This window comes from Corylus avellana, chromosome 8 (genome assembly GCF_965113065.1).
Source record: "Corylus avellana chromosome 8, dhCorAvel1.hap1.2, whole genome shotgun sequence".
Lineage (NCBI taxonomy): Eukaryota > Viridiplantae > Streptophyta > Magnoliopsida > Fagales > Betulaceae > Corylus > Corylus avellana.
In genome coordinates this window covers 2,738,726-3,010,000 of record NC_142497.1, presented here as the reverse complement: position 1 = coordinate 3,010,000, position 271,275 = coordinate 2,738,726, and the positions used below count along the sequence as shown (strand labels likewise).

General features: G+C 35.5%; 23 protein-coding genes, 2 non-coding genes and 4 pseudogenes across 36 annotated transcripts; 13 read left to right on the top strand and 16 right to left on the bottom strand.

Moving 5' to 3' along the window:
* Positions 1–1,268: 1,268 nt before the first annotated feature.
* On the bottom strand, positions 1,269–3,039 carry LOC132164303 (cytochrome P450 CYP94D108 pseudogene; annotated as a pseudogene).
* A 12,900-nt stretch (positions 3,040–15,939) lies between these two features.
* On the bottom strand, positions 15,940–17,690 carry LOC132164800 (cytochrome P450 CYP94D108). The gene is given in 2 exon segments (XM_059575364.2): positions 15,940–17,151; positions 17,154–17,690. Coding segments are annotated over 2 exon segments (1,596 nt in total). The 5' UTR covers positions 17,650–17,690; the 3' UTR covers positions 15,940–16,051.
* A 2,925-nt stretch (positions 17,691–20,615) lies between these two features.
* On the top strand, positions 20,616–23,519 carry LOC132164801 (protein PATRONUS 1). Its single transcript, XM_059575365.2, has 5 exons — positions 20,616–20,770; positions 21,358–21,468; positions 21,919–22,176; positions 22,869–22,912; positions 23,206–23,519. The coding sequence occupies exons 2-5, from the start codon at positions 21,402–21,404 to the stop codon at positions 23,401–23,403; spliced, it is 567 nt and encodes a 188-aa protein (XP_059431348.1). The 5' UTR covers positions 20,616–20,770; positions 21,358–21,401; the 3' UTR covers positions 23,404–23,519.
* Positions 23,520–23,857: 338 nt separating this feature from the next.
* TRNAR-ACG (transfer RNA arginine (anticodon ACG)) lies at positions 23,858–23,930 on the bottom strand. Its single transcript has one exon. It is a non-coding gene; the product is annotated as a tRNA-Arg (tRNA).
* A 507-nt stretch (positions 23,931–24,437) lies between these two features.
* Positions 24,438–27,965, bottom strand: LOC132163679 (mitochondrial fission 1 protein A). The gene is made up of 5 exons (XM_059574046.2): positions 27,711–27,965; positions 25,437–25,575; positions 25,071–25,192; positions 24,793–24,856; positions 24,438–24,696 (listed from the first exon to the last, which is right to left on the bottom strand). Exons 1-5 carry the CDS (start codon positions 27,816–27,818, stop codon positions 24,611–24,613), a joined length of 519 nt encoding a protein of 172 aa, XP_059430029.1. The 5' UTR covers positions 27,819–27,965; the 3' UTR covers positions 24,438–24,610.
* Positions 27,966–29,277: 1,312 nt separating this feature from the next.
* On the bottom strand, positions 29,278–34,612 carry LOC132164728 (putative magnesium transporter NIPA4). 2 transcript variants are annotated; one of them, XM_059575283.2, is made up of 9 exons: positions 34,296–34,612; positions 34,153–34,209; positions 33,599–33,689; positions 33,327–33,487; positions 33,111–33,238; positions 32,430–32,567; positions 30,836–30,928; positions 30,123–30,243; positions 29,278–30,007 (listed from the first exon to the last, which is right to left on the bottom strand). In XM_059575283.2, exons 1-9 carry the CDS (start codon positions 34,423–34,425, stop codon positions 29,877–29,879), a joined length of 1,050 nt encoding a protein of 349 aa, XP_059431266.2. In that variant the 5' UTR covers positions 34,426–34,612; the 3' UTR covers positions 29,278–29,876. The 2 variants fall into 2 exon arrangements, with proteins under 2 accessions (XP_059431266.2, XP_059431268.2); XM_059575285.2 differs by having other exon boundaries at positions 32,430–32,575; positions 34,296–34,381.
* Positions 34,613–36,160: 1,548 nt separating this feature from the next.
* VCL1 (vacuoleless1 (VCL1)) lies at positions 36,161–47,017 on the top strand. The gene is made up of 15 exons (XM_059575282.2): positions 36,161–37,058; positions 38,920–39,210; positions 39,923–40,062; positions 41,630–41,735; positions 41,830–41,922; positions 42,074–42,163; positions 42,253–42,366; positions 42,591–42,698; positions 42,783–42,856; positions 43,270–43,324; positions 43,886–44,067; positions 44,344–44,473; positions 44,690–44,792; positions 45,790–45,887; positions 46,655–47,017. Exons 1-15 carry the CDS (start codon positions 36,258–36,260, stop codon positions 46,817–46,819), a joined length of 2,550 nt encoding a protein of 849 aa, XP_059431265.1. The 5' UTR covers positions 36,161–36,257; the 3' UTR covers positions 46,820–47,017.
* A 964-nt stretch (positions 47,018–47,981) lies between these two features.
* Positions 47,982–52,289, top strand: LOC132164406 (eukaryotic translation initiation factor 5B-like; annotated as a pseudogene). Its single transcript, XR_015912982.1, has 11 exons — positions 47,982–49,197; positions 49,296–49,407; positions 49,497–49,597; positions 49,670–49,760; positions 49,853–49,963; positions 50,039–50,104; positions 50,818–50,877; positions 50,998–51,559; positions 51,743–51,870; positions 52,014–52,133; positions 52,221–52,289. The product of XR_015912982.1 is annotated as a eukaryotic translation initiation factor 5B-like (transcript).
* Positions 52,290–66,723: 14,434 nt separating this feature from the next.
* On the bottom strand, positions 66,724–67,879 carry LOC132164593 (F-box protein At4g18380). Its single transcript, XM_059575129.2, has one exon. It carries the CDS (start codon positions 67,828–67,830, stop codon positions 66,775–66,777), a length of 1,056 nt encoding a protein of 351 aa, XP_059431112.2. The 5' UTR covers positions 67,831–67,879; the 3' UTR covers positions 66,724–66,774.
* Positions 67,880–68,926: 1,047 nt separating this feature from the next.
* Positions 68,927–73,816, bottom strand: AGT (alanine:glyoxylate aminotransferase). Its single transcript, XM_059574447.2, has 6 exons — positions 73,726–73,816; positions 72,214–72,494; positions 71,391–71,675; positions 69,817–70,183; positions 69,435–69,645; positions 68,927–69,215 (listed from the first exon to the last, which is right to left on the bottom strand). The coding sequence occupies exons 2-6, from the start codon at positions 72,416–72,418 to the stop codon at positions 69,078–69,080; spliced, it is 1,206 nt and encodes a 401-aa protein (XP_059430430.1). The 5' UTR covers positions 72,419–72,494; positions 73,726–73,816; the 3' UTR covers positions 68,927–69,077.
* A 1,269-nt stretch (positions 73,817–75,085) lies between these two features.
* Positions 75,086–102,352, bottom strand: CHR5 (chromatin remodeling 5). 2 transcript variants are annotated; one of them, XM_059573450.2, is made up of 32 exons: positions 101,989–102,352; positions 100,924–100,992; positions 100,152–100,833; positions 99,976–100,043; positions 95,656–96,093; positions 92,894–93,118; positions 92,685–92,768; positions 90,654–90,713; positions 90,433–90,536; positions 89,990–90,041; positions 88,364–88,427; positions 86,759–86,852; positions 86,299–86,386; positions 86,070–86,204; positions 85,173–85,364; positions 85,007–85,074; positions 82,786–82,879; positions 82,547–82,671; positions 82,388–82,451; positions 81,831–82,043; positions 80,898–81,140; positions 80,702–80,812; positions 80,425–80,511; positions 80,019–80,201; positions 79,641–79,718; positions 79,276–79,512; positions 78,289–78,444; positions 78,006–78,183; positions 77,720–77,901; positions 76,473–76,823; positions 76,293–76,386; positions 75,086–76,036 (listed from the first exon to the last, which is right to left on the bottom strand). In XM_059573450.2, the coding sequence occupies exons 2-32, from the start codon at positions 100,924–100,926 to the stop codon at positions 75,531–75,533; spliced, it is 5,259 nt and encodes a 1,752-aa protein (XP_059429433.1). In that variant the 5' UTR covers positions 100,927–100,992; positions 101,989–102,352; the 3' UTR covers positions 75,086–75,530. The 2 variants fall into 2 exon arrangements, with proteins under 2 accessions (XP_059429433.1, XP_059429432.1); XM_059573449.2 differs by having other exon boundaries at positions 100,152–100,992.
* Positions 102,353–105,148: 2,796 nt separating this feature from the next.
* Positions 105,149–112,255, top strand: LOC132164719 (phytochromobilin:ferredoxin oxidoreductase, chloroplastic). The gene is made up of 8 exons (XM_059575270.2): positions 105,149–105,520; positions 107,428–107,544; positions 108,601–108,695; positions 110,646–110,739; positions 110,888–111,019; positions 111,173–111,277; positions 111,810–111,860; positions 111,952–112,255. Exons 1-8 carry the CDS (start codon positions 105,314–105,316, stop codon positions 112,132–112,134), a joined length of 984 nt encoding a protein of 327 aa, XP_059431253.1. The 5' UTR covers positions 105,149–105,313; the 3' UTR covers positions 112,135–112,255.
* Positions 112,256–112,853: 598 nt separating this feature from the next.
* LOC132163867 (F-box protein At3g07870-like) lies at positions 112,854–114,012 on the top strand (annotated as a pseudogene).
* An 11,735-nt stretch (positions 114,013–125,747) lies between these two features.
* On the bottom strand, positions 125,748–125,853 carry LOC132164824 (small nucleolar RNA Z103). The gene has a single exon (XR_009438427.2). It is a non-coding gene; the product is annotated as a small nucleolar RNA Z103 (small nucleolar RNA).
* Positions 125,854–140,123: 14,270 nt separating this feature from the next.
* LOC132163862 (F-box protein At3g07870-like) lies at positions 140,124–141,176 on the top strand. Its single transcript, XM_059574242.2, has one exon. The coding sequence runs from the start codon at positions 140,124–140,126 to the stop codon at positions 141,174–141,176; it is 1,053 nt and encodes a 350-aa protein (XP_059430225.2).
* Positions 141,177–141,869: 693 nt separating this feature from the next.
* Positions 141,870–143,140, bottom strand: LOC132163861 (F-box protein At5g49610-like; annotated as a pseudogene).
* Positions 143,141–144,668: 1,528 nt separating this feature from the next.
* On the top strand, positions 144,669–145,277 carry LOC132163860 (F-box protein At3g07870-like). The gene has a single exon (XM_059574239.2). The coding sequence runs from the start codon at positions 144,669–144,671 to the stop codon at positions 145,275–145,277; it is 609 nt and encodes a 202-aa protein (XP_059430222.2).
* A 70-nt stretch (positions 145,278–145,347) lies between these two features.
* LOC132164347 (NAD(P)-binding Rossmann-fold superfamily protein) lies at positions 145,348–150,315 on the bottom strand. Of its 2 annotated transcripts, none has more exons than XM_059574844.2 (9): positions 149,939–150,315; positions 149,383–149,495; positions 149,160–149,213; positions 148,952–149,036; positions 148,566–148,671; positions 148,029–148,115; positions 147,837–147,934; positions 147,533–147,642; positions 145,348–145,700 (listed from the first exon to the last, which is right to left on the bottom strand). In XM_059574844.2, the coding sequence occupies exons 1-9, from the start codon at positions 150,237–150,239 to the stop codon at positions 145,635–145,637; spliced, it is 1,020 nt and encodes a 339-aa protein (XP_059430827.2). In that variant the 5' UTR covers positions 150,240–150,315; the 3' UTR covers positions 145,348–145,634. The 2 variants fall into 2 exon arrangements, with proteins under 2 accessions (XP_059430827.2, XP_059430829.2); XM_059574846.2 differs by having other exon boundaries at positions 149,383–149,490; positions 149,939–150,148.
* Positions 150,316–150,408: 93 nt separating this feature from the next.
* Positions 150,409–158,246, top strand: LOC132164047 (indigoidine synthase A family protein). The gene is made up of 13 exons (XM_059574455.2): positions 150,409–150,544; positions 150,814–150,925; positions 151,853–151,963; positions 152,645–152,727; positions 154,875–154,934; positions 155,063–155,123; positions 155,875–155,981; positions 156,082–156,159; positions 156,782–156,827; positions 156,954–157,074; positions 157,193–157,278; positions 157,453–157,536; positions 157,997–158,246. Exons 1-13 carry the CDS (start codon positions 150,470–150,472, stop codon positions 158,017–158,019), a joined length of 1,047 nt encoding a protein of 348 aa, XP_059430438.2. The 5' UTR covers positions 150,409–150,469; the 3' UTR covers positions 158,020–158,246.
* Positions 158,247–164,162: 5,916 nt separating this feature from the next.
* SCL3 (scarecrow-like 3) lies at positions 164,163–166,687 on the top strand. The gene has a single exon (XM_059574508.2). The coding sequence runs from the start codon at positions 165,055–165,057 to the stop codon at positions 166,477–166,479; it is 1,425 nt and encodes a 474-aa protein (XP_059430491.2). The 5' UTR covers positions 164,163–165,054; the 3' UTR covers positions 166,480–166,687.
* A 4,951-nt stretch (positions 166,688–171,638) lies between these two features.
* LOC132164090 (uncharacterized) lies at positions 171,639–172,467 on the bottom strand. Its single transcript, XM_059574507.2, has 2 exons — positions 172,056–172,467; positions 171,639–171,833 (listed from the first exon to the last, which is right to left on the bottom strand). The coding sequence occupies exons 1-2, from the start codon at positions 172,387–172,389 to the stop codon at positions 171,805–171,807; spliced, it is 363 nt and encodes a 120-aa protein (XP_059430490.2). The 5' UTR covers positions 172,390–172,467; the 3' UTR covers positions 171,639–171,804.
* Positions 172,468–174,490: 2,023 nt separating this feature from the next.
* ABH1 (ARM repeat superfamily protein) lies at positions 174,491–190,290 on the top strand. Its single transcript, XM_059574506.2, has 19 exons — positions 174,491–174,728; positions 174,953–175,012; positions 175,591–175,647; positions 176,120–176,191; positions 177,384–177,446; positions 178,427–178,603; positions 179,315–179,446; positions 180,987–181,053; positions 181,459–181,658; positions 182,381–182,451; positions 183,175–183,259; positions 184,490–184,558; positions 184,713–184,831; positions 186,271–186,409; positions 186,528–187,028; positions 187,278–187,577; positions 188,426–188,604; positions 188,710–188,821; positions 189,887–190,290. Exons 1-19 carry the CDS (start codon positions 174,645–174,647, stop codon positions 189,989–189,991), a joined length of 2,592 nt encoding a protein of 863 aa, XP_059430489.2. The 5' UTR covers positions 174,491–174,644; the 3' UTR covers positions 189,992–190,290.
* Positions 190,291–206,372: 16,082 nt separating this feature from the next.
* LOC132164131 (hexokinase-3) lies at positions 206,373–212,537 on the top strand. The gene is made up of 9 exons (XM_059574560.2): positions 206,373–206,978; positions 208,341–208,491; positions 208,596–208,778; positions 209,126–209,200; positions 210,136–210,291; positions 210,396–210,494; positions 210,570–210,697; positions 211,781–211,862; positions 211,964–212,537. The coding sequence occupies exons 1-9, from the start codon at positions 206,704–206,706 to the stop codon at positions 212,342–212,344; spliced, it is 1,530 nt and encodes a 509-aa protein (XP_059430543.1). The 5' UTR covers positions 206,373–206,703; the 3' UTR covers positions 212,345–212,537.
* Positions 212,538–218,009: 5,472 nt separating this feature from the next.
* Positions 218,010–222,416, top strand: LOC132163920 (THUMP domain-containing protein). Of its 2 annotated transcripts, none has more exons than XM_059574297.2 (7): positions 218,010–218,203; positions 218,296–218,412; positions 219,267–219,755; positions 220,672–220,811; positions 220,910–221,030; positions 221,570–221,710; positions 222,188–222,416. In XM_059574297.2, exons 1-7 carry the CDS (start codon positions 218,126–218,128, stop codon positions 222,269–222,271), a joined length of 1,170 nt encoding a protein of 389 aa, XP_059430280.2. In that variant the 5' UTR covers positions 218,010–218,125; the 3' UTR covers positions 222,272–222,416. The 2 variants fall into 2 exon arrangements, with proteins under 2 accessions (XP_059430280.2, XP_059430279.2); XM_059574296.2 differs by having other exon boundaries at positions 218,293–218,412.
* An 811-nt stretch (positions 222,417–223,227) lies between these two features.
* On the top strand, positions 223,228–226,412 carry LOC132163944 (Tetratricopeptide repeat (TPR)-like superfamily protein). 3 transcript variants are annotated; one of them, XM_059574330.2, is made up of 2 exons: positions 223,228–225,757; positions 226,100–226,412. In XM_059574330.2, exon 1 carries the CDS (start codon positions 223,421–223,423, stop codon positions 225,719–225,721), a length of 2,301 nt encoding a protein of 766 aa, XP_059430313.2. In that variant the 5' UTR covers positions 223,228–223,420; the 3' UTR covers positions 225,722–225,757; positions 226,100–226,412. The 3 variants fall into 3 exon arrangements, with proteins under 3 accessions (XP_059430313.2, XP_059430310.2, XP_059430312.2); XM_059574327.2 differs by having other exon boundaries at positions 226,063–226,412; XM_059574329.2 differs by having other exon boundaries at positions 226,042–226,412.
* A 645-nt stretch (positions 226,413–227,057) lies between these two features.
* Positions 227,058–228,997, bottom strand: LOC132164141 (ubiquitin-conjugating enzyme E2 20). The gene is made up of 6 exons (XM_059574573.2): positions 228,658–228,997; positions 228,182–228,209; positions 227,756–227,983; positions 227,565–227,628; positions 227,396–227,455; positions 227,058–227,300 (listed from the first exon to the last, which is right to left on the bottom strand). The coding sequence occupies exons 1-6, from the start codon at positions 228,798–228,800 to the stop codon at positions 227,254–227,256; spliced, it is 570 nt and encodes a 189-aa protein (XP_059430556.1). The 5' UTR covers positions 228,801–228,997; the 3' UTR covers positions 227,058–227,253.
* A 1,074-nt stretch (positions 228,998–230,071) lies between these two features.
* TTN9 (titan9) lies at positions 230,072–235,628 on the bottom strand. Of its 4 annotated transcripts, none has more exons than XM_059574483.2 (9): positions 235,505–235,628; positions 235,161–235,208; positions 234,776–234,845; positions 233,885–233,975; positions 233,438–233,499; positions 232,735–232,988; positions 232,618–232,651; positions 232,404–232,535; positions 230,072–230,588 (listed from the first exon to the last, which is right to left on the bottom strand). In XM_059574483.2, the coding sequence occupies exons 2-9, from the start codon at positions 235,206–235,208 to the stop codon at positions 230,398–230,400; spliced, it is 882 nt and encodes a 293-aa protein (XP_059430466.2). In that variant the 5' UTR covers positions 235,505–235,628; the 3' UTR covers positions 230,072–230,397. The 4 variants fall into 4 exon arrangements, with proteins under 4 accessions (XP_059430466.2, XP_088375297.1, XP_059430467.2 ...); XM_088519171.1 differs by lacking the exon at positions 235,505–235,628 and adding an exon at positions 235,291–235,492; XM_059574484.2 differs by lacking the exon at positions 235,505–235,628 and adding an exon at positions 235,343–235,492.
* Positions 235,629–236,729: 1,101 nt separating this feature from the next.
* Positions 236,730–249,077, bottom strand: ALB1 (ALBINA 1). 2 transcript variants are annotated; one of them, XM_059573916.2, is made up of 15 exons: positions 248,778–249,077; positions 247,110–247,288; positions 245,904–245,988; positions 245,511–245,827; positions 245,302–245,425; positions 243,243–243,335; positions 242,411–242,506; positions 241,774–241,908; positions 241,234–241,437; positions 240,828–240,983; positions 240,475–240,582; positions 238,658–238,792; positions 238,166–238,324; positions 237,683–237,803; positions 236,730–237,128 (listed from the first exon to the last, which is right to left on the bottom strand). In XM_059573916.2, the coding sequence occupies exons 1-15, from the start codon at positions 249,033–249,035 to the stop codon at positions 237,043–237,045; spliced, it is 2,256 nt and encodes a 751-aa protein (XP_059429899.2). In that variant the 5' UTR covers positions 249,036–249,077; the 3' UTR covers positions 236,730–237,042. The 2 variants fall into 2 exon arrangements, with proteins under 2 accessions (XP_059429899.2, XP_059429900.2); XM_059573917.2 differs by having other exon boundaries at positions 241,234–241,434.
* Positions 249,078–251,550: 2,473 nt separating this feature from the next.
* Positions 251,551–269,921, bottom strand: LOC132164561 (PHD-finger and DNA binding domain-containing protein). The gene is made up of 11 exons (XM_059575095.2): positions 267,730–269,921; positions 267,018–267,632; positions 263,558–264,719; positions 262,693–262,981; positions 262,455–262,579; positions 261,285–261,745; positions 255,372–255,400; positions 254,310–254,933; positions 253,873–254,084; positions 252,218–252,570; positions 251,551–252,130 (listed from the first exon to the last, which is right to left on the bottom strand). The coding sequence occupies exons 1-10, from the start codon at positions 269,547–269,549 to the stop codon at positions 252,556–252,558; spliced, it is 5,352 nt and encodes a 1,783-aa protein (XP_059431078.2). The 5' UTR covers positions 269,550–269,921; the 3' UTR covers positions 251,551–252,130; positions 252,218–252,555.
* Between the last annotated feature and the right edge of the window lie 1,354 nt (positions 269,922–271,275).

Genomic DNA, 271,275 nt, shown 5'->3' with positions numbered 1-271,275 from the left:
TCTTTCTCGTCTTTTATCCTGAATAGAGTGTGAAATTGACAAATGAACATTGAGATATAAATAGAAAGCAAGATAAGAGAAAGGAAAAAGAAACGGAGAGAGAAATAGAGAATTTGAGAACTTTTTGTTTTCTTCATTTAGAAATCAATTAGATGCATTCCAAATAAAATTCCTAAGTTTTAATTGTCTCACATTGAGATATAAAGTGAAAGCAAGAGAAGATAAAAAAGAAAAATAAAGAGAGAAAGAGAGAGTTTGAGATCCTTTTGTTTTCTTTATTAAGACAATTAAATATATTACAAATAAGACTCATACGTTTTAATGGTCTCTCATTGAGATATAAACAAAAAGCAAGAGAAGATAAAAAAAAAAAAAAATTAAATAAAGGGAGAGAAAGAGAGAATTTGAAAACCTTTTGTTTTCTTCATTAAAACAATTCAATGCATTAGAAATAAAACCCCTAGGTTTTAATTGTCTCACTAAAAGGCTAACATCTAAACGTTTACTTAACTCTTTAAAACGTCATGTGTTGCAATTCTAGGCACTCTCTAATAAGACTAGTTCACTAACAAAAAAATATAGATTCAAGACACGTGTTACAATTCTATACACTCTTTAAGCCAAAACTCGGCTTTTATATATATATATATATATATATATATATATGAGATTAACTTTTCTTTCAATGCAACTTCTTTGGGTAAAGAATTGTCTCTCTCTCTCTCTCCCCTAAGAAAGAGAAAGAAAGCGATAATCAGGAGTCCTTTTCTGTGGCGAAAATAGTGATAATTATAATCCGTGACCACTGAGTCAAGCAAAAGCAGAATCTGATGTGAATTAGCGGCAGCAAACTGTCGGTTAAAAATGTGTTTGAAGCTTTACCGCCTTTTCCTCTCAACCGGAAGAGAAAGTGCTAAAAAGTCAAATAAGTAAATTTTAAAAAAATTTAAAATTGATGTAACAAATCGTAAGTAACAAATAAGGAAGAGATAATTGTATTTTTTTAACTTAAAATTTCTTGTCACATCAATTTATAAACTTTTTTAAATCTATTTGACTTTCTAGCATTTCTTCAGTGGAAACGAGCAGTTGCTTCACCTGTCTCAAGCCCGGCGGAACATCTCCTATTCGTTCAACTTTCTAGCTCCCATAGATGTACCATCTTAGGATAAATTATCGGTCGAAACTCGAAAATGGTTTTTGTCGTAAAAAGTTGACTTATTATGTTATAAAATTATAGTTTTATACGCAAATTAAAAAATAATAAAGTAAAAATTATAGTTTTATACGCAAATTAACAATTTTAGCAAAACACAAGGTCTCACACTAAAATTCACACAATGCCCTCAGAAAAGGTAATCATAATCTACCACGTGGCACCCTACCTAGCACATGTGTAGCTGCCTCCTCCTTATTAGTTTAACAGGCAATCCGCCCCTCATCTTAAGTAGTAGCGCTAGTGTGTAAGGCGGGTTCATCATCTTCTCTGCAGTTGCACCGCCATCAACGACCACGACATCAAACTCATTCATCACAGCCGCCGCCACCGACTTCATCTGCAAATAAGCCATCTCCTTCCCCAAACAAATCCTGGGCCCACAATGAAACACCGGGAACCGATTCTGATCCGACGGCTGAAAAGCCCCATCATCGTCCAACCATCTCTCCGGCCTAAACTCCCTACAATCCTCTCCCCACACCCTCTCCATCCTCCCCATCGCATAAGCCGAGTAATCGGCAAACCACCCCTTCCCCACGCGAGTCCCATCTGGTAAAACATCATCATCCACCGTCAATCTGGAATTGATCGGTAAGGGTGGGAACAACCGCATGGTCTCCGATAGAGCTGCATGTAGGTAATGGAGCTTCTTCAGCTCGTCGTAGCTGAAAATTCGCGGCTCTTTCGCCGGCGCCAACGCCACGGCCGATAACTCCGCGTGTATCAAACGCGTGCACCGAGGGTGCCCGGATATCAACCAGAAGAACCATGTCAAGGCCGTTGACGTTGTGTCTCTCCCAGCAAGTATGAAGCTTATGACTATGTCTCTCAAGAACTTTCTCTTGTGTTCTTCATCTTGGAACTCCATGCTCAAGCTCGAGAACATGAATCTGGACAACAAATCTTGATCACCTTCTTGATCTTGTTCTTTGGACCGGATGATATCCATGGCGTAGCGGCTGATCACTTCTATGGCTTCCTTGTATCTTTTTTCCGAGCCAATGTTGAGAAATCTTTTCAACTTCCATAGCAGAGGAAGCGGCGACAAAAACCTTGATGAGCTAATCTCCACGGCATCATCAAAAGCTTTGGCGAAGTCGGAGCTCGGCGTGTTTTGGTGCATGTTGTCGGAGACCAAGCACGCGGGGTTCACGCCAAATGCAACGTGGCATATGTTGTCGAAGCCAAATCTCTGCAACACGTCTTGAAGATCGACGACTCTGTTGTCGCCGTCGCTGGCGGCGGAGAGGAAAGGAATGAGGCGGGTCGAGATCTCGGAAGCGACGGTGTCGGAGATGAAGTGTTTGAGGGAGTTGGTTTTGAACTCGTGGCTTGCGATCTTGCGCTGGAGAGTCCAGAGAGGGGCGTCGACGTTGAAGATGCCGTCGCCGAGGAGCTCCGAGAGGACGTCGTGGAAGCGAGAGCCTTTGATATAGTTTTGGAAGTTGGAGTGGAGGAAGTGATCGACGTTGGCGGGGTTGGCGGTGCAGACGCCATGGGAGAGGTCGAGGAAGTTGCGGACTTGGAAAGTGGATGATGGGGTTTGGGAGAGCATGTCGGTGACCCAGTCGTGGAGGCGGTGGCGGTTGCGGAGGAGACCCACCAGGTTTCCGATGATGGGGTATGATTGTGGGCATGGGGTTTTGGAGGGAGATGATTGAGACTTATTAGAAAGGAAGCTGAAGATGATAATGAAGAGTACTGGGATGAAGAAACAAAGGGTTAAGGAGAGAAAGGGATCGGAGGAAATACTACTGTTGAGCTCCAACATAGCCTCTTCTTTTTGTGTTTGTGATGAGGAGTAGGGGTAGGAAGGCTAAAAGGATCAGAATTTAATGTTTAATTATTAATTTAAACTAATAATTTAACATTATCTTACATCTTTATATAAGAATAAGATAAATAGTCAATGAATATTAAGACAGTTTTTTTTTTTTTTTATAGAAAAAGTCGTGCTTCAAATATTATTGATATAAACCTTCTCAACAAAAATAAGTTCCTGAATACATTCAGGAAAGTGCTCTAAGCAAAGCTGGTCTACACGTGATTCTAAAGCAAACTTTGAAAGTCTGTGGGCCACAGAGCTCCTTAGCCTCCTGTATCACTCCCCTGTAGCTCCCCATCCAAATCCCATCAGAGTTAAGTGCATTTACAACCTCAAGAGCATCCCCTTCTGCAATCACCTTCCTCAACCCCAGCCTAAGGTTCAGTACCGCCACATTCCAAGCCGCCAGAGACTCCGCTGATGCAGGATCTGTGATGTAATTCCTCGATGCACACCAGGCCGCCACAGCAACTCCCTCATGGTTTCTGGCAACAATTCCCATGCCCATTCTGTTTTCTGCTTTGTCAATGGAGGCATCCCAATTGAGCTTGATGAAACCCAAAGGTGGTTGCTTCCAAACCTCCGTCAGTTGGCATTTCGGATTTGGGGTTCTAGCCATTGGGTGGCCTTAATAGAACACTATCTTTTCAACCATTTTCCTTCAACTTAGGAAATAAAACTACTTTTTATTTCTCTATTAAAAAAAAAACTTCATAGATTTCCTTATTTTTTTTCTATATGAATTAAATATTATTTATTTTTATCATTGCAACCAATGAGAGAGAATCGTTGGAACATGTGAAAAGAAATAAGAGAGAATCAGTTTCTTATAATTTAATAATGCATTCGGTATCTACAGTGTTTCCCAATGCATTGAAAAACACTGTTAGTGCTGGGCACGGGTCGAGTCGGATCGGGGATTGGTTTTTTCCCACCCGACCCGCAACTTGCGGGTTTGGATTTTTTCAACCCACCACCCAAGCCCAATGACCAAGATCCGCGCGGGTCGGGTATTTGCAGTGTGGGTTTAATAGCTATGGGTCTTGCGGGTTTGCGGGTCGGGTAGGGTTTATTCGCATGGCATTTTTGTAATTTTTTTTATTCAATTTTTTGGACTAGGCCCAAAAGGCCACACCTATATGGGCATTTTCTATTATTTTTGAACCAGAATATGGGCTTTTTGTTGGGTTTAAGCCTAAAAATGATATTTTGGCTTTTTGTTGGCTTTTTTTTGGGCTTTCAATCTTTCATAAAAATGATATTTTGGCTTTCATAAAAATATAGTTAGCTTTCTTTTTTTATCAAAAAGATGAGGAAAAAAACAAACAAAAAAATTACTTAACACCCATAGTTTATAGTTACATTAAAGCAACAACAAAAATTCTTTCAAACTAAAAGCAACAAAATGCAATTTCAAGTAAAATGACTAATCATCTAGAATACAACTTCAACTTCAAGTCCAGAATACAATTTCAACTTTAAGTCAGTGAAGTCACTAATCATTCTCAAGTAACTTCAAAAGGATGAGGAAAAAAACAAACCAAAAAATTACTTAACACCCATAATTTATAGTTACATCAAAGCAACAACAAAAATTCATTACTTCAAATTAAAAGCAACAAAACCCAACAAAATGCAATTTAAAGTAAAATGACTAATCATCTAGAATGCAACTTCAACTTCAAGTCACTAATTATCCTCAAGTAACTTCAAAAAGATGAGGAAAAAAACAAACCGAAAAATTACTTAACACCCATAGTTTATAGTTACATCAAAGCAACAACAATAATTCATTACTTCAAACTAAAAGCAACAAAACCCAACAAAATGCAACTTAAAGTAAAATGACTAATCATCCAGAATGTAACTTCAACTTCAAGTCCAGAATGCATCTTCAACTTCAAGTCACTAATCATCCTCAAGTAAAATACTGATGTTCTTCAAAGTAACTTCTACAAAGAATGAAAAAAAAAAAAAAAAAAAACCATTACAATATCAATTGAAACCGATAAATGAAATTTGTAAATAGCAAAATATATTAAGCAAACTAAAATGAATAAATGATGAAAAAATTGACCTGAATCGAGCTTATAACTTTCAGCATCATCAACCATATCTAAGTCAGAACTTAGGGGCTTTGATCTTAACCAATTTTATGCACATATCAATGCTTCAACCGTACTTGGGGCCAATGAACTTCGAAAAGGATCCAACACACGTCCTCCGGTGCTAAAAGCCGACTCTGAAGCAACTGTTGTAATGAGAATAGCCAACACATCTCGGGCTATTTTGGCAACTATTGGGAATTTGGTTGAGTTCACCTTCCACCAATTTAAAATATCAAAATTCGCATTCGCTTTTTCAACATCCTCCATCAAATATCGATTCATCTCTGATTTGTTTTCAATATCACTTTTAGAAGTTAGGTACTTATAAAACCTATTCATGAAGTAGAGGTTAGCATTCTCACTTTCTTCTATTTTCATTGAGGAACCTTGATGCAATCCACTACTTGTAGAACTTGAGATGAACTCTCTCCGGAGTTGTAGTGATCATATAATTTGTTAAGGATTGACTTCAATTTTTTCTTCATTTCGTTACATCTATCAACACCAAGAAAATATTTGAACCAATATTCTAAAGACACCAATTTGGTTCATGGATCAAGTATAACCACAATAAACATCATCAAGTTAACCCTATCATTGTTCTCACTTCTCAATATCCCCCCAATATTTATTGTACTTCGTCATCATCTTCTCCACCATAGTACTCAATACATAATCACCATTATCAATATACTCTTGTAAATGCATTTGAATGCCACAAATTTCTTGAAAGTACATATTAAAAGTACAATACAAAGACCCCGAAATTCGAATTGTTGCATCATAAAAAAGTTTGAGAAACTTGAGAAAAATCTTAATACGACTCCAATCAGCACAAGTAGGAGGTCCCAAACCTTTTTTCTCATTCTTTTCCTCGATCAATGTATGCTTAAAGGTCTTATCAAGCTCTTCCATAAGTTGGAAAGCAGCTCGACATTTTTCAGCACCTTCCAACATCAAATATGTAGAGTTCCATCTAGTGGGAACATCAAGACACAACAAACCCTTGAAATCAAGTTGTTCTCTTTCAATACAAGCCTTAAACTTGTCAAATCTTGCAGGTGAAGACTTCACATACTTCACTGCACTTCTAACCCTCACAACGGACTCATCAACCTCTTTCAAACCCTCAGTCACAATAAGATTTAGTATGTGTGCACAACACCTGATATGCATAAACTGACTCTCTAATATGACGCCCTCCTTATTACTAGTTCTCTTCTTCACAAACTCCAAAGCACCATCATTGGTAGAAGCATTGTCAACTGTGATAGTGAAATGTTACGAATACCCCACGCATGCATACACGACAAAATCTTATCCCCAATGGTATTAGCTTTGTGATTAGGAATTAAACAAAAGTTTAAAATTTTTTTGTGTAAGTTCCAATCACTATCAACAAAATGAGAGGTGACTACCATGTAATTAAGGTTTTGAATCGAAGTCCACGTATTAGTGGTAAGACAAACCCGAACCCCAGTTGTCATAAACATTGCCCTCAACTTTTCCTTCTCAGACAAGAAGAGCTTAACACAATCCTTCATTACAGTGTAACAAGAATGAATTGAAAACCTAGGCTCAACTATATTCATGAAATCCCGAAACCCTTCACCTTCCACAAACCTAAATGGCAACTCATCCTTAATTATCATCTTAGCAATTGCTTCCCTTATTTTCGCAGCATTATATTTAGTAATCACCAAATTACCAACAGATCCTTCTCCCAGTGCCATTTGACCTTCCCTTTTACCCTCAAAACTTAACTTTGATTGCGACTTATCATCTTTATCAAACGTACTGGGATATTTGCAAGTATTCCTCAAATGCCCAAGCATGGCATTTGTACCATGCTTTCTAGTGTGACAACTAAACAATTTGTTACAATACTTGCATTGTGATTTAGGATCCTTAGGATCACCTCCCTCTAACTTGGTAAAATGTTTCCACACCACTGATGTTTACTCAGATTTATAGGTTTTGGTGGGAGAGCTGAACTAGGGTTAGGAATAGATGACACAGAACTAGAACCAACAGCACTACTTGAATGACCATCTATGAGTCTACAATAAGTGGAAAACAAAAAAAAAAAAACAAATCAATATTGCATAATCATACCAAACATAATCAGACCATAAATTATTAACAACTAACAAGAATCCTTAACAAAAATGGCTTATCAAAATAAAATGGCAAGAATTTAATGTATGTTTAGTGAAAAGTATGCTTATCAAAACATTAATGTATGCTTATCAAAAATTGCTTATCAAAATTAGTGAAAAGTAATCTTTCTATCTCTTTTTTTTTTTTTTTTTTTTTTAATAATAATTGTATTTTTTTTTTGACATGTCCACACAAGGGAAGGGTGAGGGGGGATTCGAATTAGTGACTTCCACTTCATGAGATGGGGTTCACAGCCGATTGAGCTACCCATTGAGGACTTTAATAATAATTGTAATGTGTGATGGATGATGCATTTGGAATTTTAAAATATTAGGTCTACTTCTTGTGATAATGTGTGTTGTCCCAAAGGGATAGCTAGGGACAGCATTTGTCCTGTTGTGTACCTAATCTGTCCTAGTGTACAATACATAAACACAAAGCAATTTGGTTGGTTTTTCTCCAGTTTGGAACTTTGGAGCTGATATGGTTTCTTAAGTAAAACAAAAATTCTTGAAGATAACAGGGAGTGGGACTTTGGCCTTTCATACCATTGTGATTAATTTATTACAGTAAGCAATTATTAGGTGAGATTGGGGTCCTTGGGGATTCCAAGGCTCAGTTACAAGTGCACTACTTTTTGATGGGGGTGCATGTGAAAAAAAGAAGAAGAAAAAGCTACACTTGAAGAAGGCATCCCAAGACAAAACAGAACTCCTTCGATTGAAAGGTCTCAAGTCAAAATTTTATCTTAAGAATAGCCAGGTGTAACTTGGTCAAAGCCTGTGCATAAGATTATTATTTAACACAATTCGCATACACCAAACAATGTGATCTGCTACTTAAGAGCGTTGGATAAAAAGACTGAAAACCCCCGGGTAGATAATCTCTATTTAAAGACATCCAATCCAATCATCAGGATCACGTTAACCAAATAAATAATTTCAGGCCAAGTTTTTGCTCTAGTGTTTCTTGCCATTTTATGTTGAGATGCAGAACAAATAAATAAAATTGCTTATCAACATAATCAGACCATTTTATGTTTCCATGATGCACATACAATGTCATCGCTTAAACCAAACAGTGATTAAATGGTTTCATCTACAAAAGGGTAATGCATTTAACTGTGAGAACTTGAAATAAAAATGATAAGAACCAAACAGAAAAGAGAGAGAGTACCCTTCTGATCTGAGATCGAGAGGTGAGACTCGAGAGTGACTCAGTGAGATGGGTCCGATGGCAGATCAAGAGGTGCCGTGTGTGGAGTCTGCAGACCGTACGGTCGATGGCTGGCGAGGACTGGGGAGTGAGATGGCTATGTTGAGGACTTGAGGTTGAGGGCTGGGTCTGGGTGAACGGTGAACGCCGAAAGGGAGAAAGAGAGGCTGAATCCTGAATGGGTTACGAGTCTGAGGTCTCTTAAGTGTCTAGGGTTTTCAAAATTTGTTTTTTGGTGTTTTTGGAGCGGGTCGGGGCGGGTACCTGCATAAAAAAAAATTTAGTAAACCTGAAACCCGCCCCGCACGGGTTGGATATTTTCAACCCAAACCCGCGAAAATACACATTGAACCCGCACGGGGCGGGGCGGGGCGGGTCGTTGGGTTGGACGGGTTTTTGCCCAGCCCTAAACACTGTAGATTCCCTTTTGTATTGGTTATATTTAGGGCTTCTGATGTGGGTGTTTTTTGTGATTTTTTTGAGATTTTTCCTAAATATAGATAAGAGAATGGGCTATAGAAAGTCTGCTGCTAGTGCTCTTATAGGACTCCAGTTGTTCCATCGCAAGTCTGAGGATTTGTGTTGGGGAAGAGAACTCCCCCAAAAACAACCTTATTCCTTTGAAGCCATATCTGCCTTGATACCACTGCAAACAAATTAAATTCTTCATTACCCAGTAAATTCAGCATTCGCTCTATTATGTCCACAAAAGTGTCAACATAGCTAGAGCTTTTCTGAATCTTTATTGGGCAATTAGCCCATACATCTTGTGCTGAAGGACAACTCCAGAGTACGTGCCCCATCGTTTCCTCCTCCATTCTACAGATTGGGCAAGTCGAATCTGGCAGAATCTTTCGGTGACATAACTTCTCATTGGTGGGCAGTGAGTTGTTGCACACCCTCCATAAGAACATTTGCACCACTCCAAGGCAGGTCATCTTCCAAATTTTCTTCCACATCTCAGTCCTTGGATCAACATACGAGCATGAAGCCTTCTCTTGCTCCTTCAGAGTTAGTGCTAGATGGTACGCACTTTTCATTGTAAATTCCCCATTCTTTGTCGCAGCCTATACAAGTCGATCAGGTTGGCGCCTTGGGCAAATTACAATACTCCCAATCCTCTGTGCTTCCTCCTCCATGAAGAATTGCTGTATCAGCGGGATATTCCACCAGTTACTATCCACATCGAAAAGGTCACATACTCGTGCTTCCGAGGACAAAATACAAACAGGCGTCTGGACAGTGAAAGTTTGGATAGATGGAATCTATTGATCATGCCAAATTTTTATCGTTCTCCCATCTCCCACGCGCCATATCGACCCTTTGGATAAAAGGTGTTTCGCATTCCAGAGGCTTCTCCAGGCAAATGAAGGCTTGGAGCCCAATCTAGAATCAAGAAAGTTATTGCTTGGAAAATATTTCTCCTTCAAGATTTGTGCCACCAGGGAGTCTAGATTTTTTAAAATTCTCTCCCCCTGCTTTGCCAGCAGCGCCTGAGTGAAGCACTCCAGATCACGGTACCCCGGCTCTCCCTGTGATTTTGCCCTCCCATCTTCTCCCAGCTCATCCAAGCCATTCGGGATTGGTTCTCCTTGTGCCCCCACTCAAACCTCAGCATCAAAGAATTTATTCTCCGGCACAACGTCTTTGGAAGCTGAAAAATGCTCATGGTGTATGTTGGTATTGCCTGAATAATTGCTTTCAGCGGCACTTCTCTCCCTGCTTGAGTCACATCTACATTCAAATCTCTCCTTTTCATCTACCTTTCAAAGTACTATATATTTCTCATATAGATTTGGGGTGGTCGTTGCCATTGGAGGTGGCCAAGGCCACCCCGAAAATCTACCGTGGTGGTGTGACCATCTTAGGTCCTAAAGCGTTGGGCGGCTCCCCCTGCAAATCAAGGGTTCTTTTAAAATTTGAGTTTTTTTTTTTAAAAAAAAAAAAAAGAAAAAAAGAAAAAAAGAAAGAAAGAAAAGTAAAGTTTTTGATAATTTTGGTTCAACTCCGATTAAAATACATATGTTGTAACCAAAGTAAGAAATATTAATAACTATTTTATTACACTTTTGTCTATTTCTAATAATAGCTATTCGTGTTCCTAACGGAATACTCATTTCGCAAACCAAACGAGGCCTTAGTGTTCTCTTGCCATTATAAAAATAGCTATGAGTGTTAAATTCTACATTGTCTAGTTATTAGGTGAAATTATGCTTTATAAAAAATTCTAGAAAAACTCCAAATTGGCTAATTCTTTTGGGGTGATAACAAGAATATAATTTGCATTTTTTCTTGATTTATTACATAGTGGGTCTGGGTGATTCAATGATGGGGTAACAATTATTCTTATAATAAATATGGGGGAATATAAGCGGAAGCAATATAGGAAATAAACACAAAGAATTTACGGGTGGTTCGGTGTTAGACACTTACGTCCACCACTCAAAATACCCTTAAGGGTTACATTGTGCTCATTAACTTTTTTTGTCTACAATACAAAGGTCCCTATTTATAGGGTAATGTCTAAATATAAGTTTGGTAATCAAATCCCCTTGATTTGATTACAATCTCAATATATGATTACAATCAACCCATAAATAGAGAATATTTCAATATCACCATAATTATGGAATATATGGAAAATATAATATATTTTCCATATATTCTAACATCCCCCCTCAAACTCAAGGTGGAATATTCTGGAACCTTGAGTTTGAAATTCGAAACAATGATGACGGCGGTGGCGGAGGCTGAGAACGAGCCATAGATGGTGGCGATTGCTGGAGGAGATAGAGGCTGGCAGGCGGCTAGTGACAGCGGCAAGTGGTTGGTGAATGCAGATTCAAAAGGGCCAGCAATGGGCCAAACTCCGAAAAGGGCCGACAACGGGCCAGGGCTAACAAGGAGCCAAACTTTAAAATGGGCCGACAACAGGCCAAGGCTGACAATGAGCCAAAAATAAAAAAGGGGCCAACTACAGGCCAGGGCTGACTATGAGCCAAAAATAAAAAGGGCAGACTTGGGCCAAAAATAAAAAGAAAATGAGCCCACTTGGGCGGTTATCAGATTGGCGCACCGAACCTGACTAGCGCGTGGCGCGCATGATGTGGTCCACTTGGACCGCTTCTTCTTCCTTTTTTTTTTTTTTTTTTTTTTTTTTTCACTTGGCTGACACCTTCTCTTTTTTCCCTTTTCTTTTCTTCCTTTTCTCTCTCCTCATTCCACGCCACACGCAGCAAATTTTTTTTTTTTTTTTTTTTTCTCATATTACATAAGCTAGGATAAGGATTACCTTATTACCGTAACCAAACAGTTCCAGGTATAAGAACTAAACTAGGATATCATATTCCTATACTAGAATAGGAATAGCTTTTGCACTCAAGTAAGATAACTCACACCTGTAACCAAACATAGTCCTTCTTCTTCAATTTCTTACCCAAATTTCCAGCAAACGCATCTCCTAGCCTCCTACCACGTACATCAAGTCTCGTAGGACGCCGGAACACGCCGTTTGAAGTCGAAGCGTACGGAAACGTTGCTCGCGCCGGTGGTGGGCTTTGACAACCGGAGAAGGCGCCTGAACGAAGACGAAATCTGAGGGAGACGAAGACGGTGGAGAAGTTGACGCCGTAGATAATGACTGTGGTCTGTGGTGGAGAGAGATGGAACAGAACCACTGAAAAGGACGGGGCTGCTCCCGGAGTGGCTGGTTGTGGTGGCTAGCTCTGCCCGAAGACGAAAGCTGGAGGAACAAGATCGGCAAGAGACCTAGTCGTTGTGCCCGTCCCGTTCTTGAATGGTGTGTGTAGACTTGGGAAGCAGCCGTGTGTGCTGCAAATCTTTTTTTTTTTTTTTTTTTTTTTTTGGAAACAGACAATAAATTGAAGAAAAAATATATAATTCACACGACCTTTAGATCGACTAGCGTAAGCCAATGGCTCTGATACCATGTTGAAATAATAAATATGGGGGAATATAAGCGGAAGCAATATAGGAAATAAACACAAAGAACTTACGGGTGGTTCGGTGTTAAACACCTACGTCCACCACTCAGAATACCCTTAAGGGTTACATTGTGCTCATTAACTTTTTTTGTCTACAATACAAAGGTCCATATTTATAGGGTAATGTCTAAATATAAGTTTGGTAATCAAATCCCCTTGATTTGATTACAATCTCAATATATGATTACAATCAACCCATAAATAGAGAATATTTCAATATCACCATAATTATGGAATATATGGAAAATATAATATATTTTCCATATATTCTAACATACGCTACACTTTTTTATTCACTTCATTAATGTGACACTTTCAATCTCATCCTGGACTTTTCTTTTTCTTAAAAAAAATCAATAAAAGACCGATTGATAGTACATTAGAAAAATAAAACAAAAGCATGGTATATAACATTTATCTTCAATGAAAAAAATAATATATGATGCTTTGTTCGAATAATAATAGTTTCTTTTTATGGTAGCAATGCTCGATGTCTTCTCTATAGGTTCTACCGGTCTCCGTTTTTGATGGGTTACTTTAGATTTCGTTCCTGATCTAGTCTCTTCAACCTTAGATTCGATCATTTTCTTCTGGCAATGCTTGTTTTTTAAAGGGCTGTCTACAATGTTGTGCTCCTCCGCTGCTGCTTGTAGGGTTTTTATTTTTATTTTTATTTTTTTATTTTTTTATTTTGTATGTCCTGGCCTTCAGGTTGAAGATATATTTGTTGTCCTGACCGTTGGGTTGAGGATGAAGCAGATCGGTGTGAAGGCTTAACTCTCACGGCCGGATTTTTATTTTCTAGTTGTTTTTTATTTTTGTTTCGTATTTAGGCTACCCATGTCTTAGATCTAGTATGCTCGAAGTAGATTTGTTCCTTAAATGTAATTGTACATGGGTTAGTGAAAGCTTGAAGTCATTTTTATGACTTTGCAACCTTTATAGTTTTTTGCTATGATTTTTTATAGCTGTATGCTCTATGATATAAGAGTTTTATGCTCATGAAATTTCATTAATGGAAGTTCTATATTTATTAAAAAAAAAAAAAAACAGTTTCTTTTTTCAACCCATAAATAGATAAATGAAAGTATTAATTTTTTATTTCTCTTTACTGTTTTGGAGCAAATTAAAAATAAATAAATAAATCAATCAATTAATTGGGAATTGCCTTTTTATAGCAATCCGTGTATAGGATATATTAAATGGGATCAAAAGAAACCGTAGCCCCGAACGCCAACCACACTAATCAACTTTCCAGACAGACCTTTACTTCCTCGCCATTTTTAAACTCGTCCTCCTTTTGGCCGCCAATTTCAAACTTTCACTTCCAAAAGCAGCGAGCTAGCGCCTCAGCAAATTTTTATTTCTCTGATTCTGAAGAGGTACGGATTTCCTTCTCCATCTCCTTTTTCTCTTAATTTTTTTCGGCATTTGATTTACGGTTTTTGTATTATATTACGTGAATTTCTGTAAATCATGTTTGTGAATTTAATTTTCTGATCCTTGAATTATTGTGAATTTTCATGGCCGAAAGGAAATCAAAAAAATATTGAAGATCTAATATCTATCATCATCAGGGTTTGGATATTTTGAGCGATATTTTTTTCTTTCTTCTTTCTTGGAAAATTAGTTCGGAAATCAGTGGAATTTGTTTCCGGGAAAAGTAATTTAAAAAATTAAAATTAAAATTAAAATTATGATTCTATCTATCTTTCTCGATTAGGTATTTCCAGGTTCAAGATTTGAGCCTCGTATGAATTTGTTAGGTTGGAATAATTTTCTCTTATTGAATCTGAACTTGAGAATGAGTTCTAAACTGTGGTCGTTATCTTTATTTATGCTGAGACTGAAATACTATAGATCGTCTAGAAAGGAACACTAAATAAGTTGAAGCCTTGCTTGCTAAGAGAACATCCATTGCCAATTCCCATTTCTTTCAATTGTTTGCTGATGACATTGTTTCTATTCCAGAGCTCAGTACCGGAGATCAAATCTTCACAATAAGAGAAGGAAACAATGGCAACCCGTTTCACTCCGGGGCAGCTAATCATTCCAAATGAAAATTTGGATGTCCTCCACAAAAGTAATTCTCCATGTTTCTATTATATCCTTATGTTATGATTGTCATCTCATGGGGAGGGGTCTGGATCCTCTAGAATTCCTAGGGTATTCTATCATCTAGATTTCTTTCAATCCTAAGGATCATTTTCGAATGAAATTATTGAAATTTTTTCGTATCAGTATTTATCGCTTTTACCAACTGAGCGTCTATCATTTTAGTACACCACATCGTACTAAAGTACGGCAAAATCCCTACTATTTAATTTGGAAAAAAGGGTTGTGATTAAGAAAATCTAGATGGCATAATACCCGAAAGAATTATCGAGAATATTGACCCCATGGGGAGATCGGAATATTATTAAAATTGGAGTTTTGTTTAGCCGACAGTTCATCTAGCCTTTCACTTGTACTTGTACATGTAATACATTAGCCAATGTTGATTGGGCCTTCGGAATGTCTTTTTGTCAGCCGTAGACCTGTTCTAACTTATTTTCTTTTGTAGAGGATGTTGATGGTAAAACAAAGGGTTTGAAAACAGCTATAAAGAAAGGTGGAGTAGGGCTTGGAGGTCGTAGGGCTCTTAATTAATGACATCACAAACAAAGCATCCCTTCATTATGAAGCATCCTCGAGGAAAAAGGATGTACCAAAAGAGGAACTTAATGTAGCTGAGGAAATGTTTTTGCATGATCACAAAAAATGCATTGAGGCACAAAAAAGTGCAATGGATACTTTTTACCTGGACATGGTTCTTCCAGGACACGGTAATTATACTTGCTTTTTATTTCAATGTTATATGGTAACTTTTTAATTGCTTCTTTTTCACACACACAGATGCATATATATCCTCATAATAAGTGCTGCTGTTTTGCCACTCGATGTCTTATGTTTAGATTTGGCTGTCAATTTCCTTCCTGTTTGAAATGATGATCTAAATTTATACTGTTATTCCAATCTTCTTTCTTTTGGAAGGTCTCACCAAGAAGCTGGAATGCACTCTTTGCAAATCCTTCATTAGGTTTAGTTTGTATTTAAGCATGTTTCTCTGTATTTAGTATATTGCTTAACTACTTTAGGAAGGAACCATTATTAACCTTGGAAATATGAATGCTCCAAGTTCTTAAGTTTGTTGTGATTTCTGTAATAAAGACTTCAGGCCGAAAATCATGAATGCAAAGAATATGAAAGATGAATCAGTGCAGACATAATCTAGCTAGCATCATATTGCCTAAAGTTGTAAACGCTTGCTTTAGGCTTTATTCTTTTGTTTGACTTTCACACTTTGGACTGAACTACTAGTTTTCCTCTTTTCCCTTTTGTAATTTAAATCTGATACCCTTCTATTGTTGGTAGCTGCAAAGGTTTTTACATGCATGATTCTTTCTTTTCTTCTGTGCAGATTCTTAATCTACTGCTGAACATCAAGAGTCTAAACATCATCTACCACGCGGCATCCTACCTACCACGTGTGTAGCTCTCTCCTTATTAGTTTAACAGGCAATCCGCCCCTCATCTTAAGTAGTAGCGCTAGTGTGTAAGGCGGGTTCATCATCTTCTCTGCATTTGCACCGCCATCAACGGCCACGACATCAAACTCATTCATCACAGCCGCCGCCACCGACTTCATCTGCAAATAAGCCATCTCCTTCCCCAAACAAATCCTGGGCCCACAATGAAACACCGGGAACCGATTCTGATCCGACGGCTGAAAAGCCCCATCATCGCCCAACCACCTCTCCGGCCTAAACTCCCTACAATCCTCTCCCCACACCCTCTCCATCCTCCCCATCGCATAAGCCGAGTAATCGGCAAACCACCCCTTCCCCACGTGAGTCCCATCTGGTAAAACATCATCATCCACCGTCAATCTGGAATTGATCGGTACGGGTGGGAACAACCGCATGGACTCCGATAGAGCTGCATGTAGGTAATGGAGCTTCTTCAGCTCATCGTAACTGAAAATTCGCGGCTCTTTTGCCGGCGCCAACGCCACCGCCGATAACTCCGCGTGTATCAAACGCGCGCACCGAGGATGCCCGGATATCAACCAGAAGAACCATGTCAAGGCCGTTGACGTTGTGTCTCTCCCAGCAAGTATGAAGCTTATGACTATGTCTCTCAAGAACTTTCTCTTGTGTTCTTCATCTTGGAACTCCATGTTCAAGCTCGAGATCATGAATCTTGACAACAAATCTTGATCACCTTCTTGATCTTGTTCTTTGGACCGAATGATATCCATGGCGTAGCGGCTGATCACTTCTATGGCTTCCTTGTATCTTTTTTCCGAGCCCATGTTGAGAAATCTTTTCAACTTCCATAGCAGAGGAAGCGGCGACAAAAACCTTGATGAGCTAATCTCCACGACATCATCAAAAGCCTTGGCAAAGTCGGAGCTCGGCGTGTTTTGGCGCATGTTGTCGGAGACCAAGCACGCGGGGTTCACGCCAAATGCAACGTGGCATATGTTGTCGAAGGCAAATCTCTGCAACACGTCTTGAAGATCGATGACTCTGTTCTCGCCATCGCTGGCGGCGGAGAGGAAAGGAATGAGCGGGTCGAGATCTCGGAAGCGACGGTGTCGGAGATGAAGTGTTTGAGGGAGTTGGTTTTGAACTCGTGGCTTGCGATCTTGCGCTGGAGAGTCCAGAGAGGGGCGTCGACGTTGAAGATGCCGTCGCCGAGGAGCTCGGAGAGGACGTTGTGGAAGCGAGAGCCTTTGATGTAGTTTTGGAAGTTGGAGTGGAGGAAGTGATCGACGTTGGTGGGGTTGGCGGTGCAGACGCCATGGGAGAGGTCGAGGAAGGTGCGGACTTGGAGAGTGGATGATGGGGTTTGGGAGAGCATGTCGGCGACCCAGTCGTGGAAGCGGTGGCGGTTGCGGAGGAGACCCACCAGGTTTCCGATGATGGGGTATGATTGTGGGCATGGGGTTTTGGAGGGAGATGATTGAGACTTATTAGAAAGGAAGCTGAAGATGAAAATGTAGAGTAATGGGATGAAGAAACAAAGGGATAAGGAAAGCAAGGGATTGGAGGAAATGCTACTGTTGAGCTCCATAGGAGCCTCTTCTTTTTTGTGTTTGAGATGAGGAGTAGGGGTAGGAACTAGGAAGGCTAAAAGGATCAGAATTTAATGTTTAAATATTAATTTAAATTAATAATCTAACATTCTCTTACATCTTTATATAAGAATAAGATAAATACTCAATGAATATTAAGACAGTTTTTTTTTTTTACACGATCTCACATCTATATTCAAATCTCACCTTTTCATCTACCTTTGAAGGTACTATATATTTCTCATATATATAGAAATTCAAATCTCACCTTTTCATCTACCTTTCAAGGTTCTATATATTTCTCATATATATATATATATATATATATATATATTCAAATCTCACCTTTTCATCTACCTTTCAAGGCTATATATTTCTTACTCCACTGTTGCTGGTTTTTGGACATTTTTATCTGCTTTTTAGCTTGCCCTTGTTTTATGTAATGTTGTTGTTATTTTCTGTAACATGTTTGTGTTACTTTCTGACAAACTCGATCTGGTTAGATTTAAGACTCTTTGTAAGTGAAGTGGTTTTTTTCTTTTTCTTTTGGTTTCTGTTTGGAAACCTTTTTTTCCACAGTTACTGTGCATCTAAATCTTCATGGCTTTTTTGAATGTCTGTTTAGATGCTTCATAGGAGTATTCGTACTCCCGATGGTTGTATCCATCAGATTGCGCCGCGGCAAGGGTTCTCTCGGGCTGCATTCGCAGATGACTTCTATCTTCATCTACTATAAGGAGTTTGTAGTCTGTTTAGATTGAGTTTATATGTGTCTGTCCTGTATCTTTTTTATGCTTTAATGAATTTCGGTTTGTTACAAAAAAAAAAAAAAAAAGGCTATATATTTCTCATATATATATATATATATATATATATTCAAATCTCACCTTTTCATCTACCTTTCAAGGTACTATATATTTCTCATATAGATTTGGGGTGGCCGTTGCCATTAATGGAGGTGGCCAAGGCCACCCGGAAATCAACTGGCAGCGGTGGGTGGCTACCCTAGCAAATCAAGGGTTCTTTTAAAATTTGAGTTTTTGATCATTTTGATTCGATTCCGATTAGAATATATATGTTGTTACCAAATTAAAAAATATGAATTACTATTTTATTACACTTTCGTCTATTTCTAATAATAGCTATGCCTTAGTGTCCTCTTGGTCTTAGATATATATTATTTTCTAAAAAAATAAAAAAGAAAGTGGCTCTTATTTTTCTCACTTGATTTTTAGAAAATAATATCTACATAGGACTAGGAGAATGCGAGGAGGCACCTAACATTTTCTTTTATAAAAATAGTTATGAGTGTTAAATTCTACATTATCTAGTTATGAAGTGAAATTGGGTTTTATAAAGAATAAACTACAAATTGACTAATCTTTTTAGGGTGATAACAAAAATGTAAATAACGTTTTTTTTTTTTTTATTCATTACAAAGTATGCTCGGGTGATACAATGATGGGGTAACAATTATTGTTATCCGCTACACTTTTTTATTAACTTCATTAATGTGACACTTTCAATCTCATCTTGGACCTTTTTTTTTTTTAAAGAAAAAAATAAAAATTAATAAAGACCGATTGATGGTACATTAGAAAAATAATACAAAAGCATGGTATATAACATTTATCTTCAATGAAAAAATAATATATGACGCTTTGTTCGAATAATAATAGTTTTTTTTTTTTTTTTTTACGGTAGTAGCTAGTGCTCAATGTCTTCTATGTAGACTCCACCGGTCTTCGTTTCGTTCAGATCTAGTTTTTTATCTAGTATCTTCAACTTTAGATCTAATCGTTTTATTCGGCCAATGTGTGTCTTCCGAAGGGCTGTCTACAATGCTGTGCTCTTCCGCTGCTATTTGTGGGGTTTTTGTTTTTTATTTTATTTGTCCTGGCCTTCGAGTTGAGAATGTATTTATTATTTTGGCCTTCGGGTTGAAGATGGAGTAGATCGGTGTGGAGGCTTAACTCTTAAGGTCAGATTTTTATTTTCTAGTTGTTTTTTATTTTTATTTTATATTTGGGCTACCCATGTCCTAGATCTAGTCTGTCCGAAGCAGATTTGTTCTTTAAATGTAATTGTACATGAGTTAGCGGAAGCTTGAAGTCATTTTTATGACTTTGTAACCTTCATAGTTTTTGTCTATAATTTTTCAGAGCTGTATGCTCTATGATATAAGACATTTATGCTCGTGCAATTTCATCAATGGAAGTTATATATATATATTTTTTTAAAAAAGCTGTTTCTTTTGTCAACCGATAAATAGAGAAGTGGAAATATTAATTTTTTATTTCTCTTTACTGTTTTGGAGCAAATTAAAAAAAGGGTTAAATACTAAATACTCCAATGAGTTTCGAAACTTTATTTTTACCCCCCTAGGCTTTCATTTTTATCACAGAGGTCCATGTGATTTTGATAATAGATCAAGTTAGTCCTCTGTCAATTGACCGTTAGTTGACTTAACGGAAAACCACGTGAACCAATCAAATGTTGCACGTGGCACCTACTTAATTTTTTTTTAAAAAAATGTATTTAAAAAAAAAAAAAAAAATTGGGGGTGGCTCCCTTGGCCATTTAGGGGTGGCCAAGCCACCCCCTTTGGCCATGGGGGTGGCCACCCCCAAATGGCCAAGCAAGCCACCCCCAAATTTTTTTCTTTTTTTTTTAATAATTTTTTTTAATTAAAAAAAATTAAGTAGGTGCCACGTGTCAATATTTAATTGGTCCACGTGGTTTTTCTTTAAGTCAATTAACGGAGGACTAACTTGGTCTATTATCAAAACCACAGAGACCTCATGTTATAAAAATGAAACCCTAGAGGGGTAAAAATAAAGTTTCAAAACTGCATGGGTATTTAGTATTTAACCCTTAATCAAATAAGTCAATTAATTGGGAAGTGCCTTTTTATAGCAATCCGTGTATAGGATATCTTAAATGGGATCAAAAGAAACCGTAGCCCCGAACGCCAACCACACTAATCAACTTTCCAAACAGACCTTTACTTCCTCGCCATTTTTAAACTCGTCCGCCTTTTGGCCGCCAATTTCAAACTTTCACTTCTAAAAGCAGCGAGCGAGCGCCTCTGCAAATTTTTATTTCTCTGATTCTGAAGAGGTACGGATTTCCTTCTCCATCTCCTTTTTCTCTTAATTTTTTTCGGCATTTGATTTATGGTTTTTGTATTATATTACGTGAATTTCTGTAAATCATATTTGTGAATTTAATTTTCTGATCCTTGAATTATTGTGAATTTTCATGGCCGAAAGAAATCAAAAAAAATATTGAAGATCTAATATCTATCATCATCAGGGTTTGGATATTTTGAGCGATATTTTTTTTTCTTCTTTCTTGGAAAATTGGTTCGGAAATCAGTGGAATTTGTTTCCGGGAAAAGTAATTTAAAAAAGAAAAATTAAAATTAAAACTATGATTCTATCTATCTTTCTCGATTAGGTATTTCCAGGTTCAAGATTTGAGCCTCATATGAATTTGTTAGGTTGGAATAATTTTGTCTTATAGAATCTGAACTTGAGAATGAGTTCTAAACTGTGGTTGTTATCTTTATTTATGCTGAGACTGAAATGCTATAGATAGTCTAGAAAGGAGCATTAAATAAGTTGAAGCCTTGCTTGCTAATAGAACATCCATTGCCAATTCCCATTTCTTTCAATTGTTTGCTGATGACATTGTTTCTATTCCAGAGCTCAGTACGGAGATCAAAGCTTCACAATAAGAGAAGGAAACAATGGCAACCCGTTTCACTCCGGGGCAGCTAATCATTCCAAATGAAAATTTGGATGTCCACCACAAAAGTAATTCTCCATGTTTCTATTATATCCTTATGTTATGATTGTCATCTCATGGGGAGGGGTCTGGATCCTCTAGAATTCCTGGGGTATTCTATCATCTAGATTTCTTTCAATCCTAAGGATCATTTTCGAATGAAATTATTGAAATTTTTTCGTATCAGTATTTATCGCTTTTACCAACTGAGCGTCTATCATTTTAGTACACCACATTGTACTAAAATGCGGGCAATAAGGGTTGTGATTAAGAAAATCTAAATGGTATAATACCCTAAGAATTATAGAGAATATTGACCCCATGGGAAGATTGGAACATTATGAAAATTGGAGTTTTGTTTAGCTGACAGTTCATCTAGCCTTCCACTTGTACATGTAATACATTAGCCAATGTTGATTGGGCCTTCGGAATGTCTTTTTGTCAGCCATAGACCTGTTCTAACTTAGTTTCTTTTGTAGAGGATGTTGATGGTAAAACAAAGGGTTTGAAAACAGCTATAAAGAAAGGTGGAGTAGGGCTTGGAGGTCGTAGGGCTCTTAATGACATCACAAACAAAGCATCCCTTCATTATGAAGAATCCTCGAGGAAAAAGGATGTACCAAAAGAGGAACTCAATGTAGCTGAGGAAATGTTTTTGCATGATCACAAAAAATGCATTGAGGCACAAAAAAGTGCAATGGATACTTTTTACCTGGACATGGTTCTTCCAGGACATGGTAATTATACTTGCTTTTTATTTCAATGTTATATGGTAACTTTTTAATTGCTTCTTTTTCACACACACAGATGCATATATATCCTCATAGTAAGTGCTGCTGTTTTGCCACTCGATGTCTTATGTTTAGATTTGGCTGTCAATTTCCTTCCTGTTTGAAATGATGATCTAAATTTGTACTGTTATTCGAATCTTCTTTCTTTTGGAAGGTCTCACCAAGAAGCTGGAATGCACTCTTTGCAAATCCTTCATTAGGTTTAGTTTGTATTTAAGCATGTTTCTCTGTATTTTGTATATTGCTTAACTACTTTAGGAAGGAACCATTATTAACCTTGGAAATATGAATGCTCCAAGTTCTTAAGTTTGTTATGATTTCTGTAATAAAGACTTCAGGCCGAAAATCATGAATGCAAAGAATATGGAAGATGAATCAGTGCAGACATAATCTAGCATCATATTGCCTAAAGTTGTAAACGCTTCCTTTAGGCTGTGTTTGTTTCACTGGAAAAATATTTGCTCTCTATTGTCGTCAAAATAGTTGTTCTTTTAACTTTCAAACCTTGGACTGAATTAGTGGTTTTGCACTTTTCCCTTTTGTAATTTAAATCTGATACCCTTCTATTGTATAACTCTCAAATTGTTGGTAGCTGCAAAGGTTTTTACATGCATGATTCTTTCTTTTCTTCTTTGCAGATTCTCTATCTACTGCTGAACATCAAGAGTCTAAACAAGCAAAGGTGCTTCTTTTTGAATTTCCTATCTCTCTACTTTGATATAACATAAAAAATGGAAGGGCAGGTCTACTTTAACAAAACCAATGATTTGGATAATTGTATTCATTTGAGTCAAAATGCAGTGATGAATTATTTTGTTATCCTTTGTCCTTTGTTCATTGAAATGACGATCATTCCCCTTACGATGATGCGGCACTAACATAGCTTGGTTTCATGAGATTTTATTATTTATCATTGCAAACATAGCTTCTTCTTACATAATTTTTATCTTACATAATCCTCTATATGTGCTCTAGACTGATCCTGATAGCCCCCGCTGCTACCCTGAGGCAGTAGAATTGCCCATTTCTGAGTTTGCTGATTGGTTAGCATCTTCAAAAGAATGGACCTCTCCTCCATGCTCTCCAATTCGTTGGGACTCTCCACCATCCTCCCCTTTTGCATGGGAATCCGAAGCGGTTGAATTCATTCTGAAGCAAGAAATTGGTGTTTGAACGTGATTTCTTTCTTAGATTTTATTTGTTCGTAAAATGTAACCCACATTTGTACTCAAATCTCACATTTCATGCTAACGATTCTTTCAATTTTTATGAGATCTATAACTAGATTGTTTGAAGAGGGAATGTTTATTGGTGGCCTGTGAGATGATAGAGGGAATGCTTGTGTTTGTCTAGCTCAAAGAGATGATAGTTTGCTAATTAAAAATTGTAAAAATAAAAAAATTATAAAAAAAAAAGAAGCAGAAATTTAGTGCCATAATTTGAATTTTCGTTCTATTTTCAACTAATCATTATTGGAGCATTGGTGAGGAGTAGTGGAGTACAACAAATTTGAGCCGCTGGATTTTGGCAGTAATAGAGAGCTTCCTGTGGAATCGCCTGTAGAATAATACTAGCTCTAAAGCACTGAATCCACTGATAAAAAGAAAAAAAAATTACATAGCTTGAACGACTCCGCTGGGGATCGAACCCAGAATCTCTGGTTCCGTAGACCAGCGCCTTATCCATTGGGCCACGGAGTCCTTTTGATATGAGGCAATATAAAATTTAATTTAAAATCTAATACTAACACATATTGAGATTCTCAACCGACTACTCTAAACTTTTGGCCATGAACGCCGAAGAAATCAGTATGTTGCTCCAAAGCATTTTCTTCTGTTGAAACTCCAGAAAAAATTAACTGCTAATACAACAAAATGATGTAGCATTAAAAATGAGCACTTATAAAAAACAAAAATAAAATTAATAATTAATTTTTACTGTCACGTTATCTCAATTATATGACATTCGTATAACATATAATAAATAGTATTACGCTTTCTTTTTGGATTAGTCAAGTGTCTAGTTAGTACTTATCATATACATACATTGTAGTTATCTAAGACGTTGGTCAGATGATTGGTTTTCAAGTTTGAAATTGTAAGTCCAATTAATCTTTCATTTGCTGTTTTCTAATTTCAACTAACCTTTTTTTAAAAAAATTACCCAAAAATTAGTTAGAATGACTATTTATAGAAGAAAAACCAAACTACCCGAAACGTTATATCTTACAATCTTCTGTATACATGAAAGTATGGTTACATCAAACAATAGTTGGCTAACACAAGAAAATGTCATAGCAAGGCATTGGAATTCGATAATCAAACATTTTCAAATAAGAGGTTTCTTTTGCAGAGAGGTGATCGAGCTCAAAAGAGTTGGATCACTTCTTCTTAGCCAGAGCTGCTGCAATCCCACCAGCAATCAATCCAACTCCAGCTGCAGCAATGCCTATACCAATGACACCATCTGAATTGGCACCACAGAGGGGAGAAGAATGTTAGTCTTTTGTTCAACTCAGACACAATAATAAAGGAGAAGAAGACAATAATGATTGATTGTTACCTTTTTTGATCCGGTCTTCAATTGCTTTCTTCAGGGTCTGTGCCTGTCTCCAATCAGGTGCGATCTACAAAAGAAACATGCAACAGTCAAGTTCAGAAGTTGCTCTACTGGAATCAGATATTATTCAAAGCATGGTACTAAGTTTTACAATGTTTTAACAATAATAGATTAAAAGCAGTCGGACATTGAGGACAACACTACTTGAGGTAAATGAAGCAAATGCCCATTAGCATAGGTTTGCCAGTTACAAGTTCATATCAAGAGAACAGAGATCACACCATTAAACACTGCTCCGCGAGATCCATACTTCTTGAATAATCACCACTTCTGTAATACCCAATGGCCAGAAGATATAGCTTCTCTCTCGTTTGCAGTGGGCTGTTATTACTGGCCAAAGAAGCTGCCAATGACATGCGTTGCAAAAGTTAGCAATGTATTCTAGTCGGTAAAGCCATAAATAGAACAAAATAAGCAGGTGCACTGCTAAACTCTGACATCAAATGTTCAAAGCCATTTCAGCAGGACACACTTCTTGGTTAAGAGGCCCAAGGTGAGGAGAGGGACACACACACACAGACATAGAGAGAGAGAGAGAGAGAGAGAGAGAGAGAGAGAGAGGAGTCTGGTTTTGTATATATTTCCACCTTCAAGCATTGCGATCCCACGTTGTACATCTTCTGGTCGTCTTGAGTGAACAAGAGCCCATGATAAACGCATGATACATTCGTTCAAAAGCTCATCAGAAGAACCTTTTTGGGCCTCAGCAACCTCCCTCTCACAGCCCTGCAGATGCATGAGTACAGAAGAAGACAAAGGAATAGATCAGAGCAAAAACATCATACAAGGGATATCCAATATGACTGCAATTAGGCAAACACTGTAAATAATACATTCCAAAGGAAAAGGCAGAATTGTGCACCAAAATGTTAAGCAGTTGTTAACATTTTCTACATAATGCAACAACTTCTACCTGTATCATGGTGCACAAATCAACTTTTGGCCCATCTATTAAATAGTGCTTAAAAAGAGCAACCATGAAGCCAGCCCCTAACTGGACCCAAATCCATACAGCAAGAATCAACAAGGATCTTCCTATTAACATATTTGGATTGCATAATACATGGCAAAGACAACTACCACAATACATGTATAATCACTGGAGCACTTCTCACATATGTAACTGCCAAAAACTGCTATAAAAGGAGAAACAAGAAAGTACAAGAATCAAATTGTATAAAATTACATGAGAGCAACATGTCAGTATGAAAGGGTGTACAGAACTGTGAAAGTACAAATTTGGAAGGGAAAAGGTTTGAAAGCTGTCTTGTGTAGACTGGTATTGAGTGCTACAGTTTACAACCTTTGGAGGGAGAGAAATAATATTAAACATGGACATCAGTTGATGGCCGAAAGTAAATGGGAAGTCAGAACACGTGTTCTGCCCAAAGGCTGCTTCAAGACGAGTAAAGAAAATGAAGCTTTACGTGTTAATTGGGACCTGTTGGGGAGTATTTTGAAGGATGAGACCGAGTAGATTTCTGGATAGTATCTGGTGTTGCTGCTCAGTCTTTGATGCTGGTTTGCTGATGTTTTAAGTATCTTTTTGGTGTAGTGCTCTGTAGATAGTTTTGAGTTGGGGTAGATGCTTGTTGGCTGAGTATAGCTAGAGGGTGCTTGAGATGCTGAGTCTGTAAGGAGCTTCTGTAGTTGCTGCAGATGTAGTTGTGTTTTGATGCTGTTGGCTTTAACTGCCGGTTTGAGTTTCAGATTTGTGGTCTGTTGTGTATTGGGTTATTTTGTTGGCTGTAGGTATAGTGGCTTCTAGTATATGTTTCTTTTTTGCTATAGCTGGGTTGAGATTGTACAGGGTTTGTTTTTGAGATATGGCTTTTATAGGTGGTGTATAATTTGGTTGTTCCTTACTGTACAGCTAAGTGTTTGGGAGACTTGTTGTTTCCTTGAGTTTCTAGCTAAACAGAGTTAGAGTGCATTGTACTCTTTGTTGATATATGAAAGTTTTACACATTCTTTTTTTTTTTTCAAAAAAAACTGTGAAAGTACAGAAACGATTATCAACTTATTGTGGAAAGACAAGAAAGGGAAGTTCACGATATATGACTTAGCCAACAAATCATCCTAATCCCACAAGTGACTACCTTTATCATACAAGTCTATTTTTTGTTACAAATATACCATTAACTAATTCTTGTTCTTTATACCAACATAAACTTATCGTAAGTAGAGATAATTTTCAATATAAATCTATCCCATTTGACAGCTATCCATGCCATGTTTAACAACGTCATCGATATGATCAATTTTTTTTTTTTTTTTTTTTTTGATGTCGGGGAACCTCTCCAAGGCAGGGCCCTTTGGACCCACCCCTGTAAAGTAAACCCCGGTCCCGTGCACCACACCCTCCCCGGTCCCGTGCACCACACCCTCAGAAGTTTCCCCTACACTGAACTGGTTAAATCACTTGCTTTTCACCAAGGGGTGTGGCCCCAAGGAATTGTTTGCATCCATGAGGTGTTGAACCTTGGACCTTGAAGGGAGCAACCCTCAAGACCAAGGCCTTCACCACTTGGGCCAACCTTTAAGGAAACAATATCATTCTCCTACATGTTGGTTGCGTCGGTTTGGCCTAAAATGAGTCAAATGACCATCAATATCGAAAACCTTAGGTAACCCTTATCTCATTTTCAATTCAGTGAGCAAACTTTTTATGCCAAATCTTAGGCTATTCGATTGAAGTATACAACATAGGTATTAGGTAACTATTTGTTGGACCCAAATCACCATTCATCCAAATCCAAATCATTAGCGAATACAAACTGTTTGATGAAATTCCGCAATGAAAGTTAGTTAAGAGTTGTAATATTGTTGATTTTAATTTTTAAAGAGATAAAAGAGCTTACAACGACGACGTCGTTGTCGCACCAGGGGATCTGGTCGCCGCCGGAGAAGAAGTTAGAGACGGAATTGAAGAAGCTCCCGATCTTGGCTTCCACTTTGGATTTGGACATTGCTATTGCACAATTTGCTCTGCTGTCGAAGGAAACCGCGCACACCGTGAGGTGTATTCCTAGATACTGACCTACGGATGAAGAGATAACGTGTTAAAGGGGAGAGAAATAGGGATTAGGACTCGAATCGAAAGACCTAACTTAGGGCCTAAGTTATTTTTGTATATATCCTACGTTACCATATAGTAAATACGATGTTACATATATTAGAAAAAAAAAAAAAAAAAAAAAAAAAAACGATGTTACATAATTTAAAATTTTTAAAATTAAAACAAAATAAAATTTAATCATAAAATAAATTATCTCAATTTCATTTCAATTGGCTGGGGACCACGCTTCATGAAACGGAGGTCATTAGTTCGAATCTGCTCTCCTCCCTCTTGTGCAGACATGTCAAAAAACAAAAAAAAAAACATTTTTATGTGTTCGTATATGATTTTTTAGACAGATTCATCTTAATTGAGATAGTCTTAAGAAACATTATCCATGTCAAATGAAGGTAAAAATTAGGTAAAAATATGCCACCTCATGACAATCCCAAGGTTGAAAAAAATTGAAAACAGATTAAAACACATTTTTTAAAAAAAATCAATTGACAATGTAATTAAAATTAAGAAGTGCGATAGATTTGAGATGAATCATTATTGAATTTTGATACAATAATGATTTTAAAACTCATATCAACTTTGGAAAGATAGAACGATGGTTTCTAACATTACTAGTGATACCATTTATATCATTAAATTTAAAATCTAATATGAACAATAAAATCTAAAAGATCTCGACTGAGGTTATTTGAAATTTGATGCAAGTTTTGAAATAAATGTATTCCTCGCTTCTTGTTTTTTTCCTCTTATCTTGGCTTTTTATGCAGCTAGGAAAGTAGCAGGGCTTCATCCAAGAGAGTACACAAAGGGACACACAAAGGGACACTTCTTGGCCTAGGCATGGATGACAAAGCATTCCCCTTACATGGAGAATGACTAAATCACAGTTGAATTTGAGAGTATGTCGAGGAAGGGTCCAAGATTATGGACTTATTCTAGTTGTTCGGGTTTTTGGGGACAAAGTTTTAGTTTTAGTCTATTAAATATTGATGTGTTTAAATTAAGGTAATGTATTTTTAATAAAAACATGTGATTATTATATGTATTTTAAACACATGTAGGATTTTTTTTCTTTTAAAGAAAACTTTGTTAGTTTTTCTTGGGATGAGCTAGCTCGACAATGTTTTATACTTTGAAAGGGAAAAAAATAATAATATTTTTCTAAAATAATGCTATTCTTCATACACCTATTTATCATACATATTTTACACTGGTTGACGTGACATGTTTTAAGTAACTTTTTATGTCTGCCAATTAAAACAAGTCGTGTCAAGAGCAGTATTACTCCAAGCCTTAATTTGTAGTACTCAACAAAAGGGGCCAAAATATTTTCCCTTATTGAAAAAAAAAAAAAAAAAAACAATATCATTCATTCACACTCTCTAAAGCGTACAGCTCTACATCAATCAATTTAAGAGGCTACAGATAATTGAAAAAATACTCTAAAACTAAAAGCATTCCCTTCATGTCGAAGTCAGGAAAGATTCCAACAAAAAAATAAATAAATAAATAAATACAGAAACCACTCATTTCACCAAGGAACTCAGCTCACCAACCATGCAGATACATTTGACAAAGAAGACTTTAGCCTCCCTTGTGGGAATTCAGGTCCTTGATCCAATCTTTTACTTCCATAAAGACATTGTGAACAAACCAACCAGCAATCTCGACAAACTGTACAACTATGCACCCTAGAAAGTAGCTCTCATTTGTTAATGCATTCCTCCAAACCAGCCATCAGAATGATGAAATCCCGACCGTTCTCAAAGGCAGCTATACAACCACCTGAACTAGTTCTCCAACCCTTCATCATTGCCTGTGTGTGGTTATGACCAGAACTGGGAGTGGGGGGAGTCATCTGATGGGAACTTTCTCAGAGTTCTTCAAATTTCAGTTTTGCTCTGCCTGTTAATCTGAAGTAATGGAATCATCTCATACAGATACAGTACTTCTAATATAATTCTTGTCTTCTTAAGCAGATATCCTCGGAAGGTGGTACATCTTCCTCATTACACTTCAGTAATTCCCCATTTCCGCTGCAAAGTCGGGTAGACAATGAAGGGGATACAGGACCATAACTACCTGTGGTTATTTCAACAACAAAGCATGAAAAGACAAAGTCAAGGTTCAATATACTGATCTGATTCAGAAATGAGTGGATCAGATAATAAGGGGTGCAGGTGAATTTACTACACACCTCTAAAAGAGGAGCTTCTCTCAAAGTCTTTGGTTGAGTGCAATAAGATGGTCCCAGAGAGCACAACAATAAAGCCACATATTTCTGTCATTATGGTTCCTCCACTCTGGCCATCCCAGTCCTGAAATCATAATTTTCACCATACAATGTGCTCATCAAATTGGATTTATGGTAAAAAAATTATTGGTTTTGTACATATAAAGAGTGATCACAGAGATACTCCGGTTATAAAATCCTAGTGAACTAGGAATAGCTCCTACTTCCAATTGTCACATTGGCAATGGGAGCAACCACTTCTCTAATCCTCTCCTCCCATGATGCACTAACCCTTAAAACTAGGATTCAGAGTCTGAAATTCAGGGGTGGACAAGCCCAAAAGGTATCATATTCTTTTTTGCAGTTGTCATTTCTAAACCTTTTTCCAGTCCCAAGTCCCAACAATCCAAAAACCTGATATTTTCTCAATTCAACTAACAAACGGGTTGTGACAAAAGCTCATAGCAAGTCCTGAAATTGTTACGTGGGAGCCAGGATACGTCTGCAGCACCAGTGGTATGCTGCATTTAAGGTTTGTGACACAGACTTTTCAATCTACTATCGCATATCACAAATTTATGACTCAATAAGAGGGCTTGTAAGGTTGCTCTCTGCTTAATAAAGCCAACTTGAAAATGAAGCCCCAATCTAAAATGCCACCATTAGCTTGACATTACCTTAAACATTATGACACTGGCAAGAATCGTAAGCGTTGTGAACATCACGTAATATATAGGGGACACAATGGCAGTGTTGAATGTGTCAAGGGCCTGAAACATAAGAGCGATGTTGTTAGAGAAGAAATTATTGGCTAAAAACATACGGCTTGGGAATCAAGACACTTCCTAAAATCTTTTCAATTTACTTAAAGAATTAAAGCATCCTTTTAGACAAGATGTAACAACTGATAAAATAGGGATGACTCACTCGACAGAGCGCAATTATCAACAGATAAATCTTGTGAGAATTAAGTATTTTCATATAAAAATAACACCACAATCTATATCCTTTCACCTCATCAGCATATCAAGAAAAATACATTTCTTTGACCTTGAAGGTGGTTTTAACAGCCTGAAATTTCAGTATCCTTCTATTGACAGGTAAATTTTGTATTTTACAAAACTCATTAGATGGATATTTTGCAACTAGAATATCTAAAGAATTACACTGTCTGTTAGACTAAAAATGATAGTGAAGGAAACACTACAATTGATGATCCTGCTTTCTCATCTAAAGTTTATGGCAGCTTTCAATAGTAAATAACTCCCAAAGTGTCCCTTGTAAGGATCTGAATATGTTCTTTTTCTTCTTTCTACAACACCAACATAACTTCTTTTTTAAGATTTTAACAATCAACAAAAATAAAATTAAACACTAAATCTCATTCTACAATAATTATCTTCTTCTCCTCAAAGCAATACTAGAACATGAATTTCGGGTTCACTGGCCGATTGTTTCTATAGCAAAATTTGCTCTATCTAGCAAAATGCTATGCTCTGCATGTAAAATGCAAAGATGTGGTCCTACACATTTATGTTACAATCAGGCTAGACAAATTCTATAACAAAAGATGAGCAAGAGATTTTTTTTGTCATTAAAATGCAAGAAGTATACAGAAGAAAACATCTAACTAGAAGGAGAAGAGAGAACAAGGAACTCCTAATAACTAATCACTGGCCTGAAAATTCCTCCAGCCTAGCTCTTGGAGGAAAACTCTGTCCAAAAGAAAAATAGAGAGAGAGGAGGCTCATACTCGTACGTAGCCTCTCTCACCTCATAATCTATCTATCCATCACTCACACACACACACACACACACACACACACACACACATATATATATATATATATTGTAAATTAAATACATGGACCACAATACCCCTGAAACAAACCCTTGTCACTAACATATTCATTCAACCCTAACAAACTCTTCTAACAAATGCTAGGGGAAAAAAAACTGCACCTAATGAATGTAGGAAGAAATAGTAAATATTCTTAACTATAAATTGACAGGATTTTGGCCAGACCACATGTCAAGAAGCATGTTGAAATCACAATAGACAAGTATGCTTATGTTCTTGATTATTAGTTGGGATAATGTAGCAAATGTAGAGGGAAAATTATAAATAAGAAAAATAAAATCAAGCAAGCAAGAAAAAGGGAAGGGGTAATTTTTCCCAAATATTTAATGTGTAAGAGATTGCAGATGTAAAACTCTTAAAACTATGCTAGACTAAATTAAGCACACTGACACTACTATCCCAGTACTAACCTTGTTGAGATAATTCATCTGAGTGATGACACATGTAGCCACAACCAACAGGAAAAGCCACGTCTCTGAGTAGATTAACTGATTCTTTCCCTCAAAAGTTAATTTTAGTGAAGTTCCAAGGGCTTTAACACTCATCACCTGCACAACTAAGACAAAATTTTTATATATAAAAAAAGGTAACAAAAGGAATGCATAAAAAGTTTTGCAATCTCAATTTCAAGAAACCACTTAAGCATATAGGGGATACAAAAGCTCAAAAATGAACATCCCCATAGAAGATGTCATACATTATTGAGCTAAGGGGAACTTTCTCACAGGTTATCCAGACCAAGAAAACAGGTCAACGGCTCATTTTAAACAAATCACCCCACTGGCGTCCAGATTGAGACAAGCTGGAGTCAATATTCTAACTATAGCAAGGAAGTGCACTCAATTAAATTAAGTCTACTAATATTTTCTAACAATCATTTCAAGTCAGGTAGGATTTCATACTTCAATTCTGATATAATTCACACTCCTAAGATATAAAAACAAATCTTGTATTTCTGTGGAAATTTACAGAAGTGAAGTAGTGTGGTTTGAACTGATAACAATTTTTAATTTAAGAGAGAGAGAGAGAGAATGTCTAGCATTAGAGTAATTGATCAGGAAAAAAAACCATTGATAGTTGAAATAATATACCGAGAGAGAACCCATCAAAGAACAGATGCCAGTAAAAACTAACACATCCGTGTGCCCGCATCGTGGTGCAAAATGGTAGACCAAAATGAAAACCAATACAATTACAGAGCCCACATAAAGCAGAAATGCTGAAAAAAAAGGAAATGTTTTAAGTCAACAACGAAAGGTAATATATATGTGCAAAAGCAAGGCACAAGCTTTCAGGTAAACTCTAACCTGGTTGAGTTGCCATGCTCCATATTTCCTGAACAGAAGTAATAGCATGCTCCTGTGGTGCATGGATCACAATTATGATAGAACCTGCAATGCACATCACGCAGCCCAAAATACCAAGCTTGTGTAACCTCTCCTTCAAGATAAAGTGAGCCAAAACAGCACTACACCATAAAATTCGATCAACTATCAGAACAAATCAACCACACCAGTTGTCACTAGAAGAATATATTTCATCAAACTAAGAAAGAAATTGAAAGCAATCTAAAAAGTACCTGACAATAATACTTAATGCGCCAAGAGGAGTAACAAGAACTGCAGGGGCAAATGCATAGGCAACAAAGTTTGCAACCTCTCCAACAATCACTGTATTAGAAATCATACAACAAGAGAGAGGCATTCTGCAACCAGTCAGCGCAATACCAAATGCCAATAGAAGTTCAGAATCTGTGTACTATAACCGGTGACTAATAGCACCAATTGCTATGACCAAACCAAATATGAAAAAAAGGGGTTAATATCAGCTCATCAACTCCTCATGCTACCAAAAAGCTGAAAGAGGACTACATTTCCAATGCACAAACTCAAGCACGATGTGAGACACCGTAATCAATTATCAACTTAAAAACTAATTGAAAATCAACCAAATAGCACATTATGAGTCCACAAAGAAAACACGCATTTTTTTTTTTTTTTTTAATTACAATGATACGAAAATAACAATTTGCATGACCTAAAACAAACAAGAAAATTAAGCAAGCAAGACCCACAAAAAATCAAACCAATTCGGCGCTGCACGATTAAGGGAACAAAACGGATGAATGCTTACTTGTGATCATGCCCAGCCACCATAGAGGCTCCACGAGATAAGAGTAACCACCAACACCTAAAAATTCAAGAATCAAACACACACCCATTGAAGAAAACCCAAAATTGAGACCCAAAAAAATAAATGGAAAAAAAAAAATTCACCAGCTCTGACACCAGAAGTTGCAGCTGCTTTTCTAAGGCCTTTCTTCTTGATGATGAAGCTTGCCCCTATGAACCCACTTGACAGCAAAGCCAAGACAACGCCTTTCATATTGTCTTCAGAAAAACCCATGTCGAATCTCCGTCTCTCGTTTCTCTTTTCCTTCTTTTCCTCATCGAAATCTTCCAACCACAAGCTTTCAGATCATCCTCGTGTTTGCAAGGTGTGAATATCCCTCTGTTTTTCGGTATGAAGTGGGGAACAGCTATGGTGTAAACCACCTGTCAGAAAAAACGTGTTCTATTTTCACAAAATTTTCATCAAATTAGTGTGACAGTTCCATTTGACAATGAATTAACGCACGTGGTACGTTCTATCTCAGGAAAGTGGATGATCTACGGCTGTGATGATCAATCTCCTTACGTATAAAAAGGCTACGGCCCATACATGAGGTCATCTATGAGGTGGGATCAATCATTAATGTGTTTGTTCTTTATTGGTAAATGGTAATTAAGGAAATACAAACAAACAAACAAGCACACCTTATTGGCCCGACACTGTAGGCTGGATCACGTACATGCTACATGTGTTGTGTTTGTATGTATAAGTAAATCATTGGCCAATAGGAGCTAGAGAAGAAGCATCCTGGAAAATGCCAAATTTCTTTACCAATGACATGCCACGGGGTGCTACTGCATTGGCCAGAGCAAGTCCACTCATGCCAGCAACTCATGTTCAAGTATAATTTGATTTAGTGTTCACATTTATGAGGCGTGCCAATTGAGTTATCCCTAAAAGACTGAGACTATTTTTGTTAACAATCTTCTCTGAGACAAAAAATGGTACTCTAGTTGGAGGATGGAGATGATATTTTCCTTTATCTTAGGTTCAATAATAATATTATCTAAGAGATAATAATTTGAATTAAGTCATTGCGTAAATTAAGAGTTATCGAATAAGAGAAAACACATAAGCTTGAAACACCAAAATACTTCATAGACAAAGCTACTAGAATCGCCGTCTTGTCTGATTTTAGAGATTTCGATGTTGAGGGCTCGAAGATGAGTAAAGGGTTCAGTGGTGGGCAACATGGCATTGGCATACAATAGATGAAAATGTTTATTGTATTGATTTAATTAAAAATACGATTTTTTTTCATCTCTATTGTATTTCATACTTTTACCTGATGTGTCATAAATTTTGTTAAAGGCTGTAAGATGAAATTTTACACTACATCTTGATAGAACGAACTCTCTATAACGCTATCAATAAGTTCAAGAATGATTTTTGTAAGAGTCTTATTATTTATTAGTTTGTTATACTACTTTTATAAAATTTGATGATGTTTCAATGAAAACGAGCAATTAGATCAACATTTGCAAATAAATAATAAAAAATTAATTAATTTTTACTATCACGCTATTCCAATTTGTATGTCTGACGAATAACAGTCTAGTGAATATGATTACACTTTTTATAAAATTTCCGAAAACATTTTTCAATATAAATAAAAGATTACTGCTATTTAATACACTATTATATATGACTGCCATACAACTCTTATACAATTGTCATAAAATTAGTTTGAATTGATCTTCATTATCACATTATCAGTTGTATATTATTTTACTAAATAACATTAAACTAAACATGTATAATACCTATTTTGTTTAATGAACAATATTTACCAAGAAAGAGAAGTCAAATTATAAAATTAGATAAAAGGATATATACGACTTAAAAAAAAAAATTGGAAACAAGAAATTTAATTTAGACGAGTTTTTAATTATCGTAACTGGGACCTCAGTAAAAAGAAATTTACTGAGGTCCCAGTTACGATAATTAGAAACTCTAACGGCCTGAAATTCCTCCTCAGGCAGAAGAGAAGAGAAGAAAGCAGGAATACCGAGGGACACCCGATCCATGAACCCAAGCTCTCTGATCAAATAATTCCAATCACAGAAATGGCGAACGTGTCGGTGGCCGCGGAGTGGCAGCTCCTGGGCGACCGGTACTACCGCAAGCCCGAGCTCTACCAGCCGATGCGGTGGAAGCACATCGACCTGAACCGCAACAAGGTCGCCTGCGCCCCCTTCGGCGGTCCCATCGCCCTTATCCGAGACGACTCCAAGATTGTCCAGCTCTACGCCGAGTCCGCCCTCCGCAAGCTCCGCATCTTCAACTCTGCCGGCCTCCTCCTCTCCGATGCCGTCTGGAAGAACCCTGGCGGCCGCCTCATCGGCCTGTCCTGGACCGATGACCAAACCCTCGTCTGCATCGTCCAGGACGGCACTGTTTACCGCTACACCGTCCACGCGGAGCCCCTTGAGCCCAACCTCTCCATCCTAGGCCGCGAGCACTTCGACGAGAACGTGGTCGAGTGCGTTTTCTGGGGAAACGGCGTCGTCTGCGTCACCGAGACCTGCAAGGTCTTTTCCATTTCCGATTTCAAGAACCCGATGCCAGTGAGGCTGGCGGACCCGGTGGCAGCTGCGGCGGAGACGGAGGAGCTGCCGCATTGCGTGGCGGTGATTGAGCCACAGTACACGATGTCCGGGAATGTAGAGGTGCTCTTGGCGATCGGGGATGCAGTGGTGATGGTGGAGGAGGATGAGGTGCAGCCTTTGCCGTTGCCGCCCGGCGACGGACCGCTTCAGAAGATGGTGGTCTCGGGGAATGGGAGGTTCGTCGCGTCGTTCACGCACGATGGCCGAATGGCAGTCTTCTCTACGAGGTTCGAGAGGATTTTTGAATACCAATGCGAGGTTAGTTAGGTTGTGATGAATTTTAGAGGGCTTACATTAAATGATAGGAAATATATGTGTTTCATTTGAGGTAATTGAGCTAAGGGTCCGTTTGGTTTTGCAGTTTCAAAACGCGAGGTTTGAAAAAATAGAAATTTTAAAACGCAGCTAAGGCCATTTGTCTCCTTTGTTGTTTTCTCTGCTATAGTGGTCAAGGGCTTTTTATGGGGCCTAGGAATGTTGGTGCGCTTAACATCTCCCATCTTTTATTTGCAGACCACTCCTTAATTTTATGCGGGGCAAACCCAGATCACCTCTGTTACTTGAGTGCTTGTTCTTATGCTTTGAAGTTGTCTCAGTTTTGAATTGGTTCCTATTGGCGATGTCAATTATGTTGATGGGTTGGCTAGTAGTCTGGGTTGCAGAGTCTTTTCTTTGCCTTTAAAGTATCTAGGTCTTCTATTGGGAGTCTGTTTTAAGGCCAAATCAATTTGAGATGGCATTATAGAGAAGATAGAGAGCCATTTGGCTGGTGGGAAGAGGTTGTACTTGTCAAAGTGTGGGAGGATTACCTTGATTAAGAGCACTCTATCTAATCTGCCTACTTACTTCATGTCTCTTTTTTGTCTCATTACTGGTGTTGCCAATTGTATAGAGAAGTTACAGAGAGAATTCTTATGGGGTGGTGCTGGTGAAGAATTCAAATTTCACTATGTAAGTTGGTCTAAGGTTTGTTCTCGAGGGTTGAGGTTCAAAATTTACTTTTGTTCAAACGAGCTCTCTTGGGAAGTGGCTATGCCACTATGTGCATGAGAGAGAGGCTTTATGTAGGGTGGTGGTAGATTTTAATTATGGTAGCTTGTGGATGTGTGCTGTTTTAATGACATTCATGGGTTGTATGCGGTGGGTTTATGAAAAAATATCAAGAGGGGTTAGAGAGAGTTTTTTAGTCATACTAGATTTGAGGTGGGTGATAGCTCCAAGATTATTGGCATGACGTTTGTTGTGGAGATCAGATCCTTAAGGTATCTTTTTTGGAGTTAATTAAGTATTGCTCAATTTAAGGATGTTTATGTGGCTAATCATTTGGAACTTTCTTCCTGATTCTCATCTATGGAACGTCAATTTTATCAGAGTGGCGCATAACTAGGAGGTGGATTTTTTTTCTTCTTTAATTTGTTGTACTCCTTCAAATTGAGACATGGGACAAAGACAAGCTTTGTTGGACCCATTTCAAGAGAGGGTTATTTGATGTCAAATTGTTCTACAATGTCCTAATTCCCCATGATAGTACTCCTTTCATTTGGAGGAGTATTTAGTAGAATAAGGTTCCTTTGATAGTGACGTTCTTTGCTTCGTCGGCAGCGTTAAGGAGGATCCTCATTACTAGTGCTGTAAATGAACCGAGCTGTTCATAAACAGCTTGAGCTCGACTTGGAACGAATCAAGCTTGAACATAAATTTAGGTTTGTTTATTAAATGAGGTGAAACCCATATTGCGAAGTTACTTATTAAATGAGCTGAAACCCATATTACGAAGTTACTTATTAAATGAGCAAAAACCCATTTTGATAAGTACTAAACTAACCTAATTGCAAAGGTACTTATCCCAAGATTTAAGGTTAATTAAGATAACAGGGATGCTATAGTTAGATCCTTGCCTTGGTCAAAAGTAATACTGCCCAACCACCAGAAACACAATTTGCTTAAGATAATGTCCAATAGAATAGACCAATTTTTTTTCTTCATATTGGCATCCTGGCCCCTCAAGTACTTGTATTGGTCATTTTGTTTGTTCTCTTTCTCTCCTTTTTGGTTAATCTTTTTATTGACTAGAGTAGCTTATATGGAATCTTTATTTATGTTACTTTCATGAGTACAGTCGGCTCTTCCTCCTGAGCAGCTAGCTTGGTGTGGATTAGACAGTGTGCTACTTTATTGGGATGATATGCTTCTGATGGTCGGTCCATCTGATGAACCAGTGCGCTACCTGTATGATGAACCAATAGTTCTTATCCCTGAGTGTGATGGAGTGAGGATATTGTGTAACACAAGTATGGAATTTCTACAACTGGTACCTAGTTCTACTGTTTCCATCTTTAAGATTGGGAGTACATCACCTGCAGCTTTACTGTATGATGCTTTGGATCATTTTGACAGGCGCAGTGCCAAGGTACGCCTCGTGTGTGTGTGTGTGTGTGTATTCATACTACAAACATAAATATCTAACTTCATGTACATTGGACTTGCTTATTCATTGAAATACACAGACTTGTCTTGCTTTTATTTTCAAGTTCTCAAAGGTAAAGGCAATGAAAATTGATAACATATTGCAATACTTAAAAAAGAGCTTTGGACATAATTTATCAATGGACATAAATTTCTTACAAATTAGGTTGTAGGAAAATTTCTCCAACTTAGTTTCTAAAAATGGCATGTGCCCCTTAACACATGAGAATCACTTTTTTTTTTAATAGCATATGCTTTTCACATGCTTTTTAAATAGCATTAATAAAAACAAATGTGTTTCTCACATGCTCAAAGAACACATGACACTTTTAGAAACTAGGTTAGAGGAATTCCTACAACCCAGTTTCTAGGAAATTAATATCCTTTATCAACTATTGAACTTTTCTGACATTTTTGTTGCTATACTTGTGAGGTTTGTAAACATACCAAATTAGGCCAAGTTTTCTTGTTCGCTTGTTGTTCTGTACGTGTTAAGAATGGTTACCTATGGGTGCTTCTTTCATACCTGTTATCTCATGTACTTTACTATGTGCTATATCAATTTAAGGAGGGTTCAGATACATGTGTTATGTTTACTTTTCTTTTTTCCTTTTCATGATATTTTGGAGTTTCTTATAAAAATTATTGTTTGCCAGGCAGATGAGAATTTGCGATTGATAAGATCCTCCTTGCCAGAGGCTGTTGAAGCATGCGTTGATGCTGCTGGTCATGAATTTGATGTTTCACGTCAAAGAACACTACTGAGAGCTGCAAGCTATGGGCAAGCCTTTTGCAGGTGTGTTGGACTTGCTGATTCGGTAGCATTATCAAAAAAGTTATGATAAATGAAAAACATCATTGGATGTTGTTAGCATTTGGCCTCATCAATTGACTAACATGCTCATTTCTATGCATTTGGCCATCGAAAATATATACATTTCAGCTTAAGTTATAAGGAAACCCGCACTCAAATGAGGCTGGATTGTGATATATTTGTTTGGGGTGGAGTTGGGATATAGCTAAACTAAAATGAAGCTTGGTGAAGGTTCAGGCATGCCATTTCTAACTGTGAGTCTGTGTCACAGTTGGGTTGGGCGTTCCTGTCCCAGGTCTACCTATAGCCGTTCTTAACTACAAACTTTACGTTCAAGTTTAAAGGAAGATCCTTCTCTCGCTACCATTTGGCATCTTGGTCAATATACGATGAAACAAACAATTTCAGTGAACCAACTTTGCTGTACAATTGGAGTGCAAGAAAATTTGGTATAAAAGGAAGCCAAAAAGGGAGTAGATGAAGGCTGGGATATATAAAACTATGTTTTGTAGAGAATTCTGTCTCAACTGGTTTATGTGGATTCTTGTGACACCCCAAAAGGTTAGTTCCACATTGGGAAGATGAATTGCTCATATTGAGTGGGTATGCAATTGATCATAGGTATCAAGTCCTACATTGGTTCTTATTAGGTGAGATTAGGCTTTATAACTGATTGTAAGGAGTTTCAATTATAACTTGATTAGTCTTTTCGAAGTGATAACACAAATGTGTGTAGTGCTTTCCCTGACAAATGGTTTCAGATCAACCTAGTAACACCATGTAACGCTGAGGCACTACATGATGTGAGCCTTGATGACGTCAAGGATTTGAGTGTTGGATATTGTGACACTTCAAAAAGTTAGTCTCACATTGAGAAGGTGAATAGCTCATATATATTGAATAGGTGGATTATAAAAGGTGATCGTGAGTGCTAACCGCTAAGTCTCACATTGGTTCCTTATTAGGTGAGACTGTATTTAATAAACTTTACTAGTCTTTTTAGAGTGATAGCTTAAATGTGGCTAGCGCTTTCACTGATTCATGACATAATATATGTGATTGTGTGTGTATCTAAGTAAGCTCTTAGACTTGTGGAGCTTTTGTTGACCGATAAAACCACAACCTTGGTTAAATTCCTATTTTAGTCTTTGACCTGAAGAATCTTCACAGCCTTATATTGAAGTAGAATTTCATTTATTTATTTATTTTTTCTGTAGTTCTTGGCCCTCAAATTGTGGCGATTGTCCAAATTTTGGACGGGTTGCGAAGAAAAGAGTACTAACCCAATTTGATTCTCCTGCGGGCAAAATCCATTGGAACACATAGATTTTTTTCATATTTTCCTTACTTGTTTCCCCAAGTGTTTGCGATCTAAGGCTTTTTGTGAGTTTGTGGTTCATAAGCCTTTTCGTGTATATTATTGCAACTTCATGTGAAATAATTCCTGCGCGGTCTTTTAACTGCATGGTTTTTAAATCCAAATTCTTAAAAGAACAAACATATTTTCTGATTTTTGCTCTCGGTAATGATATCCAGTTGGCTTTGGCAGCAATTTTCAACGTGATCGTATTCAAGAGATGTGTAGAACTTTGCGAGTCTTAAATGCTGTGTGCAGCCCTGAGATTGGCATCCCTCTTAGCATTCAGCAATATAAGGTTTTTCAGAGCTTACTGATTTTCGTTTACAATTTCTATATTGAACTTGGTTGCTATTTTCTTGAAATTACACTGAATAAGATTGTTGCCCCAGTTGCTTACACCATCTGTTCTGATTGGTCGTTTGATTAATGCGCACCAACACCTTCTTGCTCTTCGGATAGCTGAGTACCTTGGAATGAATCAAGTAAGTCAATATATGGAATTATGATTTGTAATTATGGCAGCTTTGCATTCATATTGGGCTTCCCCAACTATGCATGTCCTATCTACCTATCAGGCCTTAATTTGTCTGGTGGAATGGTAAAATAATTTTTTCTTGATTTGCTTCATTACAGGAGGTGGTGATAATGCACTGGGCATGTTCAAAGATAACTGCTTCATCAGCAATACCTGATGCCACTCTCCTTGAAATCTTACTGGATAAGGTTGTCTAGGTTACTTCAAAACTCTAAGTGATATCTGCTAATTTCATTTCATGCAAACACATCTTATATCATGCTCTTTTGAGTTTCAGCTGAAATTGTGCAAAGGAATATCCTATGCTGCAGTTGCTGCTCATGCTGATAAGAATGGACGCCGGAGATTAGCTGCTATGCTTGTTGAACATGAACCACGTTCCTCTAAACAGGTTTGTATTTTTACTTTTGGAATGGAAAGCATTCATGGGGAAAGGTCATTTATTTTATTTTATTTTATTTTATTTTATTTATAGCATTTTCTCTTTTGTAATTCATTAACTGTGCTATGTTTTGAACCAGCTCCCTTCCCTCTCAAGAAAAACAAATGCTGGGGCATTTTATCCCAGCATTTTTTGGAATTATATAATATACTCATTATGATTCTACACTTCAGGTCCCTCTTCTTTTAAGCATAGGAGAGGAAGATACAGCTTTGACGAAGGCAACTGAGAGTGGTGATACTGACCTTGTTTATCTTGTTTTGTTTCATATCTGGCAAAAGGTAATACTTCCCCAAACTCAAACAAAAATTTTTAGTTGCAGTCAGATCACTAGATGTCATGTGTATGCTCTTCTTTTGATGTAGAGGCAACCATTGGAGTTTTTTGGAACGATACAGGCCCGACCCCTAGCTCGGGATTTGTTTATAACTTATGCACGGTAGGTGTACACTGGCCTGATTTAGTTTTATATTTCCATTCTTCCAAAGTAAGTAGTTTTTTCTATGTACTATAGTTTGCAAATGAGCGTGAAGAAATCGTAGTCATTAGAGGCTCTTGGCACATATGGCATTAAGATTGCCTAGAATCCAACTGCAGCATGTATCTTTACAAACATATCCAGTAATGCACATGATTTAATGAAACCAGTACTTGGAAATACTTGTGAATGAAGGTTCATATCCTGGGGATTTTGTTCTATAAGTAAGTAAATCTTATTACTTAATCGGAAAGGAGGAAACCCTGCAATGGCAGGCCCATGTACTTCATAAGCATGATTGCTTTCAAGGATCAAGTTTTGTGTGCGGTTGTCTGTGTGTTGTGGATGATTGCTCACTATATTTACTGTTTCAGGTGTCATAAGCATGAATTCCTAAAGGATTTCTTCCTTTCAACTGGACAACTCCAGGTATGTTTAAATTCTTCGAGATTGGTGATTTATATTTGATTTATATACTTGATACAATTTATACACACACATGTATTTATGTATTTGAAAGGTCCTGTAGAGATCCATAGGTATCACATGTTATGTTTTCTGATTACAGTAGAGGTTGTTTGGTGTCAGAAATGTTTGGGTGTTGTTAATCTTCCCATTATAAAATCTTAAAATATACTAATAGGTACAATGGGACAAATGTACCAATCAGGACTTAAAAAAAAAAAAGGAGTGACGAATGCTCTTGGTAGCCTCCATTGTCATACACCCCTGTTTTCCTGATAATTTTATTTTCTTCAACAAAATTTTTCATTGCCCATCAAATAAAATGTAGATTGAGATATAAGTGTAATGTATCTAATCAATTGCCATACTTTAATATTTACTTAGGATCAATGTTTCCTTTGTGCCTCCAGCCTTCCGTTAATTTCTTAGTTTTATTGTGTTTGGCTGGATACCTAATGAATTTTCTGTTGATAATCTCTGGTTGTTTGGAACAATATTTTTTAATTATTTGTTCTGATTTTGTAGGAGGTGGCTTTTCTTTTATGGAAAGAATCATGGGAACTAGGAAAGAATCCCATGGCAAGCAAAGGATCTCCACTCCATGGTCCACGCATAAAACTTATTGAGAAGGCCCAAAGTCTTTTCTCCGAAACAAAGGAACATTCCTTTGAGTCGAAGGCCGCTGAAGAGCATGCAAAATTGTTAAGGTGAGGAATGAGAATTTAGGTTATTTGCATGCCCAGATCTATAAAATGATGGTGCTAGTGAATGTGTGCCTTTTTGTATCAGGCATCAAGATACAGCATGTCATAATTGTTTTACAATGTTATATTGTAACTTAATGTATGCAAGTAATCATGATTCAGGTTTAGACTTGGCTATTCACACCTCTACTTGATGTATGAGATAAAGATTAATACAAGATGTAGAAGGTATATCACAATGAAATTATTCTTAGTTCTGATTACTTTCTATTGCTACAGAATGCAACATGAGTTGGAGGTGACTACAAAGCAGGCCATTTTTGTTGATTCAAGCATCAGTGATACAATCCGGACATGTATTGTATTGGGAAATCATCGAGCGGCAGTGAAAGTGAAAACAGAATTCAAGGTCTGTAGTTCCTCTAATGCCTCCTAGGGTAAAAAAGGAGTTAACTTGTCCCTCATTCCATGATTTTTGTAGAGAAAACAAACATAGAAGTACAGAAACACATCCATTGCGTGAGGCGAGGTTGAGCAATTGCAGCTTTTATAATTGTTCATGGACCGCCTATTTGTTCGATTAGATGCAATTTGAGTTTTGATTATTGTTGTTAACTTGTCTTAGGTATCTGAGAAGAGATGGTATTGGCTTAAGATTTTTGCTTTGGCTACAATCAGAGATTGGGATGCCCTGGAAAAGTTTTCGAAGGAAAAGAGACCACCAATTGGTAAGATTTCCAACTCTAGTTGAATTTTAGAAAGTAGGTAAGGAAGCAAATACCTTTGTAATCTTGCTGCCATTATATTGAATCAAATGCCTGAATTATAGATTTCTTATATCATATGTGAATTAGGTGGAAGTATTTTAGTTTAGGCGTTAACCCTTATCAAGTACTGCCTCCAATGGTAAGTTGTTCCAATTTTCTATAGGTTCAACGAATATTTTTTACCAATAAACTGATCAAATTTTGAATATAATGGTAATTAAAGCCCAGTCTCATCTAGGAAGAAAGTAATGTGAGATTTACCATTCATGCGCACTTTTATAATCCATCTACTCAATGTGGACAATCTATCTTCCCATTGTGGAACTAACTTTCTAGGGTGTCACATGTAGTATTTGAATACTAGTATCTGACAATTCAACCCAACTCAACAAAGTCTTACCCTTACAAAAAGTATAGAAAAACAAATGAATATCAAATAACTAAATCTAGCATCTTACAAATTCCCAAATCATTTTTATTATTAAATATCGCTTTTATGGTAACAAGAAATTATGCAATATCCAACTTCTTGAGTAAATTTTAATGGTATAGGACCTAATATACCCACATATTGTTTTTTTTTGTATAAATTCTAATGGATCCAGATTGTTATCAACGCCAAATAATACTTGTTACTCAATATGCATAGTACATTTTCTGCTTCTAATTGTGAGAAACATTTTTTTTTTTTGATAAGTAAAATTTTCGTAGAAATCTAATTGTGAGAAACATATCTTGTAAGATTCTTTAAATCCCTTTTCATTTGCCCTGAAGCTATATTGTGGAAGGGATTGCCAAATAATGTTTTATATACCACAATTTGCCCAAAAGTTTTTCAAGGGGATATTTGCTTTTGCCACTGAAATACGCAAAAAGGTTAATGTGAGACATTTTATCCCTGTTCATTCATGACAAACTTCACTAGTTATTTACCTATATTTCATTTCACTTCAATTAGGTTACAGGCCATTTGTGGAGGCATGCATTGAGGCAGATGAAAAAGGGGAAGCTCTAAAATATATCCCAAAGGTCGCAGATCCTCGAGAAAGAGCTGAGGTAATTAAACCTGTTCAACATATTTTGTCTAAGATATTATATGCACTTCAGATTCTGCTGCTTGCCCAGATTCCATACTACATGCTCCCAGTAAAGACTGGTACAGAAAGTAACTTCAGAGTCTTATTAGTTGGATGGTAGTTTAAGATTCCCCTCATTTTCATTTATTGTTTACTCTGCCAGCCACATTTGCTATTATCAAATAGATTTCTTGTAAGCATCAAGAGTTCACTAATGTAGAGATCACCTGTGCAAAAGTGATTATTGCTCACTCCTCCGTGGCTGCAATCTGCAATCTGCAATCTGCTTGCATGACTTAGGGTGGGCAAATTAACTGCTTATTGAGAACTGACCGACACCTACCGACACTGCTTAACTGATGGCCGGTAGGCAGTAGACTTTTTCTATTTTCGACAAACTTGGTTCGGTAGGCGGAATAACATTTTCTAATCGAACCGACTTTACCCACCGACACTGACCGACTTTGCAGACCAATTTTTCATTTCTTTGCTTACCGACATTAATGATCGATATTACTGAACCGACATTACCGACCGTCATTCAGTAACAGAACAAAAAGTCGGCAAAAGAAGTCGGTGAAAATTTCGACTTTACTGACAATGGCGGTGCGAAATGCGAAAACCCCATTTTTGTAACCGAATTATCCTACTTCCACCCCTATGCATGAGGGTTCTAATTATTAATATCATTGAATTGTATATGTTCAATACATACAGCATCTTAAACTATTCTTTAATTTTGAACAGTCTTATGCTCGGATTGGCATGGCCAAGGAAGCTGCTGATGCTGCTTCTCAGGCAAAAGATGGTGAATTGCTTGGTAGATTGAAATTGACCTTTGCACAAAATGCAGCAGCTTCTTCAATTTTTGATACTCTTCGAGACAGACTGTCCTTCCAAGGCGTTTCATAGTCTTCTGAATCCATTTTTGGTTTTCCATTTTCTCATTATTTTCGTTTCTGTGTGCATTTTGTGTATATTGTTCTTCATCAGTTGTGTATATTGCTGGATGAATGTAATGGGACAATGTTTTGTTTACTCGTGTGATTTATACTGGAAGTGCAGCCCACTATACTGGTTCTTTAAGATATTCATTATGATATTTCACTTGCTCGTGTATTTTATGCCAGTGATTGCAGAATGTGATCGACACTAAAAAAAGAAAAGAAAAAAAAGACATTACAAGAAATGTCTTAAAAGCCTCTAGCGCATCGAAATTCAATGTCTTCAGAGCTCCTAAATCTTGGTCCAAAAGTTGTCAAAACAATCCAGTTAGCAATTATACATAACATACAACATAATAGGATGAAATTAAACATCATTATTTTGAAATTAAAAAAAATGTTAATTAAAAGAAAAGATGAGGAAGAGGAGCATCGTAACTTTTTCTTGGCAAGTTTTTTTTGATGGATTTCACTTTTGAGGAAAAAAAAAATTTATTATAAAATAAAGGAGAAACTTTATTTCAGACCCTTGAATTACAACGCATTTTGAAATATTCTCCAAACTTTAAAATCTCTCAATTTGAACCCTTGGACTTTCAATTGCAATCAATTTGAACCTATCTGTTAATTTTTGCCGTTAAAACCCTTAAAAAGACAAAATTACCCTTCAATTTTCTTTTTATTAAAAAAAATGAAAAAAGGGTCACAAGGTGGCCCAACCATGAGACACCTAGTGTTTTTTTTTTTAAAAAAAAAAATTTGAAATTAAGGGTAAATTTAAAATTTTATAAAAAAGTCGGGTATAAATGTCATTGTCTTACTTTTAACGTTTAAAATCTAACGGAAAAGTTCAAATTGACTGCAATTGAAAGTTTAAGGGTTCAATTTGAGATGTTTTAAAGTTAGAAAGGGCTTGACGCACGTTAAATCAGGGTCGGGGTCTAAAGTGAAGTTTCCTTGAAATAAAAAAAAGGAAAGCAAATATGCGATTACCAAAACATAATTTGAGTAGGTAAAAAAAAATCACGTGGGAATTCAATGGGAGATAAAATTCCCGCCCTCTTTTCTCATTGTTTCCACGACCGTGGGCTTACCTTGAGACACAAGAAAGAAGACCTACTGCAAGAGAAAAAGAAAGAGCAGGCAGGAAGAACAAACTTCTCAAACTTACGGTGTTCTAGATCGTGAGAAAAGCGGCCATGAAGAGCCATCCGGAGAACAAGGGTGGTGACGCAGGAAAGGAGGAGAAGCTAACGGAGTTAAAAAAAGAAGGAAGAGCAGAGTAAAGGGGTGGATAAGAAAGTCCCCAAACGGGTTAGGGAGATGCAAGAGGCACTTGCTCGGCGAAAAGAAGCGGAAGAGAGAAGGAAAAGGGAAGAGGAGGAGAGGTTGAGGAAGGAGGAAGAGGAGCAGATTAGGCGGGAAGAGATTGAGGAAGATAAGCGCAGGAAGAAGGAAAGGGAAAAAGAGACTTTGCAGTGGAAGAAATCGGAGGGCAAGATTTTGACAACAAAACAGAGGGAAGAGGCTCGGCGGTTGGAATTTATGAGAAACCAAATACTCGCTAATGCAGGGGTTGGGGTTCCTCTTCCTTCTCCGGCCACCGTTGCACAAACTAAACGACCGGTACTGTACAAGCAAAAACAAACTCACCGACAACCAAACGGCGCTGCCCCTTATAAGGCGGTGGAGAATGTAGAAGGAGAGGAAGAACCGCAAGAGATGGTTGATGAGGAATCAATCAATGTAAAAGCTGAGGCTGCCGAAGAGGATGAATGGGATGCAAAGTGCTGGGATGATTTAGCCGTTAATCTTTCGATTAAAAGCGTATTTGCTGATGAAGAGACAAAGGCTGCTAAGAAAACCATTCCATCCTAGAATCTTGAGAATTATAAGAGAAAAGATGCTGACTTGAAAAAAGAAGAACCGATTTCGGAGGCTACCTCCAATCAGAGTGAAAATAGCCTTCGTTCCCCGATTTGCTGCATCTTGGGCCACGTGGACACTAGTAAGACAAAGTTGTTATATTGTATACGAGGTACTAATGTTCAAGAAGGTGAAGCTGGAGGCATCACTCAACAAATTGGTGCAACATATTTTCCTGCTGAGGACATACGTGAGAGAAGCAAGGAACTCAAAGCTGATGCTAAATTGAAGGTCCCCGGGCTATTGGTTATTGACACTCCTGGGCACGAATCATTCACTAATTTAAGATCACGGGGTTCGGGTTTATGTGATATTGCAATCTTGGTTGTAGATATTATGCATGGTTTGGAGCCACAAACAATAGAATCACTTAATCTTTTAAAAATGAGGAATACAGAATTCATTGTTGCATTGAATAAGGTTGAGGTTTTATTATCTAATTTGCTTTTGGTGTTGGTATTCCCCCTTCTTATTATTATTGATGTTTAATTTTTTGTTTTTGTTTTTGATTTCTGCAGGTGGACAGGCTCTATGGCTGGAAAACATGTCGCAATATGCCAATTGTGAAGGCCATGAAGCAGCAATTAATCTAAGGATGTACGCAATGAGTTCAATATGAGGCTCACTCAGGTTTTATAAATTCTGCCTTTTTCTCATTGCTTCATTCTTGTCAGTTTGGCTCATTACTCATTATTAGGTTTCTTTTTGTTGGTTGTCAGATTATCAGCCAGTTCAAGGAGCAGGGATTAAATACTGAATTGTACTATAAAAATAAGGAAATGGGGGAAACTTTCAGCATTGTGCCTACAAGTGCTATTAGGTACAACTTGTGGACTTTTATTCTTTTAGGATCTTCAGCTGCAAAATTTCTTATGCTAATTTCCTGATACAGTGGCGAAGGCATACCAGATTTGTTGTTATTATTAGTTCAATGGACTCAGAAAACTGTGGTTGAGAAACTTACATGCAGCAGTGAGATGCAGGTGTGCAGTGATCTTCTCAAATGATTTTCATTTGGTTTTAGTGCTTTAAGGTAGTAGCATGGAAATATAATTGTGGTTAAATTTGGCACCAGTGTACTGTGTTGGAGGTCAAGGCTGTTGAAGGTCATGGGACAACTGTTGATGTTGTGTTAGTCAATGGTGTGCTTCTTGAAGGAGATCAAATAATTGTTTGTGGCATGTAGGCAAGCATCTAAAACATGTTTCCACATGATCTCATGCTAGCTTTCAATTTCTTACAAATGATTCTTGCTTTGTAGGGGCTTATTGTCACCTCGATTCGAGCTTTATTGACACCCCATCCAATGAAGGAACTCTGAGTTAAGGTATGGTCTCTTTTCACATATTTACATAGTTTTTGTAGCTCTTGGGTTGGTAAAATAGAACTCCAGTATATTGCTAGCAATCTAACTTGTGAAGAAGAGCTAGTTGACCTCAATATGAAAAATGATCTAAAACATACAAAAGAGATTTTAACATGATTCTTTCTTTTGAGTTTCATACTGTCTAAGGGGATTAGTTGTTCTCTTTTAAATAAAACAATTTAAAGTTAATAAAATGCAACTGGAATTATTGTTAATATCACGGAAGGCCAAGGTCTTGAAGGTAATCTGCAATAGTGCTCCATTGTATAGTTGGGATCTTAAGTTGCATGCCTCATGGTGATGAATGGGAAAAATTTTTTGGGCCTCTAAAAATCCTAGAGTGACATTGGAGGACAAAAGTCCATGGGCAAATGAGGGGTGAGGAAAATGTAAACAATGAGAGAAAAAATTACAAGGAAGTTCAGTAATCCCACCTTAGAATGGCCATGCCATACTATCAGAATCGGAGGACTCATGGAAGTCCACAAGTTAATATATATATATAATTTTTATTTTTTATTTTTATGATTGTATCACTGATCTTAACTGGGACTATGTCCATTTAGTAGTCTATTCAGTTGTTTGAAGCACGTTGGCTTCAGAAGTTAATTTTGCATAGCCAAAAGTTATGCAATGCTTTGGATGATGATGATTCAGTGGTGGTCTGATTGCAGGGAACTTATCTGCACCATAAGGAAATCAAGGCTGCAATGGGTATCAAGATCACAGCACAGGTATTTTTTGCACTTGGTTGAAATCAAGGTCAATCCAACCTAATTTCAGCTTATTTGTTGAGTGTTTCAGTAATGCACTTGCACAATTAAAGCGCGGATTGCTGGTTCGTTTTAACGCAGGGCCTTGAGCATACTATTGCTAGCACTGATCTTTACGTTGTAAGGCCTGACGATGATATAGAGGATGTTAAGCATGCAGCTATGGAAGATATGAAGGCAGTCATTAGCAGGATTGATAAAAGTGGTAAAGGAGTTTACGTACAAGCATCGACCATAGGATCATTGGAAGCATTGCTGGAGTTTTTGAAGTCTCCAGCAGTAAACATTCCTGTTAGTGGCATATATATGCATAGGCCCTGTGCATAAAAAGGATGTCACGAAGGCCAGTGTAATGCTTGAAAAGACAAAAGCATATGCTACCATCTTGGCATTTGATGTCAAAGTTACACCAGAGGCCCAGGAACTTGCAGATGAATTGGGTGTGAAGATTTTTACTGCTGATGTCATATATCATGTATGCGATCAATTTAAAGCCTATATTGATAATCCCAAAGAGGAAAAGAAGAAGGAAGCTACTGAAGATGCAGTCTTTCCATGTGTTCTTAAGATTTTACCAAACTGCATTTTCAATAAGAAAGATCCAATTGTATTGGGGGTTGATGTCGTCTATGGAATTGCTAAGGTAATTATTTTCAGCCCGTCTGGCTTGTTTTCTCTTGTTTAAGGGACACTATAATGTTTATCAAGTAGTTGCGTCCCTTTGCACTTTTTGAATACATTATATATATATATATATATATATATATATATAAAGTATTTGGTTTATATTTTTGTACATATCTGATGCAATCTGTTTTCTGCACAGGTTGGGACTCCAATTTGTATTCATCAAAAGGATTTCACTTTCATATTGATATTGGACGAATTTCTTCGATTGAAAATAACCATAAACCTGTGGATAGTGCAAAGAAAGGGCATAAGGTTGCAATTAAGGTATGTGTTTGTTTGAATCACTGATGCTTTGAATACCCTCTGGTTGTCTGAGCATGATTTGTAATGTCAAATTTGATGCTTTAGAATTTGTAATGCAACGATTACAGTCTGGTGGAGGTTGGCTGATATTTGTGTTTTTACAGATAGTTGGCTCCAACTCTGAGGAGCAGCAAAAGATGTTTGGTAGACATTTTGATGTTGAGGATGAATTAGTGAGCCACATCTCATGGAGGTCCATTGATGCACTTGAAGCTAATTATGGGGTGAGTGGTTAATTGATTCTCGCCCACAATTTTCTTTACTATGGATTTTGTTGCAATTGTTGTTTACTGTTACTTCAAAATATGCAGGATGATCTGTCCAAAGACGAGCGGGAGGAGTTGGTTCAGAAATTGAGCATTCTTTTCAAGATACGATGAAGATTGCATTGCCAGAGTTGTTTTCAAGATCCAAGGGGCTTCATCATTTTTTTTTTTTTTGTGTGATTAATAGAAGGTTTTTTAGGCTTTGGGTGGTAATTTGATGAGGTATATGAATTGTCTCATGATTTTATTATAGTACTCGATGAAAAGGCACATGCTTGTATATGATATGAAATGTTATGGAATTTATACAATGGAATGACATGAAAAGTCATGAAATGTTTATGAAATGTTATGTGTGAGTATGTGATATTGATGTAGCGGAAGACTTGACCAAAAGATAAAACAAGCCATTAGACTTGAAGAACGATAAACCCCGCAAAGTATTTTTGAGAAATTCTCGTAATTGTGTCTTTTACATTACAGACACACACGCACGCGCGCACACACACACATATATAGAAGATAAATATTTGTAGAGAAAGTAAACATTCTCTTTAGCCTTTAGCTTGGGGTCACTATTAAATTTTAAGATGATCGATCATTATTGAATTTTGATCTATTGGTGATTTTAAATGCCACATCTTATTTAGAATGACTCTAGGAGGACTCTCCTTATATCATTACTCAATGGAAATATACAATATATTTATCCTATTTATAACTAGTTTCACATTATTACCAACTGTTTTGAATGATGATGACCTCGTTTGTTTATTACTAGGATTTGAGATGAGGGGAGACAACTAAGAAAATGAAGATATTTAAGGATAAAAAATTAATTTTGAGGGTTAAACTCCAAAAAAAAAAAAAAAAAAAAAAACATAAAATTTAAGAAAACTTTAAAATTTTTTAGGAATTTTTAGAAAATTTAGGACAAACTTCTGTTCCCCGAAAGGCAAGGGTAGTTCCGTCCCCGACTTCAACATAGTAACACTTTAGATAATTTACAAATTCATGAGACATGCTATAACTTCAACCAAAAGTCACCCCAAAACAGCCTTTCATTTAAATCAAACTACCTTTTGTTCTTTTTCTTTTTCTTATTTTTCATCCCCAATAAAAAAATAGTGTTTAAACTAAACTTTGTTATCCCATGCATGCATGGTAAAGGGTTTAGACCATGCAATATATATATATATATACCATATACTCCTCATACTCATACCATAACCATCCATAGCTTCTTTATATATATATATATATATATATATATATGTGTGTGTGTGTGTGTGTGTGTGGCTTTGTATTCGACATCCAAATGACAAAAACTTCAAGAGAATTAAAGAAGCTATGGATGGTTATGGTATGAGTATGAAGCTATGGATGGTTATGGTATGAGTATGAGGAGAATTGTATTGGTGATGATGATGATGTTAATCATGCCTATATCATCCTCTCTCCATCCCCATCCTCCTTCTCTCCCTCCTCGCTCGACATTTCCCCTTGCCGCCCCTCTCTCTTCCCCTTAGAGTGATGCTTTCTATAACTCAATAAAACCAATATGTTATGCAATCTGTGCAATGAAATACATGAGATTTCGAGGAACTAGCCTTTATGGAAAAGCTTTAAAAGGTCCCCAAGAGGTAGTTCAATCAGCTGAGACCATACTTAATGAAGTGGAGGTCACTAGTTCGAATCCCCCTCTCCCCCTCTTTGTGCGGACATGTCAACAAAAAAAAAAAAAAAGCTTTAAAAGAATGTATGCATCTTAAATGTAATCATGAATAGCTGCACTCTTGGTAAACTCCAACTTAGAACAAGGTAATTCTCTCTTTCTATCATTCTCACTTCACCAACATAGATTTAAACTATTACATGTAGTTTTTACAGAAGAAACTAAATGTTAAATCACCAATTATCCAGGAATATTATATGTGAATGACGGAGACAAGGTTCAAACTCACAACTTTCTGCTCTAATACCATGTTAAATCAGTGCTTATTCTAAAATGTGAAGATGATTGAAAGTGATCGATTTAATAGTTTAACTAATATTTTAACACTGCCTTTCAAGTGTGGGCTTAAACGATCCTCCTTAATAAGTGAAATCTCGTGACATATTTAATTAAAATGGCAAGTGAATGACAGACAAGATTTGAGATCAGGACCTTTGACTCTGATACCATGTTAAATTAACATTTATCCTAAAGGTTTGAGCTATATTCCCTTGGGTTTTGAGATAATATGTTTGTTCTACATGTTAATATGTTTGTACTGACTCGTGTAGGGGACAATGGAGATACTACCATAATTTTGTGCCTCTTTTACTTCAAAATTAGCTCATCCCATGTGAAAACTGATTTTATAGTCTGGATTTTCATAAACTATTTTATCATTCTTTTTTCTTTTGGAAACATATATATATATATATATATATATATATATATATATATATGGATCTTTTAATCTAAAGCTTATGGAAAAGAATGAGTTTTGATCTAGTTGGGGAGAGAAACAGCAAGCAAGTAAAGCAAGAGTAAATTAGTATATATATTATGACACAACTTTTAGCAAAAAACTTTTTATATTTTCTCAATGTGAGTGAAAGTTAATCATGAGCTCTGATACCAATTGTTGGGAAGAGAAACACAATGGAGTCAAACAAGAGTAAATTAATATACATATTATGACACCACTTCTAACCCAAAAGCTTAAGATAATGGGCTTAGATCCACTTAAATATATTAAGTACTATTTTTCTTTATATTTTCTCAATGTGGGACACAAACCTCACAAGTACATGTACAACAAATCTAAATATATATAGTTTGTACAAGTACTCTACTTACCTACTCTTCATATATGGGTGGAACTATAAAAATTTATCAACCAGCACTTTGTAGACTCTAGTGTTGAAGTTGTTATTTTTAACGTCTTATATGCAAAAGCGATTAATGCTAAATGTCATTTTCATGTCCTTTTTGTGTTCCTCCAAAATTAATGTGACTTTAAAATTATCATTCGATTTAACCACATCAATTTTGAAATAATACAAAAGAGATACAAGAATAACATTTAGCATTAGTCTATGCAAGCAACTGGCTAAAGACCAAAGTCTAATGTGTAGATTTACTCTTAATATACTATTTACTCTTAATATAATATTATCATCATTAGAATTTGCTAGATTTTGAATAAATAGTATCTCAAATATTATATATGATCAATATTCATATAAAGAATTCTAAATGTTAAATTTCTAACATTTCCAATTACCCCATGAGATTCTAATTAAAGACAAGATGTTTTTATGTAGCAGGTGTACGTGAATAAAGTGAGCGCCCATGCAAGACAAATTTCTAGCTATTTCTCATAAGTTTCTATTATATATAGTTTTATTGAAGCAAAACAACATGTTGTTAATTATGCTGGAATAAGCCAAAGCCAACGAGGTGTACTGTACTTTTGTTTTATTAATGAATGCCCTAGCTAATACTACATAAATAAATTTTATGCTTCATGGAGATGCAATTTTCTTTAAGAATTGCTTGTATGTAGATGATGATACATTTCCAAAAATATGTAAGATTGAGATTAAGCTCAATTTTAAAACCCCCAAGACAACTTATATTAACGGTTAATTCCTTAAAATATGCAAGAGAAGAAACAAAAGAGAATTTGAACATTGGTTTAAAACTTATAGAAAACTACAATATACTGAAAATGGTTTAAACTATATATTCTCATAATTTAGGCTGAGGCTTTGTATTTATAGAACCTTTGGTTTACATCAGATAGCAATGTACATGTAATTGAATAATTAAAATGTACAATAGATTTGGCAATAGATAACATATACTATTTATCCTTATTGCCAGCTTAATTATTGATCGTTTTATCCTCATTTGACTGAGAGAATATATGGATTATATCCTTAACATACCCCCTCAAACTCTAACACAGTAATAGAAGAACAATGAGCTTGGATCGAAGTAGAGCAAACTGGGATGAGGAAAGAGGCTTTTTAGGGGTAGATCCAGTTAGAGAAAGGAAAGGGGATGAAAAATGCAGGAAAAAAAAAGGGGGGGGGGGGGGAAGAAACGTGAAATGGGATGACAATGAGTTCAACTTTTAAACCCAGAAAATAACCAAATTAAAAAGGAGGGTGTTAGTTGTTACTGTTCAACTGACACCCCTTTAAGAGGGGGTGTCAATTGAATAGTAAACCGACACATTCAAGAGTAGCAGTTGTTACTGTTCAACCGACACACTTTTTAGGGGTGTTGATTGAACAGTAAACCGACACCTTTAGTAGTGACAGTTTATTGTTGAACCAACACCAATTTAAAAATAGTGTCGGTTGAATAGTAAACTGACACCTTAAAGGTGTCAGTTTACTGTTGAACCAACACACTCTACAGAACGTCACTAAATTCGTTTTTTTTTTTTTTGGGTTGTGTTGTGAGTTATCGGCTAACTGATCACGACTAGACGAAAAATGAATATCAAGAGATTTGTTGCAACCATGTCATGCACAAAGTGAAAATCAATTTCCACGTGTTTGGTGCGTGCTTGAAAAATAGAATTTGAAGAGACATACGTGGCATGCTCTAATGTTGTCACACTAAAGAAGATGGGGTTTTCGCACATGCATGAATCTAAAGCTCAGAAAGAAGGGACTTCAATCAACCAAGTAATCTCAACCACTACACTAGCCAGAGCTTTGTATTCAACTTCTGTGCTAGATCTGACAACTAATACGTTTTTATTAATAAGATGTATCAATAAAAACTTAGAAAGGCCCTTTATACTTTATAAGGCTATTCTATGTTATATGAAATTCTTCCTAATAAAGAGCCTTTAGAATCAGCACCCTTATCTTTGAAAAGGATCCCTCATATTCAGCCTGTCCCATAGAAGCCGAAGCGTTCGGTAATAAATAGTATAGCTAGGTCCATAATTTTTCCGGAGCTCTCCCCTCTCTCATCTTACTGAAAAAAAAAACTTTCCTTTCCGGTAGCCCATGGGGGAGGGAACTACGGTTCCCTCCTTCCCTTCCTTTTTCCTTTTTTCTCCCCGGTCTATTTCAGATACTTTTTGCACCTCTTTGGAGGCTATATCCGCCTCTTTGGAGGACTTACCCATCAGCCCATTCAGCCGCTCGGTTTTAGCCTCCAACCGTTGTCCTCGGCCCCGGATCTGCTTCCTTTGTAAAGATTTTGGATCTAATTTTTTTTTTTAAAATTAGATCTAGCATTTTCAGGAAGCCACTTCCTCAGACGCGCCCCTCCTTTGTGATCCTTGGTCCCTCCGCTTCCTGCCGGCGTCGACTACGTCATCGTTCGGCCATTGCAAGACGGTACGTGGTCCCCACGCGCCCGAGAGTTGGTCTTACTCGCGGGAGCGTGAACGCCACGCTCCGCCGTGCAGCGTCTTCCTCCGCCCCTCCTCTCGGTTGTCGGCTGCTTCAGTCTCTGATGTTGCTGTTTTGTCTTAGTTTTTTCCTGCTTTATGTATTATTCTGTTTGTATTTATTTTTTTCTATTATGGTGTGGCCGTCTGTCGGTGTCCCATTTCTGGCCTTTTGCATCGCAGTTTCTGTTCTGCTTGCAAAGATTTCTTCGGATTTCTTTGTTTTGCCTTTATTAGCAGCCCTTTGTGGCTGTATTGGTACTTTTATAGGGCCGGGTCATTTTTTGTCCCATTCCCTCTTGTTACCTTGCTTGGTTTTCAATTCTTGTTTCTGCTTTGCTATTAGGTTTGGTTTGGGCTGTAGTTTGGGTTGGCCACCCACCTTGTAATTCCATGTTCCCTTTTCCCTTATTTGCTTATATAAAAAAAAAAAAAAAAAATAGTATAGCTCACTTCTTTCTTTATTTTACTCATAATATCTAAGGCATGTTCTTCATGATGCAACCAATAGAAGGGCGAAGAATCATCTTAGGAATAAAGATTACTTAGAATGAAAAATTATGTAAAATGTGAAAAAAAAAAATTATTAGAATTGTCAAAACTATTTAATAAAAATTAAAATTACACGCTCTTAGCACAAGATTTGTGTTGGAAATAAAAATTATTCTTCTTAAAAATATTTTTGTAAATTATAATTAGTACCCGTTTGTATAAGATAATCATTCATTCTCTTATATGTAAGTTTTATTATTATATGAAAGTTTTCTTCATGTCACGCTATTACATGTTGTATGACGATTTTAGATTTAACTCGTTTCCAACCAATGGATTTTCATATACCCTTTGAAATAGGTGCATTAGTAATGTTGTGACAAATGGATTGTACAATTTCTTTGATTTAATTATGACAAGAATCAAATTTAACCAACCAATGGGAAAGCAAATGACATCTTTATTAGCATATATAGCAAATAGACACATTAACTTCAACATGGTAATTAACACTTTAGAAATTCACGATTATAGGCTTATAGCCACCAATTACATTTTGGCAAAGGTCACCTCAAAGCAATTACCATTCATTTAAATCAAACCTTTTGTTCTTCTTTTTCTTTTTCTTATTTTCCATCTCGAATAAAAAAAAATAAAAAATAAAAAAACTTTGTTTTCCCACATGGATATGGTAAAGGGTTTAAGACCATGCATGCAATATATATATATATATATATATATATATATATATATATATATATATATATATATATATATGGCTTTGTGTTAGAGATCCAAATGACAAAAGCTTCAAGAGAGTGAAGGAAGCTATGGATGGTTATGGTATGAGTATGAGGAGAGTTGTATTGATGATGATGATGATGTTACTTATGCCTATATCATCGTCTCTCCATGCCCATCCTCCTCCTCTCCCTGCTCACTCATCATTTTCACTTGCCCCGCCTCTCTCTTCCCCTCTCATGAGTGATGCTTTCTATTCAAAACCAATATGTTATTTGAACTGTACTCGAAAATACCTCAACCTTATACGAGGAAGTGGCATTTATGTAGGGATGCAAAGGCGGGCGGTTAAAAACCGTCCGCTAACTGCTAACCACTATAACCGCCAACTGCCTAACTGCTTAATCGCCTAACCGCATTAACCGCTATAACCGCCTAGCGGTTAGCGGTTATTGGGTCTACTAACCGTAACCGCTAACCGCCTTTTTATATAATATATTTTTATAATTATAATTATAAAAATATTTATACATATAACATAATCACTTGATCATTAAATCACATTTTTTTAAAAAATAATTAAATCACAATTTGAGTATTAATATATTATCACTATAATTTATATGATTATATCATATAATCACTTGATTATTAAATCACAATTTTTTTTTTAAAAAATAATTAAATCACAATTTGAGTATTAATATATTATCACTATAATTTATATGATTATATCGCATGGGATTGATCATTAAATCATTTGATTATATAATAACAAATTATACATATATAATATGACATAACTCATAAGTATACCAATTCATACTAATACAACAATTAAATATCTAGAGACTGATTTTCAATGTATGTTATAAACTTATAAGTCTATATATGTTATAAGTCTATATAAGTCTACATATGTATATGAATAATATAAATGTATAATATCAATACTTAATCATATGATTTAATGACAATTCAAATACTTTATTCAAGACTTCAAGTGAATCATATTATTAATGTACAATGATGATATGATTCGTATAATATCAAATTAAGTAATTGACATTGGATTAAACAATGACCAATGTGTTACTTATAAACACAATTTAAGTATTAATGTATTATCATTATAATTTTAGTAATTTATATATTATCACTATAATTGATATGATTATATCACATGATGACTTGATCATTAAATCATATGATTATATAATAATAAATAATACATATATAATATGACATAACTCATAAGTCTATAAGTTAATCATATGATTCATGTACAATGATAATCACAATTGATTCAATTGAATTAAACAATATATTACTTATAACTACAAGTTTACAATTTAATTAAAGCATTATTAGATACTTTAGGAATTTAGGATTTAGAAGATATTAAAAATACAAGAAAAAAAAATGAGGGTTAAAAAGAGCCCCAAAAAATAAGCCCAAAAAGCCAAAAAAAAAAGCCAAATTTTAAAAAATCGGTTAGCGGGCAGTTATCTATTTCGCTAACCGCTAACAGGCGGTTAACCGCTAACCGCTAGGCAGTTAGCGGTTGCGGTTAGTAAAATCTACTAATCTCTAAGGCGGTTACGGTTAGCGGTTATTGCCACTAACCGTTAACCGTAACTGCCTTTACACCCCTACATTTATGGACATACGGTTATGCTATGTGTGCGCATTATATGTAATCGTGCATTATTTCATGAATAGCTACACCAACTTGGAACAAGGTAATGATCATCTCTTTCTATCATTCTCACTTCATGGACATAGATTCAAACTAGAACTAAATAACTAATAAGTGCATGATAATGATGATGATGATGGTGGTGGTGGTGTATGCATGTATATATCAATACTAACATGAAGAATTCTACATGTAACATTTTTAATTACTCCATTAGATTCTAATTAGACAACATGTTTTTATGTGGCAGGTGTGAATAAAGTGAACGCCCATCTATGATCTATAGATGCCTCCCAGCTATAACACCTGCAGGACAAATTTCCAGCTCTTTCTCATCAATTTCTATTTCAGAACAAATAAAAAAAAAAAAAAAAGGAAAAAGAAAAAAACATGTTGTTAGTGTACTGGAATAAACCAAAGCCAACGAGGTGTATTGTTCTTAATTTGTATTAATGAATGCCCTTACGGGTCCACAACCCAGTGAACATATAAATAATTATAATATATATTTACCGAGTTGTGGACCGTAACAATGCCCTAAAGCAATTTCAGGCTTCGTGGAGATGCAATTTTCTTTAAGAATCACACGTTTTATTATATATATATATATATATATTGAAGAATTGCTAGTAGATGACTATTTCCATAGTGACACATTTCTAAGAATATGTAAAATCCTCAAGACAACTCCACGGTTGATTCCTTAAAATATGCAAGAGAAGAAACAAAAGAGAATTAAACATTAAACTTTTCACTCACAAAAAAAAAAAAAAAAAAAACATTGAACTTTTCTTTGTTCTACAAATTAAAGTACTTCACAGATCGATAGTGATGCAACAATGATGCTTGGTTTACAAGTAAAGAAAATAATTATTTTCAACAAATTAAAGTGGCATTCATTAATTTGTAAAATGATCACGCCCAGCATCCCATTCAATCGTCGATTCTGTTGGGATTATGTGCAAAAACAATTTTGCGCAGTGAAAAATAAAAATTGTGAAATTAAGATTGAATTTTATGAAGATTAATGTTATTTTAAAAATGGGGACAATACATTTTACCCATCAATGTTTCACCTCTTTCTCAATTTTGTCTCTAATGTTTAAAAATTGACAATGTACCATACCAAGTTTTTAAAATTTTCAATGCAGTCACTCTGTTAATAAATTTCTTTTTCTCTCACGGAATTGTAAGGAATCTTGATCCAAGAATTTCAAGAAAATTGTACTTGGAAAATGGCATCTATTAAAAATGTGGCATATTGCAGTTGATAATTAAGTATATTTTCATCATGTTTTTGTTGTTTATGTTGTAAAAATATTGCTTTAAGCAAAAAGCCTTTTCGTTTTTGAAAAAATAAATAAATAAATAAGTCTACAAAAGTAAGGAAAATGCCCTTTAAGAGGGAAATTCTTCATAGCTACCTTGATAAGAACATGCCATCTCTTTTATAAGTGACATTTTCAAGCGTTTTGATGCTTAGAAACGAACTAAATTCTATAATTTGAGAATATTTGAAATTGTAGGGGATCATAATCCGTATTTATAAGTCAAGTCACGAACCATCAATTAACAATTTCCTTAATTATTCCTTCTATCAAGGAATAAAAAGCAATTCTAATTTGGATTCTACAAACAATTTCTTATTTGGAATAAATTTCCCCAACACCCGTAAATGTGTTTAATTTAAGGGAAATTATATCAAAACACCTTAAGTAAGCAAGCTTTTTTTTTTTTTTTTTTTCCGGACAATTTACTCACTAGGTCAATCGAAATGCCAAGAAAATCCCTACCGTCAATTTAACTGCCGTTAGATTGGTTGAAACGCACCGTTTTGCCATGTCAGCATTTAAATTTTTTATTAATTTAATTTAAAAATTAAAAAAAAATAAAAATAAAAACTGGCCATACCCAGGGGTTGGGCGTGGCCCGCAGGCCACCCCAAACCACCCGAAGGGGTGGCCCGCAGGCCACCCCTAAACCCTAGGGGTGGCTTGCGGCCACCCCTTGGGTCTAGGTGGCTGCGGGCCACTCGTAGCCCTTGGGGGTGGCTAGGGGTGGCTTCTGGCCACCCCCTTCTTTTCTTTTTTTTTTTTAAAAAAAATTAAATTAATAAAAAAATTTAAATGTTGACGTGATAAAACGGTACGCTTCAACCAATCTAACGATAGTTAAAAAAAAATTGATGGTAGGGATTTTCTTGGCATTTCGATTGACCCAGGAAGTAAATTGTCGAAAAAAAAAACTTATGGACAAAAAAAATTTGGCGTGCTTACCCAAGGTGTTTTGATATAATTTCCCTTAATTTAAACCACAATAAATACATGTAGCATATGGGCCATGCATTAATATATTGCAGAATTTCTTATAAATTTAACCAATATTATATGGTGCCCTTTCCTCTTCCTAACAAATTAATCAAATGCATTAAGCTTAATTCGATATGCAAGCATTTAGATACAATTCATTGTAACCAATATTTTTTTTTTATTATTTCCAAAAAAAATATGTTTTTTATTATTACCTTTTCAAGCCAGTGCATTTACCAAATATGTTGTGACTATTAGACTGAACAAAATATTTCTCCTCCTATTTATGAATAGTCTCACGTTATAATTGCCAAATGTTGTGAATACAAATGGCATCTTTCCTTAATTATTATCACATTAATATACATAATTAACTTCGATATAATAATTGTCATAACTTCAACCGAAAGTCAACAATATTTGGTTTTTTTTTTTTGACATGTCTACACAAGGGAAGGGAGAGAGAGGATTCGAACTAGTGACCTTCGCTTCATTAGGCGTGGTTCACAGCCGATTGAGCTACCCATTGAAGACCATCAATATTTAGCTTTGAGAAGTGTTAGGGAACCAAACAAATAAATTCAGAAAAATTTTCAAACTGACGTGGTAGACAGTGAGTGACAGACAAGGGAGAGAGAATTGCAATTTTTTAAGAAAAGTGCTAGAGACCCAAACAAATAAACCCAAAAAAATTTTAAAATTGACGTAGCAAGGATTTTTAAATTAAGAAAATGCAATTCTATCTCCTTTGTTTGTCACTCACGGTCTGTCATGACAGTTTGAAAATTTTTCTAGATTCATTTGTTTTGCTCTCTAGCACTTCTCTTTAGCTTTTGACAAAGGTCGCCTCAAAACAACCCTTTCATTTAAATCAAACCTTAATTTGTTATTCTTTTTCTTTTTCTTGCTTTCCATCTTGAATATTTAAAAAATAAAAACTAACCTTTGCTTTTCCACATGGTAAAAGGTTAATTTGGACCATGCATGCAATATATATAGACAAAAAGTTGAAGAGATATAGCAGTGAAGGAAGCTATGGATGGTTATGGTATGAGGAGAGTAATTGCATTGGTCGTGATGATGATAATGGTTGTTGTAATTGAGGCGGATGATGAGCTGCTTCCTCCTTCCTCTCTCCACCCCCATCCTCTGAGTGATAGTAACATCTATATAACAAGACCATTTTGTTATGTATACTGTGCTCTAAAACGCATTGAAATTCTAGCACCTGAGCCTTATAAAGATAGTTTTAAACTTTGTGTGAAATTTATGTGTCATGGTGGTCTTTGAATAGCTGCACTCTTGCTAATTAACACCAGATTACAACATGGTAATTATCTCTTCCTATATATCATTCTCACTTCACAGGCATATTGATTCAAACATATATTTACAAAGTCCAAACAATTACTGTATATAATTACCTGTAACGTTATGAATATCTTATATATATAATGTAACAATTGAGTGATTAAATCTCATACAAGATAATAAAGATTAATATAAGATTATCATCATCGGAATTTTTTAATAAATGTCGTACGTATCTCATAATTAGTATTATTATATATCAATACTCATATGAAGAATTCTAAAAGTTAAACTAGCTTGTAACAATATTTCCAATTACTCTGTTAGAATCTAAAGACATGTTTTTATGTGCATGGCAGGTGTACGTGAATAAGGCCAGGTGAACGCCGGCCATGCAAAACAAATTTCTAGCTATTTCTCATCACTTTCTATTCTAGTTTTATTGTAATAAAAAAGATGTTTTTAGTGTGCTGGAATAAACCAAATTAAGCCAACGATCGAGCTATATAGTTTATCGTACTTAATTTGTATTAATGAATGTCCTAATACTACATAAATAAATTTTAAGGTCGTGCATGGAGATGCAATTTTCTTTAAGATCGAATTGAAGGTTATATATTTTTAAGAATTGCTTGTGGATGATGACTATTTTCCTAGCGAGTAGGGCCGGCCCAACCGCTAGGCAAGTTAGGCCGGCACCTAGAGCTCTAGATTTCTAAAGCCTAAAAAAAAATTTTTTAAGGCCCAAAATATTTTTTAATAAGGCCAAAAATAATTTGCATAAAAGCCTTCAACATGCTTTCTTGAGACCCTTAACATGCTTTAAGAAAAATATTATTATTTGTTTATAATATCAAAACCCCAACATGCTTTCTTGAGACCTTCAACATGCTTTAAAAAATAATATATATATATATATATATATATATATATATTTTTTTTTATAATATGGAGACCTTCTGCACAACGGCCACGAGACCCTCAACAGTCAACATGTTTTTTTTAAAAAAATAATATTATTTGTTTATAATATCGAGGCCCTCTATAAAATAAGAACGGAAAAAAAAAAAAAAAAAAAAAAATCTAAGAATCCCACATACTTGTCTGTTGTGGTTATTTTGCATAAGAGAAATGCTACACATCCCAAATTTTCTTCGCAAAAATGAGCTCCCAAATGATGTGTCACCATCCTATGAGTTGGTGACATACTTCCCAAAATAATAAATCTCATGAGATGATGACATATCATTTGAGAACTCATTTTTGGAAAGAAAATTTGGGATGTGTAGCACTCCGCTCACAAAAGGTTAAAATGTTCAACTTTTCACATTCAAAAAGGTTAAAAGAATTATTTTGCAATCTACGAAAATGCTGAAGGATAAAAATAAGTCTACTTAATTTAAGTATAAAGAACAAAGAGTAAGGGCAAAATGGTAATTTTAGTCTCAAACAAAAAAATCACTGAGTGCGGAATCGGTGCTTATTAGGTAAAGATCTCCTGCAATATTAAAATAAATATTATTTAATTAATATTAAATATTAAAAAAATAAGACCCAATTTTAAAGTTTTGCCTAAGGCCCCTAAATACATTGGGCCGGCCCTGCTAGCGAGTAATGCTAAAAGTCACTTTTGTATCACTCAAAAAATGATGTGACTTCTAAAATCATCGTTCGCCTTGTGATTGATTATTATTGAATTTTGATCAAATGATGATTTTAAAAATCACCTCATTCTTAGAGTGACTTCTAGAATTACTCTTTTGTAGTTAACTAGTGACACATTTCTAAAAATATGTAAGATTGGGATTAAGATCAAGTTTAAAATCCTCAAGCCAGTTTAATTAGCAGTTGATTCCTTAAAATATGCAAGACAAGAAAGAAACAAATAAATTAAGGAGAGAATTTGAACATTGAACTTTTCATTGTTTTGCGTGGCCAAAACCAAACCAAGAATTACATAGATGATGCAACAATGACACAAAGTTGTAAGGCTTTTGTCGTTGGTAAGAATAATATATGGCCATGGGGAAATTTTGGCATGTTTAACCATGACATAGATATTTCTCAAGAACATACAGATATTTGTTGGGATCGATTGCGTAAAATTTAAAAATAGTCTCGTTCGGATTGGGTCAGAAGGTCTCATTTGAAATGGCATCCAACAAGCTCAAATGAGCAAGATTTATTGAGCCTTGTTCAGAGTAGCGTTCAGAGATAGGTCTGAATGAGTTTAGCCCAATTATGTTATATTAACCTTTCACATTGTGACAACTTTTAAATGTAATAAGACTCAATCTTTCTACATTCACACATGTATACTTAAAACAAAGAGTAATGGGTTATCTCATTTAATTTGTTTCATTACGTTATACATATACCATTCCCTTCCCCTTTCGCCCACCCCAAGCCCAAAAAAAATGGAAATTTTTTAGTGTTAAAACCTACACCAGTAGGAAAGTATTAAAACATGCATCAATTGGTGTGCTTAGATTAGAACAAATGATAATTTACCTATGCACAAATGCCTAATATATATTAATTGATCCCAACAATCAAAGCAAACGATTAATTTTCTATTTCAAAGGGTAGATCCAATTAAGAAGAAAATATATATGCTTACTTAAATATTGTACACCTCAAAAGGAACTCATTTCGATCATAAACATCATCTTCCTCTTCACTATCTCTCTCATAGCTTCTCCAAAAACTGCCTTCTCCTCGTCATCCTCTCCATCCAAATCTCCCAACAACAAATCACATTCACTTATACTCCTCTCACTAGCAGGCTTGATCAGCACAAGTGTCAGCCCTTTCATCACAAACCCAGATGCCGGTAGCTCCATCTCAGGCACGAACCATAGCTTCATGCACAAGTTAGGTATCGGAGTCCTCTCCAACAACGACTCTAACGCCTCCGCCTCCGACGACGAGTTCTTCACACTATTTCTCAGCTCCACAAGCTGTTGTTCCACCATGCAAAGCTTTCCTTGCTTACTCGCATCCGTAATAACCACGCTTTGAAGCATAGGCAACTTTCCCACGATTTGTTTCAACAAGAAATGCCTCATCGAAGCAGATACTAAGCAAGATATCGTCCATATTATTCGCGACTGCAGCTCTTCCCCCGTCAAAGGTGGTCGGATTTCTTCGTGTTCTTCACATTCTTGTCTTTGAAAAGATGTTGCGCCAAGAACTATGCAGCTCCTGAGCTCCTCACCAAATTCAGCTTTCCACTTGAGCAAGGAATGATCACCACCGTTAAATCCCATCTGGCAGCCAAGGCGAGGGATCTCCAAACGCAAAGTTTTTACTTCTTTGAAGTTCTTCAAAACTTCATTAGGGGAATAGTACAAGAAATGGTTAGAATTAATGTTGGAGTTTAAGGCTGCTGCATGAGGCTTTGAAGAAACGACATGATGGAGAAACTGTATAGGTTTTGTGATCAACTTGTTTACCAAAACTTTGAAAACTTTTATGGGGAAGCCTATCTCCCTCGGTTTTGGATTAGGTACAAAGCAAGGGAGGGGGAGAAAAATGGTGTGGATTTGAGGAAGAAGAGAAGCAAAACGCTTAGAGACAGAAAGGCATCTGATTAAAGTCTTGGCATCAAGGAGTTTGTTGAAGATTAAGAGGAGAAGTGCATCTGGAAGACGATCAAACTGATCATCATCTTCTTGGCTGTTGGAGTTCATTGGCTTTTGGGGTATGGTGGAAATTTTTGAAGACAGGAGGAGATCGAGGAAGCAGAAGATGGGGATATATATATATATATATGGTTATAAAGAGGCAGTGGTTTACGCTGTTTGTTTTGACCAAAGCACTACATGGTATTTTGTGAGACCAAAGTTTCTGACTTTGTGATGATAAATTTAAGGATAATTGTTGGGGGGAACGCAACAAGTTTATCCAATTTTGTTTCTAGAAGAAGAAAAAGATAAGAAAGAAAAACCAAAAAAGTAATTAGTACAGCGAGGAAACAACAAACTTTGGCACTGCAGAAATTAATTAATTAAACGAATTGAACGAGGGGTACTATTCTAGGATGCCAACTTAGAAGGTGGGATTTTAGTGGCATGCTCATCCCAGAAAGCCAAATTTGGTGGTGCACTGAATATTAAATCCTCTCTCTCTCTCTCTCTCTCTCTCTCTCAACATTGAGTGTGTTTGTTAATGTGTTTTTGGGTTTTTTTTTTTTGTTTGAAAACTATATATATATATATAGATGGGTGCATGTGTTGTATGTTAATGATTTTGGTTTTCTAACCTTAGTTTGAAGCTAGCCCATGAAGGTACGTGTCAAATCATGCATGTATTAAACAAACCAATATTATTTTTGCACAGATAAAACACATGGTATATATCATCACTTTTCTTTCTTCGATCTGCTATATTATTAATTGAAGCTTCCTTGAATGTGACCAGAATGAGTTTCTTGGAAGTGATCAAAATTGAAAGAGCAAAAAACAAAAAGATAGAATTACAAGCAAACCTTTTTAATTTTTATGAGTGTTTGAACCCTAGCTAATGGATCGGACGTAAAGAAAAGTATTATATGAAAAATAGAGATTATATCGCAAAAATCTAATGAAGATATTAATAAGGCTTTTTAAGCAAAGTGCCTTAAGCTCGAGGTATTTAGTTTGTATTGATACCCTTGGAAGACATATTTCTTAATTAGCACGTACGTTTTATGAGACATTAATTATACCGTACCATTAGTGAGTTTATGATAAATATCATGTTCAGAAGTACTAAATAATAATAAAACACATGATTAGACTAAAAATGTGTCCAAATACTACTGCAAGAAGCAGTGGAGATTAAATAGGGAATGTGGTGAGCCTCAAAAGAGTGTAAGCAGAGGCCATTATACATTTTTTTACAGGGAAAGCTAAAGGAAACAAAACAATAGAAGAAAAAGTAATTACATTGAGGTGACTCAAATCCTGGAAGCGATGAGTGGGGTGGTGTTTTGCAAGTATGCACAAGCAGCACCGACTCCACTACCTAGCTTAATCGGGTAGCCCACATCCTTGAGTATCATCTCCACACCAGCAAGACAACCCAATAATTGCAGCTGAAAATTATGAAAAAAAGTATTTTATCATATTACCAGACTATAAAGCAGTCAAGTATGTCTTATGAACCGTAATTTCTAATTGTTTAGGATGGAAAATTTTACCAAAAATAAAAAATTTAGAAACAGACAAAGAAACTAACATCAGGAGCATGTGAAATTAATCTCCAATTAATCATGTGATAAAGCAGACATTAGGAACATTAGAAATGAACATACCTCATTCAGATTTCCGAGATGCCCTATTCTGAAAACCTTCCCAGCTACTTTGTTCAGGCCTAGACCTAAGCTTAAATTGTATCTCTTCCATCCCCTTCTAACAATTTCAGAACTGTCAATATAGGGAGGAATTACAACTGCTGTCACTGTGTCACTGAACCACTCCTCCTTTTGGGTGCAGTTCTTCAAGCCCCAAGCCTCCACAGCAAGCCTACAATATTTTAAGTACGGGACCAATATCAAATCTAGCTAGCTTTCATATAGAAAAGAGAAACATAGCAAGAGAAACACTTGCAATTCAAGTGTATGACATAGGAATTCAGACTCTCAAGTTACTGACTTAGTTACAGACCTTATAAGAAAATTGAAAAATATGTGTCACCTTGTTGCTTTGCCCAGACGAGTATGCCTTGCAATAACATTGTCAAGTCCTTCCTCAAAAATGAGATCCAGAGCAGCTCTCAGACCATAGAGCAGTTGGATGGAAGGGGTGTATGGCCAAAATGTTCCCATTTTGTAGAACTTCAAGTAGTCATTCCAGTCAAAGAAAACTCTAACTGATTTTGCAGTTTTAGATGCCTCTAGAGCCTTTGGGCTTGCACACACAATACCAATTCCGGTAGGAAGAGAAAGAGCTTTCTGAGATCCAGTTAAAGCCACATCTATACCCCATTCATCCATACGGAAATCAAGAGCAGCTATGGAAGACACTCCGTCAACAAGAAAGAGGGCTGGATGCCCGTAGTTATCTGAGAGTTCGACAGAAAACACAAGAACCATTTTATAAAGGAAAACCGATGGAAATATACTGAGGAAAGTTGGGGTTCCACCTTTTGGGGGTTTGTGTGTGTGGGGTGGGGGAGAACAGAATCGTCAATTGCAAAGGGAAAGTAAACTGATTAAAGTATCAAAAGTTGGAAAATGAAAAGTAAGAGTTGTATGGAATATATCTATTCCAATGTCCACATTTCCATTGGAAGTCAAATAAATAGATTGTAACTACAGATTCTCAGCAGTTATGAATTGCAAATTCACGACGTGAATCAAGCAAATTGTGACTAATCGGTACTTTCAGTCAGTAATACCACATTATAGGACTTCAAAAGATAAAACACCTGCAAATTTAGAAGCTCTAGTGTATTAAAATGGCTACTGTCATGATGCATACCAAAATTAAGACCTTGATAGATGAGTCAGGAAGCCACACATATAAACATGATCAGATTTAGCTGCTACAGAGAAGAGTGTTGATACCCAATATAACTGTTGAATTCACAAACATTTAAGAGCACAAATCACAAACCTAAGCTATTTTAGGCTTATTGATAGCTTGAACAGACAGAAGAATAATTATTAGTAGGCATAGAGGCCATCTGGCAGATGACCTCATGGCTAGTTTATGGTGAAGAAAGGGATCTGGTTAATCTAGTACTATAATACATGCATACACGTGCCCAGACACACATGCAGAGAAACATCATAGAGAGGCTTCAAGTTTCTGATGATTGAATTATCTTCAAAAACCTGATGCATCTAATTCTGTCCACTCCCTACTCAAGCAAGTAGTCTCCACTTAAAGAGATTGCACACTTGACAGCAGAAAACACTTGTCAATGACCAGAAGTGTTCCAAGAAAAGTTGAGTCACAAGTTATCCTTTTTAAATACTTATTTTGGTTTATGCACTGAGCAATGATGCCAAGCCAAAACAAGCGTATTGACCAGTGATGTTTTCTGTTACAGCAAAATGTTTTTAAAGAGGTTAAAGTATTCATAACTTCCAAAGGCATCATATGATTCACATCCTTTTTTTTTTTTTTTTTTTGGGGGGGGGGGGGGGGGGGGGGGGAGGGTGTTGGGTGGGGTGGGGGTGTGTGTGTGTTGGGGAGGTATGTAGAAGGCATCATATCATTATGACTAATATTTACAACAAAAATTCATTAGATGATACACTTACCAAGGATTTTTCTCACTTTAGCCAAGTTATTAGTAACACCTGTTGCTGTCTCATTGTGAACAATGCAAACTGCCTTTATAGTGTGTGCAGTATCTGCTGCAAGTTTGGATGCCAGAATGTCAAGGTTGGCACCTTGGCCCCATTCACTTTCGACAACATCAACGTTGAACTTAAGGCGCTGTTGCTGATCAATCCAGAGCAGACTAAATTGACCAATGAGGAAAGACACGGTCCGGTCTCCAGGAGATAATGTGTTAGTAAGTGCACTCTCCCATGCGCCAGTACCTGAACCAAAAATAGCAAGATTATTTAACACATTAATATTTGTACACAAACAGTGCCACAAAAACAAGTGAAATTGTGTCTAGTACTCCACCCCTAGCTTGAATCTAGTAAGCTTGAAAGTACCACAACCAATAATCATTTGCAGTATTACAAACTCATAAGCATGCATTTGGCATTTGGAAATGCCTAGAAATTGATTCCAGACTTTCCATTCTTCAAACTGGAGTCTCTTGGAGGCAGAGGAATCAAAGAAAATTATTATGAAAATCGGGAGTCACTCTAGGAACGATAATCAAAAAATGAAAATGATGGCAAAAATGTTTTCATTTATAAATGCCAATTAAAATCAATTGAAATGATACAAGCAAGTTGTTTTCTTTTGAGAAATGGACATGTTTTTATGCATTAGAAGGGGAGCCAACTGAGCATAGAAACTCAAACCTTCATGCCAATTAAGATTCAATGAAGCTCAAATCTTTGCAAGGAAGCCTGACATATCCAACAATAAAAGCTATAACCAGATTCATGAACACATTACCTGTGGTAGGGATCAGAAAAGGGGTTCCGGTGGTAGTCTTGAAAATCTTCTTCACATCCTCAAGCAGAACTCTTGTCATCGCAGGGATAGCTGGAGAGCGGTAATCCTCATTGTTTCTGTTCATAGCCCGAATGACAGGTTCCGGGATATTGACCGGCCCTGGAACAAAGAGATGGTTCCTTCCTGGTCCATAAACATAGTCCATCTTCTCTCCCTTGAAATTTCAATATGGAATTGAGTTCTAACAAACTCCTGGCGCTTTCCAGCGCCAAAACACCTCACTGCAAAAAGGCGTCAAGCAAATTAATCATAACTTTCTTATATAGTTTCCATTATACATCTTTCGGAAGTCTCAAAACATACAATCTATTACATCATGTATATGACTTTTTGATGCCTCGGCTATATAAAATCTAATTGAAGAAAATGGAACTTGTTTGTTTGACACTCTTGTATATTGCTGAATTGATGAGTTATTTGTCAATAAATCATATTAAGAACTCAAATTGTCTGTGTACTCACAGTTATGCAATTAGAACTAGTTTGAGGAAGTAATAGGTGGATATAAGATGAAAAACAGACATAAAAACATTAAATACAGGGAAACAAACCAGTCAAAAGTAGGATACATGGAGGTTGATGAAACTGTGACGTTTATATTGATTAGGATTCTTTGAGTCTTCATTTTGACTGTCTGCAGAAAGGCTTCGAAAGTTTTAAGTAGAAGCAAACGTTTCTTACTGTTCCATAGAGCATTTGGAGAAATTTACAATTTGTAACCCATATAGTCAAAGAAGACAGCTTCCTGCCTTTCTGGGAAAAAAACGCATGGTGACAAAAATTGGTCCTGAGATACTTTTCTTGAGTCTCCACAAATTCCAAAAATTTTATACACCATTTCCACAAAAATATTCCTGGGCTTAAAAATGTAATAAGGACAAGCAATTTTACAAAGCCATTTTCCATTACCAAAAAGGATAAGAGTAAGTGATGGGTTCAAATAGGAAAGCATAAAGGAGCTCTTTGTTGACTTCTCAATATTTCACTGAAATCTCCAATGAACCCACTTCAATATAACCGCCAAAAATAATTACGACAAATAAATTGATAAATAAACTGAGAAACAAAATAGATAATCCAAAAAAAAAAAAAAAAAAAACCCAGGACCATAGTTCGAAATTTGATATTCTTTCACTCTATCCAAGAACTAAAAATTGAATATTCACTGCTCAGTTTGCTGCTTCTACGACTTACAGAATAAGGCAAATTAAAAAAGTAGAAACAGCACTTTTCTTTTCTTTTCCTACTTTGATTCTCATGTTCTTGTCAGAGGATCCATAAAAATTCAGACACACAGAGGCACAAACAGAGTGACAGACACACAGAGGAACAAAAACAATCAGAAGTAAGACCATCTTACATATACATACATCCACATATATGCGAAACGTAAGCCATGTATGATGTATGAGACCAGATGAGAAGATTTTTGAGGAGAACAAGTGGGCTTACCCGGAAGAGAACACCGGATTCTACGACGGCTCTCTCTCTCTCACACACAGTCTATCTAACTTCTTTGGCAGAGAAGTGAAAGAGAAAAACCATACGTAAGAGAAATGCCAAAGAGAAATTTTATTTTTATAAGAGCGCGGGAGAGCCAATCAACGTTCGATGTGGCGCCCACTTTGCTCACGTCGTCACACGTGGCAGATAAGAGCCGCTAAGATCGAACAAGTGACGGAGACTGTAGAGACTGTGATTATACTTCTTTTTTTTTTTTTTTTTTTTGGTTACTATTTTATTTCTCCTGTGCCCCTGTATTTTCATTTATTCCATTCTGTCCTTTTTCTATTTTATTTAAATTTCTTAATAGTTAATCCTATTCAAGATATGAAGCATTTGAGGTATAAACAATTATGTGGGCATATCATTGAGAAATGTGTGTGTGTGTTTTTTTTTTCATTTATCATTTAGTTTGTAAAACCCACGTGTCAATCTTACAGATTCAATAATAGATTTACAAAATAAATTAAAAATAGATTAGAAATGAATGCGCTCTTTAAACCATTATATCAATTTAGATAGTAAGTTCCATCACTCATATAATAACATCAAACTGCCCCAACTAATTAATTGGGTTTGCTCTTGCCATTTCTTATTATGAGTTTGTGTTATTTTTAGGTTAAATCACATGTTATCCCCAAAACTTAAACTAATAAAAAAAAAAGAAATTAATCATTTTAACAATTTTTTTTTTTATTTAAAAAAAAAAGAAAAAGAAAGGGAAAAATAAAGAAGCCAAGAGGCAGCAATAAGAAAATGGCAAGATATAGGAGCGCCAAGGTAGTTTTTGGATTTGAGGTTGAGAAAGCAATGTGAAAGATAACGTGATAACGGGATGTCTCAACCACACTTCTCTAGAGGTAACCACGGCCACACATGACACACCACTTTGAATTTCTGCAGCTTCATTTCCAAACCCCTTATTTTGTTTTTGTCCTCTATTCCCTGTCAAATCATCTTATTATTATTATTATTATTATTATTATTTTCTCTCATCTTTCTGACCATAGAAGAGATAGAGCAAGTGTAGCTACATTTTGTACACATTACACATCATCTCTAAAGTCTAAACCATGAGTGGCAAATCAAAGGGAATTTTCCAATTATTTGAATATTTATCAAAATGTCGTCCAATTATCGTGTTGGTTTCTCATCTTTCTTGACAACCAGAACCTCCATAACTCATACAAGTCTATGAAGGCATGTGTCAGCTGTTGTTAGTATCATATTCTTGCTATAACAACCAAGGAAAAACCATTAAGCAAACAAAACACATATAATGTTCTTATGGACACGCGGAGAACAAAAATTGCAAGAAAAAAGCCCAAAATTTTTTTGGAAAATTTGATAATGTACACTTTTCAAAGGCATATTACATATAGGAAGTTCCTCTCATGTGTGTATATATGGAATGAGATTAATCCTTTTTTTGATTTTTCACTATTTACGAAAACAAATTACTGAACTCATCTTCAAAAGAAGAAAAGAATTGGCAGCAAGACTCCATGAACCTTGCACATAACAGAGGAATTTTCGCTCTGTTTCTCAGCAACCTTTGTTGAAGGATGCAATCCCATTCAGTGAATACTTTCCGAGATCAGCCGCAGGACGCCAAATAGGAATCTGAGACCACTTATTCCCATGGGTGAAAAAAATTCCGGAGGATATATATTATGGCTGAAGCAGTTTTCACCAAGTGAGCCAACAAGCCCTAATTCTCAAATTATCTGCTCTCCTTCCAAATAACATGAAGACTACTTAATACCTGATGAGAAACCTTGTCTCGGAGGGAAGCCAGTTTGACGCATCCTAAAAGGCTTCTCACCAGCAAAGCGTCTGTTTTCAGATGGTCCAGCCCCAAGAATGCCCAATGAATTTGGATCAGATAACCTAGCACCGTTACTCATAGATCTTACAGATGGGGGCTGAACCTGGAAATGATTATCAGTTTCTGCTCTTCTCCTTCGTTTCCATGCTTCAAATTTAGCTGTATCATGCCCCTTTTGAACTGGTTCTGATGCTTGGTAGGTACTCATATTACTGTACCCTCTTTGCCTCTCCACATGCCGAGGGAAAGGAGGAAAATAATTGGTGTCACTGTCACGGCCAATAGGACCAGGTGCAGAGCCATTGAGATGGGAGGGGCCGACCCCTGCCTCCTCCTCTTGCTCCTGTTTAAGTTTTGAATAAATTTGATGAAGCCTCTCCCCAGAGAGATTTGAAAAGGTAGAGACATAGTTCCAAAGCCGCATGGTCATCCCTGTCAATTTAATAACTACATTGTTAAGAAAGGTTTACATTTGAAACAGATGCGTTTTCAGATCATCTTTAAAACTGCTATAATATTGAACACAAAGTCAACCATTATATGAAAAAAAAAAAAAAAAAAAAAAAATTGGAAAATAACACTTTATGCTCACAAGAGAATGAAAATTGTGACAGCCCCAAACAGAGATTGAAAGTGACCTATACCACAGCGACAATAAACGAATCAAGCAGGATAAAAAAACACATACTATCTTGTTTATACGGCTCCTCCTCATGTTCTAAAACAATTTGGTCAATCCTTCGTCCTAGAAGCTGTAAGTAATTCCGAATTTTCATAAGCACCTGAAGGAGAAGGAAATTGAATACATAAGATCAAGAATATAATAACAAACAACAAGATAAATGGAAAACCAGAATGAAAAATCTACCTTTTCCTTTGGAAGATTGGCACTAATGATCTGCAACCTCTGAAGTCGTTCCAGGGTTTTCATCTCGCCAACCATGACATCTTGACACCATTCCATCCATTTCACTTCCTTGAACTGCTCATACACTTCTTCATTGTCCGACATTTCACCCTCTTCTTTTACCAAAGGTTCAACTTTCGTAGGTTTCTGACGTCTCTCTTTGTTCATTTGAACAGTGACTTTCTGAGATCCAGCCTTTCCTTTCTTATCCCGGCCACGAGAAACTGAGATGTTTAGAAGATTGTCCCTCTCCTTCTTGGAAGCCTTACGGCCCACTTTAGCATTTGCTCTCTTTCCAAGAGCTACTAGTTCCTGGGTGAAAGCACTAGTCATCAGATCATGCAAGTCATGACCCAAAAAAAAGAAACCACTGACATGAAGCAAAAGGAGACGATCACTTCTAATATATATCAGCAACATTAAACACATAAAAAACCAAATATGAAGTTAATGAAAAAGGGGAAGACAAGACCCAGGCTTTGCACAATCATTTTACAAAAAAGGACACATTCAAGCATGCATGAAATGAACAGCAGCAAAATGATATGAGTAGCTACCAGACTCAGTTGCCCACATATTACTTTTCTGGACTTCCGCAAAAGCATGCATGACAAGTAGTTGAATTATTCACACTCACTTGAAATAAGGCCAATTGGTTAAAATAGGACATCAAATGTCTGTATTCACACTGGTTCATTCATGTCTTACACCAGCCGTTCACCCCTCAGTTGTCCAGCTTAAACAAGTTAAAATGACACGAGACAAAGTAAAAACAACTGATCCATGATATATTAGACGAAGAAAGTGCAAAAAGAGTGGAAACTAATTATACAAAACTTTCAAACCAAACACACACATGAACAAGTTTATTTCCTCAAACGGTACCATGAGACAACAAATTCAATATTTTTTTACTCCCCTCCCCTGCACTTTCTAATCTGTGGTAGTGGGAACCATATGTAGAAGCCACATTGGCATTACAAATACCTATTAATGCCCCCGTCTTCATCAGACAAAGAGGAGCATAATGAACAAAAAGGGGGTAAATTTTATCACTTTGAACTTTATACCATTAAAGCCAGAGCAAGATATTCACAATTGAGGTTCAGAAATCAACACTTATGGCTTTTATACATTGACCAAATATGGAAAGGAAAAGGAAAAGGCCAAAAAATCCAGAGACAGAAATTAGATTGCAGACTGCCTACCATTTCCAGAAGTGCATTAGCACGGTCTCTCAAATTTGGAGCTCGTGGTAGAAAGGTTTCATGATGTTGCAGTTCCACTGGAGCAATCTTCTTCACAAGGCCAAGCCTTTCATCCAACCTTATCTTTTCCCAATTGCCAAAACCATGGTAGTATATTCCCAGAAGCAATCTTGCATCATCAACTATCACAGTGAAAAACATAAAAAATCAGGAAAAACAATAATATTTTTCATATGGCCGAAAGAAATATAAAACAAATTAAAATAACAATGGGAGTAACACGTACTCTGATTCCAGCCACAACCTTTGGACCATGTTGAAGGTTTGAGGTACATCAGCACTCGGAATTGTGCAATGGGGTCATCATAGCGACTAATGCGCTTCGCTAGGAGTTGAAGCTCTTGAACACGGGTGAGAAGATCATTAGCCTTCACAGGAACACCAAAGAAATCCAACACAGGTCCCTACGAATTATTACCATGTAACGTTAGATTACAAGAGCAAACAAGACAAACAAAAAGCAAATGCAGCATTCGACAAAACAACAAGAGTCTAATCTTAAGACCAACCTTTGGGTCTAGATTTCCTACTTCAACTGCTTCTCTACACCCATCAATCAAAGCATCAAAGAGTTCAATCTGTGCTTCAGGCGGAGCTGCTCCAACTGCACCCCCAACCTCCACAGCTATTAAGCTGATTTGGCTCTGGTTCCCAAATTTCATGACCTAATTTGTAATGATGGAAGAAAAGTTAAGAAATATAATAGAGCAAACAAAAAATATTCTAGGGCTGGCTGTGTCCAAACTCGAACACTGCAATAGAGTAACTGAACTCTCATTCTCTTGAAACTTCTCAAAAAAAAGTTCAATTACCCGAACATGAAATTCAAACACAAATCAGAACCAAAGCAAGATTATGTTCTAAAAAATAAAACATTAAAAGCTCCAAAAAAACATTTATGACACCACAAAGGTAAGCACATGAGTGAGGCGAATAATTTTTTCTGTACTCTTTCCTTGTGATTACAACAAACCTGGCTGTCAGCATGTCAGAGATGGTGGTAACTGAACTTATACATAGGATCTCATACAACAATAACTGCTTCTGTAAATGAGTCAAAAAGTTATGCTTTCCCAATCAAAAATATCTGCAGACAGGCAAACAGTCCCCCCTGGCTCATGGGCAAAAGTGTGGGGCAGGAATGAAGAAAGCCAGCAGAAGAGAGGGTGATCCTTATTATGTATCTCAAAGAAAATGCATATTGGACATCGATACAATCGTGCAGACAGTAACTTTACTATGCCAAACCATAATTCCACATGTAAGTAAGCTAGTATATCCATCCCAGGGGTGTCTACCAACAAAGAAAAAATGGACCCTTCTTATTTTGAAGTGTTAAAAAATGCAACAAAATAAAATAAAAGGAGATAGATCAAAAGCACTTTCATTTCATTTTGATAAACTCTTACCATGTTATAAAGCAAAAAACTGTAAAATCTAATAATTTTCAAGTGACACTATCAAGCCATAGCATATAAGTATCAATAGAACTTTACCGCACGAGAAAAACGCAATGCATCTCTCTTAGACAAATTCCCATAAGACCATCTTCTCACTTGACAAGCAGCTCCCTCAATCATTGGTACTGCCGGGACCGAATAATCAGCTTTGCGGCGTTTCTGCATTCGCTCCTGAGGCTCAGGTCCTTTCTTTTTCCTTTTATTACTCATCCCAGGTTGATTAGCCTCTGCATAGCTTTTAGTATTTCTTGCAGCACGTGGAACTAGAGCTTCCTGAAGGGAGAACAAATGTCTAAACTATAAGATATACAAAAAAATGAATAAAGAACTCATAGACATAACTTGGAAAAATTAATGTACGTATTGTATATTAAGTCAATATCAACATAATAGGTTCATACTTCAGCTTGGGCAACTGCATCTGGTTTTATCCAACGACTCCAAAAGCTCCCATCGTCTTCAGCACAGAAATTGGCAACCTGGACATAAACAGATAAAGACTTAAAGGCTTCGCCAAAAAAACTATAAATGACTCTATGCTTGGATTTAAAAGCAGAAGCAAGAACAAATCAACCCACATGCTGCCCCCAACCCCAAAACCCTAGAGGAAAGAAGAAATAGCCATTATACAATAAAATATTTTTGCTTTTCATCAGTAAGTTACAAATACGCCAAATGGTGTTGCACTAATTACCTCACCCTCCATTTGACCTATCAATCATTGGCTTAAGAAAAAATGCCATGCAATTAAACTAAAAGATGTGACTGTATTATCTTGCCTTAAAAGCACTCAACAATTCATTCCCTTGCTCTCCACCAGGTTCCTTCTCTTCAACCTTCTCCGCTCTTTCAAGAATTTCATCAATATCCATACTTAAGAGCCTTTTCTTGCTTTCTTCATCATTCTTGTCTTCCTTAAAAAGTTCCTCTGCCCCAAATCTTAAGATAGCTGACAGCTCATTCTGCAATCATGAAATATAAAAGATATATTGATTGTCCCAAAAGACAAAAAGTACAGCAGGCCACTACAAAGTAAAAATCTGATGCTACATTTAATATTTGAAAGAAGAAGAAGACGAATTCCAACTATAAATCAAAGCTTATAAGCTTTTTTTACTTTCTTTTTTATTGTAACCATGCAATCAAATGATACCATTATAACCATATTCTAACAAATGTCCTTACTTTGTCAAAGTAACTCCCTTTCTTTGCTTCTTTCTTCTCCAGTCTGCCCTCTGCATTTAATTTTTGGATCACCAAATGGTCAAGAACCTATAGAGGCACACATGAACACAAAGGAACACGTAAATTCATTTACCTTGAGCCAAAAGAACAAGATTCATATATAATGCAACATATAGGTATAGATTAAAATGTTATGCATGTACCTGTATAAATCAATACATCCTAGAACAAATAACGAAAAAATAATTAAACAATTCAAAACATTTTTGTGCAGTACCATTTTTTTCTTGGCTCGCTCCAGGATATCTTCCTCAACACTTTTGCTTGTAACAAATCTATAGATGTTAACAACTTCTTGTTGTCCGATTCTATGAGCTCTACTCATTGCCTGATGCACAATAAAAAATATATAAAATAAAATAAAAGAGTAAAATGGTGGTAACCAAAAGAGAAAGATATCATCCAGTACAAACCTGTAAGTCATTTTGGGGATTCCAGTCTGAATCAAATATTATAACAGTGTCCGCTGTTGCAAGGTTGATACCCAGGCCACCTGCTCTAGTTGAAAGAAGGAAGCAGAAATCCTCACTACCAGGAGCATTAAAATGATCCATTGCCTGGTGGCGCAACTCAGCCTTCGTACTACCATCAAGCCTCTGAAACTGAAACCCTCTAAGTGACATATACTCTGCTAGTATATCCAGCATTCTGACCATCTGCAGCAAACCATCATTTGTAGCCATGACTCAGACACTTAGATACACTAGGCAAAAACTCAATATTATCCTTTAGTCTACATTATAAGAGCATATACACATTCATATATGCATACAACTAGCATTCAATATATATATATTGACCAAAGATACACGTGTGTAAAATATCCTGATGCCAAAGAAAGTGCCCTGCATTGACACCAATTTACACCCTAACAATGTAAAAGTGGAACAAGTAAATATACACAATTGTTTAAATTAAGAACGAATAAAGCAGCATAAGCATAAAACTTGTTCAGTTCCCAATAAGTTCACCAAATTCTAGGACAACTGACTACGCAATCAGGTAAGCCAATAACATCTACACTAACTTTCAGTCAGGAAAGCTAATTACATGTCTTGAGTGTCTCTAGGGATCTGCATAAGCCATTCTGTCTATGATTGGACACTTCAGAAACAATTATCCTAGACTCAACTTCCAAAACAATAACTGAAATCTATGTATTTAATATATCACCAATATAGAATGCGTTGCACCAGTCTCAAGATAATTCATCCCATTGACTGGTATATCTACATGCAAAGAGAAGACTCGAGAAAACAAAACTACAAGGTAAGACCATACAAAAATTCATAGCTTCCTCCAAGTTCCTAAGCTACAAATTCAATGCAATGATTTCTGAAACAAACCTGGGAAAAAATCAGAACACGGTGCTTTGTCTCGTGTAATCTAACAAGAAGCTTATCAAGTATGACTAGCTTCCCGCTGCTTAAAACAATTCTCTCCACTTTACTGCTATCATTTGTCCTTGAGTCCCCACCATAACCATGGTCCGCACTTTCAAACAGGAAGGGATGATTGCAACATTTCTTCAACTCTACCACAATATTTAAAAGTGAAACCTGAAATGGAGAGATATATTAATGTGCCAAAGTTATTAACAAAAAGGCATTCCTAAACAAATTTATTTTTTTGATAAATAATTCATTTAATTGAAGAGCGCATAGGGGCGGCATTCTTAAACAAATTAAAGATTCTGTCAGTATTATGCCACACACAATACATTCATCTTTACCCCCCAAACCCAAAAGAGACAAAAAATAAAAATAAATAATAAATTAAAAAAATCAAATCAAATAACACTTGTGCTTAGCAATTATGATAGTGACTTTATGCAGAACATGAAGAAATAATAAACAGAATTCAATCCAAAACATTATAAATGATGTTTGAAGTGTATAATAACCTGATTCCCTCGGACTCCTTTGTTCAAGTCATGAAAATTGCGTTCCAAAATCCACTTGTAGTACCTACACAAACGCAACCAGAACCAGGTGTGCAGACAGTGAACTCACTGACACAATTGGAATAAATCACTTCATTACAAGCTTATTATAGCACTTACTGCTTCTGAAGGGGGGACATTTCAACACGAAGAATACGCTCAATTTTTGGAGGCAAAGACTTCTCTACATCCTTTATAACTCTTCGGAGAATATGAGGCCTCAACTCCATATGAAGATTAGCAAGCTACATTAAAAACCACCAATAATTTTAATGTTCAGAGAAATCAATATTATTCAAATAAATTAATGAAGATAACCAGATAATGTAAAAGAGCATGATGAAGACTGTAAATTGTACCTCATTCTCATTGAATGAGCTGAGATTCTTGTAATTCTGAACAAAATCATCCTTACTCTTGAACTTCTCAGGGTCAAGGAAGTGAAGCAGAGCCCTATAACAAAAGAGGGTGGAGTACAAGCAGAACTATGAATGAGATATGGTACCAACAACAGCAAATTTCTACTTTGAAGAAGAATAAAAACACCTTGTTGATCTCCCAAAATTTTGTTCATAATCAAGAGGACTCTCACACTGGCTTCCAAGTAGTCACGAAAAATCAACAATATCACACTAATGACATCTAGTACCCCTATACTAACATCCAGGTACCAAACAATAAACAGAGACATAAGTTAAATGACAATATAAAACTATAACTGAGAAGAACCCTTCTAATGATAAAGGAGGAAGGAAAAGAATAATAACAAGGGACAAAAAGAAAACAAGAAGAAGAATAAAAAGTCCATGAAATATATATTGTCTACAAAAAGTATATTATATGATTCTAAAGAATTAATGCAGTAGGAGTGGATGAAAAGGACTATAAACAAAAACAATTAAGTCATTAGGGGTGAATGAAACAAAGCATATGTTCATGTGGAAGCAATGGGAGAAGGTAGAAGTAATGTTCTACTCAGAATAGCCTTGCATAAAATTCAACACTGAACCCTTATAGATTTCATTCATAACAGATGACCCTACAAGATATAATCAGGGAGGAGGGCCCATAAAAAACCTGGTAAAGAACCGAGTCTCATCAGAGTTAAAATTATGAAGCACTATAAGATACATAAGTTTCAGAAGACAGGGCTTAAGATCAAACACACACAATCATGGTTTGTTACAAAAACTAGATATTGAACTGGTTCAGTCATTGGTTCCAGGGTCAATCACCGAGTCACAAGATCAGAACATAGCCGAGTAAGTAATAAGTACAAATACTACAGTGCCTGTGCATATATATCCATGTACAAATACTACAGTGCCTGTGCATATATATCCATATATACATACGCACATACATACAGACAAGAGTGTGTGATCTATATATTCATTATAAATGATCCTACATTTTATTGCTTAAAATTCTCAAAATCCAACAAAAGATAACATCAATAAGGGGCTTATGTTCATGGTTGTGTATATGTTAACAATAAATGTTTGCATTTGTGCATTGCATATATGAGACAGTAACTGATGGTTCTATATGCAACTATCCATGCAGTCTGCATCCAAACATGCATCATACAAAAAAGACTTCCAAGCATACATATTTACATCAACATTATTACATTAGTGAGAGCAGAATAGAAAAGTATCTTCCAAGTATTTTGCTCATATACTATGTATCTATACAACACAGTTTCCCTATTTTTTTTATAAGCTAATAAATATTTTAAATGTCCAACAGGGGTGCAACCCTAGTACACAGGAGGTACAAATAAAACGGTTTCCAGATGCATGTAAAATGTTATATTCTGAAAATAAATCAATATAATTGTCTTGCAGTTGTTTCTTATTACTTGAGTTTTCTTAATTAAATCCTACCAACCAAATACTTCAAACATTTCACTGAAAATTCAAATTGAACATGAGGCATGCTGAGCTACCAAGTAGCTATGTAAATTTCACTAAAGCTGGTCATCCTGACCAACCAAGTTTAAATATCTTTTAAGGTTTAAAGCCTACATAAGCCCAGGAAGAAGCTCCAATTATTCAGCAGCAACATAACAAAATTACATAAAACAAATTAAAGGATATTCAAATAACCAAAAAAGCAAGAACTCTAGCCACAATCAACATAAGGGTAAGTCATTCAAGATTAATTATTCAGAAACAACAGATACCAGTTCTCACACAAGGACAACCAAGGTCATTGATGTTAAATGCACAGCCAAGAAAAAAGGAAGCATGAAAATTTTGTAGGTCAAGGTGATGAGCAGAAAACATTATAAACGTAGAGTTACAAGTTTTACAAATAATCAATAGGGCACGCATATGTAATTGCAACCTCTATTTTATAAAAGCAAAGGGAGTGGGTTCAAAAATAAAAGATACATCACAATATGCAATACTATACTTTAAAAATAGGAAAAAAAAAAAAAAGTAATTTTCTAGCTTTGCAACACGTTTTTTATCAGCATATTTGCACTACTCAACAAAGAAAGAACAATTAACTAATTTAGCATGCAAAAAAAAATGCAATGTTTTGACTAATATAAAGAGAAAAATTCCATACCAAAGCTCTTCCACACTATTTTGTAACGGAGTGCCAGTAATAAGTAATTTGTTCTTGGTGCTAAACTCCTGAGGAAACACAAGGCAATATCCAAAACCAACCAAATTAATATCAATAATATAAACACAAAGGTCAGAAATCAAATTCATTGGAGAATTTAGCATACCGAAAGAGTTGTGTATAACTGTGCCTCACTATTCTTCAACCTATGAGCTTCATCAACCATCAGGTAGCTCCACTTAATCTTGGAGAGAACAGCCTTATCCTTCAGAACAACTTCGTATGTAGTCAATAGCGCATTGAATTTTAAAGGCCTGCCAACTTTTTTATCATTGAAAAATTCATATTGCTCACAAACCTGCAACCATATAGCAGTAAAAATATTGAGCACAAAATTTATTTATTTTTTGATAAGTGATATTGAGCACAAAAAATTTGATGAGAAGTTGATCATAACCACGCATTGTGGCATAAAAGAAGCATCATTCCTAATGCAGATCTGAATCATATAAAATACAACAGACTAGCAGCCTCTGCCCTATGATTTTTAATCAGTAAAACGGTGATCAGTAATTAATGTCATCATGAATCCATGATGCAAAGGCCCACTGGTATAATATTAATGATTGCCAAGGATATTTGACATTCACCTGCTCCATCAACCCAGACAGCAATGGGACCAAAACTTTCTCTAGCATTCAAGTACCAAAAGAATAATTATAACATACACTTTGCTATTCTAGCTATGTGAGAATAAAATTCACAAATTTTTCAAAGCAAAAGCTTGGGAACCAAACTTCCTACTGTGGTCAAATATCATATACTGTACACCATGGCTCAATCCAGATTGTGTATTGCTGTGCTGACATTTTAAGTCATATATCTCTAGCAATAAGATAAGCAAGCTCTATTAGTACACCAATCAACTATCTTTATCTAGAGAAATTTCATTTGGCCAAACCTGTCATCACTAAACAATCAAAGATGTATATACATGAAAACTCTTTTCCCATCCTACACTCCTATGTACCTTCAACCATAAGTGTCCAGAAGTATGACTCACCTCTCTGCTTGCACGGGTGCCAACATATATAATTACATTCAAATCAGGAAGCCACTTCCTAAATTCTTTTGCCCAGTTTGACAAAGTGGATAATGGTACAACAACAAGAAAAGGCCCATAGATCTGTTGGGCATTCTGTAAGAAGAGATCAAAATTATTAACATTTAATGCAAAATGATGACTCTGAAGTCTTATAATGGCATCAGCATGAAGAAGAATAAGATTTTACCTGTAAAAAGCCAAGCATGGAAACTGACTGAACAGTTTTCCCAAGACCCATTTCATCAGCTAAGATGACATTTGTATCATTCCTCCAACTGTCATATGCAAGAGACACTGATTAGGCCATGTACAAGAGCAAAAATATTTTAGCGTAACCACTTGGAGCATACAATTTTGTCACTTAAATTTTTCTTTTCCCCTTCAAAGGGCTCTGTATGATTGGATGTGCACTTTTCATAGTCCTTATTCTTCCAGTTCTTTTTATTTTTTTTTATTTCCATGATTGTATGCATTTCAGATTGTAATTCTTTTATGAAACCTTCTTCTACACTTGCTGTGTACTAGACTGCCTCATTTTGGCATAAATTTTCCACTACTTATCAAAAGAAAGGTCATAATTTTTCAGTAAAAGATGAAAGGTTCAAACTACAGAGAGAACATGCAACAAATATTTAGAGAAAGTATACCTGTTAACAAGAAAATTCAAACCCTCGAGCTGATAATCACGTAGCTTTCCTCCTTTCAACCATTCAGGCTGTTCATCAAGCTTCCTTAAGCTTGCTAAACATTACAGATTCACATTAGTTAATAACTTTGTATGTAATTTGCGTGCTGAAAAATAGAAAACAAATCTCCATGCAAAACCCGATATTCATGAAGTTAAGGGATGATCCTCCCACTTATTTCCAAAAATTACTGAATTCTCCTAAGTTCATAGCTGACATATATACTTCAAACCAATCCATCACTAACAAATTATTACAAGCATTGTTAAAATAATATTACAAGCTACACTTAGTTTTGTTGTTATCAAATTCCTAAAGAATGTCATAAACCTCCTCTCTCCAAAACTCTTAATCTTGTTACCTCTACTCTCCATGTGCCTGTTATATATTATTTTTCCTTCAAATGAAGCATAATCTTAGTTGTTTTTGTCTGAAATGATAAGATTCATCTACTAATGATTTCTGTTGATAAAATAATCTGGATACAGAATTGAGTGTAATTTCAAAAACATAAGGGAAGCCTGTGTATTTTCACCTAAATCTAAGGGAAATTCAGAATGTTTTATCGGAAAAAAAAAAAAAAACTATCATTAATCCTTCCCATATTCCTTCTCTGCTGTCTCAATCACGAAGCCTAGTTACCCAAACCCATATCTCACAAGAAATGGAAATCAAAATCCACTATGCTGGTTAAGGGAGTCTTATCACATACAACACCAAAGGTGTACCAAAATTTGCAGAGACAAAAGCATTAAACTAAACATCTAAAATCACTTCTAACAAATAGGAAAGCCGTAAAATAATAAACACTGCTTTTAGAAAGTACGCATATTTTGGGATATCTCCAAAAGGAATAGAGTACTAACAAAACTGGACAGTGACTGTGTGTGTGTGTGTGTGTGTGGGTATGTATGTAATGTCTGTCTATATATATCAGTTTACACCTGGTATAATTTTTTATTATGGTACACCAATGACCATCTTTTTAATCGTTTAGTATTTTGTAAAACCCACTATTAACCCTTTACCAATGGATGGTTGCCATAAATTGCTTTCATTTTTCTAGCTTTCAAGATTTTCTTGATCTTTTTTCATCTCTTGGTTTGGTGTCTCTCTTGTATATTTCATGTGCCTTTGTGCTTTTAATGAAATTCAATTACTTATAAAAATAAACCCCCCACTATTGAATAATATGTTTTCGGTTTTCCCATACCTATCATGTTCGTCAAATACTAAATGACGGGAGATTAACCATCTCATCAATAAATTGTTCAAAATGTTAGTTTAATTTATAATTTTAAAATATTAAATAAATGAATTTATGGATTGGATGGTAACTACCATCCAATTGATATGAAATTTGGCATACATGATAAGTATGAATACAAGAGTGATCTAACAGTACTTACAAAACATTAATCTAAAGTTATTAAATGATGTTACTTAAACAAAAATTCCATCAGATGCCAACTTCAACCAAACCCATTATATAACCAATTTTCAGTTCACAATAGCTACATTAGAATTCACTTAATGCGTGTTTCCAAACACCAGAAAAGTACTGACCTTTGCTCTTCTTACGTTGGAAATCCACCATTTTTCCTTGTACGGCCATTGCAGCTTCACGAGCCTGCTCACAAATGACAAACCATTCACCTTTAACATGATATGAAACCTGTATTTTACTCATGTGTTGGGTGCATGAGCATTTGGACACATTCATATGATAATACACTGGGACACAGTAATAAATCAAACAAAGCTTAAAATTCGAGGTTAATACTGACAAGAGAGCTATGGGAAACACTGGTGAGGAACAGAAAAAAGGGGAAAGAATCAAAGAAAACATCAATTGACTTGTCGGTGAAGTGTTGCAAGAGGAGCTTGTGATACTCTTGATAGTAGAGTGTTATATTGCCCTTTAGAATATTTGGGGCTACCTTTAGGTTCTCCATTTAAAAAGGGCATGCTCAGATGGGGTTGACAGAAATCATGTAAGAATTGACAAGCTGGAAGAACTTCTGTCAAAAAGAGGCAGAATCACAGTCATCAATAGTATGCTATCTAATCTCCCAGCCCCACGCCCATTGATATTGCTAATAGATTGGAAAAACTGCAGCAAGAATTTGCATGGGGAAGTATTGGGGATGATTTTAAATTCCATTTAGTCAAATGGCATAATGTTTGTGCTCCACTTCGAAAAAGGGCCTTAAGGAATAGGAACTTTCTGGTTTTTAATCAAGCTTTACTCAGAAAATGGTTGTGGTGCTATGCAACAAAGAAGAATAAGCATTGGAGGATAAGGGTAGATAATAAGTACAGGGTTTCTTAGGAAGGGTGCGGTGATGTAATTAGAGGACCCTATGGTGTTAATCTACGAAGAATATTAAGGCACCCGTGGAATAACTTTAACAAATTTATTAGGTTTGAGGGAGTAATGGCCCTCCAGATTCAGTTTTGACATAATGTTGTGGTAGTACTCTGCAAAAAAAAATGCATTCCTGAACTTTGAACTTTTTCTTTTTTTTTTTTGAAAAGCAACAGCAGCATTGGGAAAGACTTCATAAAAAAACAGCAGTATTGGGAAAGAATTTTGCTACATAATTTGAAAAGCACAGAACAATTGTCGCAGATGGCCCATTCATTTCCAACTGATATCCATGTAATGAGGGGTTGAAGCTTTGGTCCTTGAGTTCTCTTTATGATCGGATGGAAACTACTACTGCTCTTTATTTTCAAATTTATTTGGAGTTCTTCAATCTTTTGAATTTTAGATACTAAATTTGCTTTTGGGTGTCTCTCTTGTATAGATTCCTAGTACTGAGGTTGCGCAAGCCCATTATTACGCTTTCTTTTATTACCTATTGAAAAACAAAGAAAATACCGTGTTCAAAAGACTTCAAAGCCTTAATTTCAGTTTGGGATGCCAAGGTATCAACCACAGACAAAAATTTTGATAACCAAATATTCCATTTCTTGTTAAAGAGTTGCCCACTAGATGTTCAATCTCCAAATATGCCTCAATCAATATGAGCTCGCAATTCTCCATTAATCTGGACATGCGAGACACCATTTATTTCTTCCACAATTTTAAGGCTAGATAAATAAATCAAGCAAATGGAGATGTTGGAAGAAGTGCCCTTTTTCAATCATTATAAATCAAAAGCAGAAAGACAATTAAAACACACATACCTTGTATTCATCAATGGCGTCTTGAGCAAACGCGATATCTACATCCTTTTCCCTGATAACACATAAATTTAAATATAAGCATACCAATTTTTATTTTGGAAATAGAAATGAACAAACCAGTAAATAAAAGAGACATACAAACCCACCAAAGCAATACATTTTTTGCTTGATTGGTACCCTCTACATTAACCTAGTGGGTCTTGAACCAACGATCACACCTTCTGCCCCATTCTTAAAAGGAGAGGAGATGTCATTTGATTTATAGTCCATTAGCTAAAGTAAAACATTATATTATTCATAAGGGACTAGACACCAGTATCAATGAAGTTAATCTACCCAACATCCTAACCAATATGAGCATATACAGGCCAAAATAAGTAAGGAAAAGGAGTAAATAGTACACCAGAAACGGAATCATCATACAAACTTCTAGTCTAGATTACCATGTTGCTTCAGCGTAAGATAGCCCTTGCCACTTGACTAAATACTCTGGTACCACATTGCCAGAACTATCTTTATTGATTCGGTCTGCAAATATTCTCTCCACCTGAATATGCATTTTTGGCAAACCAATAACTAAAACCTCAAATTGAATTGAAAAGAATTATTTAACACTAGAAAGGAAAGTAAAGACAACAAAAAAATGCAAAGCAGGAAAACAAACCTGACTGTTTTGCTTGATGAGATCTAAGTCCATCTCCTTGCTCACGTCATTTACCTCAATCTAACAGGTATATACAGAAACAGTAAAAATGAAGAATAAATGAGCTACCATATTAAATAAATTAATATCCCCGTTTTTCAAGTGTATGTAAACTTCATAGGATATAGCAACTGAAAAGTAACTCAGAGTTGGGGGGGGTGGGAGGTGCGGTAGTGAGGAATGGCCATGCTTCTTTTATGAAGCAATTGAAAAGAAATTCAGAGTGGGGAGGGGGGAAACATAAGAATATTCATAAAAGCAGCATGGTCATTCCTCACTACCCTTAAAGAAACTTCATAGGAGAAAGAAACTGAAATGTGACAGATACGTGAAACATACTCATATCAAGATCAGAGAGGACAAGAAACCAATGGCATAAATATAAAAAGAGCTGATGAGCTAATACTGTGCCGAATATCTCAATTCTCCACTCCTAATAACAATAAAGAAATAAACTCACAACATATCCATTCCCAACTTTCTAAAATCAAAGCAAGATCCTATTTTTTTGAAGAAATTCCAGCTCTAGTTCCGAATGCACATAATTCCATCTAGGACCACAGACAATATCAGAGAAGCTCTTACATTAACCAATATGAGTCAAGAAAAAAAATCAAAAAATAGTCTTAATAGCACATAGGCTATCTATTTATATATGCTTTAGGGCCCTCATTTAATCATCAATTGCAATAAAAATCTTAATAATATAGAATAATAACCCCTCGCAGCACAAAAAATAAACTCCACCTAAGAGGTAAGTTTTCCTCCATGAACAAACTATAGTGGTAGCCTTGTTGCAACTTGTCAGTAAAAAATATTAAAAATGAAAAAAAGTTAAGGTGCAGTGAAATTATACATGTGATCAAGCTGATATTGCTCGATTGAGGTTTGACACCAAGCTCAGGTTATAAAAATAAGTCGAAAGAGAGAGAGAGAGGGAGAGAGAAGTAAATCTCAAAGTTCAAATCTTTTGTTTTTGATAAGTAATGTTTATTTAACAAAAGCGCAGAGGGGCGCAACCCAAGAACATAGGGAGTATACAAAAGAAAACGCCTAACTAGGATAAGAGAAAAGAACAAGAAAATCAAGATAGCTAATCACTAAAGGGGCAAGCCAAGCAGCTGTCCAAGTGAAAAGCGTGTAGAAGGAGAAAGCTATGAGTTCCTCCAAGGATCTTTCAGAATCCTCAAAGCATCTCGCATTCCTTTCTAGCCATAAACACCACACTAGGCATAGGGCAAAGTTCAAATCTTGCCAAGCTATCATTGATTGACCACAATATATTGAATACTCATCAAAAAACCAACAATTGTTATTCAACCTTCAAAAATTTACTTATTACTCAGATGGTAATATCAACATATTTTACAAGTTAAAAGTCTAGAAAAAAAAGGTTAAAAAAAGAAGAATAACATGGAATAAACTCCTGAGAAAAAAGTATTAACAACACTGCCATAGTAGCTTGTGTGTGCCTATGTTCCATTTGACAAACTGGTTTGCCCATCTTGTTTCAGTGAAACAATTAAGTTCATTGCAATGTTTTAACCCAATGATTACAGTTAACCTTAGAAACCAGATACACAGGCAAAGAACCAGAAAGAATGCTATCATTAAGTAATACTAATAACTTACCCAGAAAAAAAAAATAATACTTATAACTTCATATATATATATATATATATATATTGGAGAGAGAGAGAGAGAGAGAATACTGATTCTTTCTTTGGGGAACGCTAGGTATCTAACTTTCAGGCATAGATATAGAAGCAAAGTACCAATATGTTTCTATTACATGTCCATATGCGTGTATGTCCTCACAGATATATTAGTGTTTGTTTGTGTCCTGTTTGTGTGTGCCCCTCTTGCAATTGATTAATAATCTAACTACCAAAATACTTTATAAAACCTTGCTCTGTTATTTGAAAGAAAAAGAAAACAACAAAAAAAGTCATTCTAAAGCTCAGTTTGATGAGAGCAAAGGACAAATATTACCTCCTCACGTGAGACCGCCATCCTGTACCTAACATCCTCCATCACCTTTTTCGTGTAATTTACAACCTTCTTAAAACCACTAAGCTGCAAACTCACATAGACAAAAATCACAGAGCTGCACATATGAATAACATGTGACAACAGAACCATAAAACTAATCATGGCCTCCATAAGTTACAAGCAACCAATAGAAAGAATAAAACGCATACATTTTGCAGCTCAGAGATTGACTTCCACTGACAGTGCAAATGTGATTGGCCTTTCCATTTTATCAAGAATTCCACCTCATTCCAATCTGGCTCAGTATCATACAACTGGCTTAACAGAACAGGTTCTGTTGATCTATTATTCCTTATAGCATCTTCAGACACGCCTTTTGGCTGATGCCACAGTACCTTCTCAATGGAGTCACTGTCTTCCGCTTCAATCTCCTCCTAAAAGATACAATTAAAAAAAAAAGTATATCATACATGAGAACAACTTCATGAATAAGCAAAAGAAACAATTTCAGAGTAAGCCACCTTAGAGAAATCCAATTAACAAACAGATGTGCAAACAACAAACATATAAATATTATTAGATTGGAAGAGTTCTGAGTTTTTTTTATCAATAAACAACAGCACTCCATGTCACAACCAGGATAAGCAATTTCCAACTGACATTCCTTACAACTTTATGTGAGCGCACTGGGGTGTCCTAAGCATTTCTGCATTTCAAAATGTCATAGCTTAGCACAAAAAAGAGAGCATACACATGCATGAACACACACATAAAATTAACAACATAAATTAGACTGAGCAGGTGAAGACATTTTGAATGCTAAACAAGAGAGCTTCAAAAACATAAAAATAGACAGCAGGACAAGCAGAATCTAGTCCTACGAATATCCAGACAGCAGAAGCCACAACTCAGATAAGTAGACCCTCAAAAAATAATGGTCTACATACTAATTTCTTCTCACCAAGTTTTTTCAGAAACCAGATTGGATCTATTCTTCAATGTTTCTTCTACTTGATAATCTTTAATGACTAATAGCTTACCTTTTATCAGTAAATTGAGAAAAATAAGTAATTTGGAGTTCCTTTCTATGCAAGAAAGCATACCCAAAGGCTATCCTTGGCTAATTTCAAATGTGCCTGCTTTTCAAAAGATTAATTTCCAAGTTAGAGGATACATAAAGTGCTCTCAAACCCACATCAGTCAAATCCAGAGCATCCCCATGTCCAGCACATGCCCGTTGCTACACATTGCTTTCAATCTATTATGCCTTAGAAACTATATTCTATTCTCTCTACAGAGATACCACCAGCTCTTTGATGGCAAGCCAAACCAAAAAGTATGGGATGTAGCCATCAGATCCAACCTACCCATCCTTCCCAATATTTTTAGTTTCTGCCTTTTTTAACCTTCACAAACAAAGCAGGCCTCCAATGGACCTGTCCACAATCCTAAACAAAGCTGATAAAATAAGTCATCCCCAACTAGATGACCAAAAAAAAAAAAACATCATCTACTAGAATTACTAGTCTTACTTAAGGAAGTGCATATCTTAGAAAGTAAGGCTTTGCAAGGAGGAGATTCCTTTAGTCCAAAAAAAATTTTCTGCATTTCTTGCAAGGTTTCCCTAGGCAGTGTTGACCGTATTTGCTGGTCCTCGTCTAAGAAGGGCAAGTTCGAGGTAAAATCGTTCTACAAGGCCTTGACCATATCTAATCAAGAGGAGTTCCCTTGGAAGAGCATCTGGCGAACTAAGGCACCGCAGCGAGTGGCTTTTTTTGGGTGGACTGCGGCCCTAGGCAAGATTCTGACTCATGATACGCTACGCAAGAGGAACATAGTGGTAGTGGAGTGGTGTTGTATGTGCAAGAAGACTGGAGAGTCAGTCGATCATCTTCTTCTCCACTGTGAGCTCGCAAGAGCTCTTTGGCACATGATTTTCAAGCGGTTTGAGTTGCATTGGGTCATGCCTTGTAGCGTGAGGGCCTTGTTTGATAGTTGGTGGTCGGGAGGGCGTTCTCGAAGTGCGGTTGTGTGGAAGATGATCCCTCTGTGTCTTATGTGGTGTATTTGGAATGAAAGAAATGCTAGATGTTTTGATAATTTCACTAGGACCATAGAGGAATTGACTCATTTCTTCTTCTTTACTCTTTACTCTTGGACGGCCGCTTGGCTAGCTCCTTTAGTGATTAGTTTTTCGGATTTTCTTTTTCATTTCTCTCCCTCTTAGGCGCTCTCTGTGTATACTTCCCATGTATATGGGTTGCGCCCCTTTGCGCTTTTTATAACATCATTACTTATCAAAAAAAAAAAAACTAGATACCCTAGAAACAGATAAGACTCATGACTGCAGGACTATTCACTCAACGAACCCTTCAGCAAAAATGAAGTTAACACTTCCCGACAAATTGTGCTTAAGCATCACAAATCTGTATTTTTCTTTAACCTCTATTCTATTTGACAACACTTTGCTTCTTAGAAATCATGTATAAGAACATCCAGATTTTCTAGCACTATTTGACTAACAAAACAAAACGCTAGCCCACGCCTCAGCAATATCACAATTTAACTACGTAAGGTAGGCATTTAAATGTCACCCACAAGAGAAGACCTAAACATGGAAGAAATCCCAGTAAAAACTAGGTCATTCAGTCAAACTTGTGCTAAAAATTCTGATGAAATCTTTCTCGGCAAAATAAGAAAGCAGCAACTAAAGAAGAAAATTTCCAAATCATCCAGTAACAATAACCACTTTAATTAATGTCACAAAACAACGCTTACCATAAGAAAGAGCCCTACAAGATCATCTCATGCTACTTCTATACTGCCCAACTAAATCTCTAAAATTTTCTAATCTACTAATACTTCCAAATCTAAATCAAATATAAAAGTTGAAAACATATAAACCAAAAAGAAAGTACGTATAGATGTCAGGTAAATACATGGATTTAACACAACAATAACTAGACTGCACCTTGTGGGACTTTTTCTTCTTGCCTTCATCAACTTCTTCACTTTCTTCACTTTCAACATATGACACCTTTCGAACTGACCTACTAGAAGTGCGGACCTCACTGTGTCGTCCAGATGCATTTGTTGACACAGTGGATCGACCACCATTTTTGCGGAGATTTACACCTCTCCTGGTCATGCTTTTAAAATCCTCTTCACTGACACTGTCAGAGTCCTCTGCTGAAGACTCATCCTCTTCAAATGATGATTTCACTCTTCTTTGTCGACTAGACGCACGAAATGATACACGATCTCTAGTGGACCCTACATTACGTCCTCCTTTAACTTGTTGCCTACCCTTAGGTTTCTTTGTAAAATAGGAATCGTCTTCATCCGAAACTTCTAAATCATCACCACCATCACCATCTTCGTCAGAATCTTCACCATTCCAGTCTTTATCCTGAATCATTAAAAAGATAACAAGATAAGTCAGCAGACATAATAAATAAATACATGTCTCATTACTATCCTCCCCCGCCCCCCCCCCCCCCCCCCCCCAAAAAAAAAAAAAAAAAAAAAAAACAAAACAAAAACAAGCTTTCTTCCCAAAAAAATGATTAGTAATAATAACTATTAAAGAATATATGGCAATCAAACAGGAAATAAAACAATACATTAAGGACATGTCCTGGACAATACAACAATTCTATTTTGTCAGACATATGGACAAAAACATAAATATGCTTAAAATCCAAATCTAGTAGAACATAAATCCCATCAACAACTCCCCTCAACTAGTTTTCATTTACAAAACTCTTAGAAGTTCATTAATAGATAAATCATGCACTAAATTTACAATATGGGTAGAGCTAGCTTCAATGAACCCTTTCTTTTTTCTCTATCTTTTTTTTTTATATATAAATAAATAAATCTCATTAAAAGAGTTGAGGATCGCATCCCAAGCACACAAAAAGTATACAAAAAGATCCAACAAAAAAATAACAACACGAGTCCAAAAATTCCATAAAACTAGAAAAACAAGGACTATTATACACTGCCATCCAATCATAAACAGATTTGAACATAACATCTTTTTACTCACACCAGACTCACAATCTTCGAAGCTCCTCACATTCCCTCTCTCCAAATGCATCACATTAAGCACGGAGGAGCCATCCTCCAAGCTTGTAAAAAGCACTGACTTCCCCATTGACCTCTTCAACTAGCCAACAACTCCACCACCCTTCTAGATGACCCACCCAACACCAAAAAGACGGAGATCAAGACCCACAATTCTATAACCACTTCACAATGGAGAAGAAGGTTATCTACTCTCTCCGCTCCTCTTGCACATGTTGCACCAGTCCACCGCTATGACGTATCTCTTTCTCGAGTTATCCAAAGTTAAAATCATCCCTAACGCCACCGTCCACACAAAGAAAGAGCCCTAATTCTCCAAACGCTCTTCCAAGGAAATGGGGAGCCAACGGGAATACCAAACTCCTAAAGAAAGATCTGACCTCGAACTTTTGCCTTTTGGAATGGACCTAACAAATTTTGTCCCCGCCACCTCGTCTCAACTTGCTACCTTGTTTGTTTCTATGTAAAATGTTTTCCATCAAATATTTTCCTTTTTTGCGTGTTTGGCACAACATAAAATATTGGTCAACCCAAAGATATTTTCTTAACCACGGAAAACATAAGGGCATGGGGGGGTAAAAAGTTTTAAACCCAAAAAAAGCGTACAACGTTTTTCACCTCACTTAACGCACTAGCGCCTTGCGTAAGCCTTCCTTGCCCCTCTCTCATTCTGGTGCCTCCATGTATTCACAGTTGTTAACTTGGTCCATGGCACCCGGAGCTACGAGGCTCACCCAGTTGTGGTGAATAAATGCCAAGTTTTGTTGAGCTTGTGAGGGCCACCAATGGTTTATCACATTAAAACATGCTTTGTTCCTTTAGTTGAGGGCCAATTATTTGTTAAATAAGAGAGCAAATTACATCAGACATGCTGAGTTGATAGATTTTAGGACAGAGCCTAGAAGATCTTTGTTGACTTGCTTAACGCCAGGGGTGACACCAACCATGATTGTGCTGACACAACCAAGGACAGAATTCCAAGTGATAGCTCACACTCTCATGTGGTTGCATCGTGCTATCAAAATAACTACCAACTTTTTATACAATAAAAATATTTACTAAGCTGAACTAGGGAAACACTTCCTCGCTCAACCTGTGGCTCCATTGACACCACGAGTGGCACACAACCATGATTGTGCTGACATCATGGGTAGCACATGAGTCTGACTACACTAACACCAGTGGTGACACCAACAACCACGACTATGCTGACGCCATGGGTGGTGCACCCATGGAAGGGAATCTTGTCATGTCTAATCTTTCTCTTGAAAACATTTTTGAATACTCTTCCTTTAAACTTTTCTAATTTTTTTTTTTTTTTTTTTTTTTTAAATCTTACTAAAATTACTCATGAAACCCTTTTCCAAAATTACATACTAAAACGAATTGGGGAGACACTTCCTTCCTCAACCCATGACTGTACTGATACCACAGGTGGCATATAACCATGACTAAGTTGACACCAAGGGCGCTGCACCCAACGAATGGAATTGTATTTTGTCTAGTCTCTTCTATTAAAAATTTTTCTAAAAAATTTTGTGAATAAGTCCCTCTTAAAAACTTTTCTAAGTATTCTTCTCGTAATGACTTTTTTCTGAATAATCATAATAAATCATACTTATCAAAAAAAAATTGCTAAAAATTTCATGCCATGAAATACTGCATAAAATATGGGCTTATATCACATTTAAATCATGATACTACTTTCTTTGTTGAAAATGCTACTATACACATAATGCATATAATAATAGCCCACCTATCATAGGAAGTCTATTTACATAAGATCATGCGGTAAAACTTTTCACTACTTTTAAGAGGATTTTACTTGCATAAATCATGAAATAAAACTTTAACTACCTTCGATTAGAGTTTACTTATTGTGTTCGTTTAATATTCTGGTTAAGGATTCCCTTATACATACTCGTATGTCACTTGAAATTTAATTTTACCCCTTCGTTAGTTTGGGGTTTCCCATCAAACTCTTTTATTTATTTATTTTTCTTTTCTACAACTAACATTTTTCTCACTACAAAAGTCACCTTTCTAAACCAGCACTAGAAATAAAAAAGAAACTTCTTCCAACTCCTACCAAAACCCAAACCAACATAAACCAATCCACAACATTACACAACCAAATCACTCTCAACACCGAATTCTATCAATATAACCAAACAAAAAAACCTTGAATCTTAATGATCTGTAAATAGATCTAGTCTATATCAGAATCTTGGTGTTTAAAACACTAAGTAGCAGTTGCAGAAACTAAGAAGATGGCACCTAAGTGGAAGAATACATAACTCAAGTAAGCACCCACAGGTTACAAAACAAAGTAGCAACCCCTTTTCATCGTATACTCAGTACACTAATCACAATATCCTTCTCCTAACTAGCAGTATAAAACTAAACTACAATGGAACACAACATTTAAACCTTGATGATGACAGAATATAATTAGAAATAGAGACCTGCTATTCCTCCATCTACATCCATATTTTTTTCGGATTTGATAAAAAGATGGATGGGAGATGGAAAAATAGTATTTCTAGAAATAAAAAGAACAATACCTCAAAAATTTCCCCACTACTAGACACGCATCATAGGTAGCGACACCAGCTAGCTTGGGACAACCCACACAATTACAATTAGCAGTATGATTTCCCACAGACAAGAACATGCTTAGACCTACTTCCAAAGATACTACCAAGTTTCACATTGGACTATACTAACTACTAGAATCCACACTACAGTATGCAAGTTACTTAGACCAAATAAAATTATGGACAGCTTAAGTGGTTCCCTCGCAGAATTCTAACCAACAAAAGAAACAAACTTTTAAGAACTTTTCTCTGTTCAACCTGATAGAAGAAGCAAAACACGGAATAGCCATGTCAGATGGTATTGGGAAATAGTACTAGAGCCACAAGCAGCTATATACAACTGACAGCATTAAACCATATGAACTAAAAAAGTTACGCAGACTACAGGGATAAGCGCAGCAAATCAAAAAAGCATGACCAAATCTGAGAAAATAGCAAAGGAAGTCCAATGGGATATCTTTGAGCCTGGTCAGTTGATCTACAACATGTCAAATCTATAACACAAGTCCTACTTGAAATGAAAAACAAAAGTAGAAAGGAAAAAGAAAAACAAAACATGATTACGAACTAACGCTTAGCAACTACGATAATGATATAAAAATAACCTTGTTCCCTGTGCGACCACTCGTGACACCAGAATCAGGCTCGAAGTCTGCATCATCGGGATCATCCTCTGCATGCAACAACAAAAAAACATGAATTCAGCGTTGACTCACCACAGTGAGTATAGTAATAATATAGCAACCATCTATCAGACAAAGGAAAAATAAAAACAAACTACCATCTTCCTCATCCTCTTCTTCATAATCAGCATCCACATCGGCATCATCATTTTTGTCGTCATTATCACCATCTTCATTGTCATTTAAAACTCTGGAATTCCTTTTCACATGGTTACTGTTAGCAACAGGTTTTGATTGTGGCCTAGAATTCAATCCTGTATAATGCAACGTGTCTCTCTGTTCTTCCCCGTCCTGCTCATAATATTCATCAGATAACATCTCATCTGCAGGGACATCAGAATGGCCCCTCTGACCCTTGCCCACATCCTTTTGCCTATTGTCATCTTCTGACTCCAATCTATCTTCCCTGCCATCCAATGAATTGTCTTCTGACGCCTCTGCATTTCTATAGTCAGACCCACTTTTGGAATCCTGCCCAGAATCAGAGCCACCCCCAGTCATGGGTTGGCAGTCCTTCCAAAAGGTTGAACCCCATTTTCCGGCAACCCCTGTTCTCCTTCCAGAAGGTTGCAGATTTGACGCTCTCATATTAACACTGCCATTAGCAGCTCCCTCGTTTTGCAGCCTATTGGCATCATTCAGTTCACCTTCACTTTGATACTGTGCATCCATGTTCATATCAAATTCTTTCTCACTCGAAGTCGCATCTAAATCCTCATTCACTACCGTGCTACAAGTTCTGTTGACACTCTGTCCCTGGCCTTTTTCTTCCAGGACACTCTGTGAAACAGTTTCATTACTATAGTTCCTAAAAAAAGCCATCCTTTAACATGGAACCTCGATGGAGCTTATTTATCTCAATCTCCTTACCATAAAGGGACAATTTCACGAAGGTAAAGCTGTAACCACCTAGTGCTTCTGTTGTCTCCGAAAATCCCTCTGAAAGGTCCAAGTAACAAGAAAGTGAAGGCTGTTAGTAGAATTGTCTATCGTTTTCACGGAAATTAATAAAGAAAACTAACACTCTCAGCCATTACTCACTCGAAACTAAAATTAATTAGGTGGGCCAAAAACTAAATAACAAAAACAAACATATATATAACCCCTCCATATGGTTGCAGAGAAACTGCAAAAATGAGGGAAACAAGTATATTGAATCTCATGACTTCTCAGGTAATCAATAACTTTAATCAACCAAGCCAGCTAGTTGTACTTGGCTCAGTCAAATAGAAATCCAATGTATGCGTACCAAATAATGATTAATCATTGACTCAATTCCATTTTCTCGCTTTCCCTACACTTTCTCATGAACCAAATATTGGATTATTGTCTAAGAAAGTGACCCAAGTTTCAGTTTAACTCAAAAAAACAATTTGAACTCAAAAGGAAAGAGTAAGCACCGACTGAAACTTCAAATTCAAAGCCAAAAGAGCAAGTTCCAATCAAAACCAAGCTTCTCTGATCAATTCCAAACCTAAACTAGAAAAAGAAAAATCAGGAACAAGTGCCTAAAGCAGTTTGAATGAAGAACACTTGAACACAATTGAACTCCAACGCATTGCAATCACAAATTGACGAAGACCGGATCCAAATTATCGGAAAATTCACGAACGCCAAAAACCAAAGGTACAAACAAATCGAACAGAGCAAGCAACAGATCAACGAGCGAATTCTCACAATCCTACAAAACCAATCGCTAAAACCCTTCAAAAACTCCCAAAAACAAAACCCTATAACAGGCACAGACCCTAAAATCCAAAATCCAAAACCCTAATTTCACACCAGAATCAAATTGAAGCGACCAGAGAATCCGATGACCGAAACTCCAAAACGCTCACCTTCGTATACAGCTAAAGAGAAAAAAAAAAAGAAGGAGTTCGACTAAATAGGTTCAACTAAGAGAGAGGAGGTGCGCGGGTTAAAAATCGTGCGCACCTTGTTTAACTTAGACTCGCCGGGGCCTGAATCGCCGGCAAAGGACAATAACGAAATTGGAAAACCCGCTTGAGTTTCCGGGTCGGGTATCGGGTCGGTATTTTCGGGCGGGTCAAGCAATATCGGCGGCGGCTACGATGCGCCTGGGGGGGTGAAATTAACTGCCCGATTCAAGAGGAATGCGACGAAGTTGGGTTTTTGGATTAATCGCCGATGATTGTTGATGGCGGTGTCCCAGGAGAGAGAGAGGCAGAGAGGGAGAGAGAGAGACAAAAAAAAATTTCCAAAATAGGGAAAAATATATTTCTAGAGAGAGAGAAATTGAGAAAATTAGAGAAATTGGGGGTAAAGGGTTAAGAGTAAAGGTTAAGGCGCAGGGGGGGGGATTTGGTGATTTTTGTATCTGGAGAAACGTGTTTATAGTCCCTTTTCTCTCTCTAGACTTTTTTTTTTTTTATTTAAACTCTCGCGGCCCAAATTCGCTATTGTGACGATGGCCAATGGGTTGGGGCCACATGGCAGTGGGCTTGGGCGTGTGGGAATGTGATTAAAAGGTAATTTACTGTACCACCCTGTGGTTTGTGCAGACTGCAGACGCTCAAAATGGGAATGCCTAGAAATTGTCTCTTGGCTTCCGGGCTAAGATAAAGAATACTAGGTATCTCTCTTTTACAACCAAAGCCTTTTCAACCCTAGTGTCAATAAATCTTCACATTTATTTATTATATTCATTGATTTGATGAGTTTTAAATTATTTAAAAAAATAAAAATAAAAGTCACTTAAAACATGTTAGTTAGGTCGGCCTCTAATATTACTCAGAAAATCGAGAAACAATCTACATTCTACACAAAGATTGCTGATTACTTTTGATGTAAAGATTCAAATTTTCTCAGCATATCCCTTCTTTTATTTCTTCTTTGAGGTGGCGAATCCGGTAAAGAGTATGGAGTTAGGTCAAGATGATTGCTAAGTTTGTTAACCATTTTGGAATTTGTTTTTTTTTTTTTTTTTTTTGACTTAACCAAACAAGTTTTTGTTTTCAACATGGTAAATTCAATTGTAGAGTTCTTGAAAATTTAATTATTATTATTCTTAAATTAGGTCATTCAAATTTTTCACACTAAAAAACCATTTACATTGGATTATGCATCTCAAATGCAAAATATATATTTTTTTACATTTGTGAACAAGCGGGCATTGTTCACACATCCATCTCATTAATATATTATTTATCTCTCCACATCTCTCTTTTTCCAAAATTTTCTCCTAATATTTCTCTCTCCACATCTCTATTTTTCCAAAATTTTATCCTACTATTTCTCTCTCAATATCCATTTTTTTCAAAAGTTGAAAAATAAGATCTTTATGAAAAATACTATCCTTATCAAAAAAAAAAAAAAATTCAAATGATATAGATAAAAATAATAATAATAAAAAAAAGATAGTCGGATGTTTGGTGTCTTTTAAAATTTATTAATTAAACTAGATAAAGTGGATTTTGATTAACCATTCTACATATAAGGCTCACTTTTATATTGTTTTAATTTTTTTTGAGAGATTGTGTGAAATAAAGCCCATGAGTCCACTTGCTCTGTTACTTTGTTGCATGAATCCCTGGAACTTGTCAGCCCATTGAAGCTTGCTGGGCTCAGGCCCAATTTGTCATCCAATGATTTAAAACACAAAATATTTTTCAAATGTCAATTTCATTTAAAAAAAAAAAAAAAAAAAAACCTTTCAAATCGTAAGATTCATAATCAAAACAATACTTTTCATCGAGCTGTCGTAGAAGACCATAGAAAGATTTTAGGAAGTCTCGTGCACTGTCTCGTTCCAAGTTTTGTCCGACTATAGGTGATCTAGATGAGTTTCAAATATAGGGGTCGGGTTCGGGTGGCCGACCCACTTGACTGTCAAATTGTTCTATTTAATAAATGAGTCAAACATGCCAATCTAAACACAACACATTAATTTAACAGGTGACATAGCACGACATGTATGACCCGTTTAATTATTGGGTCGGGTTGAATTAATAAGACACGACATGCATGAATGACATGAACTTTAGATTTTTTTTTTTTTTTTAACCATTCTCATTGACTACTTACTTTAAAAATAAAATTATATAAACAAATACACTTATGAGCCCGGGGCTTGACCCGTGTCACACGTTTTATTAAATTGGTCATAAAATAGTGGTCCATTATGATCCAAATTCATTTAACTTAAACTTTAAAAGTAAATATCGGGTTCGCCGGTTAGGGTGTTAAATTGCCCGCCTTAATTTCAAAAGCATGAATTTATTGCAAATTTAAAATAGGTCATTTCCATGGGTTATTGGGCCAATTATGCACTATCTGTTATCAACATTTTTGTCGTATAATGTTAAAATAATATTTTTTTAAGTTTTATGAGTTTTTTTTTTTAATTAAAAAAAAAAAAAAACAAAAAAAAAACAAAACAAAGTAAACATTTTGATGGTATGGGGGGTGGAGCCCGGAGTGGAGGTGGCCTCCCCATTGTATGCTTGGGATGGCTCGTGGCTATAGCTTATAATTTGTAATATGATTTCTAAATTTGTCATTAACCCAATACGAATTAGTGGATTAAAGTTATGTATAGTCGGATATCTGTTAATTCAGATCAACCCAAATTAACTTATTTAATAAACGAGCTAGTAAATCTCGGGTCAAATCGCATAACTCATATGTAACCTATTTGACCTATATAACTATAAATCATATATTTTTCTTTTAGTAATCGAAAATAACAGGTAGAATTTTTCTTTAAATTGTAAAAAGTTTATTTGATCTAATTTATAAAAATGTCATATATCTATTTACATATAAAAAAACACATGCATTTTAATAACAATAACAAAGTTGAAATAAAATGTTATTTAAAAAATAAATTTCTCACATATTATTTAAAAATACAGCAAATAAATACGTAAATTTATAGTCTAGAGTTGAAAAAATCCCAACAGATAAGTAAAACTCTGTCCAATAAAATAACATTTGCCATTCAATGACGGTCATTGCTCTCAAAGAGTCATGTGAAACCGTACTTTTGATTCTTGCTATGTAAAACTAAAAATAACGTAATCCAACCTCAACTATTTGTGGTAAAATGTCTGCTGATGTGGGCAGACAGAGCCACAGAGTTTGTGGTGTGGTCCTTTCAGGAAAGACAGCTTTAGTTGCGAACTCCAGAACCCAAAACCGAGAGACACAGAGAGAGAGAGAGAGAGAGAGCAACAATTTTGCCATTAATGGCGGTGTTGGTTGGGTTGCTTTCTCTTAGTGAGTGATAGTCTTTCTCTTAATGGAGTCCTGTTCTTCTCTGAGAAGCTTTAGCGCAACTCTAAAGCCTCCACTGATAAAGAATGCAAGAGTATTTGCTATCACTCACAGCAGTTGGAGGAGGAAAAGAGCTGCTTTTCAAGTTTCTGCAATTTCGTTCCAGAAATACATCCACTTCGCTGTAAATGAAACAAAGAGCCAAACCCAGTTGGTCCCTTCTCCTTTACAGGTATATATATGCATTGTACTGTCTCTAAGCTGACTGGGGTTACTTTAATTTAAACCCATTTGTTCCATTTTGCATTCAAGATCTTGCATGATTTAAGCTTTTTTCTTCTTCAACTTGTTGCTGCTTTGATGCTGGGTGATTTGTTGAATTTGAAGTGGCCTCTGCACTGGAGTGCTATATTGTGATAAGTTCTAAGAATTTGTCTGATAATTGATGCCATTTTTGTTTTTGGTGTCATCTTCTCCACATAAAAAGAGAAGTTAATGTTGCAATAACAAAAGAATTAGTTTTGTTTGATTAGGGACTCCATTTTTCCTAATTTTGACTCTTTTATTTATTTTCTTTCTTTTTTCCTCCCCTTTTTGGCTTAATAGAACACTAGTGTTGGGGATATTCCCATTGTCCGAGGATTTATAGATGAACGATCACCAATCCCTCCAACAGGTACCATCAATTGGGCATTGGCAGCATTCCTAAGAGTGAGATGGGCAGCAGTTTGGCTGATCGACTTTTATTTGCCTTATAGATTGGATTGGACAAAGGTTTTGGTGAAAGTAGTTTTTTTTGTAGACATATGCTTTCTCCATACAGAAAATTCTTCACAGAGATGTGCCTGTTTGATGAATAATATTGTTCAAATATTTAAGCTTATCTTGTTTGAATGGTTAAGCAAAATTGTATACATGATGTTTTTCAAACATGTCAGCAAATCGTGTCTAACCATTCCCTTGGATATAAGAATCCGCAAGGAGGAAGTAGAATTTTCGGATATGCGGGCTGCTTGATACTCTTGAGGCTACTATTAAAATCAATATTCTTATTATTATCTTTTTTGCTTCTCCCTATCTCTCTCTCTCTCTCTCTCTCTGAATACTGACTGCCCTTCTCCATTACCCCTGTCTTCTTTTGATGATACTTAGATTCTTGCTCAAAAGCTAGGGAAGAGTTTATTTATTTTATTTTTTTAATTTTATTTTTTTGTCTAGGGAAGAGTTTAGAATAACCTCCTGGGCATGAGGATAAACTGCTTAGCCCGTCAGGGGCGAAAGCTCCTAGGTTACCTGGTAACTGATTCTGGCAGGTGGGGTTAGTTATCCGTAGGAGTTTGATTAATGGTGAGGATTGTTGTACAGTATGCGTTTGCGACGCGCAATTAATCTGAGTAAAGTTCTCCTACGTTAAAAAAAAAAAAAAAAAAGTTTAGAATACTTATGCATCATCACTTTTGCAAACGGTACAGTGAAATTTTAAAAAATGTTGGTATTTGTGACATCAAATTTAATCATTTTATGCTCATTTAACAAATCAACAATTTAGATTAGATTTTTATGTATCCACATGCTTCTTCTTCTTGTTATTATCTTTTCTGAATTGTTGTAAAGAACCTTAGTATCTAGTTGTCCTAATCTTGTGAATAGTGAAGAGTGATCAATTCATTGGGGCTTGTAGTCTTACATGTCTGCTGATTTCTATATATTAGGAAATGGAATCAAGAATCTATCACATTCTTCATATCTATGTCCTTTATTATCAACTTATGGTCTTTATAACAAGTCATTTTTGTACATTGGTTCTACTTAACAATTTAAAAAATAGAAGAACTTCTTCCTACTTTTTTGTACGAGATAGTTAGAGTTTGTCAATACTTAAATTTTCACTGATATACTTGCAACTCCATGTTAGCCATTTCTTCAACTGATCACTTGTGATAATACATAATAAAATTTTGTAATTACTCCAGCTGCTCCAAGTACTTAATGCTTCTACATATGTCGATATTTTACTCTATTTAGCTGCTGCAACTACCAATATGTTAAAGCTTTCAAAGAACAAGTAACTATTAATGTTTTAGTATTATTAACTTAGTAGGAAATATTCTGAGAATATTGATTTTTTTATGTCATCAGGAAAAATTTAATTCAATGAATTCCATAGATGGTAAATCAGAGCTTCAAATGTTATCATTCCAAGCTCCCAAGATTAGACTTCTGCGAAGTTTGTGCATTGAGACTGAAGCAATGCAGGTATCATTCTCTGTTATTCACGCTATTTACCTTGATATTGTAAGTTTTCAAATAGCTCATAGTCAGTTATCACTTCAATTCTTCTGAAATTATTTATTGTGAATAATAGAACTTGCCCTCATTTGGGCTTCTTGTAAGCTCTTACTGCCATTTAGTACAAGAAAATCTCTTGGATTTGGTGTTAGTATCAGCCACTTTAGGAATTGTGATATTTATTTGAATAAAAAAGGAAACCTACTTAAAGTCAATAGGAAGGCTGGTCAGTTTAGAGCTGCCTGTTGAGTGGGTGGATGACATCAGCACATAGTTTTTCAAGATAATTTAAATCTTCCTTATGATGATTTATGCTCTTCTTTATTATCTGGATGCAATTATCATATGGCATGGCATGGCTGCAAAAATTCATATATATGCAAATCCCTTGACCAAAGGCATCATGGTTAACTTAATCTTGTTATGCTGAGTTTCTTACATTCTTGGCACTATGGATGCACATAAAATTAGAAGTTAGATATGAACTCTAAAAGAAGTTGATAAGTATTTATGTTTTGTTGCCAATGAACTTTAGCTCAAGTTGCACCTCCTCCCTCCCCTTATAAGAATGGGGGTGATGGGTCTGTTTGTGGGTTCATATGCTCCTCCAAACCCCTTGTTTGTTGTAAAGAAAACTATTATCTGAAGATAGTTTGAGATATATTGACTGGGAAAACAATATCAGTACATAATTGATGGTATTCTCGGAGACTTTCCCAAAATCATTGCTAGAATTCTGACCTAGGATGAATTAACAAGGAAGAATAATTAATGGAACAAGTTGATGTAGGGGAAAAAGGAAAATGCAATAAGAAATTCTGATTTCCCTCATCTGATATTGGCTGGTGTGATCTTGATTCTTGCGTGGGTCCATATGTTCAACGTGAAGAAGTTTGGAAGCCTCAAGCTGCAGGGTTTCTCTTCAAACCTTGTGCTTTATCAATATATTTTCTTCTAATGTATTGGCCAATATATATATATTTTTTTCTGTCTACTAACTCTGTTTTGAAAATTCATATGCAGGTGTTAGATTTTACTGTCTTTCCAGAACCAGAATTTGATGTACCCATATTTTGTGCCAACTTTTTTGCCACCACCAGCATAAACATAGTGGTCTTGTAAGCTCTCTCCTTTCTTTAAATTTTGGACATCTGAGAAACAGAATTTTTCGTTTACTACTACAACTACGGCAAAAAAAAAATCTTAAACTTTTCTCCCTTTTTTCTTTTCTTCTTGAATGGGAAAACATGCTGCCCTCCAATCTGTTCTTAGAAGGTTTGATAAGAACTTTTTAAATGTTCAAGGAGAACTCATTCCTAGAGTGAAATTCTTCTCATTGGAAATGCTTGAGCAGTGCAAATTTTTCCTATTCATGAAATTTCCAAAAGGTGATAAGGTTTTTCATTGCTTTGACAACATTAAGTAGAATCTTTTACATGTAATTTCTTATAATTCCCAACCCTTAGAGCATGTATGGACATATAGACCTCTGTAATCACATATGTATGTATATATGTAGATCTGGATACAATTCATGCTCATTTGTGTCTGGCTTAACATTTTCATCATTGTAGGGTCTACCTACCCAGCTCTTGTGCAAAAACTCCAAACCTCTAATTGTAGTTAGGAAAGATGGATCATCTCTCTCAGCAAGCATAGTGATCCCCTTGCTAGTGCTTCTATTGTAAGAGATCACTTCTTCCTAACTAGCAAAAGATTTCACTTGATTTATGCAATGACTCATTTAATTTTTTTTTTTTTTTTTCCCTCTAGTTTTATATATTACTAAAGATGTCACCAAGAACAGTTCTGATGGGTAATCTTATCCACTATCAGAAATTTCGATAATACAGGGTCTCACTGGTTGTTTGATTATAGTTTGTGGTACTTCATGCAACTATCTAATAATAAACGATTTTAAACATTCATTCTCTAGGGCAACCTAATGAGTAAATTTGTATTACTCTTACATCCTTACCTTGAAAAGGATTGATGCTAATTTGTACAATTTTCCTTGTCTGCAACATCCATGGTTAGATTCTTTAATGGGAACATTTTCATCAAGCATTTCTACTTGTTTCTGGCTATTCTTTTCATATTTTTTTCTTAGTTTTGACCAATTATGATTCCTTGACATTTAAGTGTCCGCGCCTTCTGGTTTTATCTTGTTTTGGTATTTTTGTTTATTTATTTATTTGACTTTTCCTCCGTTTTTTTCTGCTCTTTTAATTTGTGAAGAAGTCATGGGCAATGGTAACTAGTTTTTAATGATTTTTCTAGATATCAACCGTAGCTGTATAGAATGTTTCTGGTATTTCAACTGAAATTCAGATTGAAGGTTTCAATCTTAAATAACCTGGATTTTGGTTGATATTTATATTTAAATTATTGAGAAAGGTGAGAGGGCTGCTGAGACTGTATTCTTCCATATTCAGTTCGACATACTATGCAAGGCTTCCCCATTAGTCGAAGTGGCTGTCCTAATTGTTTTTTATTTTAACTCCCTTGCTTTGGATGGATGGTACATCGTGATCCTGAGAAGGAAATTTCTCTTACTGCTACTTCCACCTCTCAGAAACTGCTCTATGGACTTGCAACCTTTTTTGGATTCTTTTAGCTCTGACAAGGCAGCATCTGTTGGACAGGGCAATCAGCTTAGGAAATGATACTATGCAATTCTATTGATTTCTTTAGCTTCTCTCTCTCTCTCTCTCTCACTCACTTGGAAAAAAGGTTTTGGGGTGGGGTGTTAACATGCATAGTTGTGTTTGTTTGAACAATTTGATCCCAGACTTCACTGAGATTTCGCAGACGAATGACTAAGAGTGCATACTACTTTTAACAGAAAATTTATGCTTTGCCACTTTCTCATTTAATTTGAGTGCATGTTTCTTCTTTTCCTTTTTTAGTTCTATGCTAGGCTGTCTGCATGTACCTGTGTGCATCTCATGTCAATGACTTTTTTTTTTTGCCTGAGCAAATGACTGGTTAGTTTATTCTTGTAAGCTGGAAACCAATATATGGGGAAGAATTAGGTCTTGATAAACTTTTAATTTGGCCATTTATAGGGACCTTAACCCTTTGCATGATGTCATCAGTCAAAGAGATTATAAGGAAAGATACTATAAAAGTTTGATGCCTCTTGGCCTAAAGTATGCTGAGGTAAGTGCATTGCCTATACTTGGACATTAAATAAATCCTGATCTTGTATATATATATACATAGGTATATGTGTGTGTACACGTGTGCACGTCTTTTTCGGCTAATCCTCCTAAGATCTATGACATGACTGAACACAGATTTCATGCAGCTTTTACCGTGGGGAGGAAAGCTTACGAGCGAGTCCCTAAAATTTTTCTCACCAATTGTGATATGGACTAGATTTACTCCAAGCGAACTCAAAAATGATGTTTTATATTCTGCATTCACGGATTATTACAAGGTATGGACTGATGAATTTTTGCATCCCGTTTTAAAGCGTGTTTGTGGTAATATTTCAACTGCTTCCTGTTAGTTGGAAGTGAGAATTAACATTCATTTGGTAGTTCCTAATTAAAGTGGATGACTGAAGATTGCAACACTGTTGCTCTTGCAGGCGTGGCTTAAGCTGATAAAACACGCAGTAGCAGAGACAGATGTGTCCCAAATTATGAGCAATCGTGAAGCACAACATAGATATCTAACATGGAGAGCAGAGAAGGTGATTAATTTCTTTCACAGTTCTTCTTTCATGCATGGCATCATTGCTAAACCTTTGTGATTGACTATTGGTTGTTCGGTTTTCCAAGTCACACAGAATGAGGGGAACAAACAAATGTTCCTTAACATTTCTCAGACATATTCCCTAGAGTATAATCCAAATGGTTGATACATTAGGGCATGCTGCTCTCAAAGTGTTCAGCGATAAGGGTCTTTAAGTTATAGAAACTACCTCTTGGGGTCACCTATTTGGTTGCATTTGCGCACGTAACACGCCTCGGCGTGTTAAGGCTAGGTTTGTTAACTAATGTCTCAGAGGCGCAAAAGGAACATAAGGAGTCACAAAGCTTTAAATGCAATTAAATGATAGTTTAAAATTTTAAATGCGGAAACCTAAGGTCAACATGGAAATTAAATGATACTCTGAATTAAAACTTCTTGTTCTTGTATATACCATGTTGAAATTCAGAGTTTTATGCCCAATCTGCTGCATTATCCCGACTTATTTGGTGCATCCAACATTTGGAAAGCAGGATCCAGGCCATGGAGTTCTGAAAAAGTTGATAGGGGAGACAATGGCAAAGGTATTTATTTATTTATTTCATGAAAATAATTTAATGTTTCTTCACCAATTAAACAATAATTGCAGCTAATTCTTACGTGTAATCTCCATAGGAGTTGCTGAGGAGCTTCCTCTTTAATGGAATTGATGAGCTAGGATGCAAAACATTCCTGGATTACTTTCCAGAGTACCGCTGTGAGGATGGGACAATCAATGAGAAGCGTAGCATTGTGGGGAAATCTTTTGAAAATCGCCCTTGGGATACAAAGGGGGAATTCATTGATATAAATTCTTGATGATATGTTTGTTTTCCCATCTGTTCCTTCCATTTTTGCTCTTTGGTAACATTTTTCTTGTTGGATTTGTACTAAAGATCTTGTATATTTTGCAGTATTATAGATGTGTATTTTTAATACCCTCCTTAGGGCATGTTTGAGATTGTGTTTGAAGAGCTTAAAAATGCTTTTAACATTCAAAAAAATCGTTTAAAGAAAAAAATATTCGTTTGGTAAAAAAATGAAAAGCACTTTTAAGGGTCCAAAATGGTTAAAACGTATTTTTGGCAAAAGTTTAAAAATAAAGCTTTTGCCCAAAAATTCTTTTTGACTTGTTTCTATTTGGAATTGCATTTGAAGGGCTTAAAAGTGCTTTTAACACTCAAAAAGTTCATTTGAAGAAAAAAGTACTCGTTTGGTAAAAAAAAAGTAAAAACATTTTTAAGGGTCCAAAAAAGCCTAAAAATAGTTAAAATGTACTTTTGACAAAAGCTTAAAAATAAAGCTTTTGCCCAAAAGCTGTTTATGACTCTTAAAAGCTCTATTTTTCAAATGCAATTCTAAATTGACTCTTGCAACGCTGATACGTTACTCCCGCGTGTGTGTGTATATATATATATATATATATATATATATATATATATATATACACTAGTAACGTATCCAGCCCAGAATTACACCCTAGAAAGTATCAACGCAGCCTGAAAAGCGACGGCTTCTGGGCAAAACAAGCTACCATGGGGATGGCGGCGAAGCAAAAGCAGTTTCCGTTGGATGTACTGTTCGACATCTTTTCCCGGCTACCCATCAAGACACTCTTGCGCTTCAGGTGTGTCTCTCCGCTGTGGTGCACCATCATCGACGATCCAGACCTTGCTAGCACGCACCGACTCCGACGCGTTGAAGAACCCAAAATTCTACTTCTTGAAGCCACGCACAAACCGCTAGACCTGGTGTTTCGAGAAGATAGGAGTGGGCTCTTAAGGTTTGTAAGTGGCAAAGCAGCGTATTCTCTTGAGGGCTGCTGCAATGGGTTGCTTTGCTTCACAAGACCTTTCTGGTATTATAACCATAGCCCTTTGTTTTTGGTTAATCCTCAAAGGCAACAAGTTGTAGAGTTGCAACGTCCCCCTTGCAAAGGCGCCCCGTGGCCTCCAGTGCATGATACAGTGTGCAGTTGTAGTTATGGTTTGGGGTTTGATTGTTCAACAAATACGTACAAGATTGTTGGAGTTTTTTTCAATGGAAAAAATGCAGGCGATGATGATGATGATTTATGTGCCCAAGTGTACACTCTTGGAAGAGGTCGATCCTCATGGAGAGCCGTTAAAGGTCCTTCTAAAACCACAATTAGGAATCGTAAGTGTATCCATGGAAGGCCTGTATATGCATGTGGAGCACTTCATTGGCTTGTTATGCATATACATAATAATGGGGTTCATCTTCAATACAAGATTGTTTATTTTGATGTTGGAAAGGAGGAATTTGGGTTGATTTATCCACCCAGATTTCAGTCTAATTAAGTCCTGTCATTTAGTTGATCTCGGAGGAGACTTGGCAATGGCCGTTGTTGGTGGATCATATTATTATAAGGAAATCGAGATATGTGTAATGAAGGAATATGATCAAGAGAAAGAGTGGGTCAAAGAATACACGATCTGTCTTGCAGATCTGCAAGAGATGCATCAAGAGATAAGAGGTGATAACTTTAAAGTTATAGGGCTATTTAAAGATAGTGAAATACTAGTGGAGGTGACCAACGAAAACTTTCTCTTCTATAATACAAAGACTGGCCTGCTAAAGTACAAGCGCCACTATATTCCAAGGCTCGATTATGACACAGAAATCCTATGTCACATGGGTACCCTACTATCAATTGCTCTGTTTCGGGAAGAGTAATACATATATGGTTCAAGTCTTTGTTTGTTTCTTTTTGGTGTGGTGTTTCCCATCGTCAAATTTCGTCAATTGGCACCCTTTTGAATAAAACAGAAGAGATGTCAATTTGCTTTCTTGTACGTGCATGGTTCATTTGTAATTTTAAGGATTTATGAAAATAATTCTAAGAAACATCAATTAATCATTAATTCATGTAATTTTGACTAATGACTAACACTTTCTCTGAGTTACAAATTGTAATTTTCTTCTTTGTTATAGTAAACAATTGCCAATTTTGATCCTAATGTTGTTTTATTTATTTTAAATACCCTAATCCATCGTCAAGTTTATTCCATCTCCCTCTTTCACTATTTCCATGTGTTTCTTCTTGTGTTCCACATATCCATGTTGTTAATGATTTATGAGTTATCATTCACATTTTCAAAAGTCTAACCTTGGAGCTATTTCCTACCTTAAATCCGATTAGACTTGAAAACTTTTCTCAACCCCACTTGATATTCTTTCATATAATCCCACCCCTTACACTCCGCAAGGATTATTAGAATATTACCCTTTCCATGATCTTTCATATTTAGCGTTTACCATCACTCGATCTCCACCAAGCCTCTTTCTTAAGCCTATAGCGCCAAAGCCATTAAGTAAGAGAACACGATTGAAGCTCAACAAGTTCATATCCCCTAACCCTCCCTTACATATCGGCAAACAAACTCTAGACCAGCTAAACAAGTGATATTATAACTCTCGTATACCCCCTCTTTAAAAAATTACGTTGTAGCTTCTCAAAACAATCACCTTCGACCTTTTTTCTTTTTTCTTTTTTTTTTTTTCAAAATGGAAACAAAGAACTAATCTTAATTTATTGACAGTATGCGGTGCTTTTTCTTGGCTCTTCACATCCATTAGGGAGGGCAAAACCTGCTCAAACTCGCCCTACCTGATACCCCCGATCTGGCCTTGCTTGAAAAAGGACAGTGATTCTTTTGTAATTCTGACATGTATGTGTTGGAATTTAGTAATAATTTTTAAAGTTATCGAGTTTTTGACCTGCCTTGCCCCCGAAAAAACAAGCCATATAAAAACAATCTTTCTACCATAAACCCCAACCTATCTTTTCATTTCATTAATTGGCTTCACTCAAGCAGTGCCTCTTCCTTCCTCATGCTCCACCTGATGTCAATTACCCTTCACCACACTTCATTGGCTCCGAATTCAGGAAGAAATGAAATAACAAATAAAGAAGAGAAATATTCTAGTTGCCCCAAATAAGCAAATAGAAAAATAACTCTAAAAGACTAAAATTTAATTCACAATAATACAAACGTAACTTTAGGGATATTTGTATTATTAGAAAAAAAGAAAAGAAAAGAAGTAAATATAAAAATATCCTTAAAGTTGAGGAGAAAGTAATAATATATTATTCTAAAAATAACATTCAAATATTACGTTCAATTCTTTCCATTCTTGTGCTGATATTCACTGTTGCGTAGTCATACTAAGTAATTAATGGCATTGTTATTAATATGAACAATCATGATAGTTTATGAGGATGTTGTTGATAATTAAACCTTAGGAATTTTTAGGCCACTGATGTCAAAGAAAAATGGGTTTGGGCTTAGCTTTATGTTGAATATGGTTTTGCTATTCCGCTGTGTTAAAATATCATAATTCTTTTGGGGCAAACTTGTAAAAGGTAATAGCATACTTCACTGGTCATTAGCCAATATTCTTTGAATTATTCCCCACTTAAATACATGATAAGCAAATATAAGAAAATAACGAAGGTAACAAGTCCAACTCCATTAGGAATCCGTCCTATAAATGAATCCAAATTGATAAGTCAAACTCCTTCATGATCGAAAACACAGAGTAATGGCCTATTTGAGATTGCGTTAAAGAGCTTAAAAAGCATATTTAGTACCTAAAAAACCGTGCCAAACAAAAATTGACATGTTCGGTAAAAATTTCCAAAAGTACTATAAAAATGGCCAAAAAACGTTTTTTTTTTTAACTTAAAAGCTATATTTTTCTAACGCAATCACAAATATGCTTTAAAAATGGCTAAAATGCACTTTTGTCAAAAGCTTAAAAATGATTTTTTTTTTTTCTCAAAAGCGTTTTTTTTTTACTTGAAAGCTCTATTTTTCAAACGAAATCCCATGTTTGAGATTGCATTAAAGAGCTTAAAAAGTACCTTTAGTACCTAAAAAGTTGTACCAAACAAGAGCGTGTAAAACATAAAATGGACATAACATACTATAACTTCCAGATCTTAACTATCATGAATTTCACAATAAATTGATAAAAGAAAACATACCAGAATCCATTTCTTCTTTAATTCTTCTTTAAAAGCCTAAACACCAGAAATTGGTTTCTCTCGCTTGACCCACTTAAGGTACACGACGATGATGGAAATTGCGTACATTTATAGGGTAAAGAGAGGACCGGTTTCCTTTATTCCTTTATAACTCAACTTCCCATCAAAGTAAGAGTTAATTCAATAGGAAACCACTTCTCTTAATTAATTAACCAACAGTTTATTAAGGATTATGATTAAATAATTTCATAACTTAAGGAGTTTAATAAATACTCATATATGCCATGTCATGTGGGACATTAAATTCTTACATTCTCCCACTTGGCCCATATGACTAATATTGTTTTAGACTCAATGAGGTTAACATTAAGTGCGCAAAAAATCTAATCCATCCTTACTTTAATTTGGTCATCATAAATACCACAATCAAACAACCTACTAGTGTGAGTCATGGCGGTTGTACATCAAAAGGCGACATAGTCCCTTCCATGTACCACAACACTAGTAACCTGTTCAATCATGGTTCATAAATGAGAAGTGTCTAAAAATGGTCCACAAAAATGTCTTTGTTCAAAGACTATCCCTGTTGTTATTCATCCAATCTTATATGTACGTACAAAATGGAAAACAGGAAAATCAGAAACATATTTAATGAGATCTCAAAAATGTCTAATAACATAAACAAACATTATGCAATCCATAAACATTATGGGCACAACGGGTTACAATTAAGACTCTTTATGTTAACATGTTCCTTAAATGTCTTTGGTGGTAACCCTTTTGTTAATGGATCTGCAATCATGAGCTCTGTATTAATATGTTCTATAGACACTCTTTGTTTCTGAACTTCCTCCTTAACGACAAAATATTTAATCTCCATATGTTTAGCACCATTAGAATATATGTCGTTCTTGGAGAAAAACACAGCTGCAGAATTATCACAATAAATTTTCAGTGGCTTGGCAATAGTGTCGACAATTCCAAGTCCCGAAATAAAGTTCCGCAACCATAAGCCATGAATAGTGGCCTCAAAGCATGCCACAAATTCAGCTTCCATTGTGGATGAAGCAATGATGGTCTGTTTTGCACTTTTCCATGAGATTGCTCCTCCGGCTAACAAAAATAGATAACCACAAGTTGATTTTCTACTATCAACACATCCGGCAAAGTCTGAATCGGAGTAGCCAATCACCTCTAAGTGATTAGACCTCTTAAAAGTGAGCATGTAATCTTTTGTTCCTCGTAAGTACCTCATCACTTTCTTTGCAGCTTTCCAATGATCCATTCCAGGATTGCTTTGGTATCTTCCCAGCATACCAACTGCAAAACTGATGTCTGGCCTAGTGCATGTCTGTGCATACATTAAGCTTCCTACCGCTGAAGCATAAGGAATTCTTTCCATTTGTTTACGTTCCCATTCGTTCTGTGGACATTGCATGAGACTAAACTTATCCCCTTTTTGAATTGGAGCAACACTAGTTGAACAGTTCTCCATGCCAAATCTCTTTAAAACTCTTTCAATATATTGTTTTTGAGACAACCCTAACAATCCACGTGATCGATCTCGGAATATTTCTATTCCTATCACATAGGTTGCCTCACCCATATCTTTCATTTCAAAGTTCTTAGAGAGAAATTCATTGGTTTCATGCAATAAACCAAGATCATTACTAGCAAGCAATATGTCGTTAACATATAGAATTAGGAACATAAACTTGCTCCCACTAACCTTCAAGTATATACACCGATCAACAGTGTTTTCCTTAAAACCGAAGGAAGTAATGGTATCATTGAACTTAAGATACCATTGTCTGGAAGCTTGTTTAAGTCCATATATTGACTTATTTAATTTGCAAACCATGTGCTCTTTTTCCTTTATTAAGAAACCTTCAGGTTGGTCCATATAGACTTCCTCCTCTAAACTCCCATTCAAAAATGCAGTTTTCACATCCATTTGATGCAACTCTAAATCATAATGAGCTACCAAAGCCATAATGATTCTAAGTGAATCCTTCTTAGACACAGGAGAGAATGTCTCCTTATAATCAATGCCTCCTTTCTGAGTAAAACCTTTGGCCACAAACCTGGCTTTATATCGTTCAATATTGCCATGTGAGTCGCACTTGGTCTTGAAGGCCCATTTACACCCGACTGTCTTAAATCCTTCAAGCAATTCAACGAGATCCCAGACTTTATTTTGGTCCATTGATTTCAACTCATCATTCATGGCATCAATCCATTTAACAGAATCATTACTTTCAATGGCTTGTGAAAATGAAACCGGATCCTTACTTGTCCCTATATCAAAATTCGATTCTTATAAATAAACAACATAATCACCTGAAATAGCGGATCTTCGTTTTCTCTGAGACCTTCTTAATGCTATTCCTTGTGATTCTTCTATAATTGGTTCATTGGTGATAATCTCATCATGGAGTGATTGATCAATAACTTGTTGTTCAACATTGTCAAATGATTGTACAACTATAGGAACAACAGCTTCTTTAGAAGTTATGGGTAGTGGGACTTTTACCTTAACTTCTTGAATAACCACATTTTGTGATTTATCACTCCCACTGATTTCACCATTCTCAAGGAATCTGGCATTACCGGTTTCAACAATTTTCGTACTATGTGTAGGACAGTAAAACCTATACCCTTTGGATTTTTCTGGATAACCAATAAAGTAACCACTAATGGTTTTCAAATCCAATTTCTTTTCATGTGGATTGTAAATTCTAGCCTCCGCAGGACAACCCCAAACATGCAGGTGTCTTAAACTTGGTTTCCTTCCAGTCCACAGTTCAAAAGGAGTATTTGGAACTGCTTTAGAAAGGACTTTATTCAATAAATATACAGCGGTTTTAAGGGCTTCCATCCACAATGAAAGTAACCACTAATGGTTTTCAAATCCAATTTCTTTTCATGTGGATTGTAAATTCTAGCCTCCGCAGGACAACCCCAAACATGCAGGTGTCTTAAACTTGGTTTCTTTCCAGTCCACAGTTCAAAAGGAGTATTTGGAACTGCTTTAGAAAGGACTCTATTCAATAAATATACAGCGGTTTTAAGGGCTTCCATCCACAATGAAATGAGTAAAGAGGAATTACTTAACATACTCCTAACCATATCCATTAGAGTACGATTACGCCTTTCAGCTACTCCATTCTGCTGAGGCATACCTGGCATAGTGTATTGTGCACAAATGCCATGCTTTTCAAGGAGTTTAGCAAATGGGCCAGGGCATTGACACAATCCATCATACCTTCCATAATACTCGCCACCTCTGTCTGATCTGACAACTTTCACTTTTCTATCTAATTGTCTTTCAACCTCAGTAATGTATACCTCCAAAGCATTTACTGGTTGAGATTTTTCATGCAACAAATAGATATAACAATAACGTGAAAAATCATCAATAAAGGTGATAAAATATTTTTCTCTACTAAAAGATGGTGAGTCAAAAGGTCCACAAATGTCTGTATGGACAATTTCAAGAAGTCCTCCACTTCTTGTAGCACCTTTCTTTGTGTGTTTGGTTTGTTTTCCCTTAATACAATCCACACACACACCAAAATCAGAAAAATCTAGATTCAGAAGAATCTCATCTTTTACTAATCTTTCTCTGGATATATGACCCAGTCTTTTGTGCCACAAGATGGAAGAATTTTTATTAATCAGGCTACGTTTAGTTCCAACATTATGATGCAGAGTTAGAAGGCTTTCAGCAAAATGGCTATTAAGATTCAATTTATAAAGACCATCACATAGATTCCCTGAACCAACAAAAGAGGTGTTTTTAAATAAATTGAATGTTTTATTGCGGAATGTAAAGGAATAACCATCAAGATCAAGTTTAGATAAAGAAACCAAATTTCGAGAAATAGAAGGAACATAAAGAGTCTGAAACAAATCTAGATAACAACCAGTATCTAGAAACAAACGAAAGGTTCCGATGGCAACAACTTGAACTTTAACCCCATTTCCCATGACTATGAAATTTTCATTTGGGTTTAAATTATAGATTGTAAGGAAGCCCTGTATCGAATTAGAAACATGAACAGTAGAACCTGAGTCAATCCACCAAGTATTGGAAGGAACAACAGTAAGATTTGATTCGAAACATACGCAAGCTAAAGGCTTACCTTTCTTTTCGAACCATGCCTTACGTTTGAGGCAATCTTTCTGAACATGCCCAAACTTTCTGCAGAAATGGCACTTAACACTGTTTAGTCCCTTTTGATGAACCTCAATTACTTGAGGAGGTCCATTAACTTTAGGTGACTCTATCTTTTGCCCTTCTTAGGCTTCTTCCACTTCTTTTTGGCTCCATGACTTACAAGACGAACAGAATGATATCTTTATTGCTTAAGCCTTGTCTCTTCTTGAACAAGCATACTGGCCAATTCATTTACATTCCACTTATCTTTAATAGTGTTGTAATGAATTTGAAATGACCCATATTGAGAAGGCAAGGAATTCAAGATAAATTGCACAAGAAAAAATCCATCCACATTCATCCCAAGAGCTTTTAATTTAGCAGCTCAATTTGTCATTTCAAGGATATGCTCATGCATCCCACGTGTACCATCAAATTTCATGGTGGTAAGTTCAGCCATCAATGTCCCAGCAAGAGACTTGTCAGCTGAATGGAAACGTTCTTCCACAGTTGTAAAGAATTCTTTAGCACTATCACATTTAGGAAGTGTTGACTTAATATTATTCGTTATGCTCATTCGCATAAACATAATGCTCAATCTGTTCGATCTTTCCCAAGACATGTATAATGCCTCTTCTTCCGCACTGCTTGAATCAGTAATAGCAGGCGGTTTCTCAGTCCGGAGTGCCAAATCAAGATCCAGAACACCAAGGTGAAACTGAACTTGTTCAGACCAGTCAGAGAAATTTGTTACATTAGGAATCGGAACAGATGAAGCATGCGAATCTAGCGAAATAGGAACTGACACTGCAATAAAATAAATGCTCACTATATTAATGCTATGAGTTATCAAAAATAAAATAATATTTTAAGTAGTACTACCGCAATTCACCTTTGGGTGGAAATTACGATATACTAAAAATATATATATGATCATTATGGTGATTCCCTTTCACCTATAGGAATAATTAATAATGCATCCGTAATTCGATAGGTCCGTTACCTTTGGGTATCCGGTTCCAACTCTCAATTAAGGATGCACATTAATTATCCCACATTAGTTTATCAATCACTTGAAAGGTGGTGCACCTTTGGGCCTATCCAAAATATTCATGTTATTAGAAAAACCGTCAAAAATTTGCAATGCCATTATCTTAATACCTGGGATATGGGTATTAAGTTTCTAACATACGACTTGAAATCTATGTATCCTTTTAGTTGGGTCACTTTGGTGATCACCAAACTATTTCATAATCTAGATCTCAATTCGAAATAATGACAATGCAAACCGAAAAGTCATAATATGCCTTTTTAACATTGATTCACATAAATATTCATGTTTATAGATAACAAAAGTAATACATGAAATAAAATAATCAATCTCGTAAAGACAACATTTACTGTCATAACATTAATTCAATTCTTTAAAGCAGCAGTAAATTTGGAGCAATGAATTTTGCGAATAGCAAATATATTTACATAAAACTTTTGCATCTGCCAATATTTATAATTTGCACTAAATGATATTGCTAAACTGTCCACTAAGAGTTTTGCATAATAAAATAAAGAACTCGATTAATCATATAGAAATAAAGACATACATGTGTACACAATAAACATTGAGAAGGTTTATCGTTCATACGTACACAATAAAAACTGAACTAGCCTTTATTGCACACAACATCCACGAGTTCGTGCTTTTAATGGTGCATATGTTTTGTAATTATGCACTTTATGCCAAACTCAGAATCATATATGTCAAACACGTACCAAAATGGCTTCTGAATATATTAGCAAAATGACATAAACCGTAACAGCAAAATATTTATTTTATACCATAATAATACAAGCAATTAATAGCAAGTACAATTCGTGTAGTAGGGTCCCAATTCTTTATTGTCCACACAATAACTCTTTTAGAAATCATAACCTAAAAGAGATCACCAATATACCTATATGTTGGGACGTTTCATGAAGAGTATCATTAATCAGTCACATGTCATAAATCATAATTATGAAACAGGTGTACATGACATGCATAAATAAAGATAGATTCCAAATTCAATGTACTATAATTATAGAAACCTCAATTTAGCATCTAGTCGTTTTAGTTTTGCATACACAAGTGGCAAATACAAAAACATCACATTGGCATATGCAAAAATAAATTACGATAGATACGGATTTAATTAAGAGGTTAACTATTAATATTTAACATATTTCTTAATGGAAAATCATGAAAGTTACAACTAAGGCTCTGATACTACATGTAAAACATAAAATGGACATAACATACTATAACTTCCAGATCTTAATTATCATGAATTTCACAATAAATTGATAAAAGAAAACATACCAGAATCCATTTCTTCTTTAACTCTTCTTTAAAAGCCTAAACACCAGAAATTGGTTTCTCTCGCTTGACCTACTTAAGGTACACGAAGATGATGGAAATTGCGTACATTTATAGGGTAAAGAGAGGACCGGTTTCCTTTATTCCTTTATAACTCAACTTCCCATCAAAGTAAGAGTTAATTCAATAGGAAACTACTTCTCTTAATTAATTAACCAACAGTTTATTAAGGATTAGGATTAAATAATCTTATAACTTAAGGAGTCCAATAAATACTCATATGTGCCATGTCATGTGGGACATTAAATTCTTACAGAGTGGGCATGTTTGGTACAACTTTTTAGGTACTAAATGTATTTTTTAAGCTCTTTAATGCAATTTCAAACATGAGATTGCGTTTGAGAAATAGAGCTTTCAAGTCAAGAAAACACTTTTGATTCTCAAAATTGCTAAAATGCACTTTTGTCAAAAGCTTAAAAATGATTTTTTTTTTTTTCTCAAAAGCCTTTTTTTGACTTGAAAGTTCTATTTCTCAAACGCAATCACATGTTTGAGATTTCATTAAAGAGCTTAAAAAGTACCTTTAGTACCTAAAAAGTTGTAGGTACTAAAGGTACTTTTTAAGCTCTTTAATGCAATCTCAAACATGAGATTGCATTTGAGAAATAGAGCTTTCAAGTAAAAAAAAAAACGCTTTTCATTCTCAAAATGGATAAAATGCACTTTTATCAAAAGCTTAAAAATGAATTTTTTTTTTCTTCTCAAAAGCGTTTTTTTGACTTGAAAGCTCTATTTCTCAAACGCAATCTCATGTTTAAGATTGCATTAAAGAGCTTAAAAAGTACCTTTAGTACCTAAAAAGTTGTACCAAACAAGAGCGGGCATGTTTGGTAAAAAATTTTCAAAAGTACTTTGAATTTTTTACTCTAAAAATGGGGAAAACACACTTTTGATAAAAGTTTAAAAATGAAGCTTTTGCCAAAAAAAAAAAATTTAACTTAAAAGTTTTATTTCTCAAACATGCTCTAAGTGTCCACGTTACCATTCACCAACGGTTACAACAATTAATGAATCATGACGGGGACATTTTTAAAAAGGCGCAATTTTAAAGGTTATTTTATCAAATATTTAATTGTGTATTTAAAAGTTAGGTTTTTCAAATAGTATGTTTTAAATTTTTTTATTTTAAATCGCACTTTTTTAAATTGCAAACTTAAACGAACCCTAAGTCTCTAAAACCGTACGTGATTGGCAAGGTTTAAAGGTGAAATTGTGATTTTAAATGTTAAGCTGTGATTTTTTCAAATCCTTAACTGTTTTTTTTTTTTTTTTTTTAAATCAAGTTTTTAGATCAATCAGTTAACTAAGTTTGTTTTAACATACTAATTAAAAACCACTTAATAAGATGAAACTACGATTTTACTAAATGCAATGGACAAGTCAATCTCCTTCATGACCGAAGAATAGAGTACGTCTTCATGTTTACATTCACCAACCATGACTGGCAAGGTTTAAAAGTGATCATTACAGTGATTCTTTTTATTGTTTGTTTAGGTTTAAAAGTGATCATTACAGTGATTCTTTTAAAGAAAAGATTTATCCCAAAAAAACTCAAAATAGTAGCCAATAAAAAAAAAAAGGTAGTAAAAAACATTCAAGAAAACACCAATACAAACCTTCATGAGTGACTTCAACATGGACAATAAAGCAAACCGGTAGTCAAACATACATACGTACCAACCCAGTTTGCGTCCCAGTTTGCCGGGCAACAGGAGTTGCCAGGATTATAGCATCAAGTTGACAAAGCCGCAACACTCGACATGGTGAGTATCAAGACATTATCTTCTACACCAACTCAACAACAGAATAATACTTTAGATCATAACACTCTAGATCATAACAAATGTTTCAATCTTTACATAACAATATCTTCTTTTAAGATCCAAGTTGGATCTTAAAAGAAGATATTAACAATATCTCATTTTTCTATGTAAGTTTTGGGACATAGTTGGATCTTCAATCAAGTGCATTCGAAGGCTTTTAGTGGTACTTAAAGAATTATATGAGTCTGAAACACACATAAAACATTACTTGACTTCCTTCTGAAAAATAATAGCATTACGACACAGAAGCATTAAAGCTTTCAAGCTAAAGAAGAATCCTTGAAGAAGTTGCACCTCCTCTTCTTGTTGATGATGAGGTTATGGATTCAAGAACCACTGGATGTGTGTAATGTACCAATCAAATAACTAATTAAGGAGCAAAAAATTCATTGGACCATATTGTTACCGAGGTTAGTTCATAAGCAATGTGCTAGCCATGCGATGGTTTGAATGTTGGACCAGAAAGAGATTTGTCCACCCAAGAATATTTTTTCTTATACAACTTGTTAGTGTTTGTTAATCCTGCATATTGTTTTGCTTATAGTTTCAATTTTAATTATTATATCTGGTCTCTTGTTTAATTTGTTTGGTCTAGATCAGTTATCTTGCTGTTTTTTTATGCTCCTTAATTTACTTTATGAGGGTGAACTTTCCTCTCCTTAGTTTTTTTTTTTTTTTTTTTTTTTTAAACCTTTGGCCTTTAATATTAATTTTTAGGGTAAATATATCATAAATCCTTGGGTTAACGCGTCAAAATTTTTATGTCCCTAAGTTTTTTTTTTTTTTTTTTTTTGAAAATTTATTTCCTGGGTCAATCGAAATGCCAATAAAATCATTGCCGTCAAATTTTTTTTAACTTCCGTTAATGCCACGTTAGCATAATAATTTTTTATTAATTTAATTTAAAAATTAAATTTAAAAATAATAAAATTAAAAAAATTAAAAAAACAAAAAACAAAAATTCGAAGGGTTGGCTGGCCACCCCAAACCTCCACTTGCTTGCATTCTGATTTTGTTTGATTAATCACAAATTCTTAATTAAACTCTTGGATTCTCCTAAAAAAGAGAATTACAAAATGTAGCACAGTTATAATCAGCTTCGATCGTTTGGGGAAATAATCATCACTTCCATCTTTCACAAATTACAAAATCAAACAAAATCATTTTATTCGTTGATTTTCAATTTATAATTTTATTCTTCTGTGCAATATTTTGTTTCATATATACTATGGAGTTAATAAAGAGTGAGATTCAATCTTCTATAAAGTTATACGAGTAAAGCCTTCTATAAAGTTATACGTGAGAGACCATTAAAGAACAAATTTACCTTGGATTTTGTTTCATCTTGGATTCTCTGCCATTTGATTGCCATTTGAATTTCTAAACCTGCTTCTACTTCCTTCATAATGCTCCATATGATTTCCAACTTAGCAGCACCCTCAGTCTTATCATCATTTTCAGTCTCATTCTTGAGTAGCTCTGTCCACCGTTAAGAGGGATACATAAACACCTTGTGGACTGTACACTGAAATTTGTTCCCTTTTCCTCTTTTCCTTGACACATAAGCACTCAATCTTCTTCAATGGTTCCTCATATCTTAAATTTAACTAATACTTTAAAATTAATTTGTTCCATTTTCCTCTTTTCTTTGACACATAAGTTCTCAACCTTCTTCAATGGTTCCTCATATCTTAAATTTAATTAATACTTCAAAATTAATTTGTTCCATTTTCCTCTTTTCCTCGACACATAAGCTCTCGACCTTCTTCAATGGTTCCTCATATCTTAAATTTAATTGATACTTCAAAATTTAATTCACAATAATATAAACCTAACTTTAGGGATATTTGTATTATTGAAAAAAAAAAAAAGTAAATATAAAAATATCCCTAAAGTTGGAGAGAAAGTAAAATAATATATTATTCTAAAAATAACATTCAAATATTACGTTCAATTCTTTCCATTCTTGTGCTGATATTCACTGTCAATATATTCAAAACAAGCAAAATTGATCTTAATCACAGTTTCTCGAAAAATAAGCATGTATAAATTCTTGAAAAATCCATATATACCAGATACGACATCGTTTACCTGCAATCTCCATCTCTGTTTTTCCCAAAAAAAAAAAAAAAAAAAAAACATGTAGAAATTTTCGAAAAAACCATTATATACCATATACAATATCATTTATTAGCAATCAAACATGTAAAATTGATACCTATCACCGTTTCTCAGAAAACAAATAAGTATAAATTCTTGAAAAACCTTATATACCATATCACACTTTTTATCAACAACCAAAAATGTGAAATTGATCTTCATCACCGTTTCTCGGAAAACGAAAACGTAAAAAATCTCAAAAAACCCTTGTGTACCTACCATATACGACACCGTTTACCAAAAATCAAATAGTTAAAATTAATTTTAATCATCGTTTCTCGAAAAACAAATACGTGAAATTCTCGAAAAACCTTTTATACCATATACTGATCATGCAAAAATGACATAATTTACCTGAAACCAAACATGTAAAATTATTGCATACAATTGATGTTCATCATCGTTTCTCGGTAAACAAACACAACAAATAAGTAAAATTGTTGCATAAAATTGATGTTTCTCGAAAAACCCTTATCTACCATATACGACACCGTTTACTTACAATCTCAATCACCATTTCTTACAAAAAAAAAAAAAAAAAAAACACGTAAAAATTCTTGGAAAACCCTTATACACCATATACAACATCGTTTACCTGCAATCCCCATCTCTATCACTGTTTCTCAAAAAACAAACATGTATAAATTCTCGAAAACCCCTTATATACCATATATCACACCGTTTACCAACAACCAAACTAGTGAAATTAATAATACGACACCGTTTACCAGAAACCAAACATGTAAAATTAATGTCCATCACTGTTTCTCAAAAAACAAACACGTAAAATTTTTGAAAAACCCTTATACCATATGCTGACCATGCAAAGGCTCATAACATATATTGACTTGAAATTTTCTTTATTCAAAGGCCCACAAAATATCCAAAAATTGTGACCAAATGTGATCATTAACCCACTCAAATATTCCATACATTTTGAGTCGCTTTAAATGTTTGATAACTTGACCTTCGAAACTTAGAAAAATCATAACTCTTTCAATTTAAATCCAAATGACATAAAATTTGACTTAAAATTTTCTTCACTCAAGCGCCAACAACATATCCAAAAATCATAGCAATCCAAAACTTTTTAATACCTTAAAAGTCTCATGAAATTCTATGGTTATGTTTGATTTGAATTTCTGCTTTGACATTCGTTTGTTATGTGAAAGTTTTTGCATGTAATCGGAAAGTTAGTGAATGACATCAATCGGATGTTTATGAAGGGGATTTGAGATGGGTGGCACACCTACTTTTAATAATTCATATTTGTACTTTTTGAGATATATTTGTGTTTCACTCATATACACTTTGATTTGAGATATATTGAAATATAGTTGTTTCCAAAATTTATGATGGGCTTGTCTAATTTATTATTGTTGTCTTATATTTTTTTTAGATCCCCTTAATATGTTTATCAATAATAATAATAATGAGAAAATACTTTAGGATTCCAAATTATGTTGATCAAGTTAGCATTCCAGATTATGTCGATCAAGTGATATGTATTACATGGATGATAAATTAGTTGCAAAAATAAATATAGATTGAAGGTTTCATATGGCATTAAGATTTCGAAAAAAGATAAATTAATGAAAATGATAAATTAATTGCCAAAACTATCTAAGGATTAAATAAAACTAAAATTAATTTATTTATCAATTAATTAGCAATTAATTTATCATTTTCATTAATTTATCCTTTTTCTATATCTTAATTCAAAACTTCAATCTAGTCTTATTTTGGCAACTATTTTATCATCCATGTAATACATATCAGTTGATTAACATAATCTGGAATCCTAAAGTGTTTTATTATTATTATTATTATTATTATTATTATTATTGATGAACATATTAATGGGATCTAAAAAATATAAAACAACAATAATAAATTAGACAAAAATTAACTATAACAAGCCTGTCGTAAATTTTGGAAACAACTATATCTCAAATTAAAATGTATATGATCAGTAGTCAAAACATATGTAAATCTCAAAATGTATGCAATTAATGCAAATGAATATCTGCATCTCAAGAACATATTAACATATCTCAAATCAAAACAAAGAAACACGAATATATCTACAAATATGTGTGTCACCCATCTCAAATCCCGTCATCTTATTGTGCATCCGATTGATTTCCTTCACTGACTTTCCAATTACTCGCAAAAACTTCTCATCAATTTCAGCATCCGCTCTGCCCCTATTCGTCCACCCGATTCTACGCAACGCTTCCACAGCCGTGTCGTTCTTCGTTAATGATTATTCAAGAAAGGCATGCAACCTCGTCAAAACCTTCTCACAACAGACAACCATCGTTTGTGAACATCTACGCAGCATCCTAAAATTATCTTTACACCGAGCACTCCGATGCTCTCATTATCGCTCTCTATCAAAGTCACCATAGAATCAACGTCTTCTTCGCTTTTAAAATTTTGCTTGTGACCTAAAATTTCTTTTCCACACATCTTTAGCAAACATGAGGCAACATATTTCTTAACCTATAAACAAAACATAAATTAATTCAAAATGCAAAATGCAAATCAAGCATAATTAATAAAAATAAGTTACCGTCTCATCTGGATGGGTGAGGAGGGGTGAAAGAATGCCAGAAGGAGCCGACCACATTGAAGTTGAATGGCGATATGAGGCTACAGATTTGGACTAGGAGGCCTGTGTCTTACAGACGAACTTTTTGATGGGCATTGTTGAGAGCCGCAGCCAACTTCGAGCCGACTCCAAGATTGGTTAGTGTGCGGATCGTGTGTTGGTTATCAGTACCAATAAATTAATTTTGATTTTATTTAATCCTTAGATATTTTTGGCAAGTTTTCATATGGCATTAAGATCTCGAAAAAAGATAAATTAATAAAAAATAATAATAATAATTGCCAATTAATTGATAAATAAATTAATTTTGGTTTTATTTAATCCTTAGATATTTTTGGTAATTAATTTATCATTTTTCGAGAAAAAATCAAATAAAACATTTTATATTGGTTCAGGGGCCTCCATGCACATAATGTGTAGGATGCCATCCAGGAAATGAAAAACTCAAATCATCCAAAATTACCATTCCCTTTCCCTGTGGCACCCAAAATTTGTTCCGCACACAATCAAAACTCAAAAGTATAAAATGGTGAATTCTCAAGTAAGTATGCGATTGAAAATCTTTAATTCTGCATGTAAGGGAAAATTGCATGAAGGGGGAAATTGCATGAATGCTACCATGCAAAATGCGATTGAAAATCTTTAATTCTGCATGCAGGAAGAAATTGCATGAAGGGGGAAATTGCATGCATGCTACCATGCAATATGCGATTGAAAATCTTTAATTCTGCATGCAGGGGGAAATTGCATGCATGCTACCATGCAATATGCAATTGAAAATCTTTAATTCATTCAATTTGTGCCCTAAAACTACGGAAAGAAACGCATGTTCTGTACATCTATAAATAGCATTCTTTACTTTTAACTTTCTATTATATTTTGTGTTAATTCAGAATTTTTGAATTGGCTGGATTCGTGTGAACAAAATACTTGTGTTTAATTGGTTTATTTTAATGTGCAGTATGTGAGATAGCAAAAATAAGTTATATAGATGAATTACACAATGATTCGTCTGAAGACTCGTTTGCACCACGTCCGGACGAGAAGAATGAATTGTTTCCAGAAAGCTTCGTCTGAACCCCGTCTGCACCACCATCCGGACGAGATAGCAATACAGGAAAACCCGAGAGCTTCGTCTGAAGTCTCGTCTGCATCACCGTCCGGACGAGATAGCTATACAAGAAAGTCTGAGAGCTTCGTCTGAAGTCTTGTCTGATGTACCGTCCGGACGCAATAGATATGACAGAAACCCGAGAGCTTCGTCTGAATCAGCGTCTGCACTACCGTCCGGACGCGCCGCTCCAGAGAACTAGAATTAGCATATTTAACCTAGCTTCGTCCGAACGGTCATTGATGTCGTTCGGACGACTAGTAAGTTGCAGGTATATTTTACGAAGAAACTAGTTCTCGTCCGGACGAGCTTACTACTCGTCCGAACGCCTTATAGCAGATAAGGTTGTTAGCTTTCAAATTTGTATTTTGGTTGGACTAGGAGTCCAGTTTCTATATATATGAAACTGTGCATAGAAGTAAATGGACGATTTCTAATTAGGTTTTAAGAGATCTTGGGCTTAGAAAGGAGTTGAAGAAATCGAAGTCAACCGGAGTTCCGGTGAAGGGAGATCCCATGGAAGGAACAATCCAGATGTTCTGGAAGAACTACTGCGGTAGTAGATAAGTGGGTTGCTTGTCTGGTATACTTGAATGTCAAAGTGCATAGGTTATGTGAGTCTTTGACATTAAGATATTTCTTGTTATTCTACTGATTTAGTTGATTTCCTGGGTTTGGCTGCCCCTGAGAGGTTTTACATTTAGAGAGTTCTCTAAATGGTTTCCTCTTCGTAAACAAATCTTTGTGTTTCTTGATGGTTGATTTATTTCCGCACATGATTGTTTAAATTGGGAGTCGATTAGTTTTTCACTTTGTTTTTTTCCCTCCCACTCTCCCTCACGCAGTGTTTCCCTTCCTTTTCCCTGCATTCTCCATTTCTCCCTCACCTCCCTGCAATGGATTTATCACCGGAGAATGTGATTCACCAGCTGGAATCTAACCAACCAAAAGAGTTGCTGAATGCTCTGAACGTGATCACCGGTCTTTGTCTTCGTGACCAGCGCACGCTAGTTGATCTTGGACTCCTCCCGAAGTTGGAAGCGGCTCTCAACAACGTCCAACAACAAGCTCGTCCGGAACACGCTGGCATCCTAGTCCAGATGGCGAAAGTGATTGGCTACCTTATGCGGCCATACAACTTCAATCAGATCGGCCCCTTTTGACATGCTCTCATCCCCTCCTCACTCATCCAGATGATGAGGTAACTTAATTTTATTTGTGCTTGATTGATTTGCATTTTGAATTTATTCATTTTTTTTTTGTTTATAGGTTAAGGAATCGGTTGCCGCTTGCTTGTTAGAGATGTGCAAAAATGGACATGTACGTAGCAAGTACAATTTCGAAAGAGTAGAAGACATTGAATTTGTGGTGGCTTTGATGGAGAGCAATACTTAGAGCATCAGAGTGCTCGGTGCAACTATTGTTGGAGAAGGGTGCAAGGATATTCACAAACAACGGGTTGTTTGTTGTGAGAAGGTTTTGAGGATGCTTTGTGAGTTTCTTGAAGGATCACAGACGAAGAAAGAGGCGGCTATGGAAGCGCTGCGCAGAATCGGGTTTATGAAGAAGGGCAGAGCAGATGCTGATATTGATGAGATCTTTAATTCATTCAATTTGTGCCCTAAAGCTACGGAAAGAAACGCATGTTCTGTACATCTATAAATAGCATTCTTTACTTTTAACTTTCTATTATACTTTGTGTTAATTTAGAATTTTTGAATTGGCTGGATTCGTGTGAACAAAATACTTGTGTTTAATTGGTTTATTTTAATGTGCAGTATGTGAGATAGCAAAAATAAGTTATATAGATGAATTACACAATGATTCGTCTGAAGACTCGTTTGCACCACGTCCGGACGAGAAGAATGAATTGTTTCCAGAAAGCTTCGTCTGAACCCCGTCTGCACCACCATCCGGACGAGATAGCAATACAGGAAAACCCGAGAGCTTCGTCTGAAGTCTCGTCTGCATCACCGTCCGGACGAGATAGCTATACAAGAAAGTCTGAGAGCTTCGTCTGAAGTCTCGTCTGATGTACCGTCCGGACGCAATAGATATGACAGAAACCCGAGAGCTTCGTCTGAATCAGCGTCTGCATTACCGTCCGGACGCGCCACTCCAGAGAACTAAAATTAGCATATTTAACCTAGCTTCGTCCGAACGGTCATTGATGTCGTTCGGACGACTAGTAAGTTGCAGGTATATTTTACGAAGAAACCAGTTCTCGTCCGGACGAGCTTACTACTTGTCCGAACGCCTTATAGCAGATAAAGTTGTTAGCTTTCAAATTTGTATTTTGGTTGGACTAGGAGTCTAGTTTCTATATATATGAAACTATGCATAGAAGTAAATGGATGATTTCTAATTAGGTTTTAAGAGATCTTGGGCTTAGAAAGGAGTTGAAGAAATCGAAGTCAATCGGAGTTCCGGTGAAGGGAGATCACGTAGAAGGAACAATCCAGATGTTCTGGAAGAACTACTGCGATAGTAGATAAGTGGGTCGCTTGTCTGGTATACTTGAATGTCAAAGTGCATAGGTTATGTGAGTCTTCGACATTAAGATATTTCTTGTTATTCTACTAATTTAGTTGATTTCTTGGGTTTGGCTGCCCCAGAGAGGTTTTACATTTAGAGAGTTCTCTAAATGGTTTCCTCTTCGTAAACAAATCTTTGTGTTTCTTGATGGTTGATTTATTTCCGCACATGATTGTTTAAATTAGGAGTCGATTAGTTTTTCACTTTGTTTTTTTTCCCTCCCACTCTCCCTCACGCAGTGTTTCCCTTCCTTTTCCTTGCATTCTCCATTTCTCCCTCACCTCCCTGCAATGGATTTATCACCGGAGAATGTGATTCACCAGCTGGAATCTAACCAGCCAAAAGAGTTGCTGAATCCTCTGAACGTGATCACCGGTCTTTGTCTTCGTGACCAGCGCACGCTAGTTGATCTTGGACTCCTCCCGAAGTTGGAAGCGGCTCTCAACAACGTCCAACAACAAGCTCGTCCGGAACACGCTGGCATCCTAGTCCAGATGGCGAAAGTGATTGGCTACCTTATGCGGCCATACAACTTCAATCAGATCGGCCCCTTTTGACATGCTCTCATCCCCTCCTCACTCATCCAGATGATGAGGTAACTTAATTTTATTTGTGCTTGATTGATTTGCATTTTGAATTTATTCATTTTTGTTTTGTTTATAGGTTAAGGAATTGGTTGCCGCTTGCTTGTTAGAGATGTGCAAAAATGGGCATGTACGTAGCAAGTACAATTTCGAAAGAGTAGAAGACATTGAATTTGTGGTGGCTTTGATGGGGAGCAATATTGAGAGCATTAGAGTGCTCGGTGCAACTATTGTTGGAGAAGGGTGCAAGGATATTCACAAACAACGGGTTGTTTGTTGTGAGAAGGTTTTGAGGATGCTTCGTGAGTTTCTTGAAGGATCACAAACGAAGAAAGAGGCGGCTATGGAAGCGCTGCGCAGAATCGGGTTTATGAAGAAGGGCAGAGCAGATGCTGATATTGATGAGAAATTTGTGCGAGTGATTGGAAAGTCAGTGAAGAAACTGTTACAAACATTTTCATATTAGGCTAGTGTTATTAATTTTATGTATTAGGTTTACGTTATGTTAGAATAAGTCTGTTAACCCTAGTCGTATTAGGGTTATTATATTGTATTTATTTTATTCCACCCAGCCATAGTTTATATTCTAATAATAAAAATTGATCCCTAGAAATATTATAGGCGATTATGTTATGAATTAAATAAGTAGAAAATTAATTATATAGTTGTTTTGTTGGGCTTGTGATATATAGTTAATTATTGTCTAATTTAGTTTATTGTTGTCTTATTTTTTAAATATTTGCTAATAGATGAAACAAAAAATAATATCGAAAATTGGAGGAATATATAAGAGATAATTGTAAATTCTTTTTCACTACCAAACCGAGTATTAAATATTAATTATTAAAAAGTGTGTTAACACATAGAACACTTGTGTGTTTACATGAGGACAACTAGTGGATTTTTCATGAGAAAAACTTTAACGTGTCTGTCCACTTAAATTAAAGCGACCCATTTACTAATCCAAAAAAAAAAAAAAAAAGCGACCCATTTAAGATCATATGAGCGCAATTAATAAATGCCAAAGAGATCGAAGAGAGAGACCATGCCACTTGTTCATTAAATGCTACGTACGTGGACGCGCAAGTTAGCCACCTCTATACATGTCCGATTGGCTGCTCACACGTTAGCCCAACAGGCTCTACATGATTCGATGGATAGTGTATGGTGGAGTGATCCTCCGGATTGTATTCAAATGATACTTGAGGCAGAACGCTTTGGTTCTGATTCCTCCGAAATAAGTCAATAAGATGAAACTTGATTCTCAAATATACATGTCCGATTTAATTTTAGAGTTAAAACATAATTTTATGTTATATAAACTTTTTAAAATACTTATTAATATTAATTTTATATATAAATAAGATATATCAACTTTGAAACATGCATGACCGTAAAGTAAAATATTATTGATTCGATCTATATATTTATATTTATCAACTTGTAAGTGTTGCAATAAATAAAAGAAATATATGTCCATATCTGATATCCCACATAAAAAGAGTTTTTTCATTTTTTTTTTTTTCTTTTTGGGTTGGCGGTACGTTTAAAAATGTCTGACTCTCATCTCCATCTTCACCATGGAAGCAGGGCTTCTAAGGCCTCATGCACCCACAACTCTCCTCTCTTCAAATTTTCTTCAAAAAAACCACTGCCACCTCTGCGTTTTCAGAAAATCAGAACAGAGACGTGGAGACCAAAGACAAAGAGCTCAGTACGTGAAGCTTAAAAATGGAAACAAAATTTTGTACAAAGGAGAGTTCTTTGTCTCTTGTGGGGGGACTAACTAGAGGAAAAGAATACCAGCTTTAAAGAGCTGGTGCTCGACGTGTAGCACATTTTTCTTGCCCATTCGACCAGTAGCACTATTTTCTTTCCTTGGTTTTTTATTTTCCTTTTGTTGTACTCAATGTTTAGCATTTTGATCATGTAATTTATTTTCATGATTATGAGTGACTAATCTTTTTAATTAGCTAGCTAGGGCTATGTGTGAAACTTAATATTTTTGTTATGTGTTCTTCATAGATTAATGATTGGATGTTGGGAATGATTTTAATTTGAGAACGATTCTATATGTTGACAAGTTGTTTTTGATTCATTATCTTTTTTTGTTTATATCAAATGCTTACTTTTTGTTTGAATTTATAGTGAAAATTGAATACACCCTTTGCTTTTGTTTCTAATTTTGTAGATGGTGCCTTTTGTAGACCAGTGGTTCGTTATATGGTGTATTGATTTGCTTTATCTTCGTCTTTAAAGCTGCTGACTTCTTAGGTAAGCTTCTCTATTAAATTTGGTCGATACATTTGATGTAGATGATATTCTCAGTGTCTTGAATAAGCTAAATGGTGAATTTGAACCAAAAAGAAATGCATAGAAATGCCTTAAGTCTCCACATTAAAATTGGTTAAGAGCATTCTCTTTCCATAGACCACAGTAGAGACTCTACTACTAATTTGGGTTTACGTCTCTGCATTGTGGACGATCAAAATGAAAAGATAATCTTATGCCTACTAATAAATGAAGCTTCTTTATGATTGGATATTTTTATATAAACTTCAATATTTCCTGTTTCTCCATGTTAATTTTCATCATTTAGGTTCTTCCTTGTTTAGTTTTTATGGACGCATGTTTGTTTCTATTTGCAACATTGAGATGAGATGACTGAGAATTAATATTTAAATAATTTGATAGATAGAGACCAAACCATATTACCCGAAGTAGAAATTCATATGAGATTTTTTTTTTTAATCTAAATTTAGTCGCATATGACTATTTGCCAAGTATAGTATTAGTTGCTTGACACATGAAAAAAAAAAATAAAATAAAATAAACATTGTTAATTGTAAACTTGCTATGTTTTATTTGTCTTATAGATCTTTGTTACGAGTTTCTCTTTTTCTCAGCATGACTTCGTTTGTGGGAAGAAGTTTATAGAGAAATTGAGGAAGTAATTGCCCAATTCTTGAGTTTTATTTCATATCTTTGTAAAAAAAAAAATTTGGTTAGATTGTAAAAATTATATCGTCATCCCATACTGTAGAATTTAATTTTGACCAAAGTCATAGCTGCAATTTTAAAATGTATCTGACCTGCTCTTTTCAAATGAAACATCAATTATTCTTGTTCCATCTTTTCTTTCACATTTTCATGGGTTGACTTCGAATTTTCCACCCCGTTGTCTGAGTTTAAATGGTATTTAATTTTGATATTTTCAAATATAACCTTTTTAAAAAAATATATATATATATATTTTGACATTGTCTTCGGCTGTCTGGATCTTTGAGAAAGGTATTTGATTCTGATGGGCCCTTTGAAAATCCAACAACTTGAGAATTGCTCAGTCGAACTACATAAATTAAAGAGAAGTTGCTTAGCAAATTGGCCCATTATAAAGTTTTTTCTTATAAATTATTTATTATATTACATGGAGTGATTTGTAATTTAAGATAACTATATAGACCCATAAAGTATTTATTATACTAAATGGACATGGACTAATTAATTTTATATTTATTCCTTCAATTAAATCTAAATTAATGAAAAAGTATTCTACAATTAATTAACAGAAAGGTTGAAAAAAATATCCCAATTTTTAGTTTGGATAAAATTTAGTTTTAGACTCATCACGACCTTTACTCAACCCAAAACAAACTTCAGTAGTCTCTCATATTTTATCTTTTATTAAGTCACTCTTTAAGGTTTAAAATTGATGGAATCAATCCTTGAGGTTTATTTTTTTATTTTTATCTCTGAGGGTTATATTTTTGAGAAAACTACACTTACCCCGGCCCCTCAATGTACCACCTTAGTTGCAATGTTCCTACAATCTTTCCATTTGGTTAACCTCTCATTTGGGGTTGCAATGTCCATCTTATGCCCAAAAAGATAAAAATGCCCATAAAAATTCAAGAAAAAAAACTAACCCTCTCAAGAGTCAAGAAACACAGTGGGTTTGGTCCAACGGGCGCATACTCCGTGGGTTAGGTTTTTTTAAAAAAAAGATTTTAGAGGTATTTTATCTTTTTGAGGGATATTAGGGGTTGGTATGATAAATTAATCAAATTGAAAGATTATTGGGGGACATTGAAACAAAGGTGGTAGATTGAAGATGGTAAATGTAGTTTTTTCTCCAATTTTTTTTAATCTTTTCTCTTCTCTTCTTTTGTTGCCTTTTTTAAAATTGAAAAGCTATTCGAATAATGCATAAAAGACCAATGGATAATGTCATTGCACTCATGAATTGAAGCCCTTAATGCATGGTTTCTGATATTTTATCTTTCATTAAGGCTTATTTAGATCGTGTGTTATAAAGGATAAAGTTTTCTTTCAAACTGGGTAGGAGGAATTTTTGTTAATTTAGTCTATAAAAATGACATGTGTCATTTTTTTTAATAACATATGAGATGCACATGAATTTTTAATAAAAGTTATTCTATGTTATTAAAAAAACATATGCATCCCACATATATGTTCAAAGGACACATGTCACTTTTATAGACTAGGTTGAAGGAAATTCCTCCAATCCAGTTTGGTTCCTTCAGCCGAGTTTGGAGGAAAACTTTGTCCTGTCATAAATGCCCAAGCTAAACCTATTGATGGTCGTGAGGAAATTTCAGCTTTTAATCTCCCGCTCCTGGTATTGTTTTTTATACATACATGTGCATATATCTTATTATCATTGATTCTAAAAAAAAAAAAAAAAAAAAAAAAAAAAAAAAAAGTGAAATATTTAAATAAATCATGTAGGTTACCCAAATATATTTTATTTTAAAAATATTTATATTTGGATGTATTATTGTAATAAAATTTTGGTTAATCAGTTGTGCTTATATTACCAAAAATAAAAATACATGTCTCTTAAGATATAAAACTTTTAAAAGTCAATTTTTCACTTTTGTCTTTTCTCTCTTCCATTAACTTATTAGTTTCTGTAGGTCTATATATATGGCTAGCTAGACTACTCCCTCAAACAAAAAAATTATGATTTTGCCCTACTATTTTTTATTATTAATTTTAGAGTGGTGATTAACATCACACGGGCGTGCATTAATATTTTAATTGTAAAAAATATATAAAAAGTAAACACAGGCGTTCATGCATGCCCGAAGTGATGTATATCAACACTCTTAATTTTAATGTTATTTGTTGTTGTATCTACGTACGTACTACTGCTATTATTATTATTATTATTATGATTTAGTTATATATCTTGTATAGTGCTTGCTGCCTGGATAGTGTCCGGCCCTATGGCACAAAGTAGATTAGGTAGGAAACATTTTGAAATTAGAAAAAAATAAAAAATAAAAAATAAAAAAAAATAAAAAAATATCCAATTTCTAGCTGATGAGTGATGATTGAGGTAATCGTTTGTAGGTGTTCTTTTTAGAAATGATAAAGGTGTAACTTTGGCCAAACTTTTCTTTTATGTGGTCATTTTAAAAAAAAATAAAAAATAAGTTTTTTTTTTGAAGCAATAACAATATAACATTCTATGTGGTCCTTTTTTTATTTAATATATTTTTTTTTTTTAAAAAAAAAAAAAGGTCTTTTTCTTCATAATAATGACCATTTAAAAAAAAGACCATTTTTATGACGAAAAATACCAATTTTTTTTTAAAAAAATACCAAATAAAAAAAGAACCACATAGGATGTTATTGCTTCAAAAAAAAAATAGTTTTTTATTTTGTTTTTTTTTTAAAAAATAAATAAAAAAATAAGAGAAAAGTTGTGCCTTTATCATGCCTTTTTTTTTTTTTGAAAAAAAAAAGAAAAAAAAAATCCAATTGTTTCACTAGTTTAGCATACGTCGCCTTCAATAATTATTATTATATATAGCGCTTTTTCTTGGCCCTTCACGTCCATCTATACCATATTATACATGACATATGATATATAAAAATTGTAAATTTATCAATTAAATAATCTCTTAACAAAGTTTTTCTCCAAAATTAATTAGAGAAAATTCTTCCAATTATCAACTCTGTTAAAGTATATTTAGAATATGAGATTTTTACATGCATTTTTAATTGAACATGTAATCACATGTTCTAATAACACATCTCAGTTTAATAGAATTGGAAATAAAATTATTTTAGAAAAAATTTCTTCCAACCCAATTAATCAAAGAAAATTTTTGTACAATTAGAAGATTATGTTAATTAATTGATTATATATAGGGAAGGTTGATCTGGAGATCTAGTGATATTATGACAAAAAGACTATATATATATATAGTCTTTTTGTCATAATATCACTAGATCTCCAGATCAACCCTCCCTATATATATAGAGGAGTGCGGCCAAAGTAAAACCTTCTTCTTCCTAAGCAAGAAATATATAGTATAATTAATATTAGGTCTGAAACGTCCTGGCAACGGCCTCCAAGTAAAACAAACATGGCGGTTGGGGGGCAGTTCCCGACAGATATACTGTTCGACATCTTTTCCCGACTACCCATCAAGTCTCTCCTGCGCTTCCGCCGCGTGTCTCCGCTGTGGTGCAGCATCATCGACGATCCATGCCTTGCGCAGATGCACCAACTCCGGCGCGCCGAGGAGCCTAAAGTTTTACTCGTCGATCTTCCCGCGCACGAACCGGACGTGATGCTAAGAGAAGATGGAGCTTTCTTAAGGTTCGCAGCAGACTCTAAAGCGTGTAATATTCTAGAGGGCTGCTGCAACGGTTTGCTTTGCTTCACAAAAAAGGTTCGCAAATTCCAAATAAGCCCTTTGTTTTTGTTTAATCCTGCGAGGCAAGAAGTTGTAGAAGTGCCACCGCCGTGCATGGAGGACGACCGCGGCCAATGCAGGAGAAAATATGGTTTGGGGTTTGATTGTTCAACAAACACGTACAAGATTGTTGCAGTTTTTGAGGGTTTTGATTTATGTGGTGCTCAAGTGTACACTCTTGGAAGAGGCCCGTGGAGAGCCATTAATAAAGGTCCTCCTTGTGGTTTGTTTGGATTTGGAAAGCCTATATATGCACGTGGAGGGCTTCATTGGGATATTGTTGATGGTGATATTGAAGGCAAGAAGATTGTTTATTTTGACGTTCATGAGGAGGAATTTGGGTTTATTTCTCGGCCAAAGCTTAGCTCGTGTGATCATCTAGTTGAGCTGAGAGGAGAGCTGGCGATCGTTGATCTTTCATCTAATGAGAATATTGAGATTTGGGTAATGAAGGTATACGAGGAGAAGAAGAAGAAAGAGTGGGTCAAAGAATACAAGATTGGTGTAAAAGGGGTGCATGATAATGCACAAGTTCGAGTTATAGGGCTATGTGAAGATGGTGAAATACTTGTGAAAGGCGACTTCCATGAAAATTATTTTTTCTATAATCCAAAGACTGATAATCTAAGGTATACCCACGTTCCAAGGCTCGATCATCGAACACATGTCCTATGTCACATGGGTACCCTCCTATCAACTGCTATGTTTCGGGCAGATTAATATATATAATGGCTTTTTTTCTTTTTCTTTTTTGTTTTTTCTTTCCCATGGTGTCGAAATTTTGAATAAAACACAAAGATATTTGATTTCATGTACATATATATAATTGTGCGACATTAATTCAAAAAGTTAGGTTTGGATTGCTAGCTTAATGTTGGGGTAAAATTATAAAAAGACTATTTTTTGGGCGGAAACAATAAACTTTTAAGGGTCCATCTTATAATTAAGGAAATTTTTAGCCCCTAGTGCACTAAGTTGGGTTTATCCCTTGTATGTTCATGAGTGCTAAAATTGGGATTTATAAGTAATTTTATGAACTTTCAATTGTAACTTAATTAATCTTTTCGGTAAGTTGTTATTCGTTATGGTAAACAATTGTCAATTTTAATCCTAATGCTCTTGTATTTATTTTAAACAACGTCGATCATCAAATATATTTATTTCCATGGACTAATTAATTCTATATTTATTCCTTCAATTAAATCTAAATTAATGAAAAAGTATTCTACAATTAATTAACATAAAGGTTGAAAAAAATAAATTGAAAGCAAACTTGTCTTGTTTTTTATTCAGAACTAATTAAGAATTGACGGAAATTGTGACATTAATGGGGAAAGGAAAATCAAAGAAATAAACAAAGGATTAACCACATATATATATATATATATATATATATATATATATATGCATGCATTACTCCTCCTGAAACATATCAAGTGATAGTAGAGTACTACCCTCTTCCCGAAACATGTCAAGTGATAGTAGGGTACCCATGTTGTGACATAAGACTTCTCTTTCAAAATCGAACACCCTTGGAATATAGTGGCGTCTGCGCTTTAGCACATCGGTCTTTGGATTATAGAAGAGAAAGCTCTTCCAGTTCACCGTCACTAGTATTTCACCATCCTCAAACAGCCCCATAACTCTAATGGATGGTAGAATACTGTTCACCTGATCAAGATAGATCTTGTATTCTTGGACCCACTCTTTCTTTTGATCATATTCCTTCATTACCCATATTTTATAATAACAACGGCCAAGTCTCCTCCGAGATCAACTAAATGAAAGGGGGTCCCAGTTCTAGATCTGGGTGGAGAAATCAACCCAAACTCCTCCTTCCCAACATCAAAATAAACAATATTAATTAGATCCCTATGAAATTCATGCGAAGGAACGTCGTTATAACCTGGGGGCTTAAAAAGCCAAGGAAGGTTATAACCTTGGGGCTTAACAAGCCAATGAAGCGCTCCACGTGCATATACAGGCATTTCATAGAAACCACGTTCCCATTCAGGCTTGTCATAGAAACTACAATTAGGAGGACCTTTAACGGGTCTCCATGAGGATCCTCTACCTCCAAGAGTGTAGACTTGAGCACATAAATTACCATCTTGGCCTGGATTTCCACTGAAAAAAACTACAACAATCTTGTACGTATTTGTTGCACAATCAAACCCCAAACCATAACTACACTTGCAATCTGAATCTGAAGTATGCACTGGAGGCCACGGGGTGCCTATGCATGGCGGACGTGGCAGCTCTACAACTTGTTGCCGTTGAAGATTAACCAAAAACAAAGGGCTATGGTTGCAATTCACAAAAATTCTTGTGAAGCAAAGCAAACCATTGCAGCAGCTCTCCAGAGAATATGCATTTAATTTGCGACTTACGAACCTTAAGATCCCGCTTCTATCTTCTCTAAACACCGGGACGGCCGGTTTGCGCGTAGGTTCAAGAACTAGAACTTTGGGCTTTTCAACGCATTGGAGTCGATGCAGGCGAGCAAGGTATGGATCATCGATGATGGTGCACCACAGCGGAGAGACACACTTGAAGCGCAAGAGTGTCTTGATGGGTAGTCGGGAAAAGATGTCGAACAGTATATCCGACGGAAACTCCTTTGGCTTCGCCCCATCCCCATGGTAAGTAGCTTGTTTTACTCGGAGGCCTTCGCCAGGGTTCATGCTATATAATTAGGTTGAGTGTACGCTAAGCTATTGCCAAAGGATCAAGTGTGTTGATACTTTTTAGGGTTTAATTCTGTGATGATGTATATATTTATATATGGACTTGGCTTCTATGACTTCATAGTTTAAAAAGTGGGGGTTGGAGAGAGAGAGACGTGGGGCTAGTGAGGAAAAACCGAAAAAGTGGGGGATATGGTTTTCTCTTATTCCTATGTATTTGGCCTTTGGGTGCTCTTAGAAATAAGATAAGAAAGGGGGAGAGAGAGAGATAGGGCATATACGGGTGGTTCAAAGTTAAGGGGATATATTTATTTTAATAATAATAATAATAATAACAACAAAATTATAAGTAGAGACAATTTCTCTTGTACTTATTAATACGGAAATTGCTAGAAGGTGAATTAAGTCAAAAACCGATTTTCTCTCTTAATGGTTTTAAAACAATAACATAAAAATATCATACATTACTCTCAAATATCAATTTTTTATTATTTTTTACTTTTATTTATAGGAATTGATAATCGACAATTAAATCTGGTAATTAAGTTGTAAAGCAAATATGATACTCAATCTTTGCTGAAAGAAAGCAAGGAAAAACTTGCTTTTAGGAAGAATAATCTCTGCAGCTTTCTCATTGAGCTCAAATAGAAAAGAGTTATAATTGTAGTTTATCACATCAAGCTAACAAGCTAATCTTGATGTGATAAGATAATAAACTAAGAGGGTTAATACAAAAGGGATACTAATTACAAAAGAGAATTATCTACAAGAGATTTGATAGAATTGATCTATTTGTCTTTAATAGCAATACTATAAGTAGGAGTTTCTATAGAATTAGATAACTCATAAAAGATAGGCTCATCTGCAATCTTGTCCAGACAGGATTGCAGACAAGAGCAACCAGAGAGGCTCGTCCACAATCTCTTCGAGACGAGATTGCAATCGAGCTAGAAGATCACTGGAAGTCACAGAGAGGCTTTGCTCTTCCTTAACAAAGAATATCAGGTCCATTATAGATTTTTTAAAGAAGTCATAATGTCAAAAAAATTAAGAAGTCGTAATGCCAAAATAGGGGTTTCTTCTGTCAAAATTTTACAACGTGATACAACTTAAGAATATAAGAAACACAATAAATCATTTTAACATGCAGGTCGAGCATGGAGACATCACCTTTGTTTGTTTTAAAAAGACATATTTTTGTAGTCTGAATGCTGAGGTATATGTTTGTTTTAACTGAGGGGTTCTACCACTTCAGAACATATATGACAGTTTTGCCAAGTTTGGTACTGAAGTGTAAATTGCTCAAGCTATGTAATTATAAGTTTTTCAAGACTGTTTTCACTATTAAAACACTGAAAAATCTTCTTGAATATAAGTTGTCCAAACTGGTTTTTAGATGTGCGTAGCACCCACCGCTAACACACTTTTCAAAACAAATCACAACTTTTTTAAAAAGACTTAACACTTTTCGAAAAATAACTAAATACATGTACATTTTTTTCAAGTGTGGAGACTGTTGTTACATATGAAAAAAAAATTGTTGGACTTTTGTGCGGCTTATTTGCTCAAGTGTACACTCTTGGAGGCACAGCCTCGTGGAGAGCCATTAGCAAAGGTCAAGAGTCTCCTTGTCCTGTGTTTGGATCGCCTATATACGCACGCGCGTGGAGCGCTTCATTGGCTTGTTAACCTTGGTACCAGCACTCGGGGTTATCTAGTTAAAGGCAAGATTGTTTATTTTGATGTTGGGAAGGAGGAATTCGGGTTGATTTCTCAACCCGAATTTCGCCCATGTCATTTAGTTGATATGAGAGGAGACTTGGCCATTGTTGATCGGTCATCTGATAAGGAAATTGAAATATGGGTAATGAAGGAATATGAAAAGAAAGAGTGGGTCAAAGAATACAAGATTGGTCTGGCAGGGGCACAAGTTCGAGTTATAGGGCTATGTGAACATGGTGAAATACTACTGAAGCTGAAGCAAAAGGACAAATCTGGAAATAATTATTTGTTCTATAATCCAAAGACTGATGTGCTAAAGTACAGCCACATTCCAAGCCTCAATGGTGACACACAAGTCCTATGTCACATGGGTACCCTGCTATCAGTAGCTAAGTTTAGGGCAGCAGAGTAATGGTTCAAGCCTTCGCTTATTTATTCCTTTTTTTAGAATAATAATAATAATAATAATATTGTGTCAAAATTTTGGTCAATTAGCACCATTCTGAATAAAGCACAAGATGTTTGAATTCATGTGCATGGTTCAGTACAAACAATCGACAAACCAATGCTATTGAATAATTTACAAATCCATTATGTTGAGAATGGTATGAAGAAAGTCTTGAAGTGCTACACCATTGCTCTGTAATTCTCTCACTATCTAATAGTAGTCTTTTGAATTTACATAAATAATAATTATTTTATGTACTGTATACAGTAATGATAAACAGAATCTATACCTTAATACACATAGATGAACCAAATTGTTGAGTCATTGGCCTTGTGCAGCTTTGAATAGCTCTTGCCACTTCTGTGGATCACTTCCTGGTCCTTCCCCCTGCATGCAAATTTCAATTTGGCAAAATGAAGCAATTTCTGAAGTATGGCAGAATATGGTAGAGTTAACTAGGAGTAAATCTATGCGGTTGACACAGATCAAGCCTAACTGAATCCCGAATTCAGCTCCAGATAAAGAATATTGGTAAATAAGTGAATGTGCAAAGACTCTGGTAAACAAGGCCTAAGAAATTGTACTGCACAACATTGGATCTCACAAACATTTGATAGAAACATTCAATATTCTATGGTCCGCATAAGCTCCAAGATGACACATTTTACAAAAATACAAGATGCGTTCAAACATGTTTCTTTCTGCTTTACGGATTCGCAAAACCTGTTATGGATGAAGAAGAAGGCAACACATTGCTTATATAAGATAAGATAAACGGTGGATGTTGAACATCATGAAACAACCAACTTCAAAAATCTTAAGACATTAGGAGAAAGTGAGAAACCCATTTTGTTTGTCATCAACTAAGCATTCTGATAAAAGCAACATTTGTGTTAAATGTTGTTAGTGCACATATCAGCCTGTTTTCGAACAGCCATATATATATAAAGGTTTCTTTAACTATTGATGCATGCCAAATGTTCACAAATTGCCTACACCAAATACCCCATGCTCATGTAAAGCCACAAATCTAATGTAATGGAGTTGAAAACTTTCTATAATAGTATAGGAATGCCATGGTTCGCCAGTTCAGGGAGATACAAGGAACTATCTTTAATGCCAAAATCAAAGACAAAAAAATTCGGCTACTCAAGCAAGAATGAAATGAGTCAAACATTTTTCTTATATTCTTTTTATGCACCTTTACAATGGTACATTAGCATATGTTATAAATCTTAATGAATGTGTATTATAGATCAAATTTGTATCTATCTAGATCATTGATGTGCATTAAAAAGAGTATTACATCAGCTCAAGGTACTCATTGAACGTAAATGCCAAAGTAAGAAGGGACCGTTACTTTACATATTGATTATCAGGTTCATCCTTTTGTTTAATGCATCAATTTCAAAAGGAGTACCACTAGTAGAGGATACACAGCATATGTGCATTCAAACATGTTTTAAGACAATTAATCACATTGATGGCAAGATCATCAAAGAGAAATAGGCATTGCATCAATGCCCACAATCAATTCTTGTCCTCCCTCAAAAACTTTACAACTATTTCAGCCTAAAACCCTAAAAATAATAAGGCCATAGCTCGCACAAAGAAACTCACTCGAAAGGTCTCAAAATCGTCTCCACATGGAAACCATACACCCTCATCAATCACAAAACGGCTACTGAAAGACCCTACAGGAAAAATCATGTACTCTTGACACCTATGTTACCATATTAGACAAGGGGCCTCTCCCACTAAAAAGGCACACATCCTCAGGTACACATATACTCTCTTTCTATTCGGTTTTTTCCAAAATAACACCTTACTGTCTTAAGCATCGGATGTTCCCCGCCGGCTGATAGTCTTCCCTTGTTTAGCAGGTGGTCCGTCACCACTCTGGCCGTTTGAAAAAATGCTTCAAGACAAACAATACTATGCAGATTTAGACATCAATTGATCTTATTTAAATGAATCCCTCACAAGAGATTCAATATATTTCAAAGTGGACTTGGCATGGTAAAGTGGACTTTTTGGTGGTGATGACTTGTTCTGTTTAGAGGAAGAAAATGTATGCATGTGTGTGTGTGAGAGAGAGAGAGAGAGAGAGATTAAATAGACATTACTATGCAGATTAAATATTTACATCAATCATTACTTAAACATTACTTCAATTGAATTTATTTCATAAACTGATGCAGTCATCTTTTGAAGATTACCTCAACTGAATTGATTTCATAAACATTGCCTTGAGTAGATTCTATGTCCAGCGCTTGTATGCAAGCTTCTGCAATTACAAGTCTGCTAGCCTCTCCAACAAGTTTATCTCCTGAGCACTCATTTACAAACCCGTCAGACAAAAGATATATGAATAGAAAGAAAGAATAAATTGTCAAAAATTACATATACAGATGAGGCTATTTGTTATTTGATTAATAGGTATATGGATCTATAATCCATTTGACATGATAAAGAAACATGTTGCATCGTGTTCCACGAAAAAAAAAATTTATTATGGCATACCTTGACCTATAAGGACTGCACGTCTTTGCCCAGCTGTAGCTTTGAGCAAAGTATTGAGATCATAAGATGTGTAAGGTCCATCTGTCAATCTGCCAGGTCTGTTACATAGACACATTTTGCTAAGCTGACGCCTCTCTCAAGTCACTATGCATTTGTTTCTGAGAATCAAGTTAATAATAATCTGTGCCATACCTGATTATGGTAAATGGAAGACCTGAATTACGAAGAAAATCCTCCCCCATCTTTTTAAATTTCAGAACACCAAAGAGGTTCATAATGCTATAGAAATAATACAGAATAATTAAATTAGCCCATGGTACTAGAAAATAAGCAAGTTTTTTTAGTCAATTCATAATTTGTGAATATATAATGGGATCAATATCCAGTTAAAACTTCACAACAAGCAGTTTGAACAAGCTGTAGCCACAACAAGAAGAGAACATAAAGATCCCCGCTTTCATACCACTGAAAAATATATACATCTGCTGCAACATATGTATGACCTACACTCATTTGTAACACAGCCTCAAAGAACCACTAAAGAAAGGGTACATAATATGTGACTTCCTGAATAAACTATTGGGAATGTCAATTTGGAAATTGTGTGAAGTTGAGTAGCAACCTCAATATTTGTTTATAGGGTCCTAACATTTATATATGTCATTAAATAATAATTTCCTTATAATTATTTGTTTTTTAATTTTCCATCCATTCAAGAAGTAGTCTTACCTCCATGGTAGTTCGTTGAACTTTGTTACACCTACTGATGAAACAAGAACAATTCTCTTCAGTGAAGGCGGCAGTGCCAATACAAGGTTTCTCACACCATCCCAATCTTCAATTAAAAACTTATAGTCAAAAGCACTGAAAGCATAGATACATGTGGAAGTGTGTGGGTGTTTGTGCACGCATGCCTGCAGTCATGTGTATACACTTAACTGTGATTTGAAGGCACAAGAACGATGAACTCTACCGACTATGCAGGGCTATACTTCAGCGCACAATCAGTAGTACAAGAAAAACTTTGAAGATTGTGTTGTCTGTCTTGTTACTTGCAGACTCTTGTTTACTCATGATGCTAAAATATATAATTGATGAAAAATATTAATCCTGACCTACTCTCTCTGGTGTATTATCCCCATCCCACCGTTTAGAAGGAAAGGCTGTCGTTCCCGTGCAGCAAATCACATGTGTAACTCCCTTAAAGACAAGGTTTTAAGAATAGAAGTCATATATTGCCCAACATTCTCTTCATCATTTATTGAGAAAAATAAAATAAAATAAAAGAATAGAATGCAGATTTGAATAAAGCAAAAGAAAAACCTCAAAGATAGATGGATCTAAAGCTTCTGGATTCCGAGTATCCCCTTTAAATACCTATCAAGTTGAAAAGCTCTATGACTACAAAGTCTAACATCCTGAGGGAAGATAACAATTATATACTAGAAAATTCATATAATTATGCTCCAAAAATAAAAATAAAATACGTGCAGATTTATTATTGATGAGGAATAGTTGATGCATAATTCAGTCAGAAGGCTGCCACCTGCAATGTCTCCTCATCTTGTTTACCAAACAAGTCGATTGCTTTCTCAGGATCTCTCACTAATAGCCGTGACTTGATATTCCGGTTCAGCAATGATGCTACTACCAACTGCCCTGAAAAGTAGAGAAAAACACTAAACTTGCAAACGCCCCCAAACAAATTAACAAAAGGGTATGTGTGAAACTGAAAAATCTTGGTGGAAGCCATATCAATTGCTCAAAAACCGGAACCCAATAACAAGAATTATTGCTCATAAAAAATTCACACTTTACTTCTAGCCTCTCCCTCTCTTTTTTGTTACCAGCTTATCGATAAGATTATATGATTACATGGTTTGTAAATGCATTATATTGCAAATACAAACTTTCAATAAAAACACACAAAAAAAATCAGAATGAACATAAAGAGGCACAACAATTACATGTACTAAAGTTCTTTAACACAAACTGTCAAACACTCGCATATATACAAACGCACACAAACAAATAGGGTGATAAGCATATATTCATCCATGTCGTATCATAGACAGAAGAGGAAAAGAGCAAAGAGTGCTTACCAACTCCACCGGAGCCGCCAACGACGAGAACGAACTTAGAAGACGAAGAAGGAGCAGTTTTGGAATCATGGGTCGGTTCTGAACTTGAGGATTGGAGGACTTCCTCCTTGACAGCATTGAGACCTGGCGATCCTCTTCTAGAGCTTGAAATGGTCTTAGAAGAAGAAACTACAGAACAAAAGCTTGATAGTGGAAGAGTAAAACATGGGATTCGTCGATGGGGTCTCGGGGATACTTCAACTGGGACTGGGAAATCGGGAAGTGGAGTGAACGAGAGTCTGGAAGCCATGAACATGGACATGAGTCAGCAACAAGCAGAAAAGCGGAAGGACAACGGTTGTGTGGTGCTGGTTCTGTTTAAGGGGTGGAATACCAAAATGATCCATGGGCCCCTTGGTTGAGTTTTGTTGAAATAATAGGAAAAAAGACACTATACAAAAACACAAAAGAAAAAATAATAAAAATAAAAAAAGGCGAAAAAAAAAAAGTTAAAACGATGGGCTTCGGATCGCTCCCTTCAGTTCCGTGGAAATGGCGTCTTCAGCACTCTCAAGACTAACGAACCTGCGGAGACACTTCCGACCCACGGACTCGAACAACAACAAGGTCCCCTATGCCTATGGCACCCAACCTTCCCTTCTGTTTCTTTCTCTTTTCATATATTTTTTTCAACTTCCACTCTTCCAAAGCGGTTCTCCACCTTCAAGTTTCAAAATTATCTCTTCTGGGGTTTTAAACCAATGCTTAAACTGATTAACTAATATTCGATTTACCCATTATTCCTAGTGTGGTTCCTCATCCATTGCTGCTTGCTTTTCTCGGAACATGAACTGATGAGTCGCTTTTTAAATTTCTTTTCTTTTTATTTTTCATAGGGGGGCAGTGATGGTGCTGGTGGAGGGTTGATCAAGATTTCTACAGAGGTATCTGAAGCCTTGTCGCATGGGCGTGCGGTAGTTGCTCTTGAATCCACTATTATTTCCCATGGTAATGGTCATTCTGTTCTTTGTGTGTTCTTGCAAGTTTGATGCTTTGCGTAACATGATTTTTAGTTCTTTGAGAAATCTGATGGTATTTTTGCTCTGTTTTTATAGTGGGAAAGGGTACACCTTATGAAAGAGGTGACTAGGTCGAATCTTCATTTACCCTCCTCTCCCCTCCCTTTGGGCCAATTACTTATCAAAAAAAAGAAAGCGAAAATACTTGATTCCTTTTTCATGCTCACTGGCAGCAGATGGTTTTCTAGGTCTAATTATTTCTAAATTAAATGATTATTTTCTATGAACTTAAGCTTTTGGTATAATTGGTAATTCATCACGGTAAGAGAGCAAGTTGTGTGGAGTTTAAACCCTGTATGCACATTATACCTTTTAGTTAAATTAAATTCCATGTGTTGGGTCTCAGGGGAAGTGCTAAAATAATGGTTAACCAATTAAATTCATTATTTCTCAATAGCTTAAGCTTATAGGATGAGTGATAATTTATCATATACTTTGTGACGATGATTGGTAAGATTTTATAATTTATTACACTTTGCTTCATTCATAGTAGCATTTCTTTGCACCTAAATTTATATTTACATGGGAATGATTTTTCAAATTAATGTTTCCCATGGAAACAAAGAAATGTAGGGAACGTTATCTAGAGTTTCAGAAACTCCCCAGGATATTTGTGGGTTCCCTTTGGCATCCTTTTGAGTTGGAAAACATGCCTACTTAACATTTAAATTGATCCTAATTTCATTTAAATAGCATTTTAAGTGATTCTGGCCATAATATACATAAGTTTTGAGGAATTGTTTTCTTGATTCTCTAGAAAGGAAATAATATGCATTTGTGTTTACAACTAAACCTCGTATGTACGTTGCATAATATCTGGTGCAGACTCTGACTCATGTTCTATACATATATTCAGGAATGCCATATCCTCTAAATTTGGAGACAGCGAAGGAGGTGGAATCGATTGTTAGGACAAACGGAGCTGTTCCTGCTACTACTGCAATTTTAGATGGCATACCATGCGTAGGTGTTTATATTGAACTTGTTCTTGTACTACATATCCATATATGTACACTTGGAAAATTGACAGTTGAAGAGGTTCTATCAAGTAAATCTAGTGTAAGACAGTAAGAGCTTGATCAAGTGATTGTACTGCATGAAATTAAACTTATTTAATCAGTAATATAACTTTCGAGAAATTTTAGGAATATAATGCAAATTAGATGGATCTATGCTATCCAATCATGGTGATATTTTGACATACTTTCTGTATAGTGGAATCCCTCATAATGTCACAGATGCCATTTTTGCTTAAACAGCATGTTTATACTGTTAGGCATACATGGTGGTCCCTCCCTACCTTGTACGTATTGGATGTTGGACACCCAAGAGAAACTCATTCTACACAGATATAACAGAGCGTGGATAGGAAAATTATTGTAACCGGGCAACCTATTGATTAGACAAACAATGGTGGGCAACTGTAAAAAGATGGATCATTATTAGATTATCAATAAGAAAGAAGGTTGGAGTCTGCATTTGGTTTTATATGTTGAGTACATATATGTTCTATAAATCAGCTTTATCGAGGCCTCAACTTTTTAAATTCAAAATATTCTGGAAAAAGAAGTAGTAGTCTTGCTTAATGCTGGTATAAACTATTTAAGTTCATTTTTACTTTGTAATGTGGAAATATATCTATGTATAGGCTTGAGTGTGGAAGAACTGGAAAGGCTTGCTATTTTGGGAACAAGAGCTCAGAAGACAGCTCGGAGGGACATTGCGCATGTTGTGAGTAGCTTTTAGATTGGCCACCAAGTTCATGTAGTATGTTATACATTCATCAACATTATTTGTTATTTTCATTAGTTGATTTTTTGGATATCCTGTTTTGATCAGAGGAAGTTTTTTTTCCCACCAAGTTCATATAGATGTTGAAACCTCAAACTGTTATTTGAAACTCATTAAATTGTCAAATGGTAACGTTATTTCTCGGACTGTCCTGTAAGTAATTTATCTTGGAATTAAAGGAGCCACTAAGCCATACTGATGGAATAGTAGTAAACCTGTAATGTGGGGTAATTAAACTGACCACAAGTACTTTCATGTTTTTCAAAGAAAAATAGTAATGATTCCTTAAACCTTGTTTATCTAGTACATTTTTATGCAATACTTATATTGGAAATAGGTGATTTAATAGACTTCAATCAGCTGCACTGGCAGGACGAGTCTAGAATGAGATTTAGACTCCTTTAACTACGAAACTGCTAATATGCATTTCGAACTCAGGCATGCAATCATCCAGGTCTTGCCTTGTAAGTTCTCCAGTGGTATAAAAAGAAAGTTGTAGTTCTGGTTGGGGTGATTAGACTATTTAAATTCAGATTTTGTCCCAGCTGCCCATTTTCTCTTTCAAGAAAAATCTCCATTTAAGCAGATCTGAGAATCCTACTCAGAATCAGACCTTTGTCTGAGGGTAACATTGTTGCAATTGGAAAAACAGGGACGAAATAGACACATTAATGGAAGTTGAGGACCAAAAGTGTACTTATCCCTAGCTTTCAATATAAAACAAAGTCTTTCTTTTTGTTAGAGAGAGGGAAAAGTGCCCCTGTTCTAGAAGGTAGTGAGGTGTCCCTATGAGATGTCCTAGTGTGAGGTGTCATAAATTTATAATATTGTATTTACTCCTATAAATACTAGTGTATGAATGAAAAGATTGTGAATTTGGAATCACTATATTTTCTTAACACTTTTAAAGCATGTGAACTGGCTGCCAATTCGATAGATATTAGGGTTGGTTTGGAAAAATTTTGAGAAGCATTTTGGGTTTTGAAAAGGGTAAAAATTGAGAATTGAATTGGTGGGGGCCACATTTGAAAAAGTGTTGTATGTGGGGTCCAAAAAAGGAAATTCGTGTGGTAAAGTTGGGGAATGTTAATGAGAAACTAAAACTTCAGTATTGTTTTCACAAAATCAAAGAAAAAAAGAAGCTCATGTAGTTTCCACAGTGGTAGCCACCTGGCGGCAGCTACCGAAGTGGTCAACTGGCAGGCACCACGGGGCTGCCAGACGGTGCTAGTGGCCACCACCACCATGGGTGGCCGCCTTCATTTTTTAATTTTTTTCATATGTAACAACAGTCTCAACACTTAAAAAAAATGTACATGTATTTAGTTATTTTTTGAGAAGTGGTCTTTTTAAAAAAGTTGTGATGTGTTTTGAAAAGTGTGTTAGTGGTGGGTGCTACATCTAAAAACCTGTTTGGACAACTTATATTTAAGAAGATTTTTCAGTGTTTGAAAAGTGAAAACAGTTTTGAAAAACTTATAAAAAAAAATATTAACAATGGGTAAAGTGTAATGACTTACAAGACTAATTACCGCTGAAGATATTACATAGCTTGAGCAATTTAAACTTCAGTACCAAACTTGGCAAAACTGTCATATATGTTCTGAAGTCGTAGAATCCCTCAGTTACATATACCTCAACATTCAAACTACAAAAATATGACTTTTTCTAAGCCTGGCAATGTTTTGGCAAAAATATACATTGCCCTCTTTTTCAAAGTCTGGCAACGTTTTGGAAAAAATATACATTGCCCTCTTATTCTTTGGTTTTCTGAATCCTTTGAATTAACTAAGTATTTCACATCTGCGAATGTTTCTGTCATGAATGTTTAGAGCTTGTATATACTGTTTAGAATTTTTAAAAAAAAAAAAAAAAAAAAAAACAAAGGTGATGTCTCCATACTCGATCTGCGTGTTAAAATGATTTATTGTGTTTCTTATATTCTTATGTTGTATCACATTGTAAAATTTTGACACAAGAAACCCCTATTTTGGCATTATGACTTCCTTTTTTGACATTATGACTTCTTTATTTGGCTGTTATTTCTTTTGCTGCTGATTTTACTTGCTCACTTATGCTCTTTTTAGGTGGCTACCGGAGGGAATGGAGCAACTACTGTTTCTGCGACAATGTTCTTTGCTTCTGTGGTGACCACTATACTCTTAGCTTTGTTATTTTCCATCTGGCTTTGCTTATGCAGGTGTACTATGCACATTTTTAAATTATAATATCCTTAATGTAGGTTTTGCTTATATTTTAATATACATCTCATCAGGTTGGCATCCCTGTATTTGTCACTGGGGGTATTGGAGGAGTACATAGACATGGCGAGCAAAGTAAGTTTACCTTTATGTATATCAGATGTTAGAAATAAGGTGATGTTCTTGATGGACGCAACTTTTATATAAGACTCCATGCATGCTGTTTTGGCTTTTTTGGATCGCAGAGCCTTCTTTCATGGACCCTATCCTTTGTTTGCCACTGATGCTTCATTTAAGCAAACCCATTTAGGCGTAGGGTTTGTTTAATCAACAAGTCATATGATCTGTACATTGTTGAGTTTATGGTCCATGAGATGGTCTGGTTTGGGGTACAGATTGGCCATGTCTGTAAGCGGCCAAGAGCAGACACTTTTCTGATGTTTGACTCTATCATTAATTATTATTTGTTCAGCAATTTAAATAAAACATGCAGTTGAGGGTTTAGGGTTTCTCTGGGATCTAGGGTTCTGTTGTGGGTGTCTTGCCGTTTCTCTTTTTTGGGGTTTTTTTTTTAGGGGGGAGGGGGGGTTTGGCATTGTCTTGTATACTTCATGTGTTCTAAGGTTGTGCCCCTCGCTTTTTTTGATATGCATAACATTACTTATATATAAAAAAATAAAAAATAAAAACGTGCAGTTGCTAATATATTTTGCCACCTATTATTTGTAGTTAGGATTAACGTACACAAACCATACAAGTTATGAATTGTAAAAATGCACTACTGATTCCCTATAATTTTCAAGTTCTTTATTGATTTTGTTGGAGTTCAATCACCTGTGAATGAATATTTATGTTAGTATTCATATTCATTGTTCTTCCTTTGCAGCAATGGACGTATCATCTGACCTTACTGAGCTTGGAAGGACCCCAGTAGCAGTTATCTCTGCTGGTGTAAAATCAATCTTAGATATTCCCAGGACCCTGGAATATTTGGTATTCACCAACTCATCTCCAATATAATTAGAACAGAAATTCAGATTATGAAGTATGATTTAAAGGTTTTTTTTCCTTACATTTCTTGTCATCATTACAGGAAACACAGGGAGTTTGTGTTGCTGCTTACAAAACCAACGAGTTTCCAGCATTTTTTACAGAAACAAGTGGCTGCAAGGTATTGATGGTCAACTCTATTTCAGAGAAATGTTTCTTAGAGTTGCATTGCTCTTCCATTCAATAAGCAAATTGTGTTGTCAGTGTTATTGTTTTGTTTTAAAAGCTGTCAAGTTCAGTTAAATTGCCTTGGTAATTTTTGTCTCCACTCTCAACTATAGTTTCTGCTATTACTTTAATGTTTTCTTTATGGCCATTAGCATGTAACATTAGACCCGGTCAGATGTTGTGTTCTTGGGCATAGACAGCTAAACCTCTTCGGTAGGTAGTGGCTAATACATTATACTATATACCTCTCTGAGTTGGTTTTTTCTTTTTCTCCCTTTAAATTCCTATAATTGGTTTTACATTTTATCAACTTCTGAAGATCGCTTCTTATTGTTGTGAAAAACACTTTTTTCATTTAATTGGGGTTTGAAAGTTTTTGTAAGATTGTAAAGTTTAAGAGATGTAATGATAAATACACCTACAAGTAAGAAAAAAAATAGTTATATGGATGATCTCTTACACAAATTTTAAACTTCTTGGGTGGAATTATTTTGCAAAAGTGTCAGTGAAGATAACTTTAAGGTTTGACATCTTGTACTGAAGTTCTTTTTCCCAATCATAACATAAAATTCTAGGTGCCTTGTCGTGTAGATAGCCCAGAAGACTGTGCTCGGCTTATAGGCAAGTGACAAAGTCAGCTCCATTTTATCTTCTTCTTCTTCTTTTTCTTTTTTTATTTTCATTTACCTTCAAAAGTTTTCAAGTAATTTCTGTTTTCATTTTTTTTTTTATTATTGTTTTTTGCAGATGCAAACATGAAACTCAAGCTTGATACTGGAATTCTTTTCGCAGTTCCAATTCCAAAAGAACACTCGGCTTCTGGAAGCATAATTGAATGTGCTATACAGGGAGCACTTAAAGAGGCTAGGTAAATGTGCTTAAAGATGCATGCAAACATGAAACTGCTTTTATTTTTGTTTGGTTTTTCCTTTTTACATATTGTATATCCCATACTAATTTAAATAAATCTGGAGTTGGATCCTCAGGGAGAAGAATATAACCGGAAATGCTGAAACTCCTTTCCTGCTTGCAAGAGTGAATGAACTAACTGGAGGAGCCTCACTTGCTTCAAGTATCCTTTCTCAATTTTATTATATGAGTATTTGCACTTACTTTTTACTTCCCAAGTCACAGCTTATGCTTATATTGACTAAAGTTAACTGGAATTATCTGTTTAAGCATGTGTCTATATTTCCACTTTTTTTTCTTTTTTTTTTTTAATTTAATTTTCTTAACCAACTCTTAGACATTGCACTTGTGAAGAATAACGCTTTTGTTGGTGCAAGGATAGCTGTAGCCCTTTCCCAGCTCAGGAAATCTTGTAATGAAGGTGGGATTATTTTGCTGATCTGTGATAATAATTTCATGATGTTGACAAAAAAAAAAAAGGGAGCTCCTTTGAGTCTTTAAGTTATAATTGGAAACCTGACGAGAAATAGTGTTGAGAAGTATTGGGCCAAACCTGGCTATTGCGCCTCATGAAACATCATGTCTAAGGTTTGATCCTCCTTGAATGCAAACAATTTTTTGGGCCACAAGTCCGAGCTTTTACCCAACCGACCTATGTGAAGGGGGCGCTTCAGTTTAAAAATTTAAATTTTTTTTAAAAAAAAGGGTCTTAGTACTGGCACTAGTTCTTTATTAATTTCAAAGTGAGGGAACATATTTATAGAAATTGCACTAGGTGCTTGAAAAAAGAAGAAAAGATTCTCATTGGCTCCTTGTTCTATTGGATATGATTGAGCTGCCTTGTTTTCTCTCAAAAGAAGCTCATGTTTCATTTTCAACAGGTGATGCTGAGTCAGTGTCATAGGCCCCAAAGCTTCTGATCCAGATCCGGGCAATCCAACAATGTGGCCAGTTGAACTTTCTTTCTTCCTTTGTGTGACGTTTTACTCATGATGACAATGAAAAACTGATCTGAAGGGCAAACGTGTCAATTTCGTTGCCATTTATTAACTGTATTGAATGCTCTATGAATTGTTATCTCCCACTGCAACAGAAATAATTTCAAAAGTAGATGACGTATTCTGCAGTTATGATCTTTAGTCTTCCCACCGCCATAGCTTTTGTAGTTTATGTACTTAATGTCATCAAAACCATTTATTAGAGCTATTGCACAGCATTTTCAATCCCTAGGCCCCTACAAAGTTAATCCGACTCCATTAGGTTGTCATTTCCCATTTCCAAGAAAATCTACTTCGTATATCCTACTTTGCTTGTGCTGTTAATTTTTTCTGGCTCACCATTTTGCTTATTGAGGCAGCAACAACCAAAATGACATTATTGTAACAGGATCCAAAACTTTTGGAAGAAGTTCTTCATCAGTTCATTTGAACGGATAATTATTAGTTACCCTTATATTTAAAGGGTATTATTGTCTTTTTACTTTTTAAAATGATAAAAATATCCTTCTAACTAACTAGATATTATTCTCTAGTTCAAATGAACTGGAGAGGATTTTAATTTCTAACTTTTAGTCCGTCTCTCAACTCATCAATGCATTACATGTGAATTTTGCTTGAAGGATCTTGGGCCTATTTACTTTTTTGGTGTTTCGTCGAAATTCTTCTTGCTAGCTTTAGAGAAAGGCGTTCTCTAATCATTCTCTTCTATTATGATTATTGTGTCTCACATGGATTAAGTTTAATTTTAACCATGTGTATATAAATTCTTAGACACCATTCTTTTACAAGCCGGTTTTCACAGGATCAAACACATCCCCATAAACTACAACTTTTTTTTGCAGGACAACCTCAATGTTCGTGAACTATCGTTGAGGTTGAGGGGGCGTATTGAGACAACAACAATTCAACTCAAGCACAAGATAGAGGTGAAGAGTTTTCAAAAGAGAAAAATGTTGATGTCATTAGATGATAACAAATATATCTCTTTGCAACTACCATATAGCTATTTCGTTGTACCAAGATATTTATAAATACAAACACAGCTCCCATAGAGAATATGACACAGACAAGAAGAATTCTTGATTCTTATCTGCAATTTCACCAGATAAGTTAAACATTGGTGTCTACTCCAAGATATTGAAACTTAAAAAGCTCATCCCAACGGTATCTTTTAGCATACAATAAATTACTAAGCCCTTGGTGTATGAAAGAACTCAATATCAAAAGTGAATGGTACTGCTTAGCTCTCTAAAATTCGTGTATTTTAGAGAGCTAAAGTATGTTTAGGTTTTATGTGGTGGCATTAGGATTTATGACATGCTGATGAGGCATCCGAACAACTTTAGAGTTCCATGCTTTATAACATCTTCTCGAAACATCAACGAACGAAAATTAATCACCCCAACATGAGTGAACGGGCTAGCAAACGAAACTTTCTGACTCGGATCCGTCTGATACTAGCAAATAACCTTATAGACGAAACTCACTATCTAGACATTAATATAAGATGAATAAGATAACAAGAAGAAAAAACTAATTATGATGATGAGTATGGTATTCTTTTTCTTTCTCTCTCTCTCTCTAAACATGTGGGTTTGTTAAGAGTTTAATTTTAGGACGTCACAATCAAAGCATGATTCCACACATTCTACATCTCTTTTGTCTTCTAAAATTAATGGTTTTAGACTTTCTTTCTCACCCCACACTCAAAACCGTTCAATCGGTTAAAGATTACGTCTCATGAAACAGAAATCACTAGTTTGAATCTCTTATCCAGGGGCGGAACCATCCTATGGCTTGAGGGGTCCCCAAAAAAATATTTTTTTAAAAAAAAATAGACCTTTAAAAATTAAAATTTGCACCCCTCCCCCCGCCAAGAATTTTGTACTCCCAAACTAAAAGTTCTAGTATTAAGATTTTTTATTATTATTATTTTTTATTCTTTTGTTGAAGTTGGTACAAAATAGTTAATTCCTATAAATTAAAAGCTTTGAACGAAAATATCAAGGAACATCTTCCTGTAAATACCTCCACCTCCACATCCACCTCCAGCATCATTAGCATCATTTTGGATACTGCTTTCTAACATTCTCCATTTGTCGCTTTTTACTTTATGATTCTTACCTTACCACATGGACCTTATATATATATATATTATTATTATTTTTCTCAGTAGGTGAAACAAGGCCCCACTTCATGGCTTTATGGTTTTTTTTTTATTTTTATCTTTTGGTTGAATGCAATTGACGTAAGTGGGAATTAAAATTACAAAAAGGAATTATTTTTAATTGAATTTCTTAAGGTTTAGCCTGAAACACGTCCTGCTTCTTGGTGGCCACATGCATGAATCCAATGAAGTTAAGACAACACCGATTTATCTACTCGGTCTTATCATATTTAATGACCCTTCTCTCCTCCTCTTTAGGATAATGGACTCTATTTCTTACAATGTTTTTATAATATGGGTTAAATGCAGTTTTGGTTTGAGTGGTTAAAGCCAAAATTAAATGGCCGCCTCAGTTTCAAAAAGTGTTAGAGATAATACTTGTCGTTAACCGAAAAACTTAGTTGATACTTTTGAAAAAAGACCGTCAAATTTTTTAACGGAAATCCATATCACCTAGCTTAAGATCATAACACGTGTCTCACATGCCACATATTTTAACCAAATCATAATAACTAATGGTGTGGCCTTGTATCACAGGGGGGATACCTATGTTTTTTGTGCTATGGAGAGTGCAGGAAATAATAAAAAAATTACTCAAACTAAATTTTACCCATACTTAAATAAAAACAAGAAATCCGACCAATTGCATTAATTCTCACCATTACCCAAATCTCAAGATAACGAGTGACCTTTGGACCAGGAATAATACTAGATATTCCAACACTTTTTCTCAAATGATCCGGTCCATTCAATAAATAAATAGATTTATATTGCTTTCTTATCTTAAATACATGTGGAGTTCAGATCATTTGGGAAAGAAAATTTGAGAAAAAGTGTTATGATGCCTAGCAGCCCTCTTGGACCAAACCAGGAAAAAAAATTTATAAAAATAAATTAAAAATAAAAATAAATAAATAAAAAAAAAAGAGGAGGAAAATATGACATTGTGGTGATGTCTTCAAATTAAGGTGAGGCACCACATGCAATGCAATAGTGTTGGACTGTAATTTGAGACACCATTATGACAGAATCACAACTAATTAATAGTAATGAGTTATTGGTGGAACCCCCTTGTCATGAGCTTTCATGAACCCCCATCTCATCCAAAATTTCACAAAAAATACAATACTTGTCTTTTTCAAAATGGGGTCAGAGAAATCAATCTAATTTCTAAAATTTTCATGTGATTATAACACGTGAGAAACACGTGTTTTTTTAATAAAATTTCCTCTAACTTTGTTGATGCTATTAAGAAAGTATACATTTCTCACATGTTTAAAGAATAAATGATTTTATAAATTTGGTTTCGAAAACCCAATTTTAAATAGTTCATCACTTTTATATACAAACTTTATGTTCTTTTTTTTTTTTTAGAATAAAATAGATTTTTGGGATAAAATAGTTATTCACTTTTGTATACAAATTTTACAAACGATCATGATCAAATCCAAAAAAAAAGCACTAAAAAAACAATCATAACAAAATTATCGCATAATCTAACTTTTCTTGTATTACTATAACAATATTCAGAAGAAAAAAAAATAGTAGCACCAAAAATGTCAAAAATGTTTAGCGCCTTACTAATAAAAACATACGGGATGTGATATTCTTCTAAATTGGAAGGGAATTCACAAATTCCTTTTTTTTTTTTTTTTTTTTCTATTCAAATAAGGGAAAGCGGATTACATGAGATCAAACAACCACATAGGGGTAGGCACCCCAACAACAAAGCCCAAATAAAAATGCAATACAAATATAATAACAGTAACAAAGTGTAGGCAATGGTTTCATTCATGATCCAAAAACCGTAAACAAGTCGGACCTTTTCAAGGGCCGTACAAAGCGGTGACAAATGGCAAAAGGACACAGTGACAAGTCCCAAGCAGTAAAGAAAACAATGGAATTCACACATTCCATTGAGTATGTAGATTCCTTTCTATTTAAGTGGAACCAAATGATGTACGAAAATTTTTACGATTTTCATATAAATTAACGCCCCATTAGGGTTTTTATGGGACACTGATGAATATATATGGCTTCAAAATAGCATTATATTATCTATAAAAATATATGATTAAAATATTAAAAAACCCTAAACCACATCATTTTACAATTATAAAGAGGGTCAACTTGTCAATCTCACAATTACTTTTATATATATATATATATGACATGTTCCCATTGTATTTATTACCAATTATTATATTAATATGTCCTTGTGTGGATGGGAACATATAATAAAAATAAAATTAATAATTAATACAATGGGTATCATAGATGTATCTGGCCCTTCCAATTGGCCCCAACAAATCTATTTCCCTTTGAAGATACATGCACGGATTAATAGTTGTGTCAATGTCAATATGATAAAGAAAAGCTTCTTATTGGAGAGGAAAAAAGGTGTCTCTCTCTATTATATTTCTCTGTTTCAACTAATATTATCTAATCTTTGTTTTTTAATCTTCTTTAATAAGTGTTTAATAGTTGCGTTAAACATATATAACAAAAGGAAAGCTTCTAATTGGATAAAAATAAAGTGTCCTGGTTATGGCCTCCCCTTTCCACTTGATGAATGCCAATTACTCTCATTTTGAGCTTTGGTTTTGTGTTCGTATTTGTGTGGACATAAGTTGGGAGTATTATGTGTAAGGTTGGTAATTTTTTACACGAATCTAATCTGAAATTAGAATATTATAGTTAATGGAACAAGATCCTCTCCGGTTCATTTGAACCGGATAATATCCCGTTAGTTATATTGAAGAGGTATTTTTGTCATCTTAAAAGTGAAAAAGACAAAAACACCAATTCAATATAACTAACCGGAGATTATCATATTTCATAGTTGATGGGTTGTTTAATTAAATTGAATTAGGTTAGGAACTTGTGACTGACCTATCTGCAACATTTATGACTGACAATTTTTTACACGATTCGCGAACCCGACACGAACCCAACACATATTTAGTGGGTTATGGTTATGACCCATTTAATAAAATGAATATGATTATGATTTACCTATATAATCTTATACCGACCTAATCATGTATCTTCGTTATTGATATAACACCCTCAACTTGCATCCTATACCACAAATACAATATACATGATGCCTTTAATTACTCGATTGTTTAGCAAAGGGAAAGAGGTCAATAATTATTCTCTTTTGACTTGAAACTTTGCAATGTCAAAATTAATTTTTTACCAAATAAATTCAGTAGATGTGACCTTGAAGATTATCGTTTGTATGACTTTGAATATATAAACCGAAACCCTAAAATCCAAAAAACTTTAAACCCTAATCACAAACACAAGATTTGGTGATATTATGAGATCATGCAAAGGATTCTTAACCTGGCGATTTGTGATTGGATTTACTAGGTGTATGAGATAACGTGGTACAATCCTGAAAACCCAAAGATTATGACATGGCAAATAGATAATTTCTTCATTATTATTTTTTATGTATAAAATAAAAGGAAAAAAATAGGAAGAAAACAAGGATTTGAATATTGACACCTAAGACTCCACAAGTAAAGATAAATGTGGTATCTACTTTTGGCTTTTTCCCTAACCTCCTTGTCTCTTTGTCTTAACTTGAGAAGATAATACCAATTGTATGGTCATTGCCTTTGAAAAGAAAACAAAATGGGGTTCTTGGAAGCATCTTGGGGAGCCTCCTTGCAATTCCCACACTTGCCCCACTAGGAAACAAGACTCAGGACTTTGTTTGTCTTTGTTAGGGCATGTTTGGATTCATGTAACCTCTGGGAACAATAAAAAGTCGATTAGGCCAGCCCTGATTCCCTAGTCACCTTATATGAAGACAAAAAACCACAGAAGTGGAAGTTTCAGAGCGAGAAAATAAAGACAATTTCTAGAGAGAGAAAGACAGAGTTTTGGGGAGAGAGAGAGGGAGAGAAGGCTCTCTCACCTACTCACAAAATTCCATATTCCACTTAGAGTGAAGGACAACAAAACAGTAACGACAAAAGGACCCCCCACGCATTGTCGACAACGTAGCCATGGACAAGCCCTTACAAAGAGAGCAACTTTAATTAAGGGGGATTGAATTTTTCTGTGGGAGAGAAACAGAGGAAACCCAGGAAGAAACCCACAACAACAGCTGTTTCAAAAGAGAGGGGGGTTGGAGAAGCAATCTTTGGAATTCTCGTGGGCCACCATCTGGGTTCTTGATCAATTGCAAAACCCAGTAAGGATTTGGCTGTTCTTGTTTTAGTTGGCTAGTTCTGGTTCTGGTTTGGTTGAGCTGGTTCTGTTTGTCTACTCTGTTTCTTCTGTGACCGCTTAGATGCTTTCCTCTGTGAATTTGAGCTTAATTGATGAAAAAATATTCTATAACCGTTTTGAGTTCTAGTTCTAGTGAAAATTGCCTTTCTGATAACTTTCTTTGATTTGGGTTCCGCTTGTTGTTTGATCTTACCCTTCTACTTGTTTTGCCTGTTCTCCTTTCCTTGCATGCTTGATCTGGCGAATTTGGTAGATCCTTAGCCTTCTTAGACTTATAACTAAGCCCTCACGGGCTCTGAATCTGTATTCTTTTGCTTTGTTCTTGCGAATGGTGACAGGGGGCTAACCATTTTTCTCTATTTATGATTTCATGCAAATTTGGCTCTTGCATGAGGGATATGATGTTTCCTTAGAAGACCCGGACTTCCTCATCATTTAGATCATTTTGTGGAGTGAGTTTTCTTCTCTTTTTGTTGAAGATAGTCTGTCTTTTTTTCTCAGCTCCCCAAATTGTTGTGATTGTTGTATGGGACCAATGTTTCAAGACGAAGGGTCTTCGTCTGTAACTTCGTCGCCTCTCCAATTATTTTCCATGATGTCACTTCCTCCTAGCTTAGGATCACCATACCCATGGCTTAAAGAACTTAAATCTGAAGAGCGGGGTTTGTATTTGATCCACTTGTTGCTCACTTGTGCAAATCATGTTGCTGCCGGTAGCCTTGAAAATGCAAATATTGCCCTTGAGCAAATCTCCCAACTCGCCTCTCCTGATGGTGATACCATGCAGCGCATAGCTGCATATTTCACTGAGGCACTTGCCGATAGAATCCTGAAAGCTTGGCCTGGTCTTCACAAGGCCCTCAATTCCACTAGAATAACATTGGTTTCTGAAGAAATTCTTGTTCAGAAACTGTTTTTTGAGCTGTTTCCCTTCTTGAAGTTGACCTATGTGCTCTCAAACCAGGCTATTATTGAAGCCATGGAAGGGGAAAAGATGGTTCACATAATTGACCTGAATGCAGCTGAACCTGCCCAATGGATTGCACTTCTTCAAGTTTTGAGTATACGGCCTGAAGGCCCACCCCATTTGAGAATCACTGGAGTTCATCAACAGAAAGAGATATTGGACCAAATGGCGTATAAACTGACTGAGGAAGCTGAAAAACTGGATATCCCATTTCAGTTCAATGCCGTGGTTAGCAAAATAGATAATCTTGATTTTGACAAACTCCGTGTCAAAACCGGGGAGGCTCTAGCGATCAGCTCAGTTTTCCAATTGCATTCCCTGTTGGCCTCTGATGATGAACTCTTGAGAAAGAAATCCCCACTTGCATCAAAGAATCTGAATGGAAGTCATTTACCTAGAGTCCTGCAAATTAACCAAAGCACATTGGGTGAGCTGCTTGAGAAAGATATGGTTAACGGGCATAGCCAGAGTCCTGACTCAGCCTCATCATCGCCTATATCTTTAAATGCTTCAGCAAAGATGGATAGCTTCCTTAATGCGTTGTGGGGTTTGACACCGAAGCTCATGGTAATAGCAGAACAAGATTCTAACCACAATGGATCAACTCTAATGGAGAGGCTATTGGAAGCTCTTTACTCTTATGCAGCACTGTTTGATTGTTTGGAGTCTACAGTGCCAAGAACGTCATTGGAGAGATTGAAGGTGGAGAAGATGCTGTTTGGGGAGGAAATCAAGAACATCATAGCATGTGAAGGAGCTGAGAGGAAAGAAAGGCATGAAAAGCTTGAGAAGTGGATCCAAAGGCTTGATTTGGCTGGGTTTGGGAATGTGCCTTTGAGCTATTATGGTATGTTGCAAGCAAGGGGGTTGTTGCAAGGTTATGTTTGTGATGGGTATAAGATCAAGGAAGAGAATGGTTGTGTGGTAATATGCTGGCAAGACCGAGCCTTGTTTTCAATATCGGCTTGGAGGTGTAGGAAATGAGATCTGAATTACTGATCTCCCAGGTTTTAGTAATTTTTTTCTTTTTTCTTTTTGTATGAGAGAATTTTGTTCATCTGCAATTGAATACTGTTAAGAGTGTTCTGATGGTCCTCCAATTACCCAGCCAAAAAAGGCCATCTTCTTTTATTACCTACATATAGAATTTGTTTAATTCTTCTCATTTTATATCTAATGGAACCTTAACCAATGTTTGGCTTGTATATTTATGAACTAATTTTTTGCATTTATCATAATGGATCTCTCTAGGCATTTTTCTGCAATTTAATTACAAATATTGCAGCCTCAAATTACATGGATTAAACTTTAGTATGGTGCTTGTAATTGCATTCAGCAGTGATTTCACTCCCAAAGAATTGTCTCCTGAGTACATCTAGAAAATGCCTGCATCTGGTTAATCATTTCTGCATATATCGCCATTCTATGGATACCAGATAGAATTAAAGCCTGGAAATTTCTAAGAAAACAAAGGGGAACCCCATATGAAGAAAGTTCTTCCATAGCATTCCATTTGCATGCATTTCTCATCCCAGCAGTCCTCCTTTTGGTAAAGAATAGGTACCAAGTGGCTAAAAGAAAAAAAAAAAAAAAAAAAAAAAGTTGACTCTATTGAATTATTGGCGACCAAGATTAAGATATTATGATTTACAGAGAAATTGTGCCATGTGAAGGGAGGTGTTGGTTCTGTTGAGAAGAAATAACAAAGCTCTTGCCATTGTAGCTGAAAAGCTCCTCCTTTATCATAAGTGCAATCTTTCTTAGCTCAATAGTTGTTGGGAGGAAACCATCCAATGGAGAAATCTTTTTTAAACTTTGTTGGTATGAACAAAAAATTCTAGGATCTTTCATAGCAAGGTGAAAAAAGTAGTTAATTTTCTCTCTAATATTCTCTTTTGGGTTAGAACATTGTCTAGTTTTCAGTCTTCTTCTAAAAGACGGTTGGTTAGATCATGGGGATTCTTCGAGGATGTAATTAATTGTTGAGTTTTTTTTTTTTTTTTTTTTTTTGTGGTTGGTTGGTTGAGTATAGGGTGTTTTATTTGTTTGTTTCTCAAGAAAAATACAGTAAACTATCTCAAAAGTGAAAGAGATAAACAGAAAAAAACAGGATACCCAGGCACAACTACCTAACGAGGGTGGAGAACATCATCCAAAATCTCCTTGAATTGGTGGATTTTTAAAAATCACTTTTTTATTAACTATATTTTAAAATTGTTATTTTTCCTAATCACATATTTTAAAACCACTAAATCAAGCAGGAGAGCCAAATATTAGACCGCTTTGTGTCAAGTCCACCATTGGTCTTCTAGAGTTCTAGGCCATCTTCCCTTACACTCTTTATCAAGAATCTAACATTGATATTATGTATCCATTTCACTTCATCCTTAACTACTTCATCGAATTTTGACAGTTTCTTTCTCGCCTCAGCTTCTTTATAGTGGTCATTGCAGTTTCCTAGTAGGGATTCAGATAGGTTTGACGGGACCTCTTAAAATTCGTACACCTTTAAATAGTGTTGGTGCTCTTATCTGGGACCTTTTTGCTTGAGTAATCACTTTATGCTGTCATTCATAAAGGATCGAGTCACTTGTTTAGTCTATTTCATATTCTTTGATTGTTCTGCACTGTTATTTTTGTATTGGATCTGTAATCCGTTGTTGGTGAGCCCACCTCTTTTTGGTGTTTTGATCCGATGTAACTTTTTTCCAATTTGATTAGAACTTTCAATGATAGCATCAAGGAGCATATGATCATCACCACAAACCTAAGGGTCTGTTTGGTAAACAGTTTCGGCAAAGGCAAGACAATTTCACTTTTTTATTTTTCTAACATTCTTACTTTTTACATTACATCAATTACTTTTTATTACTATTCAAATAAAAAAAACTATTATAAAAAAAAAAAAATTCATTTTTCAATACCAAACATTCTTCATTTTTCACTTTTTCAAAAAAAAAAAAAAAAAACATTCTCATTTTTTTTTCACATTAATCAATTTTTGTTACAATAATACCAAAACCAAAACGAAATCGTTTAAATTAAAGAATAAGACTATTTATGATTGTGGTATCTGCTGATTTATCCGATGAAATCTTTTGGCCCTGTATGAAAATCCTGAGACCAAATCGCCCTACATCAGGGAAAGTGGTGTACGGAGTGGAATACGCATATGAAAAGCTATCAATTCATTTGGTGGGAAGTTGTCAAGCACTGACAAAGCTGAGCCTATCCACAAGGCCCAATATACCTGCCTCATAACAGTTCAACTCCATTTCATTCCAAACATGACCAGTTTTTACCTAAAAGATCATAATTTTTTACACCACAACATTGTTGCACATCATTTTTTAAAAAAAAAAATTGAATGAATCAACTATTAAATTTATGAACTTATGTGAGTTTCGCACAAAATGAATGAAGGTTTTATTTATTTACTATATAGAGATGATTAAAAGATAGTTGAAAAAAATAAATTTTATCATTTCTCTAAATTTTTTTTGGGGTTAATATGTCGGTTTTCATGCAACGTCAAGAAATATAGGATGTGATAGTAAATCTCTTTAGTTTTTTTTTTTTAAAAAAAAAAAAAAAAAAAAAAAAATTGTGAATAAACCCGTTAATAGAACTGTAAAAAAGAATACAAAGAAACCCAGAGCAACAAAAAGAAACAGGGGACCAGAAGGGCCAGAACAACTAAGAAAGAACAAACACAAGACAAAAGGACAGAAACACCCAAAGCGACAGAAACAGCAAGGAACGAACAATCAACTAGGCAGTAGGCAGCAACACTCACTTTTTTTAATCTTCATGATTGGGAAAAGGACTTTTTTTTTTTTTTTTTTTTTGGTCCAAAGTTACTATTATGATACAAGTACCACATTTACAACAAGATATACGAAGAGCAAATTAATTTTGAGTTTTGTTTGTTTTTGCGTAAATTGATTTTTAGAAAATGTTTTTTGAATTTTTTGGTGCCCAAACCGCACCGAGACTCGACCAGGACCGCGTCAGGACTTAACCCGAACCTCGCTGAGGCCTAATCGGGGGAGCTGATCGGGACCACGCCAGGATCTGACCGGGGCTCTTCTAGGACTTGTCGGGACCCGATCAGGACATCGCAAGGCTCGACCACGACCTAGTTGGAATATTTTCATAATTTAAAGTTTGATATATATATATATTGTGATTTTTCGTACGCATCAAAATACTCAGAAATAGTTTTCAAGAAATCATTTTTCAGCGAAAAACATTTTTCAACGAAACAAACGGAGTCTTAGTATTAATAATAATAATAACAGTTTTTTTTAAAAAAAAAAAAAAAAAATCAACAACAACAAACAATTATAAAAATTCACTGGATATTCTCCTATGAAAAAATAAATGGTAGAAACTCTTTTATCAATATATGTGCTTTTGTCTATCTTTTAAAGTTGGGTGCTGACTGCTGGGGGTTTATATCCAAACACTTGGTATTTTTTTTTTTTTTTAATTTAATTTAATTTTTTTTTTAGAAATTCTAGAATCTAATAAAAGAGGTTTAATACGGACACAACACAAACCCAACTCATAGCCAACTTCTCTCCTACGTGTAAAAAAATTTAAATTTTAAATTAAACAAATTGTCTTTTTTCCCAAATTTTCATAATCCCAAAATCTTCTCTCTCAAAATTTTTTTTTTTAGATGATACGTAGAAGAGAAGTTGGCCATAAGTTGGATTTGTGTTGTGACCTTAACATTTTTCCTAATAAAAACTCTACATTTTACCTATAAAAGTTCACATGGCAAGCTTAAACCCAACTTTGACTCAACTTCTAGACCAAATTTTTCTCTCTCTCTAGTTTAAGACTCTCTCTCTCGTCCATAGGCAGTTTTTTTTTAAAAAAAAAAACTTAAGAGAAAAGTTGGGCCAAAGATGAGTTTAAGTTGTGACTTTATCATTTATCTTTTTCTTTTTCTTTTTTGTGGAGAAAAAAAGACGAAAAAAAAAAAGATGATGTGACATCTTGCCACATAGACTTTTATGAACAAAATATTAAATTTTTATTAGATTCTAGCATTTTTTTTTTTTTATTCAAAGCGGGAGAGGGGGATATAGACGAATATGGTGATAGAATACTTGGTCTGGTTTAAATGGTGATAGAGACGAATATGGGGCCACAAAATAGTGTGAGTGAAAAATGAATTTAATTAAGGGGTAGCTATAAATAGTGATAGAATCATACATCAGCTGTTTTAGAATGAGAGTTGGGTTTACTTGAAGAAAGGGATTTAAGTATGATAACGATTTTTGTAATAATCCTATTTAATTTGTTTTTTTTTTTTTTTTTGTATTCTATTTATTAGTTTCACATTTCTCATTAAACAAGATATTTGCACTTGGGCTTGAATGCTTGATGGGGATAGAGAGAGTTGGGCTTGCTGTATTTATCTTCAAATCCAGTCATATATATCATGAGCCACTAGCCACCATAAGAGCAATCTAAATTGTGATTGTGATAATTGAATTAATTAAGAGGCTAATAAAAAAAGGTTAATTGAATTAAGAGATGTACGAGATTGAATTTACACGTGAAAGAGAGTGTTAAAGTATTAACTAAATAATTAAATTTATATATCTAAGCTTCTGAAATTCGGCACGGAATATGTTCAAAGTCTCGTTTGCAATATAGGTCATGTTTGGTAGACAAGAATAGCCTTAGAATGAAATAGTTATTCTATTGTTTGATTGTACATCATTACTTATTCCTATAAGAATAGAATATCATTTTTTTTTTAAATGCCATTATTATTATTATTATTATTATTATTATTTCTTTAATCCCCATGGGTGATCGACTACCCTGGCCACCCATGGGGAAAATATGTTTTTTTTTTTTTTTTTTTTTTTTTTTTTTCGGTGGTGTCTGTGTATAAAAAAGAAAAAAGAAAATAAATTTGTTTTTTGGGAAATAATTTTTAGAACTTGATATTTTATGAAATTTGATTTAAGTCCAATGAAAACTTTTGATCATTCATATGTTGTCATCAAATGAAAAAATATGAATGATAAAAATTGTTCATTTTTACGTCATTCTAATTATATAACAATCATATAACGCACGATTATAATAATACTTGATACAAATATAGAGGTTTTGTATCATATTCAAAGCGAGTACAAATCTCCATTACTTCTTAGTTAATTGGTAGACTAATATTACTTAGGGAAAACAATATATGATAGTGTGCTGAGTACACTGAAAGACATGTCGTATACGTAATTAAGCACCATCGTTATTTTCCCCCTCTTTTTCTTCGACTTGATTTCATGCCTGTGGCGGTGGGACAGAATAACCTGAAAATCACAACATTAATTAGTATGTCCTTTTTTCAATAATAATAATAATAATAAGCGAAAACCACACTTATTCCCTTAATTAAATGTTCAATGTTCTTGTAATTTACCTTACCCTTTTCACTTATTAGTTAGAATTTTACCTTAAATCTAACCTAACTCAAAATGATAATAACATCCTACACCACATAAAAATTTTAATATATATATAAAAAAACTTACTTCCACATTTAGTTCCTGGTGCAACTGTTTTACCACAGCTGCGAGCCACGTAGACCACCTTCTCCATATCAATCACCTGCTCGATTTCTTTGTTAACTAAACTGCACACGCATGGCACGTCAGCATTCTTCACCACCGCACAGCAGCCCCACGATGGCTTAATCTTCGGCCCCGATCTACGCACATACTTCTCGCACTGTGACGCAAGCCCTAGCACATCACCCTCACAACCTTTGCCCATGATCACTTGCTCACCATTGCCGGACGATGAGATCATCAATAGTATTCCGGCAACCACCAAGACTGCCAAAGAAAAGCAACCAATTTTTGCCATCTCTAGCTCTCTCCCGGCCACCTCTAATTAATCCTAATTCTATGTGCCCTAGATTAATTAATTTATAGAATGAGATTGAGGATTACTTTATCTATTTGCATGGAGGGTTGAAATGACTGAATTGGGCTTGAAATTGGCAATGAGAAGTGAGCTGTGTAGGGTCAGTTTTGGATAGATGATTGCGTTTTGGACTAATTTTGCTTTTTAGCTAAGAATTTGTTATGTATGATGATGGGGACAATATGCATGTTAGCATCACGTGAACTTTGCCATTGTGAACATTGTCTTATATAGTTGGAGAAGGTGCATTATCACTAATTATTTAAATTAGCGAATCTATGAGATAAATCCAATCTCCAATAAAAATAATCAAAATAGCTACCGAAAAAATACAAATTTTTAATTTAACTACTCATTTTTCTATACGCACTCCAACATATTATCTATTATACTCTTTATTTTTTAAAATGTTATTTTGTGTGAGAGACAATGTGAAAGAAAGAGGAGGAGAGAGAAAGTAAGAAAGAGAAAAATAATAACAAACAAAGTTTATAGTATGAATATTGAATATGCTAATTAGCCTATTTAACTATTCATACTATAAGGAAAATCTACAAAATAAATATTCTGCTAGGGAGAAAAAAATGCTAATAATAATCAGATCTAACTATTATAAATGATTTGTCTATTCTTAGTTTGAGCAAAAAGTAAGAAACTACTATTCATCCAAAAAGAGAGGAAAAAAAGAAGAAGAAATATATAAATAAATGAAAAGTATATATATATATATATATATATATATATATATATATATATATATATCTTTCATTAATGAATTGCACCATTTGTGAGAAATTTCTAACATGTGAGAGCGTATGAAATAAATAATAAATAATAAGATAATGACACAAAGATAAACGTGATTCGGTCTATGATCTACATCCATAAGATTAAGCCTTAGGCTAGAGATTGATCTAATGGATCTAGGGGGACCGGTAGTGGCCAAGGTCCCCCCAAATTACAAGAAAAAAAAATTAAGGCAAAAAAAAAAAAAAAAAAATTGATAAAAAAAATTAATTTAAGGTATTTTTTGCCAATTGGTTCTCAAAAAAAAAAAAAATTTGGCCCTTGGTTGCCCCAAATTCAAAGATGGTTCCATCCCTGCCTAAAGCTACATTAAGCTCTTATTTATCTGAGTGATATTTACAATATAACATGCCCTTATTTATGGGAGAATCATGTTGGATACAAATAAACTTCTACTCTAACTAGGTTAGTTAAGTGATAATATTTAATTATTCACTTGTAACTCAGTGATAGTTTTCAAGTGTCACTTAATGATATTCTTCAATTGTAATTCAGTAATAGTTTTAAACTGAACTTTATGAAATACTCTAACAATTCATGATTTATAAGAAAGCTAGAGAAAATTCTGGAGAAAAATGTCGACCTTGAACAAATGTGAAAATATAGAAAATTGAAAGAGACACCTTCAAATTGCTTCTTTTTTTTTTTTTTGGTACTAATTAATTATTATGCCTACATGCATGTTACTTTACTAATATACCAAATTAACACATATTTATGAAAGTTTGACATATTATGTTATAGAAGAATACTTCATTTCTATTTAGATTGTGTTTATTATATTTTTTTTATTTGGGAATGCTAGGTATTCTTATGGTATTCTCGTGATCTCATGTGAAAATTATTTTCTAAAAAAAAAAAAAGGAAGTGATGTTTATTTATCTCACTTGATTTTTAGAAAATAATATCCACCAAGAACTATGAGGACACTCGAAGAACATTCGGAGAATACCTACCATTTTTCATTTTTATTTATACATAACTAAAACAAAATTGGCCCTCCCAAAAAATAATTCTTAACTCCGCCACTAGGGTACATTGCTGGCCACCCTCCCAAGGGGTTCCCATTTTTTCTCTTTATTTTAATTTTTAATAAAAATTTAAAATTAACGTGACATTGTGCAAAAATGGCTGAAAATTTCTAAGAAATAATTTTTTTTTTTTTTTTAAAAAAAAGTATATAGTTCAAGCTATCCGCCCAAAAAGAAAGAAAGAAAGAAAGAAAGAACTCTAATGGGCCGGACCTCCGGGGCAGCTCGGATTAGGGTTCAAGTGAAGTTGGTTCTTTCCCCAATAGTACAGGCCATGAACGATAAAACCCTGCAAATTCCCACTCTCTCTCTCTGTGAAAGTCTCTGCTCGTCTCTCAGCAAAGAAAATAGGAGAAAATGAGCAGTTGGATGAATCTTCTTCTACGAATCGGCGACAATTCCCAAGAGTACAGCACCTCCTCCGACTTCAAAGACCACATTGTCTGTACCATCTCTCTCTCTCTCTCTCTCTCTCTCCGTGTTTCTGTATATATGTATGCATGTGTGTATTACTTTGTTCTTGGTTACTCTGAAACCCTATTTTGCTCCACACGTGTTTTTCACGATCAATTCGTGAACCTTTCTCTGCTCTACCTACCTACAAAGCGGCTATCGCGAGCTTTGCACTTGACTGAACACTGTTGGGTTTCGTTTCGGACTTGCAGGAAACATGTTTCGGCGCACTTCGGCGAGAGATGGAGCACTCCGAGAACGATGTTTTGGATGTAATGTTCGCTTCTTTTTCTTATACATAAGTGCATATACTCTGTTTACTTCAATTAGCGAGGAATAGTAAAAAGGGTGTGCATTTAGAAGAGTAATTTTATTTTTTAAGTTCTGAGGTGTAATTTTATTTATTTAGGATGATATTGGCTCTTTGTTTGCTAAGTGGAAAAATTAGAAGAGTAATTTTGCTTAAGTTAACTGTAAAGCAGAAAATTGAGAGGAAGAAAGTTTTAGGTTTATTAATCGTTGAATATCAGTATGGGGCAAGTGATAGTTAATATTTTTTTCTCCAAAGAGCAGGCCCATTGTTGATTTATTATGGTTAACATGTACATATATATATTGTACTTGCATAGCTAATATGTGTATAGATGTGTTCTTGCTTCCAAATTCCAGTTCCATGCTTGACACCATGTCTCTTCGAGCTCCCTATGTTGTGTCTGCTGTTCAATTTCAATAGATTATCATTTGACATTTATAATTTTGAATAAGATGTTTTTTAATGCTCTGTATTATGTGATGATTTAGCTGTTATGCATCTATTGAGGTATTTGCTTGCTTGTCTTCTTGCTGACAGTTCCTTCTCCAATGTGCTGAACAACTGCCTCACAAGATTCCTTTATATGGGACAGTGGTAAGTGCATTTTCATCATATTGCTCTCCATTCTCGTTCAGCCTTTTCATCTATGTTTTTGCTTTCATTCTAGAAAGAGCATATATTTATTTGAATGCCATTGCATATATATGGATACATGTACTTATTTATGTCTCTCTGAATGTAAGTTATGAAACTAAATGTAGAGGTTGATTTCAGAATACTCCATTAGGCTTCTTATCAAAGATACTCCATTAGGCTTACTGTGTGTGTATTTATGACTAGATGTTTACGTGCACCAACTAGAAAAACTGGTTAGAATTTGGGTATGGACATCGGAGATATACTGAATTATTGAATCCGTCTATGTTTTCCTCAATTTGTTTATCATAAATGACTGGATATTTTGTGCTTATTAGATGATACTCCCTGTTGGATACTAATGGATCTACCTGTCTCTGTCCCCCCCCCCCCCCCCCCCCCCCCCCTTCTTTCTTATCTCTCTCATTAGATTGGCTTGACAAACTTGGAAAATGAAGACTTTGTCAGGAAAGTAGTGGAAACTACTCAAACTAATCTTCAGGTGAGCTAGCATGTGTCTGGCAAAGGTTGCTAGGGTGCCTTTCTCTAGTTCTTATCTTACAGCTTAGATGCCCTAGCCTTCTCTGGTTATTCCTGATTGGACAGAGTTTGGGAAGAGGTTTTGATTGATCAGAAAGATGTCGAATGAGTAATTTTTTTTTTTTGTTTGTTTTGATTGATCATGCATGATTAAACATCTAATGGCCAAGGCCAGCAATACACATGATATCTGGCCTGGCCCATGACCAGACCTGGACATTGACTCTGCAGCAGGAGTGGTTAGAAATGAGAGAGTATGGGCCGCTTTGCTTTCTGTTTTTAAATTCATGAAAACAGGAAATGGTGCAAAAATTCACTACCAAACATTTTTTTTCTTCCAGAAAACTAATCGAAAATACAACATATTTGAACATTAAAAGTATGTTTTCTGTTTTTTTTATTCGGAAAAATAAAAAAGGTTCTTTTTTATTAAGGTTCTTTTTTGTTCTCTGGAAAAATACAGTGTTTTTCTTTGAATTGTTTTATGAAAACACAACCAAACTGGACCTATATTTGTTCCAAATTTTTAGCTCTCTGTAACAAGCTAAAGTTCTATTTTTTGAAATCCCTATCTCTATTCAAAATATTGATTGGATGGCTGCATTCAGCAACATTCCTTTTTCTCTAGATTTTGATGATCTTTTGAATTTCTGTTCGAAATCTGTTGTACACGCCCGGAGGCTTCTAAATGAGGTTCCTGATTACTTATAAAAAGAGAAATGATTACAGGATAGTAAATTGGATTTTATTCACTATTCCAATAGAACAGATTGTTGTTTAGAATTTGACCTTTGTCAGCACGAAAGGTGGGAGGTGGCTTTTGTTTTGTAGTGAGTCCAACTGTATCATTTTTATATAAAGATAAAGTTTTGTTAATAAACACTATTTTCTGCCATGAATAATGAGTAGAACGAAAATGATGCTGATGTGAAACTGATTTGGGAAGATAGACATAAGCTGCTGATTTTTGGCATAGGTTGGCCACCCAGGATGTGGAAGGTGTTGTTTAATTTGATTCAAGCTAGATAACTTCTATGTCATAGGTTGAAAGTTTGTTTTTGATCTTATTTGGACGTAACTTTCTTATTATTTTTTAGGGATTATTCCTGTAGATAACCTCTTGTTCTCTTTCTTTCTTTGTGGCTAACATTCAGGATGCCCTAGATTCTGGAAATTGCAACAGGATTCGTATTTTGATGCGGTTCCTGACTGTTTTGGTATGTACACTTTGGAATGAGATATGCAATAAAATCTGCAATTAACTTGTATTGTTAATTACCTAGTTCTTTGACATACACTGGGAAACTGTTCTACCTTATGGGAATATGACGTCTCTCTAGTTTTTGTTTGTAAACTTGACTTTTTAGCCTTAAAATTTTGGTGAATGGTTGAATTAGATCACTTATAACAAAATGATGTTGGAAGAGAAATTGGGATTTTGAATTATTAATATTGTTACTAAGACCTTTTTTTTTTGATAAGTAATATTGTGACTAAGACTTACTGAATTACTTATCAAAAAACAATGTTTTTTACTTGTACTGTTATGGTTGTATGAAATGCATGCTCCCATGCTTGTAGTGGGAAATTTTCAGTCTTATAATGCATAATGCATATTTGCATTTTCTACCCTTGTACTTATTAAAAGTAGAAACTCCAATAAAGTATACTCTATAAGAAAACCAGAATCAACATGATAAACTAAGTTTATTATACCCTTTATTTCTAGATTTCTGTCTATATACAGTTGGTGTTTGAAATGCTTTAGACATGACTACCTGTATACATCATGTGTAGATTGGGTAGCACAATAGCACCTATTTTCTGATGCCATTTTTTTTTCAGTGGATTCTTGCTCTTATAAAAAAAGATCTTTTTGAGATGGCGCTATATTGACCCCTTTCTGATATCAGTTTGGACACTTTTGAAAGAGTTTTCATGTTTTGCCCCTTTAAGTGCTTGGCACAATAGTTGCATTTTTTTTACTGGCTTTAATTCCGACAGGCCACATGACATTCTTTATTCTCTCTTTATTGTCATTTGACATGCACACATAAGTTTCAATTTAGAAGAAAATTTTGTATTCAGTATTTTTGTATTCTAGAGTAGGAATATCTTTGTTTTTTGGTGCTACTATGTACAGACACTCGTTTTTCTTGCTGAAATAGTTGGAATAATATACATCTATGTTCTACAGATGTGTAGTAAAGTCCTCCAACCCAGTTCTCTGGTCGTTGTCTTTGAAACATTATTATCATCGGCTGCCACAACAGTGGACGAAGAGAAGGGAAATCCCTCGTGGCAAGCATGTGCTGACTTTTACATAACTTGCATTTTATCTTGTCTCCCATGGGGAGGAGCAGAACTGATGGAGGTAACGTCATTTAGGTGCTGCATATATAATCTGCTGATTTTATGTGGCATTTTCTAGTCTATCTTATTATGAAAGTTATGATCATCAAAGTGGATTCTTTTTTTCTAACGGTATTTAGGTGCTGCATATATAATCTGCCTGATTTTATGTGGCATTTTCTAGTTTATCTTCTTATGAAAGTTATGATCATCAAAGTGGATTCTTTTTTTCGCATTATTCCCCCAAAGCTTAGACATCTCTTTCAACATTTTTCTCAACAACATCCTTAATCTTGAGTTCTCAAACTTTGGTATTTCATTCTTTTGCTTCTCATATTTTGTGCGTATATGACTATCATGGGCATATGCTTGTATGTCACAGCTATGAATTAAGTTGCAAAACATAGGGAAAAACATGGGATTGTTTGATGAATTGAAATATTATCACCATTTAAGGAAAAAAAAAATTGAAAAAAGCGAGTAAAATTAGCAGTCCTGTGCAGTCAATCATATTTATGCATTGATCCATTTGAAGCAAAGTTCCCTTTCGATAAAATGAAAAAGAACCATATCATAAGCAGAAAGCTTGACCATATAGAATATGCTAGTGTCTAACTGTTTATGTACTGTGAATTTTGTATGTGCCCTTCTAATCATTAGTTTTAATGCTATCAATTGTAAAACTCTCTCTATCTCTCCCCCTTGTTTATTGACATGGCACATCTATATGCAGCAAGTTCCTGAGGAGATAGAGAGAGTCATGGTTGGTATAGAAGCTTATTTGAGCATCAGAAGGCATGCTTCTGACAGTGGTTTGTCGTTTTTTGAAGATGATGATGAAACTAAGAACGGACTTGGTGAAAAGGTATTTTTGTAACTATCAATTGTTAGGGGGTGCTAATTGCTTTTTTTTTTTTTTTATAATTTTTTTTTTATGGCTTTCTCTCTCTCTAATAAACACCAACTTGTTTCTTTTTTTGCATCTCTCTTGTTTACATCTCATGTACTAGGGAGTACACTTTTAATTTTCTTTCCATAAAATTTGATTACTTATTAAATGAAAGATGGCCAAGACAGCTCTCAATTTGAATCCCACTTGTAGCCCAGTAAGGGCTTTGTTTCAGCCCACTGCTGCTTTCTTTCCAGCACCCAGTATTGACCCATTTAGGTCCCTTGATCTAGAAAAAAGAAAAAAGATCTGCAATTTAAAGCCAGTGTAAAATAAGACTCTTCGTAGATTTCTAAGAATAATAGGCCTCAAACAATCGTTGTTTAACAAATATAGAAATTGCTACTTAGACTGTTGGTGCCAGGAGGGTTGATCTGAAAAATGAGTGCATTTAGAATAAAATAATTTAGCTATCAAATAAAATTATAAAATAATTTAGCTATCAATTATATTCTACTTTGGGTTATACACGGAGAGCGAAGGATAAGGAAGCTAAACAGCTTCATAAGAAAAAGATGCCGCTGGGGGTGAAGAATTTGGAATGCTCCAATAACTTTGAGGCTAGGGGCGGTGGCTCGAGTAGGGTTAGGGATGTGGGGTGATCATGTGTAGGGTTAGCCTTTGTGTAGGGTGTTTCTTGTGAGGGTGTTTTGATTTCGGGGGTTCTTGGGTGGATCTTTTTGGGTTCCTTGTGGGTGCTCCTTGGGAGCTTAGGGTTTTTATTGGGTGTTTAGACGCACTCTTTTATACTCCCTGTGTAATCGTGTTGCGCCCTGTTGGGTTTTTGATATATACAAATTTACCTATCAAAAAAAAAAAAAAGTATTACATACTCTAATTATATAATAATACAAATTTAAATAGAATGAGGATATAAATAATGTGAGATTTGAAAATGCTCTGAAGAGAGTATTTGGCCCCGCTCTGTACACATAATAGGGGTGTAAACTGCACTATATGGGCGGATAACACTCTTGTTCTGCATATGCACTTTGTGATGGATGGATTTTAGTAACTGCCTGCCCATGACATCCGCTTTGCATTTTGGGTTCCTTTTTGGGCTTTTTTGAACTATGGACTTAATTTATCTGGGCCTCTTGTTTTTTTAAAGCTTTTATGAGCCTTTTTCTATGGGGTTAATCTAATTTTTGAACTAAATACACTTGTAGATTCTAATATGAAAATACAGAGAGCGCTTAGAGAGAGAGAGGGAGGGCTGAAGGAGATCTGAGGCTGCAGAGTGGGGGAGAAAGAAAATGAGGCATTAGGGTTTCATTTTCTACTTAACCTAGACAAAACAGCAGGGTGGATTAAATCATGAAATGACGTTTTATAAGACAAAACTATATATATATATGTTGCCATTTTTTACAACAATTTCTTTTTCTTGTTTCTCCTTGGATTACAATGGTGCAGCTGTTCTACTCAATCATTTTATTTTATTTTCTTTGTTCAGGATTTCTTGGAAGATTTATGGAGTCGGGTACAAGATTTATCTAACAATGGATGGAAACTTGATAGCGGTAATGGTGTTTTAGCTAAATCGTTGTATGAAATGGGCTACTAGTTCATTTATTCCTTTAATGCTTGAATTTGGGAAAATCATTTGCAACTTTAAAATGTTTTATGGCAATTGATGGTTTATAGGTAATGCATTAGTAGTAATTAATAATAACTATTGGTGATTGCACTGCTTTGAATTTAATGAATACAAAGTTGTATTCTCCTTTCATACAGTTCTATCAGGGAACTGTGGAAGGATTCGTAATTTTTTACAGAAGTATATAAATTGAACAAGTATGTATTTAACTTATTTATATATTGTATTGTATGTTCATTGATTAGTCTATGTTCTGACAAGCTAATCATTTGTATTCATTCGTGTTTTCTCTGGTTGGTTTTATGAGTTCTACTTTTTCACTTGTCAGTTCCTAGACCTCATCTTTCATTTGAAGCTCAGCTGGTTTCTGGTAAGTCTCATGAGTTTGGGCCCATTAGCTGTCCTGAGCAAACCCATTCTCCTTCAGCACTTTCTGGGATAAATTATGGTAGACAAAAGCATGAAGCGGAGTTAAAGTATCCTCAAAGGATACGCAGGCTCAATATATTTCCCGCAAGTAAATTTGAGGTAGTTTTCAATAGTAGATGTTAATGTTAAATGTATGTGGTTTAATATTTTCATTCTTCAGGGTTATCTGTGTATTTAACCTCTTTGGTTCTTAAGCTATTTGATTTTAAAATTACAAGTGCTTATTAAACTTTTGACCTCTAGGTGATACAGCTATCTATTAAACATTTTTTATTCTGTGTGGCTTAAAAGTTACCCTTCTGCCCTATATTGTTGGTCCTTTCATTTGGAATGTCCTAAAATATTGTCTGCAATATTTAATAACTTGTCTAATTTACCCTTTACTTTATTTGAATAGTCAATAAATACCCTTTTTCTACTTGCTTTATTTGATTTTAAATTAAGGAGGGTAGTTTTGTGAGCTTATACCTTTTGGTGACTGATTTGATGTTCCAAACTTTTTTGATTTGCAGACTTTTGTTTGCATTTCTGCTTCTTGATTTTTCATGCTATTTCGTGCTATCTCTTTAATAAGTTTTACGCTAGTTTTAAAAAGTGGATTAGACTGGACATAGCATATTCAATAAGGCTGCAAATAGAAAATTATTGCATTTATTCTCGTATATAATTCTGTGTTATCACTATGCTACTTTAATATTAAGTATTAGCATGTCATATTTCAGTATTTGGACTCTTTTATTTCTGTCAAATGCAAATTGGCAGAGCATTTGGAAACGGTGATTGATTGATGCCATAATTTTTTGTGTTCTCTTGAATGGCAGGACCTACAACCTATTGATCGGTTCGTTATGGAAGAGTATCTGCTAGATGTGCTTTTCTTCTTTAATGGATGGTTTGTATTGCTGCTATTTAAAGATTAGACCAATTTTATAGCCTATGTGGTTTTTCATATATATATATCTTAAACTTAAATTTCCTCTTCCTCTGTAAGTTTTGGGACATAGTTGGATCTTCAATCAAGTGCATTCGAAGGCTTTTAATGGTACTTAAAGAATTAGATGAGTCTAAAACACACGTAAAGCATTAATTGACTTCCTTCTGAAAAATAATAGCATTATGACACATAAGCATTAAAGCTTTCAAGCTAAAGAAGAATCCCTGAAAAAGTTGCACCTCCTCTTCTTGTTGAGGATGAGGTTATGGATTCAAGACCCACTGAATGTGTGTAATGTACCAATCAAATAACTAATTAAGTAGGAAAAAATTCATTGGACCATATTGTTACCTAGGTAAGATCTTAAGCAATGTGCCAGCCATGCTATGGTTAGAATATTGGGTCGGTGAGAGATTTGCACACCCTAGAATTTTTTTTGTACAACTTGTTAGTGTTTGTTAATCCTGCATATTGTTTTGCTTATAGTTTCAATTTTAGTTATTATATTTGGTCTCTTGTTTAATTTGTTTGATCTAGATCAGTTATCTTGCTGCTTTTTTATGCTCCTTAATTTACTTTATGCGGGTGAACTTTCCTATCCTCAGTTTTTTTTTTTTTTTTAACCTTTGGCCTTTAGTATTAATTTTTATTATTGATGTTTCTTGGTTCATGCAAAGCTAGTCGAAAGGAATGTGCTTCCTTCATGGTTGGCCTGCCGGTGCCTTTTAGATATGAGTATCTTATGGCAGAGACAATTTTCTCCCAAGTAAGATTTTGCAACCTTGCCATTATGTTATTTGGAAATTTAGCAAGATCCTATGTGTTATGTGGTTCTTCCTGATTATATGCTTTCTCAAATCGGTTACACATTTATGTGGTGTCAAATAATGTATTTGATAGGGGTATGATACATTGTATGATTTTATAGTGATTAAATAGATAGCTGATGGCTAATTGTTAGGAGTTTACCACATTGTGCCATTATAGGGAACTACAGTCTTCTGTGCAATATTTTGTGTCAAAAATACTATGGAAAGAGTGAGCTTCAATCTTCTTTAAGGTTATACGCGTAAAGTCGCGCTTGCCATTTGAAGTCATCCTTGGCCTCTCATTTCTTGTGTGAATTGCTAAGGGTCTAATTGAATTGAAGTAGCTCCTTCTGCTTCAATGTATTTTTATTTGTGTTTTTGTTAAATTGAATTGAAGGATACAATTTTTGTGTGGACCAGGTTCCCTTATAATGTGAAAAATGAAATAATAGGATTTTCCAATGGTAGTTTGTCATTAATCATAATGCTGCACCCTATCTCCATATATGTGAGACATCAATAGTTCTCTTCATTTTATTAGCATCATATGGTACTCTTTACTGGTCACACTCTGTACATGCGATTTCAAAAGTCATGTCAGTTTTTATTTTATTGCACTATTGCTCATGCACATGCATTTCTTTCTTCTATTTTTTTTTTTTTTTTTTTTTTTCTTTTTTAAGTGATGAAGCAAAATGCTATGCATTTACCTTTAATACATATTGAAACCCTTAATATGCAAAGCCTTGGTCAAGATCTTGCCAATCTTGATAGGAGTTTAATCCATTGCTTCAGGCCTGAAAAATTGCAGAAGTTGGAACTTGTAGGATTTCTTAAAGAAGCTGTAGGGAAAGATTTATTTGGTTTGTCCCCTTAACCCAACTAGTCCTGGTGCAAGTTTTGGCTCAATTTAATTGCAATATTCATGTTGGAAACCAAAACCATATGAAACATGAGGTTTCTTTGTCATTTTTTTTCTTCCCCTTGAGAGTATATGGAAGTGATACTTGCTGCAGGCAAATTGTTAGCAAAGTCTTAACTTGCAAAACTGAGGAAAAAAAAGGGGTTTTATTATGTTTAGAATCTGTTTCCAATTGTTCTCGGTATAGCTTTAATACTTGCATTTGTTAACAGTTTGGTTTAGTAGAATGTCCGACTTAAATGATACTTCTGCCTCTTTCTTGCAGTTACTTATGCTACCACAACCTCCATTCAGGCCAATATATTACACCCTGGTTATCATAGACCTTTGTAAGGTACTATGGAAACTTTATTTTAGTTGAAGCAAGTCTTACCACTTCCTCTTTTGTTTTCTTGGAAGGATCTACCAGAGGCTCTGTAATAAGTTGCATAGGCAAATGAGATTTGTTTCATTCGTAAAGTTATCTGACTATGAAGTTTTATTCTTAGGCTCTTCCCGGGGCATTTCCTTCAGTTGTAGCGGGTGCAGTTCGTGCTCTTTTTGAGAAAATAGCTGATATAGATATGGAATGTCGAACACGGCTCATTCTTTGGTTTTCACACCACCTGTAAGTTAGTTACATGCTACTATGAGATCTAGCCATCAAAGGAATGTAATCTTGTTTTATTTTTTATTTTATTTTTTTAAAAAAAGTACACATCCCTCTTGAACTACTACCCCATTTAGTAGCCCCTTTAACTACCACTACATTTTCATTTACGCCTCCAAACTTTAAAAGGTGACATTGGGCCCCCCATACTCACCACATGTCAAATTAGACATTTTTTTTTTCATTTTTCTTCCCAAAATACCCTTAAAGATATTAAAAAATAAAAAATATTTAAAAAAATGAACAAAAGAGAAAGAAAAACTGAAAATACCAAAAAGGGGTGTTGCCCTTTTCCTATTAGCCCCTTAATTTTTTTTCAAAGAATTATTTTTCGTATTTTTAATAACTTCAAGGATATTTTGGGGAGAAAAATATAAAAATGTCTCATTTTACACGCGGTGAGTATGAAGGACCCCGATGTCACTTTTTAAAGTACGGAGGTGTAAATGAAAATGTGGTGTAGTTCATGAGGCTAAAATATATTTTCCCTTTTTTTGTGGAAAGGTTAAGTTTTATAAAGAGAGAGTAGCAATGATACGAGGAAGTCCATTCCTCCAAATAAAAGCAAGATTGAGTATTGCTCTTTGAACTGTGTTTATGTAATTAACAACTGCACTTTTAGTTTTTGCTTTTGAGAATCATTTGGATTTGAAATTGTACCAAATTTGGAGCTAATTGTGTAAAAAGGAATGAAATTTATTTAGAGGAAAAGTCTGCACATTGCGTCACTCAGTGGCCACACGTGCTAATAATCGGGTACATTCCATTTACTTGGCTCAACTCAACTAGACCTTAATCTTGGCTAGTTGGGGTTGCTGCCTGAATTGTTTTCCTATGTTGTCACTATCAATGGATTTCTATCAAAACAATGTTTTGTTCATTTAATAAAGAAGTCGGAACTTTCAGGATTTGTCGAGGCCTTGAATTTGGAATGTGTCTTTGCTAGTTATGTATGTTTCCTTGAAAATCTGAATTATGGGTCCAAATATATGATCTCTGGTACACTTGACAGTCTAGTTTGATTATGTCTGACCATGGTCAGATTAGATGTCCAGTGCACTAGAAACAAGGAATACTCTTTTTCTTTTTCTTCCGCCGTTTGTGTTTGGGACAGTTCCAGGTTGCTAAATATTTATTACGAATTTTCTCTGAGGTTTAGTGAACTTACTATCAAGGCATGTCCACATGAGTAGAACTTAGGTGCTTAGAACTACAGCTAAGTTCATGATTCATCCTCCCATTATTTTTTTTGGATAAGTAATCGACACGCCTCTAAGTGCACAAAAAGTATACAAAAGGAAACACCTTACTCGAAGAAGTTCATCCTCCCATTATAGAAGTTGAACATATTCTTTACTTGGTTTATGTACTTTTTTAATGGCATCCTAACCATGCAGATCAAATTTCGAATTCATCTGGCCATGGACAGAGTGGGCATATGTCTTGGACCTCCCAAAATGGGCCCCGCAACGTGTGTTTGTTCAGGAAGTTTTGGAGAGAGAAGTCCGTTTGTCATACTGGGACAAAGTTAAGCAGGTAGTAACAAGTCATGCTTAAGTCTGCTTAAGCATGGTTGTAACTGTTTCCATAAGAGTCAACCTCTAGATGGTGTTAATCTTCTGACGTATTTCCCTCGTAATCTTTTTCCATATAGAGCATTGAGAACGCACCTGGTTTAGAAGAGTTGCTTCCTCCGAGGGGTGGACCAAACTTCAGATTCAGTGTTGATGGTGATACAGAAAGAACTGAACTGCATGCACTTTCTGCAGATCTCAGTAACATGGTGAAAGGAAGGGCAGCTGCCCGTGAGATTATTTCATGGATTGAAGAAAGTGTGTTTCCACCTCATGGTCTGGAAGGTACCCTCAAAGTGGTCACGCAAACTTTTCTTGACATTGGATCTAAAAGTTTTACACATTTGATCACCGTCTTGGAGAGATATGGTCAAGTAATTACAAAGATATGTCCTGATCAAGACAAGCAAGTCATGCTTATAGCTGAAGTGGGTTATTACTGGAAGAATAATGCCCAAGTGGCAGCTATAGCAATTGATAGGATGATGGGTTACCGACTTATATCTAATTTAGCCATTGTGAGATGGGTCTTTTCTCCAGAAAATATAGAGCAATTTCATACATCTGATCATCCATGGGAGGTACATCATCGCAGTTTCTATAGATTGTTTTGTTCCCTGTTACTTGATGGTTTATGTATGTTTACTGAATATAACCAGCACCCAAGCCTACCCCCCCACCCCCCCCCCCCCCCCCAACCCAAAAAAAAAAAAAAAAACCAAGAGAAATATTTTTGGTTATTTGGTTTTCCTTCCTGTACTGCATTGGAATATTATAATAATTATTTTCAACTCGTCTTGTAGATGACCTTTTCTTTTTCCCATCTACAGGTTCTAAGAAATGCGGTTAGCAAGACATATAATCGAATCTCTGATCTTAGGAAAGAGATATCATCTCTTAAGAAGGGTATTGTATCTGCTGAAGAAGCTGCAGCAAAGGCAAAAGCTGAGTTGGAGGTTGCCGAGTCAAAGCTTACACTTGTAGATGGTGAACCTGTTCTTGGTGAAAACCCTGTGAGGTTGAATCGTTTGAAATTGCGTGCCGAAAAGGCTAAAGAGGAGGAGATATCAGTACGTGAGTCTTTGGAGGCAAAGGAGGCTCTTCTTGCTCGAGCCCTTGATGAAAATGAGGTGCTTGATATATAATTCATAGTAATGTTTCTTTATTCCCCACCCCTTTCCCCAACACCTTTGATCTGTTACAATTCTGTTCACCATCAGGGAAAAAGAATTAATGTGCTTTTCATCAATCACTAGTCTAAATGGAAACATAGCACATATTGTCATCTTGGAATTAGGTGTTATAATCAAAAAAATTTTAGTAGTTATGTATGGTGGCAAAAATCAGACATGTTTAATATTGCTTGGATGGTTGGGTGGAAATGCTGCTCTATGCTTTAATTTCTGACAAGGATTTTGCTTTATTTTGCTTTTTGCCTTTTCAATTCTAGACTCTTATCATCTTGACCTTCTTGACCTGCAGTGTATAACATCTACTAAACAATGTCTCTTATGCTTAGTTCAGGCTTTTTTTTTTTTTTATCCTTTCTGTTTTTGCTTTTTACATGAAAGACATCAACATTGATTCTTTCCTAAATAATGTGAAAGACATTTATTTATGTGCCTTGGCTTGGAAAAATGGAGCAGAGATACATGTCATCGAATGGCAATTTGTACACTGCATGCATGTAGATTGAGTTTACTATTGCTTGGCTTTTATTGAATAATTCATGCAATGGTGTATCTGTGAGTCAGCAGTAGGCGCTTCCAGCAATAGTAAGTGTGATTACAATAGCTTCCAACATTTAACCATTGTTAGAGCTTACATGACTGCGCTAGATGAGATTTTCAGAATAGAACATTTTCTTTTGGTTCCTATGATCTAGCACCTCCTTACCTATAACTTAACATTTTCATTTCGGTCCCTATGATCTGGCATTACCTTACACATTTGTTTCTACCATGATTGGCGTTTACAGGCATTGTTCCTCTCTTTGTACAAAAACTTCTCTAATGTATTGATGGAACGGCTACCTGATGCATCTATAGCTGGAACAATGCGGGAATTGAAATCTATTCAAGTCGATTCAATGGCAGTTGACCTTGAAGAATCATCAACGATGGAGGTGGACAATGAGAATGAAAGACAGCAAAAGAGGTTAACACCACCCCCCCCCCCCCAACCGAAAATCAATAAATAAAAGAAGAAAAGAAACTTCTTTATATTGGCATCCCAGTAATAGCTCTGTTTTATTTTTGGCAGTCAGCCAAATGGTGGAAGGACAAGCAACGGCTATAACATAGGTGAAAAAGAGCAGTGGTGTTTGTCAACTTTGGGCTATGTCAAGGCCTTTTCGAGACAATATGCTTCTGAGGTAAATAAAGTCTATTGGCACTCCTGTTATTCCTTCTTTATGGTTTTGTTGGAGTTTCCTTTTCCCATTTCCTTGTCTCGTTTTCTTAACTCTTCTATATCTGCAGTACATTTCTGCTAATGTAGCTGCATATTCTCTTTTTTGCTATAATATGACATATACATAAAGGATAAACTATGTTAGGGTGCTAGCCTATCAATCTTGGTAGATTGTCAACCATTTCAGTTTTAAGTATCTATTTTATAATAATGTAAATAATCAATAAATTAAGGAGGTCATATATGGGAGATGAGTATGCACAAAACATGAAATTACTTCTTTTCTCTTTAAGAAAAGGTGTATTTATTGGTCTATACGTGCAATATTATCTAATATTCAATTATAAGCTAAGATGTTTATTATTTGACTCCACTAACTCATGCAAAATGTAAAAAAATCTCACCTTAATAGATCTATTTGAACGGACTGGAGGAATAAATGATCCTGGAAGAATATCTAAAATGGCGATGCCATGCTAATCTTCAATTTCTTTTATCTTTTGGGAGCTTTTGTTTTAAGAATTGTCTTTAGAGTGCATTTTACTTTCCATTTTCTTTTATCTTTTCTTATTTACAATTTCCTATAGTCTTGCTGCATGTTACCCACCTTAGCCCCCTTGCTCATGTTATGAGCATGTCTTGGGGATTGGCAGACGGTCTTATCTTTTACAGCATAAAGCATTGCCTCACGGCATGGTGGGCCTTCTTTTTACTGCATAACTTTAGCATTGTGTGAACATAATTATACTTTTGTGGAATGTTGATGGTTTATTTGGTCCTTTCTTAAGTAGATTTATGAGTGATCCTATGCTAGGGTTCACGGGAAAGAAGGTTTTTTCTGTTCTTAACTAGTACATCATTATTTTCAGACTTTGATTGTTCTTCATGTAATGCATCAACCTTTGGAATGATCTGGGGCTTGGCTGTGTGCTGTATATTCTGCTACATGTGTGTACTTACTGTCATCTAATACAAAGATCTTTTGTTTCTAACTTTTTTTTTTTCGGCGTTTAATATTGGCCGGCAGATATGGCCTCACATCGAGAAGTTGGATGCGGAGGTATTAGGGGAAAATGTGCATCCTCTCTTTCGCAAAGCTGTCTATTGTGGTCTACGATGCGCCCAATCGTGATTTGATTTGTTGCGTAGGGAAGCAAAACGGGAATGAGTTGGCACGTTACTTGAGAGTACTTATCTGCCCCAACATCTAGCGGGGCAGATTTGTTAGGCAAAACCTTTAATTTGTCTATTTGGGTTTTTTTTTTTTTTTTCCTTCTCTTCCGGCTTGTTAGAAAAGAAGAAATATGGTAGTTTACAAACTAGTGACTATCATAAGAAACAACTTTGATGAGACTTAATGTGGATGTGTATATTGTACATGGTAAATGATTAATTAATGCACGCTGCTTTGACTGCGTCTGCTTCCTATTTCTTGTATTGAGCATATTACTTTTTTCGGTGGGGCCATAGGAATACCTTTCAAATAATTCAATCAATGGGGATAGATTTGGATATATCATCCAAATTGTTAACTCCAACCATTATAAATCGAAGTACAAATAATATCTGGATATTTGGCACTAAAGTTTGATAGTTGTAGACAAGGATGAACATGCCTTTTATACTTGTTGGACTTTTCTTTATGTTCCATCGGCAATAAAAAAGAGAAGCCAGAAATGACAACTTCTTTTACTATTTTTCTATTAAATCAAAAACAAAATGGAGAATTTTATAGGGTTGGGTCTTAAAATGGGCAATTCTATTAAAGGGCGAGAATGTTGTGAGTGATGATTCTGGCTGATTGATGGTGGCGCGGGCGCCGGAGCTGCCGGGATGGGGATGTGTCATACGGTATGATGAAGAATTAAGGGGCAATCATTGAGGGGCATGGTGGAGGGAGATTGTGGGGATTCTGAGAACAAAAAAAGTGAATTCATGGGATGGTGATGATAGGAAAGTGTTGGGAAAAGAGAATGCAAATTAGGAGAGGAAAGGTGTTGATGGGAATGGACATTCGTGCCTGTCAACTACTAGTACTACTGCCAGGGCTTTTGAAAGCAAACCAAAGCTGCCAACCAATGCCTGTTTTTGGAGGAGATCTATCAATTGAACACTGAATTTATCTTCTTTTTCTTTTTCTTTTTCTTTTTCTTTTTATTTTCTTGGAAGATTGCTAATTAGTTCTATTAATTGAACAGCCTAATTAGCTCTTATATTTATATTCTTTTATTCTTTCTATTTATTTTTTTTTCAAATTTTTTTAAGGAAGATTGTTTATTTCTTTTCTATTCAATGTGTGCTCTCTCCTTTTAAATTCACATTCACTTCAGCTTATCGTGAACAAAAATGATATACACTACACCCTTCTATTTGGCAGTGTCCATCAGTTCTTGAATTTTTTTTTTTGAACAAGAACTGATTCAAAGCACTGTGACATCAACCTAGTTTAACAGGGGTGTGACGAGCCAATGGGGTGTAGAATTACACTTTCTTCCCACATCAACCCCAGTAAGATGAAAATCTCGAGAAAAATTGATTAAGATTTTATCTCATTATTTGTGGGGAGGTTGAGGTGGTGGATTATGTGGGGCTCATTGTCTTTGGCTAGTGCTGCTTTGCCATTTCTCTTTTGCCATTGTCTGATCTATTCAACTCTGACAACAAAGAATCTATTTGTTTTCTGTTTTGTTTTTTTTTTTCTTTCGGTTTTCCTTTTGGTGCGAAGATGAAGCCAACAGCTGTAATCCGAGGTAATGAATCTTATGATGCAGTTCTGCTGTTTTTGTGGCACCTGCAGAGCTGAGTCACCAACTTTTTGGGCTAAAAAAGGCCTGCTTCCCAATGGCCCAGGCTCTATGGAAATTACTTTAATCAATGGTTTATAAAAATTACTTTTAATTGTGCTTAGGGCCTGTTTGAGATTGCGTTTGAGAGGCCTAAAAGTGCTTTTAACACTTAAAAAGTGCGTTTGAAGAAAAAAAGTATTCGTTTGGTAAAAAATTAAAAGCGCTTTTAATGGTTCAAAAAGCTTGAAAATTGTCCAAAAAAAAAAAACACTTTTGGCAAAAGCTTTAAAATGAGGTTTTTGCCCAAAAGCTTTTTTTGACTTAAAAACTCTATTTTTCAAACGCAATCTCAAATAGGCTCTTAAACTCATTAAGTTAATAGATTCCATCCTTCAATCCTTCAATCCCCAATGTCTCTAATCTTTCTTCATTTCATACTTCATATTAAATTTCATAATTCTAAATGTTTTATATATTGCCAAGTTATTTAAATTTTAAATAATGTGACACTATATACACTATTAGATGCAACAAAATAAAATCTAAATCGTGAAATTGGTTATCTATTTATTCTAAGTATTTGGTTTGGAATAATTATCGAAATTTTCAACAACAAAAAAAATGATAAAATACCTTAGAAATTCTAGAGGATTTTTTTATTTTTTTTATTTTTTTTTCCTAAGTGGAAGGGGATAAAGGGAGAAATTCTAGAGGATTTGATCCATGTGTGTGCTATTGTGTGGGCCCTCGTAAAACTCATGCTTTTACTTTTAGGACATGGGCTCGTACATATGGGCCCAAATAATTCGTTTTCACACTACATTGGTCCATGGGCCCATCTATTTCAAACACGTGAATAATTCAAGTCATGTGGTGCACCTTGTTTTGCACTTGGGTGCCCCCACAATGTTGTGTGATGTTGTACCAATAAGTTTTGTCCTTTTTGTTTTCTTCCTCTTTTTTTTCACCTTTCGGCTAAGCCTATGGGCTATGGGGGACAAATTCTTCTTTCAAATTAGGTTGATGAAAACTGTTGTTATCATGTACGATAATTAATGAATAATATAGAATCGAAAAGAAAGAGAATTAATGAATAATATAGAATCGAAAAGAAAGAGATTAAGAGAGAGAGTCGAAAACACAATTTTAACGTGGTTTGGCAATTTGTCTACGTCCACTTAGAGACGACTGTATTTTTACTCTTAATGATTTGGGGTTACATCATACATATATATAGAAAAACCCTAAACCCTACTTGTACGGACTTATTAAGAAAATTTCCAAAATACCCCTATTAAAATTTTTTTGTTTCTTAAAATATATGATTCTTACGTGCATTTTTAATATAATCTGACATCTTTCTTTAGAATATGTGAGAAGTCATATGTCAATTTAATAGACAGTATTGAAAGAGAAATAATAGAATTCATTTATTTTTTTAATCATCTTTATAATGAATTGATGCATCTATTATTGAATTTGTGTGGGGTCCAAATTTGTAAGATGAGATGAAAAAAGATGGAAAAAAATATTGACGTAAATCATTTATCGGATTAAAAGACCCGATTTGAGGAAAACCTGTCATAAAATTTGGGGATTAAGATCTCTAGCAATTAACTCTCCAAATTACTAGAGAGAACTCGTATAGGACTCACTTGTCCATATAAACGTCGGGTTTTCCAACCATCTATTGGGACTGGCGAATTTTATGTAGACTAACTCACATGTGTAGTTGAATAGATAATTACTGTAGATCTTGACCCGGTCCAAAATTTGGTTGGCCTAAACTTATGGAAACACCTTTCATGTGTGCTTTTTGTATGAAAGTGAATGATGCTTAGTATTGGGGCACTGTTTATGTTGACACTGAAAGTTGGTGCACATTGAAAAGCAAAGCGTGAAAGACTCATTCTCTGGCCTAAAAGAGTTGGGAAGAAGAGTTCATAACTTAGTCAAAAGGCTGAGAGGGGAATTGTAGTTCTGATTGGACAAAAGGTCATAGGTAATGAGCATCTGTGGGCCCAACTTACCACCCTTATGTGGAATCAATATGCGGCTTTTAGTGGGCCGAGCACAGGCCCAATCAAATTATTTTTTATTATTTTATTTATATCAAATTTAAGAAAAAGTTTGCTTCATGATGATTGCTTGCCTTCTAAGGGGCCATTTCTCAATCCTTTGGGAGAAAAACTTGATGGCGGACATAAGCTCTAATTATAGTGTCATAGAATGTTGAATGGTTTTTTTTTTCTTCTTCTTCTTTCTATTATTTGCACTGCCTTTTTTATGTCCTTTTACTTTCACAAGCTTCCCTTTTAATCCCTCCAAAAATATATATAACCGGCCAATATTATTAAAGTACTGCTGCTATAGGTACTATAACTTTTATTATAAGTTTATTAAAGACTGCAATGGCTTGGATGGAAAACTTTTGTGAGTCCCGCTTATAACCATTTTCTCCTATTTAACTCTAGTGCCACTTTTCCTTACCCATTTCACCTTAGGTATTCCATAGAAAAAAAATAATAATAATAATAATAATAATAACAAGTGATTATTCATTTAGACAAAATTTTCATTTAAACAAGTTGAATTTTTTTTTTTAAATGACATATATTAAAAATATATGTAATTTCACAAACATTTGGAATGATCATTATTGGATTTTGGATTGAATTGTGATTTTGACTATCACGTCATAGAGTGTGCACTTGAGAGTGTGTAGCATTTCATTTCAAATGACATTGCATTATCTACACAATTATATATAACAATATTAAATATTGATATTCTTTATATTTAAAGTGAAATTAAAAGAATTATTGTTCGTCAACCAATAAATCTACCCTAATGAGTTTTTCTCTCTCAACACACTTTCACTCCCTCAATCTTATATATCTAAAATTTAATAATAATTTTTATTGTCACGTCTGAAAGTACGGTATAACATTTCTCTCGTGTAAATTATTTAAATAACGTAACAATATTTATACAAAATAAATAAATAGGATAACATTATATCCTTAAGCCTGGCTCTACTCTACTTCATTAGATCCTCTTTTAGAGCAGCGTGATCATGCTTATATCAAAGTGATCCTACGGATGAGATAAAGAGAAGCTCAAGTATGGGACCCAAAATAGAATGACGCTACGCTGAGGTGGCCTCTGACCCCTCACGTGACCGCATCAAGCCAACCCTACGTGGCACGCGGAAAACCGTGAGGAGAAGCTCAGAATCCAAGGAGAAAAGTAAGAGGAAGAGGGGCAAAATAGGAAAACTGAAGCAAAAAAAGAGCATGGTCCGGACTCCGGTCCCTCAAAACTACAGCACACATGCCTTTAAAAATTTGAAGGGTGAGGATTTAACTAAATAATTGAAGGGCTCAGATTCATCTTAATAAATACCAATTTTTTCTTAAATCCTCACCGTTTAAATTTTTAACAGCAAGCAGGATCCCAATGATATAGGTTGTGAGCTGTCATAACGGGGCAAAAGGACACGTGTTCAACTTCCAACTGCGGTGGTCCCATATAGCTGGACTCCGTGTACCGACACGAGCTGTGGTATTAGCAACGTGCGCGTCGAGGTTCGACAGCGACGTCTGGGTTTTTTGAGAGCCCCAAGGTGAGTCCACACAAACACACAACATGGACTTTTTCTACATTTAAAGGTTGGCTCGGCTAATTGCTATTGGCTCGGCTCGCTCGGCCTTAGGAATGAGTTCTCGTGCAAAATTCATAGAAGTCTGTTAACCAAGGTTATTAAAAAACGCACAAAAATATCTTAGATTTTAATCTTTTAATTTAATTTAATAATTTATTTGTTATTTTTATATTATTTTATTATTATGAAATGATAGTTATTGATTTGATAGATATTTCCTGTAAAAACTTTTTTTAGAATATTGACATATGTATATAATATTATCATGGACACGTGTCATGTGATTTTATATCTTTTGAATTAAAATAATAATTCAAGTTTGTGAATTATGATTAAATAATTATTATACCAATATACTATATGATAAGACAATGTAAGAAAACATTGAAAAAATTAGAATTAAATATTTAATTTAAGGACCCAAATCGCAAAAACAAAAACAAAAATTAGAGAATGTATCTATGGAAATGGAAAATGTTACAACTTTCAACTATTGATTTATCATGTCAATTGTGACGGAAATGTAAAAGCGGTTTTGGCTACAATTTAAAAACCGATGCTATTCCAACAATCGTTTTTATTTAATGGTTTATTTGCAGCAATTTTAACTACCCTTAAATCCAATAGTTTTAAGATTGTCTGATTTCGCTTTAAATTATACACAGGTTTAAAAGCTACAGGCAACTTAATCCTTTGATCCTATCTCTAAATATACGCATAAAAAACAAGTAAAACCTTGTGAAAACAAATTATTTGTATTTATATACAAAATTCAAAGTTCCTCCATAAATGGATCTTCATCACCATTGCAATATATTTTCATGAATAGGTAATGATGGTGATAATTTGTCTAAAGGTCTTGTCAAAATGACGGAAAGGTCCATGCGAGGGGAGCATGAAAGTAATAGATCTTTCTATAAGGATGGAAAACAAATTAAGTGGTCCAATTGGGTGGGGCTTCTAAAGATACTACTTCCTTTTCGTCAAAGATTAGGTCCTCCACCAGATATTTAAAATTGTTAGACAAGTGTGAACAAAAGATCTTAAAAGTAAAAAAAAAAAGAGCTATGGGAATCCAATCTCTTACTCAAATATCTTCAAAGGAAAATGAATAGAAATTGCTTTGTAGGTTAAAATCTTAGTTTTTCGTATTTTATTTTAACACGATTCACACAAACCCAACATGAAATTTATAGGACAGAATTTATGAGTTCTCTGACTTATTTAATTAAATGGGTCGTATTAAGATTGACATATATAATCATATACTCATGTTTTAACATGTTCTAAATACCGCTCGAGCAGGGTTATTCACCCAAATAGCATGTTGAGGACTGTGTTTGAAAAATATAATTTTTAAGTCAAAAAATGCTTTTTGGCCATTTTTAGAGCATGTTTGATATTGTGTTTGATAAATAGAGTTTTTAAGTCAGAAAACTTTTTTTTTTTTTTTTTTTGCAAAAGCTTCATTTTTAAGCTTTTGTTAAAAGTGCGTTTTTGCTATTTTTAAGCTTTTTAGACCTTTTAAAATCGTTTTGAATTCTTTTTTACCAATCGAGTACTTTTTTGTTGAAACGAACTTTTTGACTGTTGAACGCACTTTTAAGCATTTTAAACGCACACCCCAACAAACCCTTTGACCCTTAAAAGCACTTTCAATTTTTTTTATCAAACGGGTACGTTTTCTTCAAACAAATTTTTTGAGCGTTAAACGCATTTTTAAACTCCTAAAACGCACACTCAAACAAGCCTGAAGTAGGATGGGGTTTTTGTATGGTTGGTTGGGTCATATTTCTTTCAAGATCTTTAGGGAAAGCAGTGGTAGATGACATGAAAAAGACTAGCATTTCATGCCAAAACAATGAAGTACCCTCCTACTCTCCTAGCCCACACACCATGTGTGCTTTATATGAGGAATTGACTCAAATGTAGCCAAAATGATGGAAACAACTGGAATTTGAACATCCATCGGACACAAATATCTTCATGAGATACCAGGCTATTAAGTGGGCTCTTTTGGTCGGCAGGTTGTGGATGGTTATCAAAAACTATTTTGTTTTTGTTTTTCTTCTACCTTTTTTTTTTTCATAAACATTTTAGAAATGGATCCCCATTGAATGTGGCTCATATATGCAAACGTGGTTCACGTGTAGTTTTATTACCACCGATAATTTTTGACACGATCTGTGAATTCGACGCAAAATGAATGAGTTAAAGTTGAAGCGTTTTACTCGTTTAATTAAATAAGTTGTATTAAAGTTGACATAAATAGTTCTACACCCCTGTATTTGACACGAACCATTTATGGTTGACCATTTTTAACGCAATTCGCTAACTTGACACGAACCTAATGCAAAATTAGGGAGTTAAAGACTAAGAGGTCTGATCCGTTTAATTAAATAAATCAAGTTCCAGTTAATCTATATAATCTTATAATTATACCCATGCCTTGACAATATCTGAACCTAATTACACGTAAACACAAATTGTCGCCCCTAATTTTTAGGAATTGCTCTCCTATTCCCACATAATAAGATCCTCCGTTTCAAGATTTTTAAATAATGTGGCAATATATACACCACGTGACAACATATACATCATACACTAATAAATAAATCAAATTTGATATGAATTATAAAATACTGCCTTGATCAATTTTGTTTCAACCATGCTTTTGTCAAGAACTTGAAGAATTTAGGAGGGATTAATTATTTTTCTCTTTATGTTGCATGATATCAATTTACACATTTTGTTTTTCAGTCCAGAAAAAAAAAATAAACATTATATATATTAATGATGGATTGACACAATATGTCGGTCACATTAATATATTATAATAGTTGTGAAATAAAAATGTAATTTTTAACGTTACTTAATTTCAAAATTCCATTCTTAGAGTGAGAGAACTCACGACTGTAGACGGAAGCCATTAGCCCAATATATTGTATGTAATACGGTTACTTCTACACGAAAGGCAAGTGGGCATTGCATCTATTTTGAAGCGTGTTCGAGCAGCTTGAATCGAAGTATGAGTGCTTTTGTCTAACGAGGATCCAATAAAATTATGTTGCTTGAATTTTTGTAAAATTCATATAACCTAATTTTAAGAGATTTCAATCTCTCTCATACCTCAAACATGTATGAGGTTAGTATTGGATGCAATATAGACAAATAATTAATTGAACTAATCTCAATTTAAATTAAGATCTTCAATAATTTATTAGCAATTTGAGCAGCAATTGTAATGAAACTTATATGAGATTGATCTATCCAAATAAATTATAAGTCGTCAAACCACTTATTTGTGCATGTAAGTTTCATAAAGACTTTATTCCAGTTACTACCAAATTGCTAGTCATTCGAATAATAAAGCAAAATATATCAATTCTTTGAATTTAGACCACGCAATGACTCCCTAGAGTTCAATCTAGTAACGACACAAAGAAAATGATGGTTAGTCAATTTTGAAATTTTCCTATAATTATTTATAAAGTTTAATTTCACTTAATAACTGAACACTACAACAACACTTAACATTCGTTGTTATCTTTATAAATTAAACATTCTATTCTATGTAAACTATTCTTCATTTCTTCGATATAAAACTAGGGTGTCACTTGGAATCAATAAGAAAGTTGTGTCAATATTGGTTAGTTGAGGAAGAGAATATTAAAAAGAGAAAAAAGGGAACAAATGCGTTAGATATTCGAATGGGGGGAGTTAACTTAAACCTGCTACTTTTTGGTGTCTAATCGAAACATGTCATGTACGGTCGTCATCAGAACATGTCATCTCTAACGTTGTTTATAAAGACCCAAAAACACCACGTGTCGCGTTCTGATTGGGCATGGACAGGTCAGAAATGCCCCAACACATGATAAAAGCAAAGTTTGACAATTAATTGGTAGTAAAATATTGATGAAAAATCGGGGGTTTGATTGGCTGTTGGCGCCATCAGAATCTGACCTCTCACAATTTTGTTTGTTGGTATGCAAGAAGTGGGTAGTCGGGTCAAACCTCTTGGAGCAATTTTAGGGTTTTTTTAGCCTCAATTATATGAGGGGCTGCGCTGCTTTTTAAATCATTGAGCATGGGTCAACATACATTTTGACCATATTTGGGCAAGCTTTATAATAATAAATTAATAATAATTTAGGATGGAACATGATTAGGATAATGGTTTCGTTTCGTTTTGGTGTAAAATATTTTTTCGAAATATATATATATATATTAAGTATTTGGCATAGTGTAAAATATTAGTTAATTTAAAAATATTTTTAATTGACTAAGGGAAATAACATTCACAATGCGTAAACCATTTTCCATCTATCGCTCTCACACCCTCGGGCAGACAATTGTTAATGGGTCATCTCCAATTAGGTGTTCAAATTACAAATAAATAGGTATACAATTGCAATAGGTCTCAATCCTACCCCATAGGGCCTTCTATTATCACACACTTTCCTTTTTTTTTTTCTTTCTACAACTCCACTCTTTGTTGTCTCTCTGTCTTCCTCATAGCTTCTCATATTGTATGAAAATATATTATCATTATTAGTCAATACTATACATGTATATTTTAAGTAAACAGTGATGGAGCCAGACAATTCATATTAGAGGTGCCGCTAAATTTTTTTTAAAAGTGTCGAGTGGTAACTTGCGTAAGTAGGAGAAAATCATATATTTTTTTTAAGTGCCGTGTGGAACTTGGAGGAAAAACAACAAATTTTTATTTCTATTTTTTAAAAGAGCTTTGGGGGTGCCGTGTAAATAAGTGGCACCGCCACTGTAATAAAACATAATTTTATGTCGAAACAAACCAAACCCCAGCCTTTACTAAAATTCCTTACAAAATTACGTAATAATTTATATTTTATGAAAATAAGTATCTCGTGTATTACCATATGATTATAAAAATATAAATTAGGGTTAAATGTACAAGTTTGAAGGCTTTTTGAATATGAAAAAGAAAGATTAAATAATAATGTTGAAGAAAGTAGTTGGTGTGATGAAAGGCGCGGCGGTGATAGCACGCTAGAAAAGTATGGACAAAATAAGAGCCACGTTGTTGGGTGATTTGAATGGTAACATGTGATTCGTCAAATCAAGTCAAACTATCATTAACTAATCCCAGCAGAAGGAATACCAACAAATCGCAAATTAAATAATATTATTATTATTTCTGTGATTACACCCAATTTCCTTTCCTCTAATCACACCATTTAATCCAATTGCTTAACCTTTACTTTATTCCTATTTCATTTCTCAAAAACCCCACTCAACATGTCACGTTTCTAATTTCCTTTTTCATTCTTTTGGATAAAAATTAAACTATGTATATAAACTACTATTTATTAAAAAAAAAAACCAAAAAAAAAAAAAGTACGTAGATAAAAAAAGAAGAGGTAAATTTAATTAATATTTTAGTATTTTTCACTCACCGCTCAAGCCCCTTTTAATAAGTAAGACTCAATATATAGACTATTTACTTAAAATATGAAGTGAATTGTCAAAATAGAGTTCAAACTCAAAATTCTCTGCTCTCATTTTTGTTTTTTCTTTTTCGTTCTAGGAGATTCATTTCTTCCCTCTTTCCCAACTATTCATTTTTTATGAATAATACAGTACCGAGTCTGCTAATGCTCATGCTTTGTAGCAATTCTTGTTAATCTTCTCTCTATATTTGCTTTTAGCAACGATTTACAGGATGAAGTTTTTTTCATTTTTAGTTTCGATTTCTTTTAGTCGTTTTTTAAGGGTTTGCTTACATGAAACCTTAAGAGTAATGACTTTAGATCTCTAGTCCGTCTTTTGTTTTCTCTATGGTTATTTTATATGAGGGAATCATGGACTAATGGTGGAGAAATTATCATGCATATGCAAGAATTGTCATTAATGGTAGAAATATCGAAAGTGATTGTGTTTTGGAATGCACTTGTAGCTGATATGGAAAAGTCATATATTATTGTCTAGTTGGGAAAGTTGTAATGGATCCGGGCAGCAGCCAAAAACGTGATTCGCTGGCATATGTTGCAGATATGAAAAATTGATTCGGGCGATGAAATTCAAAGAGTTAAACAAAGCATATATCAAATTTGGATGAAATAAATTTCTCATTGTATATATGATATTGTTTTCTTAGAGCAACATGCTCTATTTTTATGAAATGAATAGAAAATAAGCATTGTTATAAAAAATGATATTATTAACATCACCTTTTTTATTTTTATTTTTTTAGTGAATTTGGATGCATGCAACAAAGATAACTAAAACAAATTAATACCCATGATGAAAGAGTAAGTGACATACATGTCCACTAATCAATATCCATAATCTATATACATAAAGATTTCCCTCTCCCCATATTGAATTGAAAAAAAATTGAAAAAATAAAATCCATAAAACAAAGAAACAGAAGTGATGAATTAAAGTTGGCATAACCATTTCCTATCATAAGGCCTATTAGATTAGGTGGCCAGTGGTGTACTTTTCTTGTCATCTCCTTATCTTCCATAACCTCTTTTGGTCTCATTAAGCTTTTTGGCTCCCATAGGCAATAATTACATCCACTTTAATTAATTTTATTATTATTTTAAGAGATATATTTAAAGCCTATTGTTAGATGGAGATAATAGTCACGTTTTTGTTGCTTAATTGTCAATTTTTTCAAGCAAGAAGGGTGCTAAGTGCTAACATCCGGTTCGATAAATATTTAATTAGAAAATATTTATATTTTTTATTTTATTTTATCTACTTGGTTTCTAAAGCATTTGGATTCGACTTAAGATTTTAACTATTTATTAAATTTTCTATTTAAAATAGTCATTTTTTAATATACTTTTCTTATTCCCAAAAAAAGAAATAGAACATGATTTTTTATTTATTTATTAATATAGCTTAATAGCTAAGGATTTGTTGAGCTACCATGCTCAACAAATCTTTAGCTATGACGTAGAGTATTTTTGAAAACATTTTGCTACAATACTAGCCATGCTATTTTGTTGAGGTGGACCTGAGTGAATCGATTTAATCGACAAATTGAAAGACAATAAATTATTGATAACGTAGCTTGAGGCCCTGAATCTCTCAAACAAACTTTAGTAGATTGAATAATAAGCTTTTAAATATGACATTACATCTCACCTTTTTTTACTGACTGATGTGACAGTATTTATTTGTCTTTCAAGTTTCGGTGTGAACCGTGTGATGGTTTCATCCCGGATCTTACATTTATTATAATTAAATGCAAACCCTCTTGGCCAAAACAAGAAGAAAACATAAAGAAAATAAATAAATAAATTCCAAGCAAACAGGAAGGAAGAGTGATTTATTAAGTTTCACGCGACATGTGGTGGGGATGGTCATGCAGGCAATGACGGCCTAGTCAATGAGTTTGATGGAAAACAAGGGAAGTATTCTAATCGGACGGTGGAGTTTAATTAATTAGTCAATCTCATTCGTATGAACGCACTGGTCACCAACTCCTTTTGATTGAAAAATGAAAACAGTCTTAATTATATAAAGCACGTGTTTGAAAAATAAAAACTAATTAATTAATTAATTGCCGACGCATGCCAAATTGTAGCCAGTCAACCCAGTTGGAGTTGGCTTCATTGTCGCGTAGACAGTTCATAAATGTACGGTTGGGATCATTTACTACACGCACTGACTTAAATGCTGCACGGCCCGGATCAATTACTAAATCTATGAAAGCAGTACCCAAACCTGCTACGCGTCGGACGTCTCGTGATGTACGATATTCTCGACCCGTATCGGCTCCACTCGCAACTCACAACAACCTGCGTCTTCTAATTAATGTTTTTTTTTTTTTTGTTCTTCTCTTTAATTTTTCTTTTTTTTAAAAAATGGTTTCAAATATATTTACAAATAATTCAAAACATAATACATTTATCGAACACAATATTTTAACAAAATGTGTTTTAAAAAATTATTAGAGTGGCTGTGTGGATGATTTTCACGTGTATTTTAAACACATGTCAACTTGATAAATTGCATTGTAAAAAAAAAAAAAAAACCTTTATCCATTATCTAGTCAAAACTTGGGGAATTATAATTTTTTTTTTAAAACAATGAAATTACTATAACTAATAAATTGTAGAATAACAAATTTGGAATCATAATTGTTGGTGAATGAATTTATAAGACGGCCTAGATAAAAGCTCCTATAGAGCACTAGCAGTAGCTTTCTAATTATTATTATTATTTTTTTTAATTTAAGAAATAAAACTACTTTTTATTCCCTATAAAAAAACACTTCACAATAGATTTCATTATTTTTCACTATATAAATTAAATACTATTTATTTTTATCATTACAACCAATAAAAAAGAAAGAGGAGAGAAAATTGTCGAGACATGTGAATGAGAGAAGAAAGAGAATGAGATGTTTTATAATTTAATAATGCATATGGAGTCTATAGTGTTTTTCGCATTGGGAAACAGTACTGTAGATGCTCTTTAATGTTGGTTAAATTTGAGACTTCTTATGTTGGTTTTTTTTTCTGTATTTTTTTTTTAGATTTTTACTGAACATAAGAAAGGAAATGAGCTATAAGAAATCTGCTGTTAGTGTTCTTAGACCCAAGAAACGCAACCGTTTATGAAAATGATGAAATTTTTTTTTTACTTTTAAGTCACGTCAGAGTATTTTTTTCAAATGAGACGTGCTTCTGATCCTTCTTTTATTCTCCGAATTTTCATAATCATAAACTTCATAAAATGCATTAACATATATATATATATATATATATATATATATATGGGGAAGGTAAAAGTTAATATTTTTTTTTTGTAAGAGGTAAAAGTTAATATTGAGTAGCATACAAAGAATCCAAACAGTAAAATGGGTTTGGTTGTATATGTGTGTTGTTTTGCATGGGAGACAGTAATATTTTTGGTGTTAATAAATAAATGACAAGGAAAAGTAAAAAAGAAATATATGGTGAGGGGAGGGGGGGGAGTGGGGGGAAGGCCTTTATTGGTGAGCACAGCTGGAACATAGCGTGAGACAGCTGGCAGTACGGCGGTGGATACGCAGGTACCGTCGCCGTTTCATCTTTAGCTGTCTCCAAATCTAGAAAGTAGAAACCTTCCCTAATCCCTCCCCCCCCACCATCCCTCTCTCTCTCTCTCTCTCTCTTGAGCTTTTATTATTAAATAAATAAAAATAAATAAATAGGAAGCAGAGGCCCTTCACTTTTCAGTGCCTTTTCTCCTCCCCCCCCCCTCCTTTGCTTTTTTCGAAATTTGGCAAATATGGGGAGGGTGGGGGGACCCTCTCGTCTCTCTCTCTTTTCTTCGGGAATCACAGTCACCAATTTGCTGTTTGGTTATTGGTGAATGGGGCCATTTTTTTACCATTATGCCCTCCTTCTCCAATTATGTACCATTCATTGAGGGTATGTTTATTATATACGTGCTCCTCATTTTCCAATTTATGTATTTAGTTGTAATAAATTATCAAGTGTCTTTTTAACACGTGAAAAATATATTGTTCTTTTAATATGCTTATTTATAAGTATTGTGATCGTGTTAAATCCTAGCTCCCAATTCCAATCCTCGTAACGACAACCGCCTCAAACCTTAGCTCCAAATTTCTTAAATCTAAGAGAAATTTATGTGAAATTCTTCGAGAATCTTAAACCTTGTAAATCTCAAACCTAATTTGTATAAAAAATTTGTTGATCCTTAAAAGAGTAGTCTATAAAAATATATGTACTTTTCACATACTCAATAAACACATGACCGCTTCAAAAAAGTTCATACAATAAAGTTTGGAATAAATTTAAGTCCTTAATAATATATTATTGGGTATCTTATTAACGATAATAATGTTAAAAAAAAAGTAGTAATATTCTTGGCCTTTGAGAGATTTTTAGGTAATTAACCATTATGCCTCCTTGAAAACACACAATACAAAAGAAGCATTGCTCTTTTGAAACCCTTATGTATCATCCCTTTTTCAACCCATCTTACTATTTGTCGGGAAAAAAAAAAAAAAAAGAGAAAAGAATAGTTTAGGTTTCTCAAAAGAATGAGTCAAAGAAATAGTATCAATTGGTTTTTATGAAATGGTAAAGACTCTTGTGTTTTTTTTTTGTTGTTTGGGTTTTTAATTTTTTCTTTTGGTTGTTTCTCAACAATTAAAAACTACTATAATTATCAAACAATAATTAGGGCCAAAACTTATTATTTTGGCCATAACACTAACACGAGATATATGTAGTGATATATGGGAAATGCTAGAAACTACAGTCTATCAAACGCAAACGGGCACGTGTTAAGTGTCATAATAGTTATAATAAAAACTATAGTAGTGTTAGATTAAAAGGGTTGTTTTTGAGAGTTTGAAGCCCTTAATAATTCCAATTACCATCCTCATATGTATTAATACTACTATAGTAGTGTTAGATTAAAAGGGTTGTTTTTGAGAGTTTGAAGCCCTTAATAATTCCAATTACCATCCTCATATGTATTAATACTATATATATATATATATAAAATAATGGGAGTGTAAAACAATATTACTGTAGAGCACACTGGCAGTCTGGCATGCACCAGGGAAGAAAGGGTTGGAGAAGGAAATGATAGGAGATTAGTCACATCACATTCTGGTTGTAGCAATAAAAGTGCTTGAATTTAAAGAGCATTTATCTAATTGGAATTGTCTTAATCTATCAGACAAAACAACCAACTGGAGCTTTCAAAGAGGGGCTACCAACTGTTCCCCATCAAATAAAAAAAGAAAAAAAAAGAAGAAAATTCTAAATTCTAATTTTTTATTTTTTTTTAAGAAGAAGAAGAAAAAGAAAATTAAAGGGTAATTTAGGAGAAAATTCAAGGGCAAATTGATGCACCGACCCCACAACAGAACAAGAGAGGGCTGAAAGAAGAACACAAGTCAAAGTTCCCATTAACCTCAAAATCTTTCATAAACGGTAAAAAATCCCGAAAGATACTCGCACAAATCCGGCGTTTCAGAAATTTGACAGGGCAAATCCGTACTTTTACGCCTCTCTTATAAGTACCCCTTACTTCGCTTTCCAACATTACAACCTCATTAGTGCAGAGCCCCTTCTTCCTCTCTCTCTCTCTCGAGCCTTTGTTCGAGCAGCTCATCTACACCGCTTGACCGGCGAGTTTCGCCGTCATAAACCGCCGGAAAAGGACTGGCGAACCGTTGTGATTATTCGAAGGGGGGAAAACCCAAAAAGGCCGTTGTTTTGAGTGTTTGAAGACTGTAAGGGCGTGCGGTCGGTGTGTTTTGTGCGTGCGAGTGCATGTCGAAGCGGCGTGGTTTCGGGGATAGTCGAAGGATGGAGGCCAAGCGGCGTCGTATCCGGATGGTGTGAGTGATCGGGGGGGATTGGAGAGATGGGGAGGGTCGCGGTGGTGGGGGTGGCGGTGGCGGTGGCGGCGACGGCCTGCGCGGTGGCGGCGGTGGTGGTGGGGAGGAGAGTGAGGAGCCGGAGGAAGTGGCGGAGAGTGGTGGGCGTGCTGGCGGAACTGGAAGAAGGGTGCGAGACCACGGTGGGGAGGCTGAGGCAGGTGGTGGACGCCATGGCCGTCGAGATGCACGCTGGGCTCGCCTCCGAAGGAGGCTCCAAGCTCAAAATGTTGCTCACCTTCGTCGACGGGCTCCCCAATGGGTAATCACATGATCGTGTTTGGTCTTGTTTTGGGCTTCTCTTTCATGGGTTTTTGGTTTTCTTTGTTGCGTTTTGTTTCTTTTCGTTGTTCGTGGTGTTTAGGTTGAATTCTTGTGGGTTCGTTTGGTTTTGGGATTGGATGGTCTTTTTCTACTCTCTACTTGACTGTAGCCTGTCTTTTTCTTAAAGAATAAATTTTATATATTGTGCTTTCATGGCTTTTGTTTAGTGGTTGTTTTTGATCTCGTTGCTATTTTTGATGCCAATTTCGCGTTTCTTTTTGAGCTCTTTTCTGTATGCATTCCCTTCTATGTTTATTTTGGCAAATTCCATCTCTATTTGATTCCGGTAACAGTTTCGTCACTCTATTTTTTTTTTGTTACAGTTCTGTTGGCTCTCAAATGAGCATCTCCATTTCTGTTACATTATATGTGCTCTTCTTCCTTTTTCCCCCTCCCAGATAAAGTTCATCGGTGTTCTATTGTCATTTTATAGTGTTGGTTGAACTTTTGTGTTAATTTTGTTGGAATTCGACACTTTTATTGTTGTTGTTGTTTTTTTTTTTAAAATTTATCTGTTGCCCTTTCATTCAAAATTCTCAAATAAATGTGCCATTTTGGTTATGTTTTTGTTTACCAAAGTGGTAGTCTTTTTGCTGCCTTTTTCTTTATTTGCGGATTTGTTAATGTATTTGGTAGGTTCTTCTTCTAGGCGATACTGATACATGGCTTTTAGGATGGGGATGCTTTCAAGTTATTCACTTTTCAATTATGTATATGAATATATATTCCAGATAGAGTTGTCTTGTTTTGACAATCGACATTGTCATTAATCAATCTGCTTTATTTCGGAATATTTTGTTTGAAAAATTTACAATTATGGTATAAAGAATCTTGGAGGTTCTTCTTCCCATTCCCTTCTACACATATATATGTGCACAAGTGCGATAGGATTATGACCATAAATACTGTATGAGATTCCAAAAGTTGGAATTTTTTTGTTCTCTAATCTCTCCTAGTCCCTTTTCCTATGTAGATGGGTTTATTCTTTTTACTACATCACTAAATTATTCTGCAAAAAATGTTTCATTCAGTTAACTTTTGCAAATTGGGGCTTGAACTGGCTCTGAGGTGTCTGGTGTTTGTTGGCATCGTTTTGCTTCATCTAAGATGTAATTTTGGTTGAGAATTTATGTTTTAATTACTAACACATGCTATTGTTGCTTTCATGTCTGCATTGATTATGTTTGTCATGATGGATGCAATTAACATTTTGTTTCCATCGCTGTATGAGTGGGTTGTAACTATCAAAAGCTTGCGTTTGTATTACCGTGGTAAAATTAATAATTGGTTTTTTCATCAGGTGTGAGAAAGGAACTTATTATGCACTAGATCTTGGGGGTACTAATTTTAGGGTCTTGCGGGTTCAGCTAGGAGGTCAAAGGTCTTCTATCCTGGAAAAAGAAGTGGAACGGATACCCATTCCCCAACATTTGACGTCCAGTACAAGCGAGGTCATTGACTTTATAGCTCAAATATTATACCAACATTAAGCATTTCTTCAAAATATTATGACATGCTGATTATATGTAAACTAATGTGTTTATATTGCCTGCAGAATCTCTTTGATTTTATTGCGTCATCATTAAAGGAGTTTGTTGAAAGAGAAGGTGGCGGTTCTGAAAATTCACTGAACAGTAGAAGGGAACTTGGATTTACATTCTCTTTTCCGGTGAAGCAAACATCGGTTTCATCAGGCATTTTGATTAAGTGGACAAAAGGATTTTGCATTCAAGACATGGTTAGTTGGATTATATTCTTGTAAATTGTACATTGAACGCTCCGCAAGCATAGGGAATTTGTGAAAGGCAAACTGCCTAGCTGTTTGTGAATTTTTTTTGCTGATGCTAAAATTGGATGGTATCAGCTCTAGTAGGGCCAAATCAAGCTTTTGATTGAGAATAATCTAGACTCTGCTTGCTAAATCAAAGCTATGGTCATAACCGTTTTTACTTATAAAAAAAAAAAGTTTTTTTTTGGTGTATCAAATCGTAACACAATTTGTAAAAGAGTTGCACCAGAATCCTCTCAATAATTTATTTTAGTGACAATTATGGGGAATTTTATTTTATTTAATCTGTTTGCCAGGTTGGAAGAGATGTTACTGAATGTTTAGAGCAAGCAATGACCAGAAAAGGCCTAAATATGCAGGTTGCAGCCCTGGTGAGACTCCATGAGCATCCTTCTTAATGGTGTTTAACTATGCTTTGAGGATCAAATAGTGTTTTACTTTTTTATGGGTCATTGAAAAAAAATTGAAATGGTTGGATGCAATAAGTTAGAATTTCTATTATGTTTTAGGCTTTTAGCACATTGTAATTATGCTTTAATTTTCTTGATTTGGGAGCTGGCTCACCTTATGATATTTGTAAACCTTGGTTCTCTCTACCTCTCCCTCTCCCTCTCCTCCCCCCCCCCCCTGCGACACAATGTGTGCATATTATTTGATTTATATTTGCTTGTTGGTGCTTTCATGCTTACATGTGGTATCCTGAGTTTATATGTTTTGAATTGTTTGGTTAAAGCTGAAGGTCCTTGAATGCTGTGTTAAAATAATAGAATGCACCGAGACAACTAGATAAAATAATAATAAAAAAAATTCATTTGAACTCAACTAGGCCTCAACATTGTTGCAGAGTGGATTTTTCACTATGAGCATAACATTTTTTTGCCTTTGATTGTGACCAGTGCTCTTGCGTGAAATGTTCAACATTGTTGCAGTAACTATGTTAGCATTAATCATTAGCACTATCATCATTATCATTACTGTGAAATAAAAAATTTGTATATTTGTAACGTGATGGAGCAAGATGAACGTCAGCTCATTTGAGGAGTGCTTTAGAATATAGTTAAAAGTTAGTCATTTTTTATTTCTTTCACTTAGAATTTATTTGTTTGAGCTGGTTCCCCTTTCAAGACACCCTCAAGCTTATTAGTGGGCTTGAGCCCATCTCAGTATTTGTTTGTAATACCAACTGTCTAGGCTTGAGCCCATGCTCTATTACATCTAATTGGCTTTGGTTTATTTACAACTACAATTACTTGTGGGCTGTATTACTTGATTCTTTCATGCATAATATTATTTATTTCTTAAGCAGGTTAATGACACTGTGGGAACATTAGCTCTTGGGCATTATCATGATCCAGACACTGTTGCTGCAGTTATAATTGGTACCGGCACGAATGCCTGTTACTTGGAGCGGACAGATGCTATCATCAAGTGTCAAGGGCTTCTTACAACTTCTGGAGGCATGGTATCCTTTCTTTTGTCTCTAGACACAGATATCATCAGATTCTTTATCTGATGAATTGATGTACTTTGTTATTTGCTTGTTGACGTTGGGTCATCTTTCTTCAGGTCGTCAACATGGAATGGGGAAATTTCTGGTCTTCTCATTTACCGAGAACTTCTTATGACATTGACTTAGATGCGGATAGCCCTAATCCAAATGATCAGGTAAGGCTTGGCTGCTTACCCTTTTCATTCCTTTACTGTTTCGGGATTTACTCAAACTTCAGATTTTTGGTACAGGGTTTTGAAAAAATGATATCAGGAATGTATCTTGGTGACATTGTGAGGAGAGTAATCCTTAGGATGTCACAAGAGGCAGATATATTTGGAACTGTTCCTTCCAGGTTATCAATGCCTTTTATTTTGAGGTTCTCTCCCTTCCTCCCTCTCTCTGTCTCTCTGTCTCTCCCTCACTCATACACACACACACAAATCACACGCAGACACAATGGTACCTGCATTTCTGTTGTCCACACGTGATTCTTGCTATGCTTTTCTTTGTTATAATTCTGTTGCCTCTTGACTGCTAATGCTATATAAATATGCAAGTTTAGCTTCCTCAAATGTTAAATATAGAATGGATGAAGTATGTAGCCAGCTACTAAAAAACTATAGAAAAATCTTGGATAATGAAAATAAATCGACAACCTACCAGAGCTATCCCATGGTTACTGAGCCTTGAGTGTGTTTTGTTAGATGATAGATGGAAATTTATTATTGCATTTGCCTTTAGAGATTATGAGAATGAGTAGGAATTTTTTAATAAATCTTTCTGGGCACTTTTGGATATTAAGGAGAAATTGATTGAAGAAAAAGATTGAAATTGAAAATCTTAAAATCCTGTGAACTAAACAAATCCTTAATTCCAAGGATCTGAAAACAAGTTCAAAATAATAACATATTGCATAAGCATATGATTACACTTGCTGTGCATGACTGTAGATGCCTTGATATTTGAGATATCTTTGGCTTTTAGACATGTTACTACCTAATGTCGCTTTCATTTTTTTGTGGATGCCAGCATTTTGGATGGCTGTGATAGAATTTTATACTTGCCATTTGCTCTCCCTTTAAGCTAGTGGTTTTTAGCATGTGAGACATTAAGTGCTTGGTGGAGCCTAGGCGGCCAGTATAAAAATCAAACATTTTTTTTTCTTTTTTGCTTTTCTTAATATTTCACTACACTCTCTCAAATTAGTTTGAAGTTAAAGTTCAAAGTTGACGTTGGAAGGGATGGCTTTCGGTTTCTACATTTGTAAAAACAAATGGGAGCTATCTTGTATTTAGCCTGTTATCTTCTGAGGATAGTTTCCTGTTGCTTTATTTAGCCATTTATAAAGATTGCTGGATGGTTACCTCTGGTAGGTCCCAATTGATAGATATGACCTCATGGCATGCAGGCAACTGCTTAATGCTACAGATTTTCATTATATCCCCTTCTTTAATTTCAGCTCATATTTGATTGCCGCCATGCTTGAAGATGATTCCCCTGAGTTGAAAGAAGTAGCAAGAATCTTTAAAGACATTCTGGAGGTAGACTGCACTATTCATTCATATTAAACGAAAAAAAAAAAAATTACTTGGTGTTCTTTGATGAATTATCTTACTTGGTGGGTTTGGTTTTGTCATTTCAGATTCCTGATGTTCCATTGAAGGTTAGAAAGCTCGTTGTAAAGGTATGCGACGTGGTGATCCGTCGGGCTGCTAGATTGGCAGCTGCGGGCATTGTGGGTATCTTGAAAAAGATTGGCCGGGATGGAAGTGGGGGCATCACAGGTGGAAGGAGTAGAAGTGATGTTAAAATGAGAAGAACAGTTGTAGCTATTGAAGGGGGTTTGTATACAAGCTATACAATGTTTAGGGAATACCTGCATGAAGCCTTGAATGAAATACTGGGGGAAGACATTGCTCCATACGTCATTCTTAAAGACACACAAGATGGATCGGGCATTGGAGCAGCTCTCCTTGCTGTCGCACATTCATCAAACAGTGTGGATAGCGTACAGTTGCTATAAAGATATATATATTGATATATATACATATAGCCCCTGTAAATGTAGAGTTCATTTTCCATATCTTTTTGTATAAAAGGAAGGTTTGTCCATATATTTTTTTTCTTTTCTGAAATTTCCATCAATTTTATATTCTGATGTTGGCAATGTGAAAATGGTGTTCTTTATAAAATTTTCCTCAAAAAGTCTTTGATTATGATTTCTTCTTCATGGCCATTTGGATTGAAAGGAAGCTGCTGTTAAGCCAATTTGACAAAATTCCACACTTACCTGATTTTCCTTTCGTTTTTTTTCTTTGAAGGGTTTGGTGGCAACACGAAAGAAGGACCAAATTTCCAAAGTATACCCTAACATTATAAATTATTTTCCTAAAAAGAACTAGGAAAAGAACTTTTATTTAGAACCCAAAAATAAATAAAGAAAGTGAGTAGTGCGACCATCTGTGGGAATTATATTTTTTGGTTCCCAAAAAAATATAAAAAAATAGTTTGTTGGGAAAATATTATTCCAAAGATTCCTCAGTTTAAGGGAATATTTATTAAATAACTATTTTCGGTCTACGGTAATAATGCACAATCAAATGACTATTCTATAAGATTAGTATAAGAGATTAGTCATTTCATTTTTTGAGTTCAATTGGCTGGGAATGACGATTTACGCCTTATAATCCCCACACTGTTTTGGTGACCCAACCCGGAGCCAGGGTCTATTCTCTACGGACTCCTCCGCTCCCTGTACCTAGGGGTGTAAACGAGCCGAGCTTGAGCGAGCTTCCCTTGTTCAGGCTTGGCTCGTTTAAATTTTACTCGAGCTCGAGTCGAGCTTAAGGGCGAGCCAAAAAAAATCGAGCTCGAGCTAATAATAAGTCGAGCCGAGTCAGCTCGCGAGCTGGCTCTTATATTTAATGTTTTTGTTTTTAAATTTTTTTTTTAACTTCAAGTACTCTTAAACGGCTTAAGAAGTTAGTTTGCATATGAGCATTTGCTTAGCCTGACTAGTCGTGTATGGAGCCTGAGTCAATACAGCAAGGCATTTGGTTTCAAAGAGAGATGATATGCATCCTTTTATAGATAAGCAAACTTGGAGATTGATGTTTTCTTAACAATGTGGAACAAGTTAACATGTTGCATTCAAACTGCATTGGGACAACACCCCCTACAAAAAAATATTTTTTTAACGTTTCTCTCTCAATCCGCCTCACCAGTCACAACGGATCTTCCACTTAAATTCTCATTTCCCACTCTCTCACTCTCACTCACCAGATAGGTAGTGATAGTGTTTGGGTCTGTTTGATTCTTTTTCCTTTCGTTTGGATATGCTCTAATTGAATCGAGGTCTTTTTAATGATTGCTCTCTCTCTCTTTGATCACGAAGGGTCTAGAATTTTCCATTCTCTAACGCTTAAATATAAATGCAATTTTAAGGTTTTAATAATTATGAGATTTATAATTAATTACGTATTACTTAGTTTTATATATATATATATATATATATATATATATATATATATATATACACACTCGAGCTTATACGAGCTGTTCACGAGCTTAGCCAAGTCGAGCCGAGCTTGCTTCGTTTAATATTCGAGTTAGGATTTGTGTTCATGAAGTACTTCATTTAATATTCGAGTCGAGCACAAGCCGAGCTTATGCGAGCCAAGCCCGAGCTTGCTTGCGAGACGCTTCGCTCACTTAACAGCCCTACCTGCACCCTTCGCCCAGAATAATCCCCACACCTCAAATTATCATGCATGACTACTCCACAAGTGAAACAGAATCGTGGAAGTTTTTCGTACTTAAAAGGAACTCACACCTCTTTGTCTTTTTAATCTTTATAATCCATCCTCTGGCTAGTGGCTTTGAGAGATCTATACGGATTTTAACCCGTAAGAATTCTCCCCATCCCACTCCATCATCCAGTACGTCAACGTCTTTCACAACTCTCACCGTGGAACCAACCTGTAACCCCACCTCCTTCCCCATGCAAGCAAGGGGTAAGTGATACATCCTCACCCAAAAGGCTGCTTTTGCAAACTCCATGTCAGCCACTTGAGTGAGCCCATCAAAATCAACCAAGGACAGCAAGAACCCATCAAAAGTACATGGCTGGCCTTCTAAGATTTGATCCTTATCCCACCAATTCTCAAACTCAATCAAAAAAAGGTTGGGTCCCAAAGTTTTGAATGAAACCCTTCCCGTCGGTTTCCATGCCCCTATCATTTGCGTCTTCAAAATCTCCTTGTTGATGGTTCTCTCCATCAACAACCTCCCTACCATACAAGCTTGTCCCCGTTGCACCAGCGGTCAAAGGGGCCTGTTCCTTGTTAGAATATTATATTTCCGCAATATTATATTCTCGTAATATTCTTAATATATTACGGAAATATTTGATACCGTATTCATTATTGTAAATATACTGATTTTATATGATTTTGTAATTATTGTATTTCCTTTATGTTATTGCCTCATTCAACTATAAATATGCCATTCTAGTGTACAATTGAACACACATCAGAAATACAAATTATTCTCTACAATTATCTTTCTATTGTCTTATTTCTTGAATCATCTGCAGATAACTCAAGCTCATTGGATGAACCTTCTACGGCTGTTTCTAATTTGCTTGATTCGACTACGGATCCTCCTGCTGCATCACACACTCCTGAGCCTTCTCATGAACCTTGTCGCTCCGATAAGGTAAGAGCACCACCTGCCCATCTCCATGATTATTATTGTTTTTCTGTTCTTGTTACTCTTCACGAATCTCACTCTTATCGTGAGGCTAGTGCTGACCCTCTTTGGCAGAAAGCTATGTCTGATGAACTAGATGCCCTCTTTAAAACCCATACATGGGACTTGGTGGATTTGCCTCCTGGGAAGTTTGCAGTGGGATGTAAGTGGGTTTATAAAATTAAAACTCATGCAGATGGATCTGTGGAACGCTATAAGGCTCGTCTTGTTGCAAAAGGATTTACTCAGGAGTATGGCATTGACTATGAGGAGACTTTTGCTCCTGTTGCTAGACTGACCTCTGTTAGATCCTTACTTGTAGTTGTTGTTGTTCACCATTGGCAGTTATTTCAGATGGATGTTAAAAATGCATTCATCAATGGTGATCTTACAGAAGAAGTCTATATGCACCCTCCACCTAGCTATCACCATCCTCCACACAAAGTTGGCAGACTCCGTCGGGCACTTTATGGTTTCAAGCAGGCTCCTCGTGCCTGGTTTGCCAAGTTCAGTTCTATGGTGGCTCAACAAGGCTTTGTTTCTAGTTCTTATGACTCAGCTCTCTTTCTTCGGACTACTGATAATTCTACTATCCTTATTCTTCTTTATGTAGATGATATGATTATTATTGGTGATGACATTTCAGGCATCCGTGCTCTTCAATCCTTCCTTAGCCAAAATTTTGAAATGAAAGACCTGGGTACACTTAGCTACTTCCTTGGTCTTGAGGTTACCTCGAGTAATGATGATTATTATCTCTCTCAAGCCAAATATGCATATGATCTACTTTCCTGAGTAGGTCTGACAGACAGTAAAACAGTGAGCAGCCCCTTTGAGACCAATGTCAAACTTCTAGCCACGGATGGTGAGCTTTCATCAGATGCTACTCTCTACAGGCAGCTAATAGGTAGTCTCATTTATCTTACTGTTACACGGCCTAATATTGTCTATGCTATTCATCTGGTGAGTCAATTTATGAGTGCACCCCGATCTACTCATTATGCTGCTGTTCTTCGTATTTTAGCTATGTCAAGGGAACTATGTTTCATGGTCTTCACTTCTCTTCTCATTCATCTCTTGAGCTCCGGGCCTACTCTAATGCTGATTGGGCTGGTGATCCTACGGATCGTCGCTCTACCACTGGATATTGTTTTTTACTTGAAACTTCTTTAATTTCATGGTGCAGTAAGAAACAATTTGTTGTTGCTCGATATAGTATTGAAGCTGAGTATCGTGCTCTTGCTGACGCTACATCTGAACTTCTCTGGTTAGAATGGCTTTTGTCCGACATGGGTGTTTCTCAGTCCACTAGTTCTCCTATTTATTGTGACAATCGGAATGCCATACAGATTGCTCATAATGATGTTTTCCATGAGCACACAAAACATATCGAGATTGATTGTCATTTCATCCGCCATCATCTTCAGCATAGTATTTTACATCTTCATTCTGTCATCTCTGCAGATCAATTGGCTGACATCTTTACTAAATCTCATCCACCAGGACGACTCAATAATCTTATCACCAAAATCAAGTTGGCTTCGCCCCCTAGAGTTTGAGGGGGATGTTAGAATATTATATTTTCGCAATATTATATTCCCGTAATATTCTCAATATATTACGAAAATATTTGATACCGTATTCATTATTGTAAATATATTGATTTTATATGATTTTGTAATTATTGTATTTCCTTTCTTTTAGGGCCTCATTCAACTATAAATAGGCCATTATATTGTACAATTGAACACACATCAGAAATACAAATTTATTCTCTACAATTATCTTTCTGTTGTCTTTTTCTACATTCCTTAATCACAATTCCCGAGGTCTCATCCTCTCTCAAAGTAAATTTCCCCCATTGTTTCATTAACTCTTCCGCCATATTGCCTCTCCCTCTGCTTGATCTTTCCACCACAGTCACACCGACAGCCCTACACAATCTGTGTGTACTCTCCCCAAAGGGTTCAAGATTTTAACTCTACCTCCACAAACCCTAAGCGAGTCTCTGGAGAAGAGAAAATATCATGATTATTTCATTTTTGAGTTCAATTGGTTGGGAATGACGATTTACATCTTATAAAGCGGAGATCAGTAGTTCGAATCTCTTTCCTATTGTACGGACATTAATTTTTATTTTTATTTTTAAAAAAAATTTTAAAACTTAGTTTAATTTAGTGCTTTTCAAGCGTGTGGTTTGAAAAAAAAAAAATCGATTTAAAAAAAAGAGGCACTTTTTAAAGATGTATTTAAGCGTTTAGTAAAATTTGTAAAATGGTGCAATTTTTAAAATTTGAAAAATTTATGTTTTTAAAAACACATCCCTTTCCTGCTAATGTGAAACCGTGATTTTTCAAATCGTTATTTATTTATTTATTTTTCAAACGTACAGTTAAATAAGATATTTTCTGTGATTTTGTTTAAAAGATGACCTATGAAATCACAGGACCAAAGAAGGAAAAGTTTTAACTAAAAAATCGCATACTTTTTATTTTTTACACGGCAAATTGAGTACGGATAAATTTATTAGTTACCCAAAACTTTAAAACTAGCTATAAGCCTATATTTAATAGATAGAAATTTCATCCAAATTGGTATGGCGGGAATATCTTTTAACTTAATGTAAAATAGTGTTAAGTATTTATAAACATTTAAAAGACGGGTGATGGCACGCCGTGTGCAAAATATATATATATTTTTATAATTTTTTTTGCAGATGCCGCCATATGCTGTGTATCACGGTCCTTAAAAGACACATTAAATTTAGTCTAAATTAGTAAAAAACACTTGGTACTATTTTACATGAGTTGGAGAATATTTTCGTATTGGTTTAGAGGAAATTTGTGTCCATTATTTAATTATTGTAAAATTAAAAACTTATAAAGCTTCATATTAAACTACAAAAAAGCACTTAAAAAAAAAAAAAAAACAACAAAAAAAAAGCTATATGGATTCGTTCATGGAACCCTCGAACTGAAAGGCTCTGAACAAACGGTACGGTACACGTTCGAGCTATTTACTGCGCTGCTCTCACTCTCTGTGTCTGTCTCGAAACATGGGTTCGGAGAACAGATCGAGCGGCGACAACGCCGGCAAGGGCAAGAAGAGAAGGCAGCGCTATCTTCCCCACAACGTCTCTCTCTTTCTCTTGCTCTATGAATTATATAGTAGGTAGTCTATGTCTAACATGGGTTGATGACAATATTTTTCTTTGTGTTCCAGAAGCCAGTAAAGAAGAAGGGGGCGTACCCATTACGCCCGGGAGTACAAGGGTTCTTCATCACGTGCGATGGAGGCCGGGAAAGCCAGGCATCCCGTGAAGCCATTAACGTTATTGATTCTGTATGTCTCTCTCTGTCTCTGTGTGTGTGATTTTTTAATTTCTTATTGTTGTGTATGATATGTTTTATTTTAGTTTATTTAAATGAGTTATTTGATCTTATCTCGCTTAATTGTTTGGTGGGTGTATGTTTTATTGTTGTTGAATTCTATTTCTCTATGCTTCTTTTCTGGGTTCGATTTTTATTTTTGTATCATTAATGAACTTACATTATTGTCACCTGAGTATTGAGAAGAGTTTGTTATTGAATTAGAATGATGTTTGGTAATAAGAGTGAAAAGAAAATACATTGGAAAATTTTCCCTGATTAGGTTGAAGATTTGGGAAATTTTGGCGGTTGTACTGTAGAGTTTAATAAGTACATGGTATTGTCGCTATTTTTAAAAACAGCAAGGATTTTTGCTTTGTTTCAGCAACAAATTAGAGAAGAAGCATTGTTTATGTTTTCTTTGGGTTGTTTTCCCTCTCCAGTTTGATGAACTACACCTTCCATATTCAATTCAAACAAAATGTTGATGCACGGTCCAGTGGGAACTAGAGGGCATTTGTTGCCGCTTTCTGCACCTTCTATGGCTGTTGTGGTTATGTCGATGTGATTATAAGTGTCTTATGCATACCTTCTAGTCCCACTTGATTTTCAAACCTTTGTTATCTGGTTTTCATTTTTTGTCTTTTGCATGAAGTTTGACAGAACATAGATAGAACCCTTATAAAATTCGTAGTATTGTTGTGCATGCATGGAAGTATGTAAATATGATCTCTGTCTTCTATGAAGTCTGACAAAACATATAGAGAACCTTTATTTTCCTCTTATCTATGAGGTGGAGTTAAATTACTCTCCTGTTTTTTCTCTCAGTTTTATGAAGAGCTACTCCACGGGAAAGATTCAGATGTGAAGCTTGCGGAGCTACCAAATAAACCTCTAAATAAGAAGATTAAGTTCTCTGATTCTGAATCTTCTAGTAGCGATGATGATGAAGAGGAGGAGGAGGAGGAGGAGGGCAAGAATAAATCAGATAGTTGTCAGGATGATATTGGCAGTCATAAGGTCGCAACAAATCAGGCTCCACATCCTCATGCTAAAGATGATGTGCACCATGGAAATCTGACAGAAGAAAAACCTAATGATATTGAAGGGAATGGTAAGAATCATGAGAATCAACCCAGAGAAACTGAGGAGCCACCAGCAAAGGAGAATCAACCAAGAGAAACTGAGGAGCCACCAGCAAAGAAACAATGTCTAGGAACAGAAGCATTGAAATGTGTGATCCATGAAAAAGTGGAGGAGAAGTCTATTGATAAACTAATTGAGGCTGAACTCGAAGAATTGGGAGATAAGAGCAAGGTGAGTTAGCAAGAGCTGCCAAACTTTGTTACTTGATTTATTTTGATCTGACTTAATTTTATTTTTGAATATATCTGATTCCATGGCCAAACCTGAATATGTCTAGAATTTTTCTTTAGCTTATATTTTTCAATTTCTATTTCTGAATGATTTTTGTTCTGCTTAGTCATTTTCCTGGCCCTTCTTCTAATTATTGCTCTTTAGATTATTGTTTTATTAAGTTTTGTTCACGTGCTCTTATCTCTCCTCTGGCTCTGCATTGTGGTGGCTCATGCTAGAGGTTTTTATGATTCAAAGATTATACACTGGTAATAAATATATGTACATAGGCTATGCTAATAATTTTCAGTTGCCCATTCATTGTCATTTCTTCTGTGAGTGCAGATTTGGTAAAGTATTCTACTATCAGTTTCAATCTCTTGCATGTAGTGTCCAGTCTGTCTTGATTAAAAGTTTCAATTTTGTGCCAGATTGTATTCTTAAAAGTTTATTTTAGAGTTGGTTCACATTTCCATCTCATTTCTAAATGGATCATTTTGATGAGCTGAATTTTGAATCTTATGTACATTGTCCTGAGAAATTGAAGATTTTTTCGATAGTTTCATGTACTTACAATGTTTCTGATATATGCAATAAATCATTATTATCGATTCTGTGTCTTTCGTATCTATTTTGGTGGACCCAAATGAGATTCTGTCACTGAGGTAATTAGATTACTATCAACCAATTTTTTTTTTTTATAAGTAATCGAAATATCGTTAAAAAAGGACAACCTAGGTAAACAAGAAGTATACAAGAGAGACACCTATCTAGAAAGACAATTGCTCTTGCTGTTGGTGGCATATTAGTTTTCTTCATTTTGTTGTAACCCAAAGGGCTTGTGTTTTCTCTTGCATTGACGATTATTGTTATACAGAGGCGCTTTTTCAAGCTTGATTCGGGTTGTAATGGTGTTGTCTTTATTCAAATGCGGAAGAGAGATGGAGACCCTGGACCCACAAATATCGTGCAGCACATGATGACATCTGCTGCATCAACAAGAAAACATATGTCAAGGTTCATTCATTGCTTTTCAGTTAAATTATACAAAGCACATGGACAGAAGAAATGTCATATTGGTGCTGGCAAGATAACATGTTTGTTGTCTAATATAGGTTCATCTTAAGAATGTTACCTATTGAAGTGGCATGCTATACTTCAGAGGAGGAAATTTCAAGAGCAATCAAACCTCTTGTGGAACAACATTTTCCAGTGGATACTCAAAACCCACAAAAGGTAGTACTATTAATCAATGTTGCCATTCCTTATCTTACTTTTGCTGATAAGCAGAGTCTAAATGTTTCTAATGCTGCCTAAGTTATAATTTTCCAATAAAATACCTTGTTGGAATTATATGCAAGAGAGTTAACCAAAATTTTCAACTATATCTTTTCATGAACAGTGTTTTACTTCCTAAATGTAGCCAAGATAAATCTTTCTACAACCAGGAATAATAGAATAAACTCCTCAGAGGTCCAATGATTTTTCACTTGTTTTCTAGTGCTTGTCATTAATGATGCAAGTTGGTTTTTATATGTCTTGACTTTGAACTTAGAATAAACTATGGGAAAAAAAGAAAAAAAAAGATCAATAACAGATCTCAGATCAAATAAATAAGCACTAGGAAAAAATTGAACAATCATTGGCAGATCAAATAAATAAGCACTAGAAAACAAGTGAAAAATCATTGGCTTCAGCATACACTGACACACCACAAGCTGAAATCCTATCGTATGTATGGAGATGGAGTGTAACTTTTCTAATCTTCTATGCAGTTTGCAGTAATGTTTGGAGCCCGTGCAAATAGTGGTATTGACAGGATGAAGATCATAAATGCAGTTGCAAAATCTGTTCCTGGACCGCATAAAGTTGATCTTAACAATCCTGATAAAACCATTATAGTTGAAGTTGTCAAGGTAAGAATATTCTTTTTTCTTGCTAAAGAAGAACTTGAATATTTCTCCCTGTTGCTCATCTTTTACACCATGTTTTGCAAATTTTGTCCTCTTATTGGGTTGAGTTTGAATCTTGTTTTTTTGACCCAGTTCCATGCTAAATAAAAAAAATTCCCTAGCAGCATGAGTTTCAGAGTACTTTTGGAATTTTGACTTATGTAATTATTCTTTTACTTTTGCTAATAGCTGCTGCATTGCATCAGATTCAACCTTCATGCAGGGATTGAGATACTCCTGTTTTTAGCTTGTCTTATCTTTCCTTTTATTTATTTTTCCTGCACCCTGAATTTTTCCAATGATCCAGCGGTTATGCTTGTACAAACTATTATACTATTGTTTATAACTTGTGAAAGGAACTTGTAGCTAGATGTCTGTTATTAAGTAAACCTTTTTTTGAATATGATAAATCTAATATTTTTTCTGGTTTCATATTGTCAGACTGTGTGCTTGATTGGAGTGGTCGACAAGTACAAGGAATTTGCCAAGTACAACCTGAGGCAGCTTACATCACCCAAGCCCTAGCAGCCATGTCAAGTTTTGATTTGTAATGGGAGTTGTTGGCATTTGATATGCTGCGTTAACATAGTGTTTTGGTATTGAATATTTAACATAAAGGATCTTGTGTTGAGAAATGAGATCTGTCATAATGAAAATCTTACTTATGTCACGTTTGGTACGCAAGATGGCTATTTTATCAGAAAAAAAAGAATAATTTTTATTGAAAATAGAAGAAGGTGGAATGTAATAGTCATTCAAAATAGTCATGAATTTCAAGTGTTAAGAGTATATGTATACTTTAATATTAAGACTATTTTATTTTACTTTCTTCCATTCTTAATAAAAGGAATAATTTTTATTGAAAATAGCGAACGATCCAAATGTAAGCTGGACAAACTCTTCCTAATGTTCATGCATTAACCATTTTGACTTTTGCTCCTTTTCCCTATTCACACAAAGCTTTTCATTCTCTCCTTTTCAAGTTCTTCCCACTATTCTGCAGTAAGACCCATAACATTGTACTATTTTAAAAGTTACGTTTTTTAATTTTTAAAATTATTACGTTTTAAAATTGTAAAGATATTTGGTAAAATATGTTAAAAAATATTTTTTTATTAAATATTTATTATGATAAATCGTAATTTTGGTTTAAATTTGTTTTTTGTTTTGTTTTAAAAATAAGAACTCCTTAACTCGCATGTAAAAATTGCATTTTTTTTTCTTCATATTTTAAATTAAGTGTTTTTTAAATTGTAATGCTAAATGCCTTTACTTTTTACAATATTTTTTAAAAACATAAATTATTTTTATAAAATCATAATCTCAAACGCACTCTTAGGCTCGCGTTCGCTAACGAAATTAGAATTTTACCCCATCCATGTAAAAAAAGCGTGCGAGTTCAAAATTTACCGGATATGAATGAGTACATAAAATGATATTGCTCAAGAGGGTTCAGTCAAAAAAAGAAAAAAAGAAAAAAAGAAAAAAAAGAACACCTATTAACCTAAATCTGTCTTGTCTCTCTCCTCCGTCTAGCGCCCGACCTCAACACATCTGTTGAGCAGCCGCCCAGATATCTCCCTCCGGAGTCCGAAACGTCCACTTTTTCTTTCCCATTGTAGAGCCTCACTCTATTGTTTTCTGCGAGTAATCAACGGACCATTTCTGCATCTAATGGCTTACATTTCTGCGTCTAAACCCTATCAATGGACCACTAGGGTTTTTCCCGACATTCCCAGAACCTTAAACCCTTCCACCCTCAATCTCCTCCGCTTCTTCACCTCCACCGACGACTCAATCTCCGCCGTCGATCAGAATCCAAACCCAGTTCCCGATCCGGTCACGGCTTTCGACTCGCAACCCGAACCCGATAACCCAAATCCGGAAAATGGGGAGCCGAAGGTCTACCAGAGAACCCCACGAGGTAAGCGTCCGAACCCAGAAAAGATTGAGGATGTTATATGTAGAATGATGGCAAGCCGGGCTTGGACGACCCGGTTACAGAACTCAATCCGGGCTTTGGTGCCCGAATTCGATAACACACTTGTTTGGAATGTGTTGCACGCTGCCAAGAACTTGGAGCACGCGCTCCAGTTCTTCCGATGGGTCGAGCGGGCGGGCCTGGTCCACCACGACCGTGCTACCCATTTGAAAATGACTGAGATTTTGGGCCGAGCTTCGAAGCTCAACCACGCTAGGTGCATACTATTGGATATGCCGAAGAAGGGTGTGGAGTGGGACGAGGACTTGTTTGTTGTGCTGATTGAGAGCTATGGTAAAGGTGGGATTGTTCAGGAGGCTGTTAAGATTTTTCAGAAAATGAAGGAGTTGGGTGTGGAGAGGAGTATCAAGTCCTATGATGCTTTGTTTAAGGTGATTTTGAGGCGGGGGCGGTATATGATGGCGAAGAGGTATTTCAATGCGATGTTGAATGAAGGGATTGAGCCTACTCGTCATACCTTCAATATTATGATTTGGGGATTCTTTTTGTCGTTAAGGCTGGAGACTGCGAAAAGGTTTTATGAGGATATGAAGAGTAGAGGGATTATTCCGGATGTGGTCACGTATAATACTATGATTAATGGCTATTATCGGTTTAAGATGATGGATGAGGCAGAGAAGTTGTTTACGGAGCTGAAGGGGAGGAACATAGCTCCAACAGTTATAAGTTATACTACCATGATAAAAGGGTATGTTTCGGTTGGGCGAGTTGATGATGGGTTGAGAATGTTGGATGAGATGAAGTCTTTTGGTATTAAGCCTAATGCTGTCACGTACTCAACCTTGTTGCCTGGGCTTTGTGATGGGGAGAAGATGTCTGAAGCTCAAATGATGTTGAAAGAGATGGTTGAGAGGCATTTTGCTCCTAAGGATAATTCCATCTTTATGAAACTGTTAACATGTCAGTGCAAGTCTGGTGACTTGGATGCTGCAGCAGACGTGCTTAAGGCGATGATTCGGTTGAGCATACCCACTGAGGCGGGTCATTATGGTGTCTTAATCGAAAACTTTTGCAAGTCTGAGGTGTATGATCGGGCAGTTAAGTTGTTGGATAAGCTTATTGAGAAGGAAATCATCTTGAGGCCACAGAATTCTTTGGAGATGGAGCCTAGTGCTTATAACCCAATGATTCAGTATCTGTGCAACCATGGGCAGACGGGTAAAGCAGAAACCTTGTTCCGGCAGTTGATGAAAAAGGGTGTTCTGGACTCGGTTGCCTTTAATAATTTGATATGTGGGCATTCCAAAGAAGGGAATCCTGATTCTGCTTTTGAAATTCTAAAGATCATGGGTAGAAGAGGGGTTTCTAGAGATGCAGATTCGTTCAAATTGCTTATCAAGAGCTACTTGAACAAAGGCGAACCAGCTGATGCTAAAACAGCTTTGGATAGTATGATTGAAGCTGGGCATCTTCCGGATTCATCCCTATTCAGGTCAGTGATTGAGCCCTTATTTGAAGATGGGAGGGTTCAAACGGCAAGCCGTGTGATGAAGAGTATGGTGGAGAAGGGGGTGAAGGAGAATATGGACTTGGTTGCTAAGATCTTGGAAGCCCTCCTCATGAGAGGTCATGTTGAGGAAGCCCTCGGACGCATTGAACTACTTATGCATAGTGGGTGCTCACCTGATTTTGATAGTCTTTTATCTGTTCTTTGTGAGAAGGGGAAGACAATTGCTGCTCTTAAGTTATTGGATTTTGCATTGGAGAGAGACTTTACCATAGACTTTTCAAGCTATGATAAGGTGTTGGACGCTCTCTTGGGAGCAGGGAAGACACTCAATGCATATTCAATATTGTGTAAAGTAATGGAGAAAGGAGGCGTTAACAATTGGAGTAGTTGTGAGGACCTCATCAGGAGTCTTAATCAGGAGGGCAACACAAAGCAAGCAGATATCCTCTCTAGAATGATGAAAGGTGGGGAGAAATCCCGCGTGAGCAATAAATGGAAACAAAATGCTAATGTTGCTGTCTGATTTGCCGTCTCTCCATTTTCCTTGTGTCGTTTTGAGGTGAGAATTCAAGCTTGAACTTTACTTTCAGAATGACAGGACATGTTTTATCGTGATTGGAATAATTTGTTAAAATTGAAATGAATCTGTTAAGTCTCTTTGTTTTGAATTCCAGGATTGTAATTCCTCTCGAAAAATTTCATGTTTTTTCATCAAATTACTTTTGAGTTGTTATTAGGAATAGAGTAACTGACCCTTTTGGAGAAAGTTTGGGTATTAGTTACATCAAACTTCTTAAGATTTACTTTATATTGCTTTAATTGGTTGGTCTAATGCCCACATAGAGGACCCCTTGGTCTTTGCAGTCATAATTTCGGTCAAGATGACTTCCTACTTCCACAGCCTCCTACAGTTTGCAGAATATCAACGGAAAGACTTGCTTCCAATTTTGAGCTCGAGTGCGATGCTGTGATGCTTAGGAAATTAACTGGGAAGAAAACACAGCAAAGCAGATGGCCATTGCTTGAGCTGTAATTGCCCTCGCCTGCAGGCTGCAGGTCATTGAATTATGCCAATGCGGAATGTAGGATGACAATGCTAATAATGTAATTTAAGATTGAGAAAATAAATTTTGGTTATTGTTACTATTCAAAGTGTTGGCAATCTTCCAATTCAATTGATGAGTATTCAGCTCAATGAAGTTTTGTATTCCAACTGCTTCTGCTCGTGAACATGGATTTGATTACTGCCCATTACTGAGGCTGAAATTTTGCTTCATGTGTGTTAGTTTACACTCATAAGAGAATATTTGTTCTTTTTTTTTTTGGGTAATAAAAAAATATGCAACATCTTGGTGTACAGAAAAGACCCTTTTGAACTCTTTCAGAAAATTTTCATGCTGTGTATATTCAAATTAGAATAAGTGTATACTCTGATCAATCTCTGCTTTGTCCAAAAATCGATGAAGTTGGCCAGATTTTTTGTTAATAAAATATATATGCCTAAAAATTAGGATTTAACCCTATTCAAATTAAGTTTGGTCTTTATTTAAACTTCCGTACTCCATGAAAGACAACCAGCTGTCCGGTTATGACCAAAAGATCAAGTCTACAGGTTAATGGTACATCTAGATCAAGTCTACAGGTTAATGATCATAAACAGCCGAATGAGCCATAACCTTAAAAAAATCCCCATTATTAATCTGTTGGGTAATCCATGGCGCTGTGTTTCTTTTAAGATGACCATTTCCTAGAAAGAATACACAACTTTTTAGATGGAAAACAGATTTATCGGAGTTTGTCAAAAAATTTCAAATAGTTGCAATGGAGAGACAACACAAGGGAGAGAGAGAGAGAGAGAGGACTGTAAACAACAATTGTAACATTCATTCATCAGCAAGGACCATGAGTTTCCAACAAGATCAAAGAAGAAAAAAATGTAACCCACAGTAAATGAAAAAAAGAAGAAGAAATTCAGTCTCTCTTCTCCAAAAAGAAAGACCAAAGGAGAAAGAGAGGCTTCTATAACTTCAACTGAGAAACTCCTAACACATGAAACTAAACAGTTGGAGGCTTGTACAACTTCACCACCATCTTCCTATAATCTGCAAGAGACAGTGGAAGCACTTTTCAGACAAGTGAAAAGGAAGAAGGAAAAGAAGGATTCCAGTCATGCAGGGGAAATGAATAATGTAATCACCTTCTTGATTGCTCCAGAGCTGGGCTGCTTGGGAGTTTAGAGGTGAGCTAACGTTTGGTTCTGAATTTCACAAAGGAAAAAAAAGAACGATTTGCCAGATTAGTCGAAAAATCAAAACTGGTTTTTACATTAAACGCATTGAAAGAAACGAAGAAGAAGAAAGAATTACCACCAAGCAGACTTTGGATTGATAACAAGATGGTTCTCACATCATAAGCAGATGACCATTTATCCTACAGATATAGATTTCTCATATGTTCAGATTATATGACAAGTCTAAATATTTGCTTGAGACATCGAACATCTGCAAACTATTGTAGAGCTAAAAAGACTGAAGAAGCACAGAAAAGAGAAAAGTACCTGAAGAATGTCCAAGCAAATATTTCCATGGTTGTCCACATTGGGATGGAAGCAGAATGTCTCGAACTTGACCTTTGGGGGCTTAAATGGGTAGTCATTTGGAAACGAGAAGGACAGCTTGTATTCTGTTCCTTCAAACACTGTATCTTTGCTTCCATTAATTGTCCCTCTCCAGCAGAATATATTGTCTTCCTCAGGGAAGGCAGATATCCCAGATTCCCCACTCATCTATAATTCAAAACAAGAAAATTTAACAAAAGAACCATAGATCTCCGGACTAGTTTGTGGTTTGGCTACTTAGAAAAGAAGGAAATCAAATACTTCAAAGTTTTAAAAAGGTTTATGTTCTCGTTCCCACTAAATTTTCTCAGCATCCAAACAGAAAATCCCACGACTTGAAGAAAAAATGTGTCACATGGTTCTTACCATTAAGGCCATCAACTCAGACTGCAACCTGTTTCACAAAAGCAATAATACAGGAAACAGGATTAGAAACCTTACAAACCCTAAAAGAACCAATTTAAATATTGAAAAGCAATATTCACAGAGAGACAATAAAGAAACAAAAACCCAATACTATTTAATAAACCCATCTAGCTTTCTAGGACGCCTTTTTACAAACAGATTGTGTAGATACCCAATTATCGGTGTAAACACAGCAACCCCAACTCAAGAACTTGAAGATCCATAACGAAATGATAAAAATAATAAAACCCAAACCCTGAAAAACCCATCTATCTAGCTTTCACCTTCAATAAAACAGATTATGCAGATGAACACAATTTAAGAAAAAAAATCCCAAGTTAAGGAAAAAAAAACGCATCTGCCTTATCATAGAAATCTTCAACCATGGCTAATAAAAAAAAAAAAAAAATCCAAATCTTTAAAAAAACCATATCAACCTTTTAAGAACAGACTGAGAATTAACGCTCTTTTCCGGAGGGTGAGGCTGTTTCGGCGGAGACGCCGCAGCATTCACCCGAGTATTATTGCCATTGGCTTGGTAGCTTTGAGCAGTCTCAGTGTACCCATTAATGGTCGCCATAGATCCTTTTCTGGGTTTCAACACACACAGAGATTCAAGAAACGCAACAACAGAGGAGATTGATTGAGAACAAAGGAAATATGAATGTTTCTCTCTTTCTTTAATCAAATCAAAGAAATATGATTAAAGAGAGAGAGAGCAGGAAAAGTTGGTTGTATTGGAGTGTGGGGGCTTGAAGATTTTAAGGCTTAAAAAGGTGTGTGGGTGAGGCGAGACGACGTGATTTAGAGGTTTGGTGGGGGTTCAAATTTTTTTCCGAACGTTGCGAGAAGGGGGTAGATTCGGCATTGCATTTTTTCGTCTACAACGGCTAGTTTTCTTAGTTTGAACGAGATGCTGTCTCTGGGCTTTGCTAACATGCGCACAATGAGTAACCTATACCAGCTCCTGTTTTACCTAAAAGAGTGATGTTAAAAGTTACTACAGTTTTTATTCTAGTCCCTTATAAACTAAATGATAATCCACTCATAATTATCATACGAGTTATTAAATAATTAAATTTATCTCTCAAAATTTGTTGTTTAATTTTTTCACCTATGTGGCACTCATGTGAACTGCCGTATGAATTTGTAAAAAAATTATAATAAAAGCTGTAATACCTCGAACAATTTTCTTGCAAAAATTTGTATTATATTATTGCTTTATTTTTGCCAAAGACACCATGTTAGCTTATTATTGTGAATTTCACGATTATTTTCAACTGAATTTTATAATAGATTTATCCCGGGATATATATATATATATATATATATATATATATATATATATATATTTTCCTTTTCTCCATAGCGCTGAAATGTTGATGATATCATGCACAAACAAGCAGATATCATCAACATTTCATTTCTTTGGCCATTAATTTTTGTCAAACCAAAAGCATGATATGCCTGCAGCTGATTTTTGAGATTATTATTATTGTTATAATTATTATTGCATTAGCTTGTTTGGAGATAACATGGGAATGTAAAGAGTAAATTCAAAAGAAAAAAAGAAGAAGCATATTTTCTCTTAATTAGATGGATGAATTAATTAAAAATGCCTCTGTAGAATTTCTCAGCTGCATCAGAGAAAAGAAGGGGCAACTTCGGCTTGAAAGATTATTATCTTGAATTTACTGCAAGAGGTGAGTTAAGGCTTTTTGTTACAGTTTTCAGAGCATACAACTGAATCCACTTGCCACAATATAATGAGCAGCTGTTATGTTATGATGGTTCCTAACCAACAAAGAAAAGGACTTGCATGAAACCCTAATATTTCAATTTCAACACAAATTCTCATTCGCATATCATTCACTACCTTTAAATTATAAAGAAAACCCAATCCTTGTATGAGCAAGTTGTACATTGAATACATTCTGAGATTTTTTTTTTTTTTTTTGAGAAAATCATACGGCTAACCAATAATACCCATGAATCATAGGATTTTTACATATAAGATCTTTCAGTTTATAACAAAGTGCTTACTTCCCTGGTCTAACGCAGAAAGATGGTTAGATCAGCCTATTAAGTCCATTGCCGCAGCCGCTGATTTACAAGGACTTGCAGGATTTCAGATTTGTCAGAAACATCAATCTAGACTGAGATTGGGAAGAGGGCCACTAGTGGTGCAGTTTGATAACACGGGAAACCCTTTCAAAGAAGACTGGGCACATACTTGTGCTGAAAATAATGACTTCCCTCATCCATTCTGGTGCTACTCTCTCAAATGTCCCCAATGATAAGACACGGTACAGCAGTTGTGCTTCCTCTCCAGCTGCTTTATTTACCCATGTTAGACTGAATGAGTACCCTGATATGACAATGATCAGAAAGTACTGTTCAATATGTAGTAACCAATCCATGATATGCTTGAAGCCAAAACTGAGTTCTACTAAGAATTCCAATTAAGCCGATATTGCCCAAGAAATACTGACTGAAAAACTCTGCCTAGAAAGCAACATGCCAACGTGTGCAGAAAGTTAAATTGTGGGAGGTCTTAGAGGCTCGAGTAGACACAAATAAACAAGCTTTTTTTAGCTCTATATTGGGTATGTGTGATACCAATATGACCATTCTTATTTGAACCATAGTTTTTTATTTGAATTTTTATCATGCAGACATCCTTGATTTGAACATTAGTCAAAATTATGTCATAGACACTTCTTTGGTGTTTTCTAAAGATAATATTCTTTTTCCATAAGAAAAAAGGTTGCATCGTAATGCTTGAGGTATGGCTAATATGCGTGTAGGAGAGCCCAAGCAGTATTGGATATGTTCTTTCTTTTTTCTTTTTTTCTTTTTTTTCTTTTTGCTTTGGGAAAACACAACTCACGTACTTTATAGGGTTGAACCTGGACCCCATCTTCCTTCCCTTGTGTATGGGGAAGGAGAGCCATTCAATCCAAAGATCAATGGCAAAAGTATATACTTTACAACATTTTTTTCCTAATAATGATGTGTTTATGATGTATCTGACAAGTTTCAAGGGATAAGGACATAAGTTTCAACAGATTACGTCTTTAGAAGCATTCAACAATTGATTAAGCCCCTGCAAAGTCAAAGAAGCAGATGGATGCAAATCCAGAAGAGGAAAAATCTGCTTGAAAAGACTGGAGCATATGCCAAAAAAAGGATCAGATGTGTTGAAGTGCTAAGGGATGACACCAAAATGAAGGAGGAAAATGTTTATCTCCAAATAAGACCTCAATCACCATGGTAAATGCACATCATAATGCATGACGTGTTCTAGCAACCCATAAACAAACTCTTTTGCTAAGTAGATTTAAAGTACTAATCCAGTACCTAACATAACTGTTTATCTTTTATGTATCAAAATAGGTGGAAGGAAATATAAAACTATCAACACATTCACCCATTTCTACAGTAAATATGAAATTTCTGTCTTCATTGCAATTAGGCTGTGGAAGTGCAAGCATGCACGTTGGCTGTTGATGAGAATCATTTCAGGTAACATGGAGAGATTGGAGTTCATGCTTATGTTGGCAGTGTTTTAGAGGATACGTGTGCTTTTGTCTGCACTACTGTTGTACCTTTGGGTAGACCAGTCGTCATCCCCTGGGCCAGCAGTTAGGATGGCCCACAGGGTGGTTAGGGATGGGTATAGTAGTAGTCTAAATGTAAAGTGAGGCCTAAATTGGTGGCAGAGGTGATTTTGAATGAGGGGGGAGTGGTGGCGATATTTGAAGGGAAGACAGCCACTAAAGAGAGGATGGCAATGCACGTGATATCATGGCTGGGGAGGTGAAATGCAACACTGTATATGACCAGTAACTCCGCTTGCATAGTCGTTCTAAAGAAATTTGTAGTTTTTTAGGTCTCTTTTTTTGGTGAGTTAAGTGAAATTGGGGAAAACTTTTAAATTTTTTGAAAAACTTGTGGTATTGAGCCATTTTAAAGACTTAGCGTATGTCTAGTTAACGGATGTGGACAGAAGGATTACATTGATTGTGATCTACAAGTATGAAGTAAATTGACCAAATCAAAACTTGAGAGACCAAATTGGCTACAAAACCAAACTTGCAGGACCAGTTTGTAGTTTAGCCAAAGAAATATTGGTACACCAAAGTCAAGGAATTAAAATAATAATTCCAGATTGATGAATTACCACTTGATTGATGCAGGGCTGAGATACACATGCCTTCAGTTTGATTAACCGCTGATAGTTTCATGCCCACCAAATACTCAACAAAAGCTTGAAAGAAGCAGTTAGCAGAGCCGCTTTCTTTGAGGGCACCGCCTAAAAAATACTATCAATTCATAAGGTAAACCAAAAACATAATGCCATGTAAAATATCAGAGAATTCATTTCCAACACCAACCTGATGCGTCAATAGTTCTTCTACAGCATTCCGGCTGGATGGTTACACAAAAGTGGTCAGAAAGAAAAAGATAAATCAACAATTTCCGCTCAAAGTATGCAGGATTAACTGATATACCTGCTGAACATTTACAACAGCATTACTGTACACAGTTTCCTTGGACGAGTTTTTTGCCGCTTCTCTTTGCATGGCATCATCTTGACTCACAGAGCCAGAAAGCCTGCTACGTTTTCTTGTCATTATTCTGGATGAGCTATTGGACACTTCCGATATAACTTGTGCATTAACGTTTGCACCATCCTTTATACTACCCAAAATTCCCTCCTGCTGTAGCTTTTGGAGCTTTTCTAATTCTTCAGCAAGAGCTTTATCTGACATAAATTTATCCTCTTAATGATGAAAGGGAATTGATCGACAGTCAGAATAAAGATGAATTGATTAATCATATGACAGACATATTACCATAATTACTAACAATTAAGGTTTACAACAAACTTTTGTTTATTTACAAAAGTCAATTGAAGATTCATATGGGCTGAAATTTACTAGTTTCTTTTTAAAGAAGAAAAAAAAGCCCCCTTTAGATGTAGTCACATCAAAGCAGTACTTTTTTCTTTTTTCCCGGTAAGGAAGTATTCATTAAACAAATAACAATACAAAAGCAGTATTTTTTTCTTTATTCCGGTAAACAAGTATTCATTAACGTTGTCTATGCTGAAACAACATTAAGAAACGCCATGATGCAAATGCTAACACACCAAACTAGTAAGCCAGTATAAGAGTTACAAGCAGCACCAATTAACCAATCCAGATGTCTTACTCTTCTGGCTCTCTTCCATTAAATTTTTTTGGTAGTCAGCAAATTGTTCATCATTGGTGGACCTGAAAATGAAAGTAACATATATTTTAGATTCTGTTATCATTAGACATACTAAACGTACCTGAAATTGGAGAGGGGAAAACTATAATTGAGAATTTAAATTCAAATGTATGTATTATGTCTCGAATCTGGATCTAATTTGTATAATAATTTAGTTGCTGCAATATTTTTTCTGACAGCAACCCAACAATCAAGGGGCTGGGACCATGTACAGCTTGTGTGTGTGCGTATATATTCACCACATGTCAATGAAAGAAATATCAAGGTTTCTTCAACTTTACACAACATTTGGGCTCCACCAAAAGTTCAATAAGTGGTACTTAAAAAGAGGGGGCAAACAACAATACTAAGCAAAGCAAAAATTTAACATGAAGTAGGAATGCATGCCTGATTGAAGCCACTTCATTTCTCAAGTCATCAATCTGAGCATGCAATTGGTCATTTTCATTTCTTAAGTGTTGTATCAGCTCCTCTGCAGCTGCAACAAGCGAGGAAATTGTGATGAAACAGTTTACTTCATTAGAAGCTTAAAGCTTGAGCTTTAACTTTTGTGACTGTAATAGCAGTGCAGTAGAGTACAATTGATGACGACTGTTATTAGCTTCAATCAGCTTAACAGGGTTCTCTAAGTTTAAGTGAAAAAGAAAAACCATACTTTATAGGGTTGTTTATGCCCAAGCCGATAGCAAGGTACCCTGCTTGATCAAAATCACTAAGTGAATAGAAAACTGAGAAGGAACCCATAGTTTTGACCAACGACTCATCAAACTGATTGAGGAACAGAAGAACAACAATACCAGAGACAGTTCCAAAAATCCATGTCGGTTATGGAGGACATTTGCTAGTGAGCTAGAATTTGAACCAAGATACAAATAGAGCGGCAAAGGTTTGTATGCCTATCCCAAGTAATTGCGATCTAAAAAAACTCACACAATTTTTACCATTCAGATGTTTTATTTTACAGTTTCACAAAGCAATCAGGCCTGAACAACCAAGAGACCACATGCAAATGTTCCAGAAAAACCTTCTACAAGTGGATGTTTTCAAGCATAAGTATGGGATCCAAGTTCAGAATGTATGACAAATTTCGTTACAAGAAGTATAACCATCCTGATGTTCAATTGGTATACCCAGAAAAAAAAAAAAAAAAAAAAAAAATCATAACACCCAGCTTTTAAATATAGCAGCAGAATCGTGACGGTAGACTTGAGATGGTCACAAAAGAAACCATAAAAAAAGGGGCCAATGCACGGAGAGTATAAACGGGAAAATACATACCATTCACACAATTCACAAATTTTATTTCTTGATCTTTACTTAGCTTATCCAATTGAGACCATTTCTCTGTCTGCAAAAAAAGGAATAAAGAAAAAGCATGTGTAAGGGGAGAAAAAGGAAAAAGAAAAAAAGAACTGTATATTTTATACTGTGTGGTTCTTAAATATGATAAAAAAATCAATTGCCAACTAAATTGGTTTCCCATATTCTTAAGAACCAAAATAAATAATCTTAAAAGACTTCAAACAATCTAACCTCACAAAATTCTCAGTGACCAAACATAGCATTATAATATAAATGGATACTAAGCATATAAACAATATCACATTAGTTAATTTCTACAGTACAAAAGGAATAGAAAGAAAAGTGAAGAGCTGTGAGACACCTTGAGTTTAGTGTACTTATCGTAGAGCTTCGAATAGAGAGCTTCCATCTGCCAAGAAAAGAAAAAAAAACATTTTTCAATTTATAAAGGAAGATAACAATTACTGGATTTCGTTTAAAATAATTATAACTTCTGAATTCGTAGCAACAAACAAATTCTAAGAGCCCCCGAGTCTCGCATACATCAGGAACCGTAAGCCCTATTTGGTCTCGGTTACTTCGGTTTATAAAGCAAATGACGGAAAATGAGAAGATTTCTGGGCAGCCAAACGGAAGGTAATGGGATGAGAGAAAAGGTAAAAGAAACCCTAGAAGTGTTGAAACATTAAAGCCAACGCGAATTACCTCTGGGTGTGAGTCTGATTGTGAGGCGAGAAAGCGCGCGACGAAGGAATTTGAAAAACAGAGAGAGTGAGCGAACTCCAAATCGAGTGGCAGAGGGAGAGAGAGAGCGCCTTGGGTTTCAAAATTCGAAATCACTCTCAACAAATAGGAATAACCCAAATAACTCAAAGTTCACTCTTTTTTTTTTTTTTTTTTTTTTTTGGGTAAATTATATTTTTCTTTCATTAATTACTATTTAAATTCTTATGTGAAATGATTAAATTATTTTTTTTTACATGAAAAAAGTCTCAAATGTTTTTATTTAAAAAGATAAGACTTTTACAGAAGGATAAAGATCCACAACAATTAAATACTCAAATTATTAGACAGCTACCCTAAGAGGTTCTATGTAGGACTACCATAGATGGCCGAGTAGCCGACCAGTTTAAATTTTATTTGAGCAGATGGCCAATCAAAGAGTAATTTACTTTCTGTAAAAGTAACTCAGTTGTACAAGGTAAATGGTTATTTTACTTATGACTAAATTAAAGTCTCAACTATTGTTGCAAGCTACAAGTCTTGTACCAATCTTCTCACATGCTTTTTCTTCATCCTTCCAACTGGTTAATAAGATTGTGATATTGTATATGTTTGTGAAATTGGAAGGCTATAATAATGATGTAATTTGGATACTAATTTATAATCTTTAGAGAATGAAGTTATGTCTCGAGTTGTTTACATTGAATATAAGGTACTATAAGGTACTCTGAAATGCAACCGAACGCCTATGTAAATTTGAAGAGGAAACTTGAATATATTATGAGTTGAGAGTATTCTGAACTTTTATTTTACTTTCTTATGGACTTGTACTTATGATATGATTATGTTATTTGCAGCAATCTAAAGTCAAGGAAATTGTTGGTACGCTAAAGCCCCACGTACCCGTCGATTGCACGATTGTGCAATTAGTGTAGTGGTAGCAATCAAAGAGTTAGAAGGGCTTGTATTAATTTTATAATTCTGTCATACGATTATCATATAACTATCATCCTATTAGGATTTGTTAGAAAATTTTGAGGAAATATATATATATATATATATATTTTTTTTTTGGCTATGTTTGAATATGCTATTAAATAAAAGCATTAGAAGGGAGAAGCGTACCTAATCTATAAGGCAACTAGATATCATCATTTAGGTTGGAATTCAAAGGAACAGAATAATCAGTAAGAATGTGAGTCTCTCAGTAAGTCAACCTTCAACCTTATGATTCTACATGTAAATAGTAAACAACTTTGCTTGATAAGAAGTGAATTCAGGATTACCCCCACTTCCATTATTCTATACTTCGAATAAATTTAGCAAAAACATCAAGAAAGTGCCACTATCACTCACAGTAACAAAACTAAAACTTGGGAAGATTACAACAAAAGAAAGGATTTTACCAAGGGGGCAAGGGACAGGTGGAATAAATTACACAATTATATGTAAATAAAAGGTTTGGTAGTAAAACAACGCAATTACAATTTTGTTAGCCAAAAATAACACTTTTACATGGTTCATGAGCTTTTTAAGGCTGATAATGCTTCTCTAGTTGCAGCTGAGATTACGGCATCTGAAGCATTTGGCAAGTAATAATATTTTCCTGCAGAACAAGGCTTTGAATGAGCTTAAATAAGACAAAATAATTACACACAAGAACACCAAGATTTGCTTGGTTCTCAATATGAGGTATACCTATCGGCAGAAACGATCACGAAGAAATTCACTATCAAAGATGAAATATAAAAACAGTGCAGAGAAAACTATCCAGAACTTAAAGTCCTAATACACCCAAATTTCACTCTCTCACACAACAAATATTTTTTCCCAAAGGAAAAAACATAAGTACAAATGTCTCTTTTGTTCAGGACAAACAGTGGCTGGCTTTCTTTTCTCTCTCTTAAGGCTTCTCCAAAAGCCTGAGCAGTGCCTCCAAGAAGAAAGAAAATACGCTCTCTTCACTCTTTGTTGTGCGTTGCTTATTTTTCCTCTATTCTATCACGCGGCTCAGTGTTACAAACAAGAGTCTCTTTTATAATGAATGAAGTAGGTGGTTTAGGTTTAAAATAGAAAAGCTCAACCCATGTGGTAAAATATTAAAGCTACATCTGACATACAGTCCAGATTGAAGAACATTGAGTGTTCAAGTAAACTAACCTTGAGCGACTCTTGCAACCTCCTTGGCAAAACCAGTAGAAACAAACTTATTTTCAGTGTCAATGACAAGAAGGGACATGCCTGTTTTGTATATTTTGCCAGCCACTTCCAGAATCTCATCCTTCATAGAGAAAATAGAGATAAGAGTTACCATAAAGTCAAATTCATTGCAAAAATCTTGAATCCAACTATGCAAAATTTGTAAGCCAGTTATCTTTTTACACAAGATCTGCAAATCAAGGGGTGGCATTGGAAAGTTCATGGTTTCACATGCAAGATTTAATTGATAAGCAATTAGAAAGCTAAGGAACTTTGGAGCATTTGATACCAAATATTCTCTACACAAGTTTTTAAGCAATCTTAGCAAAGATGGCCCATTGTCATCTAATGGTAAAAAAGTTTAGCCGAGACAAATCCAAGTCCACTAGCATGTCGGCACTGTTATTACTTTGCCATGTGTGCAATTAGTGTTAGAAATTTTACCTTCAACTCTTGTGATGAAGGTCTTGGGGCATCAGTAGCAGCACCTTCAGGGTCGGTGGATCTTTTCAATGATATATTGGCTCTACCATCAGTTATTGCAACAATCATTATGCGTCCAACATCACCACTCTTCTCTGCATTTAGGCCTACCCTGACAGCCTAAGCAGATTTAAGTTTAAAGAAAGGTCAGTTAATATTGAGAAACATAGCCGTACATAAAAGGGAAAAAAAATAAGGAAATTAAGAATTATATGGTTCCAAAAGTCAAGACGATTATGATAAAACTAAAATTGTACTTAGAGTTGGAGGCACATCTGCAATAAATTACAGATGGAGAATGGGAATATGTGTTTAGAGCTGTGTGCTAGGGATTGGAAACCTGTATGTCATTCTGGTATTGTAAGGACAAACATGGTTTCCAGGACAGAGATGGAAGTAATACACAATATCCATTAAATGCACCTGTAATCAAAAGGTTTACCAAATTCATACCGTGGTGAGACCATGAGCCAGGGGAGAACCTCCACCACATGGAAGTCTCTCGAGACGTTTTCTTGCCATTGCTATTGATCTAGAAGGAGGCAGGAGAACTTCAGCAGAGTCTCCGCGGAAAGGAATGATCGATACCTAGTTAACATTACGAGTTGAAACATTAGAATGGTTGCAATCATAAAAATAGACATCAAAGAATCTTATTATGTATCTTTTCATGGTTTGCTAACTAGCTGAACACTTGCTAAATTAAATAAATATCAAATAATATATTTTGTGGGCAGAAAATTGACTTAAATAATGTATTTACAGTTGAATAGGGAGTTGCAGTAGACATGGTAAATTTAGTTGTTGTTATAACTATGATATGTTTCCAATATTGTGGTAAGGTAGAACAGGATATAGTGTATTGCAAACTTTGAACATCCAAAATACTGAAGATTAATTCCCGATCTTGTCCCACATGTGGAAATCTTCTACCATTCACCATATTGTTTTATGTAAAATGCATATACATCACGACATCTATATACAAGACATCCACCATTTGTACCAGACAGTTGTTTTGCTTCACTAAAGTTTCCTTTCAATTTCATTTCAACATTAATTATGTCACCAATCAACTAAAATCACCATCCTTGCCTTTCAACTGTTATCTTAATATCAATGTTGTTGTATAAGCCCTCCATTATACTTTGTTGCGTATGAAAGCTACACTTATCAGAACATCCAAGGACCATGCCCAATGAGTACCAAGGAAGTTTTTTTTTTTTTTTTTGAAAGAAAATATAAGACCAAAAAACCACACAACAGTAACACGAGATATATGAAATTAGCCTTTGGCCTACATCCATGGGCAGTTGGCATGCGAAGACATTCACTATTAAGCTTGGAGAGTACAACATCAATGGGTGGGGCTGTAAATGAACTGAGTTGTTTATGAATAGCTTGAGCTCAACTCATATAAGTTTGACTCAAGCTTGGTTCGTTTTAATATACGAGTCAAGCTCAAACATAATTATTGCTCGAATATTAAACTTGGCTCAGCTCGGTTTAAGCTCGTGAACAATGTTCATCTAAACTCGACTCGACTCGTTAAGCTCGTTTATACATACAAACACACACACACACAGTGGTATAAATATATTAACATATATTATATATACATACATATATATACATGCCTCTGCCAGCACCCTCTAATTTGGTGCTTAAGCCGCTTTATGCAGCCCTTTTTTTGGCTTTTGCCCAAGATTTAGAGGACCAGGTTGATTATGGTCCCTTTGAGATCATTTATGGACCCATTTCCTATTTTCTGTTTCTTTTTCAGCATTGTCTCTTTCGTTGGGTCTGTTATTGGGGAGCTCACCCCTTTTTCAGTTTTTTGATTCCTTGTACCCGTTCCTTATTTGCTTAGAAAATAAAAAAAAAAGCATTCACCCAAAACAATGGTTTCTACATTTTCCAGCAACTAATTACTGACATAAAAATTATTTGAAGCATATTCTCATTATTTCCAGAGCATGGCAATCACAACATTTAAGTTTTCTTTTTGTATACTTTATGTCTGTATTTAAATAGAATGAAGAAAAGGACTCCTGTGCATAGTTACATGTCAACTATTTCGTAGTATAAACTCTGTTCATTTCTTTCCTGCTGTTCCAAGCAATCATAAGGAAACTCTTATAAGAAAATAAGAATCGTATAAAAATTTAGGTTTAAAGGTAGACTGAAAATAAAAATAAAAATGAACAAACAGCAAGCCTTTAATTTATGCAAACATGAAAGTTCATAAATGTATTTATGTTTCAAGTCACCTGATCCCTGCTTGTATAACTTTCTGCAAGTAGTTTAAGTGCTGCACCTTTTGCATTCTGCATTCGGTTCAGTGCCATGCTTCCACTTGCATCAACCACAAATATTACCTGCCATTTTTTTTTTCCCAAATCCAACATGTTAAAAGATTATTAGTGCTCACAGTAGAAATTTTTAGACCAATCATGCTTGACCATTATAAACTATCAGAAAAGAAGGTCCAATATTTTGAAATTGTACTGATTCTCAGTATGATACACTTGTGCCAAAACTGATAAGAATGAGTTTCAATGTTTATTTTTTCTGTCATAAAAGGTAAGGACAAATAAATGACATAAGGTTATAGTTTTACTACCAATGCTCCTGCTTTTCGTGCCATTCTCTTTGCTCTCATATCAGTTTTCTCCACAAAAACTTTCCTACCAGTTTGAGTGTTCTTCTCCTTCCGCAACTTTTGATATGGGGCAGCTGCTCTAAGGGTTGCATCCACAGCTAATCTCTTCACAGGGCCCTATGACAGAATAAATTTTGTTAAGAAAAGATGGACCAGTAGGAAAAAATTTCTTCGTAAACAGAATTTAAGATTTGTGAGACTCTACAAATAGACTTTTAACATTGAAGAATTGTTTTTGAAATATTAAGTAAATCCATTCAAGTAAACATTTAAAATGCAACTGGGTTGAAATATGGTGTGAAAAGAGAATAGCAGAGATGTTATGTCCCTTTTTAGCACGAGATTGAGTCGGCGAGGGAGAACTAACCTTTGGGAGCATTGGCTTTATATATCGGCCCCTGTCCTCTGAAAATATGACATTCTTTGCTCTCCCAGCCTTACCTCGGCGTCTCTGTGCTTGCTGTGCAAAGAAGAGAAGCTTCTCATCCACTAAACCCCCTTCCGCATCAAAGATGAACTCTTCAGGTATTTGTTCCTGCTCCTGTTCATTCTCTTCATCATTGTCGTCCTGCTTTGAAAGGGAACCTTCATGTTATACACAAACCCATACTTCACCTTAAATTTTGGAGTAGAAGATGAAGTAGAAGAGATGAAATATAGGAGTATGGTAAAATTAAATGATTACTAGTAATAATCAGTTAAAAGACAAAAAAAAAAAAGAAAAAAAAAAAGCACTAAATTTTTTTTTTTTTGACATAAAGCACTAAATTATTGTTGATAAGTAATCGGCAAATATCATTGAAAGTGTAAAGGTGCCCTTAAATACATAGAAAGTATACAAGAGGAAGCACCTAACAAGAACGAGCAAAAAAAAAAAAAAAACACTCTAAATTATGAAATAAGAAACCTCTTGTTCTTCTTCCTCCTCATTCTGCTCCTCAGATTCTTGATTTTGCGGAGGGGGTGGTGGTGGAGGCGGCTGATTTTGCTGTTCTGGTGGATTCTCATTGATGATTGAACGAGGAAGAATGACCAGTTCTACCTGTGGTAGGCAATATATCAGAACAGAAAGTTTGTGCATGTTTGCCCTGAAAAAACTATGATGCATATAATGACACATGGAAAACAGCAATGCAGTTTACTGCAAATGATACAAGGAAAATGCTTTAGGTCCTTATTAACCAATCCCAAGGTAGGAGTTCGAGCATATAATATGCTTAGGCCCCTTCCATGTTTCTTTCTCTTCATGCTGTGGCCGCAACACCATGTGTAGAGGAACATTTGGAATACAACTATTCTACTAGAACAAGTATTCATCTCCCACTAACAACAGTCTACACTAATATACTAATACAGAATTGCAACGGAAACAAAAGTTAATATTGATTTGTACAGCATGAGATGTGGGTCCCACAATATTTTTTTATCAAAGTACACATAAAGTATACAAGAGAAACACCTAACTAGAAAAAGGAAAAACTAGTGCATGCACATAACTTAAGGACAGAAAATCATGTTCATTGTGTTTTCAGAAGAACACTTACAGCTTTTTTCAGGTCATCTACGTTGACTTTTTCTCGTCCTTCTAAAGCAGCTAAGCATTTCGCAACGCGAGCAGCATATAGCTCAGCTCTGTGTCCCTGTAGTATATAATAGCCATTTAACAGGTATGTAATCGCAGTCCACATAGCAAAATCAGTTCAGTCATGATATAACATATGCAACAGCTTATAAATACATCTACGTAATCATGGACATACGAATACATGTATATGTACACACACAAGCACATACAAAATGGTATAATGATTAAGAAAAGGGTAAAATGTGCTTTTTAATATTTCCTTTCATTATTATTATTATTATTATTATTATGTTTTGGGAACTGTTATAATTAGCAACCTCCAATGTGGTGACCTGTATTCTTTTTCTAAATGTTATAATCACATTCATATATACATGATACACACGCACAAACATAGGAGGCAGTGGTATAATATTAAGAACAGTTCAAATGTCTTTTTAGTCATGAAAAAGAAGCATGGATATTTTCCCCTTTTTTGGTTTTATTATGTTTTTGTAACCAGTCTTATTAAATTATGTTTTTGTAACTGTTATAATCAGCACTCTCCAATGTTGTGATATGTATTGCTTTTCAGGGCATTAATCAAATGTGTTGAGCGTTTGGCCTTAGGGCTAGGTAAATCACTTCCTTCTCAATAGGGATGATCCTGAATGTGAGTCTCCCAAGTCCATCAGCAGGACGCGTGCATAACATACAGGCTTGGCTTATTTTATTTCATTTTTAACTCAAAAGGAATAAATGAAACCCATGTAAAATTTTATGAAAGTAAGGAAGAATTTCAGAGTCAAAACCTGGCAACCACCTCGAAGGGCTTCCATAACAAGGTACTTCAATTGTTCTCTGCTGATAGTAACATCCTTCAAATACTCCCTTGCCAAAATAATCTGCAATGTGTAAATAAATTCATTAAACCAATCTGTTGCTTAATAAAAGAACAATTATTAACTTGCAAGATGATGAAGTATCCTAATAACAATAATCATAGCATAAACTTGAAGATAATAAAAAGCTTTGCAATTCATTTTAGCACATCGACTGCCTGCAAAAATTATTGGTACTTGCAGCATAAATATTTATATGATTGTATCAAAGTCATCAAATTGTTCAAGTAAACTAAGTACCACAATTTAATCAAACTATCTAGTGGTTTGGAGGTAAGAAATTTGTTTTAAGTTTAACCGAGCTCTCATGGGAAAATGATTATGGCGTTATGCTACGAATAGGGAGGCTTTGTGGATATTAGTGGTGGAAATTAAATATGATAACATGAGGGGAGGTTGGTGTTCCAATGAAGTAGTAGGGCCCTTCGGAGTGAGAGTGTAGAAATATATAACGGGTGGAGAGTTTTTTTTGAGTTTTGTTAGATATGAGGTGAGAGATAGGTCCAAGATCAGGTTTTGGTATGCATTGTGGTGTGGGCACCAGCCCCTAAAGACAACTTTACTGGACTTGTTTAGTATTTCGTGTTGTAAGGATGTGTTGGTGGCAGATCATATGCAGTTCTTTAACAGAAATCGCCAGTGGAAAATATTTTTTATCAAACTAGTGCATGATTGGGGTGGATTTGGCAGCTTCTTTCTTTGAGCTTTTGTATTCTATTAGATTGACACAAGGAGGTGAGGATAAAATATGTTGGATCCCCTCCAAAAGGTGGAGTTTGAAGTGAGGTCCTGCAAATTCCCGATTCCCTTGGAAGAGTATTTGGAGAGTTAAGGCTTTTTGAGAGTGTCGTTCTTTCTGTGAATGACGGCATTAGGGAAAATCTTGACTTCGGATAACCTAAGGAAGATGAACATCATAGTGGTGGATTGGTATTGTATGTGCAAGAGGAGTGGGAAGTCCATTGATCATCTTTTTCTTCAACATGAAATGGCAAGAGAATTATGGAATTAGTTTTTCTGTCTCTTTTATGTTGAATGGGACATGCTCAGAAGGAGTTGTTGGCTAGTTGGACAGGTCAGTTGGGAAGCCATAACATTTTGGAAGTTTAGAGGATGACACATTTGTTCTTAATGTGGTGTATTTGGAAAAAGTGGAATGTAAGGAGCTTTGAAGATCGCGAGATTTCAGTTGTAGAGCCAAAGATTGTTATGCTCAACTCCTTTTATACATGGATAGCAGCGTATAGTAGTTTGCATTTTTCTAGTTTTTATGATTTTTTGGACTGTTGTTCTTCTTTTTCTCCCTAATAAGGCGTCTCTCTTGTATACTTTTTGTGTATTAGAGTTGCACCTCTCTATGCTTTCTAGTGAGATTGAATTACTTATTAAAAAAACTTCTTTTATTATATGTGAAAAATACTCATTCTGCTTGGACTGCCGACCCAAGTAGAATCAAGGAAGATAAATTTGTTTTAGCAAAGAGAGACATCAAAGCCATTTTTCAGTTTATGTCTACATCAAAGTAATTACCATTTTGTTATACACTACATAATACATGAATTTTATCATCCTAACACAAGTATGTGATGCTAATATTTTTTTTGATAAGTATGTGATGCTAATATATTAGATAATTGCCCTAGAATCTTAGAGAGCTATTCAAAAAGTTTGATGATGGGACATAAATTAATGCAGAGCTCGATACATTAATCTCTTGGAAAACGAATTCAATATTAACACCATGTTTCACCAACATTTTTTTGGGCCATTGATGAATAATCTATTTACACTCAATGATCACAAGAATATATTCCTCTCAAGTGAAACTTCCAGCAATTTCTTATTTTTTATTTACTTATTTATTTATTTCATTTTTCATTTTTCCCTGCCCCAGTAAAGCACCCTGTTCATATGATGGGGATAGGCAGGACCCCTCCCTCTTTACTAATTTATTTTATTGCACACTTGCCTGAGTTTTTGCAAAGTCTGTTTCTTCCTCAACCATTTTAAACACTTCAGTACTATGTTCTTGAAATTGTGTTGCAATTCGAACAGCTGCAACACGATCTTCAAAACTCATTGGAAGATCTGCGCTGCAGAGGAAGTGTGTCACAAGTGAAATGAAAAGAGAATCAAGGATAGCTAACTCATTCGATTAGTGAAAAACAAGGTTTTTACCTCAAATTAATTGCAATACGATCTAGTAAGTGCTCACGTACAGCACCCTCTTCTGGGTTATAAGTTGCAATAAGAAGTGGCTTGCATGGGTGCCTAAAGCTGATTCCCTCTCTTTCCACAGTATTAACTCCTTCAGTCAATACATTAAGAAGCAAATTACTAATACCCTCATCCAAGAGATTTATTTCATCAACATATAGAACACCTCTATGAGCTTCAGCAAGAAGGCCTGGCTGGAAAACAGTTGTTCCTGTTTTCACAGACTCCTCAACATCAACAGATCCAAGAAGTCTGTCCTCTGTGACTCCCAGTGGAATCTGTGGCATGAATAAACTAAGGCAATTAGGCAACAAAATTAATCTAAATATGCATGCCTTCTCTCACAAAAAGTACCTGAACAAAAGGAGATCTGATTATCTGAGTCTTAATATTACCAGCAGAATCATATTCCACACGTTCAGGTAGACCAATTTCCCACCTTCAAAAATTTCAATAGTTGTTATCTTGAAAGAAATAAATCTGTGTTACCATCATCGACTCATATTGGAGAAAACAAACAGAGAACACATTAGGTCAAAATGTTGTCATATTTACATCTTTTTGGCTTAAAGAATAATAGGGTTCTAACATTTTAGCTTAATAATCTTAGTGAGCATTTATTCTCAGAACGCTTGTGTATTGTTAACATTCATAGGTAAATTGGTCAAATTTGACAATATTACAACTTGAGGGGGAGTGTTGTGAAGGAGGAGAGGAGAATACAGAATATAGAATAAACAAGAGAAAGGACTCCAATGGCCATCACAACATTTTTTTTTTTCCTTTTTTACTAGCAAGATGTCTGGGGCAGAGGCTCTTTAAGCACCTGACTACTCCTTGGGCATGCGCAATACCCCTGTCCCTCACTACGAGTCATTACATGGATAAATCCTTGAGGATGGGGTCAAATAACCAAAACCACCCATTTCCAAGTGGTTGAATGATCAAATATACTAAAATATAAAGATCTAAGAGATTTCTGGTTTGGATTTTGAATTGTCTATCCACAAACAAACTCAAGTACACAATATATATCAATCAATTCGAGATTTAGTAAATATATATTTCAGAGTCAAAATTTTTAGTTGGGGGCAAAATGGGCAAGGATGCATAATATTTTTCAGTTGTTTCTGATAGCAAGGTTCCCATTATTGGTGGTTCAAACTTTTACACTGAAATGATAGTTGCCCAACAATCCATGGCATGCCATAACTATTTAAACAGAGATTCCCAACATATCAGCATTACAGGATTATGAAAAGAAAGGTACTAAAATATCTCCAAATGGTATCCGTACATACAAGAACTTTGAGCAAACAATAGGTTTATGAAGGCCTTGAATGTACAAGGTCATTATTCCAATGTGTTTTTTTCATCTTCTACAATGAAGTAGATTCCAATATGTTTTCAATCCTATATCATGAATGTACACAACAATTACAAACAAGTCAGATTTATATAATATTCCCTGGTGATTCATATACTCAAAAATTGGACATATAAGAAATATTCCTATCTCACTAATTCAAAAATTAACTTGTACGCATTCAATAACCTTACTCTTCCGGGCAGGCCGGATCTGCGTTTGCTATTGAACCAACAACAACATCAATAGGTGGTAAAATTTCATGTAACCCACGTGCCATTACTGTCTTGGCTGTTCCTCGCCTTCCAGAGATAGCAATACCTCCAATCTCACGGTCAATAGCCCCAAGCAAAAGAGCTGTTTTTATCGCATCCTGTAAAAGTAATTAATTTTCACAAAAGTAAAAAATAACGGAAGATTTGCTAATTAGCCAACATTACCTAGTCAACTAATTCCCAAACAGATGAATTAGAAATTTCAAAGAAAAAAAAAAAAATCATTTTCATAACACATATCTTAAGGCATATGCCGACATAAATGCAGCAATATTCTCACATATGCTTCCTCCAAGTATTTTATGATGCACAAAACAATCTGTGTTAGCCCCTACTTGTCAGTTGAGGGATGAATCCCATCTATTAATACTCTACAATTAATTTTGCAATGTCAATTTTTTTTCTCTTTTACGTGTAGCGCCAATAAATAATCAACAGTTGGGACATTCCTAAAGTTAAATGCACTCATTACGGATTTTATGCAATTGTACGTAGTTCTATCTGTCTCAGTTTTTGGGCTCATCCATCTCAAGTTTATTCACCTCTGCAAAAATAAATCTGAGACTAAGTCCTCACTTGGAGGCCCGACATTTCCCTCTATAAAGTAAGCTGGTCTAATTACCTTCATGCTCTTACTCTATCAGGAATGCGGACAACCCCCAAGAAAAGACTAAGAGGCATTGGAGATCACATAAACTTCTATAAGTATGCCCCCATTTTGAATACATAGCTCCAAGGAAAAGACTCGCAAATCACTCCCTCTTTATGAATGACCAAGAATGGAACCAAAAATGGCATCCAGCTCTTGCCTACTAAGATTAAAAATCACTTGAACTTAGTATATTTGTTTAATAGGCAATTATAACTTATACACCTTTCTGGGATTAAACCCGGTGACCCTTCTCTCAACCCGTAATTTGTGCGGGGAGGAGATGCCATTTGTTCCAATGACCATTGGCACTTGACCTTTATCCATTCTCTCGCTAACATTGCTTTCTATCCATTTTTAGTTTGTCTATATCTTTTCTATGATTGTAGCTCAAAATTATGTTCTTCTGACTTAAAACTCTAACCTCATCAACCAACATTACCTCACATGCTGATAAAACACCTCAAGGCACCTCATTCTAATAAATTCGAACGGATGAAGCTCAAATTTGAAAGCTAAATTAAATTCACTTGAAAGTAAAAAGCTTTTGTTTGCCTCACTAAAAATCATGCTAGTTACCAAACCACATAGGCAGCAAAAGCCGAAAAACGAGATCATACAATGTTTAACAGTCTAACCGAGTTGTCCTTCAGATTGTAATTGTCGGTAACAGTCTAACCCAGTTCCAGTTCGAGTTCCATTTCCAAGCATAAAACAACAAAATGGCAAAACCCATAAACTAATTCATAGAAAGATACAAAAAGTTGACAAACCAAAAGACCCTTAATCAAGAGAGATACACAGAAAGCAAGTAAAACCCACTTTCAGTTCAACCATAAAAACAGCAAACTAGAAAAAACCCATTGCTAATTCATGCACAAATACAAAACTAACAAACCAAAAATACAATTTTTAAGAGAGAGAAAGAGAGTTTGTACTTGGCCAACAACAGCAGCTAGAGGAAAGAATTGTCTTCCATAATAAGGAGCAGCATGATCCGGCTTCTCTGGGGCTAGTACCGCACCATTCCCAGAATCAAGCGCTGCATTTGCATTTGTGGAAACTGCACGGACACTGGGCCGGCGATGGCTGCAAACTCGTCTTGGGTTCAAAAGAAGAGGGTTTAATTTGAAGGTAGAAGAAGATTGGAGCTGAGAGATATATGTGCATGTTGGAGCTGAGGCCGTGAATGCCATTGCAAAAGAGAAAAGCTTGAGAGAGAGAGTGATGAGCTCAGCTCTTCCTCTCTTATCCGTTACTCTCAATCCGATGCTTTAATGCGCTATATACTGGTGGGTATGAGGGACTGCACGCGCTGTGGTGTGCGCGTGTTTCAGTTTCATTTCTCTTCACATCTCAAAAGCATCATATGAGTGAGTTCAAAGAAAAGAAAAAAAAATTATATATATATATACACACACTTTGAAACACACTCTAATAAATAACAATGTGAAAATAAATATATCAATAATATATATCAAATAATTAAAAGATAAAGATAATTATTAATATTTCTTAGTACTTTCGAATCAAGAAATAAATTTATTTTGTTATATTTAATATGCCACGTTAATAATATATACAGCATTACATATGCATGTTAAGAGAGCAAGCCGCTCGCTCGCGAGTTTGGGCTCGGCTCGTATTTGACTCGAATATTAAATAAAGTGTTTTGTAAACACGAATCATAACTTGAATATTAAATGAAGTTAGCTCGGCTCGACTCGGCTAAGCTCGTGAGCAGTTCGTATAAGACTTGAATTGGAAGTTATTCACATAATTTCTCATATTAATATTAAAAATTGATGATTTTTTTTTTAATAGCATCATTTTATTATAAAAGAATGCATATCCTCTCTCTTCAAAACCAAGTGCCTTGCTGTATTGACTTAAACTTCATACTCCGCTAGTTAGACTAAGCAAATGCTCATATGCAAGCTAGCTTCTTGAGCCGTTTAAGAATACTTGAAGTTTAAATTTATAATAAAAAAATAAATTAATAAATTAATAAATTAAATAAAATAAAATATAAGAGCCAGCTCGTGAATTGGCTCAGCTCGACTTGACTTATTATGAGCTCGATCTCGATTTTTTGGCTCATCCTTAAGCTTGGCTCGAGCTCGAGTAAAATTTAAACAAGTCGAGCCCAAACAAGGGAAGCTCGGCTCGTTTATATCCCCTTTACATCTATAACATTTAATCTGAACTAAATTATTTATATTTTACTTAAAATTAAGAGACTGCACGGTTTATAGATAATAATAATAAAAAATAAAAAAGCCGCTTCTCTTTTGCTTAAAAAACATAATTTTAATTGGTATGAAATTAGTGTGAATAGTAGCATTATTCTTTCTTAAGTTTCAATGTGTTTTTACATTCCTTCAATTACTTCCTTTTTTTTTTTTTTTTTTTTAAATGAATTTACACTTATATTTCACAAATTTATGATAATATTATTTCAGAAAAAATAACACAAATATGCCATCCGAAGGGAAATTCGCCTCAACCATTGACCAAAGGAATACAATCAAATGGTTATGCAGAAATTTTTTGTTTTTTTTGAATGAATTGGTGAAAATAATGATTACAACAACTTAATATAAAGAGGGGGGGGGGGGGGGGGGGGGGGTGGTGGAATAAAGACTAAAAAGTAACACTATCCATTACACATCTCCCAAGAAGATCCTCAAGATGAAAGAAGAAAGTAGAAAACTGCCAATGGGGCTAGTAGTAGTGACCCATGGTGAAAGTTATGAGTGCAGAAAGTATTCAAAAATATTTTTTAAATCCAAACGAAAACAACCTCGACTCTTCATTGAAACAAACCAAAATGAAATCTCTCTGCCTGAATTACACGCATTTTGAATTACTCTACAAGAAGGGAGGTTGTAAATTCCACCTACGCCATGCAGCCTGAGATGCAGGGTTTACCTGCTCAAGATTGCTAGCAATATGAACAACAAATGTGAAAGAGCTCTTATTAAACCCACATGCTTGAGCAAGGGACAAGAGACTCATTCGGACATGTGAATCCCATAAAGACTCACTTATTATGAGAATTGCTAGCAATATAGGCAATAGAATTGCCAAGAATTTGTATCTAGTCTCGCAACCCTCTCTCCGTGAAGCTATCCAAATTGAATGCAATTCAAACAACTAATCGTAAGAAATCTCGATCTAGATCAGGATTCTCTCAAATTCCATGCCTGAATTTTCAAAATTTCAGTCAAAGAATTTCAGGAGTTCCTGCTCCGATCCCATATATACATTTGTGTAAAAAATATGATGGTCTGGATCAGTGCAGTGTTAGATCAGCAGTGACAGAGCAAAACTTACATTTCATTTCATTAGTCCAACAAAGAGATACAACTTCATTTCTCTTCTTTATTATGTCCTCAATACCTGTCACCTTCTAGCCAAAAAAGTAGTTATTGCTATTCTTAGCAATCACTGGTAAATAACCCTAATGAGGAAGTTGTTGATGACCAGAATCCAACAACCTCTAAGGCCTACACATCAGACCTCAATGTAAACCAGCTTGACATTAAGCATTGCAAGGCATTGCATCATACATGGAAGAACAAGCCAGTAGTACTGTGTACACATTCTTCCCTCCAACTCTTAATATAATCATCAGATAAGGGAGAAGGAAGCAAAAGGTGGGGGGGGGGGGAATGGGGTTTCCCTATATTTTCTTCTGATACACGTAACAATAAAATTACAACTATCATAAAGAGAGCGATGGAATTAAATCAGGACAGTTGAGATCTCCGGCAGTTTCTTTTACAGCACCTACGCCAAATCTGAGAGAGGGTACTAAGATTATGAGTACCATCCTCATATCCCTGCCCGAGAAAACAAAGATCTTTGAACAACTCAAAAGATGGGCTTCATTCTCTTGAGAATAATCAGTTTACACTCAAATATATGAATAATCTAAACTGACACTATCATGACTGATGTCACAAGAATATGAGTATTTGTTCTACAATGTCTAACATCCCCCCAGAAATGAACTAATTTTGTTTGTCTAGTCTTGCCTTAAATGGCAATTTCTTTTCCTATCAATTGTTAGTACCAAATGTTAAAAAAACACTAAACCAAGTCACCCCTCAAAGTGAGTATGTTACCACAACCCGCACCACATGATAAAGAATGTGAAAAAGGTTCTATGATTGAATTTAACACTGTTGGGCGATCTCCAGCAGGAAGAACTTTGGACCCCCGACAAGATACCTGGCATCTTCGCCTCAATGATCATAGATTGCTCTCTTCTGAGATCACTGAAAACCTGTAACAGAGTCAAAGATAGTCTCTTGTGGTAAATATTTTGATGTTTCTTGTGAAGACCAATAATTTTTCAAGGAATTAGCTATACCTCTCCTTCCTTGCTACCACAAAGTCATTTCCTCGTTGGAATGGTTCTCAGTTGGAATGGTTCTCAGAATAGTGCTTCGCTGCTGCAACCTTCTACTTTGGTTATACTGGCTTTGCCCGCATATTTGATATTTCTTTTCCTAAACCAAAGAGTTCTTCTTGGTCGAAGTTTTCTAGTTATCTTGTAGTTGAAAGCTCTTAAACCCACTCATAATTATCCATTCCTTCACTTTTTAACCCCATGGGTTCTTGACAAATAATAATCATCCTCTTTATAAGAAAAGAAATGGATGAGACTCCAACAGTGCTGAAGTTTTCACCCTCAAATGCCATGAGATTTCAATTGCACGTGATCTGCAACAATAGGTAATGAAATCACACACATTATCTCCATAAAAACAATAGATAACTATTTTTTTTTTTTGAAAAAAAAAAAAAACCTAATTGATTCCTATCATATTTGTCCCATATCATAGAAGATAATTTTAGTGAATTACTTACAAATTACCAACAAAGAGCCCTTTTTTTTCAAATCAAAAGGCACTTTCAGGGAAGAGAGCTTATTTTGTCAATATCAAGCAGAAGCTATGAACTGCTGAATGCATAAAACTCAATCAATAGAACACATAAAACCCAAATAGCTAAATGACAGATTAAAAACCTGAATTTCTACTTCCCAAATCCTATACAACACAAAACATCAATTAATTCAGAGTTCTCAAAATCAAAGCAGAATGTGAAGACTTGATGGATTACTTTGACTAATTGTAAATGCGCACACAGAATATCCACAAACCCAGTTGGGGTCCTAAAGGAGGCTCATAAATGGGAAACATATCTGGGGAGGTGGCTCCTAGGTGAATAGATGGTTGCCTTAAGTTTTGTAGGTAAGAGTTTGTGAAGGGCCAAAGATAATAAACCCAAAAATATAAACAAAATGCTGATCCCTCCAAGAGATTAAGGCCTTGTTTGGTATGCGAAATGGGTATTCTGTTAGGAAAATGAAAAGTTATTATTGAGAATAGAGGAAAGTAGAATTGAATAGTTATTCCTATTCCTTAGTTTGGTAAAAATACATATGCTCTAATTGTAATTGAACCAAAATTAAAATTAAAAAAAAAAAAAAAAAACTCACATTATTTCTTATTTTTTAAAACTCAATTAAATAAAATAAAATAACAACTAAACCTAGATATTCAGTGGGTGGTCGGCCACCCACTGCAGTAGCTGGGGGTGGTGCAACCACCCCAGAGCGCCTCAAGGAGGACCCCATAGGTGCTCCGGAGGTGGTGTGACCACCCCCCCAAGTCCTGCAGAAGGTGGTCGACCACCCATTGAAAGAAAATAAAAAATAACATGAGATTTTTTTTTGGAAAATGTTGTGTATTTCTCTAGGAATAGCTATTCCTTTAATTTTTTTTAGAGGAATAGGTATTCCTCTTCATAAGGGAATAGTTATTCCCATTGAATAGCTATTCCTAAGAATAGGCTCCTACCAAATAAAAATATGGTTATTCCATAGGAATAGCCATTCCATTCCAGGGGTCTATTCCGCGAACCAAACGGGCCCTAAAAATCTATGGACTAATAAATAGTCCTCCTAAAAAAACACAAAAACTTAGGGCAGGTATTAGAGCCAAATTATTCCAAGTATACCTCGCTCAATGGTGGAACAGCATTAGATACTTCATTACATTCAACGACAGCATTACTTTGTGTCTCAACAACCAACTGGGACACTTCACTTTTCACAGTTAGCACATGGGGGCAGATAGGAGGGTCCCTTTTGCGACATACATGGCACCTAAATCCAATAAGCTTATCGATGTTCTCTGGATTGAGTCCAAAAGCATCTCCATGAAACCACTCTGCATAATAAGACAAGTGAAGAAATATAGTGATACATGTATGTACTAAGGAATTGAACAAGGCAGTAAAACACGATGTTATTAAAAAGGTAAAAGCAGAAGGATACACTGCTTCAACAAGCATTATGTTCCTAATCAGCAGCACCAAATGGCTAAATATAAAACTAAAAGATGAAAGAGTTACCAAGAAAAGAAGGAAAAGAGAACAGAAAAAAGCAAAAGTACCTCCACAGATTTCACAAGCAATATAGCTTAATGTAGATCCACAACCCGCTTCACCACAAAGGCAGCATTTGGGCTGATCAAGAATTACATGCAATTTCTCAGACGAGGCAAGCATATTTTTCTCCCTAAAATGCATCACTCTTTCATCATTAGGCTTTCCAGAGAACAGGAGACCATTAAGCCAGTAACTGTGGTAAACTTGTGTTCTTTTCTTCTGCCAAGAAGCGCGTCTCTTTGGTTTCTTTGGTTTCTTATACACCGTCTTTTTGGATTTCTTCTGCTTCACTTTCTTGCGTCCTCTAGGCTTTTTATTTTGCAGTGACAAGCATTTAGCTTTCCTAGGTGAACGACGTAGAGGCACAGCAGGTGGAGCTTTTTTACTGTTTTGCGATTGTATTTGTCGACCCTTTGAGGTTTTCTTACTACGTTTTAGTTGAACTGACTTGCAATCTTTGAAGGCTTTTTTACGCTTCTGTGACTGTACTTTCCCTTGTTTTGTGTCAGTTTTCCCTCCTTTTACATCAATCTTGGCACGCAACTCATCCTGGCATCGGTGGCATGCATATGTACATTCAGCAATGATGGCCCCATCAGACTTCTTGACATGCCTTTTATGAAAAAATCCTGAAATATGATGATAATCAGGCATCAAGCCTAAACAGTAGAAAGAAACTCCATTGAAAACCTCAACCTTAAAGCAACTGAACTAACAATCCTTTACCATACAACCTCAAAATTTACCTCATTATTTCCATCTTTTGTGAAAAAAGATGGAAGAAACAAATATATATATTTTTTTATAAGTAATTTTTTGTCCCAAAGGGGGAAGGGAAAGAGAAGATTTGAACTAATGACCCCCGCTTCATAAGGCGTAGTCCCTAGCTAATTGAGTTATCCCTTGAAAGAAATAAATATAGAATGAAAGAATAGAGAATTCAAAAAATGATAGAAAAACATAGCACATATGGTAAAGGATTGTTAGCTCAGATAAATTGTTGACAAACTGCAAGACAAAAGAATTAAGGACAAAAGGAAAAGCCTTATGAGAAGTCGAAAACTAACCTTTGCAGTACTGGCAGCTCACAGCTTCCCTGCCAATATTGAAAATATGTAAATTATGAATAAGAAGGAAAGAAGAAGAAATGAAGTCAATAAGATGACAATAAAGATAGGAGTGAAAAAATGTTTGACAAGGCAAGAAAATATCAGCATAGTTGAGCATTTTAACAATGAGACTAGTAACACCAGAATGTCTGGAGCAGATATTCTAACATAAATCTCAATTCTCAAATTATCACTAGACTATGTCTTTTTTTTTGATAAGTAATTATCACTAGACTATGTCATTTCAAATTAATCCTATTTTGTTCAATAGGAACCTCAAAATATCAACAGAACATCCTCTAACCTACTTTGTCCTTTCATTTCTCTATACCATAATACCTAATGCCAGCCAACCCGCAAGAGACATTACAGGACCACACTTTGAGCAACTCAAAAGTTCTAATAATGGGAACAATGATTAGCCATGTCAAAGCATCATTGAATTAGACTCAGCAGCAACTAAAAGTTTGCTTGGGTACAACCATTAGTAAATTAAGATTAGTGTTCACTTCCACTGCTTTTGTTTTGTGTTTTCCATAAAAAGTTTCATTACTTCCAATTAATATTACCTGTTTACCACAACATAGCAATGGGGGGTGGGGGGCTTGAACAACCAACCAAGGTCCCCTCACATATCTATAAGGAAAAACGTAGGCTATCAAGAAAAATAAAGGTTGAAATGAATAATCCTACAAAGAGATCAGGAACATTTTTTTTTTAAAAAAAAGTGATCTTTTTGGAACTAAATATCTGGTAGCTCTCGGGCCTTAGCCAAGGGGACCCTCTCTCACCCCTTCTCTTCGTGATTGTAATGGCTGCTCTCAATAGGATGTTCTATAGAGCGATGGTTGGGGGCTATTCATCAGGATTCTGAGTGGACATCCATAATGTTGCCCCTGGAAATGCCCCACCTTTTGTTCGCAGATGATACACTTATTATGTGATGCAAATAGTGATCAAATTTATAATTTGGGTCTCATATACAGTGCTTCAAGGCCATTTCAGGATTGAAGGTCAACCTTCGAAAATCTAAGCTAGTTGCAGTAGGGGAGGTTCCACATAAGGAAAAGCTGGCCAATATTCTCAGTTGTAGCATCTCTTCTCTTTCCCTAGAATACTTGGGTCTCCCTCTGGTTGCTCCAGATATCATTAACAGTATAAGACGCCCCATGTACACAGGAAGTATACAAGAAAAGCCACCTAACTACTAGAGGCAAAAAGAACAAGAAAATCATCACCAAAAGAAAAACATAAGCAGTTGTCCAAAGATACAAAGTGTTGAAGAATAAAGACTTAATCTCCTCCAAAGTTCTCTCGCGGTCCTGAAAACTCCTATTGTTTCTTTCCCTCCATAGATACCACAAAAGGCACAAGGGCGCCATCTTCCACACAACAGAGCTCCAAGTGCTGCCGGCAATCCACCAACAAGCATACAAATCGAGTACTCTAGAAAACCCAAAGCAACCAAATTAATTGAAGAAAACATTCCAAATGGCACAAGCAACCTCACAATGAAGAAGAATATGGTCCACGGATTCCGCATTCTTTTTGCACATACAACACCTATTAACCACAATGACGCGCTGCTTTTGGAGATTGTCCATGACAAGGATTTTTCCTAGAGCTACCAGTCCACAAAAAAGGCCACCCTCAATGGAACCTTAGTCCTCTAAACACTCTTCCAAGGGAAACCGAAACCATCATGACAACCCATTACCCTGTAGAAGAATTTAATACCAAATAACCCTCTTTTGAAAGGGACCCACCACAACTTGCCTTCCCCTTTCCTTCTCATTCTTGCTAAATACAACATCCTAAAGAATGACGCAAAGGCATCCACCTCCCAATCCTAAGCCGTTCTAGCAAAGCTCACGTTCTGCTGAATGGCACCTCCAGAAAATTCCACATGAGCCAGAACAAGAGCATCCTTTGCGCAAGTAATACCAAATAAAACTGGAAAGGTATCTCCTTCAAGGTGGGGGTTGGGATGCATTTGCTTTTAGCATGACATGTAGTGCAAAGATGTGGCTCTAAAGTTCTTTCGGCCCATTAGTCTGGTGGGAGGGGTGTATAAAATTGTGGCTAAGGTCCTTGCCAATAGGATGAAAACGGTTTTGGGTAAGGTCATCTCCTATTCTCAAAATGCTTTTATTGGGGGCCGGCAAATCCTAGATTCCGTTCTCATTGCAAATGAATGTGTGGATAGTCGCATGAAATCAGGGGTGCCAGGTGTGCTTTGTAAATTGGATTTGGAGAAGGCCTATGACCATGTAAACTGGGATTTTGTTCTGTATTTGCTGCACAGATGTGGTTTTGGCGAGAGGTGGAGGGCTTGGATAGAGTGGTGTATTAAGACAGTAAGATTCTCCATTCTTGTGAATGGTTCTCCAGAAGGATTTTTTAACAGTTCAAGGGGAATCCGGCAAGGGGATCCTCTCTCACCGTTATTGTTTGTGCTTGTTATGGAGGCCTTGAGTAAGATGGTGAATGCGACGGTTGACCAAGGCCTTCTGACTGGTTTCTCAGTGGGAAATAGGGCCTTGTCAGAATTAATGGTCTCCCATTCCTTATTTGCAGATGATACTTTGATTTTTTGTGAAGATTCTATCGAGCAAATCCGGTATGTTCGTCTCATTCTCTTATGTTTTGAAGCTGTTTCGGGTTTGAAAGTGAATCTGGGAAAGTCAAAGATTGTGGCCATTGGTGAGGTGGAGAATATTGGGGTCTTAGCTAATATCCTTGGGTGTAGTGTTGCCGAGTTGCCTATGAAGTATTTGGGTCTCCCTCTTGGGGCGATGTATAAGGATACGATTATGTGGAATGAAGTAATCGAAAAGATGGAGCGTCAGATGGCAGGGTGGAAGAGAATGTATCTTTCTAAAGGAGGTCGTTTAACTCTCATTAAGAGCACTTTGGCTAATCTTCCGACTTGTTTTTTGTCTCTGTTTCCGATCCTTGTTAGTGTAACTAAAAGGATTGAGAAAGTTCAAAGAGATTTCTTGTGGGGTGGAATGGGAGATGAGCCCAAGTTGCATCTTGTGAGTTGGGATCAAGTCTGCCGCCCTCTACGCTACGGAGGTCTTGGCATTCGGAAGTTGCACCAGTTTAATCAAGCTCTTTTGGGGAAATGGCTTTGGAGATAAGCAAATGAGAACGGGGCTCTTTGGTGCAAGTTGATCAAAGCTAAGTATGAAGACCAAGAAGGTGGGTGGTGCACGAAGGAGGTTTCGGGTTCTCATGGTGTGGGTCTATGGAAGCATATTCGTAAAGGGTGGAATTTTTTTGCCAAAGGTATTCGGTTTGAGGTGGGGGAGGGCTCAAAAGTTCGATTCTGGCATGATATTTGGTGTGGGGACAACTCTTTGAAGCAAGCCTTCCCGTCCTTATTTAGTATCGCCAGACACAAAGAAGCTTGGGTGAAGGAGAATTTTATCGAGAGGAACGGGGTTGTTGAGTGGGATGTCATTTTTGTTCGATCGGTTCAAGATTGGGAGTTTGATTTGGTTTCTCCTTTCTTTGATCGGTTGTATTCTTGCAAGGTTTCCCTAGGCAGTGTTGACCGTATTTGCTGGTCCTCGTCTAAGAAGGGCAAGTTCGAGGTAAAATCGTTCTACAAGGCCTTGACCATATCTAATCAAGAGGAGTTCCCTTGGAAGAGCATCTGGCGAACTAAGGCACCGCAGCAAGTGGCTTTTTTTGGGTGGACTGCGGCCCTAGGCAAGATTCTGACTCATGATACGCTACGCAAGAGGAACATAGTGGTAGTGGAGTGGTGTTATATGTGCAAGAAGACTGGAGAGTCAGTCGATCATCTTCTTCTCCACTGTGAGCTCGCAAGAGCTCTTTGGCACATGATTTTCAAGCGGTTTGAGTTGCATTGGGTCATGCCTTGTAGCGTGAGGGCCTTGTTTGATAGTTGGTGGTCGGGAGGGCGTTCTCGAAGTGCGGTTGTGTGGAAGATGATCCCTCTGTGTCTTATGTGGTGTATTTGGAATGAAAGAAATGCTAAATGTTTTGATAATTCCACTAGGACCATAGAGGAATTGACTCATTTTTTCTTCTTTACTCTTTACTCTTGGACGGCCGCTTGGCTAGCTCCTTTAGTGATTAGTTTTTCGGATTTTCTTTTTCATTTCTCTCCCTCTTAGGCGCTCTCTGTGTATACTTCCCGTGTATATGGGTTGCGCCCCTTTGCGCTTTTTATAACATCATTACTTATCAAAAAAAAAAGATGTGGCTCTAAAGTACTCATTTCCAAAACTTTATTCAAAAGCCCTTAACAAAGAGGCCTTAGTGTTGTTAGACTACTTGGATCCTCCAGCTCTTCTATCCATTGGAATTAAAATTTTTTTTATGACAATTCAGGATTGGGAATTGGAATCCCTTGACTCCTTTCTCAATCTATCATACTCCTCGAAAACCCATTCGGGGGAAGACGATAGAACGTTGTGGATCCCAGCTAGTAGTCATGATTTCAAAGTGAAGAGCTATTATAAAACGTTACATAAAGGAGAGCATTGTCGTTCCCCTTAAAAAGTATTTGGAGGGTTAAGGCCCCTCCTCGCATTGCTTTCTTCTTATGGACAGTAGCAAAGGGTAGAATCCTCACAGTTGACAATCTTAGAAGGGGGGTTTCTCTCTTGTTAGCTGGTATTGCCTTTGCAAAAAGAATGAGAAGACTGTAAATCAACTTCTTGTTCATCGCGAATACACTAATGATATGCAGCACTTGGTTCTCAACTTATTCGGGGTTACAAGGGCGACGCCTAGGAACATCATGGAGCTGCTTTATTGTTGGAAGATCCATATGCGGGAACATCCCAAAGAGGCAATCTGAAAAGTTATTCGTGTTTTCTTAATGTGGAGCATTTGGAGAGAAAGGAATAGGTGCCTCTTTTGAGGACGGAGAGTCCAATGCGCTTTCTCTAAAATCCTCTTTTCTAAGATTTCTTTTGGATTGGGTTGTTGTATATGTTTCTAACTTTTCTTCATCGAATATGGTAAATCTGATTAATTGTTTAGATTGTAGAAGCGCATAGGGTGATTGTCTCTTTTGTATGCTACCAAGGCTCCGCCATTTTCTTTTAATAAAATTATTATTCATAAAAAATTGAAAAATAAAAAACATTAGGATGCTTGTGGATTTTCTTTTTCTCCTTAGTGTCTTCAAGCAACAGTGGAATCTACTTAACTTTCTGAAAGATTTTAACTTAAAATACTTCCACTAGTTAATTAACGAGCATCCTGCAACTCCCAAGTAATGTAGTAAATAGAAACCTTCCCACTTAATAAACTCAAGACTAGTTATAATGATAAATGATTTTTTTTTTTTTCTTTTGCAACGATTGAAGAACTCTTTTATCCCACAGATCCCATGCCCACCCTTACAAGGACGAGAAGTACCACTAGGCTATATATATTATTTCTATATTTGTTTCTTATTTTTTCTATCTAATTTTTAAATATGCGCATTTACTACATATCCATTAACAAATTTTCTAATACTGAAAAATCTAATGAAATATCTTATTTTAGCTTTTCAAATGTTATTGTCAAAAACTTTCCAACTATTAGCAGAACTTATAAATCCCTATATTTGAAATAAGATATGAAAACATTTTCTCATTCTTTCTAATAATTCTACCTGAAAATTAAATAATATATGTGTAATAACTTGACAACACGGATTTGAATTCAGAATCATCAAGTGCAGAGAAAGGAAAACTAATGTCATAAACTTCACTAATTTTAAAACTAATTACTCAATCAAGTTTGCAGACAACAAAATCTATTTAAAATATACTGAAAAAGGTGACAAGCAATTCATAGGTATAAGAAGAAAAATACATGCAATGCAATGAATATCTATACCTGATCGGGACATCTTTATTGCAGTGCCCACACTGATGATACGCAGATCTTTCTGCTTTTGAAAACAAATATGAAAATCCCCTTTTCTGGGAGGAACTCTTTTTTACTCTACCAACCTCGAGAAGTTTCCCAGATTTCATATCATTAGATCTGCGGGCAACTCTTCTCTCCTCAAAATTTTTCAGGAGATGCAAAGGAACATAAGAGTCCACCAACCAATATTTCTTCCTTTCACTAGAGGATTCATCCACCCGGGACCCATGTCTTTTAACAATGTCAGGGATAACTCTTCTCTTGCCAAAATCAAGAAGATATTTTACCACTTCCCCTTCAGTGCACTTCCTGCGGATAATAACTTTCTTAAATAGTCTGATTGATTTTCTAGATTCCTTGTCCAATGCAGGGAGAGGATGTGTGTTTTCAATGTCATCCCACTTAATGTTTGAATCAAGCTCTCTGGCCTGTAAACATGAAATGAATTAGTGGACTGAGAACTTCAGAAGATAGCTAGTTCATTAACACATCTGCAAAATCTTTTTTTTTTAAAAAAAAGACATTAGGCCCAGCAATTACTGAGGTTGGGCCAATCATAAATTATCATATAACATCGTCACAATGAAATAAAATATAATATGTACAAAAAAATAAAAGTATATAAGAGAAATAGAGTTTACAAGATGACACCATAGATACGGTAGTTACAAAACTAAATGCCTATTAGATTCCTCTATTTATGCATTTAATACTGCTTGCAAAACAGAAAACAAAAACAATGAGATAAAAATTTCCAAAGTTGCCAAATGGAGAGATCTATAACAAATGTCTATCACATCTCAAATCGTGCAATTCAGTTCCACATAAGAGCAAATTTAGGTAACCAGTCCGGAAAGGGAATCAAGAAGTTAGACTTATGCAGCATTCAATCAATAGCTAAACTACAAAGTAAAATGTGTAAAACAGCACCCTGATTTTGCCTTCAGTGGTAGCAGAAGCACAGAAACACAGGTACCCTTTTTTTAAAGTACAAAACTAGGTAATTTGGCCTTATGGGGATTTGAACCTCTCCCCTATCTGCCATAACAGGTACCTCAAAGTCCAACAGAAATCAAGAAGCCTTTGCAACACTTAAACATCAGACACTAAAATAATTGGAAATGTCGGGAGATATACCTGGAAAGCAAGCTGTTCAACACTCGATGCTGTCTCAACAGCAGCTCGCCAAGCAACGCATCTACTTCTCTTCGCAAATTCTGAATTCTCAGGATATAATATGCCCGGTATCTTTGTACACCCAGCTGCAGAATTTTAAACTTCAAACAAATTCAGAATAATTATTCATTTGACTTAACTGTAAGCACTATGACATTGACTCCAACTGCATATAAGAAAGAGAAGACAATATGCAGACCTTGTCTGGCAGCCTTGGAAGCCAAGGAGCAAGGCAGAACCTTCCAATTAAACACCCGACGAGAAAGTTTACCACCCCTCCACCAGAATATACCCAATCCACTAGCAGCTTTTGATGAAGGATTGGACTCAGGTTCTGAAGACCTAACCCTTTTTCGGCCAATCCCATGCTTTGAGGATGCACGTGATGAATTGATCACAACATGAGATGCTGAACCCACAGTAACAACAGAATCCACATGTCTTGACCACTCAGTTGAGAATGCAAGAGGATGCAAATTTGACTCCAACTGAGGACATTCCATAACAACATAAATTATCCCAATAGTATCAGAGAATAAAACTGAGTGAGCTAATTATAACATTCAAGGAACATTCAAAACTAACCTAGTGACCCCACCCAAAAATATGTCGGTTAAGCTTTACTCATGCTGAGATGTATGTTCGCAACCCACCCAGAGAACTAGCCAAGAAATAAAGATATCTCTTTTTTACTATTAAAAAAACAAAAAAGAATCAAACCTATGACCTACCCCACACCACCACTCTCCCTTGCCACCTGAGCCAAGGAATAAGGACCAATAAAAGTAAATCTGTTATTATATTAAGAACTATTAACACCCCCCCCCCCCCAAAGCAGCCCACATAAAACAGAATATGTACAAGTGACAGTTTATATCATAAACCGATCAGGAACTGAAGCTTGAAGAAATTTTCAAAATTGGGTTAGAAAATCTAAACAAGTGTATGTTACGTCAAACTGAACCTCAGAATCTCCTAATTTATAACAAGTTGCACCACACTGATTAATAGCCATAATCAAAGTTTAACTGTTTAAATACATAAAGGAAAGGAAAGATACTCACTGTGAGCAACAAATGCTTAATACACGTTAAATCAGATGCCTTAAGAATACTTTTATGCCAGTACTTGGTATGGTGTGGATTCAGCCATGGACCCAACAAAAGCCCACGCAGGCGATCTCCAATGGAGAGAATATGACATATAACATCTATGAGATGGCCTTTCCGAATCTTTTTTGATTGAAACCCAACCACATCACTTTTGGGACCTTCCTGAACAGGCCCCAAATACATGATAAACAAGCAATCTCTGTCATCAGTTGCATATTTACAAGAAAAGCACCACCCACACTTCTCTTTCCTAGCATTTACATTTGGGTTCTGAATATTTGGCCAATAAAACTTGGTACATTTCTTCAAAATGGCCTTCATTTGAGCTGAAACTATATCCTCCTCTGACATTATAGAGTTTTGATCAATTTTGTCTGATGATTTACGCATTAATTCCTCCGCAACTGATGAGGCAGTTTGAGCGAAACTGTAATAGTTCATGTAGCCAATCCCACCATTCACTTGTGATGTGTCCCCTTTTCTAGAGGTTATAGCAGAGGAGTAACAGCCAGGACCTGCAGATTCCGTATTATTTTCTCGTCTGACATCTATGCTGGTAGACAAAGAACTGTCTCCAAGAGATGGGATTTTTCCAGGTATTTCAGAATGACCTAAGAACTCAGCGGCTCTATTTGAATCATGGCGTCCATGATTTTGAAAATTCTGAATGTCTAGACTCATTTGCGTGGTTCCAGCGGATCCTTCTGAAGTTATATATGGACTTTCCGTTGCAGTCATTGAATCTAATAAGTTCAAAGACTTGGAAACCTCACAGCCAAGATGACCAGAACATCCACTAACAGAGTTTTCTTCCACTTTTCTTGATTCATCAGTTTCATTCTTAACAATATTCGTTTCTGCAGATGTCCATGGTGCCGGGGGCATTGGAAGAGCTGGGTTTTGTCCCTTTGTAAGAATGTCTGAGCATATAGAATTGTTCAGTGAATCCAAATTATTAGCTCCATTTAAGCTCAAAGAGATATCCCAGTGCTTGTAGATAGCCATTAATATACCACTATAGGAAACTTCTGAAGCCTTCAGCACTTCAAGAACAGCGTTCAAATCATCTCTGTGGTAGTAACTGAACAAGGATTCAGTGTCACATGACTCTGACCTGCAAGTTCAAAATCCAGATATATTGAAGCAAGAATATATCAGAATGATCAAGAGTGGCATAAGAAATTGTTCATCATGAAACAGATAAAGTTTATATTTTTAAGAAAAATTAATGTTTAGTAGGAGCAGAAGAAGATGCACATCATATAATGCTTAAACGAATCCTTGCCAGTGGATGGTACAATCTCTACGAACCAGGGTGAAATTAGTGAGTACATTGGGCAATTTTGGACGACCTTTCTTTTGATTCCATTGGCAAGCTTGAGCCTAATTGATTGGAGAGAGCATATGAGGAAAGGGAGTTTTGGGACGTTGTGAAAGTTATGAATAGTGATAAGGCCCCGGTTCCTAATGGCTACTCTATGGCTTTCTTCCAAGCTTGATGGGATGCTTGGAAGAAAGATATTATAAAAGTCTTTTACAACTTCCATGCTAGAGGCAAGTTTGAAGGGAATCTAAATGCCACTTTCATTGCTCTCATCCCGAAGATTCTAAGGGCTATTGATCTCGAGGAGCATATCTATCTCAGGGTGTTGCCCAAGGAGCATATCTATCTTAGGGATGCTTCCGTGGCAGATCTTCAGTTCTCCAATGGCTCTTCTCAGTTGAATGCTAATTTTGTTAGAGAGTGTATGATGAGGAGTTCGAATTCTTTACTTCATTCTTCGATCAACTATACTCTATCAAATTGAGACAAGATGGTGTAGACAAGCTTTATTGGATCCCCTCTAAGAGAGGACGGTTTGAGGTTAGCTTGTTCTATAATGTCTTAATCCCCATGGTAGAACTCTTTTCTTTTGTAGGTGTATTTGGCTGAGTAAGGACCCTTTGAGAGTGGCTTTCTTTGCTTGGTCGGCGGCTTTAGGTAAGATCCTCACTTTGGATAACTTAAGGAAGCACCATATCATTGTGGTTGATTAGTATTGTTTACTCTATTGTGAGTTAGGTAGTGCATTATGGAACTCTATCTTCGACTTGTCTGGCTTAGCATGGGTCATGACTCGTCAAGCGATAGATCTCTTCGCTTGTTGGAAAGGGAAGTTTGGTAGCCCTCAAAGTGATGTTGTTTGGAAGATGGTTCCGCTACGCTTGATGTGGTGTATTTGGAGAGAGAAAAAAATGCCCAAAGCTTTGAAGACAGAGAGAGGACAATAACAGATTTAAAGGCCTCTTTAATTCCCTCTTCCATTGGATGGCTGCCTATGATTATTTTCATATTTCTAGTTTCCATTGATTTTTTTTATCTTTTATCTTTTTCAGGTTAGATGTTTCTTTTGTATACACCTTGTATACTTGGGTGCGTCCTTCAGTTTTTTAAGAAATTCGATTACTTATCAAAAAAAGTAATACTTAAAAAATGAGCCAACCAAATATAAGTTTTAAAAATAAAAAGAAAAAAAATGAAATTCCCAATTCAACATACTTCATTTTTTATTTTCAAACGAGCATTTTTTTTTTTTTTTTTGATAAATAATTTATATGAGTCGTGATTGGGAGCACGCCTGGCGTGCTTCAACAGTGAAGCACGCCAGGCACAAAATTTTTTTTTTTTTTTTTTTTCAAAAAAATTAAAATAATAAAATAATTAAAAAAAAAAATTTTGTGCCTGGCGTGCATCACTGTTGATGCACGCCAGGCGTGGTGAATATCTTTACCCAATTTATATTCATTATTAACATATTTTTTCTTAAATATCAAGAAAAAAATAAAAAATAAAAGGGTCAACATCACTCTAACTACAAACCAAAACATGAAATTAGTTTGTTTTGGAATCTGAAACTAAATTAGCGAGGCACTCTATTGTTTGAATCCACCCTACAAAAAAAATAATAATAATAAAAAATAAAATAAAAAACAAAACAAAATCACCCACAAAGTCCTGGCATCGGAAGAACAATGAAAACTCCAACAGCTGATAACTGATTAAGTGATTATCCTTTGATTAGTATTTTTTTTCAAGAAATCAAGTAGTTCTCGATAACTAACTTCTTAAAATCTTAATCATAACCACTTGTGAATATAAGTATAACTTTTCTTTGCATATGTCTCAAAATTGCATGTTTCATGTTCATATTTTTACCACATAATTTGCATATGCAGTCTCACTACCAAAACTAGCCTCTTCCTGATAGTCATAAACCAGAGACCCCTAGAATTAAGTGTTGGCTTTTTATGAGAAGGATTAAAGATAATGATTTGGGAATTCAATATCAACAGAAGTGGCTCATCAGATATATAATAATGATTAGCAGTCATATTCAATTTAACTATATCAACATTATAAGAGAAAACTTACACCAACAAGTAACCACAGCTGCTAAAATACAGCCGACCATGAAGATCAATTCCCAGTAACTCTGCTCCTCGAAGTGACTTCCAAGGTTTCATCCAAGGCTTATTTCTGTCTATTGCACACTCAGGGCAGTACCAGTCACCCTCTGGCAAAAGATCACTAGTAATTCCTACACACCTTGAATGATATGCAGCAGGACAACCATCACAGCATATTAAGTTTCCATCCATCTTACAGAGGCAGCATTCGTCACTATTCCAGTCAGAGGCATCCTCTACGATCGTCTCAGTTAAGCAAGAACCACCAGAAACATCTACTGTAACTCTCCTTTTCTTGCAAACCTCAATGTTCATACTCCGATCAAAAACCATGTCAGGCTCAGCTGCCAAAGATCTTCTACTAAGCTCAGACCTTATGGCTTCCACTTCAATCATATCATCACACAGACACCGAAGTACCTCAACCTTTACAGAAGCAGGCTGTTTGTAGTAGTCGCTTTTAAATAGCTTTAATTGACTAATATTATAACCAGGTCTCAATCCCGAACCATGAATCAGTAGGTATTCGGCCATAAAAATGGGCCAGGAAATTAAGTCTAACAAATCCCAGTTAAGACTCCTACATCAATATTTGACACAGAAAATGTTAAGCACTAGTATGACCAAACCAAATTACTTTATAAGAAAATAGCAAAGAGGGAGGAAGAAAAGGATACCTTAGGCAATTAGAAGCAGATTCAGAACCTTCACTTGAAAGGTACTCCAAATGCTTCCTCAGAGTTTGCAAAATAGAAACATGAATGCAATCAAACAATCTACTAGGAGACTTGTACCTCAATGCTGCTACAAAATCCTCCAACTCAAAGGGGCTCAGAAATAATAAAGTACTAAATGATCTTAAACATGCATGGATCGCAAAAAGGTCAAGAACGGGAATTTCATCTAAATTCAAATTTTGTGAAGAAGGGGGAAATTGCAGCTTTGAAGGAAGAACACGGGTCTTTTTAGAACCTTCACAGCCTGAACCTGCCCCCATTTCCTCTGTTACTGCACTAACTGCAGGGGATAACAATGGATCATTGACAGCACATGACATCATCGAAACATGACTCTGGGCAGCCCCTCTGCGAGTACTTCTCCTCAAAACTGTCTCCGTGGTTGATCTCAAATTATCTGATAGTCTTTTTCTCTTCCTCCGGCTACTTCCTTGTTTGCATGGACTTCCTAAGTCCCCTTGGTCTCCATGAACAACTATACTACCAGCCTCAGAACGACCATCCTTCAACTGAACTTCCATAGAACTAGAATCCTTAATGCAGGCATCATCCAAAACACCAAGAGAAGCACGGGCCTTCAAATCTTCACTATAAACACTATTTTCCTTCTCAGGTTCTTCAGCCAACCCTAGAGATGCATCTCTGACTGCAGACCCCGGGGACCCACTGACACCCTGCGTCAAAACAACACCAAGAGAAGCACGGGCCTTCAAATCTTCACTATAAACACTATTTTCCTTCTCAGGTTCTTCAGCCAACCCTAGAGATGCATCTCTGACTGCAGACCCCGGGGACCCACTGACACCCTGCGTCAAAACAACATCATTGATATCTAAATTAACTTTCTCCAAAGACCCATTTGAGCCAGCATCTTCCTCACATTTTTCTTCAACATCACCGCCAATCTCTTCTTTTCGGCTTTCTTCAGTCATCTCAGAAGAATTAGTACCCTTAAATTCTACTCCACCATCACCATCACCATCCGTATCCTTAATTTCCTCATAAACTTCCACGTTCAAATCAAAATCACATTTCCTCTTCTCGGTTCCCGAATCCGAACAACCCAGATCACCTCCACCCAAATTCTCATCAAAATCACCATTCACGTCCAAATTCAAATCAATACAATCCTTTTTCCTCAAATTTTCCTCAGACTTAAAATGTGCATCACACCCATCATTCAAATCAACCTCTTCATTTAAATTAAACCCAGTATTCAAATCAAACCCACTTTCCTTTTCTAGGGTTTTTTCAACATTGATATTCAAATTCCGGTTAATCTCCGTGATTTCTCTCAAATTCCCCCCAAAGCCATGTCCCATTTCCAAAATCCCTTCAAACCCACCATTTGAATTACAATTTCCATTCGAATTCTCACCAATCCCCACACTTTCTCTCAAATTCCCCCCAAACCCATTACTTAAATCACAATTTTCGTTCAAATCCTTCCCATCAGTCACCGAACTCACGCTAACATTACCTGACCTGCCTCGAATCTCGCGCTTCCGCTCGATACGACGCCGCTTCTTGGGCTTCCGGCCGAGCCGCGGCTTCTCGTGAGCCAATTCTCCGCCGCCGCCGGCGGCTTCTTCTTTGCCCTCCAAGAGCGCAGCCACCTCGGACAACTCCAAATCCTCAGAATCGCCGTCCTCGTAGACTATCTCGAAGACCCCAGACGACGCGTCGTACGATTTCACGGTCCCCGAGAACACCCCGAAGCCCTTGAACGCTTTCTTCACGGTCCTCCCCACGAACTCCATCCAAAGTAGCTCCCTTCGTGATCTATGCAAAAAAAAAAAAAAAAAAAAACCGAAAAAAAAGAGAACCCCAAATGAAGATGGCTCTTGCTTCTCTCTGTCAAGAATTACCTTTTTGGGCCCAGAGAGAGAGAGAGAATTGGTGTCTCTCTCACTCTAGAAATGCTTTTAGCGTGCATAGAGAGAGAGAGACATGGGACCTGGATGGGACCTGGGTAAGTTGGGAAGAACGTGACTTTCTCTCTGTAGAAGTGGGTAAAGTGGGCAAGTCGTAGGGAGAGAGAAACAGAGAGAGAGAGAGAGAAAAAGATGGGAAAGTCAGAAATATCTGAATGCAATTTATCGGAATTTTGAGAAGAAACCAATGGGAAGCAAGTGTCGTTGGTAGGTGGAATCAACAGTTCTTAAATCTCATCCGGCATGCGGGCAGAAACAAACCAAATTTTAGATGAAATTCAGCTTAATCACTTAACCAACAAGAAAAGCTTCATCAAAAATGTACCTTTTATGGTATTTTTGTGCTGTCTTGAAGCTTAATCAGTTAAATTCTTTATCATTTATTTTCCATCTTTACATACTTATCATCCAAAAAGGCAACTACCTAGCCAATGGTATTTATCTAAAATCGCGACAATACCGGAATGACCAAATTTTGTAGCTATAATATAATAAGATTTTAACTAAATTTCTCGAAATACCGCTACTTGTACAATAAATATCTTAAAAATTATTTGTATTCATCGTCTCTCACATGGGTACACAGCCGACCACCCCTTTGTGGATGATCGGTAACTGCAAAGGGTCGTTGGAGATGACAGCAGATAGTGATCAGTGACATAAGATGACCGCCAAATATAATTGTTGACAATAAATTACGATAGATGGTGACCAGTGATTGGCTAGGCGACTATATAGCGCATCAAATTACTACTATACTTTAATATGAATTTAGTAGCAAAAAATTTGGCTTTTTTTGTCAACTAAATACCATCAAATGTAAAGCAACCAGATCAACTAAACAAATACCATCCAGCAATTTCATTGATATAACATTAATTCATACATCGATAATAAAAAACGCATGCTAAATCCAAATCGTAGCGTAGTTACATATCTTCCAAAATAGTAGTTACGTCATTACATCGAAAAAGGAGCAATCTACAAGAGTCACGCTAGATCCTCAAAAGGCATTAACTAATTAACCATATTGGATTAGATTGCTGCATTTACCTCTTTTTGATCTTCTTGGCGAAACTCTAGTGCTAGCTCCTTTGGAAAACAAATATTTTTTAACGGTAAATGGAAAGTAAGTCCATGACTTAGTAAATAAAATACATATATACGGCAACCCATAAAATCTATACCTTCTTTGTAAAACAAATCTTTACAAAATATATCAAGACCTAACCTTAAACATACAACATTCAAACTCTATTCCATAACCTCATAATAATACAACAATCATCTAAAATCTTACTAATAACCTTTAGTAGTCACCACCCATAACAAAACATTTAAAATCCATAAAATCAAAAGGAGAGAAAGGTAGGAAAGTTTAGTTTTTACTCCTCAAACACCTCACCCACAATCCATAACAAAATATTTAAAATCCATACAATCAAAAGGAGAGAAAGGTAGAAGATTTTACATCCTCAAGTTCTTACTCCTCAAACACCTCACCCAAGCTTTTTCTTCAAGCCCATATTCTCTTCATCTAGCCTCTCTCTCT

Bases quoted from the DNA above. Each gene is read 5' to 3' on its own strand.
- LOC132164801 (XM_059575365.2), top strand. From the start codon at position 21,402: ATGGCAACCCGTTTCACTCCGGGGCAGCTAATCATTCCAAATGAAAAT. The intron at 22,177-22,868 runs GTAATTATACTT...TCTTCTTTGCAG, and splicing joins CATGGTTCTTCCAGGACATG to ATTCTCTATCTACTGCTGAA. The intron at 22,913-23,205 runs GTGCTTCTTTTT...TATGTGCTCTAG, and splicing joins AAGAGTCTAAACAAGCAAAG to ACTGATCCTGATAGCCCCCG.
- LOC132163679 (XM_059574046.2), bottom strand. From the start codon at position 27,818: ATGTCCAAATCCAAAGTGGAAGCCAAGATCGGGAGCTTCTTCAATTCC. The intron at 25,576-27,710 runs GTAAGCTCTTTT...ATGCATCTGCAG, and splicing joins GCGACAACGACGTCGTCGTT to GGCTGTGAGAGGGAGGTTGC. The intron at 25,193-25,436 runs GTGGAAATATAT...TGTCATTGGCAG, and splicing joins TGGGATCGCAATGCTTGAAG to CTTCTTTGGCCAGTAATAAC.
- LOC132164728 (XM_059575283.2), bottom strand. From the start codon at position 34,425: ATGGGTTTTTCTGAAGACAATATGAAAGGCGTTGTCTTGGCTTTGCTG. The intron at 32,568-33,110 runs GTATATTATTTC...TTAGTTGTGCAG, and splicing joins CTTTGATGGGTTCTCTCTCG to GTGATGAGTGTTAAAGCCCT. The intron at 30,244-30,835 runs GTAATGTCAAGC...TTATGATTTCAG, and splicing joins CCAGTGTCATAATGTTTAAG to GACTGGGATGGCCAGAGTGG.
- VCL1 (XM_059575282.2), top strand. From the start codon at position 36,258: ATGGCGAACGTGTCGGTGGCCGCGGAGTGGCAGCTCCTGGGCGACCGG. The intron at 39,211-39,922 runs GTACGCCTCGTG...ATTGTTTGCCAG, and splicing joins TTGACAGGCGCAGTGCCAAG to GCAGATGAGAATTTGCGATT. The intron at 41,736-41,829 runs GTTTTTCAGAGC...TTGTTGCCCCAG, and splicing joins TTAGCATTCAGCAATATAAG to TTGCTTACACCATCTGTTCT.
- LOC132164593 (XM_059575129.2), bottom strand. From the start codon at position 67,830: ATGAACTCCAACAGCCAAGAAGATGATGATCAGTTTGATCGTCTTCCA.
- AGT (XM_059574447.2), bottom strand. From the start codon at position 72,418: ATGGACTATGTTTATGGACCAGGAAGGAACCATCTCTTTGTTCCAGGG. The intron at 70,184-71,390 runs GTAAGTGTATCA...TCGAACTCTCAG, and splicing joins TAAAGTGAGAAAAATCCTTG to ATAACTACGGGCATCCAGCC. The intron at 69,216-69,434 runs GTATGTTCATTT...CATAATTTTCAG, and splicing joins ATCTCGGAAATCTGAATGAG to CTGCAATTATTGGGTTGTCT.
- CHR5 (XM_059573449.2), bottom strand. From the start codon at position 100,875: ATGGCTTTTTTTAGGAACTATAGTAATGAAACTGTTTCACAGAGTGTC. The intron at 82,044-82,387 runs GTTATTATACAC...TCTCCATTTCAG, and splicing joins AAGGAGTCCGAGGGAATCAG to GTTTCACTTTTAAATATTGT. The intron at 78,445-79,275 runs GTAAAGTTCTAT...ATTACAAATTAG, and splicing joins CATTGCGTTTTTCTCGTGCG to GTCATGAAATTTGGGAACCA.
- LOC132164719 (XM_059575270.2), top strand. From the start codon at position 105,314: ATGGAGTCCTGTTCTTCTCTGAGAAGCTTTAGCGCAACTCTAAAGCCT. The intron at 111,020-111,172 runs GTATGGACTGAT...TTGCTCTTGCAG, and splicing joins CATTCACGGATTATTACAAG to GCGTGGCTTAAGCTGATAAA. The intron at 111,861-111,951 runs GTATTTATTTAT...TAATCTCCATAG, and splicing joins TAGGGGAGACAATGGCAAAG to GAGTTGCTGAGGAGCTTCCT.
- LOC132163862 (XM_059574242.2), top strand. From the start codon at position 140,124: ATGGCGGTTGGGGGGCAGTTCCCGACAGATATACTGTTCGACATCTTT.
- LOC132163860 (XM_059574239.2), top strand. From the start codon at position 144,669: ATGAAAAAAAAATTGTTGGACTTTTGTGCGGCTTATTTGCTCAAGTGT.
- LOC132164347 (XM_059574844.2), bottom strand. From the start codon at position 150,239: ATGTCCATGTTCATGGCTTCCAGACTCTCGTTCACTCCACTTCCCGAT. The intron at 148,116-148,565 runs GTAAGACTACTT...TTATTTCTATAG, and splicing joins TTCAACGAACTACCATGGAG to CATTATGAACCTCTTTGGTG. The intron at 145,701-147,532 runs GTAATCTTCAAA...ATTTGCATGCAG, and splicing joins ATGAAATCAATTCAGTTGAG to GGGGAAGGACCAGGAAGTGA.
- LOC132164047 (XM_059574455.2), top strand. From the start codon at position 150,470: ATGGCGTCTTCAGCACTCTCAAGACTAACGAACCTGCGGAGACACTTC. The intron at 151,964-152,644 runs GTGTTTATATTG...ATCTATGTATAG, and splicing joins AGATGGCATACCATGCGTAG to GCTTGAGTGTGGAAGAACTG. The intron at 157,537-157,996 runs GTGGGATTATTT...CATTTTCAACAG, and splicing joins CAGGAAATCTTGTAATGAAG to GTGATGCTGAGTCAGTGTCA.
- SCL3 (XM_059574508.2), top strand. From the start codon at position 165,055: ATGGGACCAATGTTTCAAGACGAAGGGTCTTCGTCTGTAACTTCGTCG.
- LOC132164090 (XM_059574507.2), bottom strand. From the start codon at position 172,389: ATGGCAAAAATTGGTTGCTTTTCTTTGGCAGTCTTGGTGGTTGCCGGA. The intron at 171,834-172,055 runs GTAAGTTTTTTT...TGTGATTTTCAG, and splicing joins ACCAGGAACTAAATGTGGAA to GTTATTCTGTCCCACCGCCA.
- ABH1 (XM_059574506.2), top strand. From the start codon at position 174,645: ATGAGCAGTTGGATGAATCTTCTTCTACGAATCGGCGACAATTCCCAA. The intron at 184,559-184,712 runs GTACTATGGAAA...TTTTATTCTTAG, and splicing joins TTATCATAGACCTTTGTAAG to GCTCTTCCCGGGGCATTTCC. The intron at 187,029-187,277 runs GTACATCATCGC...TCCCATCTACAG, and splicing joins CATCTGATCATCCATGGGAG to GTTCTAAGAAATGCGGTTAG.
- LOC132164131 (XM_059574560.2), top strand. From the start codon at position 206,704: ATGGGGAGGGTCGCGGTGGTGGGGGTGGCGGTGGCGGTGGCGGCGACG. The intron at 210,292-210,395 runs GTATCCTTTCTT...ATCTTTCTTCAG, and splicing joins TTACAACTTCTGGAGGCATG to GTCGTCAACATGGAATGGGG. The intron at 211,863-211,963 runs GTAGACTGCACT...TTGTCATTTCAG, and splicing joins TCTTTAAAGACATTCTGGAG to ATTCCTGATGTTCCATTGAA.
- LOC132163920 (XM_059574296.2), top strand. From the start codon at position 218,126: ATGGGTTCGGAGAACAGATCGAGCGGCGACAACGCCGGCAAGGGCAAG. The intron at 218,204-218,292 runs GTCTCTCTCTTT...TTTGTGTTCCAG, and splicing joins AGCGCTATCTTCCCCACAAC to AAGCCAGTAAAGAAGAAGGG. The intron at 221,711-222,187 runs GTAAGAATATTC...TCATATTGTCAG, and splicing joins TTATAGTTGAAGTTGTCAAG to ACTGTGTGCTTGATTGGAGT.
- LOC132163944 (XM_059574330.2), top strand. From the start codon at position 223,421: ATGGCTTACATTTCTGCGTCTAAACCCTATCAATGGACCACTAGGGTT.
- LOC132164141 (XM_059574573.2), bottom strand. From the start codon at position 228,800: ATGGCGACCATTAATGGGTACACTGAGACTGCTCAAAGCTACCAAGCC. The intron at 227,984-228,181 runs GTAAGAACCATG...TTTGAATTATAG, and splicing joins CTGAGTTGATGGCCTTAATG to ATGAGTGGGGAATCTGGGAT. The intron at 227,629-227,755 runs GTACTTTTCTCT...CTATATCTGTAG, and splicing joins TTTGCTTGGACATTCTTCAG to GATAAATGGTCATCTGCTTA.
- TTN9 (XM_059574483.2), bottom strand. From the start codon at position 235,208: ATGGAAGCTCTCTATTCGAAGCTCTACGATAAGTACACTAAACTCAAG. The intron at 232,989-233,437 runs GTAAGACATCTG...AATTTATGTCAG, and splicing joins AATGGAAGAGAGCCAGAAGA to ATAAAGCTCTTGCTGAAGAA. The intron at 230,589-232,403 runs GTAATTCATCAA...TTGTCATATCAG, and splicing joins AGCCCTGCATCAATCAAGTG to GGTACTCATTCAGTCTAACA.
- ALB1 (XM_059573916.2), bottom strand. From the start codon at position 249,035: ATGGCATTCACGGCCTCAGCTCCAACATGCACATATATCTCTCAGCTC. The intron at 245,828-245,903 runs GTACTTTTTGTG...TTCATGCCACAG, and splicing joins TCAGATCTCCTTTTGTTCAG to ATTCCACTGGGAGTCACAGA. The intron at 240,984-241,233 runs GTTAGTTCTCCC...ATTCTGTCATAG, and splicing joins TAAAGCCAATGCTCCCAAAG to GGCCCTGTGAAGAGATTAGC.
- LOC132164561 (XM_059575095.2), bottom strand. From the start codon at position 269,549: ATGGAGTTCGTGGGGAGGACCGTGAAGAAAGCGTTCAAGGGCTTCGGG. The intron at 264,720-267,017 runs GTAAGTTTTCTC...TTGAACTTGCAG, and splicing joins AGCTGTGGTTACTTGTTGGT to GTCAGAGTCATGTGACACTG. The intron at 261,746-262,454 runs GTATATCTCCCG...TCATGTTTACAG, and splicing joins TTGAACAGCTTGCTTTCCAG to GCCAGAGAGCTTGATTCAAA.